This window comes from Nyctereutes procyonoides, unplaced genomic scaffold (assembly GCF_905146905.1).
Source record: "Nyctereutes procyonoides isolate TBG_1078 unplaced genomic scaffold, NYPRO_anot_genome, whole genome shotgun sequence".
Lineage (NCBI taxonomy): Eukaryota > Metazoa > Chordata > Mammalia > Carnivora > Canidae > Nyctereutes > Nyctereutes procyonoides.
In genome coordinates this window covers 57,907,886-58,196,243 of record NW_026575049.1, presented here as the reverse complement: position 1 = coordinate 58,196,243, position 288,358 = coordinate 57,907,886, and the positions used below count along the sequence as shown (strand labels likewise).

The window sequence follows — 288,358 nt, the reverse complement described above, 5'->3', positions numbered from 1 at the left end:
GGGACAGAGGGCCAGAATATGTATTTGAACAAATCCTAGCTGAAAACTTTCCCAATCTGGGAAGGGAAACAGGCATTCAGATCCAGGAAATAGAGAGATTCCCCCCTAAAATCAATAAAAACCGTTCAACACCTGGACATTTAATAGTGAAGCTTGCAAATTCCAAAGATAAAGAGAAGATCCTTAAAGCAGCAAGAGACAAGAAGTCCCTGACTTTCATGGGGAGGAATATTAGGGTAACAGCAGACCTCTCCACAGAGACGTGGCAGGCCAGAAAGGGCTGGCAGGATATATTCAGGGTCCTAAATGAGAAGAACATGCAACCAAGAATACTTTATCCAGCAAGGCTCTCATTCAAAATGGAAGGAGAGATAAAGAGCTTCCAAGACAGGCAGGAACTGAAAGAATATGTGACCTCCAAACCAGCTCTGCAAGAAATTTTAAGGGGGACTCTTAAAACTCCCCTTTAAGAAGAAGTTCAGTGGAACAATCCACAAAAACAAGGACTAAATAGATATCATGATGACACCAAACTCATATCTGTCAATAGTAACTCTGAACGTGAATGGGCTTAATGACCCCATCAAAAGGCGCAGGGTTTCAGACTGGATAAAAAAGCAGGACCCATCTATTTGCTGTCTACAAGAGACTCATTTTAGACAGAAGGACACCTACAACCTGAAAATAAAAGGTTGGAGAACCATCTACCATTCAAATGGTTCTCAAAATATACCCTAAAAACTATAGAACACTTCTGAAAGAAATTGAGGAAGACACAAAGAGATGGAAAAATATTCCATGCTCATGGATTGGCAGAATTAATATTGTGAAAATGTCAATGTTACCCAGGGCAATTTACACGTTTAATGCAATCCCTATCAAAATACCATGGACTTTCTTCAGAGACTTAGAACAAATTATTTTAAGATTTGTGTGGAATCAGAAAAGACCCCAAACAGCCAGGGGAATTTTAAAAAAAGAAAACCATAGCTGGGGGTATCACAATGCCAGATTTCAGGTTGTACTACAAAGCTGTGGTCATCAAGACAGTGTGGTACTGGCACAAAAACAGACATATAGATCAATGGAACAGAACAGAGAACCCAGAAGTGGACCCTGAACTTTATGCTCAACTAATATACGATAAAGGAGGAAAGACGATCCACTGGAAGAAAGACACTCTCTTCAATAAATCGTGCTGGGAAAATTGGACATCCACATGCAGAAGAATGAAACTGGACCACTCTCTTGCACCATACACAAAGATAAACTCAAAATAGATGAAAGATCTAAATGTGAGACAAGATTCCATCAAAATCCCAGAGGAGAACTCAGGCAACACCCTTTTTGAACTTGGCCACAGTAACCGGAGAAGGACAAACAGTGTATGTTCTCATTCATTTGGGGAATATGAATAATAGTGAAAGGGAATATAAGGGAAGGGAGAAGAAATGTGTGAGAAATATCAGAAAGGGAGACAGAACATAAAGACTTCTAACTCTGGGAAATGAACTAGGGGTGGTGGAGGGGGAGGAGGGCGGGGGGTGGGGGTGAATGGGTGACGGGCACTGAGGGGTACACTTGACGGGATGAGCACTGGGTGTTATTCTGTATGTTGGTAAATTGAACACCAATAAAAATTAATTTATAAAATTAAAAAAAAAGAAAGAAAGAGATACGGGAAAAAAAATCCAACTTAGATGACAGAAAAAATTTTAATAAAAGGAATATTCATAGACATTTAGGCATGACTCATATACTATTGGGGAGGGTCCAGTTCCAGTGATCTTCCAGAATACTGTTTCTTCCTTTAATATTTGATCAGTAATGCCTTCTAGCTATGGTAGACTTTGAGTGCCTCAACATTTGGTTTTTAGTGGAGCCTCTCCTTGGATGAACTCCATGAGCCAACAGTAAAGAAGCCTAGGTGTACAGACTTGGAGAATTAGCCTCCTGGGACCCAGAACAGGGGGACGAAGGATAGAGAATAGAGCTGAGGTGGAGAGGATGAGAGGTCAAATGGGGACTAACCAGTACATCATCTAAAATATCAAATCATCAGAGCTGAAGAATGTTATATCATCAGAGATGAGTGGAGATGACCCAAGACAATGGGTCAAGAACTGATCCATAGAGGAAAGGCAGGGCCTAGAGAGAGACCCAAGGACCCATGCACATCAGTGGGAAGGAAGCTATTGGGGAGGGTAGATTTCTGACCACTAACTAAATCAGATAATATCAATTATCATTGACATGGACACAGAGTCTTTACTCCAGCCTTATAGACTTTCCTTCTAAAATTTCCTTCTCAAAATTCTCAAAGGAGACCTCATACACTCCAACCCTCTAACTCCTCTTTCAAACTCAGTTAAATATCTCAGGGAATGCTTGACCTCCCTGAGGAGATCATCTTCACCCTAACATATGCTCTTTTAGAACCATGTATTTTATCTTCACAGCATTTTCACTTTTCATTTTAGCAATTTAATATTTAATTGTATGATTCTTCAATTAAGGTTTGTTTTCCCGCTCATACAATAAATCTTATGAGAACAGAAATCATGTTGGTTTTTGCTCACCATTGGATCTCTAGTGCTTAATATATGGCAGGAACTCAGGAGATATTTTTTGAGCAAATAACATTTTTTTAAAAAATCAGAAATAAATATCCCTAACTCATGCAGTTGGGTGGCTTAGTCAAGGGCTGGCTCCATAGTTGAACAAATAATATCTAAGCTGTGTCTTTTTATATTGTGCAAAAAGAAAATGTGACACTCCAGGTACACCATGTAACAGAGAAATTGCATTTGATATCTGTTAAAAATGGCAAGACAGATTTTATACAACCTACTGCACTAGGAGAAAGACTTCAGTACAGAAATCACCTAAAGTCCAAGTTAAGAAAGACTATTCAAGAATATTTCAGTAGTGGTCAGTATTAATTAAAAGAGGGAAAGATACTGAACTCAAATCTGTTAAAATGAAAGTTAGGAGAACCTGTAATTACTGGGGTGAGCTAGTGGAAAGGCATGAGAGGATATGAGGGGAGGATGTTCTCAATGTGATTGACTGTCAGTGTTTATCAATTATCACTAATCAAAGTTAGGCTCCTACCTTTCCACAAGTTCTGGGAGATAGAGACATTGTGTGTCTTGATTACATTTTAGAGGGCTGGTTCCTAGACGCTGGAGAAAGATATTCCTGGGTTATAGAATATTTATATCTCAAAGGGGCAGAGAAAGAATTTATAATTACAAGTTGTTGAAAGTAAATGCTCAAAGAAAACAGTGGCCAGGGGCCTATAGTCAGGAACTTTTGCAGGTTTTAAGCAAAATAACCTATAAGCAGAAAGAATCTCAGAACAGGTACATGTTCTTACTCAGCATGAGAAGTACCTGGTACAAGTGAGTGGGAAGAAAAGATTATATGACGAGAGCAAAAAGCCCCTCAAAGAAAGAAAATAATCTGTCTCTGTGGTTTCCAATTACATCCTCTTAGCTATTGCACTGAAAATAGAATCATGCTTGGTAATTATGGAAGAGATATCTTGAAAGCAGGAGGTATTTACACTAAATGCCAAGTCAGCAGGCAATGGCATAGGAAAATTATTCCACCCCCTTGTGCTGACTTCCACCCCAGAGTCAAACATGCTGACTGCACATGTCCCTGCTCCCCAGCTTGGGAATCCCAGGGACTATAGGGAGTCAGTAGCAAGCCCACAATTCACTGCAGACTGAGAACACAGAGAGAAAACATCACATCAGGTAACAAAACAGGAAGAGCTTTAAAGAAACCAAATACAACTAACAATATAGGTCATTGGCTGCTCAGACCCTTGTGAAATCCTTGCTGCAGTTAAAGTTCCCTCTAAAAAATAACCAGTGAAATAAGTAGAGTAGCATACTTGGAGTGGCATGGAGAAGCAAAACTGGTATGGATTGGGTTTAAAGATGCATTGAGTCTATAGACTCCACTGCTTGTTCTAGCCACCTAGAATGTTCACTGAGATGGAGTGATGGGGGAACACAGGGCTAGCTGAGGACAAGGCTCAAGCCCAGGACAGCACATTGACCAGTCCTTGAACCAGGCAAAGGGACATTCCCCTACAGACAAAACGGCCTCAATGTTCATACTTTGCTAAGGGCAAACGGCAATCTTAGCCTGACCCCCAGGATCCTGTAAGCCTACTTTAACATATAAAGTTTCCTTTAGAAATTTCCCTCTATCTCTAAAGCCCCAAGATACGTGTTGGCAATCATCCCCCAAGCACATGGCCCACTGATATACATCTGAAGGGTCTCATGACTTAGGTTTTATTAGTCTATAATAAGTGACCTTTTCCCCATAATAGCTAGCCCACTCAAGGTCCTGGAAATCTTGCTTCCAAAATTCCTTACAGAGTACACTATCCCCAAGCCCCTTCCAACTCCCAGGTTTATAATCAGCCACCCCTCACAGGTCTGGGGCAGCAGCTCTTCCTGCCCACAGGTCCAGTCCCATGCTTTCATAAAACCACCATTTTGCACCAAAAACGTCTCAAGAATCGTTTCTTGGTCATCGGCTCCAGACCTCATCTATATTCCAAAGCTTCATCAGGAGGACTCTAAGTGGAGACATCCCTCTCAGATGCACCATCAACCCTCCCGGGACAGGCCACCCTACCCCTCAGCTCTAGCCCTTCTGCGCTTGCAGCTGTTCACCAGATTCCTGCTTTCCACTTGGAGAGAGCAAGTCTGTTCATTAGTCTTGGTGCTCTGAGCTTCTGCTTATTTCGACTAATTAGCTCCCTGCCTCTGGTGAGAAAAGGGCATGAGGCCCAGGCTCACTCCTCTCTTCTTCCCTCTCCTTTTTTTTTTTTTTTTTTTTTTTTTTTGGAAAATGGACATCTAATTTCTTTTCTTTTCTCCCCTTTTATTTTTCGCAGAGCTGTAGAGATTGACATGGCTGGCGATTCAGCAATTTCGATGCCCTGGAAAATTTAATGAAGAGGAGAGGGAGACAATACTATTCATTAAGGTGACTTCAGCCTCTGTAAAATTGAGGGTCTGCAGTGCAAGGTTCATTTGATTGCTTAAATGACCGCCAGCCTCAAAGCAGAGCTGGTGCTCCGGAGAGTCTGGGTCTCCCTCACCTCTCAGCGTGACTTTGCTTCCCACCTCCTTTTCCTGCAACAGATAGTGAGTTTTCCCCCTCTCGCTGCCTGCCCTCCATTCCTGTAGCCCTGGGTGAGGCCCATTAACTCCTTTGACTCCTGGCCCATTCAGCGAGTTAATGATTGAGCCTCAGGGAACCCTGGTTGCCTCCAGCCTCACCTCCACCGTCAGCAGGGCGGGTGTAGGGCATGCCTTAGCACACCATAAATCCCGCAGTTCCATAATGGACAGTTCATCTTCATGCTTTGGAACTTCCAAAGATTTTAAAGAGATTGCATCAGCATCTCCTAAAATCCCTTTTGTTTCACTGACAGCTTTAAAAGATCGTCTTCCCTGGCTGCAAAATTACGGATGTCATTTTTAATGATCGATGTTATTTGTCATCCCAGAGGATGGTCTCTGGTGAGAATTACAAAGATGCCTTTATGAGACAGGGCCAGGAGCCCAGAGTAAATCAGAGGATGGTTTTATGGCGACCCAAGTGACAGAGCAGAAGTAATCGCGTGGAAAGTGACACCAGACTCTAAATAACACTCCCTTCCACATCGCCTCTGACCTACAACTCATTTGTTCGTGTTGCCTCTGACCAAATATGTCTTCAGCCCAACGTGGGGGAGAAGACTCAGTAATCATTATCTGATGGACAGTGGCCTTCAGCCCCTGCGATATCACACCAGCTGTGTGACTTGTTCTACATCAATTAACCTCTCTGAGCCTCAGTTTCCACAAGTGTAAAAGATCTTTATTTTAGTGCAAAGGTTCTGTGATGTGGTGGTATGTGATTCATGAGAAGAATCTGTATGGTTCACTAACTATATCCTTCATGACCAGAGCGAAGGCTGGCTGAGCACCTCAGATGCTACAAATCCTCAAAATCACAAACTATACAGGAATACTCTCTGGAAAATGTCCCCCCATGATCAGCTTAAGCAATACTCCCACCTAGTTAAGGAAGTCTGACAAACACTAATTATTCTCATTAAGTTAATTTGGCTTCCCAGACCTTCTCTGATACCCAGAAATCAAAGGCTAGCCCCCAAACTGGAGTGTTTTTGGAGGAAACCCACAAATGCACTTCTAGGTCCCAACTACACTTAGCTACCAAAATAAGAGTTTTCTATTTTCCTTGTATATGATGAGAATGTATAATTGGGTATGAGGAAATGGGTCAGACATCACATCCCTGTGCAGGACTGCCTGTGACATTTGTGGAGCTTGGAACAAAAATACAAATGAAGGTCCACCTATTATGCTGTCCGTGTTTATGCTCTTCAGAGCCCTACATGGGGCTCACAGCTGAGACCTCTCTACCCAGACCTAAAAGCTGCCCTGTGTCTGTGTGACCTGGATGATCCTTGGTGGATCAAAGGAAGAACACAAAGGAGTTCTTTCCCAAAGGGTTACTTCATTTGTACCTTGCACATTAGTCTGAGTCCTCCAAGAAACAAAGAGACATCAAGATAGGACTTTAGGGGCAAGAAAGTTATTAGTGGAAATTCTTGGGAGAAAAAGATGAGAAGAAATCAGGAGAGGCCAGAAGAACTTTTGAGCAGTGGTGCAGGTCTGACTCCAAGCAAAGAGGAAGGAGAGGAAAGAAGGTCCGTTGGAAGTGTCTCACACAACAGGGCAATTCTAAGCAAAGCCAGAGTGAGGCCACTGGGCCAACTTTAAGGTCATCTTCTGTCGAAGACAAGGACACCTACCTGACTATTCCTACCACACTCAGCCACTGGCTGGGAGCAGCATGGGGAGGTGTGGCATGAGTGTGAAGGCTCTGGTGGATTTCAGACAGTAACACGTGCAGCTAAAGTTCAAATCTATCCTCTGAAGTCACAGATCTGAGTGGCTGCCATAGTCTGTTTGATTCACATGGACCTTCTCTATGTATTCACTATAGACAAAGCTATTTCTCAGGATTGCCAAGCAAACCACTGGTAGTGTGCGGTACAAACTCTTTCAGCCTTCTAAAGTCAGCACAGCAACCGAGTGGCTAAGTGCCTGGGTTTCCAGAAGATGGCCTACCCCTATTTAGGTTACAGGTTTATCTATTCAAGGAATAAACACCTAAAGAAGGTATGCCATTGGCCATATTGATCAGAGTCCTCCTGTCCCACTCACCTCTCTGTACTACAGTGACGAGGTGGCTCTCCTTTGGTAAGGACACAGACTCTGACTCATGGTCAGAAACTCCACCCAACTGTGATATGTTGTCAGTGTCCTTGTGAAAATAAGAGCCCAAATGTGGGTATTGAATGAAATTTCTATTACTAAAAAAATCTAATTGCCAGAAACCTAGTGGCTCAAAACAATGCCCACCTATTATCTTGCCGTTATTATAGGTCAGCACAGTATGGTTTGGTTCTCTGCATAGGTCTCCCAAGGCCAAAATCAAGGTGTCATATAAGCTGGGCTCTTAACTAGAGCCTTAGGGGAGGAAGAAGTCACTTAGGCTCACCTGGATAATTACTTAGGCTCACCTGGATAATTGGTGAATTCAGTTCCTTATAGTTGTAAAGGTGAGGTCCCCATTCCCTTGCTAGATGTCGGTTGGGGGTTACTTTCAGTTCCTAAAGTATACTTGCTTTCCTTAACACATGAACCCCATAACTTCAAAGTCAACAACTGTGCATCAAATCTCCTTCATGTTTCAAATCTTTGCTTCTCCTTCCATTGCTTACCAGAGAAAACTCTCCACTTTTAAAGGTCTCATGTAATGAGATTAGGCCCAAATAGATAATCTAGGAAAAATTTCTCTTTCTTAAGGTTCTGTTAATCAGTAATCTTAATTATATCTTCAAAGTCTCTTTTGATATACAACATACCATTTTCATGCGTGTGATATTTTATCCTATTCACAGTCACAGGATTAAGGCCAAAAATCTTGGAGAAGGTGCATTTTTAGAATTCTACTGATAGTAGATATCTGGAGCTAAACATCCTCTAAAATGATCTTCCTTAATAAAAACCTTACCGATATAACTCTTAAAAAAGAGATGGGAATATTGGACACTTTGAAGCCTATAGACATGCCTGTCAAGGTGATGGATAGGGGCTGCTTCAGTCAGCACATGCTCCCAAAGAGGACTAGACACCCCCACCAACTCTGTAACTCCACAAAATGGATCAAGAGGCATCAATAAACCCACTCCACAAGACACTCTGCTAAGCAGAGAAAAATGCAGAAGAAATGATATAGGATTACACTTTCAAGATTGCAACTTTAGGGGAATTTAAAGAAGCCAGTCAATTTGATAAATAAGGAAAAATCGTGACAATTCAGGAATATGGAAAATAGTGCAATGCCAGCGTATCCCCACGGCATTGACAGCACAGAGACACAGAAGAAAACTACTAAAGATGGAGCAGACCCAAATAAAACCTATATAAAAATAAAAGGCAATCCAGTGTCATAAAATAATGTTATAGATTTAAGAACTAAATAGTGGGGAAGATTTAAGAACTAAATAGTGGGGAAGTATAGCTAATAAAATAACAGATAAAATATAAGTGACGTTTATCTTCTATCAAGTTGACAAAAGGCTTTTTTAGATCAAAAGCAGAGAAGTCGGAAAGGAACATGATATGGGGATCCCTGGGTGGCTCAGCAGTTTAGCACCTGCCTTCGGCCGGGGCATGATCCTGGGGACCTGGAATCGAGTCCAGCGTCGGGCTCCTTGTATGGAGCCTGCTTCTCCCTCTGCCTGTGTCTCTGCCTCTCTCTCTCTCTCTCTCTCTCTCTCTCTCTCTCTCTGTGTCTCTCATGGATAAATGAATAAAATCTTAAAAAAAAAAGAAGCATGATATATTTACTATGTACATTTTAAAATTTCTATACAGCTAAAAACAACCACAAAGAAAATTAAAATGCAATGAGAATTATGGAGAAATAAAAATATGTATTTTATTGTATGATAAATAACAGTGGATTATAAGTTTAATATATAAAAGCTCATACCGATTACTAATTAAATTAATAAAACAATAGGAAAACGATCAGAGAACCAGATTAGCAATATACAAAGTAAGAAATACAAATTACGTTAATCATATGAAAAAATATATTTCATCAGCAACCAAAGTAAATATGAAAAAATATAAACAGTAAAATGCCATTTACTACCTATCAAATTGATAATTAAGTATATATTCACACACATATATAGTTACCAGTGTTAATCAGGGTATAAGGAAGCAAATGCTTTATATGATGCTAAAGTGACTGTATATTGATTCAATCTTTCTATTAAACATGTTTGAAATAAAACCTTAAATGCGGGGACACCTGGGTGGCTCAGCGGTTGAGCTATTCCTTCGAACCAGGGTGTGATCCCGGAGTCCTGGGATCGAGTCCCACATCAGGCTCCTGCATGGAGTCTGCTTCTCCCTCTGCCTGTATCTCTGCTTCTCTCTGTGTCTCTCATCAATAAATAAATAAAATCTTAAAAAAGAAAAAACCTTGAATGTGTACACACTCTTTCTTCCAAAACCTTTACTTTCAGAAGTTTATCATAAGGAAATAACTAAGGATGTGCCTAAACATTTGCCTACAGAAGTCTTCATCTAAGCATTAGTCATACAGTGAAAAATTGGGGACAATCTCAGTGTCAAAAAAGAGGGAACTGGTTAATAAATTATGGTGCATTTTATTTAGCCATGAAAAATCATACTCTAGAAGAATATTAAATGGTGTGAAAATGTTATGGTTCATCATGTATTATAGAAGGAAAATAAGCAACATGCAAGGGAAAAAGTCTGGTATGTATAATAACATTTTGTAAAGAAAGATACATTATATGTAGCTTAATACATAATGTCTCATATGGAAAACAGATTAAAAATGTAACACAGTGGGGATTGCCGGGTGGCTCAGCAGTTTAGCACCTGCCTTCGGCCCAGGGCATGATTCTGGAGTCCTGGGATCAAGTCCTATGTCAGGCTCCCTGCACGGAGCCTGCTTCTCCTCTGCCTCTCTCTCTCTCTCTCTCTCTCTCTCTCTCTCTCTCTCTTTAAAAATCTTTAAAAAAAATGTAACACAGTGATAACAGTTGTCATTTTTAGGAGTTGAGATTATGGAAGTTCTTGTGCTTTTGTGCATCTTCCCAAGTTTTCTATAATAAACATACTATCAAAATACAAAATTAATCTTAAAAATAGTTAAAAATAAATGCCCAGAATGTTATCAACTTGGGTATCTCAATACAATTGAGGATGAAGACAAATCATTGGAGACAGAAGATGTAAATTCTCAACAAGCCACTCGTGGAGGCTGGTTCCCGGGCATTTGCCCTAAAGCAAAGGCATGCTCACGGTGTCCCAAAAGAAGTGATATAGTGATCTGTAAGTTTGCAAAGCTGCCTGCTGGCCTGGCTGCCTCATAGCAATTCATCGTGTTCGTTTTATGGACGTCCTACTTCAGTTAGCTTTTCCTCGTCCAACTTCTCCCTTTGGAAAATTGTGGTTCTTCTAAATCTATTTCTCTGCCTTTGCGTCTCACCGTAATCATGAAAAGACAATAGTTAAGGGCCCTGGGAAGTAAGCAATATCAAGAACTCAAGGCATTCATACTGAACTTTGAGATAATCTGAAAATAATGTGTCCAGGGTAAAGCTTGGTGTTGAGAATGTCTGATTCCATGTAATTGCCTTTAAGTTAAATTGCAACTCAACCTAAGCCACATTTTTTCCTTTCAAGAGAATTTATTTGGAAACAGGGTCTCCAAACTGCCTGTGGATAAGGTTTTGACAGGGCCTCTAGCTATCTTCTGAGAGTCAGTTTGAAATATATACATAGGTACCAATTTCATTACTAATGTTAATAGTAGTAAACAATAATAATAAGAATTAGCTTTAACTGAAAATCTCTAAGTCCAGGGATTATGCTTAGCTCATCATAGGTATGATATAATTTAATTCTCCTAAAACTTTGAAAATTCAATCCTATTATTGTCCAACTTCAAAAATGAAGAAATTAAATTCTGACAAAGCTCAAATCCATTGCCAGTCTTCTTAAATGCAAATCCTCTAGAAAAAAAATTAAGCCTCTTTTACTTAAAGGATTTCTACTACTTGGTTTATGCTTCCTTGTCTGTCTTTGGACCCTGTAAGCTCCACTCAAGCCTATGGAATTAAATGAAGTCACATCAGACGTTTTCACTCAGTGTATCTGGCTTGTCATCCCTATGCACTCGACAGGGGTGCCTCTGTAGTCTCACCTGAGAACTTCTAGAAGACTCAAGTGTCCCAGCAGGGGTTCACTCTGAAGTCTGCTCACCCTGCAGCCTTTCTCTTCTTCCTTTTGTCTCTCTCTGGATGTCCGCTGCCCTCAGAGCTACTGGAGGACAGAGCTTTGCCCCCGCAGCTGCTCTACCCACAATTTCTGTGTTCCCCGAGTTGAAAGACCTTCTATACTGCCTTCACTTCGAGCCTAAGGGAGCTGAATCATGGTGCGTTTTGCACAAATATCAGAGAAAATGTTCTCTTGTTAAGACTCAGATATAGACTTTAGGAGTTCCTGCACTGAGAGAAGCAGGTGCTCATTCCCCTCTCCACTTCCCCGGGTATGACACTCCTTCCAGTCACATCCCTTCCCACCCACCTGCCAAGCTGATCAGCTCCTGCAGATTAGCCCAAGCCCTGCTAGAGCTCCAGGTCATCAGACATGCCCAGACCGAACTTGGGCTCACATTAGGCTACAGCCCTTCTCATTAAAAGTTAAAATACCTATCTATTTAAAGCCAAAGGTACACCATTGTGTAGATTAAAATATCTGGAGAAAAGGACTGCAACTCAAGTGTCAAATTCTTGCTGGCAATAAAAAGTGAATATCCTATGAGATCTGGTTTATTTTACCAATGCCACCCGACTTCATTGTGGACAATTTCTGTTTAACTAGTCATCTCACTTTGCATTCCACTCACTTTCATTGACATTTATTTCATATTCAAAGGTGTTATTAAAAAGGTAAAAAGGACTCTGCAGGAAGGGCATTATATAAATGTTGTGAATTCATTGATTTGACTCTTCTAAGCAGTAGGTGGCATTGAAAATGGTACTATAATTGAATTTTAATCATTGAAATATTTCCACCTAATGCCTTTTCCCTTTTTACAACTGAAGAGCAAATGTAATGTTTGCGTTTAAGAGAAATCATGTGTCTTTAATTCAGAATTCACTTAATTGGTGAGTTAGGGATTTCAAAACACATCCAAGAGCATTTGGAATTTTAAGAAAAATTAAAATTGAAACCATTCTGGAACCTATAGAATATTGATCTGGCTCAGAGTCAAAAGCAGATTCGCAGGTCAAATTGGGCCCACTGCCTATTTTTGTACAACCCATGAGCGAAGAGTAATTTTTAATTTAATTTTTAAATATTTATTATCTTACATAAAATTACTTTATTTACAATTTTCATTTTTAAATATCTACTAGGCAAAAGCAAAGATTGTTGTGGGGCACCCAGGTGGCATAGTCGGTTAAGCATTGGACTCTTGGTTTTGGCTCAGGTCGTGCCCTTAGGGTCATGAGACTGAGCCCTGCATAGGGTTCCATGCTCAGCTCTAAGTCTGTTTAAGAGCCTCACTCCTTCTTCCTCTGCGCCTTCTGCTCATGCTTACTCTCTTTCTCTTTCTCTCTAAAATAAAGAAATAAATCCTTAAAAACAAAAACTAAAAAACAAAGATTGTGGCATGATGTGATAACATACAAATTGAAATTTGGGGGTTAGTAAAGTTTTACTGGAACACAGAAAAGCTCATTTATTTGAATATTATCTATGATGGCATATACAATACAGCAGCAGAACTGAGTTATTGCGACAGAGTCATATGGTCCACAAAGCATGAAATATTTACTATCTGGTTTTTTACAGAAAAGTTTGCCAATCCCTGATCTGTTTGATTGATTTTGGTATTTGTAATTAGGCATAAAGAAACAGAAATAGGGACACCTGGGTGGCTCAGTGGTTTAGCACCTGCCTTCAGCTCAGGGCGTGATCCTGGAGTCCTAGGATTGAGTCCCACATGGGGCTCCCTGCATGGAACCTGCTTCTGCCTCTGCCTGTGTCTCTGACTCTCTCTCTCTCTCTCTCTGTCTCTCATGAGTAAATACATAAAATCTTAAAAAAAAAAAACAGAAAATAAAAACATGTGGATAAAATACCTTTCAAAATACTTCAGCTTGAAAATGAAGTAAAAAAGAGTGTATATATATATATATATATATATATATATATATATAGTATAACATTTACACAGATAGCTATTAAATGGCTCAGTTGGTTGAGTGTCTGACTTTTGATTTCAGCTCAGGTCATCATGTCAGGATCGTGTGATCGAGTCCCACATTGGGCTCTGTGCTCAGTGGGAAGTTTGCTTGAGATTTTCTCTTTTCCTCTCCCTCTATCCCTCCCCCTGTTTGCTTGCTGTCTCTCCTAAATAAATAAATAAATAAATAAATAAATAAATAAATAATTTTTTTAAAAGTTCTAAATTTTTAGAAACCTTTTGCAGATAGATAGAAGTAAAGGAAAATATATAACAATATTAGAAAGAGTGTCAACTTTGTATCTTGACAAAACCTAAGAGTAAAACCTAGCTTTAGTACTCGCTGTGCAACTTTAAACATGTCACTTAGCCTCTCTGAGTCTGATTTCTCAACTGTGAAATGGAAATGAAAATACCTACCTCATTAAAGTCAGAATGAGGATTATTAATAATGTAAGTAAAGTGCCCTATTTCCATGACTGGAATCTACTAGCCTTTCAGTGAATAATATATAGAGTGCTGCAGTTTGGGTCAATCCTCTTCAGTAACACACACTCCTGAAAGAGGTCTTCAAAAAGAAGTCAGATTAAAAGGGTAAACTTCTGAGTTGGTTACTTACAAAAACTTCCAAAGACCTTTTACTACCACCATCCACCCTCATGTACAGGCATGTATTCTGCTTGGGGTGGTAACCTTGAAGAGTATAGGAAGAAAGCTTTCATGGATTTCATGAAGAATCTAAAGAGAAAAGCAAAGTCAAGAAAGTATAACCATGCAAAGAAATGCCTCCCTAGGTGATAGGCTGGAAAAGCCACACAATGGCTAAAACTGAGCTCTGGAACTAAAAAGAACAAAGTTGAGGCTTTGTTACTTACTAGCTATGTGTCATTGAGGAGGTCACTTAGCTGCTTTACTCTCTCCCCTCATGTACAGACTGAGAGTTGTATCAGCATCTATCTCATTGAAACTTGAGGATTGAGAAAGATACTATGAAGTGCTTGAGATGGTGGCTGGCATATAAAAAGCATTTCATTCTTTCATTCATTCAACATACAGCTAGGGGCACAGCTGTGTACCAAACACTATGGCCAATGTTAGGGAGAAAACAGCGAACAAGAGTTGTGGCATCTGCTCTCATGAATTTTGTAACTGATAGGGAATCAAGGCAGTATACAAGTAATTGAACAAGTCAGTCAGTCATAAGTAATTCTACAAGAAAATAAACAAATAAATTCAGAATAAAAGAGGTGTCTGTGTTAGCTGAAACATTTAATTAAGGCTTCTCTAATAGGATGACACCCTTCTGAAGGATGAGGAGGACCCAGGGATATAAAGAGCAGGACCAAAAGAAAAGCTTTGTGCAGATTTTTCCTTGAAAGGACACTAGGTAACTGGCTAGAGTATGGCTAGCAAGGGAGAAAATAACAGAAGATCAAATCAAAGGGACAGACAGGAGCTAGATGATATAGGATCTTTGTTTTTTTTTTTAATCTTTTTTTTAAGATTTATTTGTTCATGAGAGACACACACGGGGGGGGGGGGCAGAGGGAGAAGCAGGCTCCACGCCGGGAGCCCAATGCAGGACTGGATCCCAGGACTCCAGGATCGTGCCCTGGGCCAAAGGCAGGCGCCAACCCGCTGAGCCACCCAGGGATCCTGATATAGGATCTTTGAAACCCTCATAAGGAGGTTGATTTTGTTTCTACTGCAAAGGAAAACATTTAAATGACTTTAAACAGAGGAGTAATATGATGGTGTTTATACTTTTAAAGGTCTGCTAAGTGAATGGAGGAGGGCAAGAAGGGAAGTAGGGAGCTGTTTTGGGAACCTGTGCAGGAGTCCAGGAAAAAGATGTATCCAGGAAAGAGATGTGTCACTGTCATCTAGAGAGTTCCAGAACAGGGAAGAGAGTAGAGATCGTCTAGGCAGTTGGAATAGGCAGGACATGCTGATGGATTAGATACAAAAAAGAAGAAGTATCAAGAATAACTCCAGGTTTGAGAGGATGGGCTTCCCTGCCATTTCCCTAAATTTGGAAGACTATAGGGAGAAACAGCTTTGAGGGTGGAAGTAAAGAGTTCCATCAGGACATGTTCCTCAAGTTCATCATTTAGAAATGGGGTGGAGGGAGAGATGCCAGTTAAAGGGGCTGAAATAGAAGGAAAATCAAACAAGTGTGAAACTAGGAAGTCAAAAAAGGAGAGGAGAGGACTTCAAGAAGAAGATGGTGGCAAGTTGCATAAAACACCACCATCATCGTTATTCTTATTATGAAGGAAACATTGCTATGGGGCTTAACGTGTCCCCTCCTCTAAGCAATCATTTGACTATGATAGTTAGCTCCCTCAGTTGGGCTCTATCCCATCACCATACTCATTGTATCCAAATAATATATCACAGCTTGTATATACATTATTTATTTACAGTGTGGATCTTCTACTTAGTTAGAATTTTGTTCTACAAAGGCAGGGACCCGGTCCTTTTCATCCTCACTGTATTCTCAGTGCCTAGAAAAGAGCTTGGCACATAGGAAATGTCCGGTTAATACATGCAGAATGGGTGAGTGAATGAACGGACATTTAGTGGCTTCCTATTCCTGTCTCCTTTTCTCTTTGTGCATCTCTGCTCTTCCCTGGATGGTCTCCTCAGAGTCGCCTGTCAGGCTCACTTAATACATTATGTTCAAGTTAAATTTTAAGACATTTATATACTATGTCTCTTCCTCCTGCCTTATAAGGATGGCAGGAGACATCCCACCTTCATTTTACAGAGAAGGCAGCAGAATAGTGAAAAGAAAACTGGATTTGGACTCAGGAATCTTGACCTCACATATAGCATTACACTCTAATTAACTGTGTAATTTCTAAGCAATTGCCTAAGTGGTTCTTACCTTGACTTCCTCATCTACAAAACGGAGATAGTAATCTTATACTAACCTCAAACGCTTATTATAAGGAAAATGAGATTGTATATAAACAGCACAGTGCAAGGCATATAATAGTATTAAAGAGCAGGTGTGTGTGTGTGTGTGTGTGTGTGTGTGTGTAATAGTGGTAGTAATAGCAGTAGCAATAGTACTAGTAATATTTGAATACAGTGTGAAGCAATTTCACATTTGGGTAAAAGAGAAATTTGCAACTTGAAATTGGCATATTGGCCAAATCTTTCAACAACAAACATTATTAAAAATGAAAATCCACATAAAATGAGGATCTCAAGCCTCAATCAGTCACTTGCTTATTGTCTGAATTTTGCATATCACAGCGGGGCTGTAGTATTACAAGAGGCTTTGGATACTACTTCCTGAAAGTCTACTTGACCCCGTTCCATGAATTAGAGAGAAGCCACAGTATCTGGCATATTATCAGGAGACTGAGCCATGTTTGGAATAAACTTGGTGTTTATGCTGAACTATCATGAGGATCAAAATATGCTACCTCACAGATTAATTTAAAATGTTTTCTATTCTTTAAAAAAAGAATTTGCTGCAACACTTAAAATTCTTAAAGCAAGCTCATGAAGAAATCCTCCAGATCTCGAGGCCTAATTTAAACTAGACAGAGCAGGGCTCAGTTCATGAAACTTCTGGGTTCAAGAGACCTGGGCCCCATTCTGAAATTATGCCCATGAGTACTACCTGGTTGCAAGAATATTACCAAATGCACACTAAATGACATTTAATAATGTGACATGATCTTACATTCTTTTCAATTTTCAAAGAAGTGTTAGGGCATTTCTTTGCCTCCTGTCACTGTAAAAAAAAAAAAAATGGAGGACATCCTAACTCAACTTGTACACTTCCTTGGTTTGGTCACACCTAACAGCCTGTCCCTTGAACATTACATCAAGAAAGTACTATGGCTTTGCTTTGTCTTCTGAGGAGTTATGGTGGGGTTCCCTTTTTCTTCAAACCTGAGTTTGGCTTCTGCAACTATAGGATTCTAAGCTTCCTGAGGTCAGGAATCAGTTTACTCTTACTGCATAATAAACCACATCAAGACATAGAAGCTTAAAATGATAGCCTATGATTCTACAAGTCACCAGACAATTCTTCTGATCTCAGTAGGACTCCTTTAGGAAGTTGCACTCAGTAGCTTTATTCTGGAAGTTCAGGGGCTATGGGCTGGACCCCTTGTTTCTCTCCATGTGCTCTGTCATCCCTCAGCACAGAATACCCAGATAGGATTCCAAGAGGGCAAGAGAGTGGTGCACGGCCTCTTGAGCCCTAGTTTTGGTATTAACTAACATATAATTACTTTGCTGCCTTCTGTTGGCCTAAATAAATCCCAAGACCAAGTCAGATTCAAGGAGTAGAAAAATGATTCTCTGCTTTAGGAAGGGGCCAGCTGAATGGGGCCACCCATTTGAAAAGGTGTGGATAAACGGAGTAATGGAAAATGGGGTCAACTTAGCAATTAATCTACCACAAACCATGAATTCTTTGTGACTATAGCTCCTGTGCCAAGGCCACCCAGTGTTTAGCTCATAGGAAGCACTTGATAAACAATTACTAAAGGAATCATGGAATGTTGTATTTGGGCCTAAGCCCTGAGCCTTCTCTTATTTCTCCATGATCCCTGTTTTTTCCATAGATTTGAGCTGCATAGTCTTCTCTTCCCATTATTCTCTGGTCTTAGCTCAGCTCTGATATCAGCTAAAAAGCCCACCAACATAACTGAGATAATACTGAGTCAACATATCACTACTGAAGAACAAATCTAATGAAAATATTTCCATTATGAACAGTTCTGGAACACTTAAACTTCTTCTTTACTTTGCATTTAAAAATGGGTGAGAATTTTTAACCACAAGTTGATGTTTTACAAGGATAGAAGGAAAAACTGTGGTGTAACACATACAAATCAAACATAAGGCTAGATTGTTTACATATATTATCTAGTTTAATCCTAATAATATTATAGATATTATTGTCCCCATTGTAAAGATTCAGAAGTGCAAAATAACATCCCAAAGGATACCTAGTGGGAGGTAACAGAATTGACTTTAGGTCATGTCCTTTCTATTATAGCACATGTCTTCTCAGATCTGATAAAAAGTAATTTCAAGTTCTAATTTTCAAGCAGACTAAAACAAGGAAGGCCACGAGACCTGAGATGAGGGTGTTAAATTATGAATCCTTACTCTTGAAGCGAGCCAATCTTAGCTTTCTATAGTGGACAGAGCCCCTGACAATTTTGCAGCAAAAGGCAGAGGAAGATAGCTTCACCTCTGCAGCCTCTGCAGCTGAGACAAGAGTAGAGCTGATGAAGGATGGGCCCTAAAGGCCCAGACTGACCAGCAATGAGTTAAGGACAAAATGGTAGCCTGAAGACATATTGGGCCCCAGTGAGAATCCAGTCATAGAGCCATTAGGAGATTAGACACACTTCCCTTCAGCCAGAATGTAACTATTTTGTTCATGATATTGATGAAATTCTCTTTCCATTATGTTTAGCCCCAAACACCAGCAATTTAAAATATCTCTCTCCCAGATCTCTTGTAAACTTCTTGTATGAACTAGAATATTCATTCATCAAATTCTTCTTGAAATGGATAGAAATTGTGTGATAATATGGCATGAATGCTAAACCAGGAAGTCAGGAGACCTGGTTCTAATACCAAACCTTATATAACTTTAAACAAGATCCTCATAACTCCAGGTACCATTCTCTCCATATGCTAAAACAAAACTCAAAAAACTCTCATTATTGGACTGCAACTACACCCTAGATGCCCACCATCTCTAAACATCTCTTCAGACGAATTAGCCAGTTAATTTTCATATATAGATTTCCATGCTTTAGATCCTAAAACCACAGCTCTTTGGACGAGGATCAACCCCTGACCCAAAGAATAGCCATCTGTACGATGGTTGGTGACCTCTGACCAACAGGAAAATGCTATATTAGATGGTGTCCTTGGCCACATGCCCACTCTCCTAACTTGAAATCACTTCCACATCACAATGTATAAGCCAACTGTTCTGGTTTTGATATAAATGTCTCCAAAATATATGTAACAACTTAACAAAACACAAACAAACCAATATGAAATGGATGAAGGGCTCAAATAATCATGCCTCCAAAAGATATACAAATGACCAAGAAGCATGTGAAAAGATGCTCATCATTAGTCATTAGGGAAATACAAATAAAAATCATAATGAGATACCATTTCATCCCCACTAGGATGGCTATAATTAAGAAGATGGACAATAATAAGCACTACCAGGAATCTGGGGAAACTGGAACCCCTATACATCATTGGCTAGAATGTATAAAGGTACAACTGCTTTGGACAACAGTTTGCAGTTGCTTGAAAGGTTAAATCTAGAGTTACCATATGATCCACTAATCTAATTTCTAATTGATACCAAAGAGAACAAAAAACATATATCCACACAAAAACTTAAACACAAATGCTCATAGCAGCATTATTCATGACAATCAAAAAGTGAAAATAACCCAAATGTCCACCAACTGATAAAACAAAAGGTAATTATCCATTCAATGGGCTATTATTCAACTTTTAAAAAAGAATGAATTACTGATATATTCTATAATCAATGGAGCTTGAAAACATTATGCTAAGTGAAAGAAGCCAGGTACCAAAGGCCACACACTCAGTGATTATATTTATATGAAATTTTAAAATAGAGAAATCTATAGAGAGAGGAAGTAGATTAGTGGTTACCAAGGGATGGTGGAAATGGGGCCCCATAATGGGAACAGGGTTTCTTTTGGGGGATGAAAATGTACTTGATTAGAGAGTAATGATTTTTCAATATATTAAAAACAACTGAATTGTACATTTTAAGATAAAGGTAAATTTATAGCATGTGAATATATTTCAATGTTTAAAAGTTTAAAGAAGACCCTTGTAATTATCAATGTTAGTATTAATCTTGCTGTATATTGGTGAGAAGTCTAAGATTATAAAGTTTAGGTGATTTACTCTAGGTTTCTAAATGTACAGTTAGGAAATACTCATATTTTATGCCTTCAGTGTGCATAAAATGGATATATCCATGTACATATGTAAATATTCTTATATTTATATGTAAAAATGCATGTGTGTTTTGCAGAGGTATAGCATTCCATTCATTTCTTTTCAAAGGACAACCACTTATTGAGTTCAGTCTGTTCTAGGCACTGAGGATACAGAAAGAAAGAAAAAAAAAGTAGCACATGCAATTATTTTCCTTTATGTGAATTAGTTTAGCATGTTAGCTGTCAATAAAAACAATGAAAGAGAATCTACCCTGGATTTTTAAGTAAGCTCCACCTTTCCACACAAGACCAATCAACACGCCTCACTACCGTCCTGGCACCTGTGTTTCTGACCTGAAGTCCTTCTAACACTTTCCTCCCTTAACTACAAACCCTCACTCAGTCCTGGTATCCATCCTATCTCCAACTCTCTGGAAAGGGTGTCTCTCTGTTCTTGAGCCCCCCATGTCTCCCAGGTGGCAGTGATGGCATTAGCCAGCTTTCTCCACTGCAGCACTATTAGCATTTAGGACCAGGTAATCCGGGAAACTGTCTTGTACACTGTAGGATGCTTACCTGCATCTCTGGCCTTGGCTCCCTGATGGCAGTAGCAAACCCATCCCCAGGTGTCACAAGCAAAATGTCTCCAGACATTTCATATGTCCGTTGAGGGGTAAATCTCCCTGGGTTAAGATTCACGTCTCAGCCTGACATTTGCTCTAAGGCTCTTCCTGGCCTGGACCATTGAGAAGGCTGCCTCTTGTAATGGTGCTTCTTGCAATCGAGCTAAGCAAGAACACACTCCCACTCCAGAACCAGGCTGCTGGGGTTGGGGGGGGGGGGCGCGCAAAATCCCTTTAAAACCTGCTTTCAGTTCTCGTCTTCAAAAGCATCTAATGAGTTCTATCTAACTCTATTTAACCACAAGAATCTAGAGTCCATATTTTTCTGAAGACCCCTCTCTACTCCCAGAGAAATGCCCCTGCTGGCTTATTTTAGTTTCTGGATCCAGTGTCAGCACAGAGTTCCTGTGAGAAAGAAGTAGGACAGATCTGGGGGCTTCAAATCATTAGAGGTAAGACCTGCTCTCGTCCTGATTCTGCTCCCTTTCACCTTTTATGCCAGGACCAGTTACAAGGCAGCACTTAACTGAGGAAGCTGCCTCAGCTGAAAAAAATGAAAGTGGGTAGGAACAAGGCCCTGAATTTAGGTGTTCTGGGTCTAAATCGGGAATGCAACTGAGGAGCTTTCAATCCACCAGAGCAGAATAAATGTGCGGAACAGACCATAGAAAACTGCCTACAGAGGCAATAGTTCTGTGAACCGTACTGCTCAAGGACTTTGCTGTTAGGAGAGGCAGCCTATTCAAGGAAATGTTAAAGAAAAAAATTCTTTTGTTACTGCTATGTGGAGGGCCAATTCTTGTCAAACTGTCAAATGGATCACATTGGAGCTGTCTGTGTCAGAAGCTCTGTTCTCCTCAGGTGGTCTAAAAAGGGAATCAAATAGCTCTCAGTGTTGGGAAGACCAAGGGGTAGGCCAGATTCAGGCACAGAGGAATCCTCACGTCTCTCCCTCCCTCTCCTCCTTACTTACATGTTTGTTGCACACCGTCAACTTGTGGTAGACTGTGACAATTAGCATCTGATTTCACTGTCAATATCAATCTCCAAGAAAAACTCTGATAGGTCCTTCCTGGTTACTTCTGTACCTTGGGCAGGTCCACTAGCACTCTCTGAACCACTTAGTCCACTAGCATTAAGCCAGTGCTACTGGGAGGGCAAAGCACCAACTTTATGGCTCCCCACTGCGGTCCTCCTCCCCCTGTCCCTGTTGGCATTTATGGTCCTCTTGCTGCCCAACACTGCCTTCAGGTCTCCTTGAATCCACAGGCACCCTATTTCCTCCACTCCATACCTTGTCTCTAGCCTTCAAAGTCCACTCTCCCATAAGGATGGAATGCATAAACAAACAAACAAAAAAAAAGGATGGAATGCATACATTTGAGCCTGTGACAGAAATGTTTGGAGCCTCCTGTGGTGAAAGGCGAGGGTCAGAGTACATTATGTATGCAGTTGTCTTACCTCAGTGAGTATGTGCTGATTCAGCCCATCCCAAGTGAGGGGTGTCATTTCATTTATTTGAATTTGTGTTAGAGCTTCAGAAACCTCTCTGGCAAAATATAGCCACATTTCTTCAAAAACTTCTAGAGAAGCCTGACATTTGCCTTACCTATTCAGACAAACTCAAATTTAAAACTCCCTGAGAGTTACAGGGGCAGAAGCCAGAGCCAAAAACAGCTTTCCCCAAAGCTAGGACTGTCAAAGTGTCCCCTCCTTGCCCTCACTTGAGGGAACGTCCTCCAGAATTTAGTCAACTTCACCAAGTCTGTTCTGTGCTCAGAGTTGGACCAGGGGACCAGTGGCCAGTGAAAAACCATACTGAAACCCCTACTGCCCAAATCCACCTTCTCTCACACTCAGGAAAATGTCTTCCTTACATAGTTCTCACAGCTTTGATAGATTATTTTTTGTTGCATGTTTTTTTTAATAGCAATTAGACCAGGAAGAAAAATCCCCTCAAAATCAGATTACAAAATTCAGAACAATATGTCAGCGTCTACAGGCTAAAATACTCTTCAACACGTCTTGTTTTCTTGCTACTACAGAATGACCTCAGCCTCTAGGGTACCAGCCAGAGACTAGTTAAGGATTGACACTGTAGTGATTACCAAAGGCCTCTCTCCTGTGTCTTTGGAGAGGTCTCTATCAGCTGTGTGGATCACATCTAATGGTCATATGTACATGAGAGGCCAAAAGAATCATCTCCTCTGATTTCTGTATGATACTTGGCAAATACCAGAGGTTCTCAACCATTGCCGCACACAGAATCACCTGGGAAGCTTTCAAAATATACCTAGGCCCTGACTCCAACCTTAGAAGCACTGATTTAATTAGTCTAAGGTGGAGTGTAAACACCGTAAAGTATTAAAAACTTCCCAGGTGAACCTACTGTGTAGCCAGAGTTGCGAACTTTCGGCATAAACAAAGATCTAGTATCCATTGAGCTCTTGCTACATGTCGAGCGTTGCACTAACGTGTTCACAAGCATTATCTCATTCAAGTCACAGAAGAGCTCTACCAGGTAGTTTCCATCATTTTACCTATTTTATAAATAAGGCAATTGAACCTAAGGAGTTTTAGTCATTTAAATAACCAATAAGTTTCAGAAAAGGGAATCAGTATCGGTCTTTCTGTCCAAAAAGTCCACATGTTGAGCAATTATGCTATCCCGTGTCCTACTACACTCTGCTACTTTCTGAACACACAGGATTATGGTTACCAAATCTAAACAGAAACAAGATATATGCTGCCAAATGAGAAAAGGGGAAGAAAATGTCAAACAGGTGAGGGAGATTTGCTAAATCTAAAACAAAGATTTTGCTGCCCTACCAGCTAGGAGCTTACTTTCCCGACCTCAAGAGCACTATACAATTTCTTCTTTGGGGAAGAAAATGATGACAACGACATGGTAATAATGTGGGGATATTAGTAACCTCACTTTCTTTTAGATACTCAAAAAATTTATTAAAAGAAGATACACTTGCACACAAACACAGCACAGGATTTTAAAGAACCTAAAATTATCTGCACCAATCTTCTAATTTTACATATGAGGAACCTAGGACTCAGAGAAGTGATTTGACTTGCTCAATTTCACATGGGAGAGAGAGAGAGAGAGAGAGAGAGAGAGAGAGAGAGAGAGAGAGAGAGATTTTTAAATTTATCTTTTTTTAGTAATCTCTACACCTAACATGGGGCTCGAACTCAGACCCTGAGATCAAGAGTCATATGTTCCATCCACTGAGCCAGGCAGGTGCCCCTCATATATTTGAAGAAATTATCACAAAGTCTCCTGACTCCTAGTTTGGGCCACTTTACCATGTCCAGTGATGGAGAGTTCTCAGGAAGATGCATCAGCACTAGAAAATACGTAATAGCTATAATAGCACTCATCGAACCTCTGTCCATGACATTACCAAAAAAAACATGCCCATGTGCTTGGTTTTGGTAGTCATAAGACAGTTTGCGGGTAGATGGCCTTCTTGGGATGGTCTCAGAGCTGTGTCCTCCATTATCTGTACCTTAAGAAATGTCTCTTTTCCAAAATGGTTCCCCAAACTGTGGGAAATGGGGATGACACTGAAGCCATATGCATTTGGATTTTGCTTTCCCAGTGATTTCCACACTGGTTCTAGACTAACAGGTCAGGATTACTCAGGATGTGTATTCAAAAAACATATGTGTGACCTATGAGCCAGAGCTACCAAATCATAATTTCTGGATGTGAAGCCCACTTTGAAAACGACTCAGGTGATTCTTCTGCACATGAACATTTAAAAACCACTGAGCTTAAGCAGCAGCCTTTCCTGCTACAAGAGGGTTCCCAGAAGAACCAGAATAAAAGCAGCAACTTCACAACCGAAAAAAAAGCTTTTATACACTCTCAGTTCTGATTCTTTACTCATGCTGACAGCTGTGACATGCCATTAGGAAATCCCCGAGGCTCTCTAGATATACCATAATCCAAGCTGGAAGGCCTAGACAAAGAGTTCTGGTTTCCCCGCCTTTTGATCTTGGGTGTCAGAGCCAACAGGGCATGCAGACTTCTGTACTCCAAATCCTTAGAGTCCCTCAGCTCACTGATGCCTTATCTGCTGCCAAGAGGGAGACGACAGACACTGTGCCTCCACTCTCGCCCTGCTCTGCAGTGCTTCCCTCAACCTGTGGCTTCCCAGAGAGTGACACACTGAGGCTTCTGTGGCTACTAGCCACATTTATACTTTTTATTGTGTCTCTGAGGGATTCAGCCTTCCAATTTATGCTAGCAATGAAGGCACAAGTGGATCCCTCCAAAGAACATGAAAAGGTCTTATCTCTTCACATAATGTTTCCCCCAAAAAAAGCAAAAAATTCATGCAGAACACCAGATGCCTGCTCTTTGAAATGGAGGCAACCCCTCCATATAAAAGACATCTATTCCTTTTTCTTTGAAGACTGATTTTTCAAGGCATAGATGTGCCGACTGTGACTTTACAATTGCATAGTAGCAGGCCTGCCTGACCAGAAATGTGAAACATCTGTAATTTGATGTTATGTATCTGTGATGCAGGTGGAAGCTGGAGAACAAGAACTGAAGAGAACTACTCTAACCATCTCAACCAAAAGCCCCCATCTAACTATTTGAATTAAACTGAGCCATGAACCATTATATAATATCTAATCAAAATCTAATGAATCAAAAAATAAATAAAAAAAATCTAATGAATCTTTTCAAACACAATCAAATCTATATAATAGGTCAATTTACTAATATGGAAGCAAACCAGAAAAGCCTTATTCTCCAGTTTCCTGAAAAAATAAAATACTGAAGTTTCATCTGAGTTATATCCCTAGGCTAAATCCTATCCAACATGACCAAAATTGCTATGACATAATATCAAAATATACTACTGAAATGAAATTTATTTTGGACAGACACTACACTAGAACTCAATCATCAATGATCGCTTTCAGTTCTAGGAGGAGAAGTGGTAACAAAGGTGGGAAATCTAAATATGAGTGTGGCCCTGTGGAATGGGTTCCAAGGCATGCTTCTATGTTATGAAACTCTGCATCCGATTGCTACAGAGTCACATGACTCGAGTGGTGGGACAGGACCGACTGATGTATTTCCTCCCTCAGTCAGGAATTCCACCTGAGATGAAGCTCATATGTGGGTTTGTCTGTAGAGACATCTGTGAGTATCTGAGGAAGACAAATGTATCAGCTAAGAAAGAAGTTGATGGCCACAAGGAAGTCAACTTAGAGGATCCAATTATATGTAGCATGCTGATGGAAAATAATTTTCTTCCTTAAAGACAAGACTTGTCATATTGCACTAAGCCAACTATCTGCAATCAAATTTTCTCGGAATGGAGGGTACAGTGGAATTCTGTGTCTAGGGTGAGACACCTGCTGCTGGCACCAGCACAAGGGCTTACTTATAGTACTTGGCCTGAAGAGCTACCCATTAAATAGTTGGATATTGAAGCCAGGACTAACCAGCTGGAAAGTTTCATCTCTTTACAATTCTCTTTAACACACAGATACCTGGCCTCCCAAATAATGCTGACATTTAAAGATCTTGTCCTTTTTTTTTAAGATTTTATTTATTTATTCATGAGAGACACACAGAGAGAGGCAGAGACATAGGCAGAGGGAGAAGCAAGCTCCACGCAGGGAGCCCTATGTGGGACTTGATCCCGGGACCCCGGGATCACGACCTGAGCCAAAGGCAGATGCTCAACTGCTGAGCCACCCAGGTGTTCCAGAAGACCTTGTCCTTAAAAGGCAGTGACTATTAACCACCAAAATGATTTGGTTCATTTTTGTTCTAGAGATATTTTAACACTTATTAATACTTAATAATATTTAATACTTACGGGTGCCTCCCACAATATCAAAACTCAGTAGGTGTTGTTTAAATCTTAATGTTAGATGACGTACTTGGTTGCAAAAAGAAATGATGACAAAACTCCGTTTACCCTAAATGTGTTTATAAGCTATTATTAATAATATTTTACACATACAACCTGATGAAATAAAGAAGAATTCAATCTCAGGGAATCTGAGTTTGTTAAAGGCACACAAAGCATAAATATGTGTTTCTAAATATCTAGGGGTTAGAGGGCATCTTCTGCTTTATGTGAGAGGACTGGAAGGATTTGTAGGCACAGGGGACATTTTCTGTCTGGATCCAGTCTTGCACTGTTATTTCCTCTCAGTATTACTGAGGATATGTAAAAGTCAGGGAAGAGATATTAGGGGTAATTCAGCCAATAAGTCCATCAGTATATTTTTAAGTATTTGTTTTTTATTCTGAAGCATGTTCCTTTCCACATTTTTCACAATTGCCCTATGAGATAGGTAAATGTCTTACATCCATTTTATAACTAAGGCTTAGCTGTGTTGGGTGACTTGCCCAAGGCTAGTCAGTCAGAAAGTGATAGAGGTGGGACTTAAGTCCAGTGCTGCCTCTCTCCAAAGCAGTACTGAACATGATCAGATATTATGTCCTGCAGCAACTAGCTACCTACCAAGTCTTTTGTCTTGATGTGGTGTTAGGGGTGGCAGTAGGAGTGGAAAATTGCTCCAGTTTGAACCAAAAATTATAGAATTCAGATATTTTCCCAGCATGTCCACAAAACTGGAGGAATGAGCAAACTAGATATATATTTTTATGAGGTGACAGAAAGCTAATTTGCAATGATTATTGGCCTTTGGGGAATTTTGAAAAATGCCCCCTTAAATTCAAAGAATGTTTGTATGAATTCACAAGGCTCAGATATCCACTGCAGTCCATTCTGACCCAAAAGGGCCAACAGACTCAATTTAAGAATGTCATCTCTCATGATACTGTACATAGAAAACCCAAAAGACTCCACCCCAAATTGCTAGAACTCATACAGCAATTTGGCATGTGGCAGGATACAAAATCAATGCCCGGAAATCAGTGGCAATTCTATACACTAACGATGAGACTGAAGAAAGAAATTAAGGAGTCAATCCCATTTACAATTGCACCCAAAAGCATAAGAAACCTCGGAATAAACCTAACCAAAGAGTTAAAGGATCTATACCCTAAAAACTACATAACACTTCTGAAAGAAATTGAGGAAGACACAAAGAGATGGGAAAATATTCCATGCTCATGGACCGGAAGAATTAATATTGTGAAAATGTCAATGTTACCCAGGGCAATTTACACGTTTAATGCAATCCCTATCAAAATACCATGGACTTTCTTCAGAGAGTTGGAACAAATCATCTTAAGATTTGTGTGGAATCAGAAAAGACCCCGAATAGCCAGAGGAATATTAAAAAAGAAAACCATAGCCGGGGGCATCACAATGCTAGATTTCAGGTTGTACTACAAAGCTGTGGTCATCAAGACAGTGTGGTACTGGCGCAAAAACAGACACATAGATCAATGGAACAGAATAGAGAATCCAGAAGTGGACCCTCAAATCTATAGTCAACTAATATTCGATAAAGGAGGAAAGACTATCCACTGGAAAAAAAAGCAGTCTCTTCCATAAATGGTGCTGGGAACATTGGACATCCACATGCAGAAGAATGAAACTAGACCATTCTCTTACACCATACACAAAGATAAACTCAAAATGGATGAAAGATCTAAATGTGAGACAAGATTCCATCAAAATCCTAGAGAAGAACACAGGCAACACCCTTTTTGAACTCGGCCACAACAACTTCTTGCAAAATACATCCATGAAGGCCAGGGAAACAAGAGCAAAAATGGATTATTGGGACTTCATCAAGATAAGAAGCTTTTGCACAGCAAAGGATACAGTCAACAAAACTAAAAGACAACCTACAGAATGGGAGAAGATATTTGCAAATGATATACCAGATAAAGGGCCAGTATCCAAGATCTATAAAGAACTTATCTAACTCAACAGCAAAGAAACAAACAATCCAATCATGAAATGGGCAAAAGACATGAGCAGAAATTTCCCAGAGGAAGACATAGACATGGCAAACACGCACATGAGAAAATGCTCCGCATCACTGGCCATCAGGGAAATACAAATCAAAACCACAATGAGATACCACCTCACACCAGTGAGAATGGGGAAAACTAACAAGACAGGAAACAACAAATGTTGGAGAGGATGCGGAGAAAAGGGAACCCTCTTGCACTGTTGGTGGGAATGTGAACTGGTGCAGCCACTATGGAAAACTGTGTGGAGGTTCCTCAAAGAGTTAACAATAGATCTGCCCTACGACCCAGCAATTGCACTGCTGGGGATTTACCCCAAAGATGCAGATGCAGTGAAATGGCAGGACACCTGCACCCCGATGTTTCTAGCAGCAATGTCCACAATAGCCAAACTGTGGAAAGAGCCTCGGTGTCCATCGAAAGATGAATGGATAAAGAAGATGTGGTTTATGTATACAATGGAATATTACTCAGCCATTAGAAACAACAAATACCCACCATTTGCTTAGACGTGGATGGAACTGGAGTGAAATAAGCTGAGTGAAATAAGTCAATCGGAAAAGGACAAACATTATATGGTTTCATTCATTTGGGGAATATAAAACTTAGTGAAAGGGAATAAAGGGAAAAGAGAGAAAATGAGTGAAAATATCAGTGAGGGCGACAAAACATGAGAGACTCCTAACTCTGGGAAATGAACAAGGGGTAGTGGAAGGGGAGGTGGGTGGGGGGTTGGGGTGACTGGGTGATGGGCACTGAGGGGAGCACTGGGCGGGATGAGCACTGGGTGTTATGCTATATGTTGGCAAATTGAACTCCAATAAAAAAAAATTTAAAAAAAAGAATGTCATCTCTAAAAGAAAAAGGCAAGCTTAACACATTAACTCTTTTTTTTTTAAGATTTATTCATTTATTCATGAGAGACACAGAGAGAGAGAGGCAGAGACACAGGCAGAGGGAGAAGCAAGCTCCCTGCAGGGAGCCTGATACAGGACTCGATCCTGGGGCTCCAGGATCAGGACCTGGGCCAAAGGCAGGCGCTAAACCGCTGAGCCACCCAGAGATCTCCCATATTAACTAAATCTTAAGCATAACATGGTGTCTCCTGCTCACTTTTGTCTGCTGCCCCAGCTGCCATCCACTCCAATTCCATGGTGGTCACTGTTGGGGGTACAAATTAACCCTAATAAGGAATTGGGACTTAATGCAGGCTGCCTTTGTGTAACAGAGAAAGCCACATAGACACAGAGTGCCAAAGCCTACCTCATCTTGTCTTAAACCATGTAGGCTTTGGTACATTAAGTGAGAAGCTTGAGAAGTGGCAATGGGGTTTGTGGCCATGAAGTAATTGACATGATCTGCTACAGACATCCAAGAAAAATTTCAGAGTTGCTCCTAAAGGGGAAGAGAATGACAATAGTTGTTCACACCACACACACACACACACACACACACCAGAAGTAACAATATTACTATTATTATTATTTACTGTTTTGACAACTTTGGAGGAGGAATTGAAAATGAAGAAGGCTTGACTTAGCAGTGAAAAAAGAAGTGGTTCATTCCAGGAAAGAAGATTGGAATGTGAAGAGATAGAGAGACCAGTGTGATCAAAGACCAAGCACTACTGTAAAATTGAAATGATTTCTATATCTTCTACTAACTCCCTTTTTTTCCTTTATAGTAGAGGCCCCACTAAATTTGATTGAAGCTACACAAAATGCATTTCTTAACAGATCGCTTCTCCAACACCATAAATGTATTGTGTAAGAACGTCCTATTCTTTATTATAATTCAAATAACTGTCAAAATAAAATGTTAGTTGCTTCTCTAGTCAGAATAGTCCCTTTAGGCTGTGAAAGAAATGATAATTAAAGACAATCCCCACTGGATGCCATTGATCTTTCACTCAGGATTGAAATCTTTCTGTAAGAAATCAGAACTGACATAATCTAACATGTGCATGTAAAGTGTCAGTATGAGTATTTAATTTCAAATGCTGATTACAAAAAAAATTACATTCCAGTATTTTTAAAGCATTAGTACTTATTAATTGTCCCCCTTTTGCTATAAATTGCTTAATTTTAAAATGAGTATAATGCATAGCTTCGTATATATTACTTTTTAATTTATAGTCATATATACAATCACCTGCATGCTACCAACTTTTGGTTGTTTCTGTGGTTTGGGGGTGGTTCTGATGTTTTGGGGGTTCATATGATAAACTAAAAATTGAACATCTTGCCATAGAAATAATTTTCTATGGAAAAATTTAGAATGTAAATCAACAGTTACGGTGGTAAAACACACTATGGCAGCAAGACAATGGATTTTTGTTGTCCTTTGTTGTTGTTGTTTATTAGTTTTATGGGATTTTGTTTCTGTTGTTGTTTATCAGTTTAGTTTCTTTGTTTTCAGACACTGGAAAGATTTTATCTAATTCCAGTCCCATTGACTTTTTCTGGACACACCTTGCTCCTTCATCTGCTATGTTAAATAATTTGAACTGTTATTTTGCAGTTGAGAATTTTAAAAGCCTATTTGAAGACCACAATAATTAATTTATTCATAAAGAGAACACAACACTTATTGGGCACCTACCACATTCCAGGCACTGTTTTTGGACACTCAGAGTACAAACCAAAAAAGGCTTTGAATTCATAAGTTTATATCCTATATACAACCTAGTAAACAAAAAGTAAATTGTATGTTAGTATGTAAAAAGGTAATTAGTGCTATGGCAAAAATAATAAAATGGAGCACAGCAAGGCAGAATATGAGTAGAGGAAGTTGCCATCATACACAGGGTGGGGAGGAAAGCCTTAAAGGAGTGGAAGAGGTTAGCAGTGGGGTAACAAGGAAAGGAGCGTTCTCAGAGAGAAGGCCAGTGCAAGTGACATAGGGTGGAGTTAATCTCCTGAGCTCAAGGAAGAGAAAGAAGGCCAGTGTTCTATAACGGAGTGAGTGAGGAGAGAAGGTCAGAAGATAATATGGGGACTCACAAGCCCCCACAAGTACTTTAGATTTTCCTCTTAGGAGGAAAGCCATTGAACGTTTTTGAAGGAGTGACACGATCTACTATAAGTTGTAATGGTTTCACTCTGGTTGCTCTGTGGTGATTGTAGACAGTCACTACAAGGCTCTAGGGAAGGTCAGATAGGAAGCTGCTGCCACTTGCGGGTGTGACAACGTGGTGGCACAGACCAGAAAAGCAGCTGTGGACACGATGAGAGGTGGTGGGATAATAGATACGTTTAAGGTAATGTTGTGGGATTTGCTGATAGATTGATGTGAGGAAAAAAGAAAGAAGTCGAAGATGGCTGGCCTTAAGGGTTTTGGGATAAGCAACCAGGATAGAGCCCTCATCACTTGTAAAAAACACATAGCCAAAGAGTAGACTTCAATGGAGCAAGAAGTCAAAAAGTGGAGATTGTACTTCTGATTTCTTGTAGAGCATGTAAGAAGCTCAGCAGTCATCACTTCATTACAACAAGTAAAAATCTGAACAAACTGAAAAATCGTCAACTCCTCTTGGATCCCTTAGGGAAGCAAGGCCACAGGACAAACTGATGCTCTCAAAATTGGAGAGACAGACAGATGAATGCACAGAATCACAACTCACTCAAGAAAAAAAAAAATCCATGCACAGAAACCACCACGAGAACCAGTGCCAGTGTTGGAAAACCTCATCTGTAGTTGATGAACTGCTGGAGCCCCAGGCAGGCACGTCTGAGAGTTTCAAACTTCAGGGGACCCAATCACAGGGGTATCTGCACCCCTTTGTGAGTTTTACCTCCAGAAACTTTTTTAATTTAAAATTTAAAAGCATTCTGTTCTTAGTAAGGCTTGCCCTTAGGAGAAACTATTTCACCAGAGCCTAAGCTGCTGGTTTTCATCACAGCCCAGCCTACTGAAGGAAGGTAAATACCCAGCTGCTTCCTCTAACCATTCTGTCCTAAGGGAAGAAAAACCTGAGGAACTCACTATAAGACTGAGACTGACTCATGAAACCTTAGACTGCTTCCCCTCATCCTCACACCTCACCACTACATAACTAACAGCCTTTCATCTAGTATGTCATGTTCACCTTTGAAAAGTCTCCAAAAAATTTACAAGACGTATTAAAAGGAAAAAAATATGGCTTAGAAGAGAGGAAACAAGCATTAGAACGAGTCAGAAATGACAGGAATGTTGGAATTACTAGAGCAGGAATTAAAAAACAAACAATGATTAATATCCTGAGGAGTTTAACGCAAAAAGTAGACAACATACAAGAAAAGATGGATAATGTAAACACAGAGATACGGAATTCTATGAAAGAATTAAAAAATAAATACTAGTTATTAAAAACACTGTAACAGACACGATGAATACCTTGATGGATTCATTAGTAAACTTGATACAGCTGAGGAAAGAATCTCTGAGCTTGAGGACAGGACAATAAAAATTTCTAAAACCGAAAAGCAAAGATGAAAATCCAGGTCAGACCACATGGCAGGCCACCTGGATTAGCCGAAATGCTAGCTAAGATTGAGAGGAGTTTAAAATAGGTGACAGAGGAAAAAGATAATGAAAATCAACTGAGCCTTGGGACCCACTGCAGCAGAAAGGGTTGTAGTTCATCCTGTTAATTCTTGTAACTTTCCCCTAGAAATTCTGATGACCACCATCTGGAAGAATCTGAGACTTAAATGTTAGATGCAAATGATCAGAACAATGCGCAGGATGCAACACCAATGGAAATTGTTCATATTATACCCAGATCCCACTTAGATATCCTTTATTGTTTCTGTCTGCCCACCGCCCAGGCTTTACACAATTTTGCCTCCAGTGACCTGTACCTGTGACTCTTCTTTGACCTACTGTCCTCAGGCTCCCAGAGCCATTTGTGCAGAGAGCTGGAAGTATCTGGACTCCACGTTCTCACCGCCACCGTGCCCATGCCCTTGCTCCACATCCGGTGCTTCACAAGTGACAGATGGCATAGCAGGGTGAAAGCCAGCTTACTTGCCTTGGCTCAGGACTAACTCTGAGGGGTAATTTACCCTCCAGTGTTCCCTTGAAGCATCAGACAGCAGGTACCTCCAGAAATGATGCCCTTGCTTGGTTTCTCCTCCCATCTTCTTCTATTTCCTTCATTTAATTTGTGGCTTCTCTGCAGAGCACTTCTCTTGTACAACAATTCTTAGCTCAGAGTCTGCTTCTGGGAAGCCCAACCTAAAACATTTTTGCTATAAGCTTTCATTCCACTTTGGACTTCCACTTCATATTACTCAATTCACGGGTAATTGCTTGTTCAAAATCTATCATTCTACTGGTGTATGAATGGCATAAGTGAAGGGACTGGTTGTCCCTACTGCTGCATTCCTGGGTCCAACCTAGTTTGTGGCACATAGATGGAAATTCATGCTGGATTGTGAATGAATGAACAAACCAAGAGGGTCAAGATTAATTAGTGAATTAATAACATGTTTATAAGGTTATTTTAAGGAAACGATGCTTTATTTATTTATTTTTTATTTAAAGCTTATATTTATTTATTCATGAGAGACACACAGAGAGAGAGGCAGAGTCATGGGCAGAAGGAGAAGCAGGCTCCCTCTGGGGAGCCCGATGCAGGATTCTATCCCAGGATTCTGGGATCATGACCTAAGACAAAGGCAAATGCTGAACTACGGAGCCACCCAGGTGCCCCCAATGCTTTATTTTTTAAAAGCAGATTTAATTAATTAACCAAAGATAGATAAGCAAGCCTTATTACTGAAAAATAGAAGTCCTTAAGAATATGCATGTCAGTTTTCAACCTTCTGGGCATTCTTTCTCTGTACTGTCTACTCCGATTACTTTCCTTAAAAGGGAAGATAGAATCAAGATGGGAGCCAAGCAGGTACCCAATCACACTGGGTACCAAAATTATTCTGGTTATTTTTCCCCTGTAGGTTCCATCCTTACAGCTATAGTGAATTGAGTGATGTTCAGAATATCTGATTCTTTACACCGCATCACCAAGACATACATGGTGAGCAGCCACTGCTACTGCTCATGTCTGCTAAGCGAGGCCTCAGAAAATGGTTTGGGTCGTTAGAGCAGTAAATACAGGAGAGAAAACTTGTCCATTAATCAACACACAGGGAGCTCTTCATTGGCCAGAAAAGGAACTGACAATCTTTTGGTGTGTGCTCTCAGTCACTTAATGACACCATATTGCTGCAAGAAGATTCCCTGAATAATTTTAAAGCAAGGAGTACAGAAGAGAAGGATACATGGGGAAAAAAAATCAGTCAGTTCTCTATGCTAGTCTGCCTAGAATTTTAACTACCAAACTAAGCCAATCTGAATTATTTTAAATCTTTTTTCAAGTCCTCTTCTCCCTCTGTGAGATGAATACACTTCCTGCAATACACATGCCAATTTTGAGTTGTAACATGGAAAAAGATGTGTTCACTAATCATGGGACCTTGGCTCCAACTGACACCATCTTCCTTTGGGAGATAAAGAAACTTTCCTAAGATAAAAGAAATCAGGGTCCCTGCTACAAGTTGAAGAGATTCTTAGGGCAGAAAAAGTCAATGTACATTGTCTTTGAAGAGGTTTTCTTTACAAAAGCCTCATGCCAACATTTTAGAAATAGCTATACCAGCTGGGAAAAGAATGGGGACTATGCTTGACTTTACCTACTAAAAAGAAAGATAATTCAGGTAGTTTTTAACTCAATAATTAAATCTTTGTTTAAGTGTAAATGCAAATTAACTGTATTAAAATATATATAATTTATGTGTTCCAAACTTCAGATGAAAGGCTTATTCACAGAAGCAAATGTAAAAAGGAAATAAAATCCCTTAGTTTGTAGCAGTGCTGTTTTATTTTTGTTTTGCATTTATTGTGGTTAATTTAGAAGTTCCTTCATGCTGTTCCTGTGGCTTGATAATCATTTGATAAAGGCAGCCTGATGGTGAGGTTTTTAATTCCTGAATTTATAATATGGTTCTGTCAAAACAAAATAAAAATCCAATGAGCTTTTAAAAAAAGACACTAGAATGGTTAATACAGATTAATAAATCAGGAAAGGAAAATAAGGATTGAGAAAAAAATAGGAATTCAAAGATGTTCACCAGAGTGGTTAATGCTATTATATGACTGAACTTCTAAACTTGGCTCTAGACTTCTTGACAACCAGACAAGAGGTAAGTTTAAACAGTCCAAATAAGAGAGGGAGAAAAAACCCAACTCATTACTCTATGAGACAATAACATCTTCCAACTATAAATTTTAGGCTGAATTTTTCATTTGAGAGTGTATATAACAGATTCTATTTGATCAATGGACATTATTCTTGGTAACATTTTTACAGCAAACACATGGTCATTTCACAATATCATATTTGGTTAATTATTTAATGCAACTGAGTGAAGGTGATTCTATGAACCAAACTTATATGTCAAATGTCAGTGCTCTAATTTGTTGTGGGGTTTGGGGTTTTTTATCTTGTTTTGTTTTTTGTTTTCTTAGGGGGAAGATTGTAGAGGGGGAGGGGGAGAGAGAGAGAGAATCTTAAACAGGTTCCACATCCAGCACAGAGCCTAATGCGGAGCTCAATCTCATGACCCTGAGATCATGACCTGAACTGAAATCAGGAGTCGAATGCTTAACCAACTGAGCTGCCCAGGTGCCCTCTAATTTGTTTTAATAACAGCTTTAAATTACCAAAAATAGTGAATGCTTTATTTTTCCTAAATGGAACTTTTCTCAGCCAGGTTTTTGTTTAGAGCTAGATGATAGAAAAATTAGATCATACTCTCTGACCAGTGATTGAGAAGCAAATTTCTATATTGACTGTGCATTGAAGGAAGCTCCCCATTTTTTGGAAACAAAATGAGCAGGTGGGTAACTGACCTTTTCTTATAACAACTGACAAACAACTTACCATTCTCCTTTGGATTAACTGATGATCCATCAATGCCCACAGGTGAGCGTTTGTTAGAAAGCCAATAAGTTTTGTTAGAAAAAGATCTTAGAACGATCCAGTATTTAAATAAACCATAGATTTTGATACCCTTACTTTGCAAAACATGGTATAGGCTTATAGCACTTATTCTTTTTGAGAAATGTACAATGATGCCGGTGATCACAGCTTCCCTTTCTACATGACACTGTATGCTTTAGCTATAACAACAACAATAGCAGTAATGAAAGCATTATTTATCACAAACTTATTTGTGGAGCACTGTTTGCAGTCATTTACAAATAACTCCTGTAATCTTCACAAAAGATATGTAAATTATTATCTCCACTATATAGATGAGAATACTGAAGTAGGAAGCTCAAGGTCACACAGCTAATAAGAGTTGGAGCTCAGGAAGTATAATTTTCCAAGACTGTGCTCTTAACCACTATGTTTAAAAAGAACAGCTATAAGAATTAGAAGGGGAGAAACACACTTATCATGTAATACTTCTCAGATAATCATGAGATTGTCTATAAAGGAAATTCAACGGCATATAAACAAATTAACCATTCTCCAGAGTTACTTGATAAAAGAGCAACAAAGGAAAATAAACAGGTTCTCATAGCTCTGTAATAACCAACTAGAAAAAAATGTAACAGAACCTCTCACCCACAAAATCAACAAAAACTATAGAGCATCTAGGAATAAATGCAACAAAAAAATGTGTACGACCTTCATGAATAAAACTGCAAAGCGAATGAAAAGATATAAATAAATCTAAATAAATTTAAAGAGTAAGGGGTGGGAAAACAATGTTCTATTTCAGATAGGTCAATTCCAAGCAAACTCTGAAGAAGGATTATTTATGAATGTTGATAAATTAACCTCCAAAATTCATATGGAAGAGAGTCAAGATTGAAGAAAAAGAACATATCATAATAGAAAGAAGACACAGGAATTTTAAATAATACAGTAAGTATTGGAGGAGGTTGAGAAGATATGACCTCCAGTTGGTCCCAGAGCCTGACCCAGGCAATCAGAGGCTCCTCCGCACACCCCCACACAGTTCCCACAGCTGGATCCACCTTCAAGCAATAGCATATTGCTTTCGAGAGCATCTGGATGGTACACATGATGAAGCCCTATTACCACCTCTCTATGTAAACTCCTGAGTCTGGCAGGCAAGTGTGAAGATCTACTTATTCTGCAGCCCCCCCAGACGAGCCTAGTATGTTCTCTTATTAAAACTGCCTCCTGCCAGTCTGGAGTGGCCTGCCTCCTTCCATCTCTCTGTACCCTCTGTGTGTGAAACCATTTTCAGATTTCACTTAGGGAATCTGAGGTTGCAAACTGGTGGGCCCAGAAAAAAAACAAACAAAAAACAAAACAAAAAAAAAAACCACAGAGGAATAGGTCTTGGGAAAAGGGTGTCTGAGAGGGAAATCCTGAATTGGCCTTTGACCTCTGTGTGGGGAGGGGTGGCCTGGATATTAGATGGTCATGGACCCCTACATGACTACGGGAATGCCCTGAAAATGCCAGCTGGTCTGATGTGCCAGTTTGAGGAACAATGCAGAGAGCACCATGCAAGGAAGGGAGAGGCAATGGGCTTGCCTCTCCTGGGGGCGTTTGCGCTGGCCACCCATGCGTGGCTGGAGGTGAGAGCTTGAAGAGCCGAGGTTAGAGAAGCACTTGACCATGTAGGTTCCCCTGCAGACCTTGGGGCTGGCTGACAAGAGACCTTAGCCTGCTGTTCTGCAGAACTAGGAGGGTGTGTAAACTGCCCCAGATTAAGGTCCGAGGCCTTGTAACAGAGCCTGATTAGGATGCTAAGCAGTGGAACCTTTGAGGAGGTGAGGAGAGTGAAGAGCAGGATGTTAGGTTGATAGTGAAATGACTGAGCCAGTACATGCTGTCCCACCGTTAATGCAAAGGCAAGCAGGAGCCTCAGCAACCCCCAACAACCCCAGCCAGCAGGCAACCCCGCAGTTCAGAAACCATTCGGGATAAGAGAATGAATGCCTGCTGGCTTATTGATTCAGCGCCAAATTCCAACAACAGGCCAGGAGCCCAAATGCCCAGGGAGTTCCCCTTTTTGAGCCAAACTTTCCTGCAGGCTAGACTAATCCAATACGTCAGGGAATGAGTACCCTCTCCTCACCCCAGCACCCTACAGACATTGCCTTCAGGCACGATGTGTGGCCAATTTCCTCTGGCTCCTGCCCTGTCGGAGAAATCTCAATTCCCTCCCCTGTCCCATAGTCCCACAAGCCAAGCCTGCATACAGTCCCTGGTCTTTTGCTGGGAACATCTATGAGGGAGAGGGTGGGCCCTGAACCCATAGAAAATTCAATGCCCAGACACCACCTTAAAGTTTTGGGTAAGATGTGCATTGTTACAGAATCTGTAATTTGTTGACCAAGAAAAGAGGCAGAGTTAAAATCACTTATTTGGGGTCTCAGAATTGCAATTTAAGAAATCCCGATTTTGGACAATAGTCCAAATAGTCCTGTGGGCCCCCCCAGCAACACTCTGGGTGGGGGGGAAGTCAAGGGTTCCTGAAGACAAAAGGGAATGCTAAGCTGTATGTTATTTACAAAGAATTCTGAATAGTATTAGTGGTAGAAAACTAAGCCTGATTGAATATAATGGGTTGCTAAGACTATAAGCAAAGTCTCCTACTGTAGCAAGTTGCTTGACCTTAAGTCTGTGTTCTTGGAATATTTGTGGTTTGGCCCATTTTACAAGTTCATGGTTTTTCTGGTGAGGATGTATATGGATAAGGCTCATCTTCTTAGTGGCCTCCTGGTTCCATTTTAAAACCCCTTGACAGGGGATCCCTGGGTGGCGCAGCGGTTTGGCACCTGCCTTTGGCCCAGGGCGTGATCCTGGAGACCCTGGATCGAATCCCACGTCGGGCTCCCAGTGCATGGAGCCTGCTTCTCCATCTGCCTATGTCTCTGCCTCTCTCTCTCTCTCTCTCTCTCTCTGTGACTATCATAAATCAATAAAAAATAATTTAAAAAAATAATAAAACCCCATGACAGAAATGACCCCTATTTGTTTCACCTTTTACCTTTCCCCCTTTTGATGAAGATCTTTCTCTGAAAACATCTGATCAACTATTTCTTTAGTCTCATGTCAATGGGATGGACCTGTCCCAGGAAATCCTATCCCACATCAGGAGGATTTTTAAATTTTTGATTGTTTATTTTAAAGAGTCCCTGTCATTGGGGTCAGGCCACACTGGGAAATGGTTCTCGGGCCGTGTCCGCATTTGGGCTTTGTTAAACTGCCTTGAGGTTTAGGTGAATTAGTTCATTGAGTGACCATGATCAGATGTTTGTAGAGGTTTTAGATGGACCTTTCTTAGCAAGGTGATAACATAAGAGCAATTAGCAATAACCTAAAAACGTCCCGGACAGTAGGCATTAATCCACAGAATGTTAATGTTTATGCAATACCTAAAGGCTCAGTAAACTTAGCAGTGTGATAGAGATCTAAGGAAATAAAACCTTGTATCAGTTGTTGGCAAGTTGGAAGGCTAGTACAATGCATATTTCATATTTTAACAAGATTTGAGTCCAGTGTAAATATGGAGTCCTTGTTGGCAATTTTTCTTACATTTTTCTTCTTCTACTTTACTCGTGGTTTCCTGGAGAAAACCTCAATCCCTTGAGGCCAGAGTGGTTTCATTACCTGCTCCAGTTCCAGTTCTATTTAGTCCCTTGTTGGCTGCAGGTGGAGGGGAGTGGGTGGTGTATAGCTTGTGAGAAAGCCAACTGCTAATTCCTTCAATTCAATTCTTTTGGTCCATAAACCCATCCTGATGAAAAGCATCTAACTTGGTCATCTCTGCAAACATAAGCTGTGCAGTTGGGTGAGTTATAGCAGTGATTACAATTTTTCATAAGCCTTCGATCAGCCTAATAATATGTATTAAGATTAATAGTAATAACCAGTTGGTGCCATCCTTCTTAACCATGATCCTATTCCTGATGATCACCACCTAGAGATGGAAGTAATCCCCAAGTCCTGGCATGCATCCTAGCTGGCTAATAGGTTGATAATATCCTTTCTGGTTTTCAGTTCTTGTGTTATTTTGCCAGACTGATTAACATAAAAGCAGCTCTCTTCTAATAGAGCACAAGTACATCTTTGCTGTGCCATCAAGATACCCAGTGCCCTTCCATGTTGTAAGACCATTTCTGCCAGGTATTAGTTTTAGTTTGTTGATTGTTAAATGCTTGAACAGAAGTACTGAATGTGGTGGTCAAGATTATGGATCGGGTGCATATTGCCTTTTCCAAGTCTGATACTCCAAAGAAAGAAGATCTTGGGCAAGGACATGAGCAAGGCCCTATCTGTCTATAATTGGGTTATTGGTTGACATCCATCTAAAAGTATAATCTTCCCTGCTTTTCCAAAGCCTTTCTAATTAGTAAGAGAAGGATCCCAGATTTGGTGTATGGGGAGTTGGAAGGAAGAATCTTTCTAATGGTGGTATCAGGGGCAAAGATAACAACTTCAATATACCCTTTCCATAGAAAGATTGGAGTAAATGTTGGTGCCACAGAAACACTCAGAGAAATGCACCTTCTAGGAACAATGCATAAGTGGGTCCTTCTGCTCGGCCTTTTTCAGTTTCAAAGGCAGAAATCTCCTAATCAGAAATGTAGTCCTCTTCAGAGTACACAACCAGGTTTACTAGAATCATGTGAGTGATTGTAGGAGCACCTTCTATCTCTATGCACTTGAGGCAATAAATGAGTTTGATTGTTGGGTCTGATTTGCGCTAAGATATGGGACGCTTCCAGGAAAAAGATAGGTGGAATTAGGCTTCCACCATCTTTCAGATTTCTGATTAATTCTCCCTATTGTCCATTAAGGGGAGCACATCTGCTTTCCAACGTTCAGTTTCTTTATAAATTTCATTTCCCCACCATAAGGATACATTAAAAGTTGCATAGACTTCCATGTGGAGTGGATTCATGATCATCTGAGTCCTATAAAAGCCAAACATTCAAGGGAAGATATCCAATGCCATTTTTATTTTTAAAACATAAGATCATTAGTCAATGTCCAGATTTGAGAGGTATTCTCTATGAGCAGGGACAACCCAGTGGAAGGCAATTATGTCTAAGGCACGTTTTCCAGGTGCAAGTTGGTGAGTATTTTTCAAAGAATATAGGGGCCAAGGACAGGCCACCCCAAGGCTCCTTTGACATGAAGATTCATTTGAGTTGAAGGCAATTGAGACTCTGTAGGCTCAGGAGAAACTTTTTGCCCCATCCTTAATTACCTAGAAGAATCTAAATTGAGGGTCTTTCCTAGACTAATGATTGTTACCAGAGATAAATCTTATGAGTGACCCACCTGTATGGCAGGGCAAACCTCTAATTACTGGATATCTGTTTTTCTTATTGCCTAGGACTTATAATCCTTCCCTTCAAAGTCCAAGACTCTTCCACTCTTCTCCTTAGTTCAGGATGTCTGACATACAGCTGGCAGAAGGTAAGATTTCTTACCATGTCAGTCACACTGAATCTGTAGGGTCTGATGGAGTGTGTTGAGTCCATTTTTCCCTCTAAATTTAGATTAGCAGGAGGAAATATTTGTGAACTATTTCCTCGGGCTTAGAGACTCTGGTTAAATATGATATTTTGGCTACTGATCATTTCTTCCCAGGGAAGGTCTTTGTTTTTCTTTGTCTTCTCTGTTTGTCCTAATGTGCACAGGAGAAAGACTGCTGCTAATACACCTCTGGGAAGCCAATTTGACACAATTGGTAAGCACTGGTTGAACACTGAAAACCTGTTAGAGCGCTTGCCACCTAACTCAAAGACTTCAGTGTTAGGATAAGTTGGTCATAGAATGGCTTAAATTGACACTTGATCATCTGCCAACCTCCAGAAAACTTTTGTGCATGAAAATACACTGTAAAACAACCCTTGGTTCCCAACCCCACAGCACAATCTTCTGAGAGATGCAAGTTTTGGATATAGCTGTTAATGTACATATACCAAATAAGATTTTTCCTTTCATCTTGCTCATGTCCTAAGACCTTGGCTTTATGGCCACTGAGAATATTCTCTTTGGTCTCCAACACCTAGAGAGTGTACTTACTTGGTGACCACTTGAATAGAGTGGGGTTCTGAGTCTTTTGGTTGTGCCAGTTCTCAAGGGAGTGTCATGAGAAGTCCCAGCCCATTAGAATCTTTGTCATCTGAACTTTCATTGCCTTTTAGTGCTGGAAAATATCACTTGCCCACTGTCCCACATTAGCAGGTGTGTGACTGGAGGTGTCTGACATCTTTGTAGGAGACCAGAAACTGTTTTCACTACATCATCCTTACTGCCTGTACAAAGAAGACCTTTACTTTTACGTTGCCAGGTGAACTGGGGAGACCCTGGGCTCTGAGTCCACAACCCAGCCCATCCCAAAGATGTTGCTGAAGGCTCTTGATCTTGTCAAGAGAAAAACTCAAGGACAGACACAACATAGTAGATAAGTGACACAAGCAGGAAAGTTTATTAAAAATTATACTCTCAAAATGTGGAGTGGGCAAGCTTGAGGAAGAACATGAGTGGTATGCCCTGGGTTTCTTTTTTATTGTCAATTGTTAATTAGGTTGCATATTTATTACTTGGGATGAGTATTTCTTAGAAGCAGGGCTGGTTTCATGCCTTTTTTTTTCTTCTTCATTTGGTCGGGGTTTTCTGGCCAACTTTATCAGCCATCTTGGGTCTATGTGGTTTGATCTGGCTTCTTGCAGCTTTGTTTTGGAGTGCTGCCTGGACAGGTCTGATTTTCCAGATAGCTGAATATGACTTCCTCTTTGTTGGCCTACAGGTATCCTGTTAGAACCTAACTGCCTCTAACACCTAGACTAATTTTGGAAGTAAACTTTGGGATTGTGGGGGCTACATCATCTATGCTTTCTGGACACTTGTGTTTTTGGTTAAACCTACGAGTTTTTAATGGCTTGAGTTACTATTGAAATTAATAAGTTCCTACTCATCAATGGCCAGATGATCTTTTAAATTGGTTTTCTTTGAAATATATATTTTTATAAAGAGCCCAAAATTGTTGCATTAGTATAATGGTTAGCTGTAGGAACCCCCTTAAAAAGAAAGAACAGAAATTAGACTTAAGATAAAAATGTCCATATTCAATGTAAAATCCCCTCCTTAACATCTAGCCTCATCTGCCTGTTCTAACTTCCCATTTCCTACAAGATTTGAAGAAATATTTGGCTGTATTCATAATCTTCACAGAAGAAACAGGTGACCAGAATTTCTCTTGGGCCTTCCTACAAATGATCAGTAGAAGGCCGATATTCATGAGCTAATTGAAACGAAGTTGAATTGTATATCCAGAGAAATGCCTTTTGTTAAAACGTTTTAAACAAATTTTACAAAGGCACAAATCTTTGATTCTCATTTTAGTTAAAAATCTCCCTGATAATGGCAGGTAGGTAGCTCAGTCAGTTAAGCATCAGACTTTCAGTGAGGGTCGTGATCTCAGGGTCATGGGGTCCAGCCCTGCGTGGGACTCTGTACTTATCAGGGAGTGTGCTTGAGATTCCCTCCCTCTGCCCCTCCCCCTGTTTATGCGCTGGCTTGTTCTCTCCAAAATAAATAAAATCTTAAAAAAAAAAAAAAACTCCCTGATACAAAGAAGCACAGATCTCATTAAAAAGATAGGCCTATCCCTTAATATTCAGGCTCTAATCCAGGTCTTTGGGGAATTAAAAACAACAGTCTTTGTCCTACAAATCTGTACAAAACCCTGGTGGCTCAGGGGTTTAGTGCCACCTTCAACCCGGGGTGTGATCCTGGGGACCCAGGATCAAGTCCCATGTCAGGCTCCCTGCATGGAGCCTGGTTCTCCCTCTGCCTGGGTCTCTGCCTCTCTGTCTCTCTTATGAATAAAACTAAAAAACAAACAAGCAAATCTGTACAAAACTAGAAATACAACTCTTTACTAATCTCAAAACCTCACCTATTTGTCTCAAAATGTTTGGGGTATGATAAAAGATCTGGATAATGGAACAAATATCATCCGAAGGTGGAAAAAGGATTGATTTCTAAATAAAAATTATTCTGAAACCCTAGGGGGAATTTTTTTGCTTTGTTTTTACATTCTTTCTCTGTCCCTTGAAATTATAAAACTTGCCTTTGAAATGTAAACATAGCCCACAAATCCTGAGACTGCAGGAAGAAAAAAAAGGCAGGAAGGGACCATGTTCAAATATAAACTGCAGAAAGGACTCTTGCTGACCAGACTCTAGTACCTCTGGAAGGAGGCAGGTATATCCAATTATGCACCTTAAAGGAAACTTAAGATCTTCTCTCTGTGCCTTGTGATACAAATTTTCTAACCACCATCACCATGATCCCCTTGCCATTTTCTCTGGGACCTAAAAGTCATTCTTTGAAATGCAAAGTTTAGGGAGAAGTTGTTCATGAGTTTAAAAAAAAGATATTTGAAAATGGGTCCTGTGGTGTTCCCTCCACAAATAAAAACAAAAGCTCTAAGATTTTGTTTGCATTGTGCCTCTGTATTTGTATGTGTGTCCATGTATGTTGTAAATGTGATTTTTTTTTTCTACCTCCAGATGTGGTTGCTAAAACTAATTTGTAAAAGAATTCTATTTAGTTGGTTTGAAGGCAAGGTTACTTGTAAAGATTGAACATTTTAAAATTCAGAAAGTTAAAAGCAAATCTAAATGTTTTTCAAGTTCATGTAATCTGGGAAACTCCTCAGTATTAAAGCTAATTGAAGGTTGTGGGCTCGTACGTCTGTTTTTAGAGTTACCAGCATTAAATATAAAACTTTTATTCTGCATATGTTTACTGAAAGTCAAATAAGTTCATGCAACCTCTGATGCAAAAATGGTCAGGAAAAAAATTAGAATAATGTTCAACTCTGTTTAATGTCCAATAGAATTGTGGATAGTCTAAATATAATTAAAAACAAGTAAGTAAATAAAAAAGTGTGTAGGTAAACTTTTAAATAGCTTCCAAAATCTTTGGTGATCTGAAATTAAAGTTTTGCTGAGTTAACTGATGAGTAAAGTTAAATTAATCAAATACTATATCTGTTCCAAATAAGATAAACTTATGTTCAGGACTTGAAGGTTTCATTATTTTATCTACTTTGGTCTTATTGATGGGGGGGAGGCAGAAGAAAAATTCCCTTACTACCTGTCAAGCCCATTGACAAGTCCTTGAACTAGTGATATTTCTCTAGGGATTCAACTGGCTCAATGTTAATACCTTAAGGACAACAGGTAATATCAGTCTAGCCCTCAGGACCCTATAAGTCTACTTTCACACATAAAATTCCTTTGGGAATTTTCTTTAAATCCCTCAGGATACATGTTAGTAATCATTCCCCAAGCATATGGCCCACTGATGTATATGTGAAGGGTCTCATGAATAAGGTTTATTAGGCCATAATAAATGACCTTTTAACAATAGCTAGCCCCCTTAAGGTCCTAGAAACTTTGTTCCAAAATTCCTTAGAGACTAGCACTACCCCTAACTCCCTCCCAACTTGAAAGTATATAATGGGCCATTCCTTATTACCCCAGGACAGTTCTTTCTGCCCATGGAGGGGGGAATGGAGGAGGGTGTTCTGTCCGCCTGCTTTAATAAAGCCACCACTTTGCACCAAAGACGTCTCAAATTCTTTCTTGGCCATCAGGTCTAAATCCCACCAATCCTCACCTATATATTCAAACACTACATCATTTTTATAGAAAAACTCAAGATAAATCTGTTAGTACAATCTTCTAATATAGCATAAAACAGGTTTACTAAGAAAAAGCACATATTTCCAAAAGTTAGGAATATATTCATAAATTTGCCAATCTCAAGAATTCTGATGAAACCCTTCACAATTGTTTACTACCTAGTTTTTACTAGAAAAGTTTCTGAGCATTAAGAATCCTAATAAATATGATACTGAAAATAGTAACTATGCAAGGAAAAGATCACGGTTTTCGGTCAGAAAGTATAAGGAATATATATTATATATAATTTTATATTATATATAATTTGGGGGTGGGGAGTTCTCCTAAAGTGAGACTGGTCATTTAAAGAGGGAAAACAGAATAAAATCTGAATGGTAAAAAAAATGTTTATGGAGAAAGAATCTTTGGAAAGAAATCTTATGAGTGGTCAGTATTGGCTGATTAGGATAAATTTAAGTAAATGCAGTTTTTAAAAATTTATTTTAGGGAGTGCAAGGTAACATAGGGGGTTGGGGGATAGGGGCAGAGATAATCTGAAGCAGACTCTGTACTGAGTGCAGGGACTGATGTGGGGCTCAATCTCATGACCCTGAGATCATGGACTAAACCAAAACAAAGAGTCAGACACTTAAGGGGTGCCTGGGTGGTTCAGTAAATGAGTTGCTTTACTTAAATTCAATTTGTCAACTTATAACAGCCAGTGCTCATCTCATCATGTGCCCTCCTTAATGATCATCACCTAAGTACCCTATCTGCCCCCACTCCCCTTCTGCAACCGTTTGTTTCTCAGAGTTAGGAATCTCTCATAGTTTGTCTTCCTCTCTAATTTTTCCCCACTCAGTTTCTCCCCCTTCCCTTATAATCCTTTCACTATTATATTCCACATATGAATGAAACTATATGATAATTGTCTTTCTCCGATTGACTTATTTCACTCAGCATAAATACCCTCCAGTTCTGTCCACATCAGTGTAAATGGTAGGTATCCATCTTTTCTGATGGCTGAGTAATATTCTATTGTATAAATAGGCCACATCTTCTTTATCCATTCATCTGTCCGAGGATATCATGGCTCCTTCCATAGTTTGGCTATTTTAGACATTACTGCTATGAACATCGGGGTACAAGTGTCCTGTCATTTCACTACATCTGTATCCTAGGGGTAAATATCTGGTAGTGCAATTGCTGGGTCATAGGGTAGCTCTGTTTAACTTCTTAAGGAACCTCCACACTGTTTTCCAGATTGGCTGCACCAGCTTGCATGCCCACCAACAGAGCAAAAGGGTTCGCCTTCTTCTACATCCTTGTCAATATGTTTCCTGTCTTAATTTTAGTCCTATTCACTGGTATAAAGTGGTATCTCATTATGGTTTTGTAAATAAATTTTGATATCAAAAGTATACTGGTATAAAAATTGTTAAAAGGACATAGTTTGGGATCCCTGGGTGGCGCAGCGGTTTAACGCCTGCCTTTGGCCCAGGGCGTGATCCTGGAGACCCGGGATCGAATCCCACGTCGGGCTCCTGGTGCATGGAGCCTGCTTTGCTTCTCCCTCTGCCTGTGTCTCTGCTTCTCTCTCTATCTGTGTGACTATCATAAATAAATAAAAATTAAAAAAAAGGACATAGTTTTCTTGATCAATACGATTTTAAGATATTCTAAACAAAAAAATTTTTACCTTTTATCTGCCAAAAGTATTCTGTTTTTCCAATACTTCCTGTTTATCAGGTCTTTGATTACTACAAAAAAAAAAAAAAACACCAAACTGAATCTTAGTATTAAGAGCTAAATTTTGCTTATGTAAACTTCTATACTTACCTTCAATGTCTTTTATTGTCACTTTGGTTAAATGGATAATTACTGTTTCATAATGATTTATAATCAATTTAATGTTCAAACCTTTTAATATTTTGACCTTGGAACGCCTGATGACTCAGGTGGTTAAGTGGCTGCCTTTGGCTCAGGTCATGATCTCAGGGTCCTGGGATCAAGCTCTGCAGTGGGGTCCCTGCTCAGTGGAGAGACTGCTTTTCCCTCTCCCTCTGCTCCTGCTTGCTCGCTCATGCTCTCTCTCTCTCTCAAATAAATGAATAAATCCTTAATATTTTGACCTGTTTCCCAAATCAAATTCTAAAAGATTCCTGACCACAATCTAAGGGGCCCTGGAACATTTCAAAAATGTCATGAGAAATTAAAATCCATGTTCCAAAAACCATATAAAAGCTTTTAACAAATGTGCTTCAGGGAGACTTAAGGGGGGGGGGGGTGGAAACTAAGTACAGGTTTCTGATAAGCTTAAGATCTGAATTAAAACTGAATTTCCACAAGTCATGAAAAAACTGGAATCAAGCAAAACAAGAGTTAATAACAGAACTGAATAAACCAAGGAGGATAGTTTTATGATGTTTGAGACTGTATAGACCTAAGTCTGGGAAATTTTTTTTTAAGAACTTCTTTTAATCTGACTTACAGAAATTTGATTAAAATACACCTTTGTGAATAAACTGATCTTTCTTTCTGCCTTCCTAAAGTCTCCAGATTTCAGAAAGTCTTTGAATATTCTTATATAAATATATTGCCATAAAATGTAAGTTCAATAAGTATCTGTTCTCCTGACAGGGTGCAGTTGAAAACATTACCAAAGCTTTGATTGCAGTGTCCTATTTGAGAGAAACCTCAGATATGACCAGACAACTTTAAGGAACTAAAGTTGACTTTATAAAGCCAATAAATCCCCTTGAAAATATCAGTCTGATGCCTTACTTACAGGGTTCCTAGCAGCCTTATTAGTTCCAAACTGCCTTAGAATGTCAGTTCCTAGCAGGTGCAAGAACTTCAGGATATATGGGGAACCTTGAGAAGAGAGGAATTTATCCAAAACTATAGGTATTTCAGGTGAAGTTCGATGGCAAGTATTTGTCTTGGCTTCTGGCTGTGAGGCTATTAAAAAGTTCAGTCTAGAGATTCCTTATGAAAAGTTCAGCAAGCAGGTTTTAAAGAACCCATATTATTGATTGCAAGTCTTGCTGCACTTACATAAATAAGGCCAAGTGGTTTTCTTGAAACTAGACTTATTTTGCAAACAACTTATTTTTGGTAGAAATGAAGGTGATTATAGGGAGAAAATGGAACACCCCTTTTGTAGGTATTACATTATAGTACTGTTTCTTATAAACTAGACAAGATCCTGATTTCTTTTAGTGTCCTCCAATGCCTGGCTACAACTCTCAAGACATTTTTTAAAAATATTCATGAGAGACACAGAGAGGCAGAGACACAGGCAGAGGGAGAAGCAGGCTCCATGCAGGGAGCCTGATGCAGGACTCGATCCAGAGACTCCAGGATCATGCCCTGGGCCAAGGCTGGCACTAAACCGCTAAGCTACCCAGGGATCCCTTCTCAAGACTTCTTACATTTTTCTTCCACATTTCTGACTTGGAATAATCGGAGAACTAAAAATGCCCTTTTTCCTGAAGCCCTGCAAAATGAGTATAAAAAAAGATAATATAGACTTCAGAGAAATCATAATAGCTCAGCTTAGGACCTCTTAGGGCCTGTTGTTCTGCAGGCCTCTCAAAGATCACCAGAGACCTTGAACAATAAAGGAGAAAGATCATATTGCCACTGCCTGCCATCTATTTGAATGTGCTTCAAGCATGACGTCTACAAATATTTTTGACCACCCTGAGAACTCAAACTGGCTCATAATTTGATTCAATCATTAAGCATGCTTTGTTTCCATAGAAATGCAGCTTAATTAATACCTGATTACTTGAATCCTAGGCCTACCTTTGAAAACATACCTGCATTACTCCTTCCTGAAATGAGATTAGCTAAACTGACCCATTAAGACTGAGACTGCTACTTCTTATTGAACAAATCTACTAGCTTAACTCAATATGGGAAACTCAGGGAAGTTTCAGAGGAGGGGACTGTAGGAGCTAAGGAGAGGCCAACCCAAGATGGGCCACCTCAACATGGAGCTTATTTTGAGCTGAAGGTAATTGAGACTCAACTGGCTCAAGAAAAACTTTGTATCCCTCCCTTAACTCCATAGAAGAAGCCACATTGGATATTCTTTCCCAGAATGATGGTTTATGCCAAGATAAAGTTTATCTGAGTGACCCGTCCGTATGGGAAGACAAATCCCAAATTAGTGAACAGAACATTGGCTCTTCTTACTGCCTGGAAATAGTATTCCTTCCCTTGGAAATCTCAAACCCTTACCTGCTTCTCCTCACTTTGCTTGTCTTTGGAATTTCCATGTCTGTATGGATTCCCCATATGTATTAAACTAAACTTTATTTTCTTATGTTAATCTGTCTCCTGCCAATTTGATTCAGTCCATCAAGGAGGACCTTGAAGGGAACAAATTCTTCTGAAACAACAAAACAACAAAAGAGAATCTTACATTTTTGCCAGTTAAGTTTTCTATCCCTCTAGGGATAGAGACCAAACTATTAAGTCAGGCATTTCATGATTTTCCCTGGCACAAATCCAACAGTTAGTTTTGCAAAATCAAAGTTTTTGCAGGGTAGGGACAAAAGGGTGTAATAAGGCTTGACCATCAGTAATAAGGGTCACAAGAAAAAATAAAATGCTAACCCAGGACCAAAATTATTCCCAATAAGAGAAGCCAATGTAAGAAGAACTTAGAAAAAAATGTATCAACTAGTAGGAGTTGTAGACAGATTGGAGCAACTAAAATAATTAGATTCAGTCCCCATGGCAAATAACCAATATGAAAGTAGTGAGTTTTTCTAATACTATAGGATTTTATCAATTAAGGAGGCCTCATTTGTATAATACAGCAAAAAGCATTAGAATGCTTATTAGAACAAACAACCCAAATACTTCAACAGTCCTTCATGACCAATTTTCCTAAGAATCTTAGATGTGTTCTCCAAGTTAAAATGTCAAGCATAAACCCACTCTTGGTACTCTTCATTTTAGACAAAGAGGTCTACAAGGAGTATGAGGATATATGTTAGAAATGATGTTCTATTTCTTCAGAGGAAAGCTGACAAGAGCTTCCCCAGTAAGATGATTAGGGAAAGTGTTATAAAGACAATAAGTTATTGGTTTAAAAAACAACAACATGGAAATACGCAGGCCTGATCCAATGTCTTGGGAAAATTGTCTACCCGGATGTCCTCTGCTTCAACTCTGGGTCAATTTGAGTTTTAGGTCTGCAATACATTCTGGTGCCCTGTGTGTGACTGGAACTTTCTTTAAAATGAGAAACATGAATCTAAGAATCAATGCCTTTGAGTTTAGCTGCATAAACATTAGTTAAACATACTTGGTAGGATCCTTTCCATGAGGGCTATAGGGCAACTTGGTGGTGCTATCTCTTCCAGTAGACACAATCTCCAGGTGTAGATAATGATGAACGTTGCTTTCATCTTCAAGGAGCATGCTAGGAAAAGAATTTTCTACAAAGTATATGTAAGAAGGGAAATACTCTTCCTTTACCCTTCAAGGTCTTCCAGTTAGATGACAAATTAAACTTATGTGAGAAAGATCAACAGGAGGAAGAAAAGTTTTATGTACACACAGATGCCAAATGATGAAACTGAGACCTAAATAAATAACCGAAGAGGCAGTTTTTAGGCAAAGAGATGGTCTGTGGAGAATTGACAGGACAAAGAATTTAATATTGGGAGCTTCAGTTGGTGAGAAAGTCTAAGCAGAATTTGGACTGTGATAGTAAAATTGTAAAAAAGGAACAAGGGTTGCTTAAAAGTTTTCTGAGCCCTGAATTTCCTGCCTTTGGTGATAACTCTTTACCTCCTAGTATGGGGAAGTATCTTTCATATGGGAGACTTATTTTCTCTTTTCCAGGGCTATAGAGAAGGGTCTAGTGTCCTTGAACAGGCTATCTCCTAAGTAACTTTCACTTCAAATAATAGACCAAAGTGGCACATTTTGGGTGGCTGACATTTGGGCCTACTTCTCTGGAAGTTTCTCACATTAATAGGTGGTTCAGTCTCAACAAACCAGTCTTAGTTCTGACAATAGGTCAGTTCAGTTATATTCATCAGGAAGTGGTCTTGCAAATGTGTCTTCAAATTTAAGCCTATAGTTCAAATAATCCAGTATTAAATAAGAGGTATTTTTATGGAAACAAAAGAAAAATGATTAATAATTTAAAAAGCAGTTTGGGGGTTCTTCTTTTAAAGTAATAAATTTATTTTTTATTGGTGTTCAATTTGCCAACATACAGAATAACACTCAGTGCTCATCACGTCAAGTGCCCCCCTCAGTGCCCGCCACCCAGTCACCCAAACCCCCCGCCCTCCTCCCCTTCCACCACCCCTAGTTCATTTCCCAGAGTTAGGAGTTTTCCTTGTTCTGTCTCCCTTTCTGATATTTCCTACCCATTTCTTCTCCCTTCCCTTCTATTCCCTTTCACTATTATTTATATTCAGTTTGGGGGTTCTTAGGATAGCCAATCAAGAGAACTCTTAGAGGTCTGACTTGAAACATCTTCAGATATATTGGATGATTTTTTTCCCCCTCAAGTTCCCCCAAACAACCTGAGTTAATTGCACCTGCTAGGAAGTGACTTTCTCTACACACCTGGTAAGGTTCCTGGGAACCCTGTGTAGGGACCAGGGGCAGGTTGCACCAAGATGGGCCACTTTAGCATGAACATTATTTTGAGTTAAAAGCAACCCAAATCCAGCAGATGGTAGGAAAGCTCTCTACCTCCCGCTCAACTGCCTGTGTGTACCAGGGAGGAGAGCTACTAACTCTATCTATCTAAAGATAACTCTTTACCTAAGCAACTTCTCTGCATAACAAGCACCTTGTTTTCCCAACATCTCCTTTCACAGTCCTGCTAATGGTCTCCTCCCCTTTGTATCCTCAGACCCCACCCTTCTCCTTAGCTCCAATAAGTGTCATGTTGCATCACTCTCTTTGGAATTTCCACCTCTGTGTGGATTCCCCATAGTATACTATTAAATTTGATTTTCTCCTGTTAATCTGACTCCAATCAACTTCATTCTTAGTCCCTTAGAAGAACCTAGAAGGTTAAAGGAAGTACTTCCTCCCAATGGCTGTAAAGCAAGATATAATGTTTTTCTGAGGGACTTCATTGAACCCCTATAGTCAACCTGAGTTCCTAAAAACTGTTTGTATCTGAATCTGTACATACCTTCTCAAATGACATTCCAGTCAAAGCCTTGGTAATATAACCAATGTTTTCAATTGTGTTATAAAACAGATTTTTATTGAACTTATGCAAATAAATATATTGTCATGAACATAAAAGAATATTCAGAGTTTTTGAATTCTGGAGGGGTCAAGTGGGGAGAAAAGGATATTTTATCAAATTGCTGTAAGTCAGAATTAGCTTAAGAGAACAACTCTTCTTTAATCTGGAAAAAAGAACATTAAAAAATATCAAATATTTCAAACAAAAATATTATAAAAATTATAATCCTCCATTCATTTAGTCTCATGTTACTAATTTTTTTCTGCTTGAATTTAGTTCTTCCACTAGTTCCAGAAATTCTTACCTACTTTAGTTTTACAATCTTAGGGTTATCACAAACTGGCATTTAGAGTTCTTTCCATAAGTCTAACTGAAGATGAAAATGTTTGCAGAAAGCTTCTGTAAAGCATCTCAATAAAGAATAACTAGCTGTAAATGATAAAAGACTAAAAATGGCCATAGTGAAAGATCTAATAAGAATTCATCACGATGTAACTGATACAGAAATTTGGTTATTTTTGTGACATGACTTACAAAATAACACACCAGGACCTGTCAGATTTCTAGATGTTTCATAAACAACTTTTAGAATGTTTATTTTAATATACAAATATAATGTAAGAGGGTTTGTTATCACTTTTGACCATACTTCCCATGTAATTTAACATAACAAGTATAATTTATCTTAATATCTCTTTTACTATGAGAAACAAAATCTTTGAAATATTCAACTTTCTGGAATATTTTACATTGCTATCAAAAAAGGCTTCATTTAGGAATTTGATTTTGGAAGATTTATTTTAAAAATGAAAACGTCTGAACATTTGATTAAATCAGATCACAGATAATCATGAAGACATATTTATTGAACCAAAGTGACAGTCAAGGAATTTAAAGGCAAAAACAGAAAGTTATATAGTTGTGAATAAAACTTAGCTCTTTTATTATTAAAAAGACTCAGGGTTTTTTTTTTTTTTTTTTTTTTTGAATCATCAAAATCTGATACAGACAAAGCCTGGAATCTTTGTCTTCCAGGCATATTATGTTAAAGGTAAAGAAAAAATTTGTTCATAAATGCTTATAAACTAAAAAATAAGTTTTCCTTTTATCAGAAAGAAACAAATTCTAATTTTGCACTAGAGTACTTTTTTATTCAGGCTTTATTTTAATTCCAATATAGTTCACATACAGTGTTGTATTAGTTCCGGGTACACACGCTAGTTATTAAACACTTCTGTACAAAAAAATAAAAATATAAATAGATAAATAAATAAATAAATAAATAAATAAATAAATACATACATACTTCTGTACAACATCCAGTGCTTGTCACAATGAGCACACTCCTTAATTCCTATCATTTTGCTCATTTCCCCCACCCACCTCTCTGGTAGCCCTCAGTTCTCTATAGTTAAGTGTTTGTTTCTTGCTTTAGTTTATTCCTAGGTATTTTAATACTTTTGGTGTAACTGTAAAAGGAATTTCTTTATTAATTTTTCTTTCGGTTGCTCCATTATTAGTACATAGAAATGCAACAGATTTCTGTACATTAATTTTGTATCCTGTGACTTAAGAGTTTCAGTAGTTTTTGGTGGAGCCTTTAGGGTTTTCTATTTATGGTTTTATATTACCTGCAAATAGTGAAAATTTTACTTCTTCATTACCAATTTGAATGCCCCCATTTTTGTATCTGATTGTTGTGCAGTATTTTGTTGAATAAAAGTTGTAAGAGTGGACATCTTTGTCTTATTCCTGACCTTAGGGGAAAAGCTCTCAGTATTTCACCATGGAGTATGATTTTAACTGTGGGTTTTTCACATATGGCCTTTATTAGGTTGATGTATGTTCCCTCTGAACCTACTTTGTTGAGGATTTTTATCATGAATATATTTTGTACTTTGTCAAATGCTTTTTCTGCCTCTATTGAAATGATCATATAGATCTCATCCTTTCTCTTAATCATGTGATATATATGTTGATTGCAAATATTGAACAAACTAGCATTCTGGGAATAAATCCCACTTGATCATGGTGAATGACTTTTTAATATATTGTTGGATTCAGTTGGCTAATAAATTGAGATTTTTTCATCTATGTTCATCAGAGATATCAGCCTGTAGTTCTTTGTGTGTGTGTGTGTGTGTGTGTGTGTGTGTGTGTGTGTGTGTGTGTGTGTGATGTGTTTATCTGGTTTTGGTATCAGGGTAATACTGGTCTTATATAATGAATTTGGAAGATTTATGTCCTTTCCTATTTTGGGGGGGATAGTTTGAAAAGAACAGGTGTTAGTTCTTTCAATTTTTGGTAGAACTCACCTGTGAAACTGTCGGCTCCTGGAATTTAGTTTGTCGGGAGTTTTTTGATTACTCATTCAGTCTCTTTGGTGGTAATCTGTTCAAATTTTGTCTTCCTCCTTCAATTGTGGTAGATTATGTTTCTAGAAATGTATCCATTTCTTCTTGGTTGTCCAATTTATAGGCATATAATTTTTCATAAACTTACTGTATTTCTGTTGTATTGGTTATTTCTCCTTTCATTTCTGATTTTATTTGCATCCTGCCCCCCCATCCTCTTTCTCTTAATGAATCTGGTTAGAGCTGAATTAATTTCATCAATCTTTTTCAATGAACCAGCTCCTGCTTTCATTGATCTGTCCTATTTTTTTAGTTTTCTATTTCATCATTTCCACTCTAATCTTTATTATTTCTTCCTACTACTTGTTTTGGGTTTTCTTTGTTCTTTTTGTAGCTCCTTTAGGTATAAAGTTAGGTTGTTTGAGATTTTTCTTACTGCTTGAACTAGGTCTGTATTGATACAAATTTCCCTCTTAGAACAGCATTTGCTGCCACCCAAGATTTGGGAGTATTGTGTTTTCATTTTTGTCTGTTTGTTTCCACCTATTTTTTATTTCCTATTTGATTTCTTGGTTGACTCATTAATTGTTTAGTAGCATGTTATTTAACTTCCATGTATTTGTGCTCTTTCTATATTTTTTTCTTGTGGTTGATCTCTAGTTTCATAATGCTGAAGCCAGAAAAGATGCACAGAATGATGTCAATCTTTTTAAATTTGTTAAGACTTGTTTTGTGGCCTAATATGTATTCTGGAGAATGTTTCATGTCAACTTGAGAAGAATGTTTATTCTGCTGTTTTAGGATGGAATGTTAGGACTATATCTGTTAAATCCATCTGTTCCAACATGTCTTTCAAAGTCTGTTTCCTTTTTAAAAACTTTTTATTTAAATTCTAGTTAGTTAACATACAGTGTATTATTAGTTTCAGGAATATAATTTAGTGATTCATAACTTACATACAACACCCAGTGCTTGTCATAACAAGTACCCTCCTTAATACCCATCACCCATCCAGCCCATCCCCTTCCTACTTCCCTCTATCAACCCTAGTGTGTTCTCTATTAAGAGTCTCATGGTTTGTTTCCCTCTTTTGCCACCCCTCCCATATGTTTATCTGTTTTGTTTCTTAAAAAATATTTTTCATTTATTTGACAGAGGGAGCCCAAGCAAGGGGAGCAAAAGGCAGAGGGAGGGGGTAAAGCAGTCTCCTCGTCAAGCAGGGAGCCTGATGTAGGGCTCAATCCCAGGACCCTGGGATTATGACCTGAGCTAAAAGCAGACACTTAATTGACTGAGCAACCCAGGTGCCCCCATCTCTTTTGTTTCTTAAATTCCACATGAGTGAAATCATATGGTATTTGTCTTTCTCTGACGTATTTCACTGAGCAAAAAACACTTCTATTTACATCATCACAAATACCAATATTTCATTCTTTTTGATTGTCAAGTAATATTCAATTGTATGTATATACCACTTCTTTATCCATCAGTTGATGAACATTTAGCAAAGCCACTGTTTCCTTGTGATTTTCTGTTTGGATGATCTGTTCATCAGTGTATGTGGGTGTTAAAGTCCTCCAGTATTATTGTATTACTATCAATTATTTCCTTTGTGTTTGTTATTAACTGTTTTAATTATTTCAGTGCTCCCATGTTGGGTACATAAAGATTTAATTTTTTTTAAAGATTTTATTTATTCATGAGAAACACACACACAGAGGCAGATAAATAGGCAGACGGAGAAGCAGGCTCAGTGTAGGGAGCCTGACGTGGGATTTGATCCCAGATCTCCAGGATCACACCCTGGGCTGAAGGCAGTGCCAAACCGCTGAGCCACCCAGGCTGCCCTACATAAAGATTTAAAATTGTTACATCTTTTTGTTGGATTGTCCCCTTTATTAGTATATATTGTCCTAATTTGTTATTACAGTCTTTAAAGTCTATTTTGTCTAGATATTGTTACTCTACTTTTTTATTTTATTTATTTATTTATTTTTTTGTTACTCTACTTTTTTAGACATTCATTTGCATGATAGATATTTTTCCATCCCTTCAATTTCAGTTTGCCTGTGTCTTTAGGTGTTAAATGAGTCTCTTATAGACACCTTATAGATGGGTCTTGGTTTTTTTTTTTAAATCCATTCTGTCACCTTGTGACTTTTGATAGGCGACTTTAGTCCATTTGCATTCAAAGTAATTATAGATAGGAATGTATTTATCGTAATTTTGTTACTTGTTTTACTCTTGTTTATAGTATTTCTTCATTCCTTTATTCTCTTGCTCTCTTCACTCATGATTAGTTGGCTTTCTTTCATGACATTACCTCATTTCTCTTTTTTCATATCTATAACTGGTTTTAGATTTGTGGTTCTGATTTGGTTTGTATATAACATCTTGGGTATACAGCAGTCTATTAAGTTGATGGTCACTTAAGTTTCAACCCATTCTTTCTCCTCTCACTATTTTAGATCGATAGTGTCCTACTCCTATCCTTTTATTTTGTGAGTCCCTTGACTGATTTTTACAGATCTACTAATTTTTACTTTTGTGCTTCCTCCTTTCCTTACTCTTGCATTTATAGTCTTTACACTCTAAAAGTCTTCTTTAATATTTCTTGTAAGGCCGGTTTAGTGGTGATGACTTCCTTTAACTCTTGTTTGTCTGGGAAACTCTTTATCTCTACTTCTATTCCAAATAATAGCCTTGTTAAATAGAATATTCTTGGTTACATGTTTTTCTCCTTTTGGCACTTTGAATATACCATGCCATTCTCTTCTGGGCTGCAAAGTTTCTGCTGAAAAATCAACTGAGGCCTTATGGTGTTTCCCCTTGTATGTAACTTTTCTCTTGTTTTAAAAATTCTCTTTACTGCTACTTTTTGCCATCTTAATTTACTATGTGTCTTGATGTGAACCTCCTTGGATTGATTTTGTTGGAGGTTCTCTGTGTTTCCTAGATCTGGATTTCTGTGTCTGTCTCCAGATTTGGGGAGTTTTCAGCTATCATTTCTTCAAATTTTCTGCTTCCTTCTCTTTATCTTCTTCTGAGATCCCTATAATGTGAATGTTGTTATACTTGATGGAATCACTGAGTTCCTTGAAACTTTTCTCATCTTGCATATTTTTTCCCTCTATCCTTGATTATTTCCTATTACTTTGTTCTCTAGGTCACTGATTCATTCCTTTGCTTTGTCTAGTCTACTATTTATTCCATCTAGTGTGTTTTTAATTTCATTTCTGTTCATTTTAATTTCATTTTCTGTTTTGTTGTTTCATTTGCCTCTTCATTTTGCCTAACCCCCTCTGTTTGTTTCCATGTATTAGGTAGATAGCTGTGTCTCCTGAGCTTGAAAATAGTGGTGTGGTATAGAAGAGATCCTGTGCTGCCCTGTAGTGTAACACCCCTTGGTCACCAAGACCAGGTGCTCCAGACATCACCCTGGAGTAGACTGTATGCTCCTTCTTATTGTGGCTAAGCATAATTGCTATGGGTATGCTGGTGGTTTGGCCTTCACTTGCTGTGGGCACTCTGGGCAAGGTTGGATTACTTCACTGTTGAGAGGCCTAGTTACAGTCTCTGTAGGCTTCCTGGTGGGCAGAGCTGTAAATCAGCCTCACTGTCTACGTTTAGCTGCTGGGACAGCTGTGGTACACAAAGGGCAGAGCTTCTCTCTATGCAGCATGCTAGGAGGCTTGGCTACAGGGATTGCAGGCATACTGGTGTGTGTGGGGTTATGTCTACTCCTCAGGGCAGAAGTCACTTTGGAATGGAACGGCTGCTTGCCAGGTCTGCTAGGGCAGGAGCTGCTTTGGAGCTGTGTCTTTCCAGGTGGGGTTGTTGTGTGGGAGGGTCTGTAGGGAAACACAAAGCTGGGCATGGAAGTGCTAGCAAATTAGAGTGTTATCTGGACCTTTCAGGAACCAGTTCTATCTAGTCTGGATAAGCAAATATCTGAAGGTCAAGAGAAATCATGCCTACCAGGACAAATCTGTAGATTCCTGCCCTCTAACACACATCCTAAGATTAGTCAAATCTCCTTCAGGTATTTTTCAGTCTGCTGCTGCTGTGCTATGTCTCAGGCCAAGTTATTTAGTGTGCTGGCCCTTTAAGTGTAGGGACTCAGTTTCCTATAATCCTTAAACTCTCCTGGATTTAAGCCTTGCTGATTTTCTTTTTCTTTTTTCTTTCTTTCTTCCTTTCTTCCCTCCTCCCTTTCTTTCCTTCTTACAGATTTTATTTATTCATGAGAGACACAGAAAATCAGAGACCTAGGCAGAGGGAAAAGCAGGCTTGCTGCAAGGAACCTGATGTGGGACTCCAACCCAGGATCCAGGAATCACAACCTGAGCCAAAGGCAAAGCTCAACCACTGAGCCACCCAGGCACCCCAAGACTTGCTGATTTTCAAAAATTTTTTTTAATTTTATTTATTTATTCATGATAGACACACACACACACACACGAGAGAGAGAGAGAGAGAGAGAGAGAGAGAGAGAGAGAGAGGCAGAGACACAGGCAGAGGGAGAAGCAGGCTCCATGCAGGGAGCCCGACGTGGGACTCGATCCCGGGTCTCCAGGATCAGGCCCTCGGCTGAAGGTGGCGCTAAACCACTGAACCACTGGCGCTGCCCATTTGCTGATTTTCAAACCAGATATCACAGGGATTCATCTTCCCATGTCCCCACGGCAGATACTGGGTCTGATCCCCAGGTGCCTCCATGCTTGTGATGTCCCTCCCATTTATGGTTAGCTGTGCTGGGGGGTTGGTTTTGACTGTGGCTCTGCCCCCTTTTGCTCCTTTTGATGTGACCTTTTTCTTTTGACTAGTTGTGGAAGATCTGTTCTGCTAGTTTTCAGGTCATTTTCAAAGTTAGTTGTAATAGATGTAGTTATTGCTTCATTATGTTTATCCAACTAGGTGAGCTCAGGATCTTTATACTCTGTCATTTTTCTTGGATTTCCTTATATATCTTACTTAGAATTTTGACTGATTTTGGTGACAGAAAACTAATCTTGACTGACTATAATTTGTTGCTAAGACTGTCACCAAGCAAAGTCTCCTACTGTGGCAAGTTGTAGATTTTGCAGATTTATGAGTCTCTGGAAAATCATGCTTTTGCCCATTTCAAAAATTCATGGATTCTCCAATGAGGACTTGCATAAGGCTCATCTCCTTAAAGGTCCCCTGGCTCCATTTTAAAACCTCTCTTGCCCTAAATGACCTCATTTCATTTCATCTTTTCCATATTGGTAAGGTACAAGTTTATCCAACCCCAGCATAGAAAAAGTGCAAGCCTTTTTAGGATTTGAGTGCTTTGGAGAACTTCTATTTTCCATTTAGCACAGTGCCTTTTTAGCCTTATACTGTCTGGCAAAGAAAGAGCACACATAGAACTGGGGATCACAGCAGCAAGCCACCTTTTGAGAAGGCAAAAATACTTGAGAAGCTGATTAAAGTTCTTGGCATCTCCCAAGCAGGGTCATCCTGAGTTAGATGTATCTGTGACTCTAAAAGGTATGGGTTAGATGCTGCGGCAGAAACAACAGAAGGAGAGTACCCTTGGAATTTTGGTCCCAGCTTTGGAAGGGGGCAGAAGCCTGATATATCACATAGAGCAACAGCTCCTAGCATTGTGCAATCCTTCAGTAGAGCTGCTCAGGAAGGAACAGCCTAGCATGGTAAGAGCTTCCCTTTGAATCAATATGTGGGTTGAGAATGTTTTATCCACTTACTTCTCCCATGGCTCAAACCCCACTTTGACAAAGTGGCATGCCTATTTGCAGCAGAGGAACACTAGGTTTGCCAACTTTCTAGCTTTAGAAATGCTGGTGTCAGTAGACCCTATAAATGCCCACATTCCTATTCCTATGGTGGCCCATTTGACCTGTAGAGAAAGGAGGAGGGGTAATTCCAACTCCTCTCTCCTAGGAGTCTACAGATGGGTCCAGTTGGGGCAACCTGCCCATATATACTGCAGTTACTTTTCTGCCTAATACTGACACCATCTAGATGGAAACAGGAATGGACCACAGTAGCCAGTGGGCTGAACTCAGAACTATTTGGCTTGATCATTCATAAGCACTGGCCGTTAACCCTTTGGATTGACAATTGGGCTATTCCAAGTGATTAAACCTATGGCTTGGACAATGAGCTACTAAGGGGTGGATGATCATGATTAAGCCCTTGTGGAGTCAGGATATATAGTAAGACATTTGGGCTGATCAGTAAAAACCTAAGGCAGTCTTCACTGCCTTCCATGCCCTGGTTCATAAGGTACCAACACTTCCTGGCAGTCAGGAAGCTGATGCCCTAGCTGAGGTATGAGCCCTTCAGTAGATAGAACAGACTGGGTATATAGAAAAAATGTCCAACATAGCAGCCGATGGGATGGCATATTGCCAAGGATGCCAAATAACCCTTGAAATACACTGACTTGGTTAATGGACTAACACCATATCCTGTGTTTTCTAAATGATACTCAAGGCAACTACCAAAAGAATCTGAGCCCATCTACTGGAGTTCCCAACTGGTGAGGGGCTGGTAGATGGATTATACCGACTCTCTTTTCTCTAAGTGATGGTTATAAGTAAGTCTGGTTTGTGTGGACACTATATCTGGCCTAAACCAAGCTTTCCCCTGTTGCCATGTAAATCAGGCTGTATTAGGGGATTAGAGAAGCTGTGTGCCCTGGGTGGATACCCTCATCAAATAAATGGTGATCAGGGTCACAGTTCAAAGGTCATGATATAGAAGACTGGGCAGTCTTTCCTTACTGTTGAGATTTTTGCCTCAGCACTGTTTTACCTTGTTCCTCGGATTGGAGAATGGGACGGTTCAGGAGAAGAGTGGCAAAATAGAAAATAAGCAAAAGGAATAAGGAAGGCCCTATTGATAATTTTTTACTCTATCACATAAAGAGAATACAGAACCTTTTTTCTTGTGTGACAGTAAAGGAATCACATGTTTAGACACTGTTTATTTCAATAAAATTAAGCCATTGTGATATTCTCCAATTTGCTGTGTTAGGAGACCATATATCCAAGTGATAGCATATAAAGTGTACAATTTTATTAAAATTTTGGGCAGTCTGTAACAGGATTCTAAATCAAACTAATTTAAAACAGTAGGGAAAAATTGAATCTATTTGAGAGCCCAAGATCAGAGTGGACTCCAGACAAGGTATAATCGGTGTTTCAGCCACCTTTCTCCACCTTTTCCTGTATGAGTTCTCCTCAGGATGACTTTTTTAATGATAGCCAGCATGACTGTAGGCAACAGAAAACTCAGCACATCCAACATTAGACAGGAATGTTGTCTACCCATGAAACAAAATTTCTTCCAGGAGTTTAAATGAGCCTCGTTAGGTCTTATTGTGACAATTGGACCATAGGAATCCCATGTGTTGATTGGCTTAAGACTGGCTTCTTGAGCCAATTATTAGTAAGTAGGACGAGATTACCATGGCCAGCTTTAAGTCTAGGCATTAATCAAGATTCAGCTCTAGAACTGAAAATTGCTTCTCTCTATTCACTTGAAAAGTGTGGAGGGAGGGTTATGTTTCTAAAGCAAAGGAGGGCTCTCCTAGGAAAAGAAAAATGAATCCTGAGTAACTAATCAATGTGTTCACTGTTTTAATAGAAGGGCTATACTGAGTCTGGGGAATGGTGAGAGCTTAAAAAAGAATACCCATAGAGACTTATCTGGTCTGTCAGAAAACCATTCCTACCTATCCTAGATTATTACAAAAGGAAAACAGATTTTTTTCTAATAAGGCCTATCTGAAATGTCATGGTAGTAAGCTCACGGAGCTTGGCCCAAACCCAACAATGAATCCATAGAATCAAAGGCCAATTTCAGACACTTTCTTCTTCTATAAATTGCACTCCTGATTAGCATATGAATCTGTTGCCATGGCCATTATGATGTTGCATATTGTATGCTATCGTTTCAGAACATGATTTAGAAAACTAAGGGTCCTAGAATAGGAAAAGGAAACTCTGAGTAATAAGACCAGGTGGAATTAGAACTTGGGCATCAAAACTACGAAAAACACTATTGTAAAAATGAGAGTATCTTGTGTGTTTAAAGGGACATTCTTAAATCTCAATGAAATGAGACTATACTTCATGTTTGTTTTATCATTACGTCCAAGTGGTTTTGAGACAGCCATCAACATTAAAACTTAAAATAAGGTGACTAAAAAAGGAGAGGATGGAAGGAGACAGAAGGATGAAGGAAAATGGTAGAGGAAGTAAGAAAAAGCACTATGAGAATAATAGTAGCTGTTCCTCTTAATTATCAGACTTTTAAAAATCTTCTGCTAAATTCCGGCAGGATTTCTTGGCTTCAATCCTGCTAAGTTGCTCTCAGCAGTGTCCTTTCTGCTAAATGGCAATGTATTGAGTTTTTCATGCTAACATTTTATTCTCAAGATATGAAATGAATTCTTTATAATGAATACGATATTTACATTTTTTTGAGAATATTAGACATACTTCTGAAATTCTCTTAATTTTAATTCTTTTCCTTGGTAAATATTCTTTAAGTTTGGGGATTCCAATTCAGAGTCATGGCTTCCCTCCAATGTTGGGTGATATTTGGTTGCATATCCATCTTAGTATTGACATTTCCTCATTAACCTTGCTGTGTTTACCATACAACTTGCTTGAAGAAACTGGTCAGGATGCTGGGTTTGGGAGACCCCTGACCATAAATCTAAGGAGGATGGCGGGACAAACTTCTAGGCAGGCTGTTCCAATACCTAATGATCTGAGCACAGAGGGTCCTTCATCCTGTGGGTGTTTACCAAATGGGCGACTTTGCCTTGTGCCTGCAATTCAAGTATCCTTACTCTTTGCTCTGGCCTAGGAGAAATTCTTTGTTCTGTCTGACACAAGGAGGGAGAGATTATATGCGGGAATCAAAATGCCTAGCTCCTGTCAGTTACTCCAGAAGCGCACACGATGAGGCTCCAACTCTTGAATTTGTAGCATCCTTGCAGCCATTCTGTGTTGTCAACAGTACCCTCCATCAGATACTTTGAAGAATGAATCCATTGTTCCAACCAGATACTGTTTGTCTTCCATTTTTCAAGAATTTATCTTAATTGCTGGTTCAGAGTACACTGTTATGTTCTAGTGGGATTGTAAATATCTCTTCAACCACTGTTAGAGTTTAAGACAAAAGGGAGCTATAGCAGACATTCTGCCATTTTTGAAGTGAAAGTCTTTGCTCTCAAATGTTTTTACAATGATATGAAAAATACAGAATTAAATAGTTGGGGAAATTTTGTTTTTCAAACATCTTGTTCCTAGGAGAATCAGACCATTATTCCTTTTTTCTCTCCATTTCCACAATTTCCACCTGTGATTGGCCAGGATAAGGCCTGCAGACCTATAGTCTGGAGGATATACAGAAAACAGCTTGAAAGGGTGAGCTGTGCAGCTAGAATTGCTTTATGTGGTTAATAGACCTTCCATGTTTTGTCTATTTTTAGAGATTTTATTTGAGAGAGCATGAGCCAATCCTAGGACCTCAAGTTCATGACCTGAGCTAAAGGCAGGCACGTACTGACTGAGCTACCCAGGCGCCCCAGACTTTTCATGTTGATGTAATTCCCTCTCCCAACCTAAAGATCTAACATTGCCACACATGTAGGTCTAGGCTCCTGTGTCTTGGAAGACTTGGGGACCATTAAGACCACGAGCTTGGGAACTACAGAGACTCTATAAAGAATGTTCAAACAAGTCAACAAGAGAGATGTCCTCTCCTTTCAGCACGTCAGGATAGAGGCTCAGCAGAGGTAAGTTGTTTGAACTCAGCCCATTATGGAGTTGAATGCTGAACTTGCTGGCTGAAGTCTGCTGTGCTAAGCCCAAGAGCTTTTATTCGGTGCCGTACTTAGTAAAGCATGCTTCATGTAGGCTCCAGCCAACATCTTTTTTTTTTTTTTTTTTTAAGATTTTATTTATTTATCCATGAGAGACTGAAAGAGAGAGAGAGAGAGAGAGGCAAAGGGAGAAGCAGGCTCCATGCAGGGAGCCCGATGGGGGACTCAACCCCCGGTCTCCAGGATCACACCCTGGGCTGAAGGCGGCGCTAAACCGCTGAGCCACCAGGGCTGCCCCAGCCAACGTGATCTATAACACACTCACATCCAACAATGTATTACTGGGTGTCACATAAGATCCAATTTTTCTATTGTGCCTTGAGCATGTGTTAGAAACTTAAAAGACATTCATTTGAAAAGATTAGATCATGATTGTCAGTCTGTCAGCTTCAAGGCTGGTAAAAATATTCTGCCAAGATGTATAAATTAACCTTTGTTCCAGAGAAAAGGAGATCATAAACTGATCACATAAGAGAATGATGCCACACATCTTTGATAAATATATTAGCAAGATTCAGGCCCTGCATTATTGCCTATCAGTTATATCCATTAAAGTTGGGGCTAATGTTCAGTGCAGGAAGCCTTATTCTAGTCTTACGAATGGTTTCCCAGAAGTAGGTGTGTTCTCTGAGCATGTGTATAATGGGTGTTTTCCAATTTTTGTCTTGGTCATAAGCACAGAGGTCAAGTTCCACTCTGCAATATTTCCCCTTAGTATATTTCCTCCTATTGACTGTTTTAATGATAATTGAATTAAATTTAAATCTATATGAATAAGTGAAAGATTTTATAACCCTAATTTCTAAATATTAAATACGATTCTAAAGTTTTAATTACATTATAGTAGAGAATGGTGTGAATTGAGTAACCTGAATATTAAATCCCTCAAACGCTCCTTTGGTTTAAGATAATGAATCATCTGTTTTACCATGATTAATACCATCCTACAGGAACACTGTGATACTTAGTGACTATCAGAAATCTATTGAATGTAGGAAAAACATTTTGAAGGAAAAAACACTGAGATTAAATAATTTATTACCATTGCTAAGATGAACACATATACTTGATACTCAATTTTATGCAGAACTTTAAAAAAATAGTTTTAATACAGTATCAAAATTTACACAAGTATTTTGTCAAAAGACCAGTGTTCCTTGTATTAGCTTCTGCAGTCTCTACTGCAGGCACAAAAACTTGTTTTAAATATCTTCAGAGTGTAGGAATACAACAATTTAAGGATGAATGCTTTTCTACAAGAGAAGGTGTAAATATAGCAAGCCATTTTCTTTTACAGAGTAATAATATAACATTTCAAAAGAAAAGCTTAACTGGTAACCCAATTACAATAATTAGAGAGATAATTCTATAGCAAATTAATTCATAAATATTTTTTGAAAAAGGGCTGTTTTTTCATCACCGTAACATTTTAAAAAGTAACAAAATTCCTTCACATTCCTTCACCAATGACAATTAGTAATACTGTAATGAGTTCATTAAAAACAACAGCAACAATGAATATCTGCTATTAATCCAATCTGAGTAATTTAGAAGAAATCTAAAAACTGGGAATTGTTGCATTCCTACTTTTATAATCTTAAACTACAATAAAAACTTAGCATTCTGTCACAGGCCTCTTGCACATTCATACAAGAAACTATCATTGCATTTGAAAAAAACCAAAATACCTATCATAGCATTTCCAGTACACACAGTCTAATATTATATATATATATATATACCAAAAATAAGAAACTAAGCAAAGCTAGCACACCTCTTTTTCAAACCTCAAGCAATCTGAAGAGCTTTTAGCCTCAATAATGAAGGACATGCGTCAGTTTCATAAAACGTTAGCCGCTGTAGGCAAAGAAAGCTTTTTTATCATAAATGCAGTGCATATTTTAAAGTTTACATAAAGTTTATTAAATATAACATATAACAGCAGATCTAGAAACTAAATTGTAGAAATTGACATCACAGCTGGAAACACTTAGAAAAATTATGTTTGCTTGTTCTTTAATTGGAATTAATATTAACATCAATGGATATACTGAATGAATATGGAAGTTGGTATGTCCCCAAGATGTGTCTTCATGAACATAGCAAGATGAAAAGGAAAGCTATATTTATCTTGATTACTTGAAATAAATGGTACTCTCTGCTATGCACTCTACAAAGTCCTTCTACCCTGCTAGCTGGTAAAGAGAATTTACGTGGTAGTTTTAGCACCTCAAAAGTCAAAACAAAATCCTAGAAACCTAATCTTATCTTACATCCAAATTCATTTTGCATCAGGAATTTGCTGACTAAAATAGAAGAAATAGGCTCCCAACTCAAAGTTGGAAAGCTGGAAGATACCTCTTCCTCAAACCTCAGGGTAGGAAAGTCTCACCATTTTGTGCAATGAGTCAACTCTATCAAACCCACCGAGGCCCTACTGGTTCTTCTAATTGTGCAGGTTTCCTGATGACAATATTAGATCTGAGGAGTCCAAAAACATTTTAGTTCTAATGAAAATATCGGTACCAAAGTGGTGATTTTCAAAGCTATTTGAAATCTACTTGAGATGAGCTGTTGTGGGCACGGAAATGAGAGAGACATGAAATACAGCCTCAGTAATACTAAAGGTTTTAGAGGGAAAATATGTGCAATGTACAATCACTCCATGTTATTCAGTGAGTCCAGGTTTGTGGAAACTCATTTTTTCTTCTTTTCTGTCTCTGGCAGTGGTGGTCTTTTGCTTGAAAAAGTGCCTTTCACATTGGTCCTTTGTACTGGTTTCCGGACAAATGTTGCCTAATTCCAGGACAGGAACCTGCAGCATCTCCAAGTTTCCTCCACACAACCTTAAAAAAGGTAGAAAATGAGTAAATAAATAGCATCTTAATGGCCTCTATGGTTTTTAAAGGGGGATCTATGAGAGGGGCAAAGAGGAATGTGAAGACGAGACAAAATATCTCCATGAATGAGTTCAAACACAATGAAATGTGATGGAAGTTCTAAATCACAAGGGCTGCTTAGTAGAGGGAACCTACTATGCTTTGTTAGCAATCAGGGTCAAAATTAAAGAATGATGTCCAACTTCCTCTGGTTATGTGAGTGGTCCTCAACTCTGGCTGTGAAGTGTGCATCTGTAGAACCTTACACAGTAATTCCCCCTGGTAGAGGGGAAGCATCGTCATCTATATCTAATTTTTTTTTTAAAGCTACCAATGTTAACTCTGTACGGCCAGAATTAAGAACACATGAGCAAAATCCTCATGGTTTCTATATCCTACATCTTAAACCAGAGATATCAAAATATTTAATCCACTAAGGAAAATGGAGTTTTTGTTCTTGAGCTATTTAAGTACTGAGCTTAAACAGGGTCACTGGTAAATTTCCCTGGCTTTCTCTACGGGGGTGGGGGGGGGTGGGGGAGATGAGTCCTAAATCTTAGCTACCCAACAGTACAATCTGATTATCAAAGCAGAGAGCATCCAAATGCAGGACAAATATTAAGAATACATTCAAGAATCACCAAATAAGTACACTATGTCAAAAACTGGGTCATTTTAGAGGGACAATAGCAAAAAGTGAGAATAAGACTAATTTGGGAGTAAAACCACTGAATTCACCAATGATATACCAATATGCTAAACTGGGGGTGGGGGGATGCATTTTCCAATTAACAGTCATAACCCTCCTTAGGGTGATTCTTTTCAGATTGATTCATTCCCTAAAAATTTACATAGCTCTAACATAAACACAAAACCAGTTGGTTAATTATTGATAGACTCTTTGTTTGTTCCCGCCCCCCTTCTTTTAAATACTCTAGGGAAGTTCAATACTATTCATAGCAAAACATAAGAATATAAGGTTCTGTCTGCCTTCACTTCTAAGCTAATGAAACCATTAGCTCTCTTTTAGCAGACACCACTATGTGGTAGAAAGGACTGGTCCTTTTTGAAGAGGGTTGTACTGATGGTCTCTAGTAGGAAAGGAATGATCTAGCAATAAAGCTCAAGCTACCCACAGGGGAGTTAGAGAAAAATCTCATTTCTTAATAGACTGCGAAAAGGTGCAAACACTGCATCAGGGAGTCAAGGAATGCTCTGGACTTGCCCTTTCTAGCCCTTATGTGGTGTACACCATTACAGCTGACCAGAGTGCCTTGAATGTCTGATTCTATCTTCTGCTTCTAAGCCAAAGACCTCAAGGAACACAGACACAAAGCCCAAGATGGTTACAACTCCAAAGTGCAAACACTCTCCAAATATTCAAATATGGAATACCATGGGCCTTTGCCCCAGAAGGCAAAACTCTGAAATGAGCCAGTGCTACTAAGGTAGACACAGAGTAGCAACTCCTTAACTAGAAGAACAGGATAGGTGTGTGTCTGGGTTAACCAGTCAAGTATTTCAGCTGTACTCAGGGCATTTACAAGAGCCAAACAAACCTAAAAATACCATTACTACAAAAAGATAAGATACTGCTCTGTGAGAAACAGTAATTCTATTTTTGTGGCACAGTTTGGGAAGAGAATAAAAGCACCTCTTACTAATCAACGTGACGCTAACAGTCATTTCCTTGTAGAGATGTTGACAACTGATCTCCAGGAGGAACACCAGAAACGGAAGCAAAACTTACTATCCTAAGTTCTGAGTCTTAGAACTGATCTCAGATTATGAGAAAACTTTCCATTCCTGCGACCTTATTTTATAAAAGCACATAGTTCCTCTACTAAGTTTAATAACCTTAGCTAGTTTCTAAGAAATTACTTATCTGTGAAAATTTCTCACAATCTGTTTTTCACTTAATTCTCCAGCAAGCAGTATGTGATTTCGATGTTCATATAATTTATAATGTGACAAACATTTTAGGACCAACACCTTTTTCTCCTAGCACTCTTCTATTTGGAAACTATTTAAAAACTAATATCAGATTTAGGTTGGCTTATTTTTTTTTTTAAGCAAATGTTGGTAATTAAAGACAAAAGTAGACAAGGGCCCTAAAGAACTTCTACAGGCAAAAAAAAAATTGTAGCATTTTTGTGAAACATAGGCAAACCTAAAGATCAACACAAACTAATCGAGACCCAGTCCATTATACGTTTCTTCTGTGACTAAGAAATAAATTTTCTATGTGAAGTCTTGTATCAAAAAAAAAAAAAAAAAAACAAGAAAATAAGCAATCCTAAGCATGTGATTTTACAGAAATGCATGCATTGATGCATTGCTTTTCATTCTTGGGGAAAGAAAATGGAAGCACCCAGATTTATCACACTTGGGACAGTGGTGATCTGGGTATAGTTCTGACTTCACTGTTCATTAGAGAACAATTCAAGAGGGCAACTTTATACATGAAATGCAAATGTGAGGATCATTCCCAGGGCTTCCTCTCCAAATTGTCCAGGGGGCTGGGTGAAACCCCACCATCTGAATTACAAAGGATCCCCTTATACTACTCTTTGGAGAACCACTGTAGAATGATTGCTGTGGCCCCATCTAGTTTAATTCCTAATGTCTGAACCTGTATGTCTCATTCCCTAGCCAACAGAGAAGCAACAGGCTTTTTTATAAAGGTATGTGGCTTAACTTTTTGAATTTATCTGAAGGAAATATTCAAATTTAAAACTGTAAGGACAGGCTGAAAAAGCTACAGAAGGTGTGAAGAGTGGTGCATGGGGAAATAATGACTTGGAGAACTAATGACCTTTTTGAAAACAGATGAAAACAGATGCAGGAAAGAAAGTTTCAAAAGAAAAACAGCTACAACACAAAGCCGGAGACTAAGACTGTGGCCCCAGCACATATAAAATGCCCCTGGGACTTAAAACATTTCCTGGATTCCAAGAACACCTCAAGGAAGTAGATACCTTTAAGGTATTAGGACCTTCATGTATTTCTAAGCAATTTTGATATCCTAATGGACAAAGAATGAGGATAAAAGTACAATATAGAGCCAATTAAAATCAGTGCTTAATTTTTTTTTTTTTTTTGCTTTTAACAAACATATTCCTCTACAATAGTCTATGTAGCTTTTTAACTTCAGTTATAGTCTTGATTAAATGATATACCCATGCATATTACTCAAAATTTAGCCAGGGATTAATAATAAAACCAAATCACATTATTGATATGCTTCATGAAAATAGCGTGTCAATTTTTTTTTACTGTGTTCTTTGATTTCTATGTGTCTATCTCTTCATTATTTCCTCCTAAACATTTCTGAGCTTTTATTAACCACTGAAAGGCAAAGGTAGTTTGCATGACACGAAGTGCCCATATCGCCTGATTTAAGTCTGAAGATGGCTGTGTTTTGATCACAGGCTTTTAAACACTGATTTTCAGATACTGATTAAAAGTATGAAACAGAAACCCATTTCTCAAAACTAGCAACACAATATTTTAGACAATAAGTTATGTAAAAATGTTCATAGATCATTTTGGAATACAGAATTGGCTGATTATCGCTTACCTGAATATTTTGACTGTTAATAAAACTGCAAGAAAACATACTAAAGATAAAAACGAGGGGAATGGGTTTTCATATAAAACTATAAAGGCATTTGGCCAGAATTTTAAAAAGTAGATATTCAAAAAGTGGTAACTAAGCTACGATGGGGCTTTCAACACAGAATACACAATAAAGCACATTAAACTTACATTGCACATTTCTCTGACTATAGCTTTTTCTGTCTCACTAAGGTCATTTTCATACTCTTTACCCTGTTGACGATCTATAGTTTCCTGAACATCCAAGACCTGGATTTGTTGAAAAAGAAAAGCAAATTTCACATGGAAAAAAACTTGTTAGTTATGAATTAAACCATCAAGGAGCTCCACTTTGTAAAACCTTTGGTTTTCTCCGTGTCTGCATATCAGAGTGGATTAATATACGGCAAAATCTTTTAAAACAGTCAATTGTTCTAAAACCTACGACAGATGTTTCTACCTGATTTTCAAATGGCCATTCAAAGCAATCTACTGCATCACTAATAGTCAATTGAATTCATTCATGTCTAAAATAATTAGATGCATTCAGTTAATTGGGTCATTAAGATAACATCAACCATTTCAAGAAAATAGTTCTTGCTCCATTGTAAAGGTGAACAAAATAATTAAGGATATGCCAAATAATCCAAATGATATGTAGACATGGCCTATAGAAAAGAGGACTAAAAAGAGATATTGACAGGTGAAACTGGTCAGAACCCAGGAATATGTACATAAGAACTTGAGTGAACATTACAGTTCTTGCCTGGACATGTTCCCAGGGCCTAGGAAAGGACTATAGAAATGGCTCTTTGATAACATCAAAGAGAAAACTTGGCTCCTTACAGTGAAAATGTTTGAGCAACATTTTAAATATTTTTCATTAGAGCAAATAAAGTTTGGGTGAGATTCCTTTAAGTAATTTTAGGGGCCTATCATTCCACTTCTCTACATTATCTATAAATGGATCCAAAATATTTCTTCAAATAGGTCTATAACGTTTTCATGCCATACTTTCTATAGGTCAAAAGGGGAGAAAACTTTGGTTTTGTTTTCTCTAGATTACCTTACAAGCCAAAGCATTAAACAGCAAAAAGACCCAAGAAAACAAAAAAGCCCAAAAAACCAATGCTTTTCCTCAAAGCTCCTCTAAGAATCCCCACCAAACTGTGACCTTGCTAACCTCCTTGATTCTGTTGTCATCATGGTCAATGCTGATGGCCACCCCTAAAAGTGTCACCTGAGAACTGGCACCAATGAACAGTTGAGCCAAAATAAATGACTTAAGCATGAAGTGGGACCTTCATGTCAAGTTCATAGATACTGAGTCTACATGGATATTTACTGGAGTTCAATCCTGAAATAATCTAATTCAGCAACTACTCCCTTGTTAATTCAAAATGTTGAGCAATTATTACTACCTAGGTACTACTACTTTTAAAGGAGGATATCACAGTAGTAAATGAAAGCCTTACCCTGATACTCTGATGAGTGTCTGTTCACATTCTTTAGACACTCAGAGGAACTTTTATTTCCTCAGTGAATATTCATAGAAAACTTAACTCCTGGAACAAGCTCCTTTGCCTACAAATTCAGTTTCTAATGCACCTCAGAGAAGTGTACTTCAAATCAGTTAATTTCTACTAAATGAAGTGAAGCTCCAATTAATAGTTAGAATGAATTTTAAAGCAAGATAAATGTGATGTTATTACAAGTGGGCTGATTTCTCACACCGATTTACAACACTTTCTTCCCAAATCACAACCACAGAGTTTTTTTTAAAGCTTACAGATTTTTTTTTTGAACTCTATCAGAAGATGAGAAACTGAGCCATTGTTCTAATTAATCCTTTCACAACAGAAAAATTTTATGATGTAAATCAGCTCTAGAATCCATGGGCTTTTAAAAACCAATCATGTTGAGAGGCTATGTTTCTTCTTTTACATTGTGGTATCCCTAAGAGGCATTTCCCACAGGCGATATTTCCCATAGGCACATACTTCTGTTTCATGACACTGTTAATTCATGGAAGCAAACATTTTGTATTCAAGAGCCTCCACTTATCCAATAAAGATGCTTTAGTTGCTCAGTATTACCCATCTTCCGAGTGAGGACACTTATGTTATAATCAGAACATGTTATCTTTCTCTTGAGATGAAATTTTACGTGGAAATTAGAAAAGGAATTCAGAGAAAATTGAAGAGGTCCTCCTTGCTCTTCCTTTTAAGGCCATATGAACACAGGTGCAGTGAAAAAGTTTGGGAAAGATTGCAGTGCTATCCACTATGCTGATCTGATTCAAACGAGATTTGCCATTTAATAAGGCAAAAAGTGGAAATAGTTTTCAATCTGAAAAGTAGAGCAATGTGTTGCTGGAGTAAGTGCAGATGCTAACCCTACAAGATTGAAGCCACACTCATTTTTTATTTCTAAGCTGCTTTTCAGATAGCTGGTGTCTGGTTCATAACTCTAGTAACAGCATGTTTATAGCACGCTGCTCATGCTAACCAGCAACCGGATGCTGTTGCAGAGAGCATGATGTCGGTCAGTTGATAAATCAGCACCCACCAGATGCAGGGTGGTGCCCCTCATTCTGGTGTGCCTTCGCACATGAATTCTTCTCGGTTGCTCACTTGGTGAATTATTCCAGCCAAGACAGGAAGTGCCAGGTGCATTGCACCAGGCACCAGCATGGTTCTGCTACCTTCCCTCATCCACAATCAGTATATATTTGGGAGAAGCAACTTGTTACATGGAAGCTACAGCAAAATATAATGAGCTAAATCTCCTGCTAAAACCAAACCAAATAAATACTTTGAATTTCTTATCTACTTATTTGCTTTATGCATGCCAAAGAAAGTGTGGCCCACTCTTTGGGGCCACATCTTCAGGCCACATCTTTAGGCTGCTGATAAATCATCCCGAAACCAAAACCATTTTAATAAAGCTCTGAAGCTCCTGTGGCAAGCGCAGAGCTGAAGCACACTACCTACTTTATGGCTCAGAAAGGTCTGATTAAGAAAGGTCTGATTAACATTACTTCTATATGTTAAGAAGTACAGATAATTTGAAGGACAGTGATTCATGCCTTGGAATTCATAAAACTTCAAGGAACCATACTAATTTTTAAAGTGATTTTTATTGCCTGCATCAGTTTCTTCTTTTAGATTATTGATTTTACTTATAATGCTTATTTATTGGAAAGCTCACTATTAGTAAAGAAAATAAATAATAAATTTCCTCTTTGGAAGTCCTTGGATGATCTGAAGTATAAGCCAAAAAAAAAACTAGCTTTCTGAATAAGATCCTCTATTTTCTAACACGATATGGAAGAGCATTAACCAGCATTTGAAGACTTAATACTTAAAGGGGGATAGAATAGGTTTTTAGTTCAGTATTTTCTTTCAGTACACTGCACAATATATTTCAATTGCATAAAGAAATAGCCTTATTTTGGCCAACTATTATAACTCCCTATTTTGAAGACATGCATGCTACAAACACTGCACATAAAATACCCAGAACAATATTTTACACATATGGATATACATGCACATCAGACTTCAACTTCGATGCAGATTGATATGAATCACATTACTCAAAACAAAATGATAAAACCAGAGATTCAACCATAAGTACTCAAACCCGTTATTAAAAAAAATTATACTTCAAAAATCAAAGTATCTATGGTTAAAACAAGACTGTGAGAACTACCAGACTATAGCGAACAAGCCACAACACAACTGAAGTTCTGTATAAACGGTTGTACACAGTTGGTTACCTTAAGAGAATGTACCACGGGTTCAGGCTGCTGAGAAGGTGTGGTATGTCCACTGAAGCTAGCTGGAGAGTTGGGTGGACTGTTACTCCCATCAGCCCCTGATGACAACCTAAAAGAACCCTTAGTAGAAAATCAACAACTTTGTTATTAAAACAAAAGTCGTTTATAACTGCATAGATGTCATTCAGTATTCAATTTCACTGCCAAGTGAGAATGAGCCACTTTGTTAATTTTTTTTTCTAGCCTGTTCTAAGATGCTCTCAACCTGTTAATTGGAATACTCTTGCTGCTTGACCAGCAAGAACACTTAACCAAGTGCCCTCCCTGTGCATGCCCAGATGTCATTTCTGATTTGCCAAAAAGAACAATGCCCCCTAAGGAATGCCCATTAAGAACATTTCAAGGCTGATTTTTGAAATTTAAAGATACTCAAGAGCAGGGAATTTATGAGTTGCTCAGCAGCTGAGTTAAACATGCTCACTTAGCAAGACAAACGCTATATTCCATATGTCTCGGAAAATACGGACACATCACATTCTTGCATTGGAGAGACAGTGTGTGTTATAAAAACTTTAAGGTAAAAACCTATAGCGGAGCATTTTCCAAAGAGATTTAACCAAACTGAACATTTTCTTTAAGGAAGAATTATCTTTTGGTTTTTTAAAAAATAACTATGGTCGAAAATGACATTTGTACTTTAGTGAGCCTGACTTAATTGCTGAAAAACCAGCACTTGGGCACGATTAACTTGGCCTTGGAGACTCATAGTCACCCAAACAGGAACTGAAAAAAAAGCAAAGCTTCAGTTCTGCTCCCTCCTAACCCGTTTTTATGGAGATCATTACACTCGAAGGGCCTGAGATTTTAATTTCTGTCCATCTACAAATCTACAGATATTTTTTCATGCCTAACAGGTTAATAATGGCTCCATTTAACTTGATCTTATGACTCTAATACTCCAAGAAGGAGCCACTGAAGATACCTCCTGTGTGGATTCATAAAGAGAAGAAACAACTGTGGTGAGGAACATATTTTTTCCAGCACCTACAGAAGAGCTTCTGTGTTGTGCTTTTTAGGGATGGGAGGGAGGCTCTGAGAGCAGCAACAGTTCTAAGTTCGGGTTTATGTAGACCATACCATTGGTTAGAGAAAATGACAACTCCCAGTGATTTTTACAAAGACTATCATTTTTGCAGTTTGGAGTATCTTCCCCCTTCCCTTGTCCCTGTCGTTTCTTCCTGTGTCCTTGAAGGCTACCCTTGCCCCCTCACAAGCCAACTGAAGCCATGTTTTTTTTCCCCTCATGCATAGAGTTATGCAATCAAATCAGCTCCTACCCACTCCCCCCCCCCTTACTAGCCACCAGGAGGAGGAAGCTGTGGAATATGACATTTAGGGGACCTCTCCGGCTCTACCCTTTGCTACTAACGTTACGAGCAGGTGATGACACAGGAAGGCCAATTACAATAGCCCCAACGCCTTCTGGGGGAAAAATGTCTATGTTTTCCTGTATTTGTAATTCAGATCAAATCAGATATAATAGTACCTGATACAAATAAAAGAAGGGAACCTAGTAGAAGTTTAAAGATGGTGAAGGGGCCTACCAGTCCCCTCAACTTCACCACCAAATTCTGGACATCCTCTTCCTCGGTAGAGATGAAATGTTTGCAAAATGAAGGAGTTCTAAAGGAAGCTGCTCCTCTCTAAATAGTTCTGCTCCTCTATCGCTCTCTTTCCCTACTGCTACCACCTTTATTAATGGTCTTGAAAAGGCCTCTAAGGTGAGGCAGAGTTTACTTCCAACTTCTCATTTAGGACCCACTAATGCAGTATAGTTTGCCCCCTGACTTAATCTCACTAGGCAGGCCACAATCCTCCCCCTGGGGGTTATCCGTCCTTCAAGCTCTTCCTTTCCAACCTTCTGCTGCCCAGTCCTTCTGTTTAAAATGTTCCCTTTCCAGAACTGGCAAAATGGTGGGCACATCAATCCCAGCATGCTTTTGCTTGGGCATGAGGCCTCTTCGCTCTCAGGGCATCTTGATTTAAAAGAATTTCTAAAATCAATGACAACTAGTTCCCCTAAACCAAACCCTTTGGGAAAGTTAGTATTGTTTAAAATTAAGGGGAGTCTTGTTCTTCCCTTAAACACTCTTTTATTTCTTTAATAATAACAATGGCTAAAACAGGAATTGCACAGTGTGGAAAACTTATTCAGCGATTAAAGTTCTACTTCAGATTTGCTTGGCAAGCTAAGGACTAGTCATCACCAGAAAGATCAAGGTTCACATTTTATGTGATTTTTGTAAAGTCACAGAGGTAACCAAATGCCCAGTAGAGTTGTACACTAACAGGTGCTCAGTAGTTTTCTAGGTTATAACACAAACATCATTCCTATCACATCTCATTTAATTACTCTAAGATAAAAGGTTACATATCTTTGTGCTTAGCAGAATCAGACCAATATTTGGAGAATTATCTAGGCTCAATCACTACCTACTCTCAGTTGACTAATAATACATTTTCACGGAACTCTTTAAAATATGCTGAGAGAAATACTAGTGAAACGAATGGTTTTAAACAGTCCTTTGGGATTTATTATAGTAACATTAAGCCTGTTTGTTTAAATTGTAACTTGGCTGGCTCAGGAGACAGGGAATTTAAAAAGAAGAAAATCTTAATAAAATTGGAAATGTGACTTGCAGCTTCAGGGTTATTTTCAAACTACACATGATCGCATAGTGCACATACACCACCTTTTGGGACAGCGATCACTTCTGAAGGACAAGAAATCATTTTCTGGGCTGGTCTACAGACAGTTCATTTTCATGGCTGTGGATCTTTTAAACTCCTTTTCATGAAAGGTGCCAGGGTACCTTTGTTCTTCTCCAATGCGAGGGGTTACTCAACCTTCAACCCCCAAGTTCAGGAACAACAAAACAAAACAAAACATCGACGCTGACCATTTAGGAGGTGAAAGACTATACTCCCAGCTTCCCTCCCCAGGTTCAGACACACACACAGCAACTTTTTTTCACGTGTACAGACTTGCTCTCTCCCCCCAGCGTAACTTTTCCTCTAGCAACAGAAGCCATCTGTATGCACAAGCAAAGGCAGCAGCTGACTCATCTTCACTCACCGGGAGAGTGGGCAGGCATCGTCCTATTCCTCGGCACCCTTGCCACCACTGCAAGACCCGCCGGGCTCTGGGCCCCCAGCCTTTCTCCATATTTGAGCTGTTTCTAGTTGGAGGTTGCCTTCTATTCTGGGTGGCCTTATATTTGGAACAATATAGTACAATCACTCAGAAAAATACTGTTTCCCAAGTCTCAAGAAAGCAGATAGAACAAGAAACTTAATGAAATGAGCCACAATGACCACAATGGCAAGCTGTAACATGCACCTCAAATTAGGAAAAAAATTAAAAACAAACTCAAGTCCTGTCTATGTAAGCTAATACTGATTTTTAAAGAAAGTTTATGACTAACTCTAAAGCTATCAAAAAGAGGTAGATGATAATGTCCAAATCCCCCCCCAAAAAACTGAAGCTACTTGGACAACTGTTTTGTTGGTTTCACTTGTGAGAAACAGAATTAGCCATAAGTCTTCTGAGTGTTTAAAACTGTGTAACTTCAGAACTTAGCAGAAATGATTTGAAATGAAATTGGGAGCACCATGCTCTTTTGTTAAGAAACCCAAGGTGGGTAGATATATTCAGCAATACCGCACACTGAAGAGTATGTAATGAGCTAAGAAGTCATCACTGCATTAAAATAACTTTTACATGGGACATATACATCATTATCAAAATTTCCATTCATCAGTTAAATAAAAATTTTCCCCTAAATTTTAATTTTTTCTAAAATTAGAAAATTAATCTAAAATTAATTTCTAGAATTATGACTAAACAGCATAATTCTATTAAAATAATCAGAAGCAAAATGAACTTACTTGAACGTAATTTCCTCTCCCTGGCAACTTCCACTAAGACCCTTATCTAAGAGTGCTATGTCCTAAGGAATAAGATCTTTTTTTTTTTTTAATACAGAAAATTCATCAAATAGTCCCCAAATTCCAGCATCTGAATGTTTAATTATAGGAGGATGAAAAATGACAACATAATTTTCAGTTCCCACTGATCTCTTTTCCCAGAAGTGTGTGCTGTGTGTGAGTAGCACTGGTCTAATTTTCACTCTTCTCCAATATTTGGAGGCTGAACAATGAAGAAAATGCGCCACGGTCTTAAGTGAAAAAAAGTAACGATGACCGGCAGTTGGTACTTGCAAATATCTCTTCTGAATCTATGGAATCCTTAGGACCAGTTAAGAAGTCAGCCTCACATATAACAGAGAAAATTATATATTTGGACTATGATGATCATTTCATTGTTAGCAATACAAATTTGAACATTACTTTCAATAATCATTTCATGTGTCAATGCTTCATTTCTTTCCATCATCAAAAGAATTCTATCCAATAATTTATAATATGGTTTATGGCTTAAAATCCACCTGTCATCCCAATCTGCATAATTCTATTTTTGAGATGGTCATTAAAAAGTACCGCAGATTTTTTTTTTGTTTACACAAATGAGTCCTACCTTCCAGATTTGGTTCTCTTCTCTTCATGACTTATAAATCGATCAGATCTTATGTTTTTGGATTCGGTGATTGAGTAAGACATATAGGGATCCCTACTTCCATTCTTCTTCAATGTGTAGTGAGATTGAAATTCAATGCCTCTCCACTGTAACATGCTCATTATCATAACCATGAGATCTAAGGTAACAACTATAATCATTTAGAAGCTTGCTGGAAGGAGCAGCCCTTTAACCACAATATTTCCCCAGTTTTATAAAGTAGATAGAACATGATATAATAGCTGTGCCTTTCAGCATCTTGTAAATGGTTCTTTTAAGACATTAAATATAGGTTGCATAGTATTATTAATCTCTTAAGAGGGGACAATATACATGGGCCAGATTTTTGTGGACGAATACTTGATAGTATAGTCAGTTTCAAGGGAAAGATACTCAGAATCAGGATTATTGGCCTTCTACTCATGTTGGCAACTTAAAAAACAAAACAAAACAAAACAACCCCCAAAACCCCCGGTCATGGAAAAATGTGTTCTGGACCAGCCATCATTTTGACCTGCAAGTAAACCGTTAGCTTTTCGCTAGCTCTACAATTGTCAATTATGCTATTTGCTGAAGGCTGTTTCATAAAACATAAAGCCTTCACTGACTTTACAGGTAGAGTGGTTTCTGGCAACTTCAAAGCTTGAGGTGAGGCAACCTAGATTCTGGCCATCAGTTGGGAGAACAACTCCAAACCTTAAAAAACTCACTTTCCATTTTCTGAGTTCCATTTTGCTTAAGTTTTGTTTTCTGCAGTTTTCCAAAATTCCAAATTTATAAAGAATGCCTGAATGACCCTGCTACTCCCTAGAAATCTGTGTACTCAATGGCCACTTTATATACAGGTATATAGAATAACCCAAAAATTATTTTAGGTATCAGGAGGACCCTGATGCTAATAGCGAAGTAATGCTCTGTGTCACGACTGCATGGATGTACTTACGATGTGGTAAGTACTCATTATAGAAATCATGAAATCCAGTGCTTATAAGCAAACACCCTAGATCAAGAAACAAAAATATCCCTTACTATCACTGAAGAAGATAAAATGTATTGATACTGTTATGCATTTTATTACATGATATCTGGAAGATGTTTTTCCAAGAAAATATGAGACTTGGGGTACTTTCTAGTATTGTCCTTAAAATAACCAACTTCTTCAGAATTAAGGGAACAAAAGAAGCCACTCACATTTTTTAAAAGGTCACCTGAACAATAAGAAAATATATTACTTATGGTCTCATTGAGTAAACTATAATTCATAATAAGGGTTTTAAGAGCAACAAGATGAAGCTATTGTCATTAAGTTGTCTTCTTGCTATTTTATGGTTGTATTTTATTTACTGTAATTTTAATTAACATTCTGGAAGTTTCCATTCTTTTACCTTAAAGAAGTATATATTGAAAAAAAAGTCTAACACAAAGAATAGAATGTTTTTATATTTTGTCATATATAGGCTTTCACTTAGATATAAATCAGTTGAATGCATTTGTAACAAACTTTGGAACCTGGCCCTCTATTCTAGGAAGCCAATTATGGAGAGCTAAAGATTGATCGGCTAAAGTGGTTTCCTGTTAGTTAAAGATGTTCAATTTTTAATAAGTTCTGAAGCTAGGTCAAACTATCACATGGTGCATCATACCTCATCAGAATGCATACCTAGTTTAGGAAGGAGGATGAACTTTCTTTCCTTATTATGGGACAAAGGCAAATGCTTTGCTTAATTTCATCAGGAAAATAATATTTTGTTCGGTTTGACCAGTCTTTATTCTGACATACCTCAAAATTGTGCCAGCACACAAACAGAAGCTTCGAAGAAACTTTAGAGGTTACCTTGATAAGCCTTTTCCAAAAGATTCCTATGAATGAGCTTAGAAATGCTAAGAGACCCTCTGCCTTATTCTAATAGATGATATTTAGTTGACCAGATTCAAAGAAAAGTGCATTTTAAAAATTTAGGTAAGGAATCTATTCAATACTGATTTAAAACATTAAAGAATTTCCTGGATTTATAGATATTCATCTATTTGCTTAAATACTTACTATGCACCCACCAAAGGTGACATCCCATGCTATGCCAGGTAGGTCCCAAATCCAACCATTTTTTGTGTAAGGAGCAGCAAAGTAGAAGTTCAAGTCATTGACTCTAAGGTCATGCTGCCTGGACTCAGATTCTTGATCAGACAGCTGGCAGGTGCGTGACCTCCCTGAGCCTCAGTTTCCCCATCTATAAAGTGTGGGTAATGATGCTACAATGGTACTTCACTCAATGAGGCTACTTATATGAAAAGAGCTCTTCAAATAGCACCGGGCCCACATTAAGCACTCTGCAAGTATGTGTTTGCTTTGCTTATCAACACATCTTATAATTTATTTGTCAAACTACTTCCACATATTATCAAGAGTAGTTCTCAACCTGAGGCGAGTTGACCCTCCACCGGTGACATCTGGCAAAAATACAGACATTTTTTAGTTGTTAAAACGGGGCGATTTCTAAGGGCACTTACAGGTAGAGGCCAAGGATGCTGTTGAATGCCTGACAATCCAAAGGACCCCCCCCCCCCAACAAAGACTTATCCAGCCCTAAATGTCACTAATGCTCAAGTTGAGACTCTGATTTAGAGAAGAACTGTGCTGGAAAACTGCAAAGCAAAATTTCTGGTGACAGCTTCATAGATTTTGTAGACGAGGACAAGTCACCTACATGATTTGGAGCTAGTGATGATTTTAAAGGAGACTCCCTAAGCTTCGGCCCTCAAGTGGTCTAAGAATAAAGACATCTATATTTCTACCCCAAATAGGAAATCACTCTTTCTAACAAAAGGAAAAGATTTAAAAAAAAATACCCCAACATCCTACTGTTAACAACGTTAACGGAAACAGAATACAAATGGGCAGCACAGGGCAGCGGTCCAAAGAACAAAGAGCTCTCTGAGAGGAGACAGCATGTTGCAGGCACCTTAAAAATCCAGACACCAATCCCACAGAGACTAAAATTGGCAGAAGGTGCTTTGTGGAAATTATGAAAGGAAATAAAGCTTCTGTAGCAATAGGGCAGGTAAAGATTCTGCACTCAATTTTAAGTAGTCACACTAGGAAAGAACACAACTGCCAGCAAATAGAAATGAGAGCCCCAACACGTGAAACAACATCCCTGTGCAGAAGAGCATTGTGTGACACGCAGAGGGAAATCAGAGAAAAATCCCAACCTGAATGGAGACCATTCTCTTCTTCACACCTGGTTAAGAGCTGTAGTCTGAATGCATGTCTCCTTAGTAGGTAGAAGACTCCCTGAGGGCGTGTCTGAGTCCCAAAAGTACTCAGCCACTGAGCTCCTACTCCCTGGTAGGACTCTCCTAAATGCTGTCACTTAAAAGGTGATTAAGATTAGCTAATATGAGCTCCTACTACATGTTAACACATATTAAGACACTAACTGTTGGCCTGGTGCTGTTCTTGATAATTTAAAAATTTATGCTCCATAATTTGTTTTGTTTTGGGGTCCTAGAGATCTCCTTCTGTTCAGTGTACCCACTATTTAGTTCCTGGGCTGCAAAGAGATCCTGGGGAGGATCAGGTTGTCTGGAACGGTCCAGGGTTTTGTGTGTGTGTGTGTGTGTGTGTGTCGGGGGGAATCAGAATAAAAGTGTGTTAATGTTAATATCTGATACGAATGAACTGATGACTATATCAGCTGAACATCAGCTCTGTGCTCATTTGACTTTCTCCATTCAAGGCCCATAACTGGGGCTGCAACAGTTCATAAAGTCTGAATCTGGAAAAATAACCCAAGGATTTTGAAACTTGAAATTTTACAAAATCTCCTAAAGAATTTGAGAATTACTGACAATTCATTATGGAATACCATAGGAGTCATGCTATAAGTGAAATATACAGAACGATACAGTTACAAAGAGAATATTAGACTTCCTGTCTAGCTTTCTTCTATTTGAGTCTGGGCTCCAGCAATACTTTTCTGGATCTCATGGGTTTTTTTTGATACCATACCAGTGTCATCCAGGATGTCACTCTCTTGCCCCTGGTTCCTATTGATTCCTATTCATATTTTCTCTCCCTCTCTGGTCCTGGGATAGGTATCTTAAAAACTTGCTTCAATCCTGGCTTTGCTGCTGAAAAGTGATGATCACGTGAATTTTTCTTTCATTAACAGATGAGAGTAATTACTGTGACCGCTCACCTTCAGGTGAGATAAGACTTGTCCGCAGCTCAATTTTAAGCCCTATCATATTTTGCAGCAATATTCTATATCTTTGAGCTCCTTGAGGTCACTGTACTTTTATTATCTTTGTCATAATGATGACTAGTACCCTATCTGCACATAGTAGTGGTTCCATAAACTTGGTATATTATTGGATGGTCAAAATTTACTTGTGAGACTGACTTTTCCTTTATCATCTCAAAAAGAGTTGTGTAAATGCTTTACTTGTATGTCTATACACTTGGTAATTACAAGACACCCAACTACTTGTCAAGTAATTAAAGTATACCTCTGGAGTGCTAGCATGGCCTGGATCAAGAAGTGAAACTCCCATTTTGGCAGGTTAAACTCCAACAAGATTCCCATTATTTTTCCTTCTTTCTCATTCCCAGTTAAGACCACAAAAAGTAGAGCAAGATAAATTTATCCTGAAAATCTTGAACTACTTCTGTTTCTAAGTAGTAGTAAAGATCAAATATGTTAAAATAGTGACTGAAAAGACCACTAGGGATGGATAGTAGACTGAAAGTAGAAATAGACTTACTACTAGGGCATCCAAAGTATATGGTGGTTCTCATCAAAATTATTATGTAATGCCAAACACAAGTGGTAAAAATTAAATATCATCTAAAGAGATACTATTCTCAATTTCTTTAAATGTAGGCCAAACTAGCACTGGTTTGTTGGCAAACTGCATTTGAATAAAATATTAAAAAATAAATAAATAAAGTGCCAAAAAATGCCTAAAGAAGAGAAAAAAAATGTAGGGCAATCTTTAAGTATCTCAGTATTCCCAGCCAGGGAAACCGGAAGGTAATATTTATTCACTCATTCTTCATTTTTTATGCCAAAAAAATGGCTAAGATTGAGGTCTGTAGAGTCATAGAAGAGGTGGCAAGGAGCTTTAATTCAAAGAAGCAAAAATTTGGGATACCTGGGTGGCTTAGCAGTTAAGGCCTTTGGCCCAGGGCGTGATCCTGGAGACCCGGGATCGAGTCCCGCATCGGGCTCCCTGCATGGAGCCTGCTTCTCCTTCTGCCTCTCTCTCTGTGTCTCATGAATAAATAAAATTAAAAAATTTTAGATATATGCCCTGTTTAGGGAAACAGAAGTGGTTCAGAAGGATGTGAGGGACAGAGTAGGAAGAACTGAGGCTGACATGAAAGCAGGAGTCAGATCATGGAGAACCTTCTACACCACATAAGGATTTACATCATGCTAAGGCATGAGCTGTAATAAGACCCGATTTGTGTTCTATAGATCCTTCTAGTAATGATGTGGAGAATGATCTAGGTGGGACAGGACTAGCTGGGATGAAGCCCAATTAGGAGATTGACAGAGAAGTCCAAGTGAAATATGGTTACTTGCTGCCCACCAGACAACAGCAGAGGGAATGAAAAGAGGAACAATGATGGGCTAAAGGGCAGGACCCCCTGAGCCTTTGTGTTGATCTGCATCCAGGATGTCTCCCAACTTTCTGGCCAGGCACTAGCTAAATAAATGGTCATGCTGTTGACCAGGCCAGGAAATGCCAGAGCAACTGATGAATCTAACTAACTCCTTCATCAGGTATGAAAATCAAGATGAAAAAGGTAATTAATTAAGAATATAAAGCCCCCAAACATCTTTCTCACAGATACCCCCATAATGGTTTTCTTCTGACATGTAAAAGAGTCGGCAAAATATTTAAATTAAAAATGATTTTAACTTCATGCCATCATGAAAATAGCCCATCAAATAATATAATGTTCTTGGGAGAAAAACAAAGTCATTTTGAAATATCTGGGACTCCAGGTGAAACTTGCAGATATATAAATACAGTTTCAAAAATAAAACAAGATAAATGGAAGTAATTACAGAGGTTAACGTGAAGCCTTTTTACAAGAATTAGAGAGGGCAAACCCCAGAAGAATAGAATTTGTATCTTGAAAGGGCTAAGACAGCAAACACCCTGTATCTCTGTAGCCAGAGTGACAGCAGACAAAGAATAACAATGAAGGCCCAGTTTAAAAAAAAAAAAAAATTAGCTGTTAAACAATAGGTAGGAAATGTGAACAATTACATTTACGTACATTCTGCTTCTAGGTAATGAGTTTATGTGCTTAATTCTCATCTTTTGTTAACCATAAAATCCCCAGTGAGAAACACTGAAATTTCTAGAAAAAAAAAAAAAAAAAAAGAATGATTCATTTAGTTTTCCAACCAGGTTGATGTTAATTAAATAGTGAAAAATGATGGCATTTTTGTTGAGAAAAACATATCTGAATACTTTCAGGCTTGTAAGAATGAGGGTGGAGGAGGCCAGAGTAAGAACTGAGAGTCAGGGCATGCAGCTGAATTGCCAGCGTTATAGGCAGAAGCAGAAAAGGAATGCTAGTTAACACTGCATTTGGCTTGCTGAACAGAGCTGATTAATGCTTGTGTTAAAATACCTCAGCCCACCCCTGGAGCCCAGGGTGAAGACCTGGGCAGGGCTAGAGCCCCTGGGACTAAACAACCATTTAAGAGAGACACTTGTTGAGCTAAGAAATATTACTCTGTGAGGTGGTTTTTGCTGCCCTGGCTTTGGCAAAAGGAAGAATCTTTTTCTTCAAGGAGTCGTCCAGTACACAGGCCTCCTGCACAAAATGGGAAGGTCAAGATCGCAGAGAGGCAGACAGAGAGGGAGAGTCTGCATCATCCCAGGGCGCCCACCTCTCTAGAATGCATGCTTGCATCACAAATAAGGCCAGCTGCTTGGGAGACTGCGGTTCCACCCATGCCATTTGGTGGAGGCTCCGTCTTGGAGGATTCACAGTGACTTTCTGCGTGAAGGCTCACAAAAGCAACAGTGGCCAAGACGATTTCAGGCAGTGTAGCCTCTGCACACCTGGTGGTAGTAAAATCTCTAGCCTGGAACAATGAAACTCTCCATTCGTGAGGACACCCTTGGGGCATAAAAGGAAGCATCTTGAAAGCAGGAGCTCTTTTCACAAACAGCTCTTACTGGGAAGAAAGAGACTGACAAATATAGGTTTATGTGTGCCCTGGCTCGCGACGTAAATAATTTATGATGAAAAGCAAGAGTTTGGGATTCAAACTATAACGGCTCGGTTTAAGTAAATAATATTCAGAAAGGTAAGTCGATGACCCATCAGGGAGTTAAAGGGTAAAACCACTTAGCAGAATTAGTACACAAGTAAGGTCTCCCCTCTTCTGGGAGATTAAAAATGTTGAATGAGCCTCTCCTTCCAGTCTGGACTACACTTTCGCCTTATCTTTAAATTTTAAAGTATACCAGGGCACAGTGCACAAACCTCTTTTTCCCTCAACACTCATTCAACAAGAAGTTCCAATTCAGTCCCATAGCCACATATTCTTGCAAATCTATCTCCGGCCCTGACCTTTCTCCCGACTTTCAGAGGTGTAGATCTAACTCTGCAGGCGACTCCTCCTCATAGCTGTCCACCTCCAATGGACCATGTCCAACACAACTTGACTGCCCTGTACCTCCTAACCTGTTGCCCCCAGTGTTGTCCATCTCCATTAACAGCACCACCAATCACACGAAATTACTTAGATCAAAATCCAAGGAGTCATTCTTGATTCTTCCCAGGGCTGCCATACTGTACCACACCTGGGCCGTCACTCGCTGTACAGTCTGTGTAGACAGTTCCTCCTGGGGTTGTCAGTACTCATACTATGAAGCCATAGGCAGCTCCCCTCCCCGCCCCCTTTATATTCCAGACCTAACCTATCATCGAACACTCCCAACTCTGTTTAAAAATATACGAGGACTCCAACACTTCCTTATCATCTCCAACCTACTACTTAGTTCAAGCTACCACCACCCCCTTAGGCAGGCTACAAACCTAGCCCCCTACGTCCTCAACTCCTCGCCCCTTCCTCCGGACTCCACTGCCTCTACTTTTTTAGGTCTCGTCTCTGTCCAACATTCACAGTGACCTTCTGATAATGTAACTAGATGTATCACACCCTTGCCCAATTCCTCCAATGGCTTTCCATGAACTCAGACCCAAACTCAAAACACGTGGCTTTGGTCAACAAAGCCCACAGGGGTCTGTTACATGCCTGTCCCTGACCTCACCTCTTGTTATTCTCTGTCTCACACACTCTGTTCCAGCCACATTAGCTTTCTTGCTCCTGTTTCCTCACACATGCCTACCTCACTCCCACTGAAAGCCTTTGCCCTTTTGTTCCCACTTCCTGTGACGCTCTCCCCTGCTCCTTCGGGTGCCTCCAGATGTCACTTCCTCAGAGAGGCTTCTTCTCTCTCACTCCAGTCACTCACCAATCCTGTACCCTGCTTTTGTTTCCTTCATAGCGATGATTACTTCCACACTTTACAAATTTATTGTCTTTTAAATAATAGTCCACTAAAATGTAAGCTCCGTGAGTTCAGGACTGTATCCTCGTTGTTTACAACAGTATCTACATAAAAGAGGTGCTCAAAAACTATTTAAGGGGCAAACTATTGAAAGAATGACCAATAAAAGCAATCAGCTTTCTATGACCTACAGAAATCCCATTCCATATTTGTTAGCAAGGGTTGTTTTGGTTATACCAAGAAAAGCAAAGGAAGCCCACTAGTCATCTGTCTTAGATTACTGAAGGGATATGAATTCAAACAATTAATGGCAACATTTCTCATTCCAGATAGCAAGGGCACTGCTTTTTTGTCTAGATTCTATGACATTCTAGGGGTAAAAGCGTAAACAGCTGATATAGAAAGTAGTTTCCCCTCATCCTTCCATACTAACTCTGACCACAGCTAATGCCACAAACCAAGGCTGCCTGGTTAAAAATTTTTGTCTTTCCTGAAGTCTCTAGAGCTCAAATTCTGAGAACATTACCCAAGTAAAGGACCTGGCTGAACCTTAAAAACGCAGAGCTAAAATTTCCTGGAAAGTTCTGAAAAGCGATGTTGTGAAGCTTTAGAAAAGGCAAATTTTAGAAAGGAATTTCTGAAAGTTAGAATTTTTATAACAGTATCATCCTGGAAAACAATCAGGTTAACCAATGATAATAAGTTTTCCTAAGCTAGCCAGAGTGGTCTTGAGAAAAAAGAAAAAAAAAAAAGGTTTTTGGCTAGCTCAAGAGAGAAATGACCTGGAGACTAATGAGCTCCGTAAGTTACTCACTGCCTGACCCTCAGCAAGTCACTTGTCCTCAATAGAGAGGCTAAAATGGAGAGCCCTATCAATTAGCTTCATGTGGCGGCTGTGAAGGATGACTAATAAACCTGATTGCAAGGCACTCTGAAAACATTAAGTGCTATAGAGAAGCTTCATAATTGCCAGATTGCCATCAGTTGCCATGAAAGCACTGTGAATGCATCTGGCTCTTTTTAAGCTCTTCCCCCCCCCCCCCTCCGCCCTTGGCTCTTCTGATGTCAATCAGTCCTAGTGACAAAGACAAAAAGATGAGTGAGGATTCTTCTCACCTTTCTATAGGTCTGGATCCACAGGAAACATGATGGAGACGCAAACTAGCCTTTGCACTCCTTTGTTCCTTCCAAAGTACCTTGCAGATCCCCATGAAGAGAGACTGTATGAATGGCCGAGTGAAGGCCTTCTCTTTTTATCCTTTTCAAGCATAACACAGATCATCATTAAAAACCATATATCTGACAAAGATCATGGGACAAGAGAATATTAATATGAAGGACCTGAAAATACAGAATTCACTTTATTCTTATTATTGATCTCTTGATTTCTCATTCTACCATGTGATGTCCTCACTTAAGGAAAAAGGGAGATTAATTGGTTTTTGACCTCCTTTCCAAGCCAGATATGGTTTTCCTCAATCACTGATAGACGTGGATTTAGAATTTCACTTGCCTGAGAATGACTATACAGCAATTCATGTTCTTTCCAAGCTACCAGCCATGTGGTATCTATTTTAAAGACAAGCCTGCCCCATGTTATCTTTCCAGCAATCTCTCTAAGACATGCAAGTACACAAAAGCAATATAATCAATCACTCACTAAAGTGCAGCTTCAATCACCAGATATATGTGTTTCAGAAAAGTACAAACTTCCTATCCATTAGTACCACAAAAATTGTCCTTCCTCTAGGGGGGGATTTGGCTTTTCCAGTCAAACACAAGCATCTTGATCTCCAACAATTTTCTTCCCAAAGCTCAGTGGTTTCTCGGAAAAAAGAGCTTTTGCCTCTTCTTCACTACTCCTCTGGTTCACTCACAGTGCTTTTCAAATCCCACATATTGATAACTCAGAGCAGGTTTGGGGATGACAGGACAAAGAAATTTAAGCCAATGAAAACATAAATAACACTGGTTAAAGTATTATATATAATAAACTCTTTATGTACAAATGAAAATTTACAAAATGAGAGACAAATTTAAATAACATTAAGAGATAAGCCAAGGGATCCCTGGGTGGCGCAGCAGTTTAGCGCCTGCCTTTGGCCCAGGGCGCGATCCTGGAAACCCGGGATCGAATCCCACGTTGGGTTCCCGGTGCATGGAGCCTGCGTCTCCCTCTGCCTGTGTCTCTGCCTCTCTCTCTCTCTCTGTGTGTGACTATCATAAATAAAAAAAAAAGAGATAAGCCAAGTAATTGACAATTTCAGTGTAGAGAAGGGGTCAGCAAACTGTCAGAGTTAATCCAGACCCTTTCACCTGTTTTATAAGTAGTTTTATTGGAACACAGCAAACTCGTTCATTTAGATATTCTGTTTTCAGCTGTTCTGGTGCCACAATGGCAGACATGAATAGTTGAAAAACACCATATGGCTCACAACTTTGAAAACATTTACTATCTGGCCCTTTATTATAAAAGTGCCAAGCCCTGGTTTAGGGGACAAGAAAATCATAGACTGGAATAGTCTGGGAAATTTTGGAGATGGAGGCAAGTAGCTCACAAAGAAACTATAATTGAACCAGAGTGATAAGTAATAAGTAGGCAAATCTTCTTTCCTGACTAATCAGTTATCTAGGGGCTAGAAATGTCCTGAAGACTAATAAAAAGAATGAGATCTCCCCATGCTGAGAGAATCATCAGAGCAATGAAAACTCTCAGTGAATAGTAAAACAGATGGACTAAAATCCAACTGGGTTTCTCAGCTAATTTCCAATTCAGACCCCAATGATACTACACTAGAGGTCTGCTTTGGATGGTGATGGTGGAGATCGTGGTGGTGGTGGTTGGTGGGGTTTTCATCATCATCTTGCTTCAAAAGAAACATACTTGCTGTGCAACAGGTTTCAGCAAGAATGCTAGAGTAGTAGTAACAGAAAAATCTGGGCATAAACCTTGCCTCTGCCCATGAGTGAACATCCTCTAACCTGCAAAACAGAGATCATCATATGGGCTAGGGTCAGAATGGGAATCTGGCCTTAATCAAGGTGGCCCTGGTGTTGCTCCAATATGCAGGACCTTGGCTGCTACTCAGGATGTGGTTCTACTGCTTGTAACAGCAAAAAAAAAAACTCTAATGTGGAATGGCTGACTCAACCTGTGGAATGACTGACTCAACCATCCCCATCCTGTGTGTGCTGTCTGCACCCTGAAGCGGGCTCGACTACAAGGATTACAGATGATTGTAAATCAGCCATTTTGCTGTGGCCCAAGCTGTGTTTCTCAAGGGAGAAAGGTCCATTTCAGGCTGCAGCCCCATTGGTTAAGACCTTTTATTATTTTTAAAATATTTTATTTATTTATTCATGAGAGACACACAAAGAGAGAGACAGAGACACAGGCAGAGGGAGAAGCAGGCTCCACGCAGGGAGCCCAACGTGGGACTCGATCCCGGGTCTCCAGATCACGTCCTGGGCTGAAGGTGATGCTAAACCGCTGAGCCACCTGTGCTGCCCGGTTAAGACCTTTTAAAAAGAAATCAGGCACTATCCCTTTCAGACCTCTAGTGTCTTTCCTTGGGCTCTAAAGACCTCAGATTCTGAACACTGAAGACCAACAGGATTGATGCCTTCAAACAGAATGAATATAAAAAACATACCAAAAATAAAAAACATAATTTAATGAGGTAATAAGGTATTAAAAATCAATGTGATAGCAACATTGGACATTTTCTAGGTATAAAGACCAAAGTGCTATTGATTCATAAGTTACTACAGCATCATTTACAGCCCCGAGAAACCACCCGGAATTGAGAGCTGTCTTATGACACTCTCATGACTGATTCTGAAGAATTCTGTCAATACCAAGATCATGAGCAGGGTACTCGTGGGGTTTTTTTTTTTTTTTTTTTTTTTTTTTTTTGGTACTCGTTTTAAGTGAAAAACATTGGAGAGCCAACTGTCCTTACCTGCCCTCATGTCCATCTTAATCTCATTCTCCAATGTCAACGGCTCAGTGTAACTGGTTTCCCTAACCAAGAGAATCCTCTTCAATTAAATGAATGCCCATGAGACCACATGAGCCACCCTCTTCACAAGTGAGCATTTAGAGGGTCCAGTCTTAAATCGACTTCTCCAAAGTCCTTTTCAACTGACAAAAGACCTGAGCTGCCATCACCAACTATCATATCATTTATGGTACTGACAAAAGTGCGTGAGTTTTGCTGGTTAAGGACTCACGTGTTAAGATACGAGTGGGATAGGAATATGGAATGGCAAGTGCAAAGGGGCTGGTTCCAAACAAAGTAACAAATTTCAAAATGCAAAGCTGCTGAAGCTCCTTTTGTCTAAAACTCTGTCAAAAAGATGTCAGCCAAATTCGAACTGTAGCTTCTGTTAACTTTTGGCTCTCAATATATGCTTGCCACCCAAAAGGATAAAGACCTATCATTCCCACACAATTTATTTGTGATTAAGTTTGCTGGAGTTGTCATTTATTTCTGAATGTGTATTTTATGTTCTTCTTGTATGAGATTTCTGTAGTTATGGATATTCAGTTTTCTAGCATATGAAAATGTTTCAGAAAAGAAATTACCTTTTTGACATTAAGATACACCTGCTTTGGGTGTCAAAAACAGCTGAAATATTCTGGCTATTAAAAAGCTTCCCTTTCTTAGAGCCAGCTTTTATGTAAGTCCAGGATGGCTCCCATCTGGTCCTGGGTTTACTAGTTATTTGTTATCTGTCAAAAATTAGAATTTCTGCCTCGCATGTTCTGCAAATGAGAGGCATTTTTAGGTCAAAAAAAAAAAAAGAAGATAGTACCAAATTTCTTTGTTACACTACGTTTGAGACAGATTTGCATTTCTTTTTGATCCTTACGTTTATACATCTTTCCTAATAAACTGCTGAGAGCTGGGGCTAGATGAATAAAACTAGCAAAATAATTAGTCCAAGCATCTTAAGCAAGGGGTTAGTGGTCTCCTTGTTGTGTGTGTGTGTTTTTTTTTTTTTAAAGATCAATTCAAAAGTTGCCTCTATTCCACTAACCTACATTATGAAAGTTAGAAAAATCTCAAAGAATAACAAATTCTGAAAGAGGGCTTGGTTGGTTGGTTGCCTTCACTAGGGCATTCCCGAAATCACAAATATCTTAGTTGAGTTGATATCAGTGAGGTACTGATAAACCTGAGGACACAAAGTTTTCCCAAAGGAAAGAATTAGACTGTGAGAGAGAGAGAGTGAGAGAGGAAGGGAGGGAGGGAGAGACACTAGAATGAAAAATAATGGAGTACTTTGAAAAGGGAGGAACAATTTTTTAATAGATTGACCCTTCCCTAATAGTAACTCTTCTTCCCCACCTCCATTTCTGGGCTTACCGCCAGAACTTGTGGGGAGGAGTACTTTTCCCATTAGGCTTTGGATCTGGAACAAGGCAGAACCCAAGCAGGAGTAGGGGGATTTTCTCAGCTCAGAGAATGTTGGGAGCCCCATCACAGGAGTTGGAAATGGCCAGGACATCACTGTAGCAGCCGGTCAACAGCCAAAGTCAGGAGCAGACTTTGGAGGATGGTGAAAACTGATACACTTGAAGGCAAGCTCAGAGAGCAAGGAGTCCCTCTGTCTGACCCCAATCTACACTGGTGTGGCCTGAGGAAACACAGTGTTCTGTTATTCCCAGTAATGCCACATCTACAAATGTGAGTGGGTTGTTTCTCAAAACACTCCACTGCTTACTGATGTAGGAACTATTTTGTAGGATTTCTAGAACAAACCCCAAGTCATCTTCTAAGAATTATTTACCCAGCTGCCAAACGCCCTTCAGACTTACAACAATTGAAGGGAAATCCATAATTTATTTCCTATGCTCTCTTCATACTGCTTCTCTACACATGCTTTAATTAGCTTCATATGATAACATGCTACCAGGTTATGCAGGCTCAATGGCACAGTCTAAAAGATAATCCATAAACGTTCCACATGAACTATAAAAGCAACACAGATCGTTGTCTCATGGTGCACCCCTGGCAATTCCTCTTTCATGCTCTGTGTCAACGAGAAAATATGAAGAAAAGCCCAGTCCGCTGATTGCTGGCTGTTACTTCAGATGCTTTAGTGTACAGAACGAATCCGATACATCAGAGAGCCTTTGAAAAAATGTTTTTCCTCTGGACATTGTTCCTGTGTATCCCTAGTCTAGCTGACTTCGATTCATATGCAAGACATCTTGTTATTCTCCTCAGTCTATCACAGTGTAAAAAAATAATGTATGTTATATCAAGTCTTTGTCATCTCTTTTTTACAGTAATTTCTTTTGGCTTATCTCAGAACTGGATTCCTGACAAGTACGTTACATTTTAAAATAGAGAATACAGATGGTTTCCATATAAGTTGCAGGTAAATAAAAGTCAATTTTTTTTAACATTTCCTATATTGGTATAGTTTTTCATCACCATTTAAAAAATTCTCTCTGAAATGTCAGATGTCCATGTATCCTATGCAATCTTTTAAAATATTTTTAAATGTGATTTAAAAAAGTGTTAACATTAGTTTATGTGCCCAGGAAAGAATATCCTAAGTTCAGGTGATCTTTCACTATCATCTGTGCCAACTTTTCAAAGGTATTTCCTTCTCGGGTAATAACAGCTAATACATAAATAATACCTAATGAGACGATTCATACTTTTGAGCTTTCTTTAAAATGTTGTGCTCACACTGGATTTAAGGGATAACCCCACAATATTTACAATACCACAGAGGGCACGGCAGAGGAAGAGCGCTGTGCTGTCTGCTGAGGACTCCTGTTCCATCCATACCTCCTATGAGCTCCTCTTTACCACTGGTAGGACCAACTCAATCCATTGTATGTCTCTAGCTGTGCTTCAATAAAAACTTCTTCATTCTAGGACCTGGACACAACCTTTTTCAGGGCTTGAAAGGGACCACACTTATCAAATGAAGACACAGATGCCTCTGTTCCTGACCAGAGAGAAAACTATAAGCATGTATATACTTGTCAAGTTTATTTTTAAATATGTATACTCTTAGGGAAAACTAGTGCCTCTATGTTCATTATGTAGGGTTTACATAAAGAATAAAAATGAAGATTAGGGGAGATTAATGCACATTATCTCTCAAAATACATAAGCTAATACTACTCAGACTGGTATGTGAGCCCCTCTAATACACATATTAATGTGTCACGAGCCTCAAAGATATATAGCCTCGACTATTACTTAAACAGCTCTCTGATGAAATTTTATTACTTTTAGAACCCAGCGAGGTAGAATAACTCACAATGACATAAATATACACCTATAAATAAAAGACGCTGTATGGTATAAAGTTGTAGTTTTAAGGAATTTAATATCAAAGTTAAAAGGACATGCCTATTTTTATACACATCACACACATACACAAACTTTCTCTGGATAGAGAGTCACGGATTTGTGGAGCTGAGCAGAACCTTCCCTATCATCTATGACAATCGTCTTTGTTACTCAAAGCATATCAAGGTCATAAAGGTTAAAATGCATCATCTTGGTCCAACAGCTAATTAGGCTAAATCCTAGCTCTTGTAATTCCCATTCTGTTTGTTCTAGCATATTTACAGGGACTCCTTTAATTACTTGGTAACTAAGTCACTGCTGACTATGTCTCAGCTTTCTAAAATTAACTCAGTTATGTTTTGCTTATTTTTCACACAATGCTAGCTTAAATATAATTTAGGAAAGTCTCAAATCACTTAGAAGTTTATTTACTTAAACTGTCTTATTGTGTCAAAGAACCCCATTATTTGCCTCTATTACAGTGATTATCTAGATTATATTTAGGCAATACAGATATTGCCCATATTACATTTCTATTTGTCTACTTTATATTTATAAGATATTAAGAGGCACCAACTTGAATTTTTAATGTGTTAAAAGCATGACTGATCACTTTGCTAAGGAAGAAAAAAAAAGAAAAAAACCAAACCAAACCAACTAGAGGTAGAGACTTTTAAATGAGATATGCCTGAATCCCTTTGTAAGAAAGGTCTGAACTGGAGTGGAGGACAGGATGGATCGGATGCCTCTGATCGCAAAGAGTAGTGACCATCAGTGGAAAATGGAAAGCAAAGTGAGGCTGCTCAAATAGGAATCTTCCCATCTTTAGGAGCTTCAATTAGATCCAAGTTTTCACAGTTACTATTTTTTAGATATATTATATATCTATATATTTCCATATCTCAATAGTATTTACATTTAACTAATTTAATTCCCATATCAAACACCACACAAACTTTTCTATCACCTTCTAGGAGACTGTTTCCTTATACAATTAGGAAAGGGAAGACTGTTTCATCTTTTTTGATTTTTCACTTTATTTTGTATAAAAATAAATAAAAAAGAGCAGAAAGCCATTTTTCCAAGGCAACATTAATTTTTCTTATAGTTCCATCTCAAGTTTCCCCCAAATAGTCCTCCATATTGCTTCTCATTCAAATATCTATGATCCTAGTTGATATTACTGCACAGCTAACATTTTTGCTGAATTAGTCCTATCATTTTTTGTGTGTGACACATTCTGCCAAGGACAGGTGACCAAAATGCAACTTTTATGGCTACTCCAAATCAAAAAAAATTTTTTAATATGCCCTAGTGGTAGAATCATTATCATGCCAGTATCAATAGAAAAAGGAAGTACTGTTATATAAGATTTGGTACCACAGTCCCTAATGGGTGCTTTTAAAATTCAATAGGTCTCTTAATAAGTTTAGTAAGTGGCATAGCTGTATTTTCTGTTGCATTTCGATTTTATCTATTTCCTCTCATTAGATTGAAGACTTCTCATTATGTGTCTGAGATTCTCAAATAAGAAACCCTCAAGCATGAGAGGGGGTCACAGAAGAATGTCATAAACCCCCTCACTGTGAAAGGCTCCATGTTGATGCAGATGTTTTTTTTTTTCCTGTGAATTTCATTTTCTTCAATATTTTTGCTAATACATTTTAGCTTTTCCCTTAATCCAGTCTCCATTTATTCAGGTTCTCCAACATGACTTTTCCCCTATAAATTTATTTTCCATATCTATTTGTCTCTTTTATTCCAATACACCCACACCACTTGGGTAGCTCCCATCTGTCCTCTGAAAACTATTGAACTATACATAAAAGCTCTTTTTTTCTTTAATTATATAAATCATGGTGATTTGGAGAAAATGGCAATCCACAAGCATTATTCTTCTGGTGGAGTCCATTTCTTTTTCCCAAATAGGACTCTGCAGCAACCAGCCCTTAATAGATTTAACTACTTTCTTCTATCAGTAGCATCCAGATTCTATTCTGGTTGTACCACATAGAGTTGCTTGCTATACATGAAAAAAAAATTTTTTTTTTGCATAAATTACTCCTCAGGAGTGCCAGAATGGTAATTTCCAAGCAAGTAATAATTGAAGAATAGCACCACTTGCTTTAAGTATCCGGTAAGGCATTACTCCGTGCCTGTTTTTTATACAATAGTGACTGATTTTTTTTCCCAGAGCAATTCCAAACCCTAGAAAAGCCAGATATTTATGGCCCTGATAAGACAAAAATGACTTGAAAAAACAAGAAAATATGAAAAAAAAAAAGAGGGGGGCAACAAATAAGTATCTCCACGGCCAAAAAAAAAAAAAAAAAGTAATAACACATGAGGGAAATCTATGTGTCAGAAAGAATCCTCTCATTTCTGTCCAGGACACTGGTAATCTGCATAGGTACACAGGTAAGGGAGCTTTTCAGAGATGTGATGCTGGACCTGGGCTGTGTTGCCATGGAAGTGACAAGCTGTTTCTTTAGAGCCCGGGAACCCTCCTCAGCACTTCCAGTGATGGTGACAGGTTCTTTTCTTTTATTCAGAAACTGCTCTGGAAATGGCCATGCCTCCTTCCCAACATGCTGCATTTTGGGGCCACACTATAACCAAATTGCAGGAGAGGAAAATTTATTTCCATTGCTAAAATTAGACTCTTCTCTGTGTGTTAGCACATCAGAAATAGAAACACTTGCTTGAAAGGAGCCCTCACCGTGGAGATCCGAGTTGCCATGCTTTTCAAACCGAACCCCCAGCACAGGGGCAGCCATAGGACACTAGACAGATGAGGGCACCTTTACAGACTCTAAAAAAAAATCTCTAAAAAGTTAGTCTCGAGAGGTGGGCAGTTTGTTTTGGAGCGGGACTTTGGGGTACAAAGGACACAGAGTGCTTTCCAGGCTGGAAATGCCAAAGCATTTGATGAAAGGAACAGATTTCCCGGTAGGACCTTTAGCAAATGTACTTAATTGACTTTGAATCAGAGCAAACTACTTATGTCTTGTCTCTTCTTGATGCAAACCTAAATTCAACACAAAATAGGTGAGAAGAGTTTTAAAAATAATAGTTTGTACCTCATGGTGATGGTGGAATATTGACTGATTTCTTCAAATGATTTTTACTTATTTATAATAAAATCATCAGATAGGTGTCCTATATCAACCACTTTAAGGTATTTTCTGGCTGAGCAGACTTCATTGGATATAGCACATAAAGAGAGTAGATAGGTCTGGATTAAAAATCCTTGTGACATCAAGAAAAGGACCATGGGATGGTTGAGAGATCCAACAAGATTTTTAAATTTGGGCTAAAATAACAAATTTCATGGGTACCTTAAGAACCACAACTATCACTGTTTGTTCCCTTACCCACCTATATCTCCAATTCACTCTGGACAGAAAGGCCCTCTCTGACCACATGCTGTTAAGTATAAATCTCACATGAAGATATGTGTGCATGTTTCTACAAAACCAGGATCCTGAAGTATTTTGGAAATGTGTCAGGAGGAGAAGTCTCTGTAAAATGCATTTTTTTTTCATTTGTGATAGATACCATCCATGGCTTTAAGAAATAGAACATTTATTTTAAATCAGGAGTAGAATGTCAGATAAATCTTGGATAGTCAAGCAAATCCAATGTTAATTTTTTTTAAAAGATTTTATTTATTTATTTATTCATGAGAGACACAGAGAGGCAGAGGGAGAAGTAAGCTCCCTGCAGGGAGCGTGATGCGGGACTCAGTTCCAGGATCACAACCTGAGCCAAAGGCAGATGCTCAACCACTGCGCCACCGAAGTGCCTCCAGTGTTAATTAAAATAAGTGTTTTTAAAAAAGAATTTGACAATAAGATAAAAAACAGATTTAGCAGTTTACTTACACTGCATTACATAAGTAGCATGAAACAATGAAAAAGGTGTTATGCAAATGCTAGAGCAACACTGAATAGGCCTACATCTTAGCCTGAGTCCATCCTTCATTAGCTGTCTGACCAAAACTGTACTCCTAACATTCTATGAATCTTGTAAGCCTTTACTTTAAAAAATGGGATTGTCCAATGTGATACGTGAATTCTACTCAGCTTTGAAAATCTGTGACTCTTTATCCACAGAAAGTTTGTATTTATATATATGTCTATTCACAATAGGTATATTCCTTTTGAATTTAATATAAAATTCCTTGCAACTACTTTATACCATTTGGGGTCTTTTATCCATATTTATTTGCATCATTGTGGCTGACTCCACCTCAATAGATTTAAAAATTAATAGAAAAAGATTCACCCGTGTTGTCACATATTGCAAGATTTCCTTCTTTTTCAAGGCTGAATCATATTCCATTATATGTATATGCCATTTTTTTTAATCCATTCATCTCTTGATGGACATTTAGGTTGCTTCCACATCTTGACTGCTATGAACAGTACTGCAGTGAATATAGGATTGCTAATATTTTTATTTGAGATCCTGATTTCAATTCAGGTAAATATCCAATTCAGGTAAAAATTCAGGTAGGATTGCTGGATCATATGGTAATGATCACTTGGTAAAATGCCAAGTGAAATAAGACGGTCACAGAAGGACAAATACGACATGATTCCACTTACATGAGGTATCAAAAATACTCAAACTCATAGAGGCAAAGAATACAATGGTGGTTTTCAGAGGCTGAGGGGAAGGGGGAAGGTGCTAATCACCATGTACAAAATTTCAGATATGCAAAAAGAATTAAGTTCTAGAAATCTAATGTACATCATACCTATAAATAACAATAGTTGTTATACACTTGAAAATCTGACAAAACGGTAGATCTCATGTTTTCCTATCAAATAAATAAATATATAAATGGAGACATTTCCTTTTCAAGTAATATGTAGTACATAATACTGCATTTTCTGTTACAACTCTAGGATTCTTTTGAAATATTGTGTTCACAAACTGGATTTAAAGTACTGCTCAGTGATTCTTGTGAGATATTGCAGAAATCATGGCAGAGCAAAGAGCTACATGCTCACATGGGCTCCATACTGATATTCTAATCACATCTCCTGTAGGCTCCTCTTCATCACTGGACAGAACTGACTCAATCTTCACTGCATTTTTCTAACTGTTTTTGAATAAAAAACCCTTCATTCTGGGACTTGGTAACTTTGCATGTTTATAAATCTGGACCCATGCTTTATTTATACTTTAGGCCTACAAAAGGCTAAGAGGAACCTTGTCATTTATAAATTAAGAAATTAAAGCCTTTGCATCTAACCAGAGAGAAATCCATAAGCACTTATTACACTCATCTTCTTTACTTTTAAATACGTATTGATGGGGCAAAGTTGCAACTCAGTTCATTATACACAATTTAACAAAGAATAAAAATAAGCATTAAGGAGATTTCTTCTTCCAGGAAAATGCTTTACATAATTATTCTAAATGCTAAACTATCAGCAAAGACCTGGCCACAGCCACAAAAGATACCCAATATATTTGGAATTCCAATTGCCAACTATATATTTTTTTTCCTGTCTATCCAAAGTCAAGAGGATATATTTTTTATAAACTTGGGAGTAAAACAGAATACCTCCTAATCGAGGCACAGTGAGCAAGTTCCTACAATGGGAAAATCAAGTCTTCATATATTGAGACTAATTTATGCAGGGATGTCAGCTAGTCACATTGAATTGACCTTGCAAATCAGCTAACATCATGCAGTCAGAAATAGTTTCTGCAGGGAAAGCATGTAATTATTTGTAATAGTACCAGTAACATCCAAGGGTAAGTCACATATGCCTTTGTGTCATCTGGTCCAAATCTCAGTCTTCCACGGCTATTCCCTTTACACGATTCTCACTGCTCTGAGATTCATTTATTGCTTTCCATCCTCAGATCTATTGTCTGTTCATTTCAGTTGTATTTATACAAGTACTTGCAATTGGTGATCCCATCATATTTATCTTAGCTATAAATGAAGGCAACATTCTCAGATAACAGAAATTTCACAGAAATATTGTTTTTGAACTGAGATCTATTGTATTCTTTGTATATATGTCCCACAGCATATTTCAAACAATAGATTTTTCTTTTCAGTAAATTGCCCTGGACATGTAAAAAGCTATTCAATTCTAAAGCATTGTTTTTCCATTTTAACATCTCTAAAATCAACAAGAATCTGACATGGTATAATTGACAACATCTTTTCTCATTCTTAGTGGCACATATGATAATGGTGCATCCCACATTAACAACATCTTAAGATTCAGTCAAACATGATCTTTCCCAGTCTTTTCTGAGGAGAAGGAAAACCTTCTTTGATAGAAGACAGCAATGCATTTAAAAAACATATGTTTTAAGACTTGAGCCTAAAAAGCTGTTTAATCTCTTCTACTTCTTGACTATGCAAGTGCTGTGTATTTAAAATATGCACACACTTGATATATCAAGTACAGCTGAAGCCTCTTCTGATTTCTCTTCAAGACCTCTAACACTTTTACAGATTTTTAAAAATCAATCTTGTAATCATTTTCATATTTGTTGTGCCTCTTTTTAAATAACATAGCGCACAAGGTAGCATTTCAATGTTTGACACGAACCTCAATTTCTACTCAGAGGTAAACTAAGAGACAGATCTCTTTGTCTTCCTCTTTTCATTTACATTCCCAGTTGCCCCAGAGCCTGTATCACCAGATAGAACACTCATGATAAACTAATTCTATTTTTAGGTTTCTTGAAACAGAAAGAAGTTAGGCGTTTTCAGTGAAGGGTCTCGGTACAGACTCTGAATCCCATATAAAAGGACAAATGACAAAGAAAAATTTTAAAAATGGAAAGTATAGAAGAGGAAAGAGAAAACTCTACCAGCAGTGTCTTGTCTTATGATGCAAATAATCCCTTCTGTCCACATCAGTATTAACATAGGCGTAGTTTGAGAAGGGAGAAAGTAGACTCATTTCATTTAATCTCATGATTTTTAGCCAGAAGGCTGGCCAGTGGAAGAAAGAGAAAGGCATTCTCTGACAGACCCCAAATCATCATTAATGAGCAAAAGTAGTTTAAAAACAAAATGAGATTTAAAAGACCTAAAATACCTTTTCAAAGTGTTACTATTTACATGTCTTCTCTTGAATTTGAACCAGTCTCTGTTTTCATTTAAACTACTGTTTGCTTGGTTTTTTAAGGGTTCATTTTCCCTTGGTCACTTAGGAAATAGAAATAATCACCAGAATGTGGAAAAAAAAACACTAGCGGCTGAATGCTTAGAAAACTCCTTTCCTAAAATATTGAAATACTTTCCTGCCTCCATGTCTGTAAAGGAAACCAACCTAGAACCAGGGGATTTGCTCAACTCCTCAACAAAACATTCCCTGAGAACCACCACCTCAGCCAACATCATTCTCACAAGAATATTTCAGCCCAAAGGAATAAGTACAATAATATGGTGAGGCATTCAAAGAGTGCCACTTTGTATTCACCAGGGAAAAGAAATTAAGCCCCAAGGTAAAACTGTCAATTACTGTCATTGCTTTGTTGTACTAAAAGAGTTCATCAGTTATATCACAAAGAATTTTAGGAAGTACTAATTTGAATTAAAATATGAAATCTTCAAACTACTACAGCTTTCCCTTGCTCATAAATTAGCTTTTTTTTTTTAAAAATAAGAGTCCCTTCCCTATATTCACCAACTACATGAATGATATATGGGAGTAGTACTAGCAAAGTATTTTCTACTTTTCTTCATTTCCTCTTTCTCTTGTTTTCTTCCTTTCAAAATTACTTTGCATTCTTATTTCAGACATCTGCATCCTTTGGTATCACACTTAAGAATCCAGATAATATGATGGTCATTATGGAAAGCAATCACAGTCTACATTGATGAATGACTATTTACAAAATGATTTCTATCATTTAAAAGAGGAAATGTAATTGAGACTTTAAATTCCAGATAAAATGCCACAACTCAAATGACACTGACTAGCTATGAGCTTCTGGAAGTCACCCACCTGGGGCAGCATGCGATTTTCTTCCTCCAGCTGTCTTACTCTTGCCTCCAGCTGCCTAACATAGGACAAGGTTGATTCTAAAATTAAAAAGAAAGAACTCACATTATACACACAGGTCTTGTTTGGTGCACTGTCAGGATATTTCTGGTTTGATTTATTCAAATCAGGTAGTGACAACATAGACCGTTATTTAAAAAAAAAAAAATTTCTCCCCAGAAAAACAGTAACAAAAGTCATTGAAACCACAAGCAGTTTGAACAATTGTACAATGCTAAGGACAATTAGAAGAATTTATAAGGGGTGAGGTTACAGGCTTTTGTATATCATGCAGCCCTCAGAATGTCAGGCGTTGTGAAGACACTTATTCCCCTTTCTACTTACTTTGTACTTTCAGGGAGCTGTCCCCATGTAAGACTTTTTACAATGTTAATTATCACCAAAATAAATTACACAGGCATATTTAAAAAATAGAAAATTAAAATATTTCCAAATAGCCAGCTCCCTTCATTTTCCCCCCAAATACTTCAAGCCTTAAATTCAACATTTATTCTTCTCATCAATCTCCAGATATTATGACTATAATCCAGAGAACCATTACTAAAGGGCTAAGTGGAGGGGAGGCTAAATATTGACTTTGATTTTGGGTGAGTGTGACAGAGATCTGTTTTTCCCAAATCTTTAGGTAAGCCAGGGGCTGACTTTAAAACTCATTCTTGTTTTCATTTCTTCAGGAGCTCAGGTGTGTGCTGACTGGTGACAATCAGCATTACACCTAGGGTCTGTTCCATGTGAACTCTACAGTTTACAGCTTTACGTCAGGGAATGATTCACAGGTGAAGGAAAGAGGAGTTTCACTTTGAGGAACAATCTGACAGGAACTCTTCTTAAAGCAAAAATATTCAGGTGCATCATATAGCAACATAGCTGCCATTGATTCATTACCCAAGAACACACATATTTCAGGTAGAGTAAAATGTACATGACAATAAAATTCCTCCAGCAGGTTTCCATAGTTAATATTAGAGCAGCATAGCTACTATTAAACCTCAGTGCATGTTCTTCAGCCTTGGAAACATAAAAGAGCAAGGAGCAAGACCAAGATGGTAGTGCATTTAAATGGTAAATATTTGGAGACCCCAACAATTTAAAGTTAGAAAGAATATTGATGTAAATTAATGCCTTGATCTGAAATTCATCATGGAAACTATAATTTCTTTCTTTTTTTTTTGGAAACTATAATTTCTGTACGGAAATTGCTTATATGAACTCAATTCTGTTTTTGTGACCTTCAAAGCAGTAAGATAGCATTTTATTTTCTTAAAATACACAAGAAATTTTGGTCCTTAATTTGCAAATGTAACAATTAAGCTCATTCCAGACAGGTTTACAGCATGTCTGTTTTCACAAACATTTGCAAAAAGTCCCTATCACTGATGTTAATATAACCACCCACGAATCTCACACCAATACGCGAGTCTTGGTTTTGGGCATCCCTCACATAAGACATAAACACAAGGTAAAGGAAACTGAAGACACTTCCTAAAAATATGCTCTCATTTTTTAGCTCAATGAAACGTTAAGAGTTTGCTTTATGACCAAAAAAAGAGGCATAAATGAATAACAAACATATTGATTTCATGAATCTGCTTTACTCCTGCAAATGAATAAGTGATTTGCAGATCATCAAAACATGAATGCAAATTGCCTGATTTACGCAGTTTTGCAAGCCCCACTCTCTACTTTAGAAAAACGATCATTTGATAAGGGCCATCCAAGTGAAAAGTTGCTCAGAAATGTTCTACTTAAGCCATGAACAAGTATAATTTTTTTTCTCCCTTGTTCATAATTTATACCTTATCTTTATTGTCCCTAGACTGCACCATTCCCAAAGCCATGATACTTAAAGCAGCTCAAACGACTCTTTATACACAGTCATTCAGGTGACATTTGGAAATGCCACTGAATGGATTTTAATTCAGTAACTATCTTCTATCACTTTAATCTACTTCTCTTTTTAAAATTTTTTGCAGTTTACATATTGGATGGTTTCACTAAGCCTCTCCCTATGTTAAGGAAGTTCTAGCATGTCAGTTCAAAAAAAAAAAAAAGAGGGTAAATTCCTGATTTTGGAAAACATTCCGTAAGTCCAATTTCTAATGTCAAGTTAAAAAATCAATGAAGTCCACATCTTTGTTTCCAAGCATTCACTGCATATAGGGGGGCAGGGGCAGGAGAAGATAGGTAGGTAGCCCTTTTAGACTGATAAAATAATTGTTAAAGATTAGCTTTATAAGATAAAGGCAAAAGCTAGGGAGAGTTTTGAATTCATTCACTCAGCACCTATCGACTGTGTCATTGGTTTGTGTCAGGCTCTATTGTAGGGCTGGGATGAAGAGAAGGCCAGTGACTATAAGACTCTCATCTCACAGAACACAAATTCTGCTTTAGGATTACACCCCCACATTCTGTGTTCCAGAAGGCCCTGTTGCTCCTGGCTGCCTCTGCTGCAATTCCTACTTAACAGTGAACGGATACCATGATGAGAAAACTCCTCAGGGGATGGGGGCAGGATGGGGGGAACGGAAGAAGAGCTGATGCACGTGCATAAATAAGAGAATTCCCGCTGTTAGTTCTTTTATTCATCAAGAACCTGATTATGTAATTCCTTAATGGGAGTGGAGTAGGCAAACATTTTCTGAAAAACATCACTGGTCCTCAAGTATAGACAAAAAGCCACTCAAGAAACTCCCCAATCCCTCCACTGTGAGGTCAAAGAACAAGAAACGTTTTGTTAAGCTTTAGGATTGAGAGATTTCTTTGTGACTTTCTTTTACTACTCCACAGGCGAGCCAAGCCTGACTACAAGTACATAGTTAAAATAATGGGAGAGAGGGATCCCTGGGTGGCGCAGTGGTTTGGCGCCTGCCTTTGGCCCGGGGCGCGATCCTGGAGACCCGGGATCGAATCCCATATCGGGCTCCCGGTGCATGGAGCCTGCTTCTCCCTCTGCCTGTGTCTCTGCCTCTCTCTCTCTCTGTGACTATCATAAAATAAAAAATTAAAAAAAAATAATGGGAGAGAAAAGACATAACCATTTTAAAATAAGATGTAATAGGATAAAGTGTAAGAAACTCCATGCTTTGGAAATCCATCACAATGTACATCCTACTTATGGCTGAACATTGAATAAAATACTGGAGTAATTTCTTGTGAGAAAGAAAAGGAGCCCCTCTTTTATGCTACAACCTACTGGCCACATTGGCACAACCCCTTCCCCAGCTGCTGCTTCCCTTGTCGTCCTCATTCAAGGAACTTCCAAAGTGCTGTCATCTATAAGATAAGCTGGTTTTCCATTACATGCAGGGAATGAGGACCATGGGTGTGCACTGACCAGAGAAGTATCTGGCAAACACTGGCATTCCTTTCTTCTTAACCGAGGTATAGCTGAAGTAGAGCGCTGTACTAGTTTCAGGTGACAACATAGATTCCAGAACTCTCTACGGTATGCTGTGCTTATGGTGTTCTTTTTTTATTATTAAGTGATACCTGTACACATGCATGCATGCAGCCCTGAATGTGGATATCCTATAATTTGAAGGGATTGTCCCATCTTCCACCAGTGACTGACAGCTAAAGCTTAGATTGCAGAAGTCATCTGACTTTCAGAACTGAGAATGAGGCTCCAGACAGGAAGCCAAGCACTATGTGACACTCTACCCAGATCCACAACGTATTCCAGGAAGACTCCATCTTTCAGAAGAAGATAGCCTGTCGTGGGGAGGGAAGAAGGAAAAGGCAAGGTAAGGTGAGATTCAGTGGGAAATCATGTGCCATGTGAGCACAGAAAGAGAACAGTATTGGCTGCAGTTTGTAGTAAAGAGAAACTGAGCTTCTCAGAGAGATGGAAGTGTAGTCACAGGATAGACAAGGACCAGATGCCAAGAATGATCCTGAGTGGAACGGGAAAGAGGAAAGGGAGACACAGGAAGGAGGAGAAAGGGACATACTGGGGAGAAGGAGGAAAGGCCAAGTCGCTTCCCATAATCCAGGATATGAAAAGCTAACATCAAAACCCAGTTATGCAGATGGTAGGTGACTTGCTTTTAACATTCCCAAGATGTATTTTCTCTTTCCAGTCTAGGATTGAGGACATCTACATACTAAAAAGGCAAAGTGAAGCAAACAATACCCATGTGGAGAAGCAGGCTCCATGCAGGGAGCCCGATGTGGGACTCGATCCCGGGTCTCCAGGATCACACCCTGGGCTGAAGGTGGTGCTAAACCGCTGAGCCACCTGGGCAGCCCTAAATGGCTCCAATTTTAGAACTGGAATGTACCTTAGAGGTTTCCTAGTTCAACCTATCCTTGATCCCTAACTCATTACGGAGATGAGAGGATAACCCCATAGTGTAATAAACTTGGCTGCTAACACAGGAGGTTAAATATATTCAGAAGGTTTTGTTTCATTGCTGGGGCATCACAGTGATTGCCATCTTGGGTCTTTGAATTATTAAATGATATCACACTTCTCACATAGATAAATTCCAAATTCACCCTTCTTCTTGCTGATTTTAGATATTTAGGTGGATTTTTATTTAAAATAACTTGACATTTTCCTTGGACAATATCTGGGACTTGACTTCACTTCGTTTTACCTGAAATGCTTTCAATCATACAAAGTAGCTGGACTTTTTCTCTGCTAGTTTGAAAATACTCTGCTCAAAATGTTAAGCCCTCTCTCTTCCCCCTACTTTCTAAAGTAGCACTTCCCTCCTGAGGGGAACACCCATCCTTGAAATCACCCACGAATTACTCTAATTATTGTACATAAAAGGTTTACTGTTGGTAGTTACTACTATCTGAGGTCTGTCAAACTTCTGAGTGGTTTTGATTAGATGAAGTACCATTGGGTCTTCAAAATTTCAGGGCAGAAAATAAAATCTAGTAGTGGTCCATTCGAAGACAAATTATATAGCATTTGGAAGGACATAAAGGAAGAAAATCACTTGTAAGACTTTTGCGACCATGGTTTTTATAGATGGTAGCTTTTTGGTGGCTCTCTCAGAGTTAGCCCCCTTAGCCAGAGAGAGTCCAATGACCATGTGATTTAAATCTGGAGGCAATCCCTTTGATAAACCCCAACTTCTAAAGGTACTGCTTGGAATAGTTCCAAATTAATCTCACCATCCACAGGCTTTTGCACATTCTTAAAGAAATTACTTATAAAAAAAAAGAAATTACTTCGGACTACATTTAAAAAAAATATTACTGTTCTACTAGTGTTTCTCTTTCTTCCTCAGGCAAGCAAAGGTCAGCCTCCTACTTAGAATTCATATTAGCTCCAGAAATATAAGTGATTACATTTCTCACTAGAATTTGATGCCTTTTTTATTAAAAAAAAATCTTGTTGGAATCAGCATTTTCAGATTTGTCTGGATATTTGCCTCCAACTGCCTTATCATGGGCAAAAATAGGATTTTTTTTTTTTCAAAATGGGAAGTTTGCCCTAAATAAATAAAAAATGATGTCAGGTCTTGCTCCAGTCCATTATCTGTGGGGCTAATTTTACTCTTCTCAGACACTTCCCTCTGTGCCAACCCAAAAGAGATAGGAAATATTTTCCACCCTGTTTCTCCCATGTAGAACCCTGCTCACTGGTTATTCACTGGCCTGATGTTCCCCTAGGTCTCTCCAACACCTTCCCTTGGCCAAATACTCACTCCATCCTGCCTAGTGCAACACTCCTTATTCTTCTATGCATGGTAATATAAAGTAGCTTTCTAAGGATTAGAATATCCCAAGACTGGAATATACTGCTTTGTATGATAGCAGCCTTTATATTATTGGAGGTGTTTGGAGAAGGCTCAATAAGATGCCGCAGAGATTTCTACCTGTGTATGTTTTTGGGCTGTTTGAAGTTCAGTAATCCTAAATTTTTAAATATTTCCCATTCCATGAATCTCTTAGTTTTACTTCTTCTCAACTCACTTGCTAATAAATCATGTATTCAGTGCCTTACGATTTCTCTTTATCTACTTTCTTATATGTGATTTTTTTTTGTTTTCACACTTTTTGCCCAAATATGCTACATGAAAATATTCCTTAAACTTCACACAGTGACTGGTGGCGTTCCCTGCAGGGGTTTAATATGGACTTGCTGATTTATTTTAATATGAAGACTTCTTCACCCAACAGAGAGTGTCCTGCTGTGTGCCAGACGCTGTCCTAGATATAGGGGATACAGGAGCACAGAAAAGTGGTAAGAGTCTGTGAGTTCATGGAGTTTGCATTCTGGGGGGTGTGGGGGGAAGACGGGCAGTGAAAACCAAATACGATGTGTTGTGCAATGAGGATAACACCGGGTACTGCCGTAGCAAGACTTGGGGAAGTACACCTACATTAGGGAGCATGGCCTGAGGCTAAGGTCCAGAAACAAGCCAACTATGTAAAGACCTGGGAGAAGAGAGTTCTAGGCATGACATAAGGGGAGTGCACAGGCTCAGGCTGGGAAACCCCGCATTCTGGAATCCAGTTGTGAAGAGGGAAGTGACAGCCACAGAGAAGGATCTGTCTTGTCACCTTCTTCCACTGCCTAAGTTTTTAAAACGTTGTCCTGTTTTTGTCTTTTATCCTTAGTACTAGATTTAAACCTTTTGACCAACAGGCTTCCCTTGTGACAAAAATGTGCGCACTGTGTTTGGTTCTGCTCTCTTACACACCCCAGTCCTTTTTCATTCAAATTATGTTTCAATCCATAGTAGCCAGGGTTTTCTTTCTAAAATGCTAAGTCTCTTCAGTTCTTTCCCCACTCAAAACTCTGCAGTAACTCCCCATTTTGTTCCTCATAAAAGCCAAAGTCCTTTAAAAGTCCAGCAAAGATACAAATGTAGTGATCTGAAGGGGCACCTGCCCCCCGATGTTTACAGCAGCAATGTCCACAATAGCCCCACTAAGGAAGGAGCCCAGATGTCCATCAACAGATGAATGGATAAAGACAATGTGTATATACGCAATGGAATATGACTCAGCCATCCAAAAAATGAAATCTTGCCATTTCCAACGACATGGATGGAACTAGAGGATATTATGCTAAGTAAAATAAGAGAAAGACTATTATCATATGATCTCATTCATACGTGGAATTTAAGAAACAAAACGGAGGATCATAGGGGAAGAGAAGAAAAAATAAAACAAGATGAAACCAGAGAGAGAGACAAACCATAGGAGACTCTTAATCATAGGAAAAAAACTGAAGGTTGCTGGCGGGGAGGGGAGTGAGGGGATGGGGTAACCGGGTGATAGACATTAAGGGGGGCACGTGACGTAATGAGCACTGGGTATTATATAAGACTGATGAATCACTGATCTCTACCTCTGACACTAATAAGACATTCTCTGCTAATTAATTAAATTGAAACAAAATTAAAAAAAAAAAAAAAAAAAAAAAACAAAGTCCAGCAGGGCCCCACATGACCTGGCCACCAGATAGCTGTTTCACTTCATGCCACCATACCCTGTGCTCCAGCCACACAGCTTCCTTTCTGTCCTGAACACCTCAGGCATGTTCCTGCTTTATTGTGTCCCAGCTTTCTGGAAAGCCCTCCCCCAGATAGCTGCTTGGCTGACTTCCTCACTTTCCCCAAGTCTTTGTCCAGATCACAGCTTCTCAATGCGACTCACTGAGTCCACCTCCTTTAATCCCACCCCCCACCCCCACCTCTACCCATTCCTGAGCTTCATGTCTGTTGTACTTACATTTCTCAAGACACTTCATCACCTTCTATCATATATACAAACCTGTGCACAGAGAGAAGTCCCATCTCTCCCCCTCAGAATGTCAACTCCACAGGCAGGGACCCTTTGTGCTGAGTGATGCCCCCCAAGTGCCTAGAATAGTGTCTGGTACAATTAAAATGTATTGAATGTGTCAACCGAGTGATGCAGGCAGTGCCCTGAAAGGGGATTATTTTATAAAACAGGTCTATACTTTTCAATCACTCCAGGCAAGGCAGGATTTGTATTTAAAAGGAGCTTCATATAAATTCTGCTGTGCCATTTGAGAAATCTACTACAGAACACTAAACTCGGGATAGAAACTTCGCAGAGATTCTCAAATTATGCCAGATCAGGTCACTGGTGGGTAACTTCAGTAAGAAAATCTGAAATGTGCTCTCACCAGGCAGTTAAAAAAAAAAAAAAATCTGTGTTTGTGTGTTGGAGAGGAAGAGAGAACAGGAAAGAGTGGGAAAGAAGGAAAGAAAAGGAGAGAGAGAGAGAGTAGCAGAGAAAAAGAACAGCTATAGGGGTATATAAAAATGGACCATTTCTATCATTAATATCTTATAGTATAAATGTCCTTCAGCTGGAAATCCTCTTCAGTTAGTAAGGCTGCTTTTTGGTTAGCATGGCTAGTGAGGGGAGTTTTGAGGGTGCAGGAGCACACACAGTTGTGGGGTACCGGCAGGTGTCAGCTGAGCCTAAGTTGCTCGGAGCTGTCAGAGAGCAGCTGGATGAGGGTGGTGGGCAATGGTCCATATCAAAACAGGTTATGTTTCTTCAAGAAGGGAAAAACCTGTCATTTCACAGTTAAAGGAAACAGAGCAATGTGCCGTCCTGTTTATTTCAATTAGAATGAAGGCTGAACATACTGCATCTCTTTCCAAGAGTGCGTTGGACAGAAATCATGAGTGCTCTTCTGGTGCCCCACAAGTGCTCTAGTTTTTGAAACAGTCCAGATTTTGTTTCATTTATTTTCTATAAAAGAGTAAAGAGTCAAATGGATATTGAAACCTGACAATTTGCATGTAAGTCAATTTAGAAGTCAGAAAAAAAAAAAAGTGATCCTAACTTTTGTGCCAGAAAATAGTCACCCTAAATTTGTCCTGGTCTCTCCTCTTCCCAGATGAAAGTGCTTTTAAAATGGGAGAAAATGGCACTTGTTGCGTATCTGCGGTCATCCAGCTGGCCTATTCCTTGGTGACGGACACGTGACGGTTTCAGCTTCCATTTCTCTCTCTCTATAAGCTGGAGGCTCGGTGTGGCAAGGTCCTGCCTTCCAGTTCTTTTCTGAGCTGCCTTTTGACCAGCACAGAGCTGTGTGCTATAAGGGGTTCAATAACTTATCATGGAAGGAAAGAATGAATTAATATCCCATCACACTGGTTCCTAAACACTCTGGCTGCTACTCAAAGTTTGTGCTCCTCAGATAGTCTGAAGCAGTTAACTCCAAATACAGCCAGATTCCCAGAATTTCTAGAAAACACACAACATGCAATCTAAATTGAAGTCTGGTTCAGAGGAATTTTTTTGTGCCCTAAAATTGCCTTCACTTTTACTACTCCCTTTGAAAACATCAGCCCCACAAAGGAGGTACGAGGTAAATAGCAATAAACTGGCAAAAGGATGGGGGTTGTATATGGAAAATATTTCAAACTCCAAAGAGCTGTTTAGCATGAGTACCATTTTCACAGCTATTCAGGGTTCAAATGCGTCTTACTTTCCACTGTTACATTGCTGCTGTCCTTGTCATTTCCCAGAGAAAATAACTGCCTTTTCCCAAGGCCAGAGAATAAAAACTGTATCATTTTAATAAACATAACAATTTTCTTCAATGTGGGTGGCCCTCCTGTAAGCGTATCTTGTCAGTATTGTCAATGAATGCATAAGGAAGTACATCTGTAAAAAAAACAAATTTTCAAGGGACAGTAAAACCTATCAAAATGTTACCCTCTTCAGGTAATTATGTTGACTTTTTATGTATTTTTAGATTTTTTATATTTAGATATTTTTTTAAAGCCAACCTACAGTTGTTTCTACTGTCATACTTGTCAGTGAAATAAAATTAATTTTTTATCAAAATTTACAGCAAAGCATCATTAACTTGGATTCCATCATTGGGGAATTCATAAAAACTATGCTCAGTTGAGCCTATATATGCTCTCTGCCCCGGCTATGACAGTTGGCAAAACAAAGACAGTATAACAGGTAGGAATTAGTTCCCTCACATGAGAAAAGCTGTTTCCACAATGTCTTAGCATTATCTGTGCACATACAAAGTCAAGCATATAAATAATGGATCAAGTTAGATAATGGATAGTTAACGAAGATAAAGTTGGAAAGATCACATACTTTGGAACAGTTTTTTGTATGTTAGCTATTTTGGCATATTTATCAAAAAGCACTCTGTAATCTCAGGCGGTTAACGTGTATTTGAGTACCAGCCCTGCACTAAACACTCTTTCCTGTGCTATAGACTTTCACCGAAAACAAAACCAAAAGGGCTCCTCTGCTTAAGGAACATTCTATATGGAAGGCTGACATGCGTACACAGACATGAATAGCTACAGTGCTCTCCCAGATACCCTCCACCACTTAGCTTAGACTTGGACCACCTGAGAACATCTGAGGCATCCAAGTTGAAATCTGAAATGGAAAGTGTCCAAAGTGGAAATGAGCCAGAGGCACCCTCCAAGAACAAAAAGAAGGCTTGAGTGGCCAAGGTGAGGTCAAGAGAAGAGAGAAAAGATCACACTGGAGCAGGAAGGAGACCAGGTGCACAACGTATCAGTGGGCCAATGCAAGGAGCTTGGATTTTTGTACTGTTTGCAGTGAGGAGCCATGATGGAAAGAGGCTTTGCCACTATAATGTGACACAATTGATTTACTTTCAAATGATCTTCCTGGCTGCTCTGTGAAGAAGAGAAGAACACAAGTGGAGTGATGGCTGAGGGGCCTCTAGTGTACGGGGAGAGGACCGTGGGTTGCAAATGAGCCATAGCAGTGGTGCAGAGAGCACTGGCCTCATTCATTGCATCTCCTAGAGGAGGCAGCCACACAGCACATGCATAGATAGAGCAGAGGTGAGGAATTACAGGGGAAGAAAAAGAATCAAAGATATGGCTACGGTTCTGCCATGAATAGGGTTCGTGGTGGCAATCATGAGTTGGCTTTGGAGAAGGAGCATGATTGGAGTCTGAAATCAAGAAATCTACTTTGTTCACATTATGCTTAACATTTCTACTAGGTATGTCAGGTAAGACATGGAGGGAATACACAGATCTGGAGCTCAGACAAGAGACTTGGGGTTTTGGTTTAACCATGAAAGGGAAGACAGAGACCTGTTATAGAAAGGAAGCCTAAGGAGCAGAGCCAGGACTGAGTACAGAAGGCTGCAGAAAGAAGCAGAGTCCCAGGGCAGACACCCCTCCAAAATCTCCCCTCTCCCCAGCCGTGAGCCTCAGAAAACTACCCAGCCTCCCTGGTAGACAGAGTCTGGATCTGTATGACTTTAATTCTCACTTCTGTTTCATTCCTAAGTCCAATCCTCCTACTTTCTTGTAGATCTCCTGCTGCTCCATTTAGCACATCTCCCTCATTCTCTACCATCTGAGACCCCTTGCCCTCCCACACTAATTTTGGAAGGAGGGAGGTAAAGCATAGTGGCTAGCAGTACTAGTTCTGTAGACTTTAATTTTCCCTCATCAAATATGAATATTGCAGCAGATGATCTCTTTAAGACCCACAGTTCCTGGGTAACAATTATTAGGCATTTAACAATAATCCTTACCAGTGGTTTAACCACTAAAGGCAGCTAAGATAGGATTTCCAACAGATGTATATTTCTGTTGTTTCATTTATTTGTTAAACAAAAATTTATGGAGTATCTATCACGTATGAGACCTTGGGGAAGCAGAGAATATTTAAGACCATGTAATGCTCTGAGAAATGAGAGAAAGCACACCCATGTGATAGTATGCTTCTCTGAGGCTTGTTTACATTTTCAAATACTATCCTTCAAGAATACCTCCTTACAGATTTCAGTCCTAACTTTGTACACTTAAAAACTCTTTCCAGTAAAGAAAATCATCAGGTTAAGAAAAAACCATCTTACTATAAAGGAATATTAGCTGATGCCACTGATGAGAACAAAGTACTGAATATTAGCTAAAGCAAGCACTCAAAAAACTATAAAAGTACTACTTAATCTAAATAAAATGATGGTATTCTAACTAAACCTAAGAACAGTTTTTTTTCTGTCATTAGTAAAATTGATACAGGAAATATCTCTCAAAAGTCCTATTAAATACAGCCAAATACAGGGCATCCTGTTTTTCATGTCCTTTGATTTTAGAGGCACTTTGCAATAGTAAAGTAGGGAAGAGGAGGGAAAATTCCTACTGACCTCAAAGTTCAGTTGGGCTCTTCTTGATTCACAAGTATTCAATCATTTTGTCTTCACTAAACAGTTGCTAGGCAACAACAGACCAAGCAATTTGGTCCAGCAAGTAAATCAGATGACACAAATAATGGCTAATAACTTAAACTTGATTTATCATGCATCAAACACTTTGCTAAAAAGGCATATGCATTTTTCACATGCATTAATGCATTCAATCCTCACTGCAAAACTATAAAGGAGGTGTTATTATCCCCATCTTGGAGATTAAAGGCTTAAAGATGTTGAGTAACTCCTCAAAGTCACACAGCTAGTGAGTGCAACTCTGGACTTCAACCTGAGATCTGCCCCAATGAAGTCCACCATCTGTGGCACTGTGAATACTCCCCTTTGCTGGAGGACATAGGTCCTGTAGATAGAATGAAGGCTGAATAAAGCAATTATCAAAGAATTTGACCAGCACCAGCAGAGTCTGATTTAAATTCTCTTATCATCATAATTGAGCACTACATCATCACTCAACTGATGCACTATTGACAGAATGAAAACTGTATTTTTCCCCTAAGATGTAAATCAGTGCATTACGTCTTTGATTTATATGGTGATGCCTTCAAGTAAACAAGAGTCAGCCAAAGTGGAGACACTAAGTTTCATAGTCAACAAAAACACCAAACCATCCCAAGCTAAATGCCTGGATCTGCCAGGTAATCAGTGCACTTAATAAATGTAGATGCTATTCAAAATGCAATCTTTGGAAATGCTCACACACTTCTTACAACCCAAATCTTAGAAATCTTCAGTCTTGCAAGAAAATGATGGCAAAGGCAAAGGGCAGTTTCTCTTGCCTTGTAAATGCCTAATTTTTGTTTTCAAAGTAGCTTCTTTCCTGAATCTCCCCTGGATCCTCTTAAAAAGGGGTGGTGGTGGTGTCTACTTGGTCCCAAATGGGTTGAGTGGGCACTTTAATTAATAATAATAATGTTTTTATACACATAAAATTTCATTCTAATGAAAATTAGAGAATTTCATTCTAATAAGATATCTCAGGGCATGCTGGGTGGAGGAAGCCTGGTCAAAGAGGTATTCCTGCTTATGTATACCTTTAATTAATAATTAACATTATTCTATCCTGGCTCCTCTAGGAATACACAGTTATGGGGGCACCATCACCGTATAAAGAGAATTATAAGTCTATTTTCTCCCTGAGAATCAGCTAAGTTATGCAAGAACTTAAAACGATGCAGTAAAGCAGAGGGCCTGCTAACAGAATTGCTTATAAATACATCCCTCTCCACTCTGTGTATGGCTCAGCTTTCTGCCATTAGCGCCAACAACCCAAATGGGGCTTCTGTTTGAGGCCACTGGGTTAGTAGATTTACCGAAAAAGAGCTGCTTTAAATCATCACATTAGACCCAAGAATGGGACAAGATGAATTGTTTTTAATTTCCATTCTGTCCTTAAGTACCCAGGAACATTAAGGTAGAATAAAACAATATCCCACGGCCCATGTATATTCAAATCCATAAAAAATCATAGATACCTCTTATACTTACAAATATATATACCTTTTCATAATGAGCATTTTAACAAACTGATCTATAGGTAGATTAATCTTCTCCACCTAAATAACAACTCACTTGAAATTTATTTTCCTATTGCCCTTTATGCAGGGATGACAGAGAAGTCAATCTATCATCAAGATACAGCAACTTCTCTTATTCCATCACTCCTATCAAGCCAAGAATTTAGCTCTAATATACATGGAGAAAAATAAATTACTTGGAAGGAGTGCACATAATAAATCTGAAGACAGTGCACCTCAATCTATGTAAATAAGATCAGCCCTATTTTTATAGAGGCCTACAAAAATACTTGTATTGTGATCAACACTGTCACGGAATATTTGATACCTACATAGGGAGGGGGAAAAAAAGCTTCCAAGCTTATCCAAGTCTTCGACCTCAGGTCGGAGAAGATTCTATCCCAGGAAGGGAGTAGCCAATGGAAATGTCTCAAACCCACCAGGGTCAGGAACTGCATGTTACTATCTTCTGCTCACTCGGATCGAAATAGCAAGCAGCTGCACAGTGGCTCTAAAGTTAACGTTAACACAAAGCCTCCCTGGACCCCAACCCAGCCTCCTTCCCAGGGGCTGGATTGGGCCTCCATTTCTTACCCTGTCAGAAGCTACCTTCTGTCTTGCTCTTCAGTCTCCTGGAACTGAGGCCTATGTTCCCTGCCCAGCCACTCTGGGTGTGGGGGTCCAGTGAATTTCCTAGCCAATTTCCAGGATATTTCACAGGGTCTACTCTTTGGTGTTTGGGTCTTCTGCAGGACTTCAGCATCACAGCAGTATGAGCTGTGCCCACTGTTTAATTTATTCTATTGTGTCATCAGCACCTGGAAAGTACATGCCATCTTTCTTTCAAGACAACATTTACTGATAATGTGCACTTTTAACTGGCCTTTTATTTTTTTTAATATTTTATTTATTCATGAGAGATGCGGGGTGGGGGGGGGTGAGGCGCGCAGAGACACAGGCAGAGGGAGAAGCAGGCTCCCCGCTGGGAGCCTGATGTGGGACTCAATCCCAGGTCTCCAGGATCATGCCCTGGGCCGAAGGCAAACGCTCAACCATTGAGCCACCCAGGAGCCCCTTAACTGGCCTTTTAAAAGTTACTCTTAAATAAAAGGTTTCTAGCTTTAAAAAATTCTCTTACTACTATAATGCTACTATATTATACATTTTTATGCATTGTTTTCACAGTAAAATGGAACATGTCAGATCCAAAGTCTTAGGATATTCCTCCCTGGACAAAGGAGGACTATCTTTGGTCAGGAGATTTTGCCTAACTCATCCCAACCTTCTGTACTCCAGTAAACGTATGTAACGTGTACAGGCACAGTCTGCTCTGACAAACTAGATTCCAGGCTCAGGAACTGGCCCTGGACTCAAGCCACAAACCCAAAGTCAGGCCAGGGAGTGGAGGGAGCCCTGTGCCGTTAAGGAAAGCAAAGACCAGGTAGGAAGGCAGGTGCTAGACCTTCAGAGGAGGCATGTTAGGAACAAAGCTCAGGCTTGGAGATTACTGGGGTTGCCCTGTGCCTGGCGTCCAGGACCAGGCATCTTTCCTGTTCATTTGCTTCTACTTACTTTAACTGCAAGTCTTCCAGACAGTTCTAGCTCCTATCTGGCCCTGCTCTGTTTGTGTAATATTCTCTTTATGCAATTGTAAGAATGACTCCCTCGAGGACACTCATCTGGGGTCTGGTATAGACAAGTAGTGAAGAGCTGAAATGTTGGTGCCAGGCTGCCTGAGTTTTAATCCTGGCTCTCCCTGCCTTCTCTGTGGCCGTGATGGAGTTGTTAAACTCTTGTGTCTCCATTTTCCCACTTGTAAAATGGATTAATAACACCTCCTAGGTGGAAGATTAAGTAAGTCAACTAAGTGTATGGCACCTAGTACGGTAAACCCCGGCTGTTAGTATTACAGGCCTCCCTTCTAGGGCCAAAGGTGGGTTTTGATATCACTGCCACCGCTGGCACCACACTGGCTCTCTGCAATGGAACAGATTGCTTGCTTTGCTCTGCCCTCCTCAGGGCCACAATGGTGGAAAGGACTATGCTCAACAGTTGTGTCATCCTCCCTGCCACATGCATGATCTTCGGCCTAGCTTTCTCATCTTAGACCTTCATGGGCTGCTCGGTCTCAGTCATCCACACACTAACACTGGCAAGTAAGGCAGCTTTCACTGAGTGCTCCCTAATTACTGCATGGAGCACTGGGCATCAGCAGAGGAAATCTGCAAAATGGGAGTGAAAACCGATGAATACAAATAAGTAAGATTAAAAGGAAAGTAAATGCCCATGCTTTGAAGCAGTACTGATTACATGATTAAATGTGCCCCAAATTTGTCCCAAGAGTGTTAGGAAACTGGTGAGTTACACTCCGATTGTTAATCAACACTTTGTCTAGGTCACAACAAAGGTCACCATAAATAGTAGATTCATCTATTCAATGAATATTTGAATGTTCCAGAAACTGGGAGATAGGACAGAGCGAACAATAGATAACAACAGATAAGAAGAAAATCAATAATTAATGTCAAATGTGTCATGAGAAATGAAAGAACCACTGAATGGTCAGGGAAGGCCTCTCTGAGGAATGGGCATTTAAAAACTTAATACTGAATGAATGAGAGCCAGCCATGATTTACAGGGTGGACCTTCTAGTTAGAGGGGTAGCACATGCAAAGGTCCTGTGGTAGAAATGAGTGAATTTTTTTTGTTTTTTTGGTTATCAATTGAGAGTACAATTAGAAGACTTAAGCAGCAAATCTATACTGCCTCAAACCAGCTTGGTCATGAGAGTCATGTGACCTCTCCCAGTTCTAAAATTCCATAAATGGGCACCTAGGTGGCTCAATTGGTTAAGTGTCTGCTTTCAGCTCAGTCATGATCTCAGGGTCCTGGATCCAGTCCGAGCAGGGCTCGCTGCTTAGCAGAGAGTTTGTTTCTCCCTCTCCTTCTATCTCTCCCCCCATTTTGTATGGATGCATTCTCTCTCACTCTTGCTTCTTTGAGATGAATAAAATCTTAAAAAAAGAAAAAAAAAGTGACATATCTATAAGTACACATAAGGCAGATTATACTGGCTCTAGCACTTTGGTCTGATTATACAAACATGCCAGATGAAGGCATTTTAGTAGATGACCTACACAATACAGCAGTAATCAGTCTTCACTAGAGAATGAAGAAGATGGACCGGATTCTAGAAACTTTGTGATCTAGTCAAAGAAAGAGGAAGTAGCATGATAATCCCCCATCTTCACATCAAAAGGACCAAAGGACTCAGGATGGACATGATGTGGACAAAGTAGAACCAGAGGTTACATAGTACCAGGCAAGCAGATCCACGAACCACCTGGAATTTTAAAAATTTTGATCCCTTTTTGCAAACTGAGACAGAGATCTTAAAAAGTTTAAGTTCCAAAGACTGTTTGAGAGCCTCAGTCAGACTACTCTCATGGGGGCTTTGAAACAAACACCCTTTTCAAGTCCCTTCTGAAAAACTCATTTCCTATTATGAACACAACTCCAATATTTCAGGTAAAATTTCCTCTTAATGAGGAAAGAGAAGAGTCTGGGGACAAATGAACTGGGTTGCTTGGCTAAGTATTTAATTTCCCACTTAGCTTTCCAAGTCGAGATAGACAGCCTTAATTCAAACATTAATATTCATGAAAAAATGGCATAATGTTTCATTTGGAGAGAGGATTTGGGGGAAATGCTACATCCAGCAACGCCAGCTTAGGCTTTCTGAACTGCCACATGCTGGTGTAGGTGTGCTCCTTAATACAGAAGGAAACCTCCAATTAACATGGAATTTATTTTGTGAAAATATCTTTACAGATAAATTGCTCAAATAGATGGCTCGGAAACCATAGCAACTATATATTTTAATTAAAGTTTGCTGCTTCAAAGGAAAATCTTACATAATTGGTACCTACACATCTTTGCTGAATTGGCTTAGCTATGGGAAATACAGGCTTTCAATAACAGGAAAAGAAAAATCTTCCACTTTACCATCTTGCACTTACTATGTACATCTCTTATACTCCATTAGATAGCTTGCATTAATTTTCTGATATGCATGAAGCTAAGATTTGCTCTATGAATAGAAAGTCCGCTTGAACACAAAATAGAAAAAAAATTATAATTCTGACTTATCAGCCAGAGGTAAGACACAAAAAAGAAAAAGACATTTTAAAAACCTTTTGGCAACTATTATTAATACTTCTAATTTATTGGATGGCAATGATGTCTGTTTACTATAGAAAAGTGCCATTTTGCCATTTTGTGAATAATGCCTGAAACAGAAGTGGGACTCTTGAACCACACATTTACTTAAACACTTGTGTGCATTAACCATGTGTCTTTACAGAAAACAAAAACAAAAACAAAACAAAACAACACCTAATAGAATATATTTAACAGAACATCCCTTTACTATGTACTTTTGGGATACTTTCTGTTTTACCCCCATAATAATATCATCACAATTCAACAGATAGGGTAGATGGACCTAGCAAAGGTTAGTGACTCTCTGCAAGTCAAGTATGAAGATTGTGTCTACTCCTACAAGCCAGTCCATACCTTCAAAAGAATTGACCAGTTAGCCTCATCGACAGCTCTCAATTTTTGTAAATAATAACAAAGCCAAAAACCACACTCAAGTGAATCACTGGAATGATCTTTCTATATATTCAACAGAACCAAAGGTCTTTTGTGTGGTTCCTTGGACCCAGTTAAAAGCAGAACTACAATTCCAAGGCTTTGCCTAACTAAATATAGAAGAGAAAAAAAATGCAAGATGGGATAGGACCATTTGGTCTCTGGCATCCAAGAACAGCTTATAAAAGAACCACAAAAGTGTCCATATAAGTATCCTGGCAAAGATGAATGGTTAAAAGCTATTCAAACCATGGGTACCTGGCTCGCTCAGTCAATTAAGCGTCCAGCTCTTGGATTCATTCAGTTCAGGTCCTGATCTCATGGCTCATGGGATTGAGCCCCATGTTGGGCTCTGTGCTCAGCAGGAGACTGCTTGGATATTCCCTCCCCCTACCCCTTCCCATCACCACCGCCAAATAAATAAATCTTAAAAAAAAAAAAAAAAAAAAAGCTAACCAAACCAAATTTGGCATGGAGACAGCTCTTAGGATGATTCCAAATGAAAACTTGACATTTATTTTAATTGTAATTTATAATCTCATTGGCAGTCAACTAATCCAAATCTCTAAATTCTTTTAACAAATACATCTCAGAAACGTATTAATTATTATGATTCTTAATTGTTAACATCACATTCTCGTCACCACTTGATTGTGGTCCCAGGTCTCCCAACACGGAGTCCACCACTGAGCAGGCTTATCTGTCCATTCCGAGCTGGGGAAATTCCAGCTTAACCCTCAACAGGGAAGCTGGATTTAGGACTCTGTCTGTAGCTATTCTACATACGTTCATCTTCCTAGGTCCTACCTATCGACCTGCCGCCTCAAAGAAGGAGTTCTCAGTATCGTCCCCCTTACAAAATGCACTTCCCAGCACACAGCAGGGTTTCAAAAATATTTTGAGTAGGTTTGATTTGCTTATGCCTTTGCCCACTGTCCATTTTCTTTGCAAAATCTACAAATCCCACATAATATTGAATGAGGTGGCTCTCAAAACCCACTGTCTCCGCAGTACTACCCTTCCCTACGTTAGCTTGTAATGGTCATTTCCATCTCTGAATTCCTACCACACTTCCCCTTGACTCAGGGAAGCTCTAGGTCAATCCATACAGGGTTCCATTCTCACGTCTCCATACTGTGGTCTTACCACCCCAGTTGCATACGTTCCTTGAGGGCAGGAGCTTGGTTGACACCCCAAAGTCTCTGGTACGATGTTAGACATGTGGTAGAAATCACATAAATGCTTGCCATCTTAGTAAATATTGTCTTAAAGTCATTACCATAAGTAGATTCAATCACTAAAAAAGTCACGTTTACTTCCACCATTTATTTTATGAAATTTTCCCAATCCCAAAAGACTGCTGGAAAGAAAAAAAAAAAAGTCAAGCTGTTCTTATTTATGCAAAATGCAGTCTGATAAAACAATTAGTATTTTTTCCTACTCTTGATACAAAATGTTTAAACAGATTGTATTTGAGGAATTACCTCAGCCAACCCCATGGGATGTGGGGTGATGGGCAGAAATCCAGAAGCTTATTTGTAAATCAGATATTTAGAAAGAGGAAAACACTTTCCCACTGAAAGAAATGCCCTATGAGGGGGTAAGTTTTCCAGAAGTCTTTAAGAGATGAAGTAAAAGGGACAGGAAGAGAAGCACGTGTGGAGAGGTGACTTCATACCCACCCTCAGGGCTCCGAGAAGGGAAGGAGGAACAATTGCAGGCACTTTCCACACCCCTTCCTCTGTGCTGGGATCTGGGAAACAGGGACCAGTGTTCCTCTGCCGAGGGACAGGAAATCCCTAACAGCAATGGAGTCCCTAGCATAACTTTAAAGAGGAAAGAAAGAATGAGAAACCAAGTTAAAGTTGAATGGAAGGAGCTGACCCAACCGGACAGGCAATTTGTGTATCAGTGGCCTCATAAATGAAGGTAGACAGACTTGAGGGTACGCTCAACTGGCAGGCATCTGAGAAACCGGACCCCAGTCTTTCTCAGATTGTGAGCTTCCAAACTCCAGATCCCCTCTCAGTGGGTTAACGGCTGCTTGAGGGGAGGAAAGGACATTCCATGGTCAGTCAGTTTGAGAACCACTAGGCTAAATAAAAATCAATCATAGGTTATCACCGACTACCTTAAGATAATAATGAATATTGTAAATCTCAGTGATGTGGGAGGGAGACACACCATACAGCATTCTCCGAACTATTTTAATGCAGAATGCTTTTTACAAAAGGTAACACTCCGCAGGTCATAGGTTAGAAAATGCACATCAACCCATCCTCTGCATTTTACAGATGAGGAAACTGAGACCTAGAGAAGCAGAATAATTTCTTGAGATGGCAAGGTTATACGTGGAAGAGCAGGGGCCAGAACTCAGGATTTTCCTACTCTAGGTCAGTGGTCTTTCTTCTGTGGCAACGCACAACTTCTAACTCCAGCTCTGATCACAGGTTCAAGTGTGTTGGCGAGCTGTGCCTCAGCCCCTCCTTCTCTCCTCCTGATCCTGAGGCTCTGCGCTCCATGGCTAAATGCCCATGCTCATTGAGGACTGCCCTTGACTACTGTCCCTAATTTATTCTACTTAATACCTGGTCCAATCTCAGCTGCCAGCACACCCGGATCTCTGCAGATTACCTGCTGCCAGAAGCCTCATCACAATGTGGTTGATCACCAGCCAAAACACACCTGCTGCCCTTAGCGGCCCTCTTCAATAATGATCACTGCTTGCAGCAATACCATCTCCTGATCCCACAGGCTCCCTTCACAGGCCCAGCCCTAACTACCTGCCTAGAATGCCCCCTGCCCCCCTCATTCCCCCCCAGGAAGGGGGGAGCTCTGTTGGGTCCAACCAAAGTCCCTGCCCTCCCTGTGAATGTCTGGTACTCACATTCCACCCCTGCTCCTCCACCACCCACCCACCACCCACCCACCGAGCTATTTGTTGCCACAGGCAACATCCTGTACGATGCCTGTAGGACAACCCTCTGCCGCAGCAAGTATCCATGGCAACCAGATGGGGCCAGCAAATAGAATTAAAGTCCACAGATAATTCCCCAAAGTTAGCTTAGCCAATAGATGATTTATCAGAGCAGTGAATGTTTGGCAAAACTGAGTAGAGTGGGTTCCAAATCCTCTTCGTTGCACCACGGTCTGCTGGGCAATGACATGCCTCGAAGTGAGAGCAGGGAAGGGAGAGGCAGCAGCGCTAGCCTTGCCTGGCCTCAAGAACAAAACACTGCCTCGGAAAGGAAGCAAACGAGGCCCCATGCAAGTCAGAATGCCAGTCCTCCTTATTCCCACTTCAGATCCACTAAAGTTATTGGTGGCCTATGATGTGCCAGGTAATAGAAGGAATATAAAGAAATAGAACACCCATGAGATTTGCACAGGCTAGTCAGCCAAATAAAACTGCTATGTATAAAATGATAAATATGCTTTAAATGGCTATTAAAATAAAAATAGAAGGCAAAGTTATCACACAAGGGAACATGATTAATTGCCAACTGGCTCATACAAACAATAATAGCCATGAATGTTCAGAGCAATAATGAAAATTCCTCATCTGTGAGCATAATAAAAGACTTTTAAAATGCAAAGGGCAATAAGATCATCTGACTCATCCATCCGTCCTTAAAATGGGCATGTTAAGACCTAATGCATGTGGGGCTTCAATAAGATGGTAGATAGGAAGCATTTTATTGTTTTTTAAAGATTTTATTTATTTATTCATGAGAGACACGGGGAGAGAGGCAGAGACACAGGCAGAAGGGGAAGTAGGGTCGCTGCAGGGAGCCTGATGTGGGACTTGATCCCAGGACCCCAGGATCATGCCCTGAGCTGAACACAGATGCTCAACCACTCAGCCACCCAGGTGCCCCAATAAGAAGCATTTTAGAAGCAGAAAGAGCTCTACACACTTAGCCAACATGCTTCTGTATTTCAGGATCAAACCACAGGCTAACAAGTCTATCCTTTCTATACAATATTTCAGAAACAATATGTCAATTCAGTTTTGTGACTTGTGAATATCATCAGATTTTCAAAATTTGAGATGAATATAATTAGTACATAGAAGGCACTCAATATCAAATAAATATTAAAATTAAAGTGCAAAGCAGATAGCGTTTCCTTCTGTGAAGTTAAAATCCTTACAATCACTTTGCAAAATGGACACTCATAGAGCAAATCATCTTTCCCACTGAGACTGTATCATAACTGGGTATTTGTTTCTGATTAAGGATTCAGACTTATAGCTATCACAAATATGACCTACAATCTTATAAAAGCAAAGGTAAAATAATCATAAGTACAATCATGGAATACTACAGTTATTCTTCAAACTCTAGGATAGGAGCATCATGCATAGTACACATTGATTAGACAAAGGGCCCTAATGCCTCATAAATTGTACCCATATCACAAAAGACAACCCTATTACACTATAAATCCAAGCCCAAGCTACTGTGGTAACTATAATCAACGTTAAACAATTATCAATGCTTTTTTTTTCTCTTTTGTCTTTTTACCATGTCTTCAAGTGTTCAAACATAGTCCAAGAAATTATGACTTAGGATCCCATTTTCTCCTGAACCATGTCTCATGACAGACAGAGATTTTCTAAATCATGTCATCAATGGAGAGCTGTCATTCAAGAAAAAGGTGCTTGGCAGATATTTAGTACTGGTAATGATAGTGATGGTGGTCCAAAATTAGTCTGTAGGTCACCATTACTGCAACACTGTTCTTCATTGCCCCAGACTGCTCGTTTCTGTTAAAGTCAGAAAACTAGATGCTCCACAACGCACCTAAATCATACCACCAGGAAGTGCCCCTGACACCCCATCACCTACTGCAGTTTCCAGTTTAGTTCAACTTCTGAGTGAAGCAGTGCTTCTCGAATATCAACGTGCATTCAAATCATGTAGGGATCTCCTTACAGTATAGATTTGGGTGCAGGGGTTCCGGGCTGGGCTGGCACCCTTGTGGCTACCCTCTGAGATGTGCTACTAGGGATGCTGGGCTCCCTGCTCCGCCCGGCGCTGGCTCTGAGAACCTCAGCGAGTTACACAGCCTTCAGATCTGACTTGCATCTCCAAAGGGGAAATTCTACTGCTACGCTTTTGGAATTACTGTAAAGATAAATCGAATTCACATAAAAGCTTCTGACACATAGAGTCTCATTAAATGTTAGTTACCTTCCCTTTACTGCAAAGTCATTAAAAACAATCCCAACCACAATGATTAAGAGATCATTAGCTTGAGCTTTTAGAAGCCGTCTGGAAGCAACTCTCACCAAAATTGCTAAAAGCCACCAAACACCAATATCTCATGTTTTAGCACTGATGAAAAGTGTCAAATGGAGAAAGGCATTGAGACCCGAGGAATGGTATGAATTATGCAGTGTGGCTGAGGGCAGGAGAAAAATAGGAAGCAGGCGAAGAGGAAGGTGGTCCCCAGTGACGGACTCTAGAGTTCAGGACATCCGAGTTTGTATTCCCTTTACCTCTCTTTCCCTCAACCTCATCACCAGACATTACCAGGAGTTCCAAAGAATTTTAGAAACTGAAACAACATACAAAGCAAAATTATTCTTTCCTTCCTGTATTGTAAGTCAAAATGCCAGCCTGTAATAGTAATGTATCCATGAAAATGGATAAGGACACCACCACTGAGCTAAGAGGAGATTTGGGTGGACAAGGTCTGATTTCACATTTTCTTTCTGAAAGTTACCAGCATTGCAAGGATCAAGAGTTTCTTGAAGATCTAATTCAGGAGAGGGACCGAAGGTTCGAGCTGTGGGAAGAGTAGGGATTCAGCTATCTCATTTTCTGTCTCTTCAGACCCACAAACCTTAAGTGGGAAATCAAACTAAGTTTCTCTTCCTGAAAAGTATGTGCAATTGTCTACACAACCTTGCTTCCATATTGCTTCCTGGAAGAACTCCTGGCTGCTTCTTTTTCTCAATGTTCCAGAGTGCTGTAGACCTTACACATTTAGATGTTAGGGGGACAGCTATAAAACTGGAAATCCCATTTTTTCTTTTTCCACCACTGGGGCAATTCTTAAATGGGCATTCTCAGATAATAGCCACATAAAAACTTAAAAAAATTAATAATCAGAGTAGTGCTAAGCCTAGGGAATGTGAAATCAATTAAGAGTTTGCTCAGATGATACAATAAAATAAAGTTGCAGTAGATCAATTTTTTGTGGTGTGCTTGGTTGGTCTGCTTTACATTGATTTAGTTTTTAATATAGAGACATCATTGTAGTCCAACTTTGCAAAAGCCTTGTTATAGGTTACAATACAGGAAATCCATTTTGCCTAAAAAGAATTATTTTGACGTTTTTGTTGCATCCTTAGATGAACTCTGATTTCTTGTTGCTTCTGGTAGTAGTGGTTGACAAGAATAACAGAAAGCTAGATTCCAGTTAGAACCTCCTCGGGGTCCTAACTTTGTCCTTGGTCCATCAGAAGTGGCTTCTGGTATTTGGGGGCAGCCCTCTTTCCCAGAAACCCACCACCTTTGTCAAAATGAGCAAACCATGCTCGACAACCAGCTGCATCAGTGAAGATGGCCATGACACTTCACCCAAGGCACACTCCTATCTCCTCCAAGATGATAAGTATGAGTTAAACAGTGGCTAGACCCAGAGACAGCAAATGACTCTAACCCTGTCACAGTTGGATGGGACCAGGAGTATGTAATTTCTTCAAGTCTCTGTTTTTTCCTATGTCATATGGGGCAAAACAAGGCAAAAGTTGATGGTGTGAATAGTGTGACTCCTCCGGGGCCTTGTACAACAACTGTTTTGAGGGCCAAAAACTGAAGTAGAAAGAAAAATAGTATTTTTCTCTATTAGGCAAAGTACACATTATGGTATAACAACTTCAGAAGCTCCCATAAAGTCTAGGCATGGGACTGACATCCAGCCAACCGTGGTGCAGTGAAGCCAGATTCAAATCCCATCACCATCCTTTTGGGTCCTTAGCTAGCATGAGAGTCAAAGTCAATGCCAACCTTTGACACTGGGATACTTGATAGCTTCTTAATTAGTTTAAATCCTTTTTGAAGCTGTTGTTTAAATGTGACCATTGAAAGATGAACCATTAACAAACAGGCTCATTTCCCCAGTTCACCAAATCGTCTCAAAGTTTATTTTCAAATCACCTCTGTTGTTAACCAGACATTCACAAAATCTCACCACCTCTCAAATCAGCATTGCTATTACTTTCTGAGCAATATTTTACATTGTGGCATTAAGCAAGGTATCATGACACCATAAAATATTTTAGAAACCAAGGTTGTAATGCCAACTAGGGTCTGTGAACCATTTGTGATAATTAAGCTGGCAGCGTCACGTACTGTACTGCAAGCTGAAACTCATAAAACATATTTACAAAACTGCTATGATCTGTGTAGCCGCCTATCAGACTTAAGAGCGGAGTCTGATGTTAAGAAAAATTTAATTTTAACCATTATAAGGACTCACATCATAAGCCACCTATTTTCTTCTGAATAGTGCTTGAGCAAGACATAGAATCTAAAATCTTACACTGCAGTTATTTTCCTATAAAAAGGCTCTGTCACATAAGTTCATATATTATGTTTTCCCTCTTTTTTCCATAGAAGGAATGCCTAGGTCCCCATCTGACCAAAATAAATCTTATTAACTCTAAGCACAAATTATGATATTAATAATAGTTTCCTGATTTCTGTAGGAAGTAGTCTTAAGGATCAGCTGATGGTTTGGAACTTTAGAAGTTAGGGAATCCACCTTTCCTTTCCACCTTCCAAAGGAAGTTCTGGTTTCTACAGAAGACTCCCCTCAGTCGTCTCAAAGATACACCCTTCTCTCCCTCCCTGAAATAGCCTGTAAGTTACAAGGGTAAGATTCTGTCTTAAGTCTGTGTGATTCCAAAGCCAAAGAAGCTGGCTTTGGAGTGCAGAATGGATGCGTAAGGTTAAATGAGACAGTACGTGATGTAGATCTGCCAAAGGACTGGGCTTAGTAGACTTCCAATAACTACACACAAGTTCTCTTTCCTCTTGCTCACAAATAAATGGCCTTTTGGGCTGAAGGCCCCACTATGCTTTCAGTAAATGTTGGTATCAACAGGGAGAGAATCTTTTACAAAACATGGTAGGCAGCTATTAAGTTCACTTTTCCAGTTGAGGGAAACTAAAGCTCAGAGACATTTAAGTCTCCCTACCCCACATCAATGTCCACATAGCTAGAAGGCAGCGGAGCCAAGATTTAAACCTAGGTCTTTTTGAGTCCAGAAGAAAGTTCAGTCTTGCTAAACCCCATCTTAAATAGATCTTCATAGTGCCAGCCAACAGTGCCCTAAATAAAATCCACTTCCCTAAAATGACATTGGCTCAATCCAGAACCTTTGGATAAACCTATTGATAAGAGCTCCCCCCTCATTCCCCCTCATTTTAGTTCGAAAGTAGGGATGGGAGCTAGGTAGGGGGGAGTTCTTTTTACAGAGGTATAGACAGTTTAAAGAGTGGGCTTCAGAACAGAAACATTTTGATGAGCATAAATCTCTCTCTGGTCGAAGTAGCCAAGATGTCCTTCAGTAAGTGAATGAATAAACTGTGGCACATCTGGACAATGAAATAGTACTCAGTGCTAAAGAGAAATGAGCTACCAAGTCTTGAAAAGAATGGAGGAATCTTAAATGCATATTGATAAGTGAAAGAAGCCCATCTGAAAAGTCTACATACTGTATGATTCCAACTACAGGACTTTCTGGAAAAGGCAAAACAATAAAGGCAGTAATAAGATCAGTGGTTGCCAGGGGTGGGGTGGGAAAATGAAGAGACAGAGCACAGGATTTTTAGAGCAGTGAAAATAATCTCTATGATATCATAAAGATAGATATCTGTCATTATACTTTCGTCCAAATTTACAAAATGTGCTACACCAAGAATGAACCCTTAAGTAAGCTATGGACTTTGGTGATTATGATGTGTCGGTGTGGGTTCATCATTTGCAACCAATGTGCTACTCTGGTGAGGGATGGTTATAATGAGGGAGGCTATGTATGTGTTGGGGTAGGGAGTAAATGAGAAAACTCTGAACCTTCCACTGAATTTTGTTGTAAATCTAAAGCTTCTCCCAAAAATAAAGACTTGAAAAAATAGTCTTGCTGGAAAAAAAAAAAAAAAGGCTGAAAATGTTGAACTACAATGGCTTCTCATGACTAGTTCAGGGACAAGTCAGGAGATGCTCAAGATGGTCTGGACTGGGGTTAAACTGCCAGGTCATCAAATATCCTCCTTAAATATTTAGTCATGGTACAAAAATAAAACAGGATGATCTCGGAGTGAATGAACTTCAGGATAGGAGTGAGTGAATCATAGAAAATATACTTCCTAAAGACACTTGTTTGCTATTGACAATGATGTCATCATGGCTGTGCTCAGAGAGGCCTTGCTTTCCTGCATTGTTACTGACAACCAAGCTTATCTTGACTGTCAGTAGCCACTGCTCAAAGCACCCAAGAAGTCAGTTTAGATATATAAAATTTATTTATAAAGTACACATATTAAGATTTTATTTACTTACTTATTTAGAGCATGCATAAGCAGGGGGAGAAGGTGAGAGAGAACCTCAGGCCGACTCGGAGCTAAGTGAGGAACCCTATGTGGGGCTCAATCTCATGACTCTGAGATCACAACCCGAGATGAAATCAAGAGTCTGATGCTGAACCGACCCAGGTGCTCCAAGAAGTCAGTTCTATATATGAATCATATCCACTTGCCTGTACATAACAGATGTATTTGGTAACTATCTGTGTAAATCAAAGTTTCTACATGTCAAATCATTTTATACTAGGTTTGTTTTTGTCATAGGTATTATATCTTCATCAATGCCAAGAGCAGCAGGAACAGTGTGGCATTGGAAGCAGAACTAAATATCAACCATTCCAGGTTATTCATTCCATCACCTTTGCTTTTCTGAAGGCCAATGCTGGAATACCCTTGGGTTGGCTATACAACCCAAGCTGTCACTGGGTCCACCATCTTGTCTCCCCAAGGCAAAGAGTGTCACATGTGAACAAAGCACAGGCTTTGATGCCATGGGTATATTGGTTCTTGCCTTCTGAGGGTGCTGACTACAAGGAATACTACTTTGGGCAGTTTTTAATTACCTCAGTTTTCTCACCTGCAAGATGAAGAGGGCAATACTTTGTAGAATTGCTGTCAGAATAAGACGTGAATGACTGGCGCAAAATAAACAATGACATGTTAATTGTTATTACTTTTACATGCAGACATCGGTTAACAGCAAACTCAAAGTTTCCATGCATGTCACTCTATATAAGAAAAAGGGCCATTTATTCAATAAATATTAGTTCATTAAATTTCTATGCTATCTCTTATCACTGGTTTAGATATGAGGGTTACTACTAGGAATGAAACCTACATGGAGCTTAACTCCCAGAGAAAACTGATCTGATTGAATTGGACTGAACCCAGATGGGTGTTTTTTTTTAAATATAATTTGGAATTAATATATTTGGAATTAATATGTTTCATCATGGTAAACCTGATTATCATTGTTCTTGCCTTGCAAACTTAAAGGGAGGCAATCTCTTTAACTGGTAAGACTATAACATGTAAGAAAATTAAGAAAAAGGAATTAAACATTTATCATACAGTATTTATTTACAAAGATGCCAATTTCTTCTATTCGAAGCACAGGAAGTAAATTATAAAGATAACCCCTGATATTTCTTTGGTTTGGGCTACAGTTTAAGAATTAAAAAAAAAAAAAATCCTTAACCTTACCTCAGCTTAAAAATCTAAACTATTAAGAGTCACATAAATTTTGAATCTAGCAAAACCACTCATTCTAAATTTTCAGCCCATCGATCTGAACTAGGCAAATGTCTTTGTAACATAAGAACAGCTAGGAAAGGAAAACTACATTCCCTTTCGGAAAATAATCTCATGGAGTCTAGCAGTATCCCAGGACAGTGTCTTGTCCAGGACAGGAGTTACAACTTGCTCACTACCATCACTCAGCAGGGCTGGGCCCGGCACATGGTAGATATTCAATAAATATCTCCGCCTAACCAAGTAGCAAACATGCTTACTTGAAATTTTAGTCTACTTGGAAGATCTCTAGTTAGAAACAGTATGGGTCATGCTATATGGATTGAATGTTCATGTTTGCTCAAATCCCTACAATGAAGCCCTAACCCTCAAAGCAATGGCATTTGGAGGTAAGGTCTTTGAGCAATACTTGGGTCATGAGTATTGAGCCCTCATGATGGAATTAGTGCCCTTATTAAAAAAATATGAGGTCATTCCTCTCTCCCCCCATTATGGAACGAGATCCCAGTCAGGAAAAGGGCCCTCCCCAGAACATGATCATGTGGGCACCCTCATCTTAGATTTCCAGTCTCCAGAACCGTGAGAAATAAAGTTACACTGAGAAGCCACCCAGTCAATGATATTTTTGTAAGAGCAGTGCAAGCTGACTAAAGCCACGACATGGGTTCACTATATAAAATAAATACAAAGTAAAGAAAACATTTCTAATTCATACTTTTTATTAATTTAAACGTATACCACCATAATTTCTCTGATTAAAGTGGATATAGGATTATGTAAGTGGTTAAACTTTGAATATTTCTATAAAACCTTTTCAACCCAACTGAACAACTGTTGTTGTTTAGGAAGATGTCCTTTCTTGATGTTCTGGAACCCTCACAGAACTTATAATGCAAAGGAGAGACTGCAACCTTCCCATTCATGTTCATTGTGGTAGCCATAACATTTTGTACCTGGTAAGCATTTAATCAAATTCTTGTGCAGAAAGTGAAGAAAGGAAGAGAGCAAGAGACAGGAGGGAATCTCTTTTTGGAACAACTTTATAGTTCAGTTGAAAAGAAATGTATCAATCATCAGATTGTCATTTTGGGTACCTAATGTCATTATCTGGGAAACAGGAGTACTTAATTATTAAATCAGCAATGCTGATTACAGAATCAGAAGTACTCTATGCTGAATTAAATTCAGCAATTAATCAAAGCCAATGTGCCTGCCTGTAAATATCAATATTGAATTTTAAGCATACAAGCCAGCCAATCAATTAAAACCAAGACCATGACTTTAATCAGTGAATGCTGAGCTGTGATTTGCTGAATTCTGCAAGTAATGAAACTGAAATCATTGTTGAAGCCTGATAAAAGGTAAACTGAGGCAAAATTAAAATTTCTGAAAAGATTATCTGAGCAACCATCAACCAGAATCACGCAGTGTCAAATGGAAAGTGGTTAAGAGTGCTCCAGCAACAAGAAGTAGGGGTGAGGTTTTTACAGCGAAGATGTGAGGAAAAAAAGCAAAGCACTTATCTGATTATTTATAACTTAAGCAGTTGCTTTAGTTGGCCAAGTCCAGTTAGTGGTCTGTAAATGGCTGTCTTTAAGTTTCACTTTCTCATATTCATATTCAAGTGTATCCATTCTGATTTTGGTGTTGGTTCACTTACATAGCTGAGAGACATTGGGGAGACTTGGGTAATGGTCTCCATCTTTAAAATTTTTAACAAGTGTGATCTTGCTGCCTTTGAGGCAGATACTGAAATTACAGAATCTTTTGGAGTCATTATCTACTGGCTGTGCCCTTGCCTTTTGAATAAATCTGGAAGTGGAAGTTGTGTACTACAAATATTATACTCTCAACTGCCAACACAGGACAATGTATTTTAGAGTTTAAAAGTGCAGGAACCAAGAAACAAGTGTTAGCAAGGATGTGGAGCCAAAGGAACCCTAGTCCACTGTTGGTGGCAATGTAAGCTCATGCAGCCACTGTAAAAAAAAAAAAAAAAAAAAAACAGTATGTAGGATCTTCAAAAGGTTAAAAATAGAAGTATCCAATGATCCAATAACTCCACCACTGGCTCTTTACCCAAAGTATACAAAAACACTAATTCAAAAGGATATATCCTATATTCACTGCAGCATCTTTTACAGTAGTTAAGTTATAGCAGTAACCCAAGTGTCCATCATTAACAAATGGATAAAGAAGATGTGGCATATATAATGGAATATTATTCAGCCACAAAAAATTTAGATCTAGTCATTTGCAACAACGTAGATGGATCTAGAGAGTATAATGCTAAGAGAAATACGTCGGTCAGAAAAAGATAACTACTATATGATTTCATCCATATGTGGAATTTAACAAACAAATGAAATGAATACAGAAAAGCAGATACAAGCCAAAAAAGACTTAACTCTAGAGAACAAACAGATGGCTACCAGCGGGGAGGGTGGGAGCACGGGTGAAATAGCTGATGGTGGTAAGAGTACACTTATCATGATGAGCACTGAGCTATGTACAGAATTGCTGAATCACTATATTGTACACCTGAAACTAATAACACTGTATGTTAATTATACTGGAACTACACACAGGAACTGGAGACTCCCCAAGTTCAAATCCCAATTCCACTACTTACCAGTTGTGTGACCTAGGGCAGGTCACTTGACATCTCTGTGTTTCAATAAAATAGGGATAATACCTACTTCACATGCTTGCTGGAAAATCAAGTAAGTTAATACCTGTGAAACACTGAAAGTAGTATCTGCTAAACTGTGACTGTTCAATAAATGTTAGTCATTACTAAAAAACATACGTATTCACCTCCATCCCTTAAAGTGACAATGGGTCAATAGCATTATGTACTAAATATACTCAGGACAACCATTATTACTTTTTTCATTTTCTTAATACTCCTGAAGATAATCTTCCATAGATTGTTAAACATTGCAAAAAATTTAAACATTTTTAAAGGAAACCTAACTAAACTCAGACATTTTCTTTAGGGCAGCCTGGGTGGCTCAGCGGTTTAGCGCTGCCTTCAGCCCAGGGCCTGATCCTGGAGACCTGGGATCGAGTCCAGCATCGGGCTCCCTGCATGGAGCCTGCTTCTCCCTCTGCCTGTGTCTCTGCCTCTCTCTCTCTCTCCCTCTCTCTCTCTCTCTCATGAATAAATAAATAAAATCTTTAAAAAATATATTTTAAAAAAATAAATAAAGTATTTCAGATATGTTTTTATCTCCTAGACTCTCCCATGGATAAAACTTAGAGTGAGCATCAGGTGCATATTTTTTTTTTTTTACATTAGCTATTTCAACACTTCTGAGTTTCATTTTCATCACAACATTATCGTGGGCAGCTCAGCAGTTCTTCCCATAATTTGGATTTCCTATTCTGCTACCAGCACAAATGCAAATAAAATCACGAGTGTTATTTCACCTCATAATTAAGTCTATGCGGCTTGGTGAACTTTCGTATAAATGCATCAGTCCTAGAGGAAATTAGCGATGCCACTGCACAAAAGTCAAGCTTGCTTGCATATCCTATTCCTCAGATTTAAAATTCATCTCAGAGCCCATCTTCAGTGCCATTGTTTAGTGGGAGCATGAGAGTGTTTCAAAAAATATGATGTATTTGAAATGTCAGTTCTGTGAATTCTTCTTAGGTCTAGAAAGCCCAAATAATAGGTGCTATCTTCAATTAAAACTATAGAATCAAAGGTGACTCTTACTGTCAATGCACTGGTCATGAAATGTGATGGGATTCCCAATAACATGCCCTATCTCCTAATGAGAATGCATTTACAACAGCCCAGTTCATAACACTGTAAGGAACCATCACAATTGCTACCTAACTGGAATAAACTTACGTATTGGATTTCATTTGATGAAAATCACCAGGACAGAGATCTGACATCGACTCTTTCCTCTCTTTGTCACTTGATATCTCTGTGTTTATCTCTCTCACAGCTCCTCCTGGCTTTACTTGATAATGTGAATTTCCTCAACTTACTCAACTCTTAATAGTATCAGCCATCAATTAATTAATTTCATTAAAATTTAGCACTAATAAATATTAACACAAAATTAAATAAATGTCAATAGTTAACTTGCCAATTATTATTAATGTTAATTCCCAAAAATGTCCTTGTAGATTGTGAGCTTCTAAGCAACCTTCATTAGGAGATGCTCATATCAACCAACATATTGCTTGTCCATTAATGATGCCTAAACACAACATACGTTACACTTAGCAAATAATTGCTCTTTGCATTCAACAAAGACAGTCCAAAACTTTTATGGATATAATTTTCTTCCTTCAATCAAAAAAAGCTCATGGTATTTTCTCATCTGCACTATAAATACACCAATCATTTGGAGGGAGAAAAATAGCTCTATTCCTAGAAAGATAAACTCATTTTCCCAAATTTTTTGCTCAAAAGCAATTATCATCCTAGAATGCTTTTACTGCTTGGTGTCCTTCAAAATCTCTACTTACTCTTCCAGGTTCAGGGTTCGAATTAAGTTCTTTCCTACTTGTAGCGGTCGTTGCTGACCTTCCTTCTTGTCTTCATGCAACAAATACTGATCAAGTGTACTCCATGCCGGCTCTTGAGCCAAGAATTGAGGGTGCAAACAGAGAAGCCAAGAATTGAGAGTGCAACAGAGAGGAAAAGAATTGATGCCCTCTGGTTTCCCGAGTCCAGCATTGTGTCTTTTGAACTATTTTTAGCTTAACCACAAAATGATGCACATGCTTTCATTTAAACATTACATAATGATTACTTACTCCGAGCCAGGGCGTGGGGGATATAGGGTATAAAGAAGATGAAACCTTGGGCCTGAAGCAGTTTACTCCAAGTCTGGTACAGGGAACAGGCAAAAACAAGTAAAAAATTATAATGCAATAAGATGAAATCCCTTCCATTTTGAGACGACTGGAGATGACTTCACAGTGGTAACACATAGACAAAGGGCAAAGGCACAGAAACACAAGGGAGCAAAAGCAGGGCCAGGGAAGTGGACAGAGGCCGGAAGATGAAGAATCCCTACCCATCTTTACCAGCTCATTAGGCCCGGGCAATGGAGAGCCACTGAAAAGTAATAAATGGAAGAAGAGTAGACCAGATTGCAGGCTGAGGGTATAATGAGTTAAGAAAATAGTAAAATGGAGGACATATAATTCTCTAAGTAGCTAATGGGAAGGAAGAGAAAAATATTTTCTGAACATTAGTGACATGCATTCCCATCTGCTTTACCTTCCTTGATGGTGGGCCATGTTTTAGACCTCTTCTGTATCACAACGCTCACTGACTGCAGGCTATAGCACAGAAAGAACTTTCACACAACTTATCCAATTGATTGTTTAAGAAAACGAACCAGCAAAATGTTTAACTGGTTTGAACTAAATCTAGAGGAAAAAAAAAACCCAAATGAACTAAGAGACGATGAAATAAAGAGGAAAATCAATTCTACTAATAAGATATTGAACAGTAATATCACTTCCAAATGGTTGAAATTTTATTTTAAATGGAAAAGAAATTATTCCCTGGAAAGTTTCAAGCTCTTTCCTTATTTTTAGCTCTACAACATATACATTAAAAATGTTATGGTAAGCTTTCTGGAATCTGTGATTTAGAATCCTATATATGCCCCAAATGCCTTGTATGTGGAAATTACTAATAAAAAAATACATAAAACATTTCTGTAACACTGCAACTATTGGAAGTATATTCAATCAGAAGTCTCTAAACCCACTAAAGATCATCTACTTTGCAATCATCAGCCTGTCCTAAGGGGTACATACTACAATCAGCCTCTCGGAAGACAGACAGTACACTTTGGCATCATACAAGAGGAAGAAAGGCCCACTGAGTGCTCACATTAGCAACATTTTATCCCAACCTAGACAGCCCTAAACAAACTTTTTTTTTGTTTTTCTTCACCTTCCTCCCCCCGAGTGCAATCTTAAGTCTTACTTATGAATCCTGGGCTTCTGTTTATCTATCAAATGGCGGTAGAAAATAGTTCTTACTTCATGAGGTTAGCATAAAGTTGACATAAGTCAATATATGTAAGGTGACTAGAAAAAGTTTAAGTGTTCAATATTTCCTATAATAATAATAATTAATAATAATAATTATTATTATTATGAACCTAGTCCTATGACAGAAGTCCTAAGAGTGTTCTAACTCTGAATTTTGTGAAAAATCTCTGACTGGAAACCCAATCACCATTGTTTCCAGCAGTCTATAGGCTTTCCACTTGTGTCAAGGACAGAATATTCCTTGAGTTCCAGGAAAGAAATCAGCAGGTCTATCCAAAGGAGGCATGGAACATAAAGAGGAGAGGCAGTGGCCCAGGAATCCTGAAGCCTGGCCTGACAACTCCTCTTCTTAGCTCAGCTTGACATGGAATACGTGGCCTAACCTCTCCCCTCTACTCAGGTTCTCAGCTTAAATGCTCTAACAAAGCCTGTCGATTTCATTTATCTCACAGGGTTCACTTGAGCATCAAATGAGAGGAAAAGAATGGAAATGCAATTTACTAAAATTCTGTTCTCAGTTCCCTAACTGGGCTGGCTGGCTGTAGAGGATGGGAGAAGAGGAAGGCTTAGGAGAGCTGACCTCACAGGCACTAATAAACAAGACGCACGTGCACAGTGTGAATCTCACACAGGTATCTGTAAAAACGTGCTCTATAGTGAATTTGTGATATTAGTCTAAGATTAGGTTCACACCAGAGAACGGTAGAAACAAAGATGTGTTTGTATTGGAAAGATGGTATCTAGACATCCCAATCTCTGTCCAGATCTCTTTGTACTAAGCAGATAGTACAAAAACAAATGTATTTCTCTCAGATTGTTTTCCTTCTGTATTCAAGGGGTTAGTTTTTCTGGCCCCAGATATTGGAGGCCATGCCCATGTCATTTTCTGACAGGTGGGAAAGAGGAAGGAAATCTCTGCAGGCCAAATGAGCACATGTTACTCTCAGTGGTTTCACAACCCAGTCTCCTTCCTGCCCACCACCTCGACAACAGTCATTTTCTCTAAAAGCCCCTCATTATATGTTGCTTCATCTTACTTACCCAAGTCTCTTCTTCTACTGCCCTAGGTCAAACAAAGCCTTCACTCTTGAAGAAGCAGATCTATTTACTTTCTTTTAAATTCTACCTTTTGTTTAAACCACTCTTTATGCATAAAATGTCCTTCTTCTGCTTCAGCACCTAGAAAAATTCAAATTCTACACTGTCTCTACAGTTTCTCAACACTCCCAGCACCATCTCTGAGGACCTTTCCCTTCTCACTTCCTTTTCACTTGGTGTTAATCACATATTGTCAAAAAAGTCATGATGTGGCCTTCTCTCCCCTGTGTATCAGAATCATGGGTGGCAGGTATGTGCTTGTTTAAAATCGAGGTTCCCCAACTCTGGCCTCAAGAAATTCTGACTGGGAAGATGTAGCCAAAGAAACTATTTTAACCAGCACCCTAGGTGATTCTGTCTCAGGTGGCAGTCATGGTCATATTCAGAGACAGGGTGCTGCCACAAACTCATCCTATGACAGAACTTTGCACACTAACATGTGCGCACACACACACACTCAAAATACACTCAAGCCCTCCCAAGTCGCATTTAATGCTCAGTAATTTGATTTGCCCCATAAATATTTATATAGCACAAATATTATTTTGAGAGGGAAAGTATTTTAGGGTAGAGCTTCTTATTATTTCAGCATCCAAAGTCTAGAGGTTCAATTCTTTTACAAAATTTCTGGCACAAACACTTATTAGCAGCTTGGACAGATTAAAAAAAAAAAAGAAGGGGTTTAATATTGCTCTTTTGATTCATTACTGCTTATTAAATAAAACCAGAGTTTCAAAATCCACATTACTTAGCTAGTATTCCAGGCTGAACTCTATAGTTGGCATCTGTAGGAAAAAATTATCGTGATTAAATGTGACTCAAAGCACACACTTGTAAAACAAGATTCACTGACCTTCCTGGGCAAACATCACAAACGCAATCATACTTGCAAAAAACACCATTCCCACATGAGAGATGACAAGAGTGGACCAGCCCATCCACACTGACTGCAACGGCCAATACTGTCAACTGTTTTTACCTCATTGGGTTATGTTGTACATACTTTGGACTGTTTTTCCTCAAATGCTCTGAGAAAAAAAAATTAAAGTATAAACTCATGGAGTTACAAACAGAAAAGCAGTCCATCTTCGACAGTCAGCAGTATGAAGTAACCTGTGTTTTCTATAGATTTCTTCTCCACCCAACCAGAACCATATGATCAAACACTAGTCAGCTCTTCCCCCAAACTGGCTCAGCCTTGTCCCCAGGTGACTACAGCTGCCTGTAAGTCAGGGAGGGGGAGAGGGGATTGCTGGGAATATCTAAGTCAACTAACCAACAAATAAGTATTAAATTACACCTGCTGATAGACTACCTCTGAGTCTATTTCCAGCACCAGGAAATGCTGTTCAAGTTCATTCACCTTTTCAACAAATATTTATTTAGGACCTACTTTATATAATGTATGGTATTTACCTTCAAGGGTCTTCCGATCAAAATCAGAAAGTCGAACTCCACCCATCCCTTCCCCGTAGAAGAACCATGTAGCGTCCTATCTTATTCCACTAAATCTGGTGCTGCACCTTGAGAACTTGGTCAGCAAGCCAGTTCCTCTAGGTCTGGGGCCTATGGAGTCCTCTCTCTGAATCCCAGTCACTTTGGAGGGGCCTGAAGCTTGCATTTATGTGTACTGTTTCTGAACGCAGGCCACCACTAGGATACACCGTCATGTCACTCAGACGCCTCTCACCTGCTACCTACCACTCTCTCTTTCCTAGAACAGAGCTTATGGAACATGCCATAGTTTCTTGACCAAGTTTCTTGACCAGCTGCTCACCTCCTCCAGTTTTTCCTGGTTAACTCTTCTAGTCCCCATTATGTCCTTTGAGTCACTGCCCCTGCGAACTCTAAGAAATGTGTCCTCATACTTGAAATCAATCACTGCAAATCTTCAGTTAGTAAAAACTCACAAACCAGCCCCACGTCCAACACAGAGTCACACAGAGATAGAAAGCAACTGGGGCTGGGGTGGGGTGGGGGGAGCCTCGGCTGATTTCATGAAGCCAGTGGCAGGGATCACAGCCAACGTGACCTCAAGGATCGAATTCAGTTCGTCTTTTTGCTTATGGGGAGGTTTTCCTCACCCTCCCCAGTTTCCTGATTCAGGAAAAGTAGTCACTGGCTATTGTCGTCTGTCATCTACCGGGCAGCTGGAGCCTCATCTTCCCAGTCAGACGGACAGTGACTGACCACCCTCCCTCCCTCCCCAGCATTTTCCTTCTCGCATGCATGCTGCTCATCCAACCATCAGCCAAATTGCCCGGAAATTTGTTTCCAGTGGCAGAGCTCGGAAACAAAAGACGTCTGCGCTCCAGAACGGAGTACAGCCTCGGGATCCCAAGCAGAGATTATGAATTTTAATTCTCTACTGCAGCACAGGCGCGCCCAGGCAAGAACATTAGACCAGGCTAATCAAGGAAGAAATCAGCAGGGGGCATGTGCGCGGCTCACTGACAGCACTCTAAACTTAGCACAGCCAAGGCTAATAGCCTCCTTATATCCTCTCCTCCCATTAAAGATGCCCTGAAAACAAGCTACCCAAGAATATTGCTGCAGTTATCACAGTTAGCAAATTGGCAGGTGATAGTCTCTAAGTGCACTAGGCCGCTAGTTGAGGATTTCCTGTCCTTTACTCTCTCAGACCTAGTGCAGTTCGAAGAGGAGAAAGAGCGGAGGTACAACCATAAATAATGCATGAGAACTACAGGTGTGCAAAGCTTTATTCAGCTTTATTCAGACCCTAATGCATGCCCAAGCCTGGTATTTGCTACAATGGGACCGGATTTGCTCCTCTATGTGTCCAAAAGGGGGATGAGAATGAACATTGAAGAGTCTGTACCAGTGATCCAGTCCTTAGCCTCACTCTCCAGCTGTCCTGACCACTCTGTGCTGCCGTCCCTCCCAGGTCTCTCCTCTCCAGACCTTGGAGATTTGGCTAGGTAATAAAATCACAGCACTTCCAAGGCCACGAAAGTAACTAGAACTGATGTGTGCGGTTAAATACTCTACCGGTAAGATCCTAAATTCCCAACCCCGCAAAGCTTTATTAGCGATTGAGTTAGCTGCTTCTCCTATTTTCCAATTGTTCGCAAATTTTTAGAGTAGTGATGTCACCGCAAACCAGTGACCTCTGGACTTTAGTTATCCTAGAAAGAGTTGAACAAAATCTGAAACTGGAAAAGGGAGAGTAGGCTTAAAGGATTCCCTAAACTCATCATGTCCCCTGAGAATGCATGAAACCATGTATCTTAAAAACAGTTTTCCCTTAAGAATTTCTGAATTAAGGAAAATTTAGCTAAGCCCTGACACAGAATTCAGATCCAAATACTTAGTGAGAGTATTAATATTTTCCTTTAATTAAATGTGGAACAAGATCACTTTCTCCATAATGTAGTCTATCACGTGGTTGAAACAAGAGCTCTCATGCATTTAGGATCCTTTCAGATCTGAACTTCCATGATGCTCCCCAGGAGGTACGAGTGTCTTCTAGAATGTATTCTCACACCAGAGCCCTCACTTCCACAGTGACCTCTGTATGAGACTCAGCACTAGGTATCTGTTCAGTCTTGCGAATTCTCTCTCCTGCTGCCATTTCTCAACTGGTACTACTCAGTCAGCTCCAGATTACCTGAAAATATCTCCTTAGCACAAGAGGCCATTTGGTTAGTGCATCTATAAACAAGCAATTGTCATTTCTCAACATGACATCAACCTCGGGAAGGTTCCATGGTTATGCAAGATGGTTCTAGTGCCTGGGGCATGACCCTGTAAATCTCTTCTGCAATCTGCATGTGATGGCACAGCTGGAGAATCACAGCTCAAACCTTTCCTAGAGATGAATATGTAGTTGATAGCCAATCATGGAGTCTCTAACATGGAACAGGTTGGAAAATATGACCATTTCACAGTCTCTGCCCCCCACTTCCTTTGTTTTACACAGCCCTAAACACTTCCAGTAGTTGGTGCCAAGCTCCACTCACCATCTGCTCAGCGCCAATTTGGCCAAATGGCTAAGGTTTAAGGAAGCTCCGAACCTAGTTCCCAACACCACCATCCAAAGCCATCAAATTTTCTGAAGAGGCAGGCTCTGACACTTACCTGGATTAAGTGATCAAATACTTCTCCCACCAGTCTCTGCTATTGGATTGGGCCGAGAATAAGCCATATTCTTGTCCTTAGGGACTTCACTGTCTAAAAGTCTAAAACAGGAAACCTACCAATGACAAGCCACTTTCCATGGCCCACCACTATGATTCCACTCAAAACATATCACCATTCAGTCAATGAACGCTTGTTTATTAAGTAGCTACGTCACAAATTGCTCCAACTGTTGGCCTTGAAACTTGAACAACTGTATATACATGCTTTGGAGACAAAAATATACCTATATCATACAAAGGTCACACAGTGGAAAATGCAGGCTAGTACAAAGACTGATGTCCAAAAACCTAAGAGAAGAATGAGGTTTTCTAAGCAGCCAGAAGAGAGGCACTGCCTCTCTGTTGTCCTAAGTTTCCCCAACTCATCCACACTCCACTTAACATATAGGTAAGAATCCATTTCAGTGAAGCAACCTCGCCTGGCTTGCTTATTGCCTTTGATCATTTTAGTGCCACTGTGGGAAGCATTTGTAATGTGCTTACAGACTCAGGCCTCCACCTCTCAACGAATAAGTATTTCCTCAGTAAATCCCACTGAGAGTGCACTCTAGAAAAAAGCAGTGCTTGCAAAACATCTCATGTTCATTTTTCAGAATTCAGAATGAAGTGACTAACCCCTGATATACAATAAAAATGATTAAATGCAAACACTACCGAGACTCTGTAATAAATATTTTATATATTAATATGTTTTCGAAAGTCTTATTTCATTTTTACTGCTTTTCTGTATGGCATTATTCTATTTTAGTACATTCAATGAAGTGATCTTCCGTGAAAAAAAAAATAGGCATTTCTGGCCCATTTTAAATAAGCAAACGGATAATTATTATGCTATTAATTTGTTATGTAAATTGTTTAAATTGCTAACTCTTTCCTCTTTCCATTATTAGGGACAGTTCACTCCTTCCCAAGGAAAATGGTTTCCTCCCTCATACCCAAGATACACCATCCAGGTGCTATGTCCTAGGATTACCTTACAAAAGCAGCCATAAACTCAACGAAAAGCACATAGTTCAGTGTAACAGCTGCTCATTGCTCACACAACATCAAAACTCACCAAAATTCTCTTCCCTGTTCTAGAAGCTACCCCCTTTCTTTAGGAACAAACAGTAGATGGGGACTATGCCTTCATATAGCAAAGCCTGGGGGCCTGGTGATCTTGAGTTGTCTTCTCCTTTGACAGGCAAAGGTATGTTTCAATAGTCTCTCTTTCTCATTTACATTTGCTGTTTATGGAAAAGGGAAAGAAGAAAACTATTGCATTCTAGGGAGTTCTCAGCTGGTATGCTACAAAGTTATTTCATAACATCCTGGCACAGTTCAGCAGAAAGAAATCTTTTTCTAAACTATTAATGACTCTTTGGGATAAACCTTTTACACAGGTGCTGTTACGGTAGCCAAAGTGGCACACATGGCCATCAGACACATATTTAGAAGCTTCTATTATTAAGTGGGAAATATTGAGGAGGAGAATAAAAAGAGGCACTGAAAGCTATACACATGAGATCCTGCCAGGGTGCTAAAGTTCCTGATGTTATTTTCATGGAGAGGAAAGGAAAATTGCTGCTTGCAGGTTTCATATTTTAGAAACTGACTTATTTTTCATTTTTCAAGCTGCCTGCCTCCTCTCTCTCCTTACCTATAAGTAAGAAAGATGTCAACACTTTACAGACTTAATTAGAAAGTAGAATACACTGTCAGCTAGATTTGCAGAATTCTGACACAGAAATCCTCAGGCACACAGCACCTGGGCAGTGACACTGGCAGCTTCACACCTCACCCTCTACCAGGCCTTTGCCTGAAGCCAAAAGCTAGTAGGTGTGGGACCAGGAGAGATGACCCCAGGTACTTCCTTCTTATCCTATCCCCGCAAAGAATTTCCTGCCATTAGATAATGATGCTAAAGCTCATGGGAACAACTTAACTACATAAACATCACCTTCTTAATTTAGCAATGACCTGGAACAAGATTGAGTGGCAACAGAATCCCACACTCCCAAAAAGAGGGGTCACTTCTCTTTATTGGAACCACGCACAACCGATTGCTGGCCCAGTGAGGGCCCTTCGGGGTAGATTCCAGCAGCATCCTTTAGGAAGAAGTCAACCCCCTTGCCTTTACCCACATGTAGGCTGAGTTTCCGCATCACAAAGAGTGAAAAGCTTCAGCGTGCTAGTAAGTGGTTCTGCTTAGTACTGCCCCTGTATAAGGTCTGGCCCTCGGTAAAGAAACTAACTCATCTTGGAAATCACAGTTTAACAAAACACAAAGGAAACCTTGATTACCTTGATTGAAGTCTTACCACACAAAAGAAAAAAAACAGCTCAGGATTAAGATCAGAGGCAATGTTCTCATGATCTTAAAAATAAGTGTAAGGGAAAAATTAATTCAATAAGTATGCTAGTCAATTGGTTTCTTTCTTTGAAGCTGTGACTTTTTTTTTTTTTTTTTGAGGCACTGGCATTTAGAGAGGTGTCTGTTTCATTCAACAGCAACCAAAAAAAAAAAAAAGAAAAAAGAAAACAACCAATTTTAAAAAAACGTGGGGAGGACAAGCATACTCAGCAACTAATATGTGGCACACTCCTTCAGCAAGTCTGGACGTTGTAAATATACCATTTTGAATCCCATACTCACATCAGGTAACGCACATGATTCAGCGACTCAGGTTTCTGCTATTATGTGTTCAGTCCTCATGACTGCCCAAGTTGCTGTAATTATTACTGCCCTCCCTCCACAGCCACCCATTGTGGGTATTTCAGGTACCCAGCAATTGGAGGTACTGCCTTAGGAACCACCATGTACTTCCTCACAGCTGAACTCCCTGAAACAAGTCTTATAGTGGACTTAGGATCTTAACTTAGGATCTTTTCCAGGAGTTCTCTCCCAGCAAGGTGGACACATTATAACATCTTTTCATATAGAAATCCTCATGTATGGAAGGTGCTTAAGTTATGGTTTTATCTGCATTGCCAGTCTCTAAGAGATCATACAAGTGACTTGGGGTGGCGGCTAGGCAGGCAGTGGGGGGAGATGTAAACCCTCAATTCTGAATAGTTATCTCATTGGGATGAGCAATTAATTCCATGAGGTCACTCCCAGATTAAGGGTGTTAGGGACAGGATGCCACTGGCTGCAATGCAATCTACAGAATTGAAACAAAACAGCAACAACAAAAAAACCCACATGACCTGGAAAACTGATTTTAAAGTTCCATCCCTGATATACCCTTGGCTTTTCTCTTCCTAGAATCCTCCAGACTAGAATATTCCAACTGGTACACCTGGTGGGCAGCAAATGGGTCACTAATACACCACAGGTATTGCTCCCCTTCAGCCATCCAGTGCCCAAGGGAGCTGAGCTTGGACTCTGATCTTCTCTAGCTAGGGGTGACCTGGGCAACTCACTCCACCGTGAGGTTCACAACTGCTCATTTTCTGTGTGCCATGACACAAAAAGGCTGCAGTGCTGTTCTGGTCTGTTCTGCCCTCTTCTCCTCCAAATGGGCTATCAATTGGGTTCATAGGGAACCCTGGGTGGCGCAGCGGTTTGGTGCCTGCCTTTGGCCCAGGGCGCGATCCTGGAGACCCGGGATCGAATCCCGCATCGGGCTCCCGGTGCATGGAGCCTACTTCTCCCTCTGCCTGTGTCTCTGCCTCTCTCTCTCTCTGTGACTATCATAAATAAATAAAAAATTAAAAAAAAATTGGGTTCATAAGATTATCCATTCTATTTAAAGCATCTGGGGAAAGTGACACCTTTATAGGCTTGCAGACTACCTCATTTTCAGCCTCTTTTTATAGACACTTTCATCAACGTTAGCCATAATGGGATGGGATGATAACTAGCCAGGAACCAAGCTAGAATGGGATGTCCTGTCCTGTCCTGTATGTCAATGCCTTCATGGCCTCTTTGGAAGATGGATGTATAAATGGCATATCTAAGGGAACTGCCTGCCAACTGTGCAACTGTAGCACAGAATGCATCACATGGAGTACTTTGGTTTACTTCTGTCCAGGTCTCAGGCGAGTCCACATGGCCTGCAATAATACAAGCAGGCCAGATCAATCTCCTATTCCCTCATTCTACTGCAAACCCAGCATCTTATTCCTACTACCTTTTCTTCTCAGGGAACTACGACAGGGTTGGGGAAAGTAGAGGGATCTGTAACTCCTTCTAAAGGCCAATATGGAAAGGTTGCGACCAGGGGGATACGAGAAAAAAATGTTTATCCTTTCTCAAAATTTAGAATTATCCTGCAACTCAAAATGTGCCTTTACTGCAAAAGTCCCTGTTATTATGGAGGCACAGGTATTACTGCAACATTGCCTCAGATCTGCCCAATCCTCTTCACCCCCAGAAGCATCACCATGGGCTGAGCTAGCTTTTGCTTTCTGCACCTGGCCCTGCACCCACCTCCAACTGGCCCTTGGGCTTCTACTCCTTCCCCTACAACCCTCTGTTCAGGAATCAGCATGAGCTTCCAACATGCATATCAGGGTTATGTCACCCCTCTCCTTAAAACTTTGCAAAGGTTTCCCATTTTTCTTTGAATAGAAGTGAAACAGGTAACTCAGTCTGCATGGTCTGACACTTTCCATCTCCATTTCCAACCCTGCAATGCAAGCATTTGTCTGCAAAATTCCAACCTTCTGGGGCTCTGAAGGCTCTTCAAACATTCTTTCCCACTTCAGGGCTGCTGTACTTGCTGGTCCTCTGATCTTCTCCCAAATTTCCAAGGGAATATAATCTTTTTATCCTTGAGGTTTCAGCCTAAGCATTATCTACTCACATCTCTGCCCACACTAGCCAGAACAGCCCTGTTCTCTCATAGCCGCAGTCTCTTTGGAGCACTCACCATCTGCTGTTTGCATTATCTACAGAAGGGTTCAGTCCTTTACAGCTTTATCTCACTCACTATTGCCCTGTTGTTCACTCCTCTGTCCCTAATGCCCAGCACAGTGCCTTCAGTGAAGGACTCTCTCAGAGCTTATTGAATGACTGATCCAGGAATAAATGAGAACCCACAATATGGTTGGATCTATCGATGCATCTTTTGTTATCGTTGAGCCTCTACTCCAAGATTAAGACATCAAGCTTTTTAAAAATTCTTTCCTCATAAAATTGGACTCTCTTCAATATGTGTCTAAATAAGAAAGCAATGCATTTAAATTTTCAAGACCAGAATTTCCCAATTTATCATCAGTTGTGCTAATAATGACTACCATACAACCTACAACATCAGTTCTGACAATTATCCCCTCAAAAAGAGAGCCGTGATCAAATGAATCTAGGAAACATTCCACATCATTTCTTTTTTTGCCTTGGAAATTCACAACGCACATTAGCATATTAAAGCTCCAAAAGAATTAGAGTAGAGAAGCCTGATTAACTATGTCTAACCCAAGATTTTCCATACTTATTTGACAATAAAATCCATTTTTACCACTACCAATTAACAACCCCAAGAACTAGTATTTCCAAGAACACATTGGAATACATTTTAGAAACAATTTTCAGGTAAATATATAGAATAAAACGTCAAATGCAGTGTTTTTAAGAGTCACTCGCTAGGTTCAAGGTAAAGATACTGGTGATAAAAATCTGAAACACTAACAATGATAGTTAAAAGTCATGATCTCTACACCAGAGGTTAATTACATGATGATATCATATCATAATTACATAACAATTATCATCTACACTATTTACTTCTGTTTATCTTCTGGACAGTTAAATGGTCACTGCTGGTGATGTTCCTATGAAGTCAACCCAAAGCTGAGTAAGCCTGGAAGCGTTCAACAGCAAAATTTCACCACGAATGCAAACATAATTCATTTGATCTCATTTGCCATAGCTGAGAGGCACCGAGTCATGCATATTTAATCATAAATGCAGGAAAGAGCAAAAAAGCTTTTCTTTCCCCCCACCACAAAAGATGGATTTTCTTAGGGCCCCTCCCACCAAAACCAGGAAGAAAACAGAGATGTCAGGTTAGCAATGGCAAAAAGTTCCACCTCTAGCATTAGCATAGATTATATAGTTAAGAATCAAAATAGCTAGAATGACAGAAAGATAATGGATTAAATCTAAGACTGATATGTGAGTGATTATAGACAGAGAGATTATGAACTTACTACAATTGAAATGTCAGCACTGATAGGAGAACAAGACAGGGTTACTGTGGAAGGATGTGGCCCACAGTAATGCAGAGCAGAGAAGCACACAGGAGAGTGACTCAGAACTGGATAAAAGCAGAGAAAGAGGGTCTGGGTCAGAACCAGTTCAACCACTACTCCAACTCCTCTAGGATAAGGTTTGACTCAGAACCTAGTACCAGAATTCATTCTTCAACTTGATCTGTAGTTGAAATATAAAATATTAAAACAGAAAGCACCTGACAAAGAGATTATAGTTTATTGCCAGCATGTTCTTCAAGGACTAGAAAGAATGTCATGTTAGGCTTTAACTTCACTCCCTCAAAAATTAGAATATTAAATTAAACTTTGCTAACTGAAAATTCATGATCATCCCAACAACAGAGCTGAAGTTTACCACATGCTCTTTATTGAGCATGTAAACAGATGAACTGTGGGAAGCCGATGGCAGAGGTGCCAGCTGAAGGGGTTCGTTCATCAGGATCTAGTGTGTGCTTACTCCCAGCCCCAGCTCCCCCCATCACCTTTGCCCTGTTTTGGACTTTATACTCCAAGCATCTCATACTACATTGCTTCCCACACATGCCATGTTCTCTCCAGCTGCTCCCTATGCTCAGAATGCCTCTCTACCATCCAATCACCCCCTCCTGCCCAGCTAGATCCTACTTATCTTTCAAGGCTGGACTCAGGTGCCCTCCACAAGCTCTGCTCCTTCTCCGTCTGGGTTAAGTGCATCTTCCAGTCCTTCCACAACCACATCAGAATATTTACACTATACTGTATGGCCTATTTACTTGGCAATTAATTTGTCAGATTTATATCCCCAGTGTCTGCCACAGTGGATAGTCAACAGTGATTGATAAATATAGGTAGAATGAAATACAAAAAAAATCCATTTGTAAAAAGAAAAAGAGTGACAATCTGAAAACTAAATTCAGCCAACAATCAGAAATCATGGGTTCTGGAGCCTATTGGCTTATGAGTAAATATACTTCATTTGATGTGCTAATTGCAGTCTGGACAGCTCTGCCTATAACCTAGGAACCCTGGTGTATATCCCAGGCCCCAATTTCTTCCCAGGGCGACTCTTACACCACCTCTGCTTGCACTATTGAGATCCACTTCCATGTTAGTGAAACTCTCAGCAACTAAAGGGTCACCATATATGGGCACGTGGCTCTGTGCACACAGACCCTTAGAAATAATTATCACTTTCCTACCGCAAAGGGCAGATGTAATGGCCCCCCACAAGTCATTTGAACAGTTAGTACAGACACTGAACTACAAATTTGCAAGGTTCACAGACTAGAAAAATGGTGTTAATTGTGGCGCTCTGGTTTCAGGATATACAATGCAGGCAGAATCACATTTGTTTTAAAAATATATATATTGATTTTGCTTCAATGATAGTAGGGGGGAAGCAGAAATAGGGCCTCAGGAGATGAAATGTATTTCTCTGCTGATGTGTTCTAAAATACGCCACTAAGCTTGGTTCTGGAAATGTCATTTTCATGCCAAATTAAAAGTAAACATAATTATGTGTAATACATCAAAAGTACCTAATTAAGCACTCTGAAGCCAAAATATGCAGACAGACATAACCAGTTCTAACTTATTTCATATGATTTCATTATTTATTTATTGAAAGGTGTCACTCAAAAACATTAAGCTCGTTTGTGTTTATAAGAAGAGTTTAAAAACTGACAGTGATTTTCATTATAATTCCTTCCTGGTTTTCTTCTTTGGGAAATATACAAGCATCTGATTATTTTGATACTAAAAAGGGGGAAAAAAGAACACAGGCAATTTTAAGTAAGGAGAGGTGGTGAGTGAAGATAAAGCCTGATGAGTCATGATGAGCTTGCTGCAAATAAAAACACCAGTATTGTGACCAGATATAAAACTATCCATCACACTAATATAAAGACCTCAGGCTCCCTCAGTCCACTCCAACCCTCCACAATGAGAAATTACCATGGCATTAGTGCCCTCTCTTAGGTATGGGGAGTGAGCTGTCAATTACTTCCAAAGGCATTGCATCCAGAAGTGAGGCTGACACCAGGCTCTGTTAAGGAGTTTCTGAGAAGGGCTAGAAGGAGATAGGGCTTAAAGCTTCCCCAGAGAACCCCTGCCATGACTCTTGGCAGTTCTGTGGGGAAAAGAGAAAACCAGAAGATGACAGGAAAGGAAGTTAAGAGGCCTAAAGTTCTGCTCCAAATTGGGAAGAAAACTTCACACTCCCAAATGTATTTCACATTTATATGCACAGAACATTGTGTGTTAGGTGCTAACATGTCCCGTTTATTAAAACCAAGCTGATAGTGAAAAAAGGAAAAAATTTGAAAAGGGCAAAGGCTAGAAAATAAAGTAGAAATGTCAAGAAAGAGCCAAGAAAGTAGAGTCACATAAATACTGGGTCTGAAAGTTGAACTTATCATAGATACCGCAGAAGAAGAATGTAGGATGACCAAGCATCAGTCATGGAGCTATAGCATGCCTTCCACAGAGAATGTTACTTCCAGTTATGATAGAATAAATTGGAATTGGACTTGCTATCCTGGCATAAAGTAAAATCTTGGATGGAATACTGGCAACTATTTCCAGACTAAGACAACAGGAAATAAAAAAATAGTAATCTCTGAGAGATGGGAAGCCGACAAGGTGAGCCCACATCTGTCCTGGCTTTTTACCTAGGAGCACTTTCTGGAACTGGCACAGGAAGGCAAAACTCAGGCAGAGCACTGTGTTCCTGACTTTAGAGACTGGAGCTTGCAGCCACTGGGCAACTGGAATTTGTGGGGCTGGGAACTGGGGAGGAGGGCACTCTCTAGGGGGTTACCCAGAAGTCTGGTGGTCTCTCATGGTCCTTGACTCACTGCTGGGATGTACAAATGTGGAGTGAGGCTCTGTCAGGCATGGCAGAGAGTAGCTGATACAAGGCTTAGACATACGTAAAGCTACCAGATGCTGCCCTGTGCTGAAAGACAGTGGAACCCTGCTGTGGCCAGAGTGGAGGAACCTCACCTAATGCCTTAGCATTCAGCTAAGACCAGACTAGGGTGATACCTGTGGAGAAAATAAACAAAAAGGCACTCCCTAAAGTAAGGAGTCATGCCTGTTCTAAGAACAAAATCTAAACTAGTGCAGTCTCCATAGAGAATAAAACTGAGTCTGATAGGATCTAGAGAATCCACCAGTAATTTAACTATTGGCCAAAAAAAGAAGCCAATCTCTTTCAAAGAAGATAATGTACTTAATATTCCCTACAAGAATTATCCCAGTTGTCCAGGATATAATAAGAAATTACAAGTCATACAAAGCAGTAGAAAAATGTGACTCATAATAAAGAAAAACAAGCATTCAATATAAAGACACCAAATGATGACCCAAATGTAGGCCTGAGTAGATAGGATTCTAAATTAGTTATTTTAAATATGGTCAAGGACTTAGAGGAGAATATGGACATATGAGTGAACAGATGGAAAAATCTCACCAGACATAGAAAAAAATAAAACCAATTCTACTACAGCAAAGCAATACATTTAAATTTTAAAATCCACCAGGTAGTCTTAATAGCATATTGGAGACTAAAGAATGGAGGATCAGTGAACTTAAAACAGATCAATAGAAATTATCCAATTTGAAGAACAGAGATAAAAGTATTAGCAAAATAAAATAGAGGCTCAATGGAGAAACTCTCAATAATACCAATGGTCTAACATGTGTACTGCAGGAAGAGAAAAGAAAGAATGGGGCAGAAAACTATTTAAGGAAATAGTAGCTGCAATGTTTCCAATTTGATGAAAAGCATCTACGTACAGATCCAAGAAGCTCAGGAACCACAAGCAGATAAATACAAAGAAAATCACAACTAACCACAGGCTGCCAAACTGCTGAAAACCAAAGCTAGAAAGAAATTGTAAAAAGCAGTCAGAGAAAAACAAAGACATTACCTACAAAGGAACATAATTCAAATTGCAACTGACTTTGCATCAGAAAAAATGAAGACCAAACAACAATAAAGTAGTCATATTTACACTGTTTAGGGGGAGGGAAGGAAGGTGGGGGAGGGCAGAAAAACTCTGTAACCCTGGTAAACCCTAATTCTATACCCAGTGACTATATCCTTCAAAAGTGGAAGTGAAAGAAAGACATCTGCAGAAAAGATAAAACCTAAGAAGATTCACCTTCAGCAGACCTGCACTCCAAAAAGATATTTCTGCTGGCTGAAGGAAAACAATACCAGTTCAAAACTCACAATACAAGAAGAGAAGGAGAGGACTGAAAATAGTAAACATGTAGGTAAATACAAAATACAACCTTCCTTTCTTAATTTTATTAAAAGAAAACTTTGTAAAGATAATATCCTTATACTGCATGGCTTATGATGCATATACAAGTAACATATATGACACAGTACACAAGGACAAAAGGATAAATGAAACTATATCATCGAAGATTTTTTACATTGTACATGAAGGGTATAATATAAATTCTGAGAAGACTGATAAATTCAATATGTACAGTGTAATTCTCAGAGCAGTGATTTAAAAATATAAAGAATGAAACTAAAAATTTTGATTAACAGTAAATTAAGTATTAAGTAAAAATGAAGTAATGAAAGGAGAAAAAAGAAAGAAGGGACAAATAAACAAATGCTTTTCCTCAACTAAATTATATAAAAGCACATTAAATTGAAAATGACAAAATACTCTAATTAAAAAGCAGAAACTGCCAGATTGGAAAAAAAAAAAAAAAAAAAAACATCCAATTATATGCTACGAGAAAAGAACAAATATAAAAACACTTGAGGTCAAGGTAAAAGAACAGAAAACCATATACTATGTAAATAACACGCATTTAAAAAGTTTGTGTGAATATATTAACAATAACAAAAGATCTCAAGGAGTAATACTGTAGATAAAAGATAATTCATAATGATAAAAGGTAAATTTTTCAGAAAGATAAAACAGTTATAAACATGTGCATAACAACAGCACTTCAAAATAAGGGAATAAAAACATGATAGAACTAAAGGAGAGACAAACCCAGAATCATGTTTAACATTCCAATACATCTCTGTCAGTAATTGACAAAAACAGTAAACCAAAAATTAGTAAGGATTTAGGCATTTCAAACACTATCAACTGATGATCATTTAAAAATCATTACATCCGGGACACCTGGGTGGCTCAGTGGTTGGGTGTCTGCTTTTTGGTTCAGGGCGTGATCTCAGAGTCCTGCAATGGAGTTCAACATCAGACTTCCTGCGTGGAGCCTGCTTCTCCCTCTGCTTATGTCTCTGCTTCTCTGTCTCTCTCTCTCTGCATGTCTCTCATGAATAATTAAATAAAATCTTACCAAAAACCCCACAATAACCCATTACATCCAAATCCTGGGTGGCTCAGTTGGTTAACTGCACTGAGTGTGGAGCCTGCATAAGATTCTCTCTTTCCCTCTGCCTCTGCCCCTCCTTGCTGCGTGCAAACACAAGCTCTTTCTCTTTCTCTCTCTCTCAAAAAAAAAAAAAAAAAAATTAAACCATTACATCCAGAAATGTCAGAATTCACATTCTTTTTATGTGCAAATATATTCTCTAGAAAGAGCAATTAAAGGCAAAATAAATTTCAAATTGTTGAAACATTACAGAGTTTGACAAATGAAATAAATTAGAAATCAATGTGAATATCTAGAAATTCCTCAATATTTGGGATGCCTGGGTGGCTCAGCAGTTGAGTGTCTGCCTTTGGCTCAGGGTGTGATCCCAGTCCTAGGATGGAGTCCCACCTCGGGCTCCTGAGAGGGGCCTGCTTCTCTCTCTGCCTTTGTCTCTGCCTCTCTCTCTGTGTCTCTCATGAATAAACAAAATCTTAAAAATAAATAAATAAATAAATACTTATTTGAAATAGACTCATTCCTTTAAATTACCAATATTGATTCAAGAAGAACTAGCATACCTCTGATGCCAAAACAAAGAATCATTTTTTTTAAACTTGCAAATCAAAATTCTTCATAAAAATAGCCTAATTTTTTAATAGAATATCCAAACCCAGCAAGATGTAGACAAAAAGAGTCATGAACAAGTAGGGTTCATTCCAAATACACGTTTGGTTTAATAGTCAAAAATCAATGTAATTCCATTTAGAGAATAAGAAAAAACATATCACAATAGACATAAAAGTATTTGACAAAATGAATACCTATATATGATGAAAACTCAGCAAACTGGGCAGAACACAATAAAAAGGCCATCTGCAAAAAAGGGACAGAGTGATGGAATAACTATGATCCACATGCAAGAAAATTAATCTAGACACAGACCTTAAATCTTTCAGAAAAATTCAAAATGGATCACAGACCAAAATATAAAATGAAATACTTAAAATTCTTAGACCATATCATGGGAGAAAACTTGCGTATGGTGCTATTTAGATACAAAATTAAAGACATGATCCATGAAAAAAAGAATTGATAATCTGGACTTCATGAAAATTAAAATCTTCTGCTCTGGTAAAGACTGTGTCAAGAAAACAAGACGACAGTGGGACCCCTGGGTGGCTCAGCGGTTGGGCACCTGCCTTCAGCTCAGGTCATGATCCCAGGATCTGGGATTGAGTCCCTCATTGGACTCCCTGTGAGGAGCCTACTTCTCCCTCTGCCTATATCTCTGCCTCTCTTCCTCTTTCCCCTCTCCCCCCCCCCCTCTCATGAATAAGTAAATCTTTAAAAAAATAAAAAGACAAGCCACAGATTGGGAGAAAATAATTCCAAAAGACGTATCCTTTTTTTTTTAAGATTTTATTATTTATTCATTCATAAGAGATACAGAAAAACAGAGACATAGGCAGAAGAAGAAGCAGGCTTCCTGCAGGGAGCCCGATGAGGGACTCCATCCCAGGACTCTGGGATCATGCCCTGAGCCGAAAACAGACACTCAACTGCTGAGCCACCAAGGTGTAACAACAAAAGACATATCTGACGAGGAACTGTTCTTCAAAATATACAAAGAACCCTGAAAATTCAACAATAAGAAAACAAATAACTAGAGTTTTTAAAAAGGGCCAAAGATCTTAACAGATACCTCACCAAAGACGATATACAGACAGCAAATAAGCATATAGAAAAATGTCCCACATCATACTTACGTCATGAGGGAAATCCAAATTAAAACAATGAGACACCACTACATTCCTACTAGAATGGGCCAAAATTCAGGGAACTGACAACACAAGTCCTAAAGAGGCTGTGGAGCAGCAGAACTCTCATTCATTGCCTATGGTAATGCAAAATGGTAGAGCCACTTTTGAAGACAATGTGGCAGTTTTCTACATAACTAATAGTCTTACAATACCATCCAGCCAAAATAGTCTTTGGTGTTTACCCAAAGATTCTGAAAATGTATGTCCACACAAAAACTTGCCCATGGATGTTTACAGCATCTTTATTCATAACTGCTATAATTTAGTAATCCATTACATCCTTCAGTGGGTGAAGTGACAAACTGGTACACCCACATAATGGAATATTATTTGACACTAAAAAGAAATGAGTATCTAGCCATGAAATGGCATGGAGAAAATACAAATCCATATTACTAAGTGAAATAGGGCAATCTGAAAAGACTACATACTGTATAATCTCAACTTACATGACCTTAAGAAAAAGGAAACACTATGGAGAAGTAAAAAGATAATGGTTGCCAGGGGTTTGGGAGTGGGGGAAGGAATACAGACTATATGGAGCATAGAGGATGTATGGGACAATGAAACTAATATTAATATTGGTATCTGGTAGCTCTATTTTGGTTATATAGAGGAAAAAAAGTCCTTCCTTCTCCCAAATCTCAGGGATACACACTAATATTTACATACCATATAAACACTAGTATTTATACCAGGGATCTTCTTTAAAACATCCTAGATGTATACTTCTATACAACTTTTGCAATCAAAATGTAAAAATTAAGAAGATAGCTAACTATGTCAAGATTTGAGGTTACAGCCCCATAGGATTTGATGACCAATGGTTTTCCATCTTTTAGAACTCTAAAAATCATCTCCTGTTATGTAGCAAAGGTTATTTCAGTTACATACTTAACCGGCTCACAAAAAGAAAAAAAAAAAAAAGAATGCTACTGATAAATAATAAGCATCACAAAACAGGTAAAATCAGTTCAATGAAGAAAGAAATTTTTAAAACTCAACCATGCTAAAAAAGAAAAAAGTGACAAGTAATAGGGGAATATTGAATGATTTCCCTAAGATGAGAAAGGACTCTCATCATTTATATTCAATGTCTGAGTTCCTAGCATGTACATTAAGGCAATAAAAATAAATTGAAAGAGATAAAAATGTCTTCATTTGTACATTACTTCTTACACAAAAAATCCTAAATATTTTCTTAAAATACTACTAGAATAAGAGAATTTAATATTGTCACAGGATGCAAGGTTAATATATCAAAATCAGCTGTATTTCTCTATGTTTGCAGAAAAATAGAAAATATATTAATGCCATTAACAATACTATAAAAAAAGTCTTCAGAAACATATTTGAGATTTGGAAGGCTGCTATTCTAAAAAATACAAAAAAACTGCCAAGAGAAGTCAAAGAAGTCTAAACAAATGGAGGTTAAAAAGAATGGCTCACTATTAAGATATATAGATTCAACATAACAAAAATCAAAATCCCATCAGGCTTTTTTTTCTCTAAATATAAACTGATAAATTGATTCTGAAATATGTCTGACTTCAAATGAGCAAAATAATCTTAACCAAAATAACAAAATTTAGAGAACTCATGCTACCTGATGCCAGGGCTTATTATAAAGCTACAGTTATCAAGATATTGTTGTAGTAATATAAGGATAGAAAAATGAACAGAGTCCAGAAAAAATACATTGTCAATTAATCTTTGACAGAAGTGTCATTTAATTCAAAGGAGAAACAATACTCTTTAATAAATTGTTCCACAACCTAGCACAATTTCATAGAAGAAAAAAAAAGGGGGGACTTAAACTTCCCTTACATGATGAAAGAAATAAAGAACTTGAAATGGATCATAGATCTAAAGGTAAAATCTAAAATGATAGTTCTATTTAAAAATATAGGGGGGATCCCTGGGTGGCGCAGCGGTTTGGTGCCTGCCTTTGACCCAGGGCACGATCTTAGAGACCCGGGATCGAGTCCCACATCGGGCTCCCGGTGCATGGAGCCTGCTTCTCCCTCTGCCTCTCTATCTCTCCCTCTCTCTCTGTGTGTGACTATCATAAATAAATAAAAATTTTAAAAAATTATAAAAATATAGGGGATTTGCAATCGTGAAGTAGGCAAAGGTTTCTTAGAAAGGATAAAGCAGGGTTGTAGAAGGGAAGGTGTGTGGGGGGGGATAGGGTAACTAGGTGACAGACATTGAGGAGGGCACATGGCAAGATGAGTACTGGGTGTTATACTATATGCTGGCAAATTGAATTTAAATAACCCTTTTTAAAAAATAAAGAAAGGATAAAGCAAATACAAACCCCAAAGTTTTTAAAGTAATATACTGAATTTGATTAAAATTAAGATTTCTTTTTCATCTATTAAGAAAATTATTACATTTTTCAGAAAATGACAAGTCAAGCTAAGGCTGAGAAAATATTTGCTAGATGTTATATAGTCATGATGTATATGACAAATAACTAAAGACTATATAAAGAACTCCAACTCAATAAAAAACATGAACAGTCCCATAAAAAGGGCAAAATACTTGAACAGTTCACTAAAAAGATATACAAATGACCAATACTCACATCATAAAGTATCCAAATCATTATTCATCAGAGGAATAAAAATGAAAACCACAAGATACCGTAATATATGCCCACCAAAATGGCTACAACTAAAAAGCCTGAAACTACCAAATGTTTATGAGGATGTGGAAAAACTGGAGCTCTCAACTTTCAAAAATTACCTGATTTTTTTTAATAAAGCTCAACATACACCTATCCTATGATTTCCAATTCCACTCCTAAGTATTTACCCAAAATAAATAACATATGTCCACAAATAATGTTGCACGTGGATTTATAATAGACCAAAAGCAGAAACACAAAATCCAATGAATATAATCATACATAAACAAATTGTGTTATATTTAATATAACTGAACAGAACATATATCATAAAAAAAGGAGTGAACTGACAGTATACACAACAACATGGTTTCATCTCATAATCATGTTTAATGAAAGACTACAAACACAAGAATAGATACTATATAATTCTATTTATGTGAAGCTCAAAAAAGGCAAATCTAATCTGTGGTGCTATACATAAGAAAAGTGGTTGTCCAAGTGATTTAGAGATTGAATGTAAGGGGGTACAAGGTTACTTTTAGGAGTGATAGAAATGTCCTACATCTTCATTGAACTGTTAGTTCTATGGAAATACCATTTTTCAAAATTCATCAAACTACACACTCTTGATACATGGATTTATCTCTTGAAATTTTTACCTAAAAAAAGAGATCAGAATGTAGGACATCTTACAAATACTAATATTTAATGCTAAAGGAGAATGTGAAATTTCATTAGTTTGTGAATGTACCTAGTTAATAATACAGCTTGATTAGTATACTACCTCCTCACCAAAAGTGTGTATGTGTGTGTGTGTGTGTGTGTGTGTGTGTGTATGAGAGAGAGAGAGAGAATGGACCAGGAATGGCTTTTCTGTTCAATGTATTTGCTAACATTACTGCCTCTCCTACACTTTATTCTTCATTGATACTGTCTGACACTTAAGAAGGAAATAGGGATTTTCTCAGTAGCTGGATCCCAATTCCTATCACTCTTGGCAAATGGCTTAGATCTTTAAGCATCTCACTCTCTTTGACCAAGAAATGGCACACCCAAAGCCATGAAGCATTTTCAAACACTAAGCTATACTGCACTTGAGATGTCTTTAAATAAGATCTAAATTGCTCAGTCTATAGATGAGAAAACTGAAGTATAGAAAGGATAATGACTCTAAATGAACCATATAAACCTCAAGGTTAAGAATGACATATCCTTGCACACCTGGTTCAAGGCAGAGCTGACTCCAAATGCCAGGCCAGTGGAATTGCATGAACCATCAAATTCTGCAGAAATAATGGAAAGTGCACAGAATGAAAAGGTTCTAAGAAAGAAGGACAGACATCACGGATTAAATGAATGCATGCCTTGCATTTCGGAGGGATTGAGCACAGTTTCCAAAGTAGTTTAAAGCTTTTGGATTTTTTTTCCTTTCAGGCTTTAAATTTAAGCATTGGAGACAACAATATCAGTAAAATTGCAACAGGAATTTCTAGTACTCACCCTTCCTCCCAAGTAATATCAATTTGAACTATTTTCACAATACAATACCTTCATAGGAGCCAAGGATTCCAGGTGATAGATAATAGCACCTGGTGAAATACAGAAATAAGAAAAGCACAATGAAGAGGGTAGAAATGATAGATTCAACCTACCCACATCACCCCTTCTCCCAAACTCAGGCAGATCAACACATAGAAATACCCTCCCTAAGGAAAAAGGACACTGAAGTCAGTGCTCAGCATCACTATGGATCCCAGAGCCAGCCACCTCAGCAACAGGCCAGCTCCTGCAGCCACAGGTGATATCACATATGAGCTCCCACAAGCCCAGGACCCAAGCTCATCCCTGTAACTGTGGGCTCCTGCAGCCCCATGTGGCTGACCAAACTCAGGAATCCAATAAAGAGCTTCAACTGAAAACTCGACCAATAAGAAGAATTAATGAACAAGAAAACAAGACATTTGAAGTCATCCACTGACAGGAACAAAAAAGTGAAAAGAATACAGAAAGCCTATGTAAATTATGGGATACCATTAGAAGAAATAGTCTATGTGTTACTGAAGTTCTAAAAGTAGAAGACAGAAAAAGAGGAACAGAAAATTTATTTAAGAAATAACAGCTATGAACTTGCCAAATCTGGGGAGAAATTCACACTTCCAGGTTCTTGAAGCTTATAGGTCATCCCCAAATATGAACCTAAAATGATCTTCTCCAAGACACATTATAGTAAAACTGTCTAGAATCAAAGACAAAAAGAATTTTAAAAAACAATAAGAGAAAAAGAATTTCTCACATATAATAATTTCTCAGTAGAAACCTTGCAAGCCAAGAGAGAAGGGGATGATATATTCAAAGTACTGGAAAACATACACACATGCACCTTGCCAACCAAGAACACTTCACCCAGCAAAGCAATTTTTCAGTGATAAGAGATAAAGACTTTCCCTAACAAATAAAAGCTATGGCAGAGTTCATCACCCTGACTTACAAAATGCTCAAAGTTCTTGAAGCTGAAATAAAAGCATGATAATTAATAACATGAAGACACATAAACATATCAAACACAATGTTAAATGTAAATATATAGTCAAATTCAGAAGGCTCTAATACAGTAATATGATAGTGTGTTAATTACCAACTCTAGTATGAAGGTTTAAAGTACAAAGGGATTAAAAAGAACTAGAACTACAATTATTAGAGAATATACAATGTAAAAAAAACAAGTAAATTACGACATTAAAAAAGTAAAATATGGGAAGGGGAGTAAAAGGGTAGTATTTTTGTATGTGATTAAACTTAAGTTGTTACCAGCTTAAAACAGAGTGCTGTATTTACATTTAATGTTAGCCTCATAGTAACTGCAAAGCAAAAACCTAAAGTATACACATAAAAGATAAAGAGATGGAAAACAAAGCTTATCACCACTATGGAAAATCATCAATTCACAAAGAATGTCACCAAAAGAGGAAGAAAGGAACAAAAGAACCAAATAGTTAGAAGACAATTAATTAGAAGGCATTATTAGCACTTATCCATCAATTACTCTAAATGTAAACTGATTAAATTATCCAATCAAAAGCATAAAGTAGCTCAATGGTTTAAGAGAAGAAGCCTCAACTATATGCTGCCTTTAAGAGAGTCACATCAGCTCTAAGAATATACATAGGCTCAAAGTAATGGGATGGATAAAGATATTCCATGCAAATAGAAAACAAAAGAGAGCAGCAGTAGCTATAATTTTACCAGAAAAAAAAAAATAGACTCTAAGTCAAAAGCTATAAGAGACAAGGTCATTGTATGATGATAAAGGGATCAACTCATCAAGATATAACATTGCAAATGTACATGCATCCAACACTGAAGCAAATATTAAAAAAACATGAAGGAAAAATAGATAGCATTGCAATACTAATATGGGACTTCATTATCCATTTTTAACAATGGATGGATCATACATATAGAAAATCAATAAGGAATTATTGGTCTTGAACTATACCTTAGATCAACTGGACCTAAAAGACAAATGCATAACATTCCACCCAAACGAAGAATGCAAATTCTTCTCAAGTAAACAGAACACTCTTCAGAATAAGTCCTATTTTAGGTTAATAAAACAAGCTTTAACAAACATAAGATTAAAATCACACCAAGGATCTTTCCTAACCACATGGTATGAATTAATAACAGAAGGAAAAATGGAAAATTCAGAAATGTGTGGATGTTAACACACTCCTGAATGCACAATGAGTCAAAAAAGAAATCAAAAGAAAAATTTAAAAATATAATGAAAGAAATGAAAAGGAAACACAATATATTAAAACTTACAGGATGCAGAAGTTTTAAGTGATGAACATGTACATTAAGGAAAAAGAAAGATCACAAACAACCTAACTTTATAGCTCAAGGAGCTAGAAAATGAAGAACAAGCAAAGTCCAAAATACGCTAAAAAAAGAAAATAAAGATAAGGCAGAGATTAAAAGAACAAACCAGAAAATCAATAAAAAAGACCAATTAAAATTAAGAGCTGTTTTTTGGAAAAGATAAAAATTGAAAATCAGCTACACTAAGGAAAACAAGAGAAAAGCCTCAAATAAAAAAAAGCCTCAAATAAAAAAAAGAAGAGACATTACAACTGACACAACAGAAATACAAATTATCATGAGAATATTATGAACAATTATATGCCAAAAAGTTGGATAACCTAACAGAAATGATCCATTTCTAGGACATACAACTACCAAGACTGAAACAAAGAAACAAAATTTGAATAGGTCAGTTATGAGAAAGGAGACTGAAACTGTTATCACAAACCTACCAAAGAAAAGTCTTGAACCAGAAGATTTTACTGGTGAATTCTATCAAAAATTTGAAGATTAACAGCAATCTTTTCCAAACTGCTCCAAAAAGAGGTGAGAACTCATTCAAACGCATTGTACTAGGCCAGCATTACTCTGAGTCAAAAACCAGAAAAGAACACTAACAAAACTACTAACAAAACAAACCTAAAAAAAAAACACTAACAAAACTACAAACCAATATCCTTGATGAATATAAATGCAAAACTGCTCAACAAAATACTAGCAAATCCAATTCAACAACACATTTGAGAGGATTATACAGGCTGATCAAGTAGTATTTACTCCAGGGATTCACAATGGCTCCATATACACACACACAAAAAAAAATGTGATACAACACAATAGAATAAAAGATTAAATTCATATGATCTTATTAGATGAAGAAAAGTTTGACAAAATTCAATAATTTTTCATGATAAAAACTCTCGAACTGGGTATAGAAGGAATGCACCTCAACATAATAGAGGCTATAAGTGATAAACCTACAGCTAACATCATACTCAGCAAAGGTCAAAAGCTTTGCCACCAAGATCAGAAAAAAAGATCAGGATGCCCATTCTCTCCTTTTCAGCATGGTCCTGGAAGTTCTAGCCAGAGCAATTAGGCAAGAAAAAAATAAAAGGCCACTAAATTGGAAAGAAAAAGTAAAATTCTCTATTTGCAAAGGATATGATTTTTTTTAAAGATTTTATTTATTTATTCATGAGAGACACAGAAACAGAGACAGAGACACAGGCAAAGGAAGAAGCAGGCTCCATGCAGGGAGCCTGACGTGGGACTCGATCCCGGGTCTCCTGGATCACACCCCGGGCCAAAGGCAGGCGCTAAACCAGTGAGCCACCCAGGGATCCCCTAGGATATGATCTTATATACAAAAAACCTTGAAGATTCAAGAAAACTGTAACATGTATTAAATGGATTCAGTAAAGTATAGGATATGCAATCAGCATACAAAAACCAGTCGTTTCTATATACTGAGAAACTCTCTAAAGAGGAAATAAAGAAAATGATCCCATTTGCAAGCATCAGAACAATATTTAGAATAAATTTAACCAAGGAGGTAAGAGATCTATATACTGAAAACTGGAAGACACTGATGACAGAAATGAAAGAAGACAGAAATAAATGGAAAGAGTCCATGCTCATGGACTAGAAGAATATTGCTAAAATATCCACACTACCCAAAGCAATCTATGAATGCAATGCAATTCTATCAAAATTCCAGTGGCATTTTTCACAAATATAGATCAATCCTAAAATTTTATGGAAATACAAAATATCCCCAAGTGACTCTGATAAAATAGAATGAAACTGGAGGCACCATAATTTTTTATTTTAAACTTTATTACAATGCAATAGTAATCAAAACAGTATGGTATTAGTTATAAAAGCAGACACTTAAATCAATAGAAGAGAATAAACACCCAGAAATAGAACCATGTATGTACAGTCAACTAATATTTGACAAGGAACCCAAGAATACTCAGTGGGGAAAAGATGGTCTCTTCAATAAATGGTGCTGAGAAAATTGGATATTCGCATGTAAAAGAATGAAAATTGACCCCTATCTTCTACCACTCACAAAGATTGGCTCTGGATTAAAGACTTAAATGTAAAATCAAAAACTGAAAAACTATTGGAAGAAACCACAGGGTAAAAAGCTACTTGACATTGTTCTTAGCAAAGTTTTTTTTTGCTAGGACACCCAAAGTGCAAGCAATGAAAGCAAAACAAACAAGTGGAAGTGCATCAAACTAAAAAGTGTCTGCTCAGCAAATCAATCAGCAAAATGCAAAGGCAACCTATGGAATGGGAGAAAATACTTGCAAACCAAGTACTAAGGGGTTAAGCTCCGAAATATATAAGGAACACATAGAGCTCAACTAAAAAGAAAAATCCGATTTTAAAAAAATGGGCAAAGAACGAAGAAAGAATATGTCTCTCCCATGTCAAGCCCCTGAGACTGACTGTTGGGCACTGCTTATAAGGACAGGAGACTGAAGTGAGACCCAAGCCAAGTATCAGCTTAAAGAATTTGGCAGGACTAGATTGGAGTGAACTTTCTTAGATATGTGTAAGTGACTCCATAATTACTCAAGTTATCATTAAAAGAGCAATTCAACATAGTCTGGTTGAAAGCTGTGATTACAGAAAAACGAAACCATTTCATCTATGCACCCAGTCCTGTTCAACCTGGTTTATGCTATGAAGAAATCATTTTCTTGGTTTTCTTCATGAAAACGGGGAAGAGAGGAGAGTAAATATGCAGACCATCAAAGGATCTAGAAATTGGCATAGTGGAAAGACACTAAAGACACACAGGTTCTAATGACACTTCTGTACAATCACCTACTAAGCCCCCCATCAGAGCTGGTATCCTGAGCACCCGACTGGTATATCCAACGGTCTGCTGGACATCTCATTCCAGTGTTTTTTAAGCTCCCTGCACTCAGCATGTTCAAGTTTGAAATCGTAGTCATCTACCCTCACCTGACATTCTCCTCCTATGTTCTCGATTGATCCAAGCACGTAGTTCCTTTGCCCTTCCAATCTTCATTAGCTCTCACCAGGCCTGCTGCTTTCCCTACACACCCCCCTCCTCCCAGCTGCTCCTCTCAGTCACCCGCCATGCTCCTGTCACACTGATATTTCCAAAAGGTAAAGAGGATTACATCATATCCTCATCTATAAATCTTTCAAAAACTTCTAGGTGCCTTCTTTGACATGCAAGGTTCTTGAAGATAGAGGTCATGCCTGCCTCCCCAGCTGTTATCTCCCACATGTCCTCACAGGCTTCCCTAGTCCCACCAAGTTGTTTGGAATCCCCTGAGCTCTCCTGAGTGACTTTCTCTGCATGCTGCTCTGTCTCTCCCATGTCCCCTCATAATATCTAGTCTGAGTTACTCGAACTTGTCTTCCCAAACTCTGAGCAAGAGTCATCACATCTCAGAAACCCTGCCGAGCTAAAGGCCATTCTCACATTTCGATGTTTCCTAAGAAGCAGCTACTAAACAGCAGACTAGACTGACAGTCCAGTCTCATCTTACTGAGGTTAGTACACCCTATGCTGGGCAGAGTGCCTTGTACACAGAAGGTGCTCGATAAATGCCAGCTGAAAGAATAAAGACACGAATGAACCAATGAAGATATGGATTCTGTTGAGAAAGTCTTCTAGAAGATTCTGAAATGTAATATATGAGGCAATTATCATACAGCAAGGTCAGCTTTGAATCCTGCCTATGACTTACCCAAGTTGCATGAATTTTTTATGCTCTTCTGTCTCCATTGTCATATAGAGAGATTGGTTAACCAATCTCTAAACAATTCTTTTCAACTTGAAAATTCTACAGTGCCAGGATTCTGAGAATCAATAAGGAATTTGAAGCAGGAGAGATTTTAGTTAAACATAATAAAAGAACCTCTTAAAGAAGAAAATGAGGACTTTCTGTTCCCAGTTTTCAAGAGAAAACCAAACAACCATCAGCTCTAAAAGGTTTAATCATGTCCTGAAAATGGGGAAACATGTAAGATGATTTTAAATTTCATGTCCTTCCTCACTTTGTAATTTGAGGATCCAGACATCAAAGACACAGGTAGAAGTTCCCCATCAGGGAAGACCAAGAAAAATTTTATCCTGCCAACTTGGCACCGGGATCCAGCTTCCTCACGTGGGCTGCTATTACGAAAAGAATCAAAACGGTCACTGAAGGCAGAAGGGCATGCCAAAACGAGAGGACTCAGTGCCCTTAACAACCTAGCAACTCAGAGTATCTGAGAATTTGTCTGCTCTTGGAAAGTCTGGAGATTATATTCTCTGCTCCTTGGGTTGTATAATAATTCGGAGATCTTAGGGTTCTTTGCACTGACGAGAAGCTAAAAAAGTTAGCTGCTGAAGCAGGCCAATGCTCGCTGGTCTGCATTTGCAGTCCAGATGTATATCAGCCTTCAAGCTAAAACATGCTAAGACTTCAAAACTGCCCAAGACACTAACCAGTCATCTTTGGGAGGCAGTGTACTAAGAGCCAGCAAGCAAAATGAAAAGCACCAAATAAAAAAAGAATTCCTAGGCGTGTAACCTTGCAACACTACCCTGGCATATTCCTGGGAATAATTCTACATTTACACCCAAAGCTTAAGTAAAAAAAAAAAAAAAAATTAATGAGTTTCTAAATTTACCTAATAGGGATATAAGAAGGGGAGGTGCCCTATATCTATTTCACATAGTGTGAAATTGTCTCCAAGCTATCAATCTCACTGAACTGATGAGGTGTGAAATATTTTTCCTGAGCCAAATTTAAAGAGAACCCTTATGGAGGACGAGGAAACATCATGAGGCTAGCCCACAAGATCTTAATTTTTCTGCCTCAGAGTCTTTTCTCCTAAAGTTGCAAAATTAGACCTGCAAACGGTGCTGAAAACAACGGACCGATTTACTTAGAAGGTTCAAGATGAACTTTTGCCTCCTGTTTCCCAGGAAGGAGGACCAATTTATATTTTGTTTGCTATCAAGCGAATTGTGTCTCCCCAAAATCTGATGTTGAAAACTTAACCACTAACGTGATGGTATCTGAAGATGAGGCCTTTGGGAAATAAGGTTTAGATGAGGTCATAAGGGTTGGCACTCACAGTGGGATTAGTGCCCTAATAAAAAGAGACACCAGAGAGGTGGCTTAGTCTTTCTCTCCCTGCCTGCCTGCACATCCCCAAGGAGAGGTCACATAAAGACAGTGAGAGGGCAGCCCAGTGGCTCAGCAGTTTAGCGCCACCTTCAGCCCAGGATGTGATCCTGGGGACCCGGGTAGAGTCCCACCTCGGGCTCCCAGCATGGAGCCTGCTTCTCCCTCTGCCTGTGTCTCTGCCTCTTTTCTCTCTCTTTCTCTGTGTCTCTCATGAATAAATAAATAAAATATTTAAAAAAAAAGACACAGTGAGAAAGTAGCTCTCTGCAGTCCAAGGACAGAGATTTCACCAAACATCTAACCCTGCTGGCACCTTGATCTCGGACTTCCAGTCTTCTGGATGTTGAAAAATAAATTCCTGCTGTTTAAGCCACATCATCTATGGTATTTTGTCATGACAGCCCAACCTGACTAAGACACAGATTATGCTTAACAGGTTAATGTCTTATATCAATGTGGCTGAACTACTTTGATGGTGTTTGATCAAACACTAGCCTGGATGTTTCTGTGAAGGTATTTATGGAGGTGGCTGATCTTTACAAAGCCAACTTTAGGTAAAGTAGATTATCCTCCACAGTGTGGATCCAATCAGTTGAAGGTCCTTAGAACAAAGCCGGTGGCTTCCCAAGCTGCAATTGTGCCTCAAGACTATGCAACCTAAACTTTGCCCGAGTTTGCAGCCTACTAGCCTGCCCAGGTTTCAAACTTGAACTCACAACATTACCAAAACTTCCAGCCTGCTTGATCAGCCCTATAAACTTCTCCCTAAATGTTCCTTAAATACCTATATTTCTTTTTCTGTGTTTGTGCATAGATAGAACACACACACACACACACACACACACACACACACACACACGCTCTTTGATTCTATTTCTTTGTAGAGCCCTGCCTAATATATGTTAAGCAAAACGACAGAATAAAATATAGAATAAATAAGCAATGATGGAGTAGAGTGGGGATAGGGAACAAGGAGGAAAAAAAACACGGAGATCTTTCCCAAGTTATCCTCAAGGGTTGGGGTAATTTACAGAGCTAACTGAAATACAGGATAGTTATTTTAGACTTATCGACTGATTTGATTGATAAGTCTAAGCAAAAGCATTTAAATGAAAACTTAGTATTACCTACTCTGATCATGTTTAATTAACTTTGTGTTTTACTTATACAGATAATAATGGCATAATGGCCGGTTTTTCTATAGTTTTCAATTCATTCACTTCTATTTGCCATCAGACCCGCCATATTCCTGACAAGAGATCTCCCCCCTCTAATAACAAACATCAGACACTGTCAACTCTTTTTTTTTTCCTGGAGTCCTTCACAATTACCTCCCAGTCACCCTCCTCCTAGAACCAGCTCTGCAACACAGCTGCTATCTTGGGACTTCCCTTCTCCTTTCCCCAGCATTGTTCTTTCTGGAAGAGGAAGCTAGGTCTTCCTCTTCCTTGACTTATCCATTCATTTTGCTGAAGAACATGCTCTAGTAACTTTCCAAGAAAGAGGAGATGTGTTCAAAAAACATAGGTCTTTAGTTTTTTTTTTTTTTTTTTTAAAAAGCTTCTTTGTTGATTTCCTGCCCTCTTTTTTTATGGTGCCTTTCTAGAATATTGGATTTAACCTTCACAAATGGATCTCCTCTTTCCCACACTTTTCTTTTTTTTTTTTTTTTTTACTTTCTAGAGAGTTATCTTCTAAATCTTCCTTTAGACCTATTTTGGCTAAGTATATATTTATAAGACCTCTTGTCTATTCCTTAATTGTTCCTTTTTCATAGCATTCTTTTAATTCATAAATGCAGTACCCTCAAAATCTCTTTAGGGATATCAAATATGGTTATTTTAACATTTTCTTAGCTCAATTTTCTTTATTTCCTTTTTTTTTTTTTCAGTTTGTTCCTAGCAGTGTTTTCTCCCACAATGAAAGCTTTCCTCTAATGCTCTGTAATCTTTGCCTGCATATTCACATTTACAAGTTGAGGCACTAAAAAGCTCTGTGGATAGTTGAAATGTATGGGCCAGGTACTTTGCCTTGGAGCTTTCGATGAAGGGCAATCAGCCAAACAGAAGTTGTTTGTTTGAGAAGCTCTCAAATATAAAGATCTGGAAATTTTTTCATCCAGGAGTCATTCTGTTTCTCAAGACACTGGTTTTCTACTCTCCTGCCTCAAGAGTACCTACCTTGCAGATTACTGAGTCTCCTCATTGTTGGTCCCATGACTCAGCTTTGCCCTCTGCTCTGTATGTTATATCCCTCTGTGTGGAGCTTCCCAGTTAAGTTCCAAGCAAAAGGGATGGGAGGCTGGTGAGGAGAGGTGGAGAGCCAAGCCAAGGATCCCAAACACCCCTGTTCCTTAAGAACTTTCTGAATAAAAAAAAAATAAAAATTAAAAAAAAAAGAACTTTCTGAATAAATATATTTTGGCAGCTCTTGAACCTATCTCATTGCCACCTTCAGTGGTACTCGCTACTTCTACAGCCATTAGAGGCTGTATTAGTTGAATCTACTCGCTTTTGGACAGTATACCCCTCCACCAGATGGTAGGTGGTAGTTTCCTTTGTTTTGCTAAGTTGGTCACCACTCCTCTTGCTGTGTTTTACCTTGCTAATCCTTATTAAAGTCTATTACCCACTGATGCCCATTTTCTTTAGCCTTGGGGATCAATACCACTTAATGAGCTTACTATTGTTTGGTAGTATTTTTGGTAGAGAGAGAGAAAAGGAAAAAGCAAAGTGGTCAATTTGTCATATTAAATTATGTCCAAAGCCCCAAACTATCTTAGTCTTACAACCCAGCGGGCTAACCTGTTTGGAAATGAATGCTACCAACTGGTCCCTACCCCCATGCCTCATAGCTTTCTGCTAAGGTTCTTGCTGTAGGCAGAAACTAGAAGAAGCCTGGAGGGAAGCTTACAAATCCAAATGGTACCAACCTGAATCTACCCTTCACCTCATCAATGCTGTCATTTGCCAGACAGCAAGGACCAGGCCAGGTAGGGCCTGCCACTGACAGAAAAGCCAAGTTCTGATAGATTTCTGCCCCTTTATACTGTACCTGAAGCAGCCCAGCCCTTCAGGGAAGATGAGGCTCCTCTCCTTCCCAGACACACAGGAAATGCCTGCCCATACCTCTGTTCCTAATCTCCCATTAGCACGGAGAGCTCTAGCAACAGAGACCTCCTAATCAGTACAAACTCTGGGGATAGAATGATGGATTGGGAACAGCCTGAAAGGGAGAGGGAAGAAACTAAAGGACTTGATATCCCTGGATTGCTTCTTTATAAGGCAATCTTCAGCATCTGCCCTGAAACTCACCCACATACCTCTGATACCTGCTGTGTAATGTTTGTGGCTCAAAAGCAAAAGACTGCACAAAATATGGCAGGGAGCAGCTCTGGCTCATATACAAAGCCTCCCACACTCCAGTTAGTGCTCTTGCCTTTTTGGCATCTCAGCCCTACCAGCCTAGCCAGTGATGCCTGTCTGCTCCTCTCCATTATAGCCTAGCCATCTGGATCAAATCCTGTGCTTTGCCTAACCACACACAGCATCAACCAACTCTCCCACTGTGCTCTGTCCAATAGTAATTCATTAGTCCAACTATTCTCATCTCTACCAAGGACCAGTTCTTGATCAAAATCTACACTCCTCAGAACTGACCTACATACAACCCAAATCTGACTCAAGCCTCGTTAACTCCAGCTTAGGAAATCCTATAGGAGAGGGGATGGAGTAAACTAGTAATAGATTACACACTGGAGCCAGACAGATGGGTTCAATGCCAGCTCTGCCACTCATTAGCTGTGGGATCCTGGGCAAGTCACTGCCTCTCCTTGAGCCTACTTCCTCATCGGGAAAACGGCCAGAATACTAAATTCTAATTCAAAAAGTTGTGATGATTCAAGGAATTAATTTACTATCAATTAATAGAGTATATGAAACAGAACAAGCATGTGATAAATACTAAACCCATCCCATCAAAGCTGACCTGAAAAAGTAGCAAATTCAGTGGTTTTCCCATGGTGGCCTGCACGGATTGACTACCTGGGAAGCATTACACGGATTTGCTTGCCTTGAATTCCTAAGTTAATCACCTTTATCTTTAGTGCTGACTTCTGGGTGCTTCTAAATCCCTTGACTTTCAAATACACAAACAAAGCCAATCTTTCAGACCTGCTACAATATAAAATAACACTAAAATAGGAAAAGCATAAAAACAGGAGGTTAGGTAATTGGAACTTGTAAAAAAACACTACAAAAATAACTCCTAGGTTTAGTTCTTGATTTAAGTGGAAAATTAACTCTGTTCCAGGGTACACAATAATTGACATAATATTTCAGGCATCCACAAAGTATCTATTACTTTTCATCCTAGGTGTTTAAATGGGATGTAGGATACTATTCCATTCATTTTTTTAAAGATTTTATTTATTTATTCATGGCAGAGAGAGAGAGAGAAAGAGAGAGAGAGGCAGAGGGAGAAGCAGGCTCCATTCAGGGAACCCGATGTTGGACTGGATCCCGGGTCTCCAGGATCACACCCCAGGCTGAAGGTGGCGCTAAACCGCTGAGCCACTGGGGCTGCCCAGGATACTATTCCATTCAAAGCTTTTCTTGTTCTTTGGTATTCTATGAGCACATTTCCTTTGGAAATCTGAATAGTAGCAACATTCTACCCTACTACCCAGGACTTTTTAAAATATCAGCCTTCAAAGATACCTTATGAATTAATAGCAGCGTGAACTAACTTTTTTAGGTATTGTTGCTATTAAATTACAACATTATATGACTAATACATAAGAAAATGATGCTAATTCTCCCACAATTCCTAAAGTTGTCAACTTCCAAACACTAGCATAAATCATTAAACCTTTCTGGAGCCTACCTATATTAATTAGTATAACAGAAAGGTGCAAATCAGTCAATCTGGATCGACATAAGTACATGTATACATTCACTGGCCAAGATCTTCATAATTCCTGCAGTGGAATGAAAACAGCTGGGGCACACATGACAGGCTATTTCTGCACAAAATGAAACTGCCACTCTCTTAGCTTGACAATGCCATTACTATGAGAAAGCATTCAGCAGACAAGACTCCTAATAGCATTCCAACTGACAGATATGCATACCCCATGTTGAGTATAAAATAAAAATCACCAGCAAAGCTAATGTGCAAGGAAAATTTAATAGTGCTGTTTATGGTAATGGATCATCTGAGATAATCCAAGGGAATGAATGGGTGTTAACTCCCATCTTGTGCCCGGAATCAGCCTACCACTTGCATATCCTCACTTAAAAATAAATAAATAAATAAATAAATAAATAAATAAATAAATAAATAAATAAATAAATAACAGCTTTTTATCCTGGTTGCTTTTTAGCAAGGAGGAGGATAGTTCTAATGGGGAGGAGGGGGGAGAGCCTCAATTAAGCACAAGGGGACTTTCAATCACACGTTAAATGATGAGAACCGAATGTGACCCTGGGGATAGGAATTGGTGAGAGGAAGTGCCACACACTCTTTCTCTGGAGAGCACTCTTGGTGATGGATTTGATGAATCATCAATATGTATTAGCTAAGGCAGATTTACTGTGATTGTAAAAAAGCTTGAGCTTTAGGACTCTCACTTGCATGGGCCTCTTCCAACAACTTGGGAGGAGCTCTAGCAATGTGTTCGTTCAGTTACATCTCTGTAAAATCTGCACAGATGAGACGTATTACAACTACCATTAAGATTGTTTCCCTCTATTCCTCTCTCCTCCAAGTTTTCCTCCTCCATATACCCTGTCAGACATATGCATGTACACCCTGCCAGGGGGTGTGGTAACATCTATGGACATTTGGAACACTGCTAAGGAACAGTTGAGTTGGAGTAGATTGAGCTTTAGTAGGATACACTTACGTGTTTCTTTTTTTTTTTTTTTTTCTTTAAGAAAGAGTGAGAGGGAGTGCATGAGCAGGGAGCCTGATGCAGGACTCGATCCCAGGACTCCAGGATCATGACCAGAGCCGAAGGCAGATGCTAAACTGACTGAGCCACCCAGGTGACCCCACTTAGGGGTTTCTATACGAGGTAAGTTATTGCTAGCTATCCTGGTGGAGAAATGGTTTCTAGGAATGCTCCTGTCCTAATTCCCCCTGTGTCATGACCCAAAGATACAGGGATGACAAACTGCCCAGGACCAAAAAGGAAATAGAATGGAGGAGGAGAAAACAAGGCTTGAAATAAACGTTCAGAGCCAGAAATCAGTCTACGGAAGTCTTCCAAATCTTACAGAAAGATATTTACAATGAAAGAAACTTGATTGAGTTTCCCAATTTGACAGCAATGCTGAAAAATGTATATGACATTATTAATAAACCATAAAATTTTCCTAAACTAGCAATAAAAAGCAAAGTCCAATCAATCTTAAGAGGGGGAAAACAATTATCTTTCTAATTTCTCCATGGAAAATATTACAAAAATCAGAGTGCCTAGGTGGCTCAGTTAAGCAACCAACACTTGATTTTGGCTCAGGTCATGATCTCAGGGTCATGAGATCAAGCCCTTCAATGGGCTCCACGCTAGGCATGGAGCCTGTTTGAGATTCTCTCTCTCTCCATTTTCCTCTACCCTTCCCTCACTAGTGTTCTTTCTTAAAAATAAATAAATAAAGGAAAATATAATAAAAATCACTCTTATATGAAGTGATCAAAGACCATGCAGGCAAAAGTATTCTTTCAAACAACAGACAATGGAGACATTTAATTGAAATATTACATACTTTTCCTGGATATTGTATGATAATGGTATTTTTCACTTTTTAAAAATATATACTTTGCTGTGATCTTCTTTCCTATTCTAAATATTTCACTGTACCTAATCTTTTGTTTTCCTTTAAGATGTCCTCAAAATTTTACATTTTAGGCCCACAAAACCTAGGTTTGCCTCTGCATATTAGATCCTTTTCTTCAACACTCCATAGGGTAAATGAATAGCATTCCTGATACATATGTGGAAGCCCCAGCAACTCAGAAACTTAACCTGGTATTAACCTGAAGAGCTCATGTAAGTCTTCTGATAATATACAACAACCTAAAATGTTTTAAAAGCAAAATTTAGACTTTCTCTATTTTGTATATTAAGTTTCAAGGGCATCATTTAGCCATCACACAGAAGACAGAGAAAGTCTAAGAGGTCTACCTTTGAAATTAATTTTAAGAAAAATAATTGGCATAGGCTTCCTAAAGCTAGGCAACTTCACACCAGACTTCACTAGCTATTTCACCACTGCCCATTTAGCCTTTTCCTCTAAATTGTGTTCAAGGAGAAATGCCCGATGTTCCTAAATTCTATAAGTTAGATATTGGCTATTAGGTTTATAAGTGTAATTGAGGGGAAGGGTGTTCAAAATAGTCCTGAATTATACGAAATCTAGCTCTCTAGTGTTCCTAGTGAAATATGGGTCTATGTGGTTGCCTTCTGAGGTTAACATAGCCAGTTTAATGCTTTATGAGAGTTGAGAGCACTCAATAAACCTACTCAAAAGCCAACCCCCACCTCCCACCCAGCTCACCCTGGTTTCCAGCAGGCAGAGCCACATCCCATCTGGTCTCAGTCAGAATGAACTCAAGGGCCTAGGCACTGTGATGAATACAGCAATGACCTTTTTGAAGAAGAATCCAAAAAGTATATGGATAAAAACAGGTTAAAATTACTTAGGTATGGACCATATATGTAAAAAGGCGCTTGAAACATTACCATTCCCCACGGGTTTCATCAATCTTTTCACAGATTTGAGTTTTTGTGTCTAAAAAAAAAAAAAGGCATCAGAAATAGCAATACTGGTTGTTAACGAGCTCTGCCCAGGGAGCTGGCTTGAATCCTGTTCTGTAGCCTTGGCCAGGGATGGTGAGAACTGGCAAGAAAGTGGGGTCTAGGGGGTGGAGAAGTTGATCTCTATTTTTAGGGCCAGTGAAAATTGTTCCATTTTAGAACAGCTTCTACTTCTCAGTTGGAAATACCACAAACCAAGCCCATGAACATATTTCATGGTCCATAATTATATACTACACTTGCTCTACATGGCATGTTAAAAAAAAATGATAAGGTTGTCTTCATGTGTGCAAGCACATGAAGATTCACAAATAAAACAGTCTTCAAAGAACTTGCTCTCAGTAGGGAATAGGTCTTACAGCCACTTACTTTTTCTGCATAGCCAAACATGCTCCACTGCCTGCCGGACGCCTGACGTTAATGGCCTGCCATCTTGTTCTTCATATATCGGCATTAGAGAAGCCTTCATTAACTGCTAATATATTTTAAACATCCTCATTTGTACAAAGTGCTAGTAATTCTTAATGAAGAAGATACCACTAAGGGTCAGGGCCCTAAGTGGGTGACTGACAGCAGGGACAGAGAAGCTTGTGTAACAGGAGTCAGGAAGTTGTTAACCCATGTAAGACTGAAAATCCAACCCATGAATTCTAGTTTGTAAATTTCAAGGCTTTCTTCAATTCTTTTCAAAGAAATCAGGGTTAATCTTGGCTAGTAGCTGTGTTGTGAAAACGGTTCTCCACAGAAGAGATTACCCCAGTAAGTGTGTTCAAGTGAGGAAACTTTGACAGGAGCAGCAAAGAGGCAGCACAAGGAAGTACAGCTTTTCTTTCTAGTGCTTGTCCTTCCTTTGTCAAGGCCTCCTTTCTCCCTTTCCTGCTCCCTACTCCTTGGGATTGCCAGTGGCATCCATGAGCAATGGTTACCTGCGCTTTCCCCCACTCCACCCCCAGCCCCCAGTGGCACTCTGGTTAAGTCTTATAGTAGTACGTGCTATGGGGAAAAAAAAAATAAAGAGGGCAGAAGTAACTCTAGGAGAAGGTTATTATTGTGTTATTTTATGCTGGCAGATTCAGGAAGGCCACCTTAAAGAGGTGACATTTTATCAGAGATCTGAATTTATAAAGGCCTAATCAAGCAAAGTACCTGAAGCTGGAAGACAGAGGGAGCAGCACCTGCAAAAGCTCTGAGACAAAGCTTGCATCCAGGGTGTGACTGAAGAGCAAGAATGCAAGGAATGGGGGGGAGGGGGGCAGCCACCGTGGCTCAGCTGTTTAGCGCCACCTTCAGCCCAGGGCCTGATCCTGGAGACCCGGGATGGAGTCCCACACCGGGCTCCCTACATGGAGCCTGCTTCTCCCTCTGCCTGTGTCTCTGCCTCTCTCTCTCTGTGTCTCTCATGAATAAATAAATGAAATCTTAAAAAAAAAAAATGCAAGGATGGCCTGGAGAGGAGGGAAGGGAAGCCTGCCAGGAGGGAAGGTCAGAGAGCAATGGGCACCAGACCACAGAAGGTCTGCCTCTTCAGTCTCATTAGAACTTCTGTTTTCAGCCTGTAAGAGGGAAGCAGTCAGGATGGCTGTGAAGAGAAGACCGCTCTGGGTGCTGTGTGAAGGGCAGCGGGAGCAAGGGTACCAGCAGGGACCCCAGTTAGGAAGCTGATGTAATGATCCCAGGGACAAACAATGGCACCTGAGACTGGAGTGCTGGTGGAGGGATGGGGAGAGCAGAGGGTGGATACTGGGTAGCTTCTGAAAGCAGAGCCAATAGGGCTTGCGGGCATTAGGATATGAAAATTCAGAGGCCAATAAGATGTGAGTCACGGGTGACCCAGGTTCCTGCTCTGGGAAATGAAAAACATAATATTACTATCTATGACTGGCTGATCAAGAGGGGAGAAAAGCAGATTTTATGGGGATGAGGATATTATAAGTTTGGTTTGGGATGTGTTAAATTAGAAAACCTCCTGGATAGTAAGGAAGCAGATATCAAAGTTGAAGTTCTGGAGGGAGGTGAAGGTTATAGATAAAAGTCAAGAGCAGAGACCTGATATAGGGCTGTATACACATGTGAGACCAGACGCAACCACCCAGGGAGCAAGGGGTATCAGAGAGGGGAAGAGCATCCAGGATTCAAATGCTAAGCAGCCCAGTGTTTTAATTTGTAAGTTGGAGGAGATAAAAATAAACTGGGCTGAGAAGGAGTCCCTCATAAATTATTCTGTTTACCCCATTGTAAAGGGAGAATGAATCAGTTCACAGTCTTCAAGAGCTAAACTCTACTGCAGGAAGGAGGCTACTGAAGTGTCTACACCGTCCCACTCATTGCTTTCTGACATGAATTGCTCCCATCCACACAGGCATACTCTCAACTGTCAAGAACACACGTTCGCATACACCTTCACACCAGGTTGCACCTCCACAGGACAAGCCCCAGATACCGCTAAAGTGCAATTTAGGAGAACATACTTGGGGTTATCCGGCTAGGGCAACCTCAGAGCATCATCACCCCTCAAACCTGAAGAGGCAGGCAGAGTGTGGGGAGGGATCAGGGAACTCACTGTCCACTTCAAGATCCTGTCCTGATTCAATCACACAGGCTGCTTTGCCAAATGGAACAAAACTCAAAAAGAATTTTTATACTACATTCTTCCAAGTTTAAAAGAAGAATTTGTATCTTAATCAAGTCTTAGTAGTTACAGAGCCTAATACTATCTAGAAGCTCTCTGTAGGTGTGTGTGGAATGCAAGCCAGAGAGGTCCAGGACATCAACTCTCCTCCCGCATCAGGACTTTAGTGATCCCTGAGGGCGCCGGGCTACCTGGAGGAAGTCTGTGCCCGCTGGATTATACTGCATTTCTGTACAAGATGTCACGGTGCCCAGGAAAGGTCAAGTTTTACACGCTCTGATTAAGTACTTTCACTTGCTTTGTGCTGCTTGCAGTATTCCTAGTGCTATTCTGAACTAAGTATTCATTTGGTCCCTGCTGGTCTCTTTGTTAATCAACGCTTTAAGTGGTCTTGAAAAAACAAATGTTCTGAGGCGCCTCTTATTTTCCAAGCAAGGTAATTGAAGCTGTAGTTATACTTTGCCTAAGTAATGGAATGATCCAGTGGGGCAAGAAGTGGGCAAACCAAATGCCCTGTTTAGAGGCACATGGCTGAGCATTTAAATCTCCTATTTGTGAGCTACTGTGCTGGCATCAATCAGATGGACATTCTCTGTGCTATGGAGCTTGCCTGTGAGGACTCCATGGGAAAGCACAAAACTGAGAAGAGACAGTGATGTCCTGCCTCAACCTTACTTTGAACATAGGTCTGACCCTGCTGTGGTCTCTCACAAATACAACTGCTGCTACTTACCAGATACCACAGAGAATTTAATGAACCCTTAGCGATGTGTGGATTGTTTATTGATGGCCACCACTGGGGATGAGCATCTCCCAGTGAGGTGAAGACAACTCTTGATTACCTGGGGGTAACTGAGTTACACCAGCTTATCCAGCAGTACCTAATGGCCCAACCCTGGCTTCTCATGGAGGGAAAAAAAAAAAAAACTTATAAAACACGGACAGTTGAGTAAAAGCCAATTTTATAGTAGACTGAAAGAGACATTTCTAGCAATTAGTTATAGGAAAGGATGAGACAAATCTTTATGAGCAAGTCTCATTGTTCTGTTTGAAATAAACCCCCCAATTATCTGATGCACTCCTTGTCATACCAAACTCTTTTTAAAAATCCAAAATCAATATTAGGTTAATTCTGAATAACCTACCCTTCAGTTATCCAAACCTTAATCAAGACAAAAAGAATCAGTTTACCATACAGGAGGGGTCACTGCAGAGCTACAGGAAATTAGCACACACCTCCACTGACCCTCTCAAATTTCCTCTACAATCCTATTACTCTTCCAGGCATGTGAAATTTCGTCATCACAGTGAAACTAGGCTCATGCACAGCTGTCTCCTCTTAGCTTCAAAGTACTCCAAAACTCTCCAGCACATCATGTGGCAGATGTTCACTAAATACCTACTGAATGAGAGTATGGGTAGTTGATTTCATTAGGTCTTTCCTCATTGCCAGAGGAGCCAGGACAGTGGATGCTGGAAAGGGGGTAAGTGTGAAGGGCCAGCACATGGCCTGGGTTGGGCCTCAGGGTCATGGAGCGCGACTGAATGGGAATAAAGGGGCAAATGAAATATTCTACAAAAATTCATTTCACCCACAACACAATTTGCATTAAGTTACTAGCATTGTTTCTACTTTTCAAATGGCAATTTTACAGCAAGTTTATTCTCATGTCACCAGATGGTAAGTCAGTCCTCGCGAACAGGGGCTGTGCCATGCATATGCCATATATCATACCTTGCATATGTTTGATGCTCACTCATTAAATGTTGGGTAAATTGAAGTAAAATGAAGCATAGATTTTTGTGAATACAACTCAAACGATCCTACTGGGGTACGATGCATGCAGAATTTCAGATGGCTTAAATGAGATAAATCTTAGCATATGAATTTGGTTAACGGATGTATGAATGTTCAAAATGGCAGCAGGACTGTGCCAGAATCACTTTGGATGCAGTAGGATGTACACACAACATTCATAAAGGAAGGAAAGAGGATGAGAACACCGAGCTTAAAAACTACCTATCGTGCTGCTCTATTTCTCTCTGCAAAGCTGAGGGTTTCAGTTCTAGCCTAAGAATAGCACCATATGTTTGTATAGCCCTATGGTTTTCAAAGTGCTATCACAGGTTTCTCCACAATCTCCCTGATGAAGGAGGTTTCACTTAAGAGAATATAGCTTTCTTAAGCTATATTCCACAAATTTCCCCAACATCACCCAGAAGAAGACTGATCTGGGATGGAAATACAGAGTCCCGATGCCTATTCAGAGCTGTGGCAACTTCATCACTAAATCAGATGTTCTTCTTTTTCTTTCTTTTTTTTTTTTTAAGATTCATTTATTTATTTTAGAGAGAGAAAGAGTGGGCGAGAGGGGCAATGAGAGAGGGAGAGAGAAAAGCTCAAGCAACTCCCTGCTGAGCACAGAGCCTGACACAGGGCTCAATTTCACAACCCTGAGATCATGACCTGAGCCAAAACCAAGAGTCAGATGCTTAACCGACTGACCCACCTAGGGCGCCCCCAGATATTCTTAAGAAATAAAAAGAAAACAAGATTTGTACAAGATAGTTCTGTAACATCAAGATGCATTTAAAAAATTGTTAGTTTTTGTGAAGGCCAGATCTATGAGAAACAGAAGTCTAATAAAGATTAGAAACCCTGAAACAGGATACAAAGACTATTCAGGCTAAATGAGATACTCAGCCAACAAACATTGGAAATGTTTGTAAAAATGACGCTCATTTATGTGTCCAAACCACCTCATCCTGATACTAAAGTAATAACCCAGATAGACATGGTATCTATACTTCCCAAGCCGATGGAGTTTATACCAACTCCAGGCAACCTCACCCTCAAAAGATGCTTCCTGGCAACAGCAGGCAGTAAAGAGATGACTCGAGTCATGAACACAACGCACGTACTAAAGCAGCCCTGTCCTGCTCATGAGGCTAACCTGCAGAGCCACAGCATGTGGCCGCTCCTGCCAGCAGATAAGCTACCATGGCCTTAGAGCAGCTCAAGAAAAACTGGACAAATTTATCATGTTCATGGAAGCCCAGGTTTGAATAAATTAGTTCCACTAAAGTTATTTCAAGCATGACTTCTCACATTTGGGCAGTGGCAAACATCATCTTGAGAAGAACAGTGACCTAATGGAAGATTTTTAGGATTCCTTGTCAGAATCCACCATTATTTATTTATTTTTAAGCCACTGCCCCACTCCTATACTAATTCCTAAGAAAGTGAAACTCAAAATTAAGCTAAATGGTATTTTGTGGGGAGCATGCATTACTGGTCACCTCTTTTTGCACACTGTCTTATTTTTCCTTGTTTTTTTTTTCTATTTTCTTTTTCTTTCTTTCTTTCTTTTTCTTTTTTTTTTTTTTTGGTTCCTTACTATCTTTCTAGACTTCAAGATGCATGCTGACTTTCACATTGGTATTTTACTGCTTCCCATCAGCCATCCTGGTTCTCTGACCCTCTGGTTCCTTTCACATCCAACTTCTCTTATCTTAAACGCTAGCATTTAAGCAGGTTTGACCAAGTGAGTACTGAGGTCTCAGCAACCCATTCTTAAGGAAGTGGGTCCAGTTGGATTTGGTGAAGACGATCCAGCTATTAGACTGGCCCCCAAGATGATAATGGATAGTTCAGCATTCAATGTCCAAAAAGACAAGGAGAAATCAGATCCTGGGCAGTACCTGAAGAGGCCCAATTTGGCAAGAAGGCCAAAGCAGCTTCTTGGTATTTAGACCATGAAGGGCAGGACTTCAGTCAATAGTGAGGCTTCTAGTCTCTGCAGAGTAGACTCTAGGGAGATCCAGAACCAGACATGCAGGGGGGTGGTCCAGGCAACCCCAAGCTCAGGGAGGAGCAGTAAACAGAAACTGAAGGAGATCAACTGTAAGGCTACTACTCCACGGATGTGCGAAGGCCATGATTGAGCACATCTTTATCAGACACTGGGGTACAGAAACAGAACTAAGTCCACCTCCAACCACCAGCAGACTAACAGCTCCCAGTGGGCACAATCGCTGTTCTACCAAGGGGGTCAGGGATGGGACAGGCCTGAAATGGGAGAGGAGGAGCCTGGAAGGCACGGCTGGAAAACTGGTGCTAGGGGCACTAGGGCCACCAGCTCTCTGGCCACAGCTCTTTCTTGGGACTCCTCCATTCCCTACCATCAAGATATTAATTCCAACAGGTCACCCTCTAGGAGTACAGAGGAATGAAGCCATCAGTGCCCATGATCCAGTCTAGAGACAATGAACCCCATTCAAAAACACTATTGATAATGTACCCCTACCACCCAGGTTCCCCAGTCACCATATGTCAATGTTCCTGGCTCTGTTCATCCTCAGCACTACTGGACCTCAACTGGCTAAGCCCAGCACTACAGGAAAAAGCCATAAGCTAGGTCACTACGAATACAGGATTATCCAAACTCACCTGGCCTTTGAGGTTGCACAAACCTTCTATTTTTATTCATCTCACTTTGACACTGAACCATCTGACCTTTATTTTTTTTAAAGATTTTATTTATTTATCCGAGAAAGAGAGAGAGAGAGAGAGAGAGGCGCAGAGACACCGGCAGAGCGAGAAGCAGGCTCCACACAGGGAGCCCGATGTGGGTGGGACTCGATCCCCAGGTCTCCAGGATCCCACCCTGGGACGAAGGTGGCCCTAAACAGCTGAGCCACCCAGGCTGCCCCACCATCTGACCTTTAGCACTTATTTTAAACTCTCTCAAAAGCCTTAGCTCTACATCTTACCTACCTATTCAGTCTTAAAGAGAACATTCACATTTTATTGGAAAGATCAAGGAAATCTAACTTAAAGTACTCCAAATTTCCTTCCATTCTGCTTCAAAATGTCTCTATCTTTACCTCCACCCTCAACTCTTAGGAAGAACTATCCCCTGTTCTTGCCTAGCCAAACCCAGAACTCGTCTCTTCCCCTCTGGACTTTGCAAAGACATAACTTTATCAGTTAGGTCTTTTCTGTCATAATTCAATCTCATTTTTTTTCTCCTGACTTCATTCCTGTCTTAATTATATTTAGGTGTCTCCTGTTCTAGGTCTTATTTTTCCCTTTCAACTACCATGTTGTTCTACCAAAGTTCTGGAATATATACCAGAGTCTATACCAGGATATCAAGCAGTCTGCCCAGGGCCACCTCTGTCCATAATTCTATCTGGAAAAGAACTCAAACCGAGGCCAGGCCATGGCCAGTGGTGGAGCAGGACAGAAGGCAGCAGCAGTGAGAGTGCTAAGCCTTCATCTTCCTGCCCTCACTCACCTCTGCATCTTCCTGCCCTCACTCACCTCTGCATTTCTGACTGGCTTTCAGTGAGATCATAATGGCTAAATCCAGACATTCTCATTCTTCATTTTCCTCAGTATCCCTCTTATGCAAACTCTTATGCAAACTCTTCCATTGGCTTCTAGATCACTCTGCAGGCTTCAATCTTCTCCCCGCTGGCTGCTCTTCCTTGATCTCCTTCCACGGTCATCCTTCCTCCCTCACCTCTGAACCACAGGTATGCTGGTAGACCCTGCTTTCCACTTCCTTATACATGCTCACAATCCATCCTCTGAAATGGACTCACCCTTCAGTGTAATCTCCGTGGCTTCCAGGGCAACATCTCAAGGGAGAGCATTTGATAAATTCTACCATTCTATGATTTAAGGATTAAAACCCCAATTTTTTACCTTAGCTGATCCCAAATAAAAGACAGCCCTTCCTCCTGATTTACCTATTTCTGTTGATGGAAAAGATTTCAATAACTTACCATCAACTTCACTCCCTTTTTCTTCCCCTCCATCAGTAGGTAATATGCACAAGTTTGACATCCATAATATCATTTGCATCTTCTCCTTCGTGTCAGGCTCAGAGTACAGCTCCCCTTGTTTCTATCTTTACAATTTCTCATTTAGATCATCAGAATAGGGGATCCCTGGGTGGCTCAGCGGTTTCGTGCCTGCCTTTGGCCCAGGGCGGATCCTGGGGTCCCAGGATCGAGTCCCGTGTCGGGCTCCCGGAGCCTGCTTCTCCCTCTGCCTGTGTCTCTGCCTCTCTCTCTCTATGTCTATCATAAATAAATAAAAATAAATCTTTAAAAAAAAGATAATCAGAATAGCTCCCTACCTCAACTCCCTGCCTCCAGCATCTCTCTTAACCTATCTTATATATACCTAAATACAAATCTAATTCGACTTCTTAAACATAACTTAGCTCCTCCACTCAAAAAGTACCAATTCCTCATGTAGGCATCTAAGAGCTGCCAACTTAGGCACAAACCTACCTTCCTCCCACATATTTTTAATGTGACTCCTCTCCTTCTGTACCTTGCTTCTGTCAGACTATAGGACCACATACACCTTGCCTTTTCACACCTTTTGTTTTCCTCCCACTGTTTTCTGCCCTCACTTCCACCTCCCCGTCTTCCTAATTATCCCATCATAATTCAGGTTCAGCTTATCTTGAGGACTCACTTTAAATATTACCTCCTTCATAAAAACTTCCCTGATCCCCTAATTCAAGACACTATCTTCCTCCAGTTGAAAAAGAAAACTGAAGCTGGTGGCATCACAATTCTGGACTTCAAGCTCTATTACAAAGTTGTAATCACCAAGGCACTATGGTACTGCCACAAAAACAGACACATAGAACAATGGAAAAGAATAGAGAACCCAGAAATGTACCCTCAACTCTATGGTCAACTACTCTTCAACAAAGTAGGAAAGACTATCCAATGGAAAAAAGACAGTCTCTTCAACAAATGGTATTGGGAAAATTGGATGGCCACATGCAGAAGAATGAAACTGGACCATTTCCTTACAGCATACACAAAAATAGACTGAAAATGGATGAAGGACCTGGATATGAGACAGGAATCCATCAAAATCCTAGAGGAGAACACAGGCAACAACCTTTGTGACCTCGGCTAGCAACATCTTGCTAGACACATCTCCAAAGGCAAGGGAAACAAAGGCAAGAATGAACTATTGGGACTTCATCAAGATAGCTTTTGTACAGCAAAGGAAACAGTCAATGGGAGAAGATATTTGCAAATGTTTTATCAAATAAAGGGCTAGTGCCCAATATTTATAAAGAACTTATCAAACTCAAGTCCCAAAGAACAAATAATCTAGTCAAGAAATGGGCAGAAGACATGAACAGATATTTCACCACAGATGGCATATAAACAGCCAACAGACACATGAAAAAAAAAGATCCACATCCATTGGTATCAGGGAAATACAAATCAAACCACAAGGAGATATCACCTCACACTGGTCAGAATGGCTAAAATTAACACATCAGGAAATGTCAAATGTTGGTAAGGATGCAGAGAAAAGAGAACCCTCATGCATTGCTAGGAGGAATGCAAACTGGTGCAGCCACTCTGGGAAACAGTATGGAGGTTCCTCGAAAAGTTGAAAATAGAGCTACCCTACGACCCAGCAATTTCACTACTAGGTATTTACCCTAAAGATACAGATGCAGTGATCCAAAAGGGCACCTTCACCCCAATGCTTATAGCAGGAATGTCCACAATGGCCACATTATGGAAAGAGCCCAGATGTCCATCAACAGATGAATGGATAATGAAGATGTGATATAGAACAGAATACTACTCAGCCATCAAAAAAAAAAGAAAAGAAAAAGAAAAAAGAAAAAAGAAATCTTGCCATTTGTAACGATGTGGATGGAACTAGAGGGTATTATGCTTAGTAAAATAAGTCAATCCGAGAAAGACAATTATCATATGATATCACTCATATCTTAAATGTGGGATATAACAAAACAGAGAATCATAGAGGAAGGGAGGGGAAAAATAAAACAAAATCAGAAAGGGAGACAAACTAAAAGAAATTCTTAACCATAGGAAACAAACTGAGAGTTGCTAGAGGGGGGGCAGGTGAGAAGATGGGGACTCTAGGTGATGAACATTAAGGAGGGCACATAATGTAACGAGCACTAGGTGTTATATACAACAGATGAATCACTGAAGTCTACCTCTGAAACTAATAATATGCTATATGTTAATTAAGTGAGTGTAAATAAAATTTAATTTAATAAAAGACATTACCTTCTTTTTTTAAACTCCTATAGCTCCTTTGGTCTCATTTATGACATCCATTAAATTCTGGTTGCATTACAATTATTTATGCCTTGCCACCATCTCCCCAATACACATACACATATGATAATATACTATAAGCTCCCTTAAGTCAAAGATTAGGTCTTAAGTTTATGCTCCCAGAGGTTTATACCACAATACCTCGCACGTGAAAGGTACTTGTTAAACATGCTGTGAAGTGAAATAAAAGCCAACAGAGGTCTATCACCTGGTAACTTTCAAGGTCATAGATCATTTGAGTTATTCTACATTTATTATGGCATAGGAGGGGTGATCCTGTGCAGACTTCAGATGAATGTTTCCCCTGTGACTAAGATTTCTCCTTTTCCCTCTCAAATATTTTTGACAAGTTGAATCTGGCTAAGATTACTACCACCTTTTTTTTTTTTTTTTTAACTTTCAAGCACAAAGTGAAAAATAAATGGCATTCATTTAGCAAGAGTTTACAACTGTTGTCTGATTTTTAAAAAAATCTTTCGAGGTGAGTCTGCAGGGCTGTTTACTCTTTTCACAAGTCACAGGGAGCTTACTAAATGCATGTAGCAGTCATTCACACAGCTTAGACATTGGGCCAGGAGGTCTATATTTATCTGGCTGGACAAGAGGGTCAAATCCAGCCCAACAATACCTCAGTCACCTGTGTGGCTCTTAAATTGGGATAAAAATGGCCTGCCCTCCTTTGAATTTTTAGAGTGAAAGTGAAGACCTAATCCTCCAAAAAAAATATCTGACTTAATACTGCAAATGAAATTCTAAGAGGTGTAATTCATTCCCTCCCTATGCATGAGTTATTTTAGTCAACCACCTTATAATTGAATTTTCTTTAGGCAATTCACAGCTAGGCTGACTGACAGGTTTTAAAGTGATAACACTGATCAATAGGCCACCAAGGACACAGTGTGCCCACTTAATAAGAATCAGGTCCCTGACATCTGAAAGATTCCTATTAATTCTCATACACAGTCCTACAAGGTACCCTGACTCCGCTTAAGAAGATCTGTAGTCCATTCCACCCAGCAGGTTGGTTCTATGTTCCCATAAAAACAGCATAATTATTCAAAATGCAACATTGACTATTGTTTTAAGTTTCCCAAAGGCAGCCCTTTCATTGGGTCCTCCATAGTTCTGGCCTGTAATTAAGATGTATTTGAATTCTGATGATCATGAGCTAACTTGAATATTGAGTCCTGCTGTGCAACTGATTATACATTTCAGGATTTGAACAGGAAACCTCTAAGGGTTCTATATAGGCTATGTACATCTTTTCTTCTCTACTGACATGCCCTTCTTCACCCCAAAGATAGCTATATTTGAAGTCTCCTGTCATCTACTGCTCTTATCTGTAAGAAAGAAATAACTCTCCACCCACCCCATTAGCAAGGCTACCTGAGGACTCTATCTGCTCATCTCCCCTAAATCCTCATCTTCCTGTGTTTCCATTTTCTCTTTTCCATATAATCATGACTCTAGGCCAAACGTCATGTCCAGGATTCACTCCCTCCCACTAAAAGCCCCAACCCATGACTTTCATCATCTCCCATAATTCTATCTTTTATTTCTCCTTTCTAGATCATCAATAACCTCCCTCAATCCCCCAACCCAATGACCTGGTCTCATTCTCAATCTTTAACATCTACAGTATTTGACAGTAGCTGGCCACTGCTCCCTTCTGAAACACCCCTTACCTGAGCTAATGTAACTCCACGTGCTATCCTTTGCTCCTCTTATCTCTGGATGAGTCTGTGTTTTCCTGGTTCAGCTGCACGGAATGGTTCCCCAAGGTATAGTTCTTACTATCTTCTCTCTGTTTTAGTTTCACCTGTCACTCTTTTTTGTACTGCTCTCAATATGCCATCTCCAACCCTCACTTCTAGAGCACTAGTACCAAACTTCCAGCTGCTTATTAGACATTTTATCCTAAAAATACCCCAGACTAAACATGACCTAAACCAGACTTATTGTCCCTCTCCCTAAAAGTCTCCATCATTTCCTTAACTTTGTGAACTGTACTCTAATTCTACATTCAACCAGGTGCTAAAGACTACCTCCTTCTTCTTGACTCCTTCCCCTTTTGCCAGCCACATTTTATAAGCCATGCTATTGATCTGAGATGTCATTTGCAGGGTCACTGATCTGTTCTCCTTGGACATAGCCATAATCACACTTCAGTGAATGTTATTATCACCTCACAGAGAAAATCATACCTTCTAGTACCCTTTAGCTGGTGTGCCAGTGTGATCGGTCTGGCCAATGGGCCATGAGCAGAAGTATTCTACTTCTAAAAAGGCAGAGAGGAAACTAAAGTGAAAATTCCATGTGTCTTCTCTACTCATGCCACAATGACTTTCAATGCTTTAGAAGAAGTCTCCATTTGGTGGGGTCCCTGATTAACCTGGTCTGCTTCCTTTCTTTTTTTTTTTTTCCAACTACCCTACTATCAATGCTTTTCTCACCATCCTCTCTTGTCCAAATGATATTACTTTTGCAACTGAACCATCACTTCTCCAGGGAGGCCTTTGCTACTGCCTCTCACTAGACCCAGTCCCTATCTATATGTCCCATAACACCATATATTTCTCCCTTACAGTATGCATTGTTGTCATGTTTATTGTTTCTTTAACGTACATTTCCACTACTAGCCCAGAAGCTCCCTGAGAGCAGAGATGTGATGCTTGTTTTAGTTCACCATTGAAACCCAAAGTCCAGCGCAGAAGAAATAAATTAATATGCACTTGCATACTGAGTCAATCTTACTGATCTTTTTTATCTACAGTGTCTAATACAGCACTTGGCATAATATTTGGTTTTTAACAGGATATCGTTTATCAATTTGGCACCACTGTACACAATAGACATTGGCATAAATGTCTTATCACCTCTATTCGATTGTTTCAGGGCAGGATCCATATTTAATCCTTATCACCATTGCTACCATCACTACCTCAAGTAGAGAGAGATGACATCACTAAAAGCTGCAGAGTCACCAATGGGATTTAGGGGCTCCTCTAAGAACTTGCTAAGGGTGCTTTATGAGCTGTGAACAGGTATAGGTACTAACCCTTCCATAGTCATCAAATTAAACAGTTACCATCATTCCTTCAAATACTTGAACAACCACTCCAATGAACTCCTGCCTGATAAAAGGGAAAATACATATAAGCTACACATGTGTAAGTGTTTGTGTATGTATTTGTGTGTGTGCATCTCCTCCTCAAGAGTAGAGCTGAGGGCAATGAGTTAGGAGACACATAAGTAAATGTGGCACGTTCTTTTAATACTGAACATACCAAACTGTGAGTTAGAGCCAACATTTGCTTGGATGGGCATCAAACTAATTACATCTGCCCCTTGTTTTGCCTACCTCATTCCAGATTGATATTCTGTGAAGCCATTTGGGTTGAGCTGACACATGATCTCAGCAGCTAGCATCACCATTCTTTCATGTTTCCAAACCAGAAAACATGGAAGTCATCCTTGACACCTTCTTCTGGTCTTCATGGCTGATATTATCAATAAGTTCTATCCACCTTTGCTACAAAACAGCTCTCAAATCCACCCTTTGTCTACATTGCTACCACCACCCTGGACCAAGCCACCTCCTCCCCAGCTTAGAATATTGCAGTCACCTCCCAACTGGTCTCCCCATATTCACTCTCTTCAATCCATTCTTTACCCCGCATAAAACACAGGTGGTTCCCAACTCCATTGCTTTTATTATGTGTCAAAACCCTGTACAACGGTCCATGAGACCCACCATAGTCCAGGCTTACCTTCCTCTCTAGCCCTCTCCTATTCCAAAAAGAACTTTTTTTTCCCCATCCCATGCTTGTCTTTTAGTTTCTCAAAAGCTTCCTGCTCCCTCCTGTCATAGGATGCCTTACCAGGAAACCCTTCCTTCAATCTTTGCCTGAATTCCTATCCTACTCAACCTCAGCAATCATCTCAGGTCATATCTCTTTAAGGAAGGTTCTCCTGACTTTGTATTTGACCCATGCTCCAAAACAGCCTGCATTGTGAGAAGTTGAATTACAGAGGCTGCAATCCTTACATAGGGAGTAGGAACTTAAAGGGAACACAACAGGGACTTCTGGGGGCTGGTAAAGTTCTGTTTCTCGATCTGGTGCTAGCTACACAGAACCAATGAGTCTGTGAAGATTCATCAAGCTGCACGCTTTTATGTGCTCTCTCTTCTCTGTATATTATATTTCAGTGGAAAGCTTTTAAAAATGCTGAGAGCACCTTGATCCTCATATATTTGTCCTTTTACATATTATGTCTTTGCCCAGCTACAATTTTACATCATTAGCTTTACATTCAACACTCTACCATTAGACCCTAAGGTCCATGGAGGCAGCCTGGGTTTGCTCACCACAACCTCACAATGGAAAGTGAGTACCTAGAAATGCACTCAAGAATTACTAAATTATTTGGCCAGTGAAACTCTGTTGGGATGACTCTCACAGAAGAATAAAATGGGTCAAAGTGAAGGACACAGGCTCTCTGACTGAAGAAACATTGGTTGCTCTCTCTCCTGTTGTGGACATTCTGTTCATTCAGGGTCCCTCCCACATGCCAGTGTGCAGGTGCTGTGATAAAGCACCAGCTCTTTATCTTAGAAAGACCAAGACCTGTGCCATTTAGGCAGAATGAAAGAATCAAAAGGCAACAAAAGAGGGAGGGCAGTAGAGGAGTCACAATAATAAGGCCTGGAAAAGCATGGCAAGGCAGAGCAGGCCAAGAGCAAGAAAGGCACTGGCACCGAGACAGCCATGAAGGAAGGCGTAGGCTGGCCGCCGGCAGCACAGTCCAGAGGTGGTGAGCCAAGAGGAAGGTGCAACTTGATAAAACATTAAGAATCAGATTTACTATAAGAACAGAGAAAGGAAAAGAAACAGCAGAACCCAATGAAAATAGGCAATTGAGGAAGAAACAGAGTGCCAAGACAAACTGGCAGCCAAGACAGCTGAGCCACCACACCAGATGCAAAGCCACACGACACCTGCCCACACCTTCCCAAACAACAGTCCTCACTTTCCACTCCAACTGGCCCAAATTTTTCAGAGAATACAGCCATGGCTCAGTAAGCACTGAATGTAGGCCAGGTAATGGGCAGACCCGGGGCATAAAGCATTTGCTATCTAACAGGAAGAGGCAAACTGCCCAACAAAGGGCTCCTGCACTCATGCTCTTCTTTCCCCCAATGTCTACAATGTACTGAGGCATGACTTCCAGGTTCCAGGGGACACCTTTGGGACAGGAAGTGATGAGACACCAGGCACAGGTAATATCAGATGAATAAGAATCTGGGACCAAAAACATCCCATAAGGAAATACACACACACACACACACACACACACACACACACACACACACACACAAAGGAGAAGGGAACTAGGGTGGAAAAACAAATAAAAGGGAATTAGATTGACAAACAGAACAGGAGAGACTGGAGGTCAGGGCAACATATTAAGAATCTGGCAGAGAAGAAAGGGAAAAAAGATAACATTTATAGTAAGAGACTTCAGCAGCTAAAATCCTTCAAATGACCTTTTAATATTCTTCTATTCATTCTGGTTCCATGGACGCAATGAACGGAGATCTGATTGCTTATTAATAACCAAGTTCAATTTTTCAGGATGTGTATGATTTTTTTTAAGAAGTGTATTTCAGCAACTTGAAAGACAAGTTCCCCTTCCTCTAAAGCATCTACTTCTCAAAATCCTTAACTTACTGCTTCCTAGAAGACTTCAAATTCTCAGTCCTCAGCCTCCATGTCCTGGCCATGGGCCTTCTACTTTCCCTGAAGCTCTCTCTCCCTCCCACCCAGTGTCTTCCCTGGTTAGGCTGGCTGCCATGTCAACCACGATGCCAGAAGTCCAAGGAGAGCTTTTCCTTCCCTATTTTCCCTGGCCAAGTCTGTATCATCTTATTTTTGGTACACATTGTAACATCCCTCTCGACAATGTTCCCAAAAGAAAATTTGCTTCATTTTCCAACTTCAAACTAGGAATATTTTCCAAAGGTTGCATATACACAGCCCTGGGCACATGAAGTAATTGTGAAAATCTACTATAGTCTTTATGCCAATTACAAAATTGAGTCCAGGGGATATTTCTATTGCTAATGCTTAGAAAAGCATTCCAACTTAAAATCTTGCTATATTTTAAGTAGGCATCTCCCAAACCAGCAAGTACTAAGCCTTTAACGAACAAATACTTGCTTCCAGAGGCTTCCTCCTGTCCCACAAGCCCTTCCCATCTACCTCACTCTCACCAAATTGTTGAAAGCAAACCTTGAACACAGAGATCTCATCTACATGGCCTGGCTGCCCTTCATGGCTGCTGGCACGCTGAATGCATTTACTGCCTCAGGAATCTCAAAAGCAGAGGCAGAGCACAGAATGAGGCAATGAAGCCATTTAAGTATAGTATGGCTGGGCCTGGCAATGTTACAGCAAATTAAATTTTAATGAGACACAGAAAATGCTGAACCTTCAGAAAGTTTATCAAAGGAAGGGGCATCTGAAGGACACAAATGCCCCAGGGCCCGAGTGTAGACACAAAAAGATAACTACATGCCAGGGCCGCTCAAGGTCAAAAATTTGCAACCTACACAGACATCCAGATGTGAGGAGCCCAGCCCTCTGCAAATATGCTGGCTTTGACTCAGAAGACAAAGCAAATTGATACAGGCTTCTTCCAGAAGGCTTAGAGAAAACAGATACATAACAAGGTCAAGTGAAAGATGCTGCATATACAAAGGTAACCAACCTAAATACAGCTGCTGACCAATGACCCTCTCCTTGCCAGCTGTGCTGTGGCAGTGGATACATCCCTCTACCTAAGGGAAAGCTCACATCTGCTGGCCCCTCTCCCCTGGTAAGAGCCACTTCCTCCCCTTGTCCCTGTACATCTGGTCCATGTAGATGGGAGCAATAGACTCTCCTGGCCGCTGGCTTTCCAGCACTGGCTCAGTTTACTGAGCAACTCTTACAGGATATTAGACAGAGGGAAGAGAATGAGATCCTGGTACTTATTCCCTCAGTGCGCTCCCCCTCCAGTACCACCTTGGGCTGGTGCATTCACACCTTGACCCCAGTGCCTAGAAACTCAACAGTTTTTATGAGGCCCTGACTGGTATAGGCACTCACATGATGTGATGTGCAGGACAACTGCAATAGCTAAGAATATGGGTTCTGGCATCTGACTCTCTGATATGAATTCTGATTTTGCCAGGCATTAGCTATGTGACTTTGGACGAGTCACCTTCAGGCTTCCTCACCATGGGATCCTAATGGACTCCAGCTCAGAGTGCTATCATGACAGTCATATATGTGACATTTACTGCACTCCTGGTCATGTAAAAGTGCTCGATAAATGTGGGTCATTATTGTTATCACAATTATTATCTCTAAGAATCACTCTCTAGTTCCTCCCTGAATTGCTACTATTGCCTGAAATCCACACTTTTGTGATGAGCCTCTACATCACTAGAAGCCACTGTTAAAATAGAAAGGCTTTGGGGGTATTTGGGAAGTCTCTGTACCTTCTGCTCAGTTTTTCTGTGAATCTAAAGCTGCTCGAAAAAATATGTTCTATTAAAAAAAATAAAAATAAAAGCACATCAGGGAGATAGGACACATTCAGCAGCTAGGACCATCTACCACTCCAAGCAAGAAGCTGCCCAGAAGTGGCATGTGGGCCTGGATAGGCAGGCCTCAGCGGATTGCCACAGTGGGAACCCTGGGGTGCCAGGGCCTTTGAGTGGGAACTGAAGCCTTGAGAGACAAGCTGGCCACAAGGCAGAGAAGACAACACTGGGAGGGAGGAGGAAAGGCACCAATGGCCTGTGTTATCTGCTTCCCCATTTTCCCAAGGGAAGCCACACTTGGCCAAGGAGCGTGCAAGTCTCCTTCAGAGTGTACCACCCACATCTTAGCACCTGATCAGGAGGCTAGGGCAATCTCCAAACCAAAGGTCACCAAGGCTGGAGACCTGAGCAAGGGACCCCCATGCAGGGCCAGTCATGCCTAGAATTGGCCCTTTGCCTTAAATCCATCATCCTTCCTGCCAACTGGCAAAACATTCTCCCTCCAGAGCCAATGTTTTGGTAGAGTAGAGAGTAAAAGCATTTATCACAGTGATATAACCTGACTTCCAGAAATTAAGACATCTAGAAACAGGCATCTGAGTAATATCACTTATATCCCCTGTCACTTTCTGAAATGATCCAGTGAGCGGGAAAGACAAAGTTGTTCTAACTTTCTCCCAAGCAGGTAAAGCATAAATACACCTGACATGTCTCCCTGCTCCCCAGCAAATGAGGGGAGCGTTTCTGAAGCACCTAGCTTTCCTCTCTCAGTGGCTTGTACCTCCCTAACAGCTTCTGGTACCAGCAAAATACTGGCCCCAATTCCAATATCCCCAGATTTTCCACTTGTTTTTTTGAATCAGAGCATTCCTTCCTTTCTCCTGTAATCCGAAGGAGAGAATTTAAAAGGGTTGTATTCTAACAAGACTGTATTAGAAAAGAAAATTTAACTTCCATCTTCAATGTCCTCCATATCCTCTCTGATGTATTTTTATTTGTTTATATTTTTTAATGGTCTGGTCTTTTCCATCTCACTGTTTCATCAAAGCGTAAAAGGAGATACTTATCAGTCACCATCAAAAGAAGACACAGTTTGGAAATATCCAAACAAAACACTTCACATTTAAATAAGGTGGCTTCAAGGAGCCCATTTCTCCCTGTGGAGTCCTACTACATTAAAAGTCTGAACACCTTTAAGGAGAAAAAGCCGGACAACACTCCAAATACTTCAAGATTGGAGATGAACACCCCTTTTAGTTGTACCAGGTGTGTGTTCTATGCGAGGCAGAACTGCACAAGGAAAAAATGTATCTTTCACATTTCTTTGCTTTTCCTTCCAAGAAACAAAAAAATCCCGTACCTGTTATATTCTACGTCTATACTTCCCAGGTAAGTATTAAAATCAAATTTCAGGGCAGCCCCAGTGGCGCAGCAGTTTAGCGCTGCCTGCAGCCCGGGGTGTGATCCTAGAGACCTGGGATCGAGTCCTACATCGGGCTCCCTGCATGGGGCCTGCTTCTCGCTCTGCCTGTGTCTCTGCCTCTCTCTCTCTCTGAATAAATAAATAAATAAATCTTTAAAAATAAATAAAATAAAATTTCAATTTCTCAGGACTCATGCTCACTGGATACTAGTGGGTTACCGTTACTTCTAAGCAACATGTTTTCATAGCAACCCAATGTCAGAGACAGAGCCTCAGTGCTAACCCAAATAAATGATCATGACACCGATGGGAAAAGCTCTGGAAACCCACTGTGTTCTGGTCACCTTCAGATTACCCCCTATTATCAGGCAGCCACACATCCAGGCCAATCTTGGCTGCTGGGAAGAACTTATACTATGGCATACTCATGTTTTAAGAGGACATCATTTAGCACATAGCATATCTGAAACTTTGGAATAAAAACATTAGAGGGTAGAGCCTTGCTGAATTTTCATAGGAAAACGTTGAAAAAAATCATAGAAATCACAACTTTTTCAAGTCCCTTACACATTCTTCAGCTGCAAGGATGACTAGAATCAATCGATCTTTCTCAAAACAAATATATTTTCAAACTATGAAGTCAGAAGTCAAAGAGCCTGAAATCATCAACCTTCAGGGCAGAAACAAATCCAGCAAGTCAATGTTTTTTATTTCATTTTCTAACTTCAATCTCTAAAAGTCTATCTGTGCATTGAAAGCTAAAGTGTTGAAATCTAAGTGGACCATCCTATCATATCGAGTCTCCGCTTCCTCTTATATGTTTTCTTTCCTTCATTATTTTAGACTGAGTCAATCATCTTTCCAAGAAATTATTAAAAAACAAAACAAAAACCTTCTATCCTTCTTTTCTCAAATGTCCCCATTTAAGATTTTAAAAAAAATAAATCTGTACCCACCATTTTAATGAATTTATTTTTTATTGGTGTTCAATTTGCCAACATACAGAATAACACCCAGTGCTCATCCCGTCAAGTGCCCCCCTCAGTGCCCGTCACCCATTCACCCCCACCCCCCACCCTCCTCCCCTTCCACCGCCCCTAGTTCGTTTCCCAGAGTTAGGAGTCTTTATGTTCTGTCTCCCTTTCTGATATTTCCCACACATTTCTTCTCCCTTCCCTTATATTCCCTTTCACTATTGTTTATATTCCCTAAATGAATGAGAACATATAATGTTTGTCCTTCTCCGATTGACTTACTTCACTCAGCATAATACCCTCCAGTTCCATCCACGTTGAAGCAAATGGTGGGTATTTGTCATTTCTAATGGCTGAGTAATATTCCATTGTATACATAAACCACATCTTCTTTATCCATTCATCTTTCGATGGACACCGAGGTTCCTTCCACAGTTTGGCTATTGTGGACATGGCTGCTAGAAACATCGGGGTGCAGGTGTCCCGGCGTTTCATTGCATCTGAATCTTTGGGGTAAATCCCCAACAGTGCAATTGCTGGGTCGTAGGGCAGGTCTATTTTTAACTCTTTGAGGAACCTCCACACAGTTTTCCAGAGTGGCTGCACCAGTTCACATTCCCACCAACAGTGTAAGAGGGTTCCCTTTTCTCCGCATCCTCTCCACATTTGTGGTTTCCTGCCTTGTTAATTTTCCCCATTCTCACTGGTGTGAGGTGGTATCTCACGGTGGTTTTGATTTGTATTTTCCTGATGGCAAGTGATGCGGAGCATTTTCTTATGTGCATGTTGGCCATGTAACACACATCCTAAGGAAACGTACATTTCTTGGCAATAGCTACCTTCAGGATAGCATGGCTTTCCAGTAACTCCTCTGGAAAGTCTAAAACCAAATGAAGCAATTATCCTCTGGAGGCTAACCAATAAGGATGCTATGATTTGCCTTCAAATGCCAATTCAGATCACATACCTCCATCATCACTCCTCATAGCTCAAGTTCCACTGAATTTTGTTAAACATTATAGAAGGAATTTCAACATAAAACCTTTTCTTCTCAAGACAGTAGACTGAACATCCAGTTGATTTTAAATATAAAAAAATTATACACCACAACCAAGGAAGGTTTATCTCAGGAATGCAACATTGGTTCAAAATATGAAACTCAATATAATATACCATATTAATAGGATAAAGGACAAAAACACATCTGATAAAATCCAATACCCTTTTATAAGAACAATACAACAAATCAGGACAAAAAGCAAATTTACTCAATTTCATAGAAGCCATCCATGACAAACCCACAGCTAACATGATACTTAGTACTTATGACTAAAATTTTCTCTCTAAAGTTGGAAACAAAATTAGGATGTTCCCTCTTACTACTTCCATTCAACTTTGTACTGGAGGTTTTAGCTAGAAAACCGGGCAAGAAAATAGAAAGTGTCCATATTGGAAATGTAGTAAAAACTATCTCTCTGGGTAGATGGCATTATCTTGTATTTAAAAAATCCTAAAGAATCCCCAAATAAAATATTAGAGCTAATTAGTGAGTTAGCAAATTTGCAGGACACAAAAACCAGGTATATTTCTTCACATTAGCAATGAACAAAACAATTAAATTAACAATTCCACTTATAAGAATAAAAAAAAAATACTTGGGAATAAATTTAACAAAAGACATGCAAAATATATACCCCGAAAACCATAAAACTTTCTTGAAAGAAACTAAAGAAGATCTAAATAAATGCAAAGATATCCCATGTTCACCAATCATGACTTAATATTGTTAAGATGGCAAAACTCCCCAAACTAACAAAAAATCAACACAATCCCTATCAAAATCCTAGCTGGTTTCAGGGAGCCTGGGTGCCTCAGTCAGTTAAGAGTCTGACTTCAGCTCAGGTCATGATCTCAGGGTCCTGGGATGGAGCCTGATGGGGTAAGCAGGGAACTGGCTTGTCCCTCTGCCTGTCCCCCTGCTTGTGCTCTCTGTCTCTCTGTCTCTCTCTCTCTCTCAAATAAATAAATAAAATCTGAAAAAAAAAATCCTAGCTGGTTTCTTTGAAGAAACTGACAAGCTCATATGAAAATACATACAGAAATTCAAAGGATCTAGACCAATCAAAATAATCCTGAAAAAACAAAGGTGGAAGACTCACTTCCCCAATTTCAAGGTTTAGTACAAAGCTGCAGCAGTAATCAAGACAGTACAGCACTGCCATAAGAGCATATAGATCAGTAGAATAAAACAGAGTCTAGAAATAAATTCTCACATTTATATATGACTGATTTTCAACAGTGGAGAAAGAATCATCTTTCAACAAACGGTGCCAGGACAACTGTATGTCCACATGAAAAAGAACGAAGATGGAACTCTATCTCATACCATATACAAAATTTAACTCAAAATGGATAAATAAACAAAATGTAAGAGGCAAAACCCACAAATCTCTTAGAAGAAAACATGGGCATAAATCTTCATGACTGTGGATTAGACAGTGGTTTCTCAATTATGACACCAAAAGCATAAGCAGTCTAAGAACAGGTAAATTTAACTACATCGAAATTAAAAGTCTATTGTACTTCAAAGGACACAATCAAGAAAATAAAAAAAACTAGAGGGATGCCTGGGTGGCTCAGCAGTTTAGTGCCTGCCTTCGGCCCAGGGTGTGATCCTGGAGTTCCGGGATCGAGTCCCGCATTGGGCTCCAAAACATGGAGCATGTTTCTCCCTCTGCCTGTGTCTCTGCCTCTCTGTCTTTCATAAACAAATAAATAAATAAATAAATCTTAAAAAAAAAAAAAAAGAAAAAACCCACAGAATGAGAAAGAGTATTTGCAAATCCTATCTAATAAGCAACATGTAATCAGATTATACATAAAGAACTCTTAAACAAAAAGAAACTCAATAAAAAATGGGCAAAAGATTTAAATAGACATTTACCCAAACAATATATGCAAATTGCCAATAAGACACAAGATGTTTATTAGTCATTAGGGCAATACAAATCAGAACTACAAGAAATACCATTTACACCTACTAGGATGGCAATGATCCAAAGGACAGACAATAACAAATGTTGACAAGGATGTGGAGAAATTGGAACCCTTACATGTTGCCAGTGGGAATGTAAAATGGTACAGCTACTTTGGAAAACAGTCTGGCAGACCTTCAAAAAGTTAATCACAGAGTCACCATATGGTGCAGCAATTCCACTCCCCAAAGAATTGAAAACATATGTCCACACAAACACTTGTACACAAATATTCAGAGCAGTGTGATTTCTAATAGCCAAAAAAATGGAAACTCAAATGCCCACCAACTGATGAATAGATAAGAGATGGTACATCCATACAGCGGACTATTACACAGCCTTAAAAAGAACTAAAGCACTGACATGTGCTACAGTATGAACAAACCTTACACATTATACTAAGTGAAAGAGGTGGGCACAAAAGATCACATATTGCCTGATTCCATTTGTATAAAATGCCCAGTACAGGCAAATTCACAGAGACAAAAGTATTTAAGTGGGTGGCTAGGGATTGAAAGAGAGGAAAATGGGGAGCAACTGCTAATAGGTACGAGGTTTCTTCCTGGAGTAATAGAAAGGATTCTATCTGGGATTATACAGTATTGATGATCGCACAATGCCGTGAATTTACTCCACACCCTTTTAAAAGGTGAATTTTATGGTGTGTGAATTACATCTCAATTTTTGGAAGCTTTTGTAGATTTCTATGTAGATTTTAAGATTACACAAATCTTGATTTAAAAAAAAAAATCAAGCAATTCTATTAAAAACTTGCCATGGAACAGACCTAAGCATATAAAGCGACAAGTTGATAAAAAGATCAAGTTATGATGGTCCTTAAAAGTATGATTCCAAGAGCCATCCAAGGACATTCTCCCACAAACGATCACATCATATTGCCAGCAGCTGTCACTGAAGGCTCAGAACAATACGCTCACTGAATGAGACCAGAGCATGCCCCTTCCAAAACCCAAAACCTGGAAAAAATCTTTCACTTGGTCTGAAGAATTAACAATGAACACCCTACTCAAAGCAAAAGCCATCCCAAAAATATTTTTTTTCCAAAAATATTTTTAATGATTCTTCATCATAAAAATGAACACTGCCAATTTATTTCGCAAATAAGCTATATGCTGCAGTGTATTTCAGACTTGTTTCACAGGCTCCAGGCCCTAACCTACTAAGCGATTCTATCTGAAATGCACGTGGCTAGTTCCCAGCAACTGGTAGCTTCCTGCAAAGTCATTTTAAAGAGGAAAGAGGAATGAGGAATGTGCCAGATAAAACCTACAGAGAGTAGTCTGTCAACCAATACAAGGCATTAGACAGGCTTCATAAGCATATTGCTTTACCGTTTCTCTTATGGGCTTCATCATCCAGAGGTTTCCTCTCTCCTGCCCACTTCTGAACAAAGAAAACAGTATGACATGTACCTTGAGTCTCAGGACATTTAATTCTCTCTTTTTCTGACCCAAACAGGCTGTCTGTGCATACTCCACAGTCATACAGTGACCTTGACAACCAGCTCAATAAAAAAGAGTGAAATGTCTACTCCGGGAACCTCAAAAGCATACTGTCCTCTCTTCAACATTTTAAATTTCAGCACACTTTAGAGAGGAAAACTACCTCTCTTTTCAAGTTTCCCTGCATTTTTTTTTTTTTAGCTGCCAAGTAAATTCTTAAGCATAAGGATCCATTTTGCTCTTAGATAAGTATTGAGCATAGGAGTATGATGTTGCATCTCATGAGGAGAGCACAAAATGAAAAGATACAAGTAATTAAGTAAATTTTAGCAAACACTCATCTCAGAGCCATACAGCTACGGTTACAAGTATACGTGATGACCTACCGAATGAGTCAATCCTCCATGAAAAGGGCTGGTTTTATGTAGACTGTTCCCATGGCTCAAAATAATACAAGTTTATTATTCTTGCACAGTACTTAACAAGTGGTCTTGTATTAAGAAAATGATCAATTCTTTGAAAGGAAAATGAATGAGCACGTAAACAAACTGCACAATTCCTCACTCTAATTAAGCAAGTGGTCCCATAAAAACAGAGCTTCCAAATAATTTTCAAAGATTTTCTCGGGGATCCCTGGATGGCGCAGCGGTTTAGCGCCTGCCTTTGGCCCAGGGCGCGATCCTGGAGACCCGGGATCAAATCCCACGTCGGGCTCCCGGTGCATGGAGCCTGCTTCTCCCTCTGCCTATGTCTCTGCCTCTCTCTCTGTGTGTGACTATCATAAAAAAAAAAAAAAAAAAAAAAAAAGATTTTCTCTATCTTCTAATATATTTGCACAATGTTCAACCAAATGAAAACATGGGCTACACAGACTGCCGTGAATGAGTCGAGTCATAGACAATGAGTCATATTTTTAATAAAAGTATATATTATGTTGTATTTGTTTAATGACAAAGTTGAATGCTGAGTGCTGTGCTTATTTTCACCTGCTACCTCAGGGCAGCATGGCACAGTATAAAGAGCAGAGAAAACTGGACAGTCAGGCAGACCTGGGTTCAAAGCCCAGCTCCACAACAAATTGGCTATGGGTGAACTTGATGTTACAGCCAACTTTGTTCATTTTCATTAGCATTCAGTGGTTAGAGGTAGTGCAGCATCACAGACGAGAGTTACAGTAAAACAGGGATGAGATTTGAGTTTGAGTCTTAGTTCCACTGCATACTGGTGAAGATTTGGACTGAATTTCTTAACCTCCCAAATGCAATCTCTTTATCTTTGAATTAGGGATGAAACATTCATAAACTGCTCAATAAAGAGCTTGGTAAACATTAGGCATAATTGTCACTATTGATCAAGATTCTTACACGATTTTTTTCTCTACTGAATTCCTTTAAGGTACTAACCTGTTGAATCTCCATGGAGAAAAAGCGACATTATGGCAGAAAGACCAGCAGACACCTTCTTTCTGCCTCCTGCAGCTGACCCTTCTGGTCAAATGAGCTGGGTCTGCCCAGTATTTGAATTATAACTGTAACAATAAGCTTGAAGAACTAAGTGTAAATTACATGTGCTCTCTAAATCACTGCAGGATTCTGAAGAGAACATCTACCTGGCTTTAATGGGCACACCAGCCATATATAAGTGAATGGCTCTCTACACTGGGGAAGGTGTATGGTTAGCCTTCTTAGCAAGATAACAGATTATGGGCCTATCCCCAGTGGGAATCCTAACATAAAAGAAATGTCGAAATAAGAACCATCTAGAAATGCCCCTCTGCACTAAAGCAGCACTTTGCACGGATTAGCAACCAACTAAAATACTGTAAATAAGTTCATAGGAAAGCTGGACATGACAGAAAGAATAGGACAGAATCAGTATTCTTCAGGAGATGGGCCCTACTTTGTTCCTCGCCTCAAAGACAATCTAGCACACCTCACAGGTGACCTGCATCATTCACACATTCAGGCGTGAAACTAGGAATGAGAACCATGGGGACAGAAGAAGCTGGACAAATTCACACAAATATGAGGCCAAAATGCCAAAGCGGCCATTTATAGAGACAAAAGAATTCATCTGGGAGATCTGGGTTCTTTTCATTCCTCCACAAAACTGCATGTTTATTTTATCTCGTGTGCCCTAAATCATCCCCCCTTCTCCTGATACCCGTGCAGGACATTTTTAGGTCCTGAAACAGAATATGTAGAATGTGGGTGGAGAATTAAGAAAAAATGAAAGTGAATTTAGCATAAAATGTCAAGAAATGTGACATTATGGGGCACCTGGGTGGCTCAGTAGGTTAAGAATCTGCTTTCAGCTCCAGTCATGATCCCAGCATCCTGGGATTGAACCCCACGTGGGGCTACCTGTTCTGCTGGGAGTCTGCTTGTCCCTCTCCCTCTGCCTCATCCCAACCCCCTGCTCATGAGCTCTCTCTCATTCTCAAATAACTTTTTTTTTTTTTTTTAAGCACGAGGTCACATCTCCTCAACCCTCCATGAGTTGCTTTTCCTCTTCCATCTCGACAGCACACAATCTTCTCACTTCTCTTTCATTATCTGTGCCTGACTTCCAACTCAAGGGAGAGGTCAAGACCAGAAATGGACTGCAGAAGTCAGATCCAGAACACACCTTGTCACCTCTCCTGGTCTTCCAGTTGCCTCAAGTCTCCCCCCCCCCCCGCCCCCATTCCATCAGTCATGTGACCGTGCCACTTTCCTGCTCAAACACAGAGAACAGCTCCCTACCATCCTCCTACTACCAGTCAAAGAGTGTCTGCTAGGTACCAGGGATGGACTGCACAGGATGTTTCCTGAATTATTATTCAGGAATTATTTCCTGAATTATTCCCAGTGCTTATGTGACCCTAGAAGCAAGTTATCATTCCATTATTGTTATTATTATTATTATTATTATCTGCAATATTATTCAAACTCCATACTTGTATTTTCAGCAGTATTCCTTGAACCCCAAACAAACAGAACTTCTCCCTGCCTCAGAGTTCTTCCCTTTTGGTTCTTGCTTGTGACTTTCCCTCCAACAGGAATACTCTCCTACTTACCCTTCCTTTTCAAAGGGGATCTCAAACACACCTTCTCCTCAAGGACTTCTCATACTACGTAATCAAAACTAGCAGTCTCTCTTAACTATTACAGATCTTTTTAGTACCACCTTTATGAAACTTCCATTTGATTTTATACATCTCTCTCCTCTGCTAGACTGACCATTTTTCAAGAGACTTAATATCATGACATCAATGCCTGTGTTCACATAGCACACACACATTTGTTTAAGAAACAGAGAAATATTACCTTTGAGGAGAAAAATCTCATCTCTTTTTGGTATCTTAAGCATTTTGCTTCTCTTATTATTTCTGTCTTTTCCCTAATTTACTTTTTTCATGCCTGTGTAAAACCCAGTATCAAAAAAGCCTCCAATGTATATTATTTTTCAAAGTATATCTCATGATGGTTATTTCATCAAGGCTCTGTTTCTACAATAAGTGGACTTTGACAAGAAATTACAGGAGGATTCTATACAGAAAAATTCTATGCCTATTCTATTAACTATTCCAAGTAATGAGGTTATTCACATTTTTATTTAGATAAGTTGGCAGATTAGGAGTCGTATTTAGCTTTATATTTTTTTCCCAATCACACTGCACACTATGGAAGATGGTATTTCATATAATTCCACTAAAGATATTTTTTGCTTGTGCATGGAAGTTTAAGTCTCCAGGAAGTTTAATGGAAATTAATGACCCTAAAATCTTACATCTGTTTTGACTTGTTTCTGATTTTAGTAAATGGTTTTTCACAACCTGAGATCAACTCATTTATGCCCAGTCTTATAGGTATATGGGAACCTTTACTAAGCTATTTCTATCAGCAGAGATGATAAAAACTGGTCAACCTTTCATAATGTGGTAATTATTATTCACCAAATAATTAAACCATAGTGTCTTCCCTAAGTCAGCAAACAGGCAGGACAAGAAAAGAATGTGTAAATACTCAGGTGAAGAGAGAGGAATACATAATTAAGGGGTTACAAAGATTAGATCAATTCTGAATATCTTTAAGAAAGGTCTAAGCTGGCTCCAGAGGACATGCATTTTTCAGAGGGAAATGAAACCTGGAGAAGAGAAAAAGTGGATGATAAATAATGGCTGATGGAAATGAAGCAGATAACTTTGAGAAAAACAGTGAGGAGTCTCAAAAGAACCCAGATTGGAATAAGCATGAAACCCAAGAGAAAATGAAAATCCATGAAAGTTTAGTTTTTTTTTTTTTTAAGACTTTAGTTGAGAGAGAGAGAGAGAGAGAGAGAGAGAGAGAAAGAGAAAGAGAAAGATAGGACATGCGCCTGCTTGTGAGCAGGGCACGGGGCAGAAGGAGAGGGAGAGAAGCAGACTCCCTGCTGAACACGGAGCCCAACACATCCCAGGGCCCTAAGCTTATGACCTGAGACAAAATCAAGAGTCTGATGCTCCAACCACCTCCATGGAGGTTTAATTTTTTTTTTAAATAAGAATAATTTAGATTCATTTTGAATTGGTAAGAGCAGTAGCTAGAAAAGAAAGGCTGAGCAAGCTCAGAGGGGGGCCAGTCCAATTCAATAGCTATTTACTAGGTCCCAGTAAGGGCCAGACAGCCATTATAAGAACTGCTGAGCCCACAAAGATGAAAAATAAAGACTTTGCCCTTCAAAAGCTCAATGAAATGACAGAAACAAAGCTAGCACCAACCAACCACAATAGATGGCAGATTGAGAGGACTGTCAGGAAAGGAGCATCCAGGGGTCAGGAAGCAAAGAAGAAAGCTCCCTAATGAAAGAAGGAACTTTTAAGAGCACATGTTAAGCAGGCATGCCATTCTCATTCATGGAGAAACAAGAGCTAAATGAACACCCGAAAGAGCCTTGTATGAAAAAGCAGGAAGCAGTCCTTCTCATTTTTATGTGGGCAGGCTGGGAAGAAAAAATTTGGAAATAAAAAAGGACCAGAACAAGCAATACCTGAGCTACAGTGTTAAGTATAAGGACAGAGGTCTTTCAAGTGCTGATGAATATGAGGAGCCAATGAAAGACATTCCAGTTAGCATTTCCGTAGACAGAGCATTTTTCAGGTGCTGTGCCACTGTACCTTTAGAGCAAATTTAATCCTCCAAGATCTTAGCACAGAAGTGTGAAAACAATACTTGAAAAATAACTACCCCTCAGTCCATTTCCAATTTGATTATGCATAAGCTGACTTTCCCCCTTTGCTTTTGACCTAAAATGTAAAGAGAATCTTCTTTTCCTTGCAGACTGCAAAATAGGACTTAACAAAATGGAATCAACTGAGGCAAGCTTTGGTTAACAAAGCAAAACAAAAGTCATGGTGAGCAACACAGCCCAAGGGCCCTCCCTCAAGGAGCTTATAAGTAGCTGCAATTTAGAGGTAGTCATGAAGGTCATTCTTAAGATTCACAAATACAGCACTTGAAAACTCCAATAACATTCCTCAGCAAACTATGGCCCCTGTGCTGAATCCAGTCTACTGCCTGGTTTGGTATGGCCCAGAAGCCAAGAATGAGTTTTTCATTTTTAAACAGTGGAAAAGGAAGTTCTTTAAACATACTTTGTGACACGTGAAACTATCTACAATTCAAATTTTAGTGTCCATAAATAAAGTTTTATTGGAACACGGCCACATCCATTTGTTTACATATTGCTTATGGTTTCTTTGGCACTACAACTGCAGAGCTGAGTAGTTATGACAGAGACCTATTGGCCCAGAAACCCAGCCTAAATATTTACTATCCAGTTTTTTACAGAAAAAGTTGGCTGACTCTTGCTTCAGAGCGTGCCAGGATTCCTCAACACAAATGTTTAACATGTATCCTCTCTGCTATTTTTCAGAAAAAGGAGACAAGAAAGCTGTGTACTTTTGTCATTACAGAGGAGGCTCCGTAGTCAGAAAGACAGGCCTCCAGGTCTGGCCCCTCAGTCCTCAGCTGTCATCTGCCAAGTGACTTAACTCATTACAGCCTCAGCTTCCTTTCCCATCCAGGAGAGTACCATTAATCCACACCCACCCATCAGCAGCCTAGGTTTACCAGAGGCTGAACAGGCTGGTGAGTTCTTGGCCTTGGCTTCTTAAGTCACATGCAAGCCTTTCTTCTTCCATGGGCACATCTCTGAGATGTTTATATTTGCACCACACAAAAGGCATTGGTCATACGATAGCACAAAAGACAAATTCCAAACCACAAATCGACTGTATTCCTGAGAGCAGCCATTCTTAATGCCTTTCAAATCAGGGATCACTTCAAGTATAATCATGTATTAATTCATTCAGCAAATAATTTAGCTCTCAGGAAGTACCAAGCACATTGTAGACAACAGGGACAGAGCACTAAACCACCATATTCTGTGGGGGAAACAACTAACACAAATGTGTACCCTTATAAATATTCATATATATCTCCATTTCATGTATATAAAGCCTATTTCTTAAATCTATATATGGTGGGGGGCAGAGTCAGTGGACTGGATGTAGAGGGTAAGGAAATGCAAGACATTAAATGCAAGCAGATTTTTGGCTTGAGCAAGTGGTGCCATTTCCATGGAAGCAGCAGCTACGGAGAAAAAATCCAGAATCTTAGACACTTAGACATCCTAGTGATAATGCTAAACAGGTATTTATATATCAGAGTCTGAATCCTACAAAGAAGTTATGGCTATAGGTACAGATCTGGGAGTCCTCTGTATTTAGCATTTAAATCCATGGGACCAAATGAAATGACCTAAGTATGTAAGTAAGAATACCCAGAAGAACATTCTCCAATACTGAAAGGTCAAGAAGAGGAAGACCAAGAGCTCAAGTGTAAGGAAAAGCACAGCCAGAGAAGGGAGGCAAGAGATCATGCTTTGCAATTCACTTAAGCACCAAGGCGACTTTCAGCAGCTAAAGAATATGACAAAAGCACAATCTGAAGCAGGAACACTTTGTTCTTACTCTTTTACTTCCTCCAATATTCCTCTCCCAGCAGCTACCGTGCCATCTCAGAAGGCTAGTACTGGAGAGCAAGAAGCAAGTGCTGAGTGACAGCTGAGGTCCTCCACTCTTGGAGCTCACATTTTCAGTAGATGAAAAAACAACAAAGAAAAAATAAACAAGCATGCATGAAATTTTCAAATGGGATTACTGCTCTGAAAAAAAAATAAATAAATAAACCAGAGTCAGAAGCAGAGAGGACGGTCTAAATCGGGTGCTCTGGGGAGGACTCGGAGACCTGAATGACAAGAGGCAGCAGCCACAGGAAGAGCAGAAGAAGAGGATTCCATTTTTGCTTTTAACATCTCGTCTCCAACATCAAGCTTAAAACCACTGGAAAATAATCCCAGCTTTGCAGTTTAGCAGCAGTATTTCTAATAGCAGGAAAATAAATATGAACTGGGAGTGCCTATAAAAAGGAGTGAGTCATTACTTATTTTATGAGGTTTTCAATGACTAATTAAGAGAGTAGGGAGCATGGAAAAATAACAACTGTTTGTACTTTTACTGCCAGTGTCCAGGAATTACATCATCTGCCCTAGGTATCTGTCCCTAGAGTAAATAAGTCTATGTTCCTAAATGATCAGTCATGAGTTACTAATATCATAAGCAGAGAGGGGTTTATTTAGCTCAATTAGTCTAAGTAATTGTGCAAATCTCATCCAGCCTCAAGAAAATATTTGAAATACAGAAAATGAAACTAACCATGAGCTACAGGCAGTAGAATGTTGGGTACGCTGGGCTTAATATTGCCTAATACCTTGCTAAATTTCACTGGCTGATGCTGAAAATGACACCGTCCAGTATTTTAAAAAAATTGACCCAGCAATACTTACTCAAGCCTAATTTTATGGACAACATCGATACAGGTATCAATGATACAGATAAAATTTGATACAGATATCAAACTCACCAAAATTCTGACAATAAAGAAACAATTTTTCCTAGTAAGATATCAGAGTCCAAATTCAGGTACAGCTTGCTAGTGCTAGTCAGCTCAAGGTCAAAGTCCTATTGATTGCCTGGTGAAAACCTATTTGTTGATGCTGATTCATCTTTGCCTCAGATACAACACAAAGACCACATAGGCCCTTTAAACCAAATTTGTCCCATATACTTTTTTGAAAAACTGATCACCTTGTCACATTTCATTTAGAAGAAAAAACTAGACTTAAAGATTTGACTGTTTAAAACTATGCTTCAAAAAAATAAATAAATAAAAAATAAAACTATGCTTCAACTTGATTCTTCTATCTTTAAAAACAAAACAAAACACAAGTTTATGGTCACCTTGAGCAAAAATCAGAGGTCTATGATAGCAAATGTGCTGCTCTTTTTCCTCTTCATTTTTCCTTCCTCTTCTCTACACGCAGGGCTTGCCACCAATACCAAGTTTTTTCAAAACTTTGCAAAACTAAGGTCTAGGATGACTGGAAATCACTGACCCATAGAGTTTGCCATGATTGCTAGCTACAGTGTTAATAATCTTACATAAATAAATAAATAAATAAATAAATAAATAAATAAATAAATAAATAAAAAATAAATGCTTCCAGGTCTTCTATTAAAAACCAGAGAAAACATGACACATGTCCAAAAAACTCAGCCAATCAAAAGAGAAATAAAACAGTTGCAAAATAGCACAGATATTCACAGACATGAGTCTGTGTCTTGATCAAGTAGGATTAAGATCCTTATAAGCAAATATACACACACACAATGATATGAAATGGACAAATGAAACTTTGGATATATCCAAAAACCCACAGAATTTCCAAACAGAGGGGGTTGGGGAAAGGTCCTAATTCTGCTGGTGAAAGTATCCAGGTCACAGCAATCCTGGTCTATGATGGGAAAATCCTGTCCTGGGCTTGATTTTGCATAACAAAGAGATTAACCAGGAAGAAGTTTAGAGTCTTCAGAAGCTTTGCAATCGTCACAGGTATCTGGTCCCTTTATTTCAGCAATCTCAAAGCCTTAACGTGAAAGCTCATTATTTAAGCATATTACTGTCCAATATAAAGATTAGAAAATATATAAAAACTTCCACCAACTTAATCTTGCGTCTTAATATGGCCGAGTGGAAGAAAAGTTATAGGAGGAGGAAAAAGAATATTAGTGTGTAGGCTTTTATGTTTTTGCCTTTTAATGCCTAATATTAATAACAAAAGCAGATGTATTACTTTACACTTACTGCATGCCAAATGGTGTGCTGTCTTATTTAATTCTGAGAACAGTCTTATAACAATATGTACTACTATTATCCTCAGTTTATGGAGAAGGAAACTAGGGCACAGAGATGTTAAGAATTTTGTTCATGTCACAGAGCTTGTGAGTAGCAGAGTCCAAAAGAAATCTTAGACTGGCTGGCTTCACAAAGGAAGTTCTTAGTTACAATTATTTCTCAATGCTCAATGGGGGAACTTGAGTCCTCAGCTCTGCTCTGTACCATGTCCTTGAAAAAAATCATCTCAATCCTTCAGAAATTCAGACATTCCAGGATTCTGAAATAGGAAAGCACTGGTGGGAACAGCACGGAGTCTTTCTCAATTCTTAAAATCAAGGTGAGCATATTTCAAAAGGGGCAAGCAGACCGGCAACAAACATCAATAAGGTCACAGGATAGGGATAGAGGGTGGTTCTGAAAAAGGCCTCGAGGGTCCTTGAACTCACACAGGAGACAGAGGCTAGACTCTGTCTATAAGGAGTAGGCTGGGCAAATCTTCAAACCAGGAGCCTGAGTCTCAGCCAGAGTTATGTACACAGCTCAAATGACAAAAAACAATTCCTGCTTAAAACATTTCTTAGAAGGCAAATGCAAAAAAAAAAAAAAAAATACTGACACCATGGTCCATCTTCTGCCTCCAGGCCTCTTTTCCACAAATAATGAAATCATTTGAATAAAAAAAAAATGAATAGTAAAGCCCTGGATTATTTTTAAAATCTGAAAACATTATATCTTCCCTTCTGTTGCCAAGCAACACACTTTTGCTATGATACAATTTGAGACCTTGATTAACATTCTCAGTTGTATAGAAAGGATACAGAAACACGATATCTTGATTACAAAATGAAGTTTTAAAATAAATAAATAAAATGAAAAGAAAAGAGAAAGAAATAAGACTTACATCAAATCGTTTGGTTTTTAGATTGGAAACAGTAAGCCATGGATTCTTCAATTCCAGAAAACTCAGTGTGCAGAACTAATAATAAAGAGAGACTCTATGCAGCTACTCAAATTGCTGCAGCCATGTTAAAACATAGCAAAGTCACTCTTCCCACATCAACTGTCATCATGCATTTTCAGTTATTGGTTTTTTTGTGTGTGCTTTTGCACCTAGTTCACCTGCCGAAAATTCTCAGGATGCATCCTCGCAAGTGTTCATATAACAAAGTTATAAGTTTGGGTACAAAACTCCAAGTCTGTAGCTGCAGCCCATGTTAACAGCCTTCCACTGGAGCTACGAAGTCAAGCATCAAAACTGTGGGCAGAAATTTAAGACAGATTTCAAAGGTGTACCTACCATGGTGGGTGAATTCATTAATCCTATAAAGCCAGCAGGGAGAGTGGGAGGACTGAGGACAGGTTAGATTTGGGATATAGAATTAAGATAACACGGTTCAACAAAACAGAAGGAAGCAGTGAAATTCACAACAGCAAAACTAACACCAAATGTAATGATAAGCACTGAGGTTAAAAAAGATCAAATTGGGAAATTATGATTTCATAAGTAAAAGATCTTGGACTTTTAGATGAAGACAGTTTTAATATAAAGTATAATATAGTTGTGGGACGCCTGGGTGGCTCAGTGGTTGGGCGCCTGCCATCGGCCCAGGGTGTGATCCTGGAGACCCAGGTTCAAGTCCCACTTCGGGCTCCCTGCATAGAGCCTGCTTCTCTCTCTACCTGCCTGCCTGCCTGTCTCTCTCTCTCTCTTTCTCTCTCTGTCCCTCATGAATAAATAAAATCTTAAAAAAAAAATCTTAAAAAAAAAAGTATAATACAGTTGCTTAAAAAGCATTTTAAAAATGAGTGAATGCTAAATTCTGGGCATTGCGCTAAGTGCTTTCAATGCTACGAGTTGTGTGTGACAGCATCCATTCGCACATCCACTCAATACATATTTAATGAGCACACACTGTCATCTACAAGCACCATCCTAAGAACTGGGTAACTGATGGTAAGCAAAGCAAAACAAATATAGTTCCTGCCCTCATGAATTCCATAGGCTAGAGGCACTCCCTTACTTTATGGATGAGGAAATTAAGTATGTTCAAGTAACTTCCCCACAGAGCTAGTAAGTAGCAGGCCTGGAATTTAAATTCCAGTGTCTTTGACTCCAAAGCCTAGAGTCTTAACCACAGTTCATTACATATGTCCTGACTGCACCTTGCAATGACATCACACCTGAAAAATTATATTCAGTTCTCTGTGATGCATTTTAAGAGAGGCCTTGAGTTCCTCTCGATACATTCCATTTTGTCAATCAGGATAATGAAATTAAACTATGTTGACTAAATCAAGGAGAAAAGCTCAATTAAGTATCAATTTATCTTTAACAACTCTCTTTAACACTTGCTGAAAATACCAAAACAACAGAATAGCCAAGAAATGGCAGGAGTGGGCTGAAGCCAACCCAAGAATTGAGAATCTAAGTTTAGCTGACGAATATAAATGAATATTCAAAACTGAATTCTCTACCAGCAAACCTAAAAGGCTTCCAATTCTGACAATGTGTAATCCTATCACAAGACCACTGAGCATAGTTGCACATTTTAGTCTACGTGAACTGTACTCCCTGGAGTTGTTCAATGCACAATTTGTGAGGCCATAATGGCCCAAACCTGCCTATCCTTCATAAACCAAGAGAACATGACTGACCCTCTTCTAGTTAGACACACTGCGTTCCATTTTCACTGATACCCAAGGCTTTGTGAGCTCAACTCATCTTTCACCAACACCTCATGACAACCAATGTTACATAATTAAAAGACTGCCTAACATAGTGGTCAAATTATTTTGATCTCAGGGGCCCACTGCTCTAAGTAAATAACCTAAGCAAGACTCTTATCTGGTTATGACAAAAACCCAAAACCAAAAACTCACTACTTTTGAAAATTTTTAATTTATCTATTTGAGAAAGAGAGAGAGTGCGCTCAAGCATGTGCACACAAGCAGAAGGAGGACTTGGCAGGGAGGAGGGGAAAGAATCTCAAGCAGACTCCCTACTGGGCATGGAGAGAGTTGGACGTGGGGCTCGAACTCATGACTCTGAGATCATCATGACCTAAGACATAACCAAGAGTTGGCCACTGAACTGACCGAGCCACCCAGGCACCCCAAAATCTATTAATAAAAACAGTAATAACTTCTTTTAAGGAGTTCTCACTACTATTCTAACAAAGACATTTTCTTATAACTAGCTATAAAAGATAAATTTTATTTTTTCATCCTCTCCTTAACTACAGTTAAGGTTCTGAAAATGGAAAATTACTTGAGATTTCCCACGCGTACTGTGTTATTTATCTCTCAGCCTTTTTGTCATTCTTGAAGATCAGCTGCTGAGATCAGAGGGTACAGTTGCTGGGAAGGAGACTTAACTATGGTGATGAAAATGTGAAACAGTTACAGAGGGTCATGAAAAAGGATGTTAACCGAGTCCAATAAAATAATTTTTTTTAAAAATGTTTTATTTGCAAGTTACATGATCTAGTGTACAGAAAATTCTAAGGAATCCATTAAAAACTCTCAGAACTAATACATGAATTCAGTAAAATTGCAAAACATAAGATTAATATGCAGAAGTCAATTGTATTTCTATATACTAGCAATGAACAATCCAAAAATGAAATTAACAATTACATTTATAAGGGAATCAAAAAAAATAAAACACATGAAAAAAATTAACCACAGAAATATAAGACTTGTACACTGAAAACTGCAAGACATTATTGAAAGAAATTTAATAAGATCTAAATAAATGGAAAGACATCCCATAATAATGAACCAGAAGCCTTGATATTGTTATGCTGGCAATATGCCCCAAAATTGATCTATGAATTCGGTGTAAACCCCATCATAATTTCAGTTCCCCTTTTTGAAGAAATTGGTAAGTGGATACTAAAACACACATAGAAATTTAAAGGACCCAGAATAGCCAAAATATTCTTTGGGGGCGGAAAAAAACAAACATAGTTGGAGCAGTCACATTTCCCTAATTTGAAAACTTACTACACAGCAAAGGTAATTAAAACAGTGTGGCAATGACTTAAGGACAGACCTATAAAGCAATGAAAGAGAATCAAGAGCCAGAAATAAAACCATACTTTAATAGTCAGTGATTTCTGATATGAATGCCAAACCCATTCAGTAGGAAATAGTCCTCTCAATGAATGGTGCTGGGAAAACTGGATATTTGCATTCAAAGAATAAATTTGGATCCCATACCTCAAACCATATATAAATAAAAACACAAAATGGATCACAGATTTAAATGCAGGAGCTAAAACTCAAACTCTTAAAAAAAATAGGCATAAATCTTCATGAACTTGGATTTAGCAGTGGTTTCTTAGGACACTAAAAACACAAGCAATAAATGAAAAGAGAAATTGGACTTAACTGAAATGACCTTTTGTGCTTCAAAGGGCACTATCGAATTGCAGACAAGCTACGAAATGGGGGAAAAATAATTGTAAGCGGGATAAATGTTTATACAACAAAGGACTGAGTGTAGAACATATAAAAACATCTATAACTCAATAATTAAGACAAACCAGTTTGAAAATGGGGAAAATAGGGCAGCCCGGGTAGCCCAGCGGTTTAGCGCCACCTTCGGTCCAGGGCATGATCCTGGAGATCTGGGATCGAGTCCCGCATTGAGCTTCCTGCATGGAGCCTGCTTCTCCCTCTGCCTGTGTCTCAGTCTCAGTTTTGTTTTTATTTCTTTGATGATTTATGATCTTGAGCACCTTTTCATGTTTAATGATCATTTGTATGTTTACTTTGGAGAAATGTCTATTCAAGTATTTTCCCCATTTTTTTTTTAAGATTTTATTTATTCATTCATGAGAGACACAGAGCAAGAGAGAGGCTGAGACACAGGCAGAAGAAGGAGAAGGGGGCTCCATGCAGGGAGCCCAGTGCAGGCCTCGATCCCGGGTCTCCAGGATCACACCCTGGGTGAAAGGCAGGTGCTAAACCACTGAGCCACTCAGGGATCCCTGAAACTTTTTATACACATGTTCACAGGAGCATTATTTCTAAGAGTTCAGATACGGAAACCCAAATTTCATCAACTGAGGTACAGATTTTTTTTTCAGATTTTTTTAAATATGGTATATGCATCCAATGACGTATTATTCAGCAATAAAAAGGGATGAGATACTGATACATGCTAGAAAATGGATGAATCCTGAAAACATTATCTTAAAGGAATCAGTCACAAATGACCATACATTATATGATTCCATTGATAGTAAATCCACAATAAGCAAATCTATAAATACAGAAAGTAGATTAGTGGTTCTTCAAGGTTGTGGAGAAAATGGGGATCAACTACTAATGGAATTAAAAATTAAAGAGGAATTCTTTTGTGGGGTGATGAAAAGGTTCTAAAATTGTTTGCAGTCAGGATGTACAAGTATGAATATACTAAAAACCACTGATATGTATACTTTAAGTGGGCAAATTTTATATGTGAATTATATCTTAAGGACATGAAAGAGAGTGAGAGGAAAAGTACTGGGGGGAATGGAGAGAAAGGTGGAAGAAGGGAGGAGAGGAAAGACAAGGTACCATCAGACAGTTGAAGTGAATTCTAGAGGGTTTACTTAGGGAAATGGGAAGACCCATGTCATGATGTCTTTCTTAAATCTCTGATGCAGCCATTCCAAGTATTTGTATGAGCAGCCTTTGGGGCAGCAACAGTGTTGGTCACAATAACACCATGGTAGTGAGCACTTTCAGCTCATTAGATACAGAAGTAAATTCCCCTTTAGACTTCTGATTTAGGTTATTGGCTAAGAATATCAAATTGAAATTGTATGTTAGGATGGTCAGGTATTTTTTTCTTTCTTCGACATAGGAGACAATCTTTTAAAATGGTGATTCTTGTATCAGAGATGAAAGCAAGGATTCCAATTTATATTTTCAGAGGATGAGATGGAGACTTAACTATTGAGAGGTATTCATTTTTCAGGGCTCTGTAGAGCAATGCTTGACAACTATGGCCCATGGGCCAAATTCAACCAGTTGTCTCTGTTTGAAAATAGAGTTTTAATGTTTTTTATTTATTTATTCATGAGAGACACACAGAGAGAGGCAGAGACATAAGCAGAGGGAGAAGCAAGCTCCCTGAAAGAGCCCGATGTGGGACTCGATCCCAGGACCCCAGGATCATGACCTGAGCCAAAAACAGATGCTCAACCACTGAGCCACCCAGGGGCCCTGAAAATAGAGTATTATTCATTTATATATTGTCATATAACGTCATTCATTTATATATTGTCTCTGTTTGCTTTTGTGCATAGTTCAATAGTTGTGACACAGATCCATGGCCCGCAAAATCTAAACTATTTACTGTCTGGCCCTCTATGGAAAAATTTGCTAATGGCTGCTCTAGAGCAATGGGACTAATTCACCTTTTTAACAAATGATTTGCATATCCAAATCAACACTCTCCTCTTCAAAGCATCCACTTAATTAGATGGTTTATGTTTATTTCAGTGATGCTACAACTGCTCAAGCCTTTTTTGAACTCTCCTTTGGGGCTGTCTTTAGGACTTGAAATGCATGCTTTTTAATATTCTAGTAGTGGAACATCTTGACACCTAGAAGTAGTAGGTAGCTATTTAGAACCAAGATGGCAAATCAAGATGGGTTAAACTATCATTGGTTTCAAAACAGGTATAACTCTGAAACAAGTGAACTGGCATTCCCATAGCATGTAAATTGCCTTCAAAAGCAATTTCAAATGGGTTCCAAAAATTTTCGAGTAGAGACAAAATCTTTGGAATAATTGTTAAACCTCCTACTGTCATTATTTTGAAAAAGCAAACTCATTTGGATGTATAAATTCTGGTATATTGGTTAAACTGGTCTCTTTACTTCCCAGTCACATCTCATACTGGGGACTTAGGACACATTTATTATCAATGGGTGGGAAAATGTGTCTGATATGCCCCTGAATATTATGTGCCAGGGAAACAGATATACAAAGACATTAACTCTCCACGGTTCAATTATCCTTGATGGGCTCCCTAATAGCTGGAGGGCCTGCGCATCTTCTTCCCTGACCGGGTCCAGAAATTCATTCTTCTATAAAAAAAAGAAATGTTCCAGTTCAGTGATTCTAACAGGGAATTCTCTTCTGTGCATGACAACAGATTAACAAAATGGGGGGTCCCCGTACTTCAGATGCTTTCTAAGTCTTTCATCTAAGATACACCATAACAAGGGACAAGGGTTATTTCATTAATTTCAAAAGCTGGCGATCACTTTTAAAATGATAAATATAGGCCAAGTTCTTTTCTCAGAATTTATACTGTTATGCTCACAAAAGCCAATGCAAAATGCATTACCCAGATTTTCTGGCTTTGCTGTCTTTAAAGTATAGTGAAAAATCAACACTTAAACTTTTAAAGAGAAATCTGTAACCTAACAAAATCTTTAATTTTTATAATTGTTTCCAAATATTTTACCATGTTCTTGCCCATCCACACTTTGACAATTTTCTTAGACAACTTGCCTTTATTGAATCTTTCCATAGCATTTTATTTCTCTCTCATAGAAAAATAACTTGTTTACAGTTCTAGTTCATTAACCTACGCAATATTTCATTAAATTTCAAGATTTCAGTAACAAGTGCAATGGACATAACACAGGTTTGGGAATACACACAGCTAACTCCCAGTAAGCCAACAACTCAACTAGTTGGGAGAAATACACAAGCTTACCAAGGAGTATCCATCTAGCTGCAAGTGCCAAAGGCATCAATATGTTTTACAGCAAAAATGGAAAGCATAGGTCTGTTAAGTAGGTTGAGTGGAAGCCGGCTAAGTACACAACTACTACCTAGTAAGTACATATGTGGTGCACAACTTCGTGATAGGACATAAATGCCTTGGCAGCTGCAAGTGTAAAATCACCCTGCACACAGGCTGATTCTATTCTTGAGTGGCCAGCCAGGAGTCCAAACCCAACTAAGATTCCTCTATGAAATGATCTGTGGCTCATCTCTTATTCATAAGCTAGTGCTGATTATTAGTGTACCAGGAAATGGAGTCAGAAAAGCAAAGAACCACAGAAAACATCAAGAAAGTGAGGACCTTAAATATAGACATTTTCACAGAAGGCAAATTTGTCTTAGAAAAAGAGGATATGCGTCTCCAGCAAATCGCACTGTTAGGAGGTAGCAGAGGGTCAGTAAGGTATCCTTCAGACTGTGAAGGTGCTGTGATATGGAAAAAGGAAGAGGGTCACTCTGTACTGTTCATGTGGGGTTTTATTCAAGGTCACTTACTGAGGGGAGCAAGGAGGGCATCAGACAGACAAAAAATCCAGTGCTACACAGCTGTTCTGCGGCCCATACGTGAACTTTCATGCACAGTGAAGGGCAGTGTGGTGAGGTCAAAGGGTAGTTGTCTAACATGGCACCTTTTGTGCACCACTTTAGAGAAAGCCAGAACAAGCCTTGCAGTCAGGGCTTCCATTAACCTTCAGGGGCCTGGAACAGGGAGCCTTGAGGGAGGTCATTGAGTGGGTAAGAACACGATGGAGGGCCGAAGATGGAGGCAGTGCTGTCAGTACTTCTATACCCAGAAGCTTTAAATCTTTAGAGTCAACTTCAGTGAAGTCTTCCTTCTTCCCCACATGATTCAATCCAGAGGCCCAAAGGTCAGGAGGAGGCAAAAGGGTGGCAATGGCTTTGGTGGGAATGGAGAAGCCATATAAGAACAAAGAGACCCTACATCCATTGCCTCCTGCATATTTCTTTCCTTCTCGATTCTTGGAAAAAGTTATTATAAGCTATTTTTAGTAGCCAGGAGACAGAAGAAGTTATCAGTGGAGATCAACTTTTATTGCTATTTTGTTAGACAAAGCCAGTCTTACTTAGCTTTTAGACAATCCATTTGCGGTCTGTCCTATCATTAAGCACACTGACATTTCTGAAAAGTGATCTTCCAGAATGCCATTCAGCTACTAAGGAGAAATGATGAAGTACAGCTGCCTTCTCAGAAAGGTCTGACCTGCTAAACTGTCTGCAAGGAAAGGAATATTAAATGATGGAGTTTCTGGAAAACAAAGCACCACACCATGTGGTATTGTTGTCCTAGCTTATTCTTTGAAATCACATTCATCTCTCTTCAGAATGATTATGAAAAGGTAAGCTGTTTGCAGAAGCTTGGCGATAGCTTTCAGACTTGCTACAAATAATCACATCTTATTCTCTGTTATGACTGTGCTTTGCTTTTTTAGATTATACAAGCTTGGCTTCATTAAAGGGAAAAAAATGTCTACAATGTTTATTCACACATGGAGGTTACTTGATTTACCAGCCGTTAAGTAAAGGACGCAATATGGGTGATAGAGTTTAAGATTAAATAGAAAAATGGAATTAAAAGGGATTACAGAAGGAAATATTTGCATCTACATTGGCAAATATATTCACATGCAAGAAAGGATCTTCCAAGTACACAATATCTCAGAAGTCCCTGAATGTGTCATGACCTCACAACACTATGCTTTCATGCATATTGTCTGCTATACCCTTATCACCTCCTTCTTCTCTATCTAGCAAATCCCAGAATCTTTAACCCTTTGGAATTAACTTCAATGAAGCTCTGTTTCTTCCCCACATAACCAATGGCTCTGTACTCCTTGCTCCCATGGGTCACAGTACTTCTACTACATTCGTCATGCTGTACTGATGCTGTTTCTATCGCCCCTGCTGTATTTCAGTCCCAGGAAGGAAGGGACAAAGTCTTGGCCCAAGTTTTATCTACCCCAGGATTGTGCATTAAGCCTGCTATATAAGGGATATTGGGAAAATATTTACTCCATGGACGAAACAGAAAATGGAAAAGAAAAAAGGTTGTTCATAAAAGGGCAAAAGTAAAGTTAACATGCTGTTTGAGTGGCACAGAAGTGTATCATGCAGATACTTTGGTCAACAGTGTTACACACAAAGACCTCGGAGCACAGAGGAGGGGTTAACAGTCTGGTGGGAGGCGAAGTGAATCTTGAGAACCGAGCAGGGAGGAGGGCATTCCAGACAAAGGCAAGCAGCAAAACATACAACACATATCAGACAATCAGTCAGAAGAGCAAGGAGAAGGTGGAGCTTGTCTTCGACTTCACAAGCACTTTGTTAGTGCAGCAGGATGAAGCAGGGGGTGGTCCCAAAATAAGAGTGGACACTTAAAATGGGTGCATTTTATTGAACATAAATGAGACCCCAATAGAGGTGATTTTAAAATACATGATCAGATCATCTTTTTTACTGAGCCAAGAGTATCCACTAACATTACTTCTCCCTATTTCTGGCCGATCTTTCCCCCATAATGATTTCAGAGAGACCCCTGAGAGCTGAGTCTGTCATTCATTTTTGTGTTACTCATCTTTACCTTGCACAGCATCTAACAAGGCATAGCACGCTGTAGGACTCTATACCACTGCTTTTAGCAGTCGACCTCTTGGCCCAGGAAAAAAATGTATCTGCGTGTGAACACATACACACACACACACAAAGTCAGTGTGAAGGCAAACAACAGTCTAAACAAAACCCCAAAACCAGCCTCTTTAGTAAATTGAGGCTCATAATCAGCCTTGTTAATACAATAAGAAATAAAGGCAGGGCTTGGTGAATTCAGAGTCTCACAGTTTGGGAGACATCTCACAGACCCAGTATGTAAATGAAAACTAGCACGTATACCCTTGTGGAGAAGAGGGTTCTCTCGCTTCGGTGACATTTAGGTCTACCTTCCCTTCTCCTCTTGCTTCTGGTCCTCCCGAAATCTCTGAAGAAGTGACATGAATGATTCAAGAAGTCAAATGTAATTTCGAACAACTTTCACATTAAAAACCTCTGGGTAAGGGCGCCTGGGTGACTTAGTTGGTTGAGCCCTGGACTGTTGGTTCTAGCTCAGGCCATGATATCAGGGTCATGAGATCAAGTCCCATTCAGTCTCCATGCTAAATGCAGAGTCTGCTGGAGATTCTCTCTGTCTCTACACCCCCAACTCTCTCAAATAAACAAACAAATAAAATCTTAGGGGGTAAAAAACCTCTGGGTATGAGACAAGTTGCCAAGCTTCTTCAACAAGTTATAGGAAACTTCCTGTGTCACAGGAAACAAAATGGGGACCATGCTAGACAAAAGGAACTTAAGGGCTGTGGCAACTAGACACAACAAAAGACAGAGACACAATCCTGACTGAACAAAACAGCTCTCAAGGATATCTGAGACAACTGTTAATGTTGAAGGTGAACCAGGGAATATGTAAGAAGCAAATTTATTGACATCAAAAGCCAGGGATTATTATTACTGGGGAAAAAAGATTTACAAAAATGGGATGTAAAGCATGATCTTTTTGGCTAAAAAACAGGCACACAGAAATGGACATGAAAAAATGTACAGTCTTAAACGATAATCTCTAGTGATAGGAAGATGAATTTTCATGTTCTTATACTGCATAAGTTTTTACAATGTCTATCACTATTGTAATAAAAAGGCTCTTAATTTAAAAAAAAAGTAGTGGATGACTTAGTGCTTCTTTAGCAAGTATAGCTTTGGCTTTAAATATTTTAGATTACTAAATTAAGACTGGAGTTCCCATTTTCAAATTGGTTTTGAAACTTCTTTCTCACAAATAAAAAATATTCAGCACTATATCCACAGTCACCATGTATGATATATTTGCCGAAATTACTTAAAAAGCATTTTGACTGAGGAATATTTTACGTTGCTGACGTTTATTCTTATTTTTTGTTGCTTTTGTTTTGGTTTCTGAGCAAGATTTTTCACACAAGATGTTGTATCAGACAAGATGCCATATGTCCCCAAACCTCAGCAGGAACAACTCAGAGTCTGTAAAACAAATTTAATGATGCTTTTCCATAAATTGACTTCCCTATGATCCTTAAAATATGCACATATTTTAAGAAACCAATAATGAGGCAAACCTAATTAAGAAAGAGATAATTATGACTAACAAAAAACATTGGCAAATCACGTTCAGAGATGTATATTAGGATGTTTGCCATGATTTCCATGTATAACATAATAACTGTACATCGTATGCTTTAATCCTTCGATAATTAAGATACACTACATTAAGCTTTTAGAAAGAAAATCATTATTTTGAGCATTTTGCTTTTATTCCATATAGAAAAAAAATCTGTTTTCCTTCCATTCTTGATGTTTATGACTTTGAGAAGAAAACACCTTACAAATGCTGGCTCTCTCTATGGCATCCTCACATGTGGATAAAAAAGTAAAATAAATCATCCACTTATTTTAGCTTCTAACACCAAACATTCATGTATTTTTACAGCACTGGGAAAGAAAAATGTCATGACCTCCTACTGAAAACGGCTAAGCAAAGGAGTTCATCTCCATCAAAAATAGCCAAAAAAATTAAATACAGAAGAAATTCCTTTGGAACAAGAACACAGTGGCAAATCCAAAAGGCAAAATACAGAGCACACTTAAGAAATGGAGGGTAGTTCTATACTTCCTCTTAAGTTAGTGGAAATTGGTTTCCCTAAAACCTCAAGTCAGGGTAAGCCTCTGGAAGAGGCTCGTTCAAGCATTAGGGCAACTAGATGGACAGGTGTAGGTCTGCAGGGGGAGGTTAAAGGGAATATATCTGGGGGCAATAAAGTTGCTAAAGATGCCACAGAATGTCACCGGACATACAGCTCACACAAACCCTTTTTACACCTGCCCTGGTGTTATCTGTGACCTACACTTAGATAAGGAAGCCATCCAGCAGGGAAGTACGAGATGACACAGTCACTAACTTCAGTGTCTTTGCTGTTCAAGGCCAAAATCTAAGGAAGGAGAAATTCACATGGCAAAGACAGTAACCTATTTGGTGAGAGGACTTTTGAAAAAAAAAAAAAATCAAAGTGGAAACTTTAGACTATCCCAATTCACATTCCCCTTGCCTCATGAGCAAAAATGAAGAACACAAGGGGGGAATAAAAGCCACGACAAGACAAAGGATTTTCTCAGGCAAATAATCTCCCATGTCTGCTAAGAAAAGTTGGGTAAAAGAGTCATAAACAGACAAGTTCAAAAATGTGTGTGTGTGTGTGTGTGTGGTGTGGGTGTGTCAGAAATCAAATTTAAAAAAGAAGTGAAAATATTAATGAGATGAAAACATTAGGAAGAAATAAGTGAAATAAATACAGCTAAAATCACAATCAAAAACAAGATGGACAAGATTGAGTAAGAGGGAATTGGGGCAGGGAGAGAAACAACAAACATAATTGGTGCTTTGGAAGAAAAGAATGCAAAAAAAAAAATACTTCAAATGGGTGCCACTGGTGATCAAGAAGGAACAAATCAACACTTAAATGATATATGAGGTCACATCTATCACACTGACAAAAATTTTAAGTCCTACAAACAGTGGTTATTGGCAAGCATATTTAATGATGGGAGTTTCATCCACTGGTGGTGACAGTGTGGCTGCAAATAACCACTCTGGCATCACCACTACAGCTGAAGACAGACACCATCCATGACTCAGCAATGCCGCTCCAAAGCACACACCCAGCAATGATACACATGCTTACGTGTATTAGTATATGTGCATAAAAATGTTAATGACAGCTTTTTTATAATTGCCAAAAACCAGGGCACCTGGGGGGCTCAGTCTGTTAAGCATCTGACTCTTGATTTAGGCTCAGGTCATGATCTCAGGGTTGTGAGACTGAGCCCCGCATCAGGCTTCATATTCAACACAAAGTCTGCCTGAGATTCTCTCTCCCCTTCTCCCTCTGACCCTTCCCCTGCTCACTAGCTCCCATGCTCGCTCTTTCTCTCGTTCTCTTTCTCAAATAAATAAATAAAATCTTTAAAAAATAATTGCCCCAAACCAGTAACATCCTTAAGCCCATCAGTCAAATGAGCACATATCTTTTGAATGAATACATGTAGCAGACTACTATAGAGCAAGGGTCAGGAAACTTCTCCCGTAAAGTGCTAGATGGTAAATATTTTCCATTTGGAGAGCCTCTGGTCTCTATTGTGACTACTCTGTTCTGCCACGGGAACACAAGAGCAGCCACAGAACAAATCAGTGTATCTGGTTCCAATTCCACTTTATTTATGGGCAATGAAATCTGAACGTCATAATTTGCATGTTACAAATTCTATTTCTTTAGATCTTTTCAATCACTTAAAAATGTAAAAAATCATTCTCAGCTTGCAAATCATATAGAAAATAAGCAGTGGGCTAGACATGGCCTACAGACCAGAGTTTACTAACTCATTATACAGCAGTAAAAAGGTATAAATTCCAACTATTGGTACAAGATTAGTGAGTCTTAAAAGTTCAGTTTTAAAAAAAGAAGTGAACAAGTTCAAAAATACATACTAAAAAAGGAAAATCACATGATCATGTCAATATAGAAAAAGCATTTAGACAAAGCCCAACATTCTTGATAAGAATTCTTAACAAACTTGACAAGAACTTCCTTAACGATCTCTTAATAAAGAGGGGAACTTACTCAACTTGACAAAACGACATCTCCAATTTGCTTACAGCTAACATCATACTGGATCCTCTGCCCCTGTGATTCTGGACAAGGCAAGAATGTCCTACCTCTGCAAGCCTAGGCAACATCACACTAGAAGTCCTAGATAGAACAATAAGGAAACAAAAAGCATACAAATTAGAAAGGAGTAACACTTTGCTCACAGAGGACAGGACTGTCTGTATGAAACATGTCAAAGTGGAGGGGAAAAAAATCCTTCCCAGAACTAATAAGCCAGTATAGCAAAAATACAAAGTTAATACATAAAAGTCCATTGATTTCCTATATACCAAAAATGGACAATTGTAATCTGAAATTTAAAAATAAGACCATTTACAATAAAGAGCTATTCTGTGCTCATAGATTCAGATGACTTAATTTTGTTAGGACATCAGTTCTCCCCAACCTGATCTATAGGTTCAATGGCATCTCAATCAAAATCCGAGCAAACTCTTTTGTGGACATAAACAAATAGCTTCTAAAGTTTATGTGAAAAGAAGTCACAGAGGAGCCAACAGGACATTGAACAACATATTTAAGGAACTCACAAAACTCAACTTCTACCATCACAAAGCTGCAATAATCAAGGCAGTGCAGAATTAGCAAAAGAATAGAGATGTATATCAATGTAATAGAATAGGGAGCTCATAAATACACAAATATAGTCAACTGATCTTTCATAAGAAACAATGGTAATTAAATAAATTAAATAGCACTTTCAACAAATGGTGCTGTCTATATGCAAAAAAAAGACGATGACATTATCCTCATAACTTTCACAAAAATTAATTCAAAATGGATTCTATATCTAAATGCAAAAGAAAAAAAAACCTAGAAGATAACAGGAGAAAATCATCTAGGTGACCTTGGATTTGACCAAGAATTTTTAGATGTGCCACCAAAAGCAGGATCCATGAAAGAAAACATTTTAAGTTAGATTGTATTAAAGCTGAAACACTCTGTTCTACAAAGAACACTGTTTAAGAAAATGAAGAGACCAGCCACAGGCTGGGAGAAAATATTTGCAAAATACCTACTGGTAAAGGAATTGTATCCAAAATATACAAAGAACCCTTAAAAATTCAAAAATAAGACAAACAATTCAGTTTTTAAAATGGGTAAAAGATCTGAACAGAGATCTCACTAGAAAAGATTCACAAGTGGCCAACACACAAAAGATGTTCTACGCATTTGTAATTAAGGTATACATGCAATATGGGCTCAATTAAGCTAAACTTACTACCAGCATTCATGTTTTGAACTGGTACAGACTTTAGTATAAAGAAAAGCCAGGGAGTGGTACCTGTCAGTCAGGACAGGGGCATCACCACAGAAAGAAAGGCATGTGGGTGAGAAGGGGAGACCAGGGAACTTCTGGGGAGGCAGACAGGATTTGGGTCTTCACCCAGGGGTGGATACTTGGGGAATTTGCTTTATAACCAATTCTTAGAACAATACATTTTAGTTTCTTTTCTTTCTTTTTTTTTTTTTTTACATTTTAGTTTCATTCCATTTCTTCTGTTCCATGTTATACTAAGAAAGCTAAATATTTTAAAGTTGTAATAAAAGATAATTTCCTAAAATTAAAAAGTGGTCACATCAAGAGGGCCCACTCCATCCCAGAAAAAATTCTGAAGCATCAACATCAAGACAATACACAGGGAAAGTTCACTGGAAAAATGTTCTAGGCACAAAAAATGCAAGTTGCATTCATGGGGAGGAAAAATACCAGGTTGCCCATGTTTTTCTCCAATACAATCCTTTAAGAAGGCAAGGTGGGGTATAGATTTACCTTGGCTTATAAAATAATTTCTACCCATCTACCTTTCATCTATATTATGCTTAGAGAAAGGTGTAGAAGGTTCACAAATGTGAATGGTGTGTATTTCTGGATACTACAATCTTGGCTTGTTTTTTGACCTTTTTTTTTTTAATTTTCTGGACTGCTCACTAAATTTTATGATAATGTGCCATTTTTACAAAAACAATGAAGTCATTTTTCTAGGCATATCAGTTTTCACTTTGATAAGGTTTGAAGTCCAGATTTAAGGTTCACTCAAAATGACCATGTACTGTCAGTCAAGCCCATGTCCCAGTGCCTATTCAGCCTCATTGGACGTAAGTGGCACCCCATCTTAGCCTCCTGTACCACGCCATACACTGTAGCTGACTGTGCACCCTCCTCACCCAAATTCCAGTTGAATAGTAAGGGGTGCCCCTCTCGAACTGGGTCATACATGATTAGGTCACATTTAGGAGAACACACTATTTTTGGTTTTTCTATTTTCAGCTATTAGACTTTGCTCCTTCTGTGTCTGAGACAAGAAAGAAAAAAAACCACTTCAACAGCAACTTTTTATACTTGATATAAATACTCTTTAATATCCAGTCATGAAAAGTGCATTAGTCTCTTTTCAAGGGTTCCTAGAGAGCATAATAATAAAAATTTTAAGAGGCAGCTCAATCCCCGTTTGGCCTAGATCCTAAAGCCTGGGTATTCAGACAAAAGTCGTCTATCTCCCCTCTTCCCCCAACCTCCTAGAAAAAGGCAGTTTCTAGAAGACTTTTTGTTTGAAACACAGGTAATTTTAGCTTCAGCTCTTAGCGACAACAAAGAACCTGCTGCCAATCACAGCCAAATCTAAACTCTTCATAAAGCAAGACTGTTGGTCCCAGTTGCCACTGTACCGCCTCACTACCCAAGCCTCCTGGGCTTATATCTATCTACAGGGCAGGAATGAAACACAGGTAAGTGTAAAATACTGACCTAATACCCTGATAGCAGATAACAGGGGCCCAGACTAAGCAGTGAGCTTGAAACTGAAATTTGGACACACTCAAAGCACATTCAAATGCTTACTTCTTCTTCTATAAACAATAGTGACCAAGGTGACTCATTTGAAAGGTGTCAGCTGAAAAAAAGCGTAGAGCCCTAACCAAGACTGTAGAGTCAGCCGAGAGGTCTTCTCCTCTCATTCCCTCGATTCTGTGTTCGGACATCCCCCTTACACTCAGCGACAATTAACATTTAATAGGAGGCTTACAATTTCCTAAGCTGCTGAGATAAAAATGACATAATAAAGAGCTAAGATGTGAAAGAGATGACTATCCAATTGTCAAACAATCATAAAATTAGGTGCACTGTTATTTCTCCTCTGGAGGGAGGAAGGGGCCTAGCATTTATCAACTGCTACTCTTATCTGCTACCCACATGTTTTAAGTAAAGAGAGGCTCTGAGAAATTAAGTAAGCTGTCCCCTAGGATATGGAGCTTAGGAAGAAACTGAAACCAGAGTGTGCCTCGGTCCAAATTCACATCCCACCTACTATATGGGATGCTCTTGAGAGAATTTTCAGTGGAAATTGGGGCTGCTCAGTGAGGAAACTAAGAAATGTGCAGGTGCACACAAAGGAAGGTTTTTCTTGACATTTACCAAGGAGGGCTAGATTTACTACTTTCTACTTCCGTAATATATACAAATATATCATCAAGATGCATATTTAGAAGATCTTCCTTGTTCTCCTCCCAAATACAGTTTACACATTCCCTTTCAGTGTGAAAGGCACAGAGAAGGATTCCCTCCTCCTGTCAAACACAAAACCAGAATTGGGTCCTCTACTCCAGTATAAATAGACTGCTATTCAGCAAGAATAATTCTTTCTTTTTTTAAAAAGATTTTATTTATTCATGAGCGAGGCAGGGGGTGGTGCAGAGGGAGAAGCAGGCTCCATGCAGGGAGCCCGATGTGAGACTCGATCCCGGGACTCCAGGATCACACCCTGGGCCAAAGGCAGGTGCTAAACCACTGAGCCACCTGGGAATCCCCTCAGCAAGAGTAATTCTGGCACAGAATCACTGGTGGGTTTCCATCAGCCAGCCATTCCATGCACATTTACCCAAAGACCAATCTATGCCCAGCAGCAATACATGGAGACAGGAGAGGGTTTCTGCCTTCAAGAAATCTGAATTAGAATTGGAAAGATAGGTGAAAAATAATTATTACAATGGCTAAAGGCTCTGGGATACTACAGAAAACCCAAAGATGGAACATGTGGCACAGAATGGGCAAGACAGAACAGTAGCCAAGGCTTTCAGTATAGGATTTACCCAGAAGTATCCAAAAGGTGCCCAGAAACAAGTGGCCAGTTATGACTGGAGCAATTTAGGGTGGGAGCATACTGGAGCAGGGAGGAGCAATCTGAAGATAAGGTCTAAGAGCTAAGCTGGGTCCAGATCAGATAGGACCTCCGGGGCCATTTACAAAACAATGTTTTCTCCAGAGGCAGAGTGATCCCATAATTGGGTTGTTCACAGGAAACTAACATGACCTGACAGAGGTTCTAGGAAGATCATTCTTAAAGTAGAGCAGAATGGAATGGAGCGAGATTACAGACTAGCAACCCATCTAGGCAGGTGGCCTACCACCAGGAGTCCCGATTCTGTGGGTCTGAGCTGAGAGTGACAGAAGCCAACGAATAGATGGAAAAATATTTAGGAAAATAACCTGTCAAATTTGTTGACAGTCTAGGATTTTGGGCAAGGAAGGGACTAAGGTAATGTCCAGTACTCCAACTGGGACAACTGTGCATGATAACTTCACTCGAAGGACAGAGTTGGGTAAAAATGAAGAGATGATCATTTTAGACACTTTTCCTTCACTCCCTCTTTATACTATGGTTACTTCAATTCTAAGACTTCTTGTAGTGTACCACTCCGAATTAAGATTTCATTATTTACAATGATAGTGGTAACATCCACAGGGTAGTTTTTAAATAATTTTAAAGATAAGCAAATGGCTTGGCCCACAGTCTCCAGAATAAGGAAATGCATGTATCCAAGGTGAAGAAATAAAACAGTGAATACATGAGTAAGAGAACCCATTTCTCTAGATGCAACAGAGAGCATGGCCACCATGAGCATGAATCATACCACAGTGGGTTATTTCCCCCAGCGAAAACTCATACACTGCTTCCCCAAAAATGTTTGCAGTGGGAGTCAACGTTGCTTTCCACTCCTTCTCCTAAAGGCAACACTTATCATTATAACTGTTGACAGAAGATGAAGTCTAAATTCTAGTTCTAGTTAGAGTCCATCTAAATTTAGAAGTCCCAAGGAAGAACGGCAATCTCTAACTCAAATGCCCTCAGGGACAATCAGGTAATAGAAATCAGTAAAGCAGCCTGGACACAATGTCATGGGGGGTGAAGAGGACAGCAAATGGAGCCAGTCTGCACCCTTTGTCAGTCTGAAAACACAGATGCAAATTCTTTAATTAGCCCATCAAGAGTTGGAGTATCTGGCCCTTCGCTTTCCAACTTGGTAGACTCGAGATTGCTCCAGTCAATAGAATAGAAGAGAGTGACAGAGTCTGATCTCTGAGGCTAAGTCCTGAGAGGCTGGGTGGCTTTTGTCTTGTCCAGCTGGAACACTGGATCTTGGATCACTGAGTTGCCATGTGCGAAGGCTGAACACCCTGAGGCTGCCATGTTGCAGAACCTGCATAGAAAGAACACATGAAAAGCCTGGAAGCTGCATACAGATTTGGGGGTTTCCCAAAGAGCCCCATGCTCTCCTGGCCCAAGGACACATGTAAATTATTACTCCTTTGGATGATTCCAGCTCCCCATATTTAAGTCTCCCCAGATGAGGCCCTAGCCACTGTGGAGTAGAAACAAATCATCCCCACTATGCCTTGTCCAAATAAATGCTCAATTCACAGAGTCCATGAACATAATGAAAGGGTTGCTGTTTTAGAACGCTCGGTACCAAGGTGGTTTGTTACACAGCAGGAGAAAACTAGAACACTCAGGAGACAGGTAGCCGCTGCTCTATTCTGGCTGACTGCTGACATGAGGGAGCACACAGCCAGTGTCAGGAGACCCTCCCATTTATTAAAAGTCAGAAACTTCGATTTGTAGGTGACTTTTTCAATTGTTAGGACACTATGTGGGCCAAGCAAAACACGAGTATAACTGGATTTAGGTCATGGCCCACCAGCTTGCAACTCTTCACATAGTATATAGATTTTTTGGAGGCAGAGAGATGCACCCTTGAAGAGAGCCACATTCAAAGAGCACAGTCAGTGCTTCAGACCACTTTGCCATCACCACTCTGCACCACACCAGCTTTGGTTGCTGCTTTTCCTTTGACAACACCAAGCAAGAGTCAACTTTAGGAAAGGCTGAGAAATTCCCAACAATATTCCTAAAACCACTCCAGGATTTTCCTTAGTTTTAAATCTCCCACAGGGGATCCCTGGGTGGCGCAGCGGTTTGGCGCCTGCCTTTGGCCCAGGGCGCGATCCTGGAGACCCGGGATCGAATCCCACGTCGGGCTCCCGGTGCATGGAGCCTGCTTTTCCCTCTGCCTATGTCACTGCCTCTCTCTCTCTCTCTCTCTCTCTCTCTCTCTGTGTGTGTGTGTGTGGACTATCATAAATTTAAATAAATAAATAAATAAATAAATAAATAAATAAATAAATAAATAAATAATCTCCCACAGACTGGAATGTCCTATGCTAACACCTCAAGCCATGGTGAGGACAACAAAAGCCAAAGACAAATTTAGAAGTCATAAATAGGAGCTCAAGTGGCATGCCTGGGATCCAAGAGCTACAAAGCAAACCAGGAATCCAGTTGCGGAATTAAAAGTGAGCACAGAGCCTAGTAGGCAATAGTAGCTCAATAAAAAATAAATGTATAAATGAATGGATAAATAACCATTTCAACAGACTTGTCTAACCCTCCCTTATACTGCATTCTGGCATCTCCAAAAACCACAACCACAACCTAATCTAGCTTCACTTAAAGTCTTAAACTAATGTCAGTTGGTAAGTCTCTAGAATAGAAATGACCAATTCTCCCACGTTTCTGTACCTGTTGGGGACCAGCCAGTACAGGTAGTCCATTACAGTTCACTCTAGATTAAAACCTTTGCCCAAAATAAAAGTATCAAACAACCCAAAAAGGCCATTCTCATTTAAACTACTTAGTAGGAAGTCTTGTAACCAGGCCAGCATTTAGTTCCAAAAGAAAGAAAAGAACAGACTCCTATTTGCATCTTTGTAGTTTTTACAAAGTACCACCCAGGCCTAAATTAATCTTGTAAGTGACTAGGGTTTTAGTTGTCTGTTTTAATTTTCTTTATAAGAAGCAGAGAAAAGAAGTCACATGAGACTCAGCAAGAATATTTACTTTCAAATAGGTTGCATTCAACAAATTAGCATTCTATTTACTTTCTGTGAAATCACTGTACCACAGCCATCTGTACAAATGAGCTAGGATATAATTATCCTATCAAGACTGAATATTAAAGATGACTTAAACATGAACTCAGATAGCAAAGTCAAATCCACCACCGCTCTGTGATCTGGTCAGGAGGCCTTCAGAGAAGGATAGCTCAGAAGGGCCCAGACTTGGCCACCATGGCCAAAAGATTTCTTCCTTTCCTTTCTGCCTGCGTTAGACCTTAGACTCCCATGCACAAGAAAGTCCTCCAAACAGGTGAAGAATGCCTGCTGTCTCCTGTCTGGATTATAAATGGGGGATTTTTTAGATTGATATGGGGTACCCAAGGAATTCTGGTTTTTCCAACATTTAGTAGCGGATGCTGAAGACCATGAAGCGCCAAGAGTTTACAAGTAGATGGGAAGAAACATCCTGCAGGCTAAGAGCCAATGCTGCCAGCTGTCCTAATACGTTCCCTTCTCCTCCACATCCCTTTTATCACATTCTGGGTGAGCCTGAAGGAGAACAATGTGAAAGCTTGCTTGTCATCTGAAAGCCTATAAAATCACAATGAAAGTCTGAGTCAAGCTGAGCTCAAGAACGTCGCTTGACCTCATGGCAAGTGCTTCACCATGTGCTCACCAAATTCTAAGATTCTACTCAGCAAACCAGGCTTTTCTTGATTTACATTATCCTCAGAGTCCAGGAACCGTGACTACAGGGAAGTAAAGGATCCTGTGCTGCTGTCTCATACACCCCACTGCTCCAAAGTACTCTGCTACAGGGGATCCCTGGGTGATGCAGCGGTTTGGCACCTGCCTTTGGCCCAGGGCGCAATCCTGGAGTCCCGGGATCGAATCTCACATGGGGCTCCCGGTGCATGGAGCCTGCTTCTCCCTCTGCCTATGTCTCTGTCTCTGCCTCTCTCTCTCTCTCTCTCTCTCTCTCTCTCTCTCTCTCTCTGTGACTATCATAAATAAATAAAAATTAAAAAAAAAAAAAAGTACTCTGCTACAGTGAAGCTGGATCTTCAGTGAGTTCAAGTAGGTGTTGGGAGAAGGTTAGGCATATGTCTGTGTGTGTAAAATGGAAGGAAGAGAACCAGAACCAAATTTCATTTTACAGATAAAATTAGCAATTTTATTTTTTCTGAGCTAACGAAATTCAGTATGCTGAATACTATTAAACACTAGCTCTTGGGGTACCTGAGTGGCTCAGTTGATTAAGCATCCAACTCTTGATTTCGGCTCAGGTCATGATCTCAGGGTCCTGGGATGGAGCCCTACAGTGGGCCCCTGCCCAGTGGGCAGTCTGCTTGAAGGTTCTCTGCCTTTCCCCCCACGTGGGTGCATGCACGCACACACACATGCACAAGTTCACTCTCTAAAATAGATAAATATTTTTAAAAACCCACAGAACTAGCTCTTAAATAAGTAAACCTTCCTATAAGAACTCAGAATTGAGGCAGACAGCCAATTCAAGGAACCTCACTGAGGTCACAACAAAGCTCACATTTATCTAATTAAGCTATTAAAATAGACAGTCTGCCCAGACAGTTCCATAGCAAAGAAAGGAAAAGGGAAGGTGCAACAAGCACCTCAGCAGTTGCAGGTAGAGGTTATCAACAGTTTGGTTTCCTTTACAGAATTTATATTTTGTTTCCTCTCCAGCCCCAGAGGGCACCACAGAATAAAGAACACATAGTGGAGACTAAGGACAAGAACCTAAGGTCAAAGTTTTCGAAGATATGCCAACATGGATGTCTATCTCTGAAAAAATCCCCATGCCTATAAGTTAACTTCATTGTGTGTTTTTATAACATACGTATCCCTACAGATGTGACCAAGTATGCACATTCAGTGACAAGAAGAATCCAGAAACGGTATTATCAGGGACCAGCCATTCACTGGTCCAGAAATTTGGCTGGTGTGTCCAAAATATTGGCTTTTGGTGTCTCTGGCTTGGACCAAAGGTTTTCAAACTTTGTAAAGTCAAATCTGTTCAAGTAAAAGCTTAAGCAGAAGTGTGAACAAACCAGGTGAATATAGGGTTGCCCCAGCCGAGGGGTACAGTGGTTGGGGCGAGGGGGTGAACCAGCCTATTTCCCTTCACTCACTTCAACCTGTTTCCAAAGAGGCTCCACGGACCCACGAGGGCTCAATGGAGCAAAGTCTGAAAATGATCTGAGACTTAACATCCAACACCACAGGCTAAAATGAGGTCAAAATACTAAAGTGGCAAAACATCAAAATGAATGAACTATAAAGGCTAAAGTAGGTTAATTTTCCTATCTAGACTTACCAGAGGGTCAACGGGTTTCAAGATTATTTTTCTTTCTTTATTGTTTTAACAGAATCAGTTCATTGATTTTTACTTAGCACTATCTTTCTGCCTTCCAGGCAACTAGGCCATATTTTCCCCCAAATCTTATAACATCTTCATTACTGACTCAGAAGATTGCAGTCAGAGGATAGATTTTCTTAACTGATAACCCTCACTGTAAAACTCCTCCACTAAAAAGAAGTGGTCATGCAGCATAACCTGTGCTAGAAAGAATAAAATAATGGAAGAGGTTTACATGGTGGCATAAATCTGAGTCTATAGAGCCCTGAAGCCCTGACCATTGTACAACTGCTTAGCCCAAGAACACTTAAGAAAAGGAATAAAAAAAAAAAAAAAAACTATTAGCATTAAACTGAGTTATAAAATCCCAACAAGAGTTTTGTTTCGTTTTTTATTGCTTAAGAAACTCCGCTTTCCAGGCCCACTTGGTTTAATTACAACGTCTAGAGAATGGAGAACATTTTACGTTTCTCCCCATTTGGACACAAACCCTGTTAGTAGGAAGCACCCACGCACAACGTTTAACACTTTGCCTAGCCCCTACTTAGTTTCTAAAAGGATCTACCGCAATCTAGCAAAGACACCAGCACAGATCTACTCATCATTTCTCCAATGCTGTTTGCTCAGTTCTCCCAGACATCCCCACCCCTCGTGCCAGCCTACCCAGATCCAGGCACTCCCCAGGACTCAAGCTTACAACACACTTCCATAAGCGGCCAACCCTGGCCTGGAGCCCATGAGCCACCTCCCAGGCCCACAAAGACCCATGGCACCAGGAGTTCATTCTGTTTGGTTCTTAATCATGCACCTTGACTGTTACTTCCATCCTCCCACGGGTGTGTCAGACCATCAACTCTTGAGTGCGAGGGGGGCTGTGGCTCGCTTTGCTCTACCTCATGCAGTATCTATCACCATGCTGCACCCACATGAAACACTTAATAGTTGTTGGCCCAACATTTATGCATTATTCCCAATAATCTCCCATCCACACATGGAACAGTGCAGAAATACACAAAGTGAGCCACGAACAGAATTTGGTCTTCTACTACCACCCACACTTAGGAGTCTTTTATCAACTCATGCTTCCCCCTTACTGTCATTTATGTTTGTTTTACTATGTTGTTTATCACAGGACACACTCCGATTAGCCTTTAATTTGTTGTAATAAATCTCTATTATCCCTGGCGGTGTTGAGAACTTGTAGCTGCCTGATGAGTCAAGGCAATGATTTACAACGAGATTGCTTAGATTTTTGCCCTTCCTCTCACTTAATGTTACCCTCCCGATTTCATTCAAGAGCCTTACTCCAAACGAGTTCCTACACAGCTGTAAAGTAATAGGATTAAAATGAAGAAAGGAGAAAAGGTCTTCATCCTGTCCAAAGGTTTCAGAAAAAGGCCACTGATATCTAGTTAGAGGAGACACATCATCATCACATGAAGAGCCTGGTGCCATGGACTTGTCATCGGTTTACTCTCCTAAACTCTAGGTGATAGCCATACTTTCCCATGTGGTGCAAGGATGGCAAAGAAGGAACACCTGGGTGGCTCAGTGGTTGAGCATCTGCCTTCATCCCAGGGTGTGATCCTGGAGATGCCAGACCGAGTCCCACATCAGGCTCCCTGCCTGGAGCCTGCTTCTCCCTCTGCCTATCTCTCTGCCTCTCTGTCTCTCATAAATAAATAAAATCTTAAAAAAAAAAATGGCAAAGAAACTTGAGAAAACTCCAGTCTCAGTTGAGGAGAACATGAAATCCCTCATTCTGATTTTCCAGAGCATCGTTCCACTAAGCAACGTTCAAAAACCTGGAAGTGTCCAAACAGAACGCACACATTTCATACATGGCCAGTGCATTTGCAGTCTGCCCTCTGACATGTGCCCAAGCACAAGAAACCAGACATCAGGCTGACTTCAGAACTGTACAAATCCCAAGTCACCTCCACTAGAGCCTTTCTAGCTCCTTGCGCACCAACAAGGTATTCAGACTCACCAGTGTCGCCACTTGAAAAGGGATTGGGTCCACCCTATCATTATTAGGAGGCCTCCTACAATCCTGACCAGGTCCCCATCAAGCACAATGAATGGTGCACAGAGCACATTTAGCTCAATGGTCCTCATGTTGGACCACGCACAGTGAAGTCTCCTCAGCACAGAAGCCCCCCTGGGATACCAACCTTACTGTTCTCAGGTAGGAGCCCAGCCCCAGCAGCACAAACACTGGAAGACGACGGTGGGACAGCAGAGAGAGGAACCCCCAATCTAAGCTGGCCAGAGCCATAGGAGGCTCTGTCCTGGGGAGAAAGTGGGCAAGAATCTGGTAGCGATATGTGGATTATGAATCCTGGCTTCCACTGAGTCACACGGACTGTGCTTAAGGGAAACTGAATTAACTCTGAGAATTCTGTTTATCAACAAACATACCAAGGGGAAACCAGATTTCCTATGATGGCAGCGATAAAGTACCCCGAGTGTAGTGGACACTGGAAATGTACCTGGTATTGCATTGTTGAATCTGAACTCTGGGCTACACATTATTCCAAAAAAATGTTCAACAGAGTTGCAGCACTACAACATTTGCCAGCTATCTCTTTAGGGAGAAAGACTGATCTTTAGTAAATATGTTTTCCTGCATTAAATATCCAAATGATCTTCTATGAAATGATAGTGTTAGATGAGGATTATGATTTTATAGTGCACGCCTAACAAAAGTAAAAAGCTGGCACTTCCAAGTTTATTTTTAGGTCCTTTATATCTGGAAAACTTAAATTCTGGGACTATGGACTTAACAATTCCCTATCCGGAGCCCCTTACTCGAGGGAGAAATTATTTTGCCCACAAAAGGTGGTGGTGTGCTAAAGGTCACATAGCAAGAAAGAAGCAAAGTCAATCCCATAGATCCACATCACCAGCTGGGCAATTGTGCCAGGATGCCTTTATTTAATTTCTTAAATTATTTATATTGAATTTGTGGGGACTTCAACAAACTGGGGGACTCCACGTGAACAACTTTAGGGGCATCTTCTCCAGGAATGTACTAACGGACTCTTCACCACTTTTTTGAAAACAAAAAACAAAAAACAAAACAAACAAAAAAAACCTCAAGTATAGTCGACACACATCGTTAACAGTTAACCCCAGTTTCAGGGGTACAACATAGTGATCCAACTTCTCCATTAATTAGGCCACACTCACCGCCAGCATAGCTGTCACCGTACAACCACGCTCTATTCCAGTCCCACGGACTGCATTCCCTAGGCTCTACCTTTTATTCCTGAGGTTTATTCACTCCACAGCCAGAAGCCTGGATCCCCTACTCCTCCTCACCCATTCTCCCAATCCCCCCATCTCCCCTCTTCCTTCTGGCAACCATCACTTTGTTCTCTGTATTACAGATCTGGATTCTAGTTTTTGTTTATTCATTGGTTTTGTTTTAGATTCCACATATGAAATTATATCAGATTTGTCTTTCTTAGTCTGACTTTATTTCCAAATGTTTTCCACAGCGGCTGCACCAATTTATATTCCCACCAACAGTGCACGAGGGTTCCTTTACTCCCACATCCTTGCCAACACTTGTGCTTTCTGGTCTTTTTGATTTGCAGTTGCCTGATGAGGGATGTTGAGCATCTTTTCCTCTCTCTTGATGCCTTTTAAGGAGTTAGTGCATCACACTAGTTTAGTGGGTTTTTTTTTTTTACTCGTTATTTTATTTTTAAGGATCTTTAAATACATCTTAAAAGACCTATCATTTCTACTCACAATTAAAATAGAACTTGGCTAAAGGAGGTTTATAAAGTTGTTTCACTGCTTTAAGGCTTTAAATAAAGTTTAAATGCCACATGCCAATTTAAGGATGGTTATTTACATACTACTTTAATATATGAAATCCAATAGATACCTACAAATATAAAAATAACCAAATAAGCTTTGTGAAAACGTTCAATAGTAACAGGCCTAGCTCTTTTTAAAATGACTGTTTTTTGTATACATGGCTGTATAGACTCTGGTGAGAACAAGGTTTCCAATAAAGACAGATTTATGTGGTAGGCCAACAAACCTCAAAGTGGGCAATTTTGAGAACACACAGGGAAAGCCAAAGAGACTGGGGTGAAAACCATGTGGCACATAGTGTTAAGGTAAGAAGGACTGAAGTACTGGTCTTCAGTTTAATGTTAAAGGGACACTATAGAAATAATTTTTAAGCCTGTTCTTCCACAAATTTTGAAAAGCTTGATGGTGCCAAACGGTTTCTCATGAATGTCACTATGCCGGGGGAGCTATTCATGGCAAACCACCTGGATAATGTTTATTTCTAGACCCCCTAATTGATCATAATGCTAAGTGTACTCTCTTCCAAAGTACCCTCACATGTAAAATATGCATCTAAATTCAGCTAGCTCCCCACCACCGCTGCCGCCGCCGCCTCCACCACCACGGCTTCACGACCAGGACAATTCTGGTGGGTTCTTATAATCAGCAAGAGGCCTACCCATGAGTGTAAGACGGGTGCCTGTTAAGGACGTCCACTGCCAGACAGACCCTCTGAAATTCTTCATGGCCTCATCCCCTCACACCGCCTTTGTCTGCTAGCTCATACTTTCTTACTCTAAGTTGACTCTTGGCTCACTTTCCTGGGAGCTGCATCTAATCCATCATCTGCAGATAAGACTAATAACTTGCCTTTCAGGGTCTTATTATTCGGTTTGGGTGAACTGGCACTTGCTGTCTAGGGAAAGAGAAGAGATGCGGAATTAATGAGCATGGTTAATTTGAATTCTCAAGAGTGGTTCAACAGACCAGGCTGCTTCGAACAGGAATCTGCAACTCAGATATTCTGACCTTTTAAATGCCATCAAAAGTGTAACGTAAGTGTACTCTACTTCTGCCTATAGTAGCATAAATCAGAATAACTGGCTTAATTAGTTTTGTTTGCAGCAAGCTGAGTTATTAAAAAACACAACTCCTTGAGAGCAGTTGGTGTTGCCATCTGGCCCATCCTCTTGCTCCTGGTCTCTCTCCCTTCTGTTTCTTGCAGTCCAGGAGCTGACACTTCTCCAGACACCCAGCATTTTGGCAGTGAATGCAAGTGGATGTGTGAGGACAGGACTAAGGTCAGTCCATCATCCCAAGAATATTTATGTGGAAGGAATATGGCCTTGAAGTGGGGAAGAGTCCACGTAGGCAGAAAAAGGGCAGGAAGGTTTTAGCCTGAGGCTATTCCTTCTAAGATGCATTTCAGGAGCTGACCATTGAGCTGTGAACCATGTGCCCCATCTGGCCTACTCAGAGGTTCCCAGGCAACAGATATGAGCTCTCCTGCTAGACCATCAGGTCTTCTAAGCCAGTTTCTACTGGCATTCACCTTGTCTCATTCTTATCATTGCAGGACTCTGGTTTTCAGGATTATCCAACAGGACTGGAGGAAGAACAGTTCTCTCTTCCATTTAGGATCTTCATAATTAACATTACCCCTACTTCAAGCGGCCTCAAAGTCTGTAAGATTAAAGGTCTTCCTTATAAGACAAATTTTGTGCCCTGTGAATCAGCTTGATTTTAGCCTTCTGCTAACTGGCAATTGGCCTTGGAGAATTCTTTGAACTTCTTTGGAAGTCAATTTTCTCCTTCAGAAAATGGGAAAGTTAAACTGATAAAATACAGAGTACTTTACAGATTTAAGTTCTAGGATTCTCTGACTTCCTGAACTAAATACAACCACAGTGTCCCAATTTCTTTCTATTCATCAGCATTAAAAAACTCATTCTCAATTGAATTAAAACATACACCTATGCATATATGTGTGCATATATTTGCATGTAAATATTCATCACTAATTAGGTTTTTCTACTAGTAAGCACACATACATACCATGTCCCCACATGCAATTCATGCTTCTCATCGATATTGAGCCAACTAGTAATTACAGACACTCAGGAAGCTGTAGCTATACACAGCCTAGATTAGGAATATCTTCTAAAACCCAAAAGACCCCTTAATAATTGGAAGGAAGGGGGCACCTGGGTGGCTCAGTAGGTTAAGCATCTGCCTTTGGCTGAGGTCATGGCCAGGGTCCTGGGATCTGAGCCGGCTTCTCCCTCTGCCCTTTTGCCCTGCTCATGCTCTCTCACATTCACTCAAATAAACTTTTTAAAAATCTTCTTTAAAAAATTGGATGGAAAATGAGAAGACCTTTCCATTTCCTTTAAAAAGGAAAAAAAAAAGACTAGAAGACAAATTTATGAATTTAGTGCAGAGATGAACACACTGGACTAGAAAAGCCATCTCACCGAAGAAGCATCAGAGACCTTGGAGTCTGTGGCCAAAAGTTAACCAAAACATCCTATCCCTCAACTATATCAGCAGCCAGAAGCAGTGCTCTACATGTTTTGTTTGCAAGATTTTAAAATGTAAAGATTCACCACTTTCTTTTATGTAGCTGAAAAATGAAAGAGGTATTAAAAAAAAAGTCATTCAATAGACTGAAATTCAATACATTTAATGTTCTATTAAGCACACATACAAGAATACTAAATACGATGTGGGTATGTGCATAGAATACAAATAATTAAAACAGTCTGAGAAATCACCAAACCCCACCTTTCTCTTTAACATACTCTGTCTTACAAAAAGCCTACCAAAGGCCTACATAAGAATCTGAAGGAAAAAAAAAAAAACACTAAAATATTATTGGAGTTTTCATTCATCTGGTAATTAAATGTGTGCCTCATTCCAATCCATGTCCAAGACCATATCCCAAGTCCTTCTGCACCTTTCCATAAGGACTCAGGTATGGAAACTCTATAATTCGCAACTCTCTGTTAGGTGAAAACTGTAAATGACCACCATCCAGCCGTGTGTGAAAAGCCAGTTATGGTCTTTTATCTTAAGGAAGACAAACCAGTATTGCCTGCAGAAGGGTGATAATGCAACCTGCTATTTTTCTGCCACTTTCTCTAACACCTCTTCCGCTTAAAGATGCTCCATCTCAGAAAGAGCAGCCACTCTTTTTATTGCAAACTCTTGAACAGCACTCTAAAGATGAGGTCATTTATGTCAGGGGCAGCAATAACCTGAACTTCATTCTCCTGTGGACTAGAGACTTTTATAAATTAGAGTTGAGATTTCATGTCTGGATTCTCCAGTGTCCCATGGTCTGCTCTTGATACTGAATCTCAAAATTTCCTAGATTCTTGAAAATGGGCTAATTTCACAACATGAGACATTCTTAACTTCTTAAATATTCAGAATATAAAGTATTCTTAATATTTCCTGGAATCAAATCTAAAATAATTTTTCAGAAGTACACAATATGTCCCATGAACGTTATGTACTAAAATAGCATTAAAGGCAACTTGGTTGTGCTCAAGTATCCAAAAAGCAAGTATTTCTTATATTACAGAAATATCTGAGTTCCCTTAAGTATAGTCACTACCCAGAAAATAAGCCAAGAGGAACCTTGAAAAGCCAAAGTATGTACCAATGCAGGACACATGGACCATGCACTATAGCTCATGCATCTTACTGCCAGAAGGACACTTTAACGTCATTCATTCCTATTTAAAAAACCATTCTAATCAGTGTGATTATCTACTTTCCCAAAGTATGACCAAGCACTAGAAAGAGAACAGAATTTAGAAACAGCAGTGAGAAAGAAAATAAGTTAAAGTCAGGCTTGCTGAGGGCAGCAAGGAATACTGCTGTTGGCATACTGCTACTTGAAGTGACTGCAAACCTATTATTTGAAAGTAAACATGGAGAAAGAAAAGAATAGCCATGTGGGGCCAGCTGATGTTAAGGGACTCACGGTTCTATCTACCATAGGGGCAAAGGAGGCCTATAAGCATCCGCCGTGGCTACAATTTACAGAGTTTTAGAGCCTAAGGTCATACATTTGTCTGGAAAACTTATTCCATCAAGCATACACTGGCCCAATGATACTTCACAAGTAAAACTTTATTATCGCTATTTTTAAAGCTTTGGCAAAGTTCATCTTCACATTCTTTTTTCTGACCAGTGGAGCTTGACTGATCCCTACACCACTGCCTCCATCTATCTATCATCACCGTGAGTGAATGTATAGCCTTATGGCAGATCACCGTATTTGTACTCATTTGACACTTCTGAAAAGGTGTCCAGCAAATGGAATACTCACCGTAACTTTGCACTTTCTCCTGCTTGGTTTTAAATTATTTCTGTTAAGAGGATAAATGTATCACTAATTAAATGATTTTTTTTTTCTGTTACATCTTCTGGCAACGAGCCAAAAATACAAACATTTAATGGACTTCAGTTGGGTCTAAATAAAGAACATGACCGCAATCAGGTGAAAGGGATTCTGGACTTCGCAGCATCAACTGGTTTCCATGAGTGGATGCTGGATGCATCTGGTTTGACCAAATAGAATCAAACTGAATGTCTGATATTGTTCAGGTACAAATTTATTTATTAACAAAAATATATACATACACACATATAGATTGTAGATACAGATCATCTCCTTTGGAAAAAAGAAAACGGTCCCCTAAATTTAAAAGAATTTTTATAGCTTTCTTATTGCAAGTAGAGTTGAAAACCTTAAATTCTACCGGAAAATACCTTTCTAAGCCATCTAGGTTTTCCAATAATAGCTTGCCTCTTAAAATATTTAGAAATTTCTTAATCTGTATTTCCAGTATTAAGCTCTGTCATTAAATCAAAATGTATTCTCATGAAAAATGCACTATGCTTTGCATACACAAGTATGGTATGATAATTGGTTCTATTTTTCAGACCTTCTTAAACTGATGTCCTATCGAAGCATGTTTAAAACTACCAGATTGCCATACTGAAGCTTAGGGATCAAAAAGCATCATCTACTTCTTTTACCAGCTACATGTCAGTTCACACAATAGAAAACAACACTCTGAGGTCCTCAATTTAAATCAGTTCTGGTATTCTGTAACTTAGAATTTTTCTCCCAGGAGACATTTAATTCCTATTGTCCAAAATCATTCATAAATGATGTTCTGACTTTTTCTAAGCAAAATAAAAGATTTATGAGAGCAATTACTCATGCTATAGTGCACCACTACTTAATTTACAGACAACCTTGCTTCAGAGAATTCCTGCTGGGCTCTCCCACTCGCAGGTTATCTTACCCCTCGTAGACAAGGTCATTTTGTGTTATCAGCATTTTTCGTTCACTCATTAATAACCTCAACAGAGAATAAGGAGAAAGCCAAAAACTCAGAGTAAAACTTATGAGGTGGGAGATGTGAAACGCAGTATTCTCAGTGGGAAACATTCATTAGCATCGCAGGCCTTACTTGATCTACATGCACCATCGGCATCCACTATAAATGGGTTAGAAATCCATGTGCTTCTTTCAGTCTGGATGTGAAGCCTTGAACAAGTAGCTCTTATCTACTCATATGCCAGAGTTTCCCCCAAGTTCACCTAAAAATCCCATCCATCAAAAACTCAAATTTTCAGCACGTACCCCAAAGGTGTTTATCTGAGGACCTTGGTCTGGGGTCAAGGGTTGATGTTCCATAGTACCTGCTGGCCAGTCCTTCTCAGTCTTGGAATTCAACAATGGAAGGAAGGATGTTAACTTTCGTCTTCCCAAGAAGCTCGAGTTCCTCACCACTCCACACACACGTCCACCCATCTTATACAACATGCACTCACCCAGGGAGTGGTTTTCACCTGGTCTGAGCATTAGAATCACCTGAGGAGCTCTTTTCTGCAACGTACACAGGGCCAGACCAATTCAATGTGTATCTGCAGGTGGGGCCCAGGCATTGGTCATTTTTTCAAAGCTACCACAGTGATTTTAATCTGCAGCCAGGTTGAAAAACACTGCTCTCTCTGAAGCAGTGGTTTTGAATCAGGGGGCAATTTTAGCCATTCCCCTACCCCCCTGGGACCATTTGGAAATGTCTGGAGACATCTTTAATGATCACAAACTGAGGGTTGCTCAGAGCCCAGAATGTTGCCAAACCTCCTAAAATGCAGAAGGCAACCCGTTACGACAAAGAATTACCTGGTCGTGCCACTGTCGAGAAGCCCTGCTCTAGAGAAAGAACTGGTAGGAGAAACAACTTGCTCTTTCTAGAGATCCCTCACAAAAGAAGGAAGCCCTAAGAAGCTTTCAGGAGGAAGCTGAACACACACAACCCTGACACTCCATCCAGCAAGGCCGAACGTAGTTCTAAATGGACCCTGCCTGACACAAACCCATAGTTTCCTCATGGGTGCTCTCATTGGCTAGGGTGCTGTGGAAGGACAGCGTGAAGCTACTGGTCACTGGGACATGCTCTAAGACCACAAAGTAAACGAGACCCACCAGGATAATTAGGCAACTTTTTCAAAAGGTCGATAAACAACAGATAATGTCTAGATGTAAGGGTGTTGAATCTACTTCCTCTTTGCGCATGGAATTCTCTGCAAATTAAAAAAAAACAGTTGAATAATAACTTCTAAAAAAAAAAGTAAATGAATTCATGAGCATGTTGTTCAATCTGGAGGGGTTATTTTTCTGTTTTGTCTTTGCTTTGTGCTGTTCTTCAATCAGCTACTCATTTACATGAGGCTATACAGTCTTAGCTATTTTTAAGAAAGGAAAAGTCCCCACATTCACCTTTGTATCCAGTTGGAAATTAAGCCAACTGTTTTAACCAAAGGAAACTCTTGGATACCCAGTTCATCAACTGCTTCCTCCACTGAGTTTGTACCAAGACTTAACGATGTCCAAGGCACAACCAACTAAAACAGTAATTGTTTTCACTGATGTTCCCTCAGAGGGTACATGTGTCTTTTTGGAAGGAACGTTACAAGTAAGACAATATTATGCCCATATGTGTTTCTTTTCCATTTCATTCTGCCATAATGCAGACTTACTTCCACCTGCTTTCACCTACTTTTTCTTCATTCAAAAACGTGCAAGTGTTCATCCAAAACATTCATTATCTCACACAAACTCCAAACAGAATGAATCTATAAATGACTCAATGAATCTGCAATTTGGGATTTATCTTGCTACTGGTTCCCACTTGTTTCTAGGCCAACAATTCAACCGAAGTGTGGGGGGATTAAAGATATGAAAAGTCATGTCTTAGCAACCATATCAAAAATTAATTTGTACCGGCAGGATACATGCAGGCTACCAGCGCCCAAGTTTACAGGCTGATGATCCACACACACCTCTTTGTGCCACTTCATTTTCCAATTAATTATTGAATAAAAATGCAATGCAAATGTACTACAAATATACTTTGGTGAGGATATCAACTGTCAGGTTTGTCACTTAAGAATGAGAAAACCTGAAGTAAACATAAGAATAAAATACAATGTCACTCTAAATGATGCATCTGTTATACAGAAATTTTAGCCAAATAAAATGGTTACATTTTAAAAATCATTTGCTCAATCAATAAGTTCATCTGAATGCAGGCAATAATAAGCCATGATGTAAGGTCATCCTCATCTAGAAATATACCTTTATGCAAGGTATTGCTTAAAAATTGCACTTGAAATCTTTTCTGTCAGTTAATCATGTCTCGATCAAACTTGAGGCGTTCTTTTTTTCAACGAGCATTTTGGGAAAGAAAAGAATTGTTTCCTAAATGAACTACCCGCCCCTTAAGTAAATTATTTTGGGGGGGGGGGTCAAGATACAAAGTTTCCCTAAAATAGTGCACAAATTTACATACTCAATTAAAAAGAAATTGAGAAATCAGAAAGTCATTAACTTGACTTTCCGGTTAACCCATTACCTCCTGAAAACCAGCTTCACAGCTAACGGCTCACCTCATCAGGGTAACATAACTAAAATATCTTTTTAAATGACTTTCATCTCTCATGAGAAGAGCACAGCCAAGGCTGCCCACAGCAATCAGGGCGGCTTCTGGGCCAGTCCTGGAGAGAGGGAGTGAGGGTGCAATTAACGTAGGAAGGGCCCCAGCCAGCCAGCTAGGGGCCTCTGCACACACTTGACTTTGCTTCTCCCGGCCTCCACTTCCCAACCCAACCCAAAAAGCAGCAGCATCCCATCTTCCCCATCCTTTCCAATTCCATCTGCACATAAAAGAACTTTGGATGTATTAGAAGCCAAGCTTCAGGAGTCAATTTTCAGCATCAGGAGAAAAGGATTAGGATGAAATGGGATCCAACAGGTAAATCCCCAGGTACAATATTGACAATTTACCTCTTCGTGTCACTCACTGCTCACACTGGCCGCCTCCACCACTGCTCAGAGCCGACTGCACAGACTCGGCAGCAGCTTTCAATAAAGCAGAAAACCTCAGGTATTTTGGATGAAAACCCCCTACAGTTTATAAAACCAAACACGTTAGTTCTAACTCAACCATAAGTAACATCAAAGGATTGGGAGGGGGTTTTCTTTGTTTTAAGAGATGATTTTTCTCCCTCTTTGGTATTCAAAGTGGTTTTAAACCAAGATGCAGAAAATTTAACTCCTTCCAAAAGGCTCAGGGTCAGGGTTAGAGCTGTCCCAGCAAGCGCAGTGGATGTTACTACACTCTAGAAACCAAAGGAGTGTCTGAACACATCTGTACATTTTCAGGAGGAACATTTACACGACTCAGGGAGGCTGGCTCACGGTGTAAAAGGGCATGCTCTTCAAAGTATGTGTAAGGGAGCCAGGGAGAGGGTGGTGGGTTTTGAAAGAGTATGGAAGGAAATCATTTGATGTGTTTCTCCTGCAAAGGGAAGTTCCCCCAACACATAGAATCAAGGTAAAAGTCAGGCCTATGTACAGGCATTCAGGCAATGTGGCATCAAGCCTGTTGAGGGACACCGTATTTCTTCCCAGTGTTACTGTTTCTCATAATAAATATTCCTTTCTTTATGCACATAAGCTGTGAACCGGATTCAAAAAACCTTTTGGTCAGCCGTTGCTTGAGGACCCCAGTGGGAAACTGTACACAGCTAGGAAAATACTCCAGTTCAAGACCAGAAAACCTTAGCTGGGTTCTCTTTTTTTCTCCATACCCACACACCTCGCCCTGAATTCTTGTTTCTCTCCTTCCCCTGACTCCTCATCCCCCGTCTTCGCCGGGCTTACTTGACTGAGAACTGTATAAACTAAAACCAATCGAGGCGAAGAAACACAGGGAGCCTCGGAAGCAAATGTTGGCTCGGGTCCCCAACCCACTCCCTAGGCAGCACCTGCGCTTCCTACCGTGGCTGGAAAGCCCTCCACGGTTCATGACTCTCTAGCGTCGCCCCAGCCAAAGCGGTTCCCCAGCACGTACTGACCCACCGTTCATGCCACTGTAGACACTCCGGTGATGGGGTGACGCGTCCTCCTGCGCCTGCCTTCGGAGGGTGCCCTCCCTGCTGCCTCCGCCGCTGCCACTGCCGCCGCCTCCTCCGCCCACGAGTTTGTGATCGGGGCTCCCCCCGTAATGCTGTTTGAGGTGCTCAGGGCTGGTGCCCCTGGCTCTGGGGAGGTGCTCCAGGCTCCCACCGAGGGCGTGTTTCTGCAGGTGCTCGGGGCTCCCCCCACTGTGCCTGGCGTGTTCGGGGCTGCCCCCCGGCCTGTGCTTCTGAAAGTGCTCTGGGCTCCCGCTCAGCACGTGCTTGGGCAGCGTTTCGGGGCTGCTCCCGGGGTGCGGGTGCCTTTGCTGTTCCGGGCTGCCCTTGCACAAGGGTTTGTGGTGCTCGGGGCTGGGTCCTTTGAGCGCTTTCGGGTGATCCGGGGTCCCGGAGGCCCTGGGTTTCGGGAGATGCTCGGGGCTGGTGCTCCTGTGCTTGGGGTGCTCCGGGCTGCCCTCGGCCCGGGGCTTCTGCAGGTGCTCCGGGCTGCCCCCGCTCGCGTGGTGCTTGTGGTGGTCGGGGCTGTCGGTACTGCCTGTGCTGGAGGTGCTGCTGCCGTCGCCCACGTCCCGCACGTAGGGCGCCGTGGAGGCCGTCAGCTGGCACAGGCTGGCCTGGCTGTCGATGGAGCAGCGGCTGCCCGCGCAGCCTGCACCCTTCTCCTCGTCCAGCAGCACGCAGAGCTCCTTGAGCTCCATGTTCTCCTTCACCACCTCCTCCTGCTTCACCTCCAGCTCCTTCAGCTTCTGCAGGTATAAGGCCACTTCCTTGTGCATCACCCCGGCCGTGTAGCGGCCCAGTCTCTGCCATTCCCGGGACACCCTCTTGCCTTTCTGCCGGTCATCATCCAGGAAACAGCAGAGGTCCCTCAGCTCCTGGTTGTCCTCCTGGAGTTTCTGGTTGATGTCCTGAAAAGAGGGAGGTGCACAGTTGAGGCATCATCAGGCTCAGACCTCCTGGCAGGGAGGCTGGAACTGGTGGACTCTGTGGGATGTGAGGGGGCGGGTGAGAAGCTGAGAGATGAGAAGCTGATGACTGGCATTAAAACAACAATCGTGGGCACTGGTTACGCTCCCTGTCTGGTGCTTACCTGGATGATCGAATTTTCACAAAATATTGGGGGGATAATGATTATTATGGTTCTTTTACAGAGGGGGAACTGGACCTCAGAGCTGGCCTTCCCAAGGCCACCCCGCCAGTATCTAGGGAGCAGCCGGTTACTTAACAAGAAACCAATAAAAACCAAGGATCCCTGCCCCACCTTCCAGGGAGAAACTGGCTGCTTGGGATCTGAGAAATGCTTCCGACTTCTGAGGCGACAAGCTTTCATCAGCACAAACACAAGCACTGCCCGGTGTTCAGCCCTTGACATGAGAGGAACAGCCCGGATCCCACGGGGGACCAGCACAATTGCCCTCTAGTGGTGTTTCTGTCCCGTGCGTCTAAGCCCCAATGGCTGTCCCCCCTGAGCATCTCCTGGGCTTCCCACAGGAAACACAAGCAACACCAAACTCTTGCAGGATTTCCAAAGCCGCCCCCCCCAAACTGCACCCCTCAGCAAATGCCACCTCCGCCCATCCTGCTGCTCTTCCTAAGAGCCTGTGGTTATGTCTGGCTTCTCCTTCTCCCTCCCCTTTCACTTCTGAGTCAAACGGGTCTTCTGAACCCCACCTCTGAGATTTATGTCATCTTGTCCTCCCATGCTTACCTTCCTTAAAAGAACCTCCCTGCCCTTAGGACAAAGTGCAAAATCCTTCAAGTCTCCCCAGACCCCCAATCCTCTTAACCTGGCCCATTTCTCCCGCACGAACGGCGGTCCACTCATTCATTCACAACCACTTACTAAGCATCTACGATGTGCCAGGCACCAGCCCAGGTGCCAGGCAGGTGTCAGGGGACACAGCAAACACCCTGACACCCTCTGGCTTTCATTCTGGTGGGAAAAACTGGCATAAGGTAAGTATAGAGCACAATGCCGTGCCATGAAAAGTGCTGGGAAGGAAACTAAAGGAGATTAAAGAAAACTATTTTTTAAGAGAAGGCACCTCACTGAAGAGGAGAACATTGGAACAAAGACCTGGGTGAAATGAAGGAGCAAACGTTTGAGGGAAGATGATCCCAGGCAGAGAGAAGGGCAGGGATTTGCCCTGAGACCAACATGGCTGACGTGGTAGTGAGGCCAGGGCGCCTGAAGCACAGCGAGCAAGGAGAACAGAGCTGGGACAGATGAGACCCAACACGGTGGGTGGCAGGGCTGGCTAATGCTGGGCCCTGGCAGCCACGGAGGGACTTTGGATTGTTGGTGAGCTGAGGATAGAGGAGTGACACAACAGGTTCGTTTTATAAAGAATCACCATAGTTCTGTGTGGAAAACAAACCGGAGGAGGGGATAGAAGAAAAGGAGACCAGGCAAAGGTGGAAGTCAGGAGAGATCAGCGAGGAGGCCGCCAGGCTAATCCAGGTGGAGGGAGAGGAGAGTGGGTTGCACAGAGGACAGCCGTGAAAGGGCGGGACCTATCCCCCACCCCCAACTGAACCCCACCGACACTGGCCTGGTTTCAAGGCCCAAGGAACAAGTCCTTCCACTCTTTCTCTTGGAATGCATCCCCCTAACAACCTAAAGGCCTCACTTCATAGTCACATCCCCACAGAAGCCATCCCTGACCACTACCCTCTATCTTAAGCAGATCACCGTGGGGCACCTGGGTGGCTCAGTCGGTTAAGCACCTGCCTCCGGCTCACGTCATGATCCCAGGTTCGTGCAGTCAAGTCCTGCATCGGGCTCCCTGCTCAGCGGGGAGTCTGCTTCTCCCTCTCCCTCTCCCCCAGCTCCTGCTCCCTCTCACTCTGTCTCTCTCAAATAGGTAGAATCCTTAAAAATATAAGTAAAGAAGGTTGCCTCATATGCTCTACCGTTATCCCTTTCACTTTCCCTCTGTGGCCCTTATTACAATCACATATGGTTGAGTGTGGCTATTAGAACTCACCAGACTCTAGTCATAAGAATGGTGACCTCATCTCTTCTGTCCACCTCTACGTGTCCAGAACACAGCACCCCCACTGTAGACACCTGAACCAAGGAACTTTGAAAATGCATTGTGAAGTCCCCCTTTATTCTCCAGTCACACAAATAGTAAAGGGACCGTTTCTAGAAGCACCTTGGTTTGGTAGGGATGAGCCAGGGGGTGGTATTATAGAGCTGCTACCTAAGATTTTCCTTTGCGTTATGAAGCCAGAAAACCTCTAGTCTTCCAACAGAGAACTAGAGGCACTCAGAGGAGACTTAATCCCCTTAAACTCAGACTCCTTCCAACACTTTGATACTGATGAGAAAATAAATATATAACCTCTGCCAACCACACCCTGCACCCTCTGACAGTTTGGGCCTAACATGGGAGTCATTTTCAAGGCCTGAGAAAGAAGATCTCGCACAGCGTGGTTTTAACTCCAATTCTAACTCTTGGTGTCCGACTATTCTGTTTCCTTGTTTCTGATGCCCACCTCTCCCTTCTCATTGCCACTTTCTGATCTCAGGCCTGGCCATCTCCAAACACCTCCCACCTGTATCTAGCTTCCCACCTAGAAAATACTGTCCTCTTCCCTATATGAACTCACCGAAGAGGAGAGATTCCTCTGAGAAGTCTCCCCTAACGCTGGAACAACAGTTGGCATGCAGCAGAGACCAGCACAAATGAATGAAGTAACTTTGCCACTCACCACTTAATGCCTGTAAGCATTCAATGGGCATTTTTTTTTTCAAATGTAGCTACCTTAGCCTCTGGGGGTGGGGGCAGAGTCCATTCTAAAGTCTTTCTTTGTGTAAACTGATGCGCCTGGCATGGTGCCTTGTGTACAGTAAACAGTATGAGTTTATGGATGGATCAACTCTTTAAAGCCCTAGGCCTGTGGCCAAAACAGGATGTGGCTCTGGCTCCGGAGGAAAAAAATGTCATATTGTAGTCTCAATAAGCCTCTGCAAGGTAGGAGTCTGTCATAAGAGAGTAGATGATCTGTTGACATTGATGCTTTTAAGGGAAATCAGAAGGTGTGGATACTCTGAGAAAATAACACTAAAAAAAAAAATTAATCTTTCTAAGCTTCAAAAATTATTCTTACATTTAGTTTAATCCTGATACTTCATAGAAAGTTCAAGTCATGTTCTTCTCCAACTAAATGAACTTCCATCTGAAAATACTTCCTTTTGATCATCCCACAGCTTTTCCTGATTTCTCCAGAACTGGGAAATAAATAGGAGTTGTGCTGCCTCATGGAGCTAATGTCTTTCCAAATGGAGTGAAGCATGTGTACTTCCCAGAATTCCAGTTGAGGTAGAAGAGGTAATGGCAAAAAAAAAAAAAAAAAAAAAAAAAAAAGAGGTAATGGCCTATTTAGCTTTCTTTATCATGCCTTCTTCCAAGAGTAAATAATATTCTTAGGGATACAATTCTGAGCTATTTCCTTTCCCTTCTGTGGAACAGCTAAGCAACCGATTTGATAATAACCTTATAATCCAGCTTCCTCAAACCTTCCACATTAAGATGCGGGTTTCCTTTTCAAAACACTAACTGTCCCTTTAACATTGCCACTGGCCACCAGATGTTATCCATCCGTCTAAAGTGGACTTTTAAAAGATTAAACCCACCTCATTGCATGCCTCTCAAAACTTCATACATGAGACTCTCGAGAACTGTATCTGTGGTTAAAGAATGGTTCCAGTTGGCTATTTTTCTTCATTGCAGGGCGGAGGAGGATTGGTGTGTTGGGGAGCAGAGAGGAACATTAATGTGATGCATAAGAAATCTATAGATTCAGTTCCTCCCAAATCTGTCCCTTGGCCCCTGAAATCCCAGGTCAGAGCAACCTGAACATTGCTATATGCTCAGCAGTGCACAGACATGGTTCTCAGACTCCAACTCCTCACAACATCAGAACCAGAATCCCCTTTCTCCACCCCTTGCAGGATCACACGTTCTAACCAGAGAATGCCAACTAGCTGAAAGAAAAGAAAGTCAGCCCATTTTCAACATCCGATACCTGTGTGACCTTGAGAAAGCTATTTAACCTCATCTACACAGCATTTAATCCTCATCAAACCTCTTGTGGAATTAGCATCCCCGCTTAGCAGATGAGAACACTGAGGTTCAGAGAGGTTCACAGCTTGCCCACGCTGCCCAAATTGTCAGACTCCAAATCCTTTATCTCCGTGCCGCCCCACCCTGCCCTACCCTTGAAATGCTGAAACACTGACAAGTCGGCCAGTGCTTGGATCCAGTCACAGGCCCCTCAAAGGAAAAACTTAGCTCCCATCTCCCCGTCTCTCTAGCTGCAGTACCACCTGGTAGCCTTGAAAATACTTAGATGCAATTTCAAAAGCAGATCACAGAAAGGAACATAAAAAAGAGAAGCGTTGTGGCCTGAAGTACCCTAAATTTACCATCCTCAACTGGGACTCCCAAACCATCAGAGCCAAAAACAAAACCAAAAATCCTTCCTTCTAGTTAAGCCAAAATAAATAAGTGCACAGATCATTTATTCAGTCGACCACATTAATGGATCATTAGGGTGTCCAGGGATGTTCTGGGTGAGGATGATGAATAGGAGGGAGAAGGCTGGTATCTCAGCAGGGCTTTACCACAACCCCTCAGGGCTGGGCCCCAGGCCCTGGAGGCTCTGACGTAACTGGCCAGGGATGATGGAAGGGAGTAGAGGCTGCATCAGAAAGTAACCAGCCTCACCTTTCCAAACTTGTTAAGGAGGTGGACAGGGAAGTCTTTTGATGTCAGGTCATGAATCTCGACCACCAGGAGACCCTCCTACTTGGGGTGAAACTGCCCTTAGCTGGCCTCATAGGTATTTCTCTAAATGAAGCTACTAGATTGAAGATTAGGCTCCCCCACCACTCACCCAGGGCCCCCCTCAATACACACACACACACACACACACACAAGCAATCCACTTAACCCAAGAGAACCTGCAAGTATTTCTGAACTACGATGTCAATGCTCCATACTATTAAAATCCTTGGGAAACTGATTAATTACCTAATTAAAAACTCTTCCAAGCTACATTATAGTCCAAACCATGGAAGATTAAATTGGAAGGTTATGAACCACATAGCTTCGTCCAGCTTTACCTAAGAAATCCAACCCCGGAGGTGCACGCCCGTACATTCACCCGGCCTCTCCTGATGACTGTATCTACCATTGTTTTGTAGTCAAGTCCAGGATTAAAGCTTCCCCTACATTACCATAAAGCACTGTCGCGACCCCTGAGGAGATGGTTATGATCATTTGCATTCTACTGATGACTAAAATGAGGTTCTGATAAATTAATTACCCAAGCTCACCCCCCTGGCAAATGAGGATTCTAGATGCAAAACCACCTCTGAAATGATCTTCCCACTACACCAGCCTGCCTCTAACTCCCCAAGAGTCTGGTACTTAATAAATACTCCATTAGTAATGAATTAAACCAAAGGAGAGTGTAAGCCTTGGGATTTTCCTGCTTGTGGGATCCGCCTAACTGCACCCACTCTAGGAACTATATGACAGTGAGTTGGGGCCCCCCGGGAAGGCCATCTCCACTTGCATCGGGCCCAACCCCCAGGTGAGCACCTAGCCTTCCGCCCCTCCGCACCTCTTTGCCCCCAAATCCCAGAGCTGGAGCCCTAAGAAAGTGTCTACAGCCTGAGATGTGGGGTGGGAGTGCAAGGGTACAAGAACAGCGTGTGCCTGCAGGAATTCGCTCCCTCAAGTCCCTGCAGTGTTTTCGTTTGTGTCTGGCTTCCTATAAACAAAAGCAGAACAATGAGAGGAAGGAATACCAGCAGGCAGCGGCGTGCGCAGCGAGGGGAGGAAGTTTGCGGGGCGCGCTGGGCTGGCAGGGCGGGTCCCGGCCGGGCTCCTCCAGCCCGCGGGCAGGCCCACTGCGGTCCCACGCGGGGCCCTCCAGGGAGGAAAGAAGTTGATGGGTTTTGCTTTTCTTCTTCTTCTTCTTCTTTTTTTTTTTATTTTATTTTATTTTTCTAATAGCAAAGAGGGAAGGCTGATTCAGAAAGCACGCATCCCTGCCTGACACTTGGGGCTGTACCTTTCAAACCCCCTCGCCCCCCCCTCAATGCCAGGGGACATTACAATCAAACTGGAGGTGAACGGGCAAAGGGGGTCAAGGAACCCCAGATGCCGCCATCTGACCTGTAGAGAAGGAGAGCAGAGGAGCAGGTAAAAAACGGAAAGGCCGAGCTCAAGCTCCTCTGCACGGGGCGACACCCGCCAGCTCCGAGGGTGGCGCCCGCGCCCCCTCCCCGGGCGCCCCCTCCCCGCCGGGGCTGCAGAGCACCCGCTCCCCACCCCACCCCCACCCCCACCCCCAAGGACGAAGGTGCCCCGCACTCGCTCCTTCGCTCCCCCGCCCCTGCTGTGACCCGGCCCCCAGACCCGATTCTCCGGAGTTGCGAGGAGAATAAAGGTTCCCGCACGCGCGTCGGCTCCGTCCCGACCTCGCGTCCGCGGCGCCCGCTCCTCCCGCCACCGCAGAGCCGGAGCCGGAGCCGGAGCCGGAGCCGGAGCCGGAGCCCGCACGGGCGCGCCCCGCCGGGAAGGGGCCCGATCGCTTCCGAAGTTCGGAAAAGTTTCCCAAGGGCTGGGCTGGGCTGGGCTGGGGGGCGGGGGGCGGGGGGGCTGCCCGGGAGGGTCACCTGTTGGCGGGGGGGGGGGGGCGGGCCCCACCGCCCGGGCGCCCGCGCTCACCTTGAGCCCGCGGATCTCGCCGAGGTGCAGCTGCAGGCGGCGGTTGACCTCGCGGATGAGGTTGCTGTGGTCCAGCATCGCGCTCACCTTCTCGGCCTCGGCGCGCCGCAGGCTGCGGATCAGCTCCTCCTTGCTCCACTGCAGCAGCTCCTCGTCCGACACTTTGGACAGGTCCTCGGCGGCGGCGGCGGCGGCGGGCGGCGGACGGGCCGCCCGGGGCCGGGGGACAACTTTCCGCCGCCGCCGCCGCCGCCGCCCCTCCGGCCGCCTTCGACATGGCCTCGGCGCGGCGGCAGGTGCGCGGGGGAGGAAGAGGCGAGGGCGGCGCGGGCTGCGCGGGCTGCGCGGGCGAGGGCTGCGCGGGCGAGGGCTGCGCGGGCGAGGGCTCCGCGGGCGCGGGCGCGCGGGGCGCTCCGGCGAGTCAGCGGCACCGCCCGGCGGCCGCTGGGTCGGGGCGGCAGGGGTCGCGCGGGGCCGCCATCCTACCTCGCCATCCCCGCGCGCGCGCCCGCGCACCCCCGGGCCCGGGCCGAGCCCCGCGCGCCGCCGCCGAGGCGCGTCCCAACTCGGCGCAAGTCCATGGCGCGGGGCGCCCGGGGGCGCGCCCCGGGGCCGCTGCCCTCTGCCCCGCTCCGCCGCGAGACCGTCGCCCGCACACGGCCCACGCGCGCACTCCCCGGCCCGGCCCGGCCCGGCCGGCTGCAGCCCCGGCCTCCCTGCGCTCCGGGGCGAGCTAGGGCGCGCCGGGCTCCGCGGCGGCTGGAGCGGGCGGCCGCCTGTGCGCTCCTCCCCCCGCCGCCGCCGCCGCCGCTCCTCCGGCTCGCGAAGCCTGGGCTTGTGCAGAGCCGCGCCGCGCCGCGGAGGGGAGGGGAGGGGAGGGGAGGGGAGGGGAGGGGAGGGGGTGGAGGGGCGCGGGCCGGGCCGGCAGGGGGAGGAGCCTGCAGCCGGGGCCGCCCGCAGCCGGCCGCACCTCCCGCGCGGGCCGGGCGCCTCTGCCGCCGGGGGGCCTCCGCGGCTCCCGAGGCGCGCCCCCCGCTATCCCGCCGGGGAAGGCCGGGGGCGCGGGCGGGGCGGGACGCGGGACGGCAGCGCCGAGCGGTGCCTCCCGGGCTCTCGCAGGCTCGCGCGCGCCACCGTGTGGCGGAAGCGGCTCCCTCCTCGCCCCCTGCGCGCCGGGCTTGCGGCCCTGCTGGGGGAGTGCGGGGAGGGGTGGGGGGGGGGTGCAGGCGACCCGAATGAGAGACCCTTGGTATTTGCAGGGATGGAGGGTAGAGAAGATGGACATGGGAGCACCAGAGGGATAAGCGTCTGTTTCTACTTTGGAGAACGCAGGGAGAGGTCGAGGACCAAAAAAAAAAAGTGGGGAGGAGGGTGGGGAGGGGAGGGGGGAGAAAGAACCTTTAAGAAAATCCCAGCGCTCTCCAAGGAGGGAAGAAAGGCTTCGCTTCGGGGCACCCCTCCTTAGGGACCCCCCCCCCCCCCCCCCCCGGCCTTTGTCTTTTCTAAAAATGCACTACTTTGTGAAGAAGCTTCAGGGGACCGTATTGGGTCTTTTAATTTAAAAAAAAAAAAAAAAAAAAACCACATCGGAGCCTCAAGGGGAAAAGAAAATACCTTCAGCTCCTACTTCCCCAGACCTGGATTTCCAAGGTCAGCACAGTCACCTCCCTCGGAGCAAAGGACAGCCCCCAAGCAGCCTGAGCGGCCAGCCACCCAGATTTCCATTTTGCTGCTGCTGCTGCTGCTGCGGGCAGTCGGATCTTACAGGATTGGCTTTTTGTGATCGTTAATTTCTGGTAGGGGGTATTATTCTGGGTCCCTGGGTCCTACAGTTGGGCTACAGAATTCCCTTCCCCACCCCTCCAGTTCTACCCTCCTGTTGCGTGGTGGACTCCAACCTGAGCTGAAAACATCTGTTTTTTTCACCTGGAGAAGTAGAAGCGTTTGTCCTGGGCATGTCGCTTCGATGAATACTCTCGGCCCCAGGATGGAGACTGGGCCAGAAAACTGCAGGGCCTTACCACGGGGCTTTGGAAAGCCAAGGTGCGGAAGGAGGAAATAATCACCTGGCAGGATGAGGCCCTAAGTCGGAGTCCCTCCTGCAGCAGGTCCCTGTGTCCCCCCTGATAAAGCCGCCCCCTTTTAACAATCGGATGGGGACTTCTGAGACCTCTAGCTTCCTGGAGAGCAAGGAAGGGGAAGCCACCCTCTGACCCAGATGGCCTTAAAGTTCCTGTCACCTTGACTGTAAATGTTAGACGGGTTCCTTCCTGACCCTAGGTCCCTGACCTCCCTTTTCTTAGAGCACTTTAGCAAACTTGCAATGGTGAATTCTTTCTCTGCTGCCTTGAGTTGTAAATCACCTCCCAGCTTCTCACCAGTTTCACCACGCAGCAGTGTCCTGCTCCAGGACCCGGGAGCCATCCCTTGGAAATGTAATGATCAAGGAAGATAGCACCCCCGCCCCCACCACCACCACCACCCCCACCACCACCATCTCTCCATCTCTCTGGAAGGTGAGCAGCCTAAGTGCCAGCTAGCAAACATAAATGGTCTAGTCACAGGAACCAGCTCTTCCACCCCTTCCCATTCCCAGTCTCCTCAAGTACTTTCCCAGTAGACACCCCTCCCCCCATGTTTAAGAGCCCTCCTGCCTCTTGAGGCGCCTGGGTGGCTCAGTGGGTTAAGCATCTGGCTCTTGATCTCAGCTCAGGTCTTGATCTCAGGATCATGGGTTCAAACCCCATGCTGGGCTCCCGACTGGGAGTAGAGCCTACTTAAAGAGGAAAAACCAAACCAAACCACCTTCCTGCCTTTTATGTCAGAGGAGTTCAGTGTTTCTCTCTCTCCTCAGATTTAACTACTAGTGAAATTTGTCTTTGACACCTCTTCTCTCATGTACCCAGAAGGCTCTCCTCAGTGCAGTTCCTGAGACCTCTTTTGGCTCCGGAAAGGAAACACAACTCAGAAAAATATGAATCCTGTCCCTGTCCCTTGTCAATTTGTCTCCTGGAACAAATCATCTCGCTTTACTGGGCCTGAGCAGCTAAAACAGTAATGTCCACGAAGTGCTTTGTCAAATTACCTACAGAAACGCTAGTTCCTTGTGACCGATATTGCATCCGGGCAGCCCACTCTCTGGAAATAGGAACCATCACGTCTGGGTGGGTTTTTTTCCGCCACCAGGTTTGTTCTTTAGGAGTCCTGTTCCAAAATCCAATGGCCAGCACTCTTCCCCGCTAACTCTCTCAGACATGTAACACCTAAGCAGTTATTAGAAGGCAGATAGGCAGCTGAGAGTTTGAGCGAGACGTGTGTTGAGAGGTCAAGGAAGAAAGAAACCAAAGAAAAATTTCTCCACAAACTTACATACAGCAGCAGCTACTTACTACTGGGCTGTATCACCTTTTTTTTTTTAATTAATTTATTTATTTATGACAGTCACACAGAGAGAGAGAGAGAGAGAGGCAGAGACACAGGCAGAGGGAGAAGCAGGCTCCACGCACCGGGAGCCTGACGTGGGATTCGATCCGGGTCTCCAGGATCGCGTCCTGGGCCAAAGGCAGGCGCCAAACCGCTGCACCACCCAGGGATCCCTGGGCTATATCACCTTGATGAGGTTTTCATGTTTCTCATTTGGGTCATTGATTCGGGATAATTATTGAATGAGTGATGTCGCTTCATGTTGCTAGGGTCATGGGTGGTATCGGGAATTTGGCTGCTACAAACAGAAAACCCAAAAATCAATCATTTAAAGAAAGCATTTGTTTTCTCACACATACCCAACATTCAGTTGAGGACTGGCATGATGTCTTTATGATATCGTCAGAAACTTGAGATTCCTGGGGAGCCTCGGTGGCTTAGTCAGTTAAGCATCCAGCTCTTGATTTCAGCTCAGGCCATGACCTCCGGGTCGTGGGACCAAGCCCTGCGTTGGACTCTGTACTTAGTGTGGAGTCTGCTGGAGATTCTCTCTCCCTCTCCCTCTGCCCCTCCTCCCACTCATGTGATCTAGACTCTCTCTCTCAAATAAATAAATAAAATCTTAAAAACAAACAAAGAAACTTAGGCTCCTTCTCTCTGCTCAGCCATCCTTAGCACGATTGCCTCCTGGCAACGAGATGGCTGGCTGCTGGAGTGCTAGCCATCCACCTACCTTTGGGGCAGAACAAAGATAGGAGCAAATGGCAAAAGGACACGTGCCCTTTTAACATGTGTTCCTGGTACTACAACCCAGTGAAGCTCATTTATATCCTAATAGCCAGGGCTTGCCATGTAACCACCTCCCAGCTACAAGGGAAGCTAGGAAACTTTTTAAAGGTAAGTGCATTGGCAGCCCCGGTGGCTCAGCAGTTTAGCGCCGCCTTCAGCCCAGGACCTGATCCTGGAGACCCGGGATCGAGTCCCACGTCGGACTCCCTGCACGGAGCCTGCTTCTCCCTCTGCCTGTGTCCCTGCTGTGCTGTCTCTCATTAGTAAATAAAAAAAAGATAAGTGCATTATGGGGTGCCTGAGTGGCCCAGTCGGTTAAGCATGCAACTCTTTTTTTTTTATTATTTGAGAGAGAGAAAGTGTGCAAATGGGAAGAGGGGCAGAGGGAGAGAGAAACTCTCCAGCAGACTCCCAGCTGAGCATGGAACCCAATGCAGGGCTCAATCTCATAACCCTCAGATCATAACCTGAACCAAAATCAAGAGTCAGATGTTCTAGCAGCTGAGCCACCCGGATGCCCCAAGATCTGACTCGATCTCTGTTCAGGTTTTGATCTTGGGGTTATGAGTTTAGGCCCTGAGGTGGGCTCCACACTCCACTGGGAAAAAAAGAAAAAGACAAGCACATGAATGGCACAAGTAAAATCAAAGTTGTTTTAATAAGAAATAAGAAAAGAGATATGTGATGGGCAACTAGCAGTTTTGTATGTGACCTTGCAGTAACTTCTAGGCACGGTACAGGAAGGCACCTAAAAACCAGCCATAGGTGACTCTCAGTCCTTAAGCCATGATGGTTTTATCTCAGCTGTTGCTGGAACCACCTCTCTCCACTCACTGTTGCCCAGCCCAGGCTCTCGCTAGGTCTCACCTGGTCCTGCTCACTGGTCCCTCTGATGCCAGCATTGCCTCTCTTGAACCTGCTCTCCCCACAGCTGCCCAAGTGAACTCTCTACAAAGTCAAGTGCAGCTGCTTCACCCCAGTGTAGACTGAATCATTGTTCAGAGTTCTTCCCAGCCTCCCAGTGTGGCTCAGCCCCCTCTCCGAATGCAGCTTAGCAGGAGCTCCCACAGAGGGGGGCAGAGTTTATCTTCCCTCCCCAGGGATGTTGTGCTTGGCCATGGGCTTGTGGTGCTGATGGAACGTGGGTGCCACCTGAGGTGGGTCCCTTCTGTTTGTCCCCTCGCCGCCCTATACTTCTGCAGGTCCCTGGCAGGAGAGCTGACCTTGGGTAGCTGTTGTTCCTTGGGTATCAGCCCCACCCAGTGCCACCCCAGGCATCCCACAGACCTGCACCCTGAGGTGGAGCCTCCCTCCCCTTGGGAACACTCGCATCTGTGTGCAAGAGTGTGGGGCTGTTGCTTAATCCACCGAGCTTTGGTCAGACACATCGTGCAGCATGGAGGCAATAGTGAGCTGTTACAGCTCCCCTGGCTCCCCTGCCCAAATCCTGCAGCGGCAACTCAGCACCTCTGCACAGAGCAAAGCCACATTCCTCAGCAGAGCGCATAAGATGGCCCAGGAGGGCCCTTGCCTCCATCCCCAGCGTACCTTGCCTCACACCATACTCCAGCAGCACCCACTGCCCTTAGATCCCCACCAGCAGCTCTCCATACCTGTCTCCTGACACTATTCTCCCAATGCGTGGAATGCCTTTTCCCTGCCTTTGTCCCCTAGATCCCTCTATCAGCATCATCTCCTCCAGAGCCCTGGCATCAGCCCACATTTCTCCAAAGAAGTCAGAAGGGAGTATTCCTCTCCACTCCCATAGCCTCTCGCGGACCTCCAGCCCAGCACCTGAAACAGCACACAGGTGGAAGCTCTGTTATTATAGGTGGAAGCTCACATTAACCCAGCCCAACCCCAGCAGAAGAGGTTAGCTCTAGCTAGAATTTAATATTCCCTCTTTTTCACTTTCTCCAAACCCTGTAAACTTCTGTCATGCCCTGCGAAACGCCTTGATGGGATTAGAAATGCTGTCGAGGACATTGCTGAGTGGATCCCATATGCCTTATTACACTACACCCTAATCCATATGGTTCCTTGGGACTCATTAGTTTTAATCTTACAGACACTGTGAATTATGCAACTGGTGTACATTTCTCTTTGCACTGGCTGCCGGGAAGTCAGATCTAAACTTGCAGCCCACTCTCAGCAATTTAGATAAGACTTAAGGAGTATGCCTTGTTGACTAATCTTTTATCATTTTCTTACTTTTAAATTTCTCCCTCTTCATTTCTTCTATCTCTGCAAGTTACCCACGTGTGGTGTGTGTGTGTGTATGTGTATATATGTACGCGTAAGGTGGGAAACAGTAGGAAGGGGCAAAAGGGGAAGGGGGGTCACTAGTCAGAGACTCTATACATAATGTTTTCTCTCATTCACTCTGAGGCCTTCTCCCTCTAGCAGCAGGCCACTTGCTACCCTAGAGGCAGCATTCAATAAAAGAGGGAAGGGAGGAGGGAACAAGCTTGCTTAAGGCCTTGGTTCAATTTTTTTATTCCGCTGGTTTGGAAAGGCGAGTCCTCACCTGCAACACACGTAGAAGACTTCTTCTTTGGGAAAATATTATTTTTTTAAAGATTTATTCATCAGAGACACACACAGAGAGAGAGGCAGAGACACAGGCAGAGGGAGAAGCAGGGTCCATGCAGGAGCCCGATGTGGGACTCGATCCCAGGTCTCCAGGATCAGGCCCTGGGCCAAAGGCAGGTGCTAAACTACTGAGCCACCTGGACTGGCCCCTTCCTTGAGAAAATATTAATGAGGGACGCCTGGGTGGCTCGGTGGTTGAGTGTCTGCCTTCAGCTCAGGGCGTGACCCTACGGTCCTGGGATCAAGTCCCACATCGGGTTCCCCGCAGGGAGCCTGCTTCTCCCCCTGCCTATGTCTCTGCCTCTCTGTGTCTCTCATGAATAAATAAAAAAAAAAAGAAAGAAAATATTAATGACATTTAATGTAGGCTATTTTGGAAGTCACATGAGTCCTATGTAGTTCAGAAAACTTTTCTAAACTGTCTAAGTATGGGATCATACGGTGTTTTAATGCTCAAATCGCTGTGAACTGCACTCAGGTGCAGGCTTGTTCACCGATGATGTGGGACGTAAATAAAGGTACCGCGTGCACACGGCTGCGGCTTATCTCCTTGTGTCTGGTTGTGTCAGGCAACAAGCAGCTATTGAAACATCTCATCTTGCTCCTCTAAGAACCAGATACCCAGGCAATACTTTAAAACCCAATGAAGTACACCGAGATTTTTGTTTTGGTACCTAATTCTGAGGCCCGATCCAGAAAACACGATAGCTGTGTGGGAATGGGGAGTAGCTGGGAATCCCAGCAGTCACAGGAGCCTCTGGTGGAGGCAGGTGTTACTGATGGATGTCTCCCAAACCTGCTGCCACCGTGAGCCTCTGTGAAGGTGCTTCGCCTCCATCCAGCCCCACAAACCAAACACTAAGGAGCTTGCTGGCCTTTACTGTGTTCTGTTTTGCCAGGTACTCTAGCAGAAACTGCCAAGGAAGGGTTGCTTCCAGAAACACCCAAGGAAGAGAGGCTCAGCCAGCCTGACCCTCAGTATCGAGACCCCAGGTGTCATCTGAGTCATGAAAACAGTTGCTCTGTGCCCTTCCCACCTCCACTCCATCTGCTCTCTGTGGGTAGGATGAGACACGCGTTTCAGGGAGGAAAACTGAAAGCAGAGGGTCCTTCAGGCACCCATAATTTCTGTTTGTGGAGAAAATGGGCAGACCCATTTGATAGTGCCCGGGGCCACTAATGCAACCTCCATTATCAACCCTCCTCTAGGTCTCTATCCCACAGATTCTCAACCCTTGGCTGCACATTAGAATCACCTGGAAAGTTTAACACATACTGCTGCCTGGGCCTCTCCCTAGAAATTTCTGATCTCATAGCTCTGGGGTGCAGCTTGCCTTTTGGGGTTTTAAAAAACTCCCCATGTGATTCTGCTGTTCAGCAGTTTGAGAATTAACTCTTGTAGATGGTGCAGAGCACCGTCCAATAGAATTATGATACAAATGACAAAGGCAAGCCACAGATGGAATTTTAAATTTTCTAGTGGTTGCACTTAAAAAGTAAAAAGAAACAGGCAATCCTAATTTTAATAATATATTTCATTTAATCTAATATATTCAAAATGTTATTTCAACATGGAATCAACGTAAAAAATTGCTAATGAAACACTGCATTTTTTTTGTAGTAAGACCTCAAAAATCTAGTGTGTATTTTACATGTACACCATATCTCAATCCAAACAAGCCACGTTTCAAGCGCTCAAGAGCCACACGTGACTGCCAATATCGTGACCACCAGTAAGTGGCTGCCACATTGGACATCACAGCTTCAGATCATTTGGTTGGGGGACAATAAGAGTGGTACCTGCTAAATAATGACCTTACACCAGATATCTGTGTGCTAATCCCTAGAATCTGTGAATGTTACCGTTTAGTGCACTAAGGGACTTTGCAGATGTGCTGATGTTAAAGATCTTGAGATAGAGCAATCATCCTAGCTTCTCCTAGTAGATAAACGCAATCACACATACCCTCGTAGGAGGGAGACAAGGGAGATTTCACAGATGGATCAGCAGGGCATGTAACCACAGGGGCAAAGATTGAGTGGTGAGTACAGTAAAGGAATGCTGCTGGCAGCCACTAGACGCTGGGAGAGTCCAGGAATGGAGTCTCCCTAGAGCCTCCAGGGGAAACGCAGCCCTTCTGATACCTTGAGTTTAGCCCTGAACGTCTCATTGCAGATCTCTGACCTATGAGAAATAAATAAATGTTGAGAATAAATTTCTGTTGTTTTGAGCTACTAAATTTGCAGTCAAAATAGAAAAGTAATACAGCCCATTTAATAAAAAAGCACTTCCTTTTTTATCTGCATGATTGAAATTATCACAGTCTTTCTTCTTTTATTGCTGGTTGGATACCTATTGATTTTCTTTTTTTCCCCGGAGGGCAGGGACCTGTCTTATTCATTGATGAACCCTCCACCACACTTAGCAAGTAAAGTGTTTGTTGCAGGAGCACAGTAAAGCGTCTGAAGCTCAGCCTCGGGGATGCCCAGATTCTGGTGCACATTCAGGGAAAGCGTGAAAGAAAGGCCGCCTCCCGAAGAGGTCTCTATCTGGGAAAGCAACAGATCACAAATATCCCAGACGTCCATTGGAGCGCCTGCCTGCCCTGGTCACTTGAGGTGTCTTTGAGAAGGCGTGACCCCTGGAGTAGAAAAGAGGAAGAAAGCTCTAAAAGCAGGACTGCCTGACAGATCTGAGCTTTGAGGCCAATTCCCATGGAACTGGCCTACCCCTGCCTGTCCCCACGCAGACCCACCCCCATGCGATCTGGAAATTTCCAGTCCTTTTGCTAAGCTGCCTGAAATAGACATAGTTAAGTCTCACAAGTGAAAATGCCTCTTCACACATTTGCTCCATAAGAGAGCTTTTCTCCTAACAGAAATCAGCTGCCCTGAAGGTGGGCAAGTTTGATGAGGAAGTCCCTCCTGGGCCGTTTCTCAAATAGCCCAACCCTGGCAGCATGGGTCTCACCTGAGATGCGGGCTTATCCTGCCCCTATGCACTAAATCATGATAAGTGACAGACCGAACACTGAGGTCCACTCGCCGCCTTTCAGAGTGGAACCTTCCAAGGGCCATGATCACATTGCGACTGGACAGGAACCATCCTGGATGAGGCACCTCATCGTAAGCCATCGACTCGGGGACAGGCACTCTTACCCCATTTTCCAGACGAGGCTCAGGCCAGACTCACACAGTCACTGCGGAGTATCATCCCGATGTGAGCTTCACCAGAAGAGACAGGAGGAGGCTGAGGACTCTGCAGGTGGCCCTTACGTCCCCAATCTTCTGTACAGCCTACAAGAGGTGTTGGGGGGGGGGCTTCCTTGGTGTGTTTGGTGAGACCCAGGTTTTTAGGCTTTAGTGGTAGAGCAAGCAAGGAACAAGAACTGGCTCTAAAATGGACATAAATGAAGTCTTTATGCCTTTGCCACCTAAAAAAAGAGTCCTAATTGCAGAATAATTTGCAAGGAACTTGTAATTGTGTCTTTCGTTTGTCTGGTAGCATCTACAGATGTTCATAAAGCAAGTTCTTTCCCAGGAGAATGTTCGCCGGCGATGCTCTCTGCCTAAGCACCGCTGTGATGCTGGAAAGTTTGTACCCCTCGGAGTCACTGCCCCAGGGACACCCTCGCCAAGCAGGTCATCTAAAGGGCCTCCTCCTGCCTGGTGAGTTCACCACCTGTTTCCTTCAGAACACTTATCCTTCACAGTTTTTTCTAGTTTGTTTACTCTCTACTTGGAGCTGGGAGAGAGATGAAGGGAGGAGCCACATGCCCGACCAGAAAGACACTCGGTAACTCTGTGACTGGATAACGTGAAGGTGTTTAATATTTGCTCATCAGCACAGCAAGCCACTAACTGCTCTTTGCTTTGTGACAATACATACTACCCCCCCACCCCCCAAAGCTAATTCATTTCACCAGAGGCGGTGGAGGCCTTGGAAATGTGTGTCTGATGGTTGCTTCTGGGCTGATCCATCAGCAGAACAGCATGTGGAACAGAACCCGTGCCTGCCTCCCTCACACAATTTTCATTCTCTTTGCAGTGAGAGTCATGGCAACAACCTAATTCACACACTCATGTCTGGGTCTTTGGGATGCCTGAGAGTATCCTATGAATCCTATTTGCATTTGTATCACTTGTCTGCCAGTGAAAAGCCATGAATTCAATTTTAAGGTTAATGTTACCTTCTATACACTATGATTTAACACTCACCACTGTCTTTGGGAGCATATTCAGGGCAGCAGAGAAATTGTGCTTTCTGGGAAACTCATTCCAAGGTCCTGGGAACCTAAAAGTGATCTACATCCTTTGGGGGCTTGTAAAAGAACTGGAAGCAAGAGCACCTAAGGTTGACCAGATGGCCTCTAAGCGAGACACTCTTTCAGTGGAAGATGTGTAGCGGTAGGGAATAGAAGTTCCAGCTGCACAGTGATGGCATCAGAACAAACAGCAGAAATGGGATGAAGCACCTGAAGAATTAACTTTACTTTGGGCTCCTACTATTCATAGTGTGGCCTGTAGAGTAGCAGCATCAGCTTTGCCGAAGACCTTGCCGAACACTGAGAATCCCCATCCCTACTCCACAACTACCAGATGGGAATCTACCTTGGGATGATCTCCAGGCAATTTGTAAGAACATCAACATTTGCAAAGTGCTGACTTATACCAATGGCAAGTAGGAGCTTGGTGAACTAGAGGAAATTCCTTACAATTTAAGAATTCCTTCACTTAGAGGAAATACCACTATGGACATATTCAAGCCTTGGTCATATCCAAGGAGAGTGTGAGTCAGGGAAACAGGGCTTATCACTTCACTCTTGCATTCCTGAAGGTCTTGTTTCCTCAAGGAGGGTATAAGCTAACTGGGGCCAAGGAGAGTTTATGGAACTCCCTTCTGTTCCTCCCGGCACACAGCCTTGGGAACTAGACTTTGGTTTTTGGTAGGCAGTGACGTCAGGTCACTTAGCCAGCCCTCCTAGGATTATGTGTGAATATGAAGATCACAAAATGTTAGAAAATGGTTTACGAATCTGTTGTTCATGCTCATAAACATAATGTCCATTCCTCAGAACTGGGTCTTTCCAGAGCCAGAGGTGTGGCTGTGTGGTTTTAATCTGCATTAAATGCCCCAGAGGCAAGGTTACATAAAAGCACAAGAAATCATGAAACCAATTTGGGTAGCCGCTGAAAAAACAAAAACAAAACATTGGTTCTCTAGTTCATTGGCTCTCATCTTCTGCCTAGGGCACAGAGAACTCTCAAGCGCATCATAATAGCCTTGGTACTCTTTCCCCTCTCTCCTCCTCTGCACACCCCCCTCACCTCCCTACCCTTGCAGCTGATCACCAACAGTTCTTATTTTGAAGATAGTATGTCAGGGACTGCAAACATGACCTCACATTTAGCCTCTATTGCAGTGATCTGTGTGATACTGCAGTGCCCAGAATACATGCAGTTTGAGAGCTTTTTAAGAAAATTACAGAACAAAATAGTCCTGGGATATCTGTGTGTGGTGCGAGTGTGTGCATGTGTATGTGTGTGTGTGTGCATTTGTGTAATGTGTGGATTCTTGCCTTCACAGCAATTAGACTTTGAACCATGAAAATAGAAAACTAGGCTAAAATATATAATTCAGCTCAAGTAATCATGGCCCTTTTCTCAAGAAATAAAATTAAAATCTGCACCAGCCAGGATCTCTAGTATTTGTTCTTGAAGGAAAGTATGCTCCTCATTATACTGCTCAATTTAAAAAAAAATTAAATGCTTAGAAAGAATGCACTAATGTTCTAAGAATTCCATAGGCCTATGAGGAAGGCTGGAACGAGCTTGGGAGCCTGGACAGCCGCTCAGCCAGAGGAGAGACTTCCCCTCTAGCCACCACTACCCACAGGGACATCCAAGTATCCCCTCTGCAGCTGTATCTGCACATCTTTCAAGTGAGAATGATAACAAGCATCAGCCATACATCTTCGTATTAATACAATGAGAGAAACACGTTTCAAAAAGTACACATCGCCTCCCCAAAATGCACCATTTGAGTAATTTCCATGCATATCACTCATCCCTGTTTTGCTGAATCTCCCTCCAGCAAGCGAAGGCATTCTCAGGGTTCACCACTAATGTAGCAGAGGAACAAAAGCCCTTAATTGCTTCCGTTCCTCTGGAAGAATCACCCACCTTCTAGAAGACTCATGCTGAGAGTAGGAGCTTCACAGCACAGCCAAATCTAAGGGAGTGGAGGGGGATGAAATTTTCAAATGATTCTTATCAGCCCCTCCATACTTGCCTCTCCATACCCAACTCTATATCCATTGCCAGAGTCTTTGGAAGACTATGCCTGAATTAGCAAAAGGCATGCCTCTCCTGAGTGGTATCTCAAGGAGCGTACCTCGTCGTATATATAAAATAAGGAATTAGCCCAAACAGTTCTGGAGGCTGAGAGGTCCCAAGATCTGCAGTTAGCAAGCTACAGACTCAGGAGAGCTGACGGGGTGTGTTTTGGTCTGAATCCAAGTCTGAAAGCAAGAGAGAGGACCCATGTGCCAGCTCAGAGGCAATCAGAGAGCAAATTCGCCCTTACTTCAATTTTTATTCTATCCAGGTCTTCGGTGAATTAGATGAGAGTCACTCACCTTAGGGAGTGAAATCTGCTTTACTCACTCTGCTGATCCAAATGCTAATCTCATTGAGAAACCCCTCACAGACCCACCTAGAATAACACGTGGCCAAATATCTGGACACAACTGCCCAGTTGACACATAAAACTAACCAACACGATTAGGGTGCATGGTGGACCACAGGCTGCATTCCACTCCCATCTGCCATCAGCCGGGCACGCCAGTGTAGAATCCACATAAACACACCCAGTGACCTGCCCTCCGTGGTAAGGACCGCTAAGAAATGACCTCTTCTCCAGAATCAAGGACACTGTAGTCATGCCTTTATGGTTCCCTCAATGCCACCATAGTCTCTGGACCGATCATGGCATGGGCTCCCCGTAACGCCCCAACAAAGGGCATGTCACCTTACAATTTGTTTGAATGCAGCCTCTCTTTAATGTTTTACTCGGGGTCACCAGGATGATCATCTGAGTTACATGACTGACATGAGTCAAGGGTACAACGTTGAACCCTTCCTTTCACTGACAGAACCACAGCGTTCCCCTGGACTGGCGGGTCTGCTCCATATACTCAATTTCCCCTCAGTGAAGAATAAGAGAACAGAGGAAATCCAAAACAGCAGGAGGAGGACAACAAAAACAAAACCCAAACCTCAAAATAAACCCACAAAGTAAGGAACCATGTAAATGAACAGGGAGATAAACAGAAATAACAACTGACAGAGCATTCAATGAGAACTGGGTCCCCGAAGTGGCACTTGTACAGAGCTGTGGCGTGGCATACGGACTGAATCATTGTTTACCAGCCACAGACATGCTGCTGGCAAGTTTGAAGGTGTGTGCAACAATTAGGAGTGGAACATGCGGTGCCCAGAGAACCATGGTATAGGGCCGGCATTGGAAAGCAAACAAACCCTACCTGTATCGTGTCTCCAAAAGGAAAGGGTGGCATGTGAAAGGCTCACGTGCACAATATATAAATGTTTCATGAAGCAAAGGGTTGGAATAAATGGCAGTTCCAAGTGAATAACAACAACAACAAAAAAGGTTTAGATGTTGTCGGCTAGGAAACACAAACAGTGCCACCAGGGAGAGCTGGAGAATACAGTTCCTGCTACGGTAACAGGTTTAGAAACCAAATGTGACTCTGATGTGGAAATGCAATTTTTTATGCTGGAGGAATAAGCATGAAGTGCCTTGCTTTAAAATACACTCCCAGTGTCCAGCCTTGAGATCTGAAAACCTGGAAATGAACCCAGGTCCAAGGAGGGAGGAGCTTTGAGGAAGGGGCTTTCGGGTGATTTTTCAGGCCCAGAGTGTGAATGAACTTCTGGCCTTCAGACTGGCCGGATGGATGGTTGTCATATGGAGATGGATTTGCTGCTAGGTCAACAGCTAGTCCTACAGAAACTCAGCCTAATCAGTGACTGGAAACTTGGTTCCAGGTTAGTGTGTCCAACAGAAACCATGGACTGGGCTCCCAAATGCTCTCAGTATTGGAGTCCCCACTTGGAGAACCCAGGCCTCAGTCTCCTAAGTAAAGAGAGTCACCATCCCTGTCCCCCTCTCCAATCCAGCCGCCTGGCCAGCTTAGCTGGGCCCAACCTCCCTTTGTGCATACTTGCATGTCCAACGGCTGCCTCAAACCTAGACAGTCCAGACCCAAACTCCTGACAGACGCTCATATTCGCTCGCCCTGCAGGCTCCCCATATCAGCAAATGGCAGCTCCATTCTCCCAGCTACACAGGCCAAAAGCCATGGGTTCATCCTTGACTTTTTCTTTCATTACCCCTCCTCTAATCATCTGTAATTCTACTGGCTCTACCTTCAAAATATACCCAGATTTTTGGCTGCTTTGCACCACTCCCACTGTTATCACCCTAATCCGAGCCACGCCTACCCCTTGCCTAACTGCACACCTGCCTCCCAGCTTTGCCACCCTGGGTCTATTCTCAAAATGGGTTAATCAGATCATGTGACTCTAACATGCAGAACTCTTCAATGCCCCCCAAGTCACTCAAAGTGAAAAGCCAAAGACCTTAAAATCACCTGTCAGGAAATAGAATCCATTCTCTCCACCTCTGCTCATCTGTCTCGCCTTACATCTGTTACGTTCCCCTTCATTCACTCTGCTCCAGCCTCACCGACTTTGTCTTGCTTCCTTTAACACACTGAACTTAGTCCCACCTTAGGGCCTTTGCACCTGCTGCTCCCTCTGCCCAGAATACTCCTGTCCCAGGTGCCTCTCTTCCTCACTCCCTTCAGGCTTTCAGGTCTTAACTTCAATATGTCCACAAGGGCCTCCTTGGCCACATCGCTTCAAATGTAATCCCCTCCCCAGGTGGATGGGCAAAGAGAGGGAGGGGCGTGGTCTCTCCCTACACCCAGAGTCCAAGGCTGTTTAATGTTTTGCCATCTTGTAGCTGCATGATTTGGGACATGTGACCTCCTGGGTCAGGGAAGGGAAGAGAGAGTTCGGAAGTGACACACCAGCTCTACCATGCTGGATATAAGAATGGCACATAACAGTTTCCTGCATAGCTCATCAGATCAGTCAAATTTTTACCTAGTTGCAAAAGGGCTAGGAAGTGTAGCATTCTACGTGCTGAGGAAGAAAAGGGGAACAAGACATGAGTGAATTCTATATCATGAACTATGAGCTGTTCCTTGGAAATCCTTCACTGCTTGGGCAATAAGGATTTGGGTCTCCCTACCTTATTGTCCTAAGATTCATCTGAGAGTGATTCCTTTTCACTCACCCATTCAACAAATCTTTTTTGAATTTTGAATGCCTCCTATGTGCCAGACACTGTGATGATGCTGAAGATACAAAACATGAGGTATTTAGGGGTTCCTAGCTGCAGTGCCCCATAGCAGAGTAGAAGAGGGGCACCGCATTCTGACTTCAGCTGCCCCACCTAAAGTCGATGGCGTGCTGCCCATTACCCATGGGAGTAAGTGCGGATGGACAGAACAGTCTTACTCTTCTCAGGAATGCTAATATTGTAAGGGGATACTAGAGTTTAAGCATTCCTAAAAGTTCTTGCAGCTGTCTCAGAAACCTATAGATCCATTGTAGACATATGTAGTCACATAATTAATCATGATCTCCTTTATTCAAGAAATAACAACTCATGAATGTATATTTGATCTCAGAATAATGATTTGAGCACAATTTCCTTCCTCTTTTGACTTCAGGCGGACACCATGGAATCTTTTGCTGCAATTACAGGCAAAAATCTAAACACGCTCACAACAAGGACAGAGTTCAATTTGCGCTTAATGTAATATTTAGGAGTGGAAAATGTTAAGATAACATTACTTTTGTGAATATAACTTAAGTCAGTTAAAAACACATATTCTCAAAACCACAAAACATTATATATTCTTCAAGGAAGCATGCATATCCATCCACTCCATGTGTTAAACATCCTAGAAGAGGTGCTTATGGAAGAGCATGGAAAAGGAGTGGGGATCCACATTCAAGGAGGGGAAATGACAGAACAAGAAAACATCCTGGCATGGACTACGAGGCTAATGTGCCATCAATTGAGGAATATTACTAAGTTGTCAGACACAAATTTTATCTCTTATTTTCCTTGTTTGAAGAGACACTCAAAAACATTTGTTGAATGGGCTAATGAAAAGACATCAATCTAAAATTACTTTTTAGAGCCATAAATAAATTGACAAGTCTTCCTACTATATTTCCATATTCTATTTTCTGATCTAAGCCCAGGGTTAAGTCTGTAAGTAAAGAGTGATCATATATCATTTTGCTAAAGGCAGACAATAGAGGATGAAGGATCATTAGGCATATCAGCTTCCTGGTGGGAAGCCCAAAGTGTCAACTACTAGAAGACAGGCTCTCTATACATCCACAAAATGTGGGGGCTCTATAGAAATGTGAAATCTCCAGTCTTATCCCAGACCTACTGAATCAGAATCTCCCTTTTAATAGGATCCCCAGGTAATTCATGGTGCATTAAAATTTGAGAGGCACTGGTCTATCACACAAAGCATGTAGAAGATTCTCAAAAACATATTAGACAATTGAATTACCAATTTAAAGACTCCACTAGCCAATTTTATAAAAACAGTAAAACTGATTTATTCAGAGTCACCTTCTCTTTTTTTTCTTCATTAGTTTTATTTTTTGGGGGGGGAATATGCATTCATATGTATGAACCTAAGTGGAAAGTTGGTAATTGTAGTACTATTTTATGAGAAACTTCAGTAGAACCTATTTTCAATTAGGGTAGTCTACACTTGCTTGTTGTTCTTGAAGCTCCTATCTTGCTCTCCTTTTCTCTCTCTTTCACTTGCATTCTACATCTCTTTTTTTTTCTGCCCCTCATTTTTCTTACAGCTGCTCCTGACTCTCAGGGTAAGAGGAGATCCCTGGAAAGGAAGGATATGGCTTAGCTGTGCCCCTATCTTGCTTTTTTCCTCCACAAATATGTGAATATGGTCCAGGCCTCTACCCTAACAGGATCCAGATTTAAATTTTACTGAGAGCAAACATTGCCTTAAGAACTCATTTTTTTTTAATTCTACTGTAATGGATATAGCGATAAAACAAATGCAATTTTCAGTCTATTAAGCACACATCAATACAAAAGTGAGGCATGCTGGTGGTTAGATGTAAGGTGGCTTATTCCAAGGCAAAAAGTTTGCAGTTAACATCATTTGGAGGATAGTATTTTTTAATGGTTGGTTATTATCTTAAGATCCCACTAAGATTTAGAAAAGTACATGATTTTTTTTGTTAAATGTGCTTTTGCAAATCCATTGACCATCTGTTACTTTGAACTATTGCCATTTTTGATATTATTTTTTATGTTCTGTTATGTAGATTGCTTGAGTTACAATGAACAGCCTATAAGATCAGATGTGTTTAAAACTCAAATTCATCTAATATAAAAAAACATAAAGAAATCAATTTCTATGTCTCACCTTTTAAAAATGATAACTCTGTCTAGATCTGTGGCTTCTATGATATTCACTTCTCCAAATATGAGACATAAATCTCTTTTATATCACATATTATTATGGACTGAATATGTTCATTCAGATTCATATGTCAAAGCCCTATCCCCCAATGTAGCTACATGAGTATACCCCACTTTTGCAAAGCTCTCATTATACCACTTCACTTTTACAAAAGGCCTACATTAGTACCTGTTTTCACTAGCTGGAAAAAATACAAAGAGAATATTCACTGTTACAAAAAAAAAAAAAGCAGTTATTGCAGTAATGCAGGTCTTTTGTAAAAGTGATGTAATGAGAACTTCCCAAAGTTGGGTGGGGGGATAGTCCTGGCTTTATGCCATTGCGGCTTGCAAAAGTTTTCACAGGAACACTCTACTTCTGGATAGCTTAGGAAAGCTGTATTTGGAGATGGGGCATCTGAGGAAATAATTAAGGTTATAAGGCTGGGACCCTGATCCCATAAAGCCTTAGCACTCTTTCTCCTCTAAAACACAAAAGAGAGGTGATGTTCATACAAAAGGCAGCTGTCTATAAGTCAGAATAAGAGCCCTACAAGAACTGAACTGGTCAGAACCTTGATCTTGAACTTATAGCTTCCACGACTATGAGAAAATAAATTTCTATCGTTTAAGCTATCTAGTCTATGGTATTTTGTTATGGTGGTTGAAGCCAACTAATAAATAACTATTTCATGTGATTCATATATTTTATTGGTACTGTACATCAAACAAATTTGGTTAAGGTATTACCTGATTAGATTCTACTAAATATATAAGCTTCTTCTATTATCTAGACTTTTTTTAAAAGATTTTATTTATTTCTTCATAAGCGACACAGAGAGAAAGGCAGATACATAGGCAGACGGAGAAGCAGACTCCTCACAGGGAGCCCGATGTGGGACTCCATCCTCAGACTGGGATCATGCCCTGAGCCGAAGGCAGACGCACAACCGCTGAGCCACTCAGGCATCCCTATTATCTAGACTTTGAATTCATCCTGCAAATTGGGAATTATGAATATATGGCATTCCTGCTACCATTCTCCATTCTTAAATAAATGGTAGATTGCTAATTGATGACAGCATTAGTTCCTACTGAATCTAAACCAGACTTTATAGTCCTTGTCAGCAACCCAAGCAGTCACCATCAATAGATAAACACATTTAAGTTGATCTGTTTGCTATTCATGTATTAGACTATAAAGCCATTGCATGCTTGGATATTATACTATTTCTTTTCTATAGTCTATAAACCTTCATGTGATAGAAATGGGGTAAATGCTCACTGAATTAAATAAACTGCATTCTAACTATAAGCCTTCTCTTTTCTAAAAAAAGATTTTATTTATTCATGAGACACACATAGAGAGTGAGAGAGAGAGAGAGAGAGAGAGAGATGAGACATAGGCAGAGGGAGAAGTAGGCTCTCTGCAGGAGAATCCAATGTGGGACTCAATCCCAGGACCCCGGGATCACGACCTGAGCCAAAGGCGGATGCTCAACCACTGAGCCACCCAGGTGCTCTATAAAGAAAGTTCCCTATAGAGGAGCTTTGGGTCCTGAGTCAAGACAAATCTTTCTCAGCTCTACACAAATGCAGGGGAAAGAGAGCATCTTGTGTACTTTTAACTTTGAATGAATTTTTATCAAGTATGAATAATGAGTCATAATAATGATCATCATCATAATTCATAACAACAATGCATAATTCATAATAATGATTGGTGCATTATGCATCATTATGGAGGAAGTTCAAAGTTGGAAGATGCAAGGACACAAAGGATTGGAAAGCCCAGTCCCTTGCCTTGAGGAACTCCCCATCTAGTTGAAATAGCAGGTTCTTACACATGAAAATCCCACTCACAATAGGAATAGAATATGACAAGTGCGACTGTCAAGTGGATAGTTTTGGCAATAGGAGCATAAGGTTGGAAAGAAGAAGGAAGGAAAGATTTTCCTTTAAGATTAAAAGGAAATTCAATAGATGAACCAATTCCTGCAGAATTCATTTATTTTTTCTTCTGTTTTCTCATAACAAACTCCCCTGTGGTCTTCTGTTGATTTATCAAATTAGCTATTCAGGATGGCTGCCTATTCCCCAAATAAAGATATACTCTCTACATTGCCCCACCCCATCATATTCAAAGCAGATGGAGGAGAATGATTTTCTAAATCTTTAAGTGCCTGGAAGATGCAACATGTCCTCTCTTTGAAGACTCAGTGCCCCATGGTCAAAGTCTTGCCATCCTGATTTAAGATGTCCTCGCCCTCAATAGCAATTTGCAAGAACAGAAAAGATGTGAGGCTCCAAAAACATCTTTGAGGCCTAAATTCTAAAAACTAATAAATTGCTTGGTCTCCTGCCTGCAGGCAGGCACTTCATAGGGCTCTATCTCAGTTACTGGGCTTAATTAGTCAGTAGAGCAGAATTTAAACTTAAAAGTTTAAACTTAAAAATTTGGTCCTGCTGCAGAATAAAGAGAAATTAAGGCATTAATCCCCTTTACAATTGCACCAAAACCCATAAGATACCCAGAAATAAGTCTAACCAAAGAAGTAAAGGATCTGTACTCTGAAAACTATAGAACACTTATGAAAGAGATTGAGGAAGACATAGAAATGGAAACATATTCCATGCTCATGGATTAGAAGAGCAAATACTGTTAAAATCCCTGTGCAATCTATACATTTAATGCAAGCTCTATCAAAATACCAACAACTTTTTTCACAGAGCCGGAACAAAAAAATCCTAAAATTTGTAGGGAACCAGAAAATATCCTGAATAGCCAAAAGAATGTTGAAAAAGAAAACCAAAGCTGGTGGCATCATGATTCCAGACTTTAAGCTATATTACAAAGCTGTAATCATCAAGACAGTGTGTACTGGCACAAAAACAGACACATAGATCAATGAAACAGCATAGAGAACCCAGAAACAGACCCTCAACTCTATGGTCAACTGATCTTCAACAAAGCAGGAAAGAATACCCAATAGGAAAAAGACAGTCTCTTCAACAAATATGTTGGGAAAATTAGCCATATGCAGAAGAATGGAACTGGACCATTTTGTCATACCATACATAAAAATAGACTCAAAATGTATGAAAGACCTACATATAAGACAGGAATCCATAAAAATCCTAGAGAAGAACACAGGCAGCAACCTCTGTGACCTCAGCTGCAGCAACCTCTTGCTAGACACATCTCCAAAGGCAAGGGAAATAAAGGCAAGAATGAACTATTGGGACTTCTCAAGATAAAAAGCTTTTGCACAGCAAAGGAAAGAGTTGACTAAACCAAAAGACAACCTACAGAATGGGAGAAGATATTTGCAAATATCTTATCAGATAAAGGGCTAGTATTCAAAATCTATAAAGAACTTATCAAACTTAACACACAAAGAACAAATAATCCAATCAAGAAATGGGCAGAAGAGGGATCCCTGGATGGCTCAGCAGTTTAGCACCTGCCTTCGGCTCAGGGCGTGATCCTGAAGTCCCAGGATCAAGTCCCACATCAGGCTTCCTGCATGGAGCCTGCTTCTCCCTCTGCCTGTGTCTCTGCCTCTCTCTCTCTCTCTCTCTCTCGAATAAATAAATAAATAAAATCTTTAAAAAAAAAAGAAATGGGCAGAAAATATGAAGAGACATTTCTCCAAAGAAGACAAACAAATGGCCAACAAACAGATGAAAAAATGTTCCACATTACTTGGCATCAGGGCAATACAAATCAAAACCACAATGGGATACCACCTCACACCCGTCAGAATGACTAAAATTAGCAACCCAGGAAACAACAGATGCGGAGAAAGAAGAACCCTCTCACACTGTTGGTGGGAATACAAACTGGTATAGCCACTCTGGAAAACAATATGGAGGTTCTTCAAAAAGTTAAAAATAACTTTTTTAACCTATATACCCATATACTCTACAACCCAGCAATTGCACTACTGTGTATTTCCCCAAAGAATACAAACACAGTGATCCAAAAAGGCACCTGCACCCCAATGTTTATAGCAGCAATATCCACAATAGCCAAACTATAGAAAGAGCCCAGATGTCCTCCAATAGATGAATGAATAAAGATGTGGTCTATATATACAATGGAATACTACTCAGCCACCAAAAAAATGAAATCTTAAAAAAAAATAAAAATAAAAATAATAAAAAAACCAAAAAAATGAAATCTTGCCATTTGCAACAAAGTGGATGAACTAGAGGGTATTACGCTAAGCGAAGTAACTCAATCAGAGAAAGACAATTATCATATGATCTCACTTATATATACAATTTAACAAAGAAAACAGGATCATAGAGAAGGGAGGGAAAAATAAAATAAGATGAAATCAGAGAGGGAGACAAACTATAAAGAGACTCTTAACTATAGGAAACAAAATGAGGATGGCTGGAGGGGAGTGGGGGATGGGGTAACTGGGTGATAGGATTAAGGAGGACAGGTCATGTAATGAGCACTGGGTGTTATATGAAATGGATGAATAGTTGGCTTCTGTCTCTGAAACTAATAATACTCTACATGTTAATGAAATGAATTAAAAAAATAAAATTAGAAAAAAAGAATTTGGTCTTCCTGAACTAGTGGTAGTGAATCATTACTGTTCTTTAAATTACCAAGAAAAGAGCCCATCACCCAGCACACTGTAAGCAATAAGCAAATCAGCAAGACATTTTGCTGAGGCGGATGTTTGTTGTTAGCATTTGATTACAGAGAGATTCTCAATCATTCTGCGAGTCTGTTGATTTTTTTTAAGTGAAAACTAGATAAGGAAGACAAAGTATCAAGCTTCCCTGCTTGAAAAGACTCAAAATACCCTCTAAGACCTGAAAACTTGTACCAAGTGGCATCCCAGGGTTTTTGGAGTAGTTCACTATTGTAGACACTAAGAGTCATGCCCCACATTACTTTTTCCCTGGCTGTCATCCAGTTTATTTATAGAATGAGATCAAAGAAAAGACATATCCCCGGGCTCCATGTTGGGTTCCATAAAGAAGCATCTCCTGTTTTCCTCTAAATTTGAAAAAGCACCGAGAGAATCTTGTTTTCAAGATGTAGAGCCACATCCTCCTACCTCCAATCCATGACCTTCAACCCTACTGTCCTAGGAACCTGGCTTTCAGGGAAGGAATCTGATTGATGGAGCTACATGTTTTTAAGAATGTCAGAATGTCTTCATTTCTGAGAAGAGCTGGGAATTGGCAGAGAACTTCCTCCACTTAAAAGGGAGAACTGTTTCTATTACCAAGTGAATCACTTTCTCCAGCTGTAAACAAACAACTGAAACAGCGTTAAGGAGAGAAATACTACAAAAAGGGAGAAGGCTGGGGCAAGGGCTACTGCTCATATTCTTATTTTTGAAGGGGAAAATGGCACAAGAACTTTTTCTGGCCCATTCTTCTGCCTACTTCTCCCAGACCCCAAGCAGGCAGAGGAGCAGAAGCAAGAGCGTGAGCCCAGTCCTCCACATTACCAGCTCCCCCTCCCCTCACCTGCTCAGCTGGAGAAATCACAGTGTCAGTGGTTTTCTGGCTCTTCTCTAAAGAGAAATCCCCAACAAGTGAAGAGTTATTTGCCTGGAGTCCCAGGGATGAGAAGGAGAAAGGAAAAGACAAAAGAGGGAGAAAACCAACATTATTGAGCTCATGGTTAATGCCAGACACGTTATATTCTAATCAATTCCAACAATCAGATATGAGACACTGGAGTCGGATGAGACCTAGATTTGAATTCCAACTCTACCACCTACTAGCTATTTGACTTAACCTCCCTGAAAGTCAGTAGGGTCACCTGTAAAGTGGGGTTCCTAATAATAATCTAGGGTTCTAGAGAAGATTATATGAGGTCATGCACATGAAGTCCTTAAGGTATAAATGGTAGTAAAAATTTATCAAAATTTAGCTCTATTTTCTATGTGACGTATATGAGTCAGAAGGATAGGTGACTCCCTTAATCAACTGATTCCCAGAAGATGGTACAATTCCTCCTAGGATGATGCCTGACTAGTTCAAAACATTAGACAAGAATGCAAGTGGCTTTAAAAAGGTATATGCATTCTCAATATACTCAGAAGTCACTTCCTACACTCCCTTCATAATTATGTGAAATAATGATCTTTAGAAGTTACTCTTAGACCCTGCATGTCAGTCTCTGCCCCAGACCATCCTAGCAGTCAGACTGAGAACTCAGCTAGCTGGGGGCCCTATGAAACCTTTTCCTGCCAGACTAGGCTCTCCTGTTGCCTTCTTCCACCTCTCTTTTGGATGGATTCCTTTGCACTTACACCCTCAAACTTCTGGCTTGCCTCTCAGCAGCAGCTCCCCTTCTCCACTCCTTCGGATGGGATTCTTACCCATGGATCTTGTGGTAGAGACACATTTCTCACCAAGTATTATACTTAACTCTTCTACACCTGGCTATGCCAGAATGTCCAGCCTAATTTCTCCCGCTGAGGAGTACAAAGTCTACAGGACCCAGATGTCTGCAGATACTAAAATAGCAGAGCCTTGGTTAGCCTGGGTTCCTGAGTGGCTGTGTGGAACAGATCATTACACCATGCACTCAGTTTACTTTTATAAAGTAAAAACTTTTATTTTGTTAAACCACTGATTTGGGGCTGTGTGTTCTTACAGCACAGTCTAGCATATCTTAATTTATATAAAATTCAGTCCTTGTCTATAAATTACAATTGAGTCTCCTTGCTCTTGGCTACCTCTCCAAGTATTTTTTTTAAGATTGTATTTATTCATGAGAGACATACAGAGAGAGGCAGAGACATAAGCAAAGGGAGAAGCAGGTTCCCATGGGGAGCCCAACGCAGGACTCCATCCTGGGACTCTAGGATCATGCACTAAATCAAAGGCAGATGCTCAACCACTGAGCCACCCAGGCACCCCTTTCCAAGACTCTCATACTGGGTCCCATTTTGCCTCTGTGATCCTAGCACACTGTGGCAGGTGCGGAATGGGAAGTTCTAGTCACCTTCCAGTTTATTATTTTTATCCCTCCTTCCCCTTCTCCCTCAAATCCTACCTCAACCTCAAAGAGGTCAGGAGGTAACCCAGCTGGAGATTAGCTAAATCACCAGAATAGGAACTGGAACAGGGAGTTTCCAGCTGATACAGAGAGTCAATAGAGCAAGGAAGAGAAAAGTAGAGAACGAATTGACAATTTCAGAAATTGGGGTAAGTGAGCTGAATCTGAGAGTTGTTCAAAAGTAGGAATTAAAGTCTTGGAGTCTTGGGGTCTTGGAGCCAGTGCTTCGGGATGGAACAATGGGGTCAAAGGGAAAGTGAGTCATGAGCAAAAGTAGATGATCCTGGGCAATTCCCTCTCACCCTGATTGATGTGGCTCATCTACCTCTGTTGGGTCAGCAGGTAAATCTGTAGAAGTAATCCTGGCTGGCCTCAAGGATCAGGTGTCTACTAGCACAGGAGCACTGACCAATGCTACTGTGCCAGGTGATCTATTAAATACCATCATCCTTATAAATCCACAGGGTTTATTCCATGCTCTTCAAGGCAGAGTTCCTCTTTCCCCCAAAACCCACCACGTCACACGTCATCGGTGGTTCCAATCCAACACGCTTATGACTTGCTTCTTATTCTAAAAGCTTATTCACTTGTGTAATGCAATTTCTCCAGAATAAGCACAGAGCTAATTGAGGAACTTAATGACTAATCTCTCAAGCCAAACAAGATGTTCACATTACCTTTTTAATGTTCGAGTTTGTGACCAGATTATCTGATTTGTCTATGAAAGCAATAATCACACCTTACACCCCAAGTAGCATTAAAAATCAATGTGCAGTGGAAAAGTTAATTAAGATTATGAAATATTAATTATCCTTTTTGATCTTTTCATTTAAAAAATCCATTCTTCCTTCATTTGCTCTATATTCAAAGCTGAACTGTAGATGATGTATCTCTGAATTTACAAGGCTATAAGCAGTGATATTTACAAGATAAATCTGCATATCACACACTGAATATGCAATGAGAAGCAGCAGACTGCCCAGCAGCCCCTCTATTATTAATACCCTGCATATCTGGAGAGATTGTAAATCTTTGCTTATAGACCACATTAAATTTGTGATTAAGTGTAAAGGCAAAAATCCTTTTATTTCAGGCCCCAGGAAGTAGTGATAGGAGATACTGTTCCCAATGAGCTTTCTAAAATGATCCATTTTAAACAAAGCTAAAAGCTTTTACCATTAAGGAACACTGAGTCACCTTTAGAGTGGCTCTCATATCACCAAATCCTACCTGACTTTATTTCAGAGCAGATTTATCTTTTAAAAATTGTTTTTTCATTTTGTGCATATGGAAACTCATACATCCTATTCACCTTCTGCCAACATACTACTGCTCATTCCTACTAAAACTGGGGAAGGCAAGAATTTATGAAAATGTGTGCATTTAAACTCTGAAATTATAAGGTACCTTCAAATTCTAAACCCCTTTCCTTTATACAAAGCTGGCGCTACCAGTAAAACCCCTGGAGGTGGTTTCAATTTAATTTTTATTGTGCTTTTCAGACCACATACAGGTTTTATTTGATGTTTTTAGTACATTAAATGGTCAGTATATTACCTAACAGACAAATCAATTTGAAATGGGGTAGCTTGTCAGAAATGATGCCCCTACCCCAGCTTTTACAATTTAGCAGGTTCTACTTCTCTTCTGAGAAACTTCTGGGGGTGCTATTCCTAGAAGGGGAGGTGTGAGCATTCCAGAACCAGTTAACATAGCCAATCTCATAAAATGAAGTATGAGTACTCCATTGTCCAGGACTCTGGAGCACGTGTTGTCCTTCCCTCACTCACCTCTACAATCCAGTGACTTCTTACTGCAAATGTTTATAACTCTGCCTAATGTCTTTCTTCTCTGAGGGTAGCAACATGTGCAGAGAATGCTAGGGAAGTAATGCCTCCAGGAGAAGTGCTCATCCAATGGCCAATGGGAATTTGGTGGATAGACCACATTTCATTTGCCATTCAGTTGAGATAATTCTGACGCATATTTCTACATTACCTCTTCGAGTGGCCAAGGAGGGTTGAGTTCAGTTGCCCAGGGCTACTGAACCCTTGTCTAATAGTCTATTTTTGGAGAAATCCAAAGGCAAGTCCTTTGTGCTTATGAGGATTCAAAAAGAAAAGCTATCTGCTTCCAAGTGTTGGGTACCTAGACAAAGAAGGGTCAGTAATTCTGGGTCCATGAGATGATGGACAAAGAATCACCTCTGATTATGACTTGGTAGCTGCAAAAGTCCCAGGTAGTAGTTTTGCACAGAAACATGAAGACTTACAGCCTTGGAATCCAACCATGAGCAGTGTGGCCAAGGTTAGCCTGAGGGAGTAGGATCATATTCCCCAAGACTTGCAGGAGGAAAAGCAGAGTTCTATCACCTCTCCCTTCACAGCAAGCAACTGGCAACTGTAAGACGGCAGTGCAGCCCTGAGCTTCAATAAGCAACATAATTTGGTGATGGGAAGCATCACCTACTGTGGGTTACTCAGTTCAGTGATACTCCCCATGGGTACAGAGGTTGAAGCAACATTATGGCAGTGCTATCCAACATGGTAGCCATTAAATTTGCATCTAAATTAATGAAAATTAAATAAAATTAAAAGTTCAACTTTTAGTTTGAACTAGCCACATTTCAAGTGCTCAATAACTACATGCAGATACCCTCAGGGAAGAAAGTTCAATTGGAAGTAGCCTCCGTAGTTATTGGGTATTTTAGGGAGAGGGGAAATCTCAAGGAAGTAAAACATCCCAACTTCCTGACTATAAGGGACCTAAGGTACGGGGTGGTGATTATAGTTAACCACATAGGGTTATATACTTAAAGGCTGCTAAGGGAGTAAATATTAAATGTTCTCACACAAGGAAGAAATGGTAATTCTATGAGGTGATGGAGGTGTTAGCTGATGCTGCAGTGGTAACCATTTCATAATATGTAAGTATATGAAATCAACACATTGTACATATTAAATTTATACAATGTTATATGTCAATTATATCACAATAAAGCTGGAAAAATAAAGAGATGTAAGAGGCATTAGGATAGTCATTAAAAAAAATAAAAAGACATGCCTTTATCTGCACCCTAAGTTCATGAGCAATTCATACCAATTATAGAATTACAGAAGTTCTAGAATTACTGCAAGAGTCTGGAAATTATATAGGCCACCCTACTGACCTAATGTTTTACAAGCTAGCATGAAAATAAGATGAGTATACCTGTGACTATTTGAAGAAGTATACATAAATGCTAAGGGAACTGTAAAATCTCTATTATAAATTACACAGGCAGAGATTAATTTTAGCTGGGATCAATAAGATAGGCATGGAAGAGATGGCATTTTCATTAAGTCTTGAAGTATATGTAGGATTTCAGTAGGTGGAAAAGTGAGAGGAAGAGGGACATTCTGTTCTAAGATAGAGGCAAGGAAGCAGAAACCATCTTCAGGGAAGGTTTAATAGACTGTCTAGTAGTGAACGATAAAGATGGACCAATGGCCTGGGGCCACTTGAAGGAGAACCAAGAGAGTCGAACAAGTATCCTTTCCAGCACAAAGCCAGAACTACAGACCCTTTCTAGGTAAACAAGACTCCAGATCTTTTTCTCCATGTATCCCTCCTTAGCTAGCTATCATTAGACCACAACATGTGATTTCTCACCACAAGAGCCCCAAGTGTTCTAGTGACCCTCAGGGACAGCCCCTGCCTAAAATTCTGAATGTCGGGTGCCTGGGTGGCTCAGTGTTTGAGCGCCTTCCTGCGGCTCAGGGTGTGATCTGGGATCCAGGATCAAATCCCTCATCAGGCTCCCTGCAAGGAGTCTGCTTCTCCCTCTGCCTGTGTCTCTGCCTTTCTCTCTCTCTCTCACTCTCTCTCTCTCTCTCTCTCAAATAAATAAATAAATCTTTAAAAAAATAAAAATATTATAAAATTCTGAATGTCCTGATACTAATTCTGATAAACTATACAAAGGTGGTGCCTCCACTTGCCCATTAAGAACAAAAAATTGACTACTTTCCTTTTGCTGGTGTGACTGCAGAATATTCTGGTATGATACTTTGTCCTGATCCCCACTCCAAAACCTTAGAAAATGGCAGATGAAAGAACCTCAACTTTAAATCACTTAAGCAAAGAGGGATGTGTTGTAAGATTGCAGGGTAGCTCAGAGAATCAAAGAGAAAGCTTATCTCCTGAGCCGTGAGCAGAACCAGGGAAGACCTTAGACTCTAAAGACCTCAGAAGAAAATAGAAACAGGCACGCCAGCTGGGCCTTCCCGGCCTTGCCTTGGCGCTGCTCTCCCGACGTGCTCCTCATCCTCTCCATTTGCAGACAGCCTCTGCTTCCCAGCTGTGGGCAGAGCACCACCACTGCACACTTGCCCCTTGTGGTTCCATCACCAGAGTGGGGCGGCTCCCATTTAAGACCTTACAAGGGAAAACTCAGGGCCATCTCTGGACACATCACCGTGGCCAGGGAACTAGGGACATGTAAAATGATGACAGTCCTCGTTTAGACCACATGACCAGGGTTGTGGGGAGAGGAGTTTCCCCCAAAAGAAGGGGATAGGAAAGGGAAGATATAACTTGGGTCAGACATGACCACTCACGGTAGCTGTTGTGGTCAGCCACCCCAATCGGAATATGGGATACAGGGAGCATTTAGAACAGACTTGTGAGGAAAGGGGGGCAGGCACGAGTTTACAAGAGGTCTCACTATGCTAGACAACTATCCTCAGATGTGTAAGAGGCCTGACGTTAGCCAAACCTTGTCCTGCTCCTGTTCCAGTCTTGTAACCTAGGCCTGCAGCAAAGAGCACAACGGCCTCCAATTTGCTAAACCCACGCATAAGATGCAAAGCACATAACTCTTCTGTATGAATCATGCTGCCACACAAAGCCAAGCC

At 40.4% G+C, this 288,358-nt stretch overlaps 1 protein-coding gene across 1 annotated transcript; it reads right to left on the bottom strand.

Moving 5' to 3' along the window:
* Nucleotides 1-67,170: 67,170 nt before the first annotated feature.
* Nucleotides 67,171-258,343, bottom strand: CCDC85A (coiled-coil domain containing 85A). The gene is given in 8 exon segments (XM_055329278.1): nt 67,171-68,987; nt 72,789-72,887; nt 76,399-76,518; nt 79,535-79,669; nt 104,898-104,974; nt 250,194-251,157; nt 257,998-258,195; nt 258,197-258,343. Coding segments are annotated over 8 exon segments (1,761 nt in total). The 5' UTR covers nt 258,275-258,343; the 3' UTR covers nt 67,171-68,897.
* Nucleotides 258,344-288,358: the final 30,015 nt, after the last annotated feature.